Below are 288,358 nucleotides of genomic sequence, written 5' to 3' on the forward strand. Positions count from 1 at the left end.
GGCTGGGGAGGTATTCCGCCTCAGCCACTGAATGCGGCTAAAGAGAGAGTCCTTTCTCAGAAGACTGGAGTTGGACGGAATGGCGTTAAATAGTGAAGAATCTGTTTATTATTCCGTGGCCATATGTTTAGAAGGTCGCTCACAGAAATCAAAGTATTGTTCACGGGGCACTCCAGCCAAGGAGACATTCCGAATTCATAAGAGAACCTCGCAGTTTGAAAAGAATGCCCCGCATTATGCGTGGGACACCCCTACCACAGACAAAGCCACACTACTTAATAATAGAGAATTGTGCTTCAGAGAGTTTGCTTTTTCTTGCTAATTGGTTGCTTTAACTGACATTGTTTGCAAGTATAATGGACACCATTATTCTTAATGGTCCTGTGCTGTTGATGATGTGCACAGGCAAGGCGGTCCATTTTAATTATTGCCTCTCCCTCTGTGTCTCTTCCCTCCACGCGGAGCAGCGCTAAATGCAGATGGTGCATTTTTTCCCCTTGACAGACTATACCAGATGTGAAGTTTCCCAAATTTTGAAGTCGAGAGGACCTTGTTCTCCACCTCACAGTAACTCCCTTTCTTGTTTGCAAGGTATGACTACGTGGAGGTGATTGATGGAGACAATGAAAACGGCCGCTCGGGGGGCAAGTTCTGTGGGAAGATCGCACCTTCTCCCGTGGTGTCCTCAGGGCCCTTCCTCTTCATCAGATTTGTCTCTGACTACGAGACGCACGGGGCAGGCTTTTCCATCCGCTATGAAATCTTCAAGCGGGGTAAGTGTCTTCCATAAGAACAAGAGTGACTAAATTAGTCTTTAGGGTTGTCTGAGTGCCCAAAAGATCACGTGACAAAAAAAGATGAGGTCATGACTTTATCCTTTCATAAAGCATTTAACATTTCCCTTATAGAAATGTTGGGAAATATTTTCAATAAAGAAAATATATCCATGGTATGGCCGAAGTATGTTTAAAATGGATAAAGAATACTCAGAAATTTAAAAAAAAATAGTGTTACCCTAATGTGTGACACCATTGTTGGCTATTTAAATTCAGTGCATCACATTGAATTCTTGTATTGATTCTTATCTTTTCCAGAAATAAATTAGAGTGCTACTGGAGTTTAATATATTCTCTCTTCTTCTCCATCTCTCTCTGGCCCCTTCCAAGGACTCTAACTCAAATTGGTCTCCAGCTTACTGTGAGGCTGAGAATGACCTTGAACTCTGTCCTGCTCCTTCTAGGTAGGAGGGTCACAAGTGTGTGGCCGCACACAGTTTATACCCTGGTGGGGATGGGACTCCCGACTTCATGCAGGCCAGGCAAGCTCTCTACCCACTCAGGAAGCATTCCTAGTTAACCCAGGTTGTCCTCCGTGCATACACTGTCTACAGTACACAGAATGTCTGTGTATGTATGCATACTGTACACCCACATATTACATCTACCAATGTTTCTCTTAGTAGCTTCAAATTTCTGTGTGTAAAATTTGTTTCATTTCCCAACACGGTTGCTTCTATTTGAGAAATGCAAAAATAAAAAACACTTTTTCCATTTCTGCACATATATTCTGCATAGAAATATTCACAAAATTAATGCATAAATACACACTTTTCCTCAGCAGTCATCTGATGGTACAGAACTCGTGGATGACTGATCTTTTGAAAACTCAGCACTTATTTCAGGGCTCAGCAACTTCAGAAGTTTCTAAAAAAACCATGTGGATTATATCGATCATAGTTTAATGCAACCAGGAAATTAATTTTTTAGATGCTGGCTTTGAAGTGTTCAGGCCCTGGGTTATGATTATGAGAATTCACCACTCAAATCCCAGGAGCTAAGGACAGGACTGTCCTCCCTGGTAGCCTTAGAACCTTTTTGCTCCTCCCGGGACCACCCAGAATCTCTCCCCATTGCCCCTATTTTCCTTACGTCTGTGCTCCCTGATGTTGGAACTTTGGACCACTCGCCCAGCGTTCACCTAAAGGAACTTCCCTGGGACACTCACACCTCCAGCCTCCAGCCTGCCATACTTCCTTTGTCCTGTTTGTTGACCTGGGTCCCTGGCTCTACTGCTCAAGGAAGTCAGGGAGTTTCTATGGACCTCAGTGTCAGGGACTGAACGGTGAAGCTTGGGAGAGACTGTGTAATTAAGGGTCTATATATTTAACCTGGGTCAGGGAGGGGTATTACTCAATTGCTTGAGTGCCCACCTACCCTGAACTCCTGGACTCCACCCCAACACCAAACAAACTAGGTGTGGTGATCCGTGAAGGCAAGGAGTAGCAGAATCTCACCGTCATCCTCAGCTAAAAGGAGTTTAAACTCTTGGCACACGGGGAACCCTATCTAACCGTAACGCCAAGAAAACACCTTAGCTATGACAATTGATTGCCCTTCCCTTTGGCCATTAACATTCAGGGGTGCCTTCTTGTAGCCGCGCTAGATACTTGTCATCTTCCGGTCACAGCCGGAGATCGGTGCACCTCCATATTTGTGTTTACAGCACGGTCCTCCATGCAACTCCTCCCTCCGGTGCTGGCCTCACTCCCGTTCAGCCCTGGGAGCTCCTGCCAGTTCCTGAGCCCTCTCTGGCCACTGTGCATCCCCTTTGGAGGAGGCATTTTTTGCAATTGGGGCAAACTTATATAATAATAAAAAAGGCAACGGTTAAAAAACGACAACAATGAAAGCCAACCCTCTGGGGCTGGGAGTGTGGCTCCGCTGGTTGAGCACACAAACACGGCCCTTGAAAGATGAGGCCAAGATGACAAGAAGTTCAATGCCATCCTCAGCTACATGGAGACCTAAGTGTCAATAAGCCTATCTGTCTAAGGAGTTACTTCAAGTCATCGGGCACTTCAGAAAGCTACTCAGTTCAGAACAGTACTTACCCTACAAGTATGATGATGTGAATTTGATCCCCAACACCCAAGTAAGATGCTGGGTGTGACGGGATGTGCCTGGGGAGACAGATTCAGGTCATTGGTCAGTCGGACTAGCTAATCTGTGAGCCCTAGGTGAGCTCTGGGTGGAAGTCAGAGGCCTTGTCTCAGCAGAGGCCATCCTCTGGCCCCTGCATGCATATTCACTTGCACACAGAGACATGTGCACGTGCACACTCAGAGCCAAGGAACAGTCTTGACTCGTCACCTTATTTCATCAACTCTTGGAGTTCCTACAGCAGCCTGAGAGCCACAGCCAGACAAAGAGAAGGTGACTTGGATGTTCTCAGATTCAATACTGAGATTCAAAAGACCCTGTTTTCCAGGCTGAAGAGATGGCCCAGTTCTTAAGAGCACTTTTTGCTCTTACAGAGGATTCAAATTGGGTCTTCGGTATTCATATGGTAACTCACAGTCATCCTTAACTCTAATTCCAGGCTAACTCAACCTTTGAGGGCCCCAGGTACTCCTGTGGTGCACACATATATGCAGGCAAACACTTATGACCATAAAAATAAAATCGATAGATCTTTAAAGGGGAAGGTGTGTCCCATTTTCTCTGCTGTCTTTAAGTATGGCTGCTTGAAGATCAGAGCAGTGGTGGCCACAAGGGAAAGTTGGCTTTTCGGCTGCATAGACTACCCTGCCTTGTTTGGTACAGGATGGCTTGGACTGAAGTCTTGCTCATTCACACAGCTGCAAGGTCAGCCTGTGACGCATGCCTACCTCCTCTTGTTTTGCGATCACAAATCAGCACAGTTTGCAAAGTCTTGATAACCCTGAACAGCCATTAAAATCACACGTTGTAAATATGCACCTTCTGCACACACGCCTGTGAACGAGCAGCTTTAGAATGGTATACTGCGCCGCAGCTGAGTCTTGGCAGAAGGTGATAGTGTCAGCGTTGATATCAGGTGACGCCTTGCGTCGGGGCTGTAATCGCAGTTTATGGTGCCCTCACTAACTGCCACACGTTGACACGCACCTGTGTCAACACCGCTCAGAGTAAGTCAAGTCACCCGGGGTCCATGTACGAATTACCTTTCACATTCAGTTTGTCAAAGAGACAGAGGTCACATCTGGCAGAGTGACCGACTCGCTGCCAGGGGAATCTGAAACCCAAACTCTCTAGGCTGAATGCTCTCCCTCGCCTCTGTAAATGTTCTATTTCACCAATAAACGGCTGTCAGCCTCGAGATTTAAAGATCTGAGCTTGAGGGGGCTGTAATTATTTCTCTAGGGCTCTGTCGAGATTTCTGCAGGTTACTTACTCATTGTTCCCACATGATTTTATATTTGTGTCCCCCCCCAATTTTTTTTTTTTGCCTGTAACAGCAGATGCTTTTCAGTTGCTCTACACAAATGCGAAACTACCGTGAGCACAGTAAACCTTAGCCTGACTTACCATGTAGGTCGACGTTAGGGAATGGCCGAGCAGTGAACTGGCAACGATGGTGGTGAGGATGGCAGCCTTTTCCTAGAAACCCTCTGCCTTCCCCCCGTTCCTCTTGTGCTTCTAAGACATTCCCATTGTGTTCCTTTTGTCTCTTGCTCACAGGTCCCGAATGTTCTCAGAACTATACAGCTCCCAGTGGAGTGATAAAGTCCCCCGGGTTCCCTGAAAAGTACCCCAACAGCTTGGAGTGCACCTACATCATCTTTGCGCCGAAGATGGCTGAGATTATCCTGGAGTTTGAAAGTTTTGACCTGGAGCAAGACTCAAACCCTCCAGGAGGAATATTCTGTCGCTATGACCGACTGGAGATCTGGGATGGATTCCCTGAAGGTAACGTTTAAGAACAGCTGGGAAAATCCTTCGAAAAGGAGGAATCTTTTATAAATGTCATAATGCCCACATCATTTCTTTACAATAGACAAAGATGACAAGGGAAAAGGAAATGTGAAGGGCAGGGGTGGGATTTCTGTGATTAAAAAGACCGTCCCAACTCCTTCACTATGTACATAGGCAGTGGAGGCCGTGAAAACGACCGTCCCAACTCCTTCACTATGTACATAGGCAGTGGAGGCCGTGAAAACGACCGTCCCAACTCCTTCACTACGTACATAGGCAGTGGAGGCCGTGAAAACGACCGTCCCAACTCCTTCACTATGTACATAGGCAGTGGAGGCCGTGAAAGAAAATTCAAGGTCTTGAGTGATTTCCGTGATAGCCTGCTATCAACAGTTTTCCTGATCTCTTCATTTCTGTTCATTAAAACGTTATTTACATCAAATCTTTCATTTTAGAGACGAGAGAAGGAGAGTGTAGCAGAATTAAGGGACAGCATTATCAGGAAGAGGAGTTGAAATTCTAAATGGGATGGTCAAGCCAGACCACAGTAAGACAAAACCGTTTGAGCATGGGTTTGAGGAAGGTGGGGAAGCAGCCGTGTGGACATCTGTGAACTTTTTGGGAGAACTAGAAAGTGAATACAAAAATCTCCATGAAGAGTCTGAGCAAGGGGAGGAAGATAAAGAACTTGCTGCAACTGCCCGTGTTGCTAACATTGATTGTACTTAGCCCAGTTCCTGCTAAGACTGCATGTATTTGAAAGAACAGCCCAGAAGGGCCCAATGGCTGGCAGCTGAAGATGTACAGCCACCATTAAAATGGTAGGGCAGTGTTCTTAAGCCAAATTCATTGTAAGTGAAGAGCAGATAGAATATGAAGGTAACCGCTTATAGTGCTTGAAAAAGACATTGAAATTCCAGTCATTTTGTCAGTAATCAGCAGAGAAAACTGTTGGTGTTAGAGAAGCTTTGGACTGTGGTTTAGTAAATGAATGAGTTAACATTAGTTTGATCTGTTCTTTCTCTTTTACCTTATGAAGAAGGCTATAATGATCCTACAGGAACTCTTTCATTAGATAATGAGATTTTCCCAAACACAGCGCTGTTTGATTTCCAAGCACTCAATCTGATAATTAGGAAAACGGTATTATAATAATGTGGTAGCAATAGCTGGGATGTGTAATAACGGGTTTATTTGTTCACAAGCCAAATTTGCAGCCTTCCTTTCTAGTACTTTCATTTAAAAAATGGCATCGGAGGAGAAGGTCCCATCAGCCAACTTATTTAGAAGACTTTTTTAGAAAGAGGCGCATTGTTATTAGTGTCAAGGGTTTCTTAAGGTAGCAATTTTCTGGTCCTAGAAAATCACCGTGTTCAAACTAAGAACAATGGAAGAGTTACCAGTCTTCTGCACCTGGTTTGAACTATGGCAAAGTTGACTCCTTCCTAGAGAGCAGTGGCTTTGGAATATGAAGAAGTTATTGTTTTGTTTTCTTCTTGAGACAGGGCTCTCACGTAGTGCCAGCTGGTCTCTAACTTACTGTGCAGCTGAGGATGGCTAGGAAATCCTGGTCCTCCTATCTCTCTCTCTCTGGTACTGGGGTCCCAGGCATGCATTGCCGCACCTGGTTTTTGCCATGCTGGGGCTTGAACCCATGGCTCTGGGCACACTAGACAAGCACCAAATCACCCAAGCCATATCCCCAACACAAACGCATTGTATATTTGTTCATAGTTGCCTGGCCTCATCCAGTCAACACCAGCACAACTGTGTGGTTACAGCTTTCTCTTTGGAAGTAAATGGGAACTGACCCTCCTGGGGCTTTTGCTGGTGACACTAGAAACATCGTTGTCACTGTAGCTCAACACTCTCGGTTCATGTGCCAATAGATGTAGTAGCTGGTATTTCCCTGAAACAACATCCAAAAGGTTCAGAAGGCTTTTAGCCATCGCATGACTTTATGCTCCATCTGACCACAAGCATCGAATTAAATGACTAAGTAATTGAAAGCTGCCCATTGACACAAATTGACTTTGAAGAAAAGCAGTTGGCTCTGAAACTCTGAATTCACGGCGTGTAGGTTGTAAGTCACACATCTCCATCTCTTGGCTCTCCAGAGGCTCGCGTGGAGTTATGAGTTCTGAAGGGATTGGTGCGGAGTGCCAAGCCGACCTCTGCAGAGGGATACTACAAGTGTGTGGACTGGATTGTGGAGCTTAGGGACGATGCACTCACACTGCTGGTGTGCCAGTGTTCTGTCTGAGCTGGGAAGAGAGACATTGCAGAGCCCATCAGCAGGGTCAGGAATGAGCTCCTTAGGAGCTGGATGAGTGTTGATGTCTTTATTTACTTGGACATATAAAGTAGCCTAGTAGGAGCACATGGATAGAAAAAAGTGTGCCAATGTGCACTAGAGACTCTCTACCAATAGGTTTATTAATTTATGAAAAGTTAAGTGGCCTGTCTAGTGCCTATGAAATGATTGCTTTCTGATTCATTAAAGATCTCTCACTAAAAGTACCTCTTTCGCCAGCATGGCAGTATATGCCTGTAATCCCAGAGCTTGGAAGGCTTAAGTAAGATTACTGTGAGTTCACGGTTAACCTAGACAACACAGCAAGTACCAGACTGTCTCAAAAAAAATTCATTACATTTTGCTTTTGTATATATTTCAGAAGGCAGAAGACCACATTATCTTCATTCTGAGGCAGGGCTGGGATTATTAGAAAGAACAGTGGAGTGGGGGTGTTCTTTACTAAGGACAGACATCCCGTCACCTTCACCTCCAACTTGACAGGACTAGGGTGCTGTTGTTCAAAGCTTATAAATCCCCCTTCCAAAAGTCCTCAGCGATTCACTTTTTGCATTATACTTCTGGGTTTGGTGATGATTTTCACCCGTCTCTTTGGCCTTTGGGTCTACAATTACAGAGAGAAGAAACCAGCAGCCCTGTGCGTATGCGACACAAATGAGCACAGGCCTTGTGCATGAGAGTGCCTTGTCCTCCCGGCTCAGATCAATATTGCATTAGCTTGTGAAGCTGAGGTCCCCCTGTTGTTCACGAAAATTCAATACCTCTTTGTATTATTGTCGCCAGAGCCTTACACTCTCGTATCTTGAGGGCTCCTAAGGGAACGTACAGGGATCTGTCTGGGGGCAATGTTCTAAAAGACAGAAGGCAGATTTACCCAGCATGCCTCCAACATTATAAACCAGTGAGTCATGGAGACTCTCTAAATTATGAGTCTGCATTAGACAAGTTCTCTTCTGTTTCCTCTTTCAAAGAGACTCCCCCCCTCGCCACCCTCCCCAAGGAATGGGGTGATAGGGGAGGGGGAAGATGGCTGTCAGTGCCTCCATGGGTACTGCCGCTTCCCTCGCCAGTGTTGAGCGGGAAGGTCAGGGGCTGTGGTGATCAAGGAACAACCTCAAGGATTAGGATTGTCAAAGTTTGCCCACAAACTAAAGTAAAAGATTATGAAAGCACACTAGCAGAATTTAAATGAGAGGGAACCATGAGGAGAGGATGAATGGACGCTAAGCCTCCCATTTATAACTGCAGACCAAAATGGGATTCTTATCCCAGGCAAGGGAAGAACTGAGTTCTTGGCTCCAGCAAGATGGTTTTTGGGCATACATTATGGACAACCTAGAGCTCCTTGGCCAAGAAAAGAGGCGTTGAATTGGAGGCAGGACCTCCCATCCAGAATGAAGAAAGCCTGGCACAGAGCTAGCACTTGGAGAAGAAATCCAGGCCAAGATTAAGCTGAAAAGAAGTGGGAACAATGAGAGTTCCATTTTCTGAAGCAGATGTAACGAAATTCTCTTTGCAACGTTCGAAGCTACTGACCGGTGTGATGCCCTTTCCAGGATCATTATCAGTCTCCATCCCAGAATGCCCCTGTGTTTCCTTCACGGTAGACCACGTCACATGCCACATTCTGTGTTTCCAGCGACAGGGCGAAAGCAGAGAGAACGGTCTTTGAATTCAGCCTGGTTGATGACTTTGAACACTCCAAATAACTGGATAACCAGGGCAATGCATAGTGGACTGGGAGCTGAGGCTTAGTGGGCAGAGTGCTTACCTAGCATACACAAAGCCCTGAATTCACATGTGCAAAGAGTATTGTGTCAAAGCTGGGCATTGAGTTCAGTAGGTAGATTGGCTTACCTCATGATAAACCATGATAAACCAGGGCTAAGGAAGCCCCGAGTTCAATCCCCACTGCATATACCAGGCATAGTGGGACACACCTGTAATTCTAACGGTGGAAGCAGAAAGATTGGAAGGTCAAGGTCATTGTCAGCTACACAGTGAGGTTGAGGCCATTCTAGCATGCACATTAAACCTTTCTCAAAGGGCAACAGAAATAAACTGAACTATGTGTTTGTTTGGTTGGTTAGTTTAAGAGGTCAAACCGGTGAAACTGAAAACCTGTCAGCCAAGGATCTACATACTCTAAAATACGAAGTGTTCAGATTGGCTCCCACTAGAAAGTCAGTGGTTCTTAGGGGCTTTGAGAAGACCAACTCTTGTGGAATTCACTTTTGCAATGATATTTGGATCACCTTACCCCCAAAGGTACCAGTTACATGCTTGCTCCTTGGAGACTCATGACCCTGTCCCTCCACCCCAGGAAGCAAGGAAAGGCTACCACCTGAGATTCTTAGGCGGAGCTGTGATTCTCAACTAAAGTGCACAGAACAATGGTTTTCTGGTGGTGGTGGTGGAGGGGGGGTCTGTCCCTCAAAATCCAAGCCATCTGGTCTGTCCTTACCATATGTGCGGTAAAAATGCTAGGGAGAAAATGACTGCTTTTCTGTCTCGTTGATCTGAGCAGATCTGTGGAGAGGACCCGCGACTGCAAGGGGCTTCTGCCCTATGTGACTCATCCTCAGGGTTGGGTTAAAACACTTCAGCAAAGGCACAGCTACGTGACCCAAATTAGAATTTGACTTTAACACAAATTAATCAGTGTTCTGGGCCGTTCATGGCCTGGGGCAGACATACCTCTGCTGGGTACAAATGGTTGCTGTAGGCCGTTTCATGGCCATTAAACATAGTGTAGTACAATCCCCATTCTTGGGTTTGGAAGAGTTAAACACAGTCAGAATTTAGAAAACACATCCATTCATTTTGACGGTAACTTATAATAACTTATATAACTTGTGAGTTATATAATAACTTATATAAAATATCAGTGTTTGTAGTCTCTAAGTCTTGAATGGTTAGAACTGTCTATAAGTCAGTGGACTCAGCCCTGAGAAGTGTTTTGTCAAAGATTTTGTCTAAGTGTGTGATGTGGGTGGCTTAGCATCCAGGGCTGTGTAACGGAATGAGGAAGGAAACCTGGGTTGTGTGGTCTGGATGCTTCCTGGGACATTATGTCTCCCCCAGGCTCTCCACTGGGGAAAGAAGAAATTAGACATCCTGGAACTTGCCTAGCTGGTGTCTTTTCCTGCTGAGCTTTAGAAACAGCTTGGTTGAAATGACATTCTTTACTATTAAAGAAAGATCTCTCTCTCTCTCTCTCTCTCTCTCTCTCTCTCTCTCTCTCTCTGTGTGTCTCTGTCTCTCTCTCTCTGTCTCTGTCTCTCTCTGTCTCTCTCTGTCTCTCTCTGTCTCTCTGTCTCTCTCTCTCTGTGTCTCTCTCTCTGTCTCTCTCTGTCTCTCTCTCTCTGTCTCTCTCTCTCTCTCTCTCTCTCTCTCTCTCTCTCTCTCAGTGTATATGTCTACAACCTCAGGTACCATTTCTCAGGAGCCGCCCCTTTTGCCTTTGTTTCATTTTTTATGTGTATATGTATGTATCGTGTGAGTATATATGTATATAACATGTGTTCTCATGTGAAGATATTGGGTGTCTTCCTCTGTTGCTTTCCTCTCTATTTTCTGAGGCAAGAGCTCTCATGGACTACAGAGCTCACTCACCAGCCTGTCTTTGAGATCTCCATTCTGAGTTCTGGGCTTACAGCTGGGCCGTGATGCCACAGCCTCCCTGTTTTACTTGTAGGCACTGGGGATGTGAACTCTGGTCTTAGTGGCATTGATTCCCGAGAACAGCCGTGCTGATTGGAGGGTATGTTTATGACTGCGTGTGCCAGTTTGAGCTCCCTTCCAAATCCTCTCCACAGGTTCATCCAGCATCTGCACTGTTCACCGATTAACCAGGAGAGACTCACGCGAGGCTACAGCAGTCTTTGTGTCCTGCTGAGGCTTGTGCTTATAAATGGGAATTTTTGCTGTAGGAGAAAAGACAATCTGACATCTCTGTGTCTCTACTTTTCCAGTCGGCCCTTACATCGGGCGCTACTGCGGGCAGAAAACACCAGGTCGGATCCGTTCTTCCTCGGGCATTCTCTCCATGGTCTTCTACACCGACAGCGCAATAGCAAAGGAAGGTTTCTCGGCCAACTACAGCGTGCTACAGAGCAGCGTCTCTGAAGGTCAGTGCGTGCCCGTCTCACAAAGCCCCGTAGTAAGCACAGCCCATTATTTCTCCTACACCTGCGGCCGCACAAAACGCTAGAGAAATGTTCTGTGAACGGCGGTGCCCACTGTTTGTTTTTCTGTGAAGAAAGAAAAAAAAAAAAGCTTTTTGTGTGTGAGAGTCGGTTGGAAAAATATCATTTGGTGTACTTCCTCCATAAAATTATGTGAGCCTCCACAGTTAGGGAAGTGGAAAATGACTGAACATGGCCTGGGAACAATGAGAGAGGTCACCTGGGGGCTTCCCTGGCACCTCCATGGCACAGGTGTCAGGAACCACAAAGGGCAGTTCCTGGCAGAACCAGCCACGGGTAGCTGATACACAAATCAGTCACACACAAGGACTGTTGGCCGTGGGAGACCATGGGGGACTCTGTGTTTGCGTGTGTGAGAGAGAAACAGAGAAAGACAGACAGACAGACAGACAACAGCTTATAGATAGTAGTTCTGTCCTTCCACCGTGTGGATTCTGGTGGCAAAGGTTTTTACCTGCTGAGCCATCTAACCAGCTCTAATTTTTCTTTGAAGACAGAATCTCATGTGCACCACGCTGGCCCGGTCAAGGAAGACCTTTAACTCTTAAGTCTCCTGCCGCTAACTCCCAAGTGCTGGGGTTACAAGTGTGCAGCACCTTATCCAGATATGCAATGTTAGGATTGAACCCCGGGCTTGGTCCGTGCTAGGCAAGCAGTAAACCTGCTAAGCCTGAGACCCAGCCTGGAAAAGGAGAATATTTCTGTTTGTCTCACATACCTTCCCAACAAAGAGAGCAAGGTATTTTTTAAAGACCTTATTAAAAGTGCTCAGGGCAGGGGAAATAGCTCAGTGGTAGAATACTTGCCTGCAATTCAGGAGTCCCTAGATTCAGTTCCCAGTGTTACAACCCCTCTGCACAACAGAAAAATAAAACAAAAACAACAACAACAAAAAAAGAAATACTGCCTGAAGTTCGTGTGGCTAAGGGTTCTTTTGAAGGTCAGACAAAGAAAAACCTGGTTTTGTTGCCCTGCATAGTAGCTTGGGAAGGAGCCCTGGGTGAGGACTGCGTGTTTCAGAGTTCTGCTAGGGCTTCTGACATCTTCTGCCCCAAATCTGACTGGAAATGAAAAGGCAAATGAAATTCAAAACCTCTGCACTTTTTTGGCTAGTTAAAACCTCATCTGTTAGGACACGAATCTTAAAAAAATGTGAAATTTCCGTGAGTTGAACCTATTGGTCAGCTCAGCTTCCCACTGATACAACAAACACCATGTTTTTCAATCTAAGAAAAAGGTTTCTTTTTTATCTCTAATTTATTTTATTTTGACACGTGGTGTCGTGGATCCCTGGCAGACCTTCAGCTCAGTATGTAGGTGAGGATGACCGTGAACTCCTGGTCCTGCCTCCGCCCCCAGGATGCTGGGATTGCCGGAGGTGCGTGCACCACACCAGATGACGGAGTGCTAGCTGGCCACCTCTGTGGTTCCTCTCCTGTACTCTACCAACCAGACCACATCCCTTCACCTCAAAGAGCATTTGTCAACCTTAGCCCACACAGGAGAGTTAATAATAGCTGTGCTGACATTCATAATCGTATTCCTAAATATCTCCATTCAGGATAACATAATTATAAGTGCCATGTTCCAATCCTCCCATGTTGCATATTTTGCCAGACTTTGTTAATGAACTCTTTTCTCATCTCTCTGTCTCTGTCTCTCTATCTGTCTCTCTCTCTGTGTGTGTGTGTGTGTGTGTGTGTGTGTGTGTGTGTGTGTAAACCTGACATTGACATCAGGCTATGTGTTCAGTCACTGTCTACCATATGTTTTGAGACAGAGCCTCTCAGTGAATCGGGATTATGGACTGGTTGGACTGGCTGGCCAGCAAGCCCCAGGATTCTGACTAGCAGTGTTGATATCACAGGCCCAGCTGCCTTTTACGTGGGTGCCTAGGATCAGATGCAGGTCCTAACCATTACTGAGCCATCTCCCTATGTCTTATGCCGTGAATGAACTCTTTAGTTTGCCACATTAAATTTAAAATGTGTCTTCTGCCCTTCATAATTTGCCTGCAGATTTCAAATGTATGGAGCCTCTGGGCATGGAATCCGGAGAGATCCATTCGGACCAGATCTCTGCATCCTCACAGTACGGCAACAACTGGTCTGTAGAGCGCTCCCGCCTCAACTACCCCGAGAATGGGTGGACTCCAGGGCAGGACTCCTATCGGGAGTGGATCCAGGTAGGTGGTACAAAACTGGGCAATGGTTGGGCTGGGAGACCTATATGAGGCATCTGGAAAGATTGTAAAACAGAAACGGGTTCTATGACAACCACAGGAAAGAGCCTGAACAAGATTCGACCCATGAAAATGGTCACACTCATGCACACAGAGTAGCAAGGTAGCTGCAGGTGGTCCCCAGAAACCATTCTTTTCTTCTCAAGTCCTTCCCACAGTTCTTTCCAGAGTTTGAGTAGATACCTCACTTCCATCACAACTAGAAGGTAAGGTGTTTTCCGCCAACAGCTACACATTCATTTCCTATGTTGCTACAGTTCTATTTCTTTGTTGGAATATAGGAATTCTGTCAGTAGGGTGTGTTTGAGATCTTTGCCTCCCAGCACTCAGGGAGGCAGAGGCAGAGGCAGGTGGATCTCTGTGAGATCAAGGCCAGCCTTATCTACAGAGTGAGTTCCAGGACAACCAGAGATTTGCAGAGAAGCTCTGTCTCAAAAACAAAAACAAAACAAAACAAAAATATATTGGGTTTTCAGTTTGATTGGAGTTCTGTGTAGCTAATTGAGGGCATTTGCTAACTTGTATTTGTGCATGAGCATGGAAGAATCCTCGTGTTTATCTTCATTAGTGATTTGTTGCTACTGCTTTTACTAGATCCTTACTCACTGCAGCCACATGGTTCTCATCCCCCAGGTCTGTTCTGTTTTCCAGGAGTCATCCCTAGTACCAGTCTGAGTACCCAACCTTGTACAGCCTTGACTTCTGAATGTTCCCACCCATATTGTTAATACAGCTTCTTGTTGCAAGAAAATATCTGGCAAACGCAACTTAAGGGAGAAAGGGTGTGTTTTGGCTCAGCTGCAGGTGATACACCTCATCATGGCAAGGAAGATGTGGCAACCTGTGCAAGGGTCAGCTGGTCACATTGTATCAGGTCACAAAGAAAGAGGAATGCTCGTTCTCAGCTCACTTTCTCCCTTTTGTGCATTCCAGGACCTCAGACCAGTTGTCTGCTTTTAGGGTGTGTCTTCTCACCTCAGTGAACTTAAGTTAGAAGATCCCTTACAGTCAGTTTCAAAGATTTGTTTCCTTTGTGATTCTAGATCCTATCACACTGGCAATCACGATTAACCATCTCGCCACCACCCAAGGTCCTGTGCTTGGGCTCATGGGGTCTGCACCATTGTTTAATGAAGCATGTGTATGTGCATATTCTGTGTAAATGCAAATCAGTTGGCCTAAGAGGCTTCCATTTATTGCCTGATATTTAAAAATGACTAACTCCAGAGAGTCTCTATGCAAGAAGAAAGCTGGGATGGTTTATCATTTCCCATGTCCATTGCTGTTTCAGTCATTTGAGCACAAATACAGGATTCTGTTTTACTTTGCAAAAGTCAATATTAGTTTAGCATACACTTAAAGTGAAAGAGCCCATTACGGGAGACTGAACCCATGCTAACCTCTGAATGATAACCCTGAGCCACGTAGGGAGGGTGGGAAAAGATGAGGCCTCACTCGGGATTGCTGAAGCCTGCTTTAGATGAAGCCAGAGGTGAAATTAATTTGCTCATGGTAGCTTGTCTTTCCATGTCTCCAAACCCACAAGCAGCTCCTTGTGAATGACAGACGCAGCTCTGGGGGAAGCTTGCATTTTTGCAGTGCTAAGCATGTCTGCATGATAATGCATTTCTATTCTGGGTAACGTGGACCTTACTCAATAATGGGGCCCCTGTGGTCCTGCAGGGGGTTCTGAAACTGCCATAGTAGCAATTCTTCTGCACGAACCAGTTCCTCATTGGCAGAAACATGGAGAGCAAATGGGCACTCCTGAAGCTCTTGTCATAGGGACAGGACCTCACGTCATTTTTAGTAGATGCAATCTGAGATAGCTGCGGAAAAATGCCATCCAACCCTTTCCCTCATGGAGTGGTATGGTCAGGAGAAACATGGCAGCCTCCCCCAAACACACACAAAAGGTTTGTTGCTATTCATATTCCTCCACCCCCAGGCTGGCCAAAGGCTCAGGCCTTTACATATCAAGCTGATCAAGGGGTGGCTGTTATCTGAAATGTCCCTATCGGCAAGGCAGCAGAGGAAGCAGACCAAGCAGACCAGAGACAGTTACCCCAGCTGTTGAAATTCCTGTGCAGCAATTCACATCTCATGGACAGTGCCTTGTCACCTGGTCCCACTCAGCCTATCTCTGCGGAGGTGGATGCACCAGCTATGGTGCCTCTCGTGAGCTGTTCCCCATGTTGTTTGCTTCTGAGGTGTCCTGGACACTTTTCTTTTTGAGGAAGGAACTCCTATAGCCCAAGATGGCCTTGAACTCACTAAGTAACAGAGGATGACCTTGAACTTCTGATCCTCTTTCCTCCCCCACCCCCCACCCCGTGCCAGAATTGCAGACAGGGATCAAAACATCTGGTTTTATTTGGGGCTGGAGGTGGAACTCAAGGCCTCCTAAATGCTAGGCAAACCCCCTGCCAATGAGCCACATCCCCTTCTAACAGCAGGCAGATTTGACCTAATCCCCTAATCATGAGAAGGACCTTAAACTCTTCTGTTTCCAAACCAGGGACACTGAGGCTGAGGAAGATGATTAAGTGTCCGTCACAGGCGGCACCCTGGACTTGGAAACAGAATCTGTTAGGCTCCCCAACTCCTCTTGCTTCTGCACATTGTCAAGTGTGGTGGCTTTTTGGTTCATTTTGCCTTCAGATGCGTGTCTCTCTCAAGAACCCCAGATTCTGTCCTGTCCTTTCCCTCTAGGTGAAGACACTCACGCTGGCCATGTGTAGGGACCTCACCCCTCGGTGTCTGCCAAAGGTGACTGTCATGGAAGCTTAGCTTCTTGTTTACATTGAAGTGAAACTGTCCTTTTCCTTGGGCACTCAGAGCTCATTTACACACTTACGTCTGTGCTCGTGGTAGGAACGGTTATCACCCACCCATCACTAATTATGAAGAATCTCATGTGCTTCCAACTTGTCTTGAGCTCCTTGGACGTGGTTGGCTGGTTGTTTTCATCAGATGGATGTTTTATAAATTAACCGACAAGTACAGCGTAATTCAGACGAAGGGCCAAGGCAGGCGCTGCTAATCACGCCGCATCGCACGTACAGCGGCATGCACGTAGGCTTCTATTTTTATACACATGATTATGCAGATGACATTTGTCTTGATTTTTCAGCTTTATCCCATTTTGCATGAAATACGCCCCACAAAACACGTTGCTGTAGCAACAACGAGAACAAATACTTGCATGTGTTAGATTAATAAAACAGCATTGGAAATGGCCTTTCCTTAAAGCCAGGAACAGCCCTTCGTGCCCATTGTTTTCTCTAGGAAATTACCAAGTAACATATAAAAAAACACAACAACAATACATCGTTAGCCCTGGATATGAGCGTCCACACTAGTGTTTCCTGTGAGATCGCTGGTCTGCCAGGAAGCTTCAAAACAAGGCAAGGAGCGGCCTGCTAAGAAGAAACATGAAGGGAAGTCCCGGCTGGAAGGTTCTCGAATGGCCACATCCTGCTCACAAGGCCACTTCACAAAAAGTTCTTGTGCGTGGTCACAGTTGAACACAATGTAAAATTGGTTCATTTTTTTCCCAGAGTATTCCATTCTGTAGTCTGTCTTCTAGGCTTACTTATATCAACATAATCTTTTTTTCTTTGTTTCTAATTAAGCAATCATAGACTCAGTATATCTGTGATGCCATCAAAATCCTTATTTTTGTACACATCATTATAGCCCGACCGTAGACTCATGGAAATGAGCCACTGAAGCTCCACCAGCCTATGGCACTAGGCATCCCAGAGAAACATAGCCTGTGTTTTCCTTTTCTTCCACACAAAGTCCATATCATGTTGCATTTGTTCAAGAGACATGGTCTCATAGATCCTAACTGTAGCCATTCACACACAAAGCAGAATTTAATTTGTTAATTATTCCAATGTTTTATTAATGATGGTGTTCACCACACTGTAAACAGATTTATCCTTCCAGCTTTAATTAAAGCTCTTGGGAGCATTTTCCTCAAAACAACTGTGACTTTCCCTGATTAAAATGCCAGGAGACAAAAAAAGAAAAGCTACTGTAAGAGACACGAGGCTGGGTGGAAGATGAACTCTGCTGATCCCAGATAAATAAAAATGGCACCAGGGACTAATCTGTTACCACCCCCACCTCACCCCGCCCCACCCCCAGTGACTTCAGAAATAGAATTATTTGATAAACCAACTCAGACTGAAACCTCGCTCTTCACCAAATGGGAGGGCATTGTCTTTGGTGGAAAAAGAAATTTTGTAGTAGGCTATTTATGCCTGTGTGCACTCCAGAGGAACAGAATGCAGTTGGCAGCTTAACCACGTTCTGTTTGTTTGGTAAGTTAGACTCGTGCTGGAGAAGGCTTCTGGGAAAGCAGTTATAATGTGATGAGATTAGAACCAGAGAATAACTAGAAGCATGGAACTGGGGCTGGGCAGACAGCTGTGCCAGCATGAGGTCCTGATTCCACCCTGACCTTCTGTAAAAGAGCCTTCTATAACGGTGGCAGACTTTAGTCCCAGCATTGGGATGGAGGAAATAGGAGGACCCCGGAGCTTGCTAGTTTACCAGTCTAGCCCATTTGAAGAGCTCCAGACCAGTGAAGGTCATGTCTCGAAAAAGAGGTAGACTCATGTCTCATCTCTGGCCTCTAGATGCATACACAGACACACAGATACACACACACACACACACAGACACGCACACACTGCACACTGCATTTAAGAGCAAAGAGAAAACAAGTTGGACTTCTTTCAAGGACCACATGAAATAAAATAATGTTTTCTCTGGTAATCAACACTAATATACATTTTAATCACCTTTTAGATAGAAAACAAAGTGCTTGCTTATTCAGTTCCAAGAGTGTTTGATTTGAAGGTTTGCCTGTAACCTTTAGAGTATCCCCAGGTTGGAAGTTAGAATCTGCAGTGGTTTGTCTTAAAGCTGTGGGCTGCCGTTAGTATTAACAATTTTTAGACAGCGTTTGCTCCCCTCTTGCGCTTTGTTCCCAGTTGTCGAGTGTGAAGCAGGTACCCCTTAGGAAACCATCTCTGAGTTTCCACAAAGTCGCCAGCATCCTTTGGGTTTACAGTCTGTAATGCCTTCCTCTCGATCGCTTCCATCTGCCAAATCGACTAATCCAGAATGTGTATACAGCAGGGTTATTCTGACTGTAAACACGCTGTGTTTATAAACCAGGCTCTCTAGGGGGTGCATTAACTCATTCCGATCATTAGCAAATTGCTGAAATTACAATAAAATGATACTTTATAAATCTGTAACGAGAGAACTGACAGAAATAGCTCACCGGGTTCCCCAAATGTGGAATGATGCTTGTAAACTTTAGTCTTAGCCAATTTAAGGAAATTACAGGTGTTCTGTTCAGTGTGTGTGTGTGTGTGTGTGTGTGTGTGTGTGTGTGTTACAACTATTATTGGTGCTCGAAATGTTCACCTGGAAGGTATATAATTTACTTTAAAATATCCCCCCAGGAGAGCCTTGACGCTTCCCTCACAGACCCACGTTTTGCACAGGTCTGATACCTAGGCGGGGTTCCCTCCAGAACATTGTTATAGAGGATTCTGTTCCCTGAGCCACCTTTCCTGGAGTTGTCTCGACTTTGGACTTTCCTGTTACAGGTCCTTTGAAGGTCATAACTAGAGATGCGTTAAATCCAGGGTCTCAGGGGTCTAGGGTGGATCTGGTTGAGGGGAAACAGGAACTCATGTAACATAATTGTTTCAATACTTTGACTGCTTCGCCATGTAGGAGTTACCAGGATGGTTTAAATAACTTTGGTCAAGTTGACCACTTAACTCTGTTTTCGAAATCAGACAAATGGTTCTGCTAATGACCTTTTCATGTCAACACTCCCTAGAAAGCATGAATAACGTTTGCAAATAGCGTGGAAAGACCCAGGGTGGTTCATGGAGAACTGCGCTGAAAGGCTGGGCACAACCCTTCACTCTCAACACCCAAAAGCTGGGCACAAGGCTTTGCTCTTAGCTCTGCCTTCTCCTTATTGTGATGACGGTGTCTTGCTTTTAACCCACATTCACAGTTACATACTGAAAAAGATTTTTTTGTCTCTCCTTCCTAGGACACCTCAACTTGAAGTGTAGGACCAGAGTAGGTGTTAGCATCATTATCCCTGTTTATGCAGGCCCAAAGTCCCAAGATTTTCAGCAAATCAGAACGTGGACACCCTTGTTCCTGCTCAGCTCTTAGAGAGCTCTGTAGAGGGCTGTATCCATCTGAAGGGGATGTGGGAGCAGCGGCACGCTGAGTCCCAGCAGGCCCTGCTTAGCTGTTGGTTTGTAGACCGTCTATTAACCAGGCTCAACACTGTAGAAACTGTAACTGTGACACAGCACTGGATAAAGTGTGGAGAAGCCTCTTAGTGTGGAGGGGGCTCAAGCTGGAAGGGGTAGGTAGAGAAAGGGCTTGGGTCTGCTCTGTGACTTACAGGTTTGGAACAGTGCCCCTGGTGTACACACAAGATGCCCATGTGCCTTCCCACACAATAGTTCCTACTACGAAAAGATATTTGTGTCGATGTTTGATTTTTTAACACCCAGCCAAAAATTACCATCAAGAGGACGCTTAGAGTGCCCCAGACCCCAGCTTTGCATCATCAGATGGGTCAGGCTTCTTGAACAACAAATGATTTGCTACTGGATTCTTGGTGCTTCGTAACCTCCTTAATGCTGCTCTTTGAACTGGAATCTGGTTCTTTTGTTTTCCAAAGATACAGATGTATTTGTTTACCCAGAAAAAATCATATCACTGCTTCCCTGCTTGCTTATCTTGAGTTTCTCTATTTTTAGGTTTTAAAAGTGAACTGTTTTAACTGAATAAATACAGATGCTATTTTCGACTACTAGACAATCACACTCAAAATGCACAGAGATAAGGATGACCCTGGGGAACAAAAACACAGGATGAAATTATCCCTTGTGAGCAACAAGATCTGGGCAAAATGAGAATGAAATTAGCTCGTGTAGGAAGTGTTGCACACAGACATATTTTAGATGTCCTGAAGGATGCCAGTCACAAGTTTATTGTTGTTGTCTTTTAAGTTCCAACGTATTCCAGAGGAGGGAACAGACATTACCAAGGCTGTCTATTATTTATTAATTTATTGTTTCATAATATTACATCTTTATATCTATGACCTAACTGACAGCCCACTAAGTGTTCCTGGTTACCAGCCAACACCAAATCTGTGGACCAATGGAAAGGGAAGGCTGATGCTTTCACATCTGTTTTGGGTGAAAAGGCTGTTCCTGTCTGCGGTACTGAAAATTTAAAGAACTTCTGTTATTATACAATTGGGAACCCTCCGGGAGTAAAATGTTAATGAAATCCATAACGCTCGCAGGTTTTATGATAGCAGTTTTAGGAAATTCCTTTGGTGAGGTTTGTTGATTTCTGTCCCAGTGGTAATAATTGCACCTTTTACAGAGTGTGTTAATGTCCACATTTAGGAGCAACGGCTACGTTTCTGCTATATGTGATATAACACACCCACTCTTGAGCCTTAAATAACTTTCATATTGTAGTTTGAAAACTCCAGAAAAAAAGCAAATATGTCCTTTAAAACTGGGAGAACCCCTAGTTCTAGCAATATCCACAGACACCTCTAGTGATGAGAGCAAGGTCTGCACCCTGGCATCCAGGCTCAGATTTGAATGGAGATGCGGGACCTCATAGCTCTTGGTTAGTGCACCAGAAGACCCACACCAACACAAGGATCTCGATCAACATTAGAAGGGCAGTTTGGGTTGCTGACCTGAAACAAGGCTGACGCTTGAGAGAGTGTATGTATACACAACTATGTACACACCCAACCCTTATATACAAGCACATACAGACACGTATGTATACAAAATACATGGACATGGATGAGCATACATAAACACATCTGTACACATAAATGCATGTGTCTGTATGTATGCACACACAAACATGCATGTATACAAACTGCATGCCCATGTGTGAGTATACACAAACACACATGCACATACAAATTCATGTGCCTTTATCCACGCGCACTTGGGTTATTTCCTTTCTTTACCCCTTCCCTCCCCTCCCTCGGCAATCTAGTCTCATTCAACTCTAGGTTCCAATAAAGAGAGAAAAGTAGATTAAATTTTAAAATGCTCTGTATATCCCAACAGTAATAAAATGCATTATGCTTTTGTATTTCCAGCAGTTGACGAGAGTAGGCATTTGAGACTAATTGCACACATTATGACTGAGAATAATCACATATGTGCTTGTGCATGTGACTTGCATTTTGTTTTTATCAGCTCTGTCTGCCTCAAGGGGTTAAAAATGCATTGATGACATGCTTCTAATTGCTTTGTGTCAGGAGAACAAAGCCATCGCTGCAGCAAAGTTTTATTTTTCTTGCAATTCTAATGCTTAAACTTCCAACTACATTTTATAGATCTAGCATAGAGGATAAATAAACCCTTTCATTCTTTTAGCAAGCCTGAGAGGGCTATCGATACTGTTCTTCAGGGGGTAGGTGATTGGATAAGACAGCTTCTCGGGGCCTTTCAAGCATTTAAGATTCCATGATTCTATTAAAAATAAATGTACTCGATCCGCTGGTGCCCTGAGCTTGCCTAAAGATGAAAATATAAATATGTGGAGCATAGCTGGAACTCATTTTAAACGCAATTGATAATGGCGTGAGGCAGCGTGTGGCTAATTTTGTTCCATTAAGGACGTTTTTTTCCCTCAGATCAAGTAATTGTTAGGGCCGCCTCCACCACGAAGCTGAGGCGCTCATGCTGAGACTCTGTGTTGTGTGGTGGGACTGTTTCCCTTGGTTCTCCGGAGCTGCTCTGCTCCTAGAGACATCCAGCCCGTAAGTGACAAGGCACATACATCTCTGATGGGAATGTCTGCGAGGCTGGGGCTTACCTACTGCCACAGCCTGCTCGCACCTTCAAGTCTGGCCAACACCCAGGCTCCGTCTCTCCTTAAACAGAAAGTCATTTTTGTTCTGAGCATCTATAAGCTAAAAGACTACTCAGAAGGATAAAGGAGAAAGCCACACCATGCACCAGCCTCCCGAATAAAGACATCTTGGTTGTCTCTGCCTTCTAAACTCCAAGTGTTTACATACTGTAGACGCTGGTAAATCCCACCTCAGACCAGAGAAAGACCAGACCCAGCTAGGTATGCAGGCTCCAATTACGGGAGCAAGGACTTAGGCAGAGCCCTCAGTGTGAGAGGCTTTGGGAATTAAATACCAAATTTCTACTGCGAAATACTCAGGATAATTGAGAAGAAGTTCGAAAATCACAAGAAATGTGAAATCATGATGAATCCTTTTGCTGTATTAAGAAACGTGGAGCTTATAGAAAAAAGAATAAATATCTTCTTAAGCTCCTGATTTTAACAAAATAAGTATACATGCAGTGAGCCAAAGTTGGTGGCTATTTAAACATTTTCCAGAAAGTCCAGACTAAGGAAATCTGCGTAGTGGAAGCTCCTGACTCTTAAATCAGTTGCTTTTCTCATTCCTGTGATACACCCTGATGTAAGCATCTTAAGGAAGAAGTTTTGTTTTGGCTTACAGTTTGGGGGTCCAATTCCTCACGACGGGAATGGGATGACAACGGGAACAGGAGGCATCTGGTTGTCCTGTCGGATCCACAGTCAGGAAGCAGAGAGGAGGCAGCTCACTCTCTGAACATCACCCTCTTCTCTGAGGCTCAGAAGGGGGAGGGGCAGCCTCTGGCTTGGACCAGGACAGACAGCAGATGTTTCTGCAGGAGTGAGTCTTTAAGGAGACGAAAAGGGGAGAGTCTATGTTAGGATCAGTTGGTAGGTCCTGACTGGACGGGTTAGGCAGCAGCCTGCTAAAGATTCTTGATTGCTGGCCCTTGTTGTGTTGTCTAGGGAGTGAGGCAGTGGCTTGCTTTGGGAAGGTGATCTAACAGTTTAGCAAGGGAGAAGGAGGGAAAAGTCTGCTTGCATTTGCAGTGCTTGGGCTTGTTGGAGACCCCCTCATTGCGGCCTTCCTCCCTGAGTCTAGCTGGTCTAGACACTCCCTCACAGACATTCCCAGATCTCTCTCTCCTAGGTGATTCTAGATTCTGTCAAGTTGACAGTATTAACCATCACCTTTTAACTTAATTTTTTAAAGCATTTTTTAAAAATCCAGATTAGTCATTGCTACTAATCTCCATCAACAACATTTTCATAGTGTAAATATCATATTTTTCTACAGTTTATCATGTTTCCAATGATATAATGGTGTCATTATTTGTTTAGAAGGCATCCACACTACATGAAATAATTTATTTAGCAGTTATCAAATGTTAAAAATTATGACACTCACACATACAAACACACACACATGTACATATGACACAGACAAAAGAGGGGGAAAGCAGCCGGTACTTTTCCGTGTGCTTAGTATGTTTTCTCAAATATCAGCTGGCTGCTAAGTAGACGAATCTCATTTAGTGCAATAACCATGACGATCATTTTTCAAGACTTCTGCCTGGATGTTCTGTATCTGGGAGGGAGTGTGAGGCGCTAAAGCGTGCTTCCACCTGGAAACTCAGCTGTACTTCCCAGCCTCCACAGCACAGAAACTTAGCTCGCTTTCTAGAATGGTTTACATAAAAGTCTTCTTTCTACATCACTATGAAATGTCTAGATTTAGAATATTTATGTTTCTCATTTTAGATTCATCTCAGTTAAGGTCTTTTATCAAACATAATTCATACAGATTAAGAATCATCTTTCCATTTCTTTTTAATGCCTAGCGTTTTAATTAAAACCATGTGAAGTGGTGTGCTGTAATCCCTTAACTTTGCATCTCAGAGTATAACCACCATGTAATTGAATTCTCCCTGATCAGAAAGCCTGCAAAGTCCTATGGGAAGGGGGAAGCTCTCTGAAGCATTCCCAAGCATTTTAGCTCTGTGTCTGCCAAGAAGGACTTCCTCCACCCCTCATGTGTTTACACCCATTGCGGCCCGGCCACCTGCATCCGACAGGTAACTCTTACCCTTTGCCAAAACTAAAGCAGATGTGTCCAACTATGCGTAACTCAGCCAGTAGACAGTTTTCCACACAAGCAGGAGGAACAGAGTTTGATTGCTAAGGCCCACAGCAAAAGTCAGAGCGACAGTGTAGACCTAGGATCTCTGTGATGGGGAGGAGACAGGAAGGTTCCTGGGGCTAATTGACCTGCCAGCTGAGTCGAATAGCTGAGGGAAACAGATCAGGGAAAAGACAGTGTCTCAAAAATAAGGTGAAGAGACTGGAAGAGACACCTGATGGTTAACTTCAAACCTACACACACAGACACGAGTGTGCATGCATGTGTGCGCACACACCAGGATGGCTCCCGTGGATGAATGCCAGCCACGGTTTCTGGCATGTTAGAGGATTCCCAGCGGAGGTAGGAGAGGGGCAAAGAGCACAAACTGCCCTATGACGTCTGTGCCTGTGTCCTGCGGTTTTGCAAGTTGTCAGCCAGACATATTTTCCTCATTGTATGACCCAGGCTCAAACACTAGAAATTAGCGTCTGGGTTATTCTCAAAACATGGAAATAATTTACTGTTGTGTGAGCTGATTGCTTCTGGATTGTAAAGGAGGCTTGTGCTCCTCAGAGTGCTTTCTGTTGCCATCGCTGTCTCTTTCTTCTGGGTGAGGTCCCAGTGCGCTCTCTTTCTCCTACCACAGTCTGTGTGTTGTTCAGCTCAGCCACTACGAGTTCTAATCACAAGTCTTAGTCATTCTTTGAAAGTGTGATTTGGAAAACCATCCCCTTCAGAAATGACTCCGAGGGAAAGAATCAGTATACCAACGGACTGGTAAGCTTTCCCCAACAGGGAAATGCAGTCACAGTCTCCTTTATGTGTCTTCAAAACAATGGGGCCGAGAGTGGTGACCACGCCATTAGTGCTGGACTCTCGAGGCAGAAGCCTCAACTACGAAGACAGACACAGCTATGTAGACAAACCCCGCCCCAGTCTCTGGGCTACATTCATTATAACCTCAGGTTCAGCAATCCTGTCAGCTCCTGGCGGGATGTTTTATGTCAAATGGAAGAGTTTTCCCGACACCTGAACTCACAACCTCTCCATCAGCACATGAAACTCTCGTTATCGGGAGAGGCCAGCGTACATCACTGAGAAATGCCGGAAACACTGTGTGAAAGGAAGCTGTCAGGCTATATAGGGCCAGTGACTGATGGAGGCCATCACTCCCATCTGCAAGCCTTTAGTTTCCGTACCACCAACACCACACCCCCAATTTGTTTTGGAAACCAACATTTTAGGCAAAGGAGAAATCAAAGGCATGATTGGCTGTGGAACCCTGTAAGAATCACCCCCCTGTAGCCAAAAGACGCGCATGCGCAGAATCGAGCAACCACTTGTGTTGGCAGAGGGGCAGTACATATGTGTTCAGACAGATTGTAGAGACCAGAGGACAACCGTGGGTGTCACCCCTCAGGAGCTGCTCGTCTTATATGTGAGACAGGTTGTTGCAGTTGTGTGCTTACCCTTTCAGCTCTTTTTCTCTTTGGAGGGCCCGTCACCCAGCTCACAAATAAATCACAAGGAGATGTGTTACTGTTACTTACAAATGCCCAACGTTAGCTTGGTTTATTTCTAGGCAGCTTTTCTTACATTATCCTGTCTATATTTTGCCTCCGGACTTTTATCTTTCTCTATTCTATACGTACGTTTCTTTACCTCTTACTCCGTGGCTGGCCGTGTACCTGGGTGGCTGACCCCCTCGTGTCTTCTCTCCTTCTTCTTTTCTCCTTCTTTTCTTCTCCTTGATCTTCCCAGATTTCTCCTTCTATTTAGTCTCTCTGCCCATCAGCCCTGCCTATCCTTTCTCCTGCCTTGCAATTGGCCATTCAGCTCTTTATTAGACCAATCGGGTGTTGTAGGCAAGCAAAGTAACCCAGCTTCACAGAGTTAAACAAATGCAGCATGAAAGGATGCACCACATCTTTGCATCATTAAACAAACATCCCACAGCAACAAATGAATGTAACACATCTTAAAATAATATTCCACAACAGGGTGTCTCACAGACCTAGAACTCACGGGAGAGGTTAGACCGGCTGACTAGCGAACTACAGGATCCTCTGTCTCTGCCTTCCCTGTGCTGAGATGATAAGTGTGTGTGCCATTGCACCAGCTTTTTCTGTGGGCTTTGGCAGTTGAGCTTGGGTCCTCATGTTTGCACAGCACACACTCTACTTGACTAAGCCATCCCCTCCTAACTCCAGAACAACATTTTAAATAGAAATATTCCTTCCCTGTATTTAATATTTTCTTGATTCTTTTAGTTTGAAATCTTTTTAAACTGCCAAGAAACTAGAAAGGTGTGTGTCTGTCTGTCTGTCTGTCTGTCCTTCAGTGCACCTTTAATCCAGCTTAGCTATGTTTCTGCCTGAAGTTTGCCTGTTTTTTCTAGCCCCCCCCCCAATGATAACTCCATACAGTTTGCAAATTAGCAAACTTTACAACTTGCAATGGTGCAGAGAATTTAATGTTACTTTTACCAAACTACAGGAAAGACCTGAGGGATCCCCAGGTCTCAGACAGGTAGTCAGTTCATACTTAAACACCATAGGATGTCACACTTGTCTTCACTCCTGAACAGAAGTTGGGGCAGGCAGGGTGATGTCTTTAAGACTGTGTAAGATATAGCAGAAGTGTTATTTATTCTTGCCGCCTTTGAGGCAACTTCCAGGAGAAGAAAGGCTGAGTTCATGAGAGACCATTTGAGAAGTAGGTAACAAGGACCACTTCATACAGGGTGGACCCAAGCAACAAGACTGACTGGCACTCCAGCTTTAAGTGACGGTCTTTCAGAGGACTGGAAAGTTTATGACGAGTTACAGTATTCACAGTGTGAAATAAGAGGATGCGAGTGTAGCATCCCTCCTTACAGAGGGCGCTTAGTGGCTCAGCCACTGTCATGTTGACTTTAATGTCACGCGGTTGGCTTTTGTTTGGAAGAAAGGAGTTTCAGATCTTGCCAACCATGCTGGACTTAAAACAGCAGTGAATTTAAACACAAGGAACATTGGTGCCCCATCTGCTAAGGATTAGGAATATATGGGAGTAGTGAATTAAAACTGAAGAAGGCGCTCTCTCTCTCTCTCTCTCTCTCTCTCTCTCTCTCTCTCTCTCTCACACACACACACACACACACACACACACACACACACACACTTAGAGAAAAGTCACTCTTGTTCTCTGAGTAAATTCTGCCAAGAGGTATGAAACAGAAGAGCAATATTAATCCCGCGTGTAGGCCACTGGATGAGACTTTGCTGTTCCTTTTGTCTCTTTCCTCAGCCCTGGCCACTTCCTCAGCCAGAGTCTCTCCCATCCTGGGAGGCCCAGTTGAATGCATCGCTTGACCTTTGCAATAAAGCCCTTTCTATTCCATCCACAGTGCTGTCCCCTTCTCTGAGCTCTGTGACGCCCCACTGCTCTCAGTGTCCGCTTTGACTTCACTCTGCCCCCGTCCTGTGTGACATGCCATGCTTCTGTATACGCCTCTGCGCTTCTAAGAGTCATACAAGTGTTTGAAAGGGCCTTATCTGTACACGAGGCGTCCTTTGGTCCTGTGGTTCGTTGTCACCTCGGCATCTGAGCATCTCTGAGACTGTGGAGCCCGTGGCTGAGCTTCTGCAGCTTAGCTCTGGCTTTCTCAGCAAGGCTCACAGAGCGTCTCCTTGTTTCTAGGCAGTTTTAAGGATGACCGGAGACGTCATTGTCCTCACTGAACCCAGTGGGGCCACTACCCCAGAATTTAAAATGTCTTTTTAAATTAGTTGCTTCTGGTTTGCACAAAAGAGGTTAACCTGAGAGTGAAGAACTTTCCGGGAATCAGGTGCAGCTGAAACCAGAAGTTGGTTTTCTCTTAATGTAACTATGGTCAGAAGACCCAGCAACTAGACCACCAGGGAGCCTGGGTTCTTCCTGTCTTGCACTTGAAAAAAATAATTCATCACCATCAACTTATTTTTCCACCATATAATAATATTCAAAGTAAACTCTTCCAGTAGCCCTGGAGGACAGTATAAAATAACCAGCAAGCTGGCCACAGATGGTCTCATATTTCCTATAACTGCGCAGAATGATTAATTTCAAAGAAGAGCTGTGGGATCATATTTTTGCTGCCTCAGAACTTGGGGAGCAGCATGGGGTGTCACGAGCCACACAGAGTGACTCTGGACAAGGGGACATGTCACTTTGCTTCCCATGTTATTTGGCCATAAAACTTTTCTGGTTTAACTGGAGTTTCGAAGGAGGTATTGCATTTAAATTTAGTCCTTAAATGAAATACCCTATACATACAAAGGCTGCCATGCAGATTTTCTATTAAAAAGAACAATTTTACTTTCCAGCATTTCTTTCTATGTAGCACAATAATCATGACAAAATAATATAGGTAGAGAATTATGTTATTAACCATTAGAGGATTATGTTATTAACCTTGGGTGGTTGTGTTCTGATTAACATCTCTAAGAAGTCAGAGACCCTGAGTTTCAGGCAGACAATGGTCAGATGCTGTGAATTAGCCCCACTCAGCCTAGAATAGCTGAGGTCTACATGCCTGGCTAGGTCAGAAAACATGTGTTTTATCTAAGGAAATGAGACAATTACTTTAAAATATTTTCTTTAGCTCTAGTATCAACTGATGAATTAAACAGCCCTGAGTCATCAGAGATGTTCTGAAGGAAAGCCGCCATGGTCTTCCCCTTGCAAGCAGACTTTCCGGTTTTTAATCAGACCCCAGCTCTTTGTCCGTTATTTTCTCAGGCTGTAGTGCTCCCCTGCCAGGGGAGCACTAAAAGCTGATAAATGCTCCCTTGCCAATGCTCACTCACGGGGCAGTATTTTATTGAGCAAGGCAGATTTTCATTTTGGAAACGAGGTTTTCCACATTCCATTACCGATGGCCGGTTGTGCACAATCATGGCAGGCAGGGGCCTGCATTTCACGGCTCGGAGGCTGCGAGCTGTGTGATTTACTATACAATGCTGAGACACGCTGCTTCGTCCTCCGGTGATTCTCAGTCAAATGTGGGCTTTTCCTTGCTTCTCTTTATCTGTGGAATGTGTTTCCTGTTATTGCCAAGACAATGCCTTTGGCCTTAAAGGGTTTATTCTGGTAGATCCCTGAAAAGAAAGAACAAGGAAGAGGTCAGGGGACCCAGCGCCTGCTGGAGTCCCCTGGAGGTAGGACCTACCATGCTCCCTACCCCATGCCTAAAATGACAAGCTAGAGGTTTTCTTTTCTGTGTGTGAAAATAAGACACGGAGAGACAATCTAATGCCTTATACCAGTGCTGGAAACAGGGTGCCTTGTGGAGTCACTGATGTTCACCGAGCTGTGCAAACCGGCTCGGGAAGCAGCCACTAGAAAGAACTCCAAAGGAGTCCCAGGGACTTCTGAAGAGAGCATACATACCATTGGATGCTTTCCAGATGTTGATGTGTGTCACACCCCCAGTGGGACTCGCTCAATGAGCTGAGAGAATGCATTTGATGTGCGCTTGCACACATGTGCCAACCCCCACTCTGCATCCCTCCCCACCACTCACCCTTCATCCCAGAAGTCCCCAAACTCAGAAGTGAAAACTCATCCCTCCTCCAATCAAAACTCAGACCACTGGGAAGTAAGGACGGTCATCTAAAACTCAGAAGACAGTGCGTGAGGCAAAGCTGCTTGGGTACAGGGAGCCTGGATCTTTATGGGGAGAGGGAAGGAGTCCTCCAGAGCACAGAGTGCTCCCTGTGGAGCACTGCCCTGATCAGTCCTGGCTTCCCTACCCTTCCTGCCATTTGTCTTAAGGGCACCATTCCTGTGCCTGGGTCTCAAGGTTGGTGAAAGCACAGCATAGACTTGGGTAGTGATAGATCTGGAGGTTCCAGGTTGTCTCCATGGCTGCTGACTACTGCCTTCTGGTTGGGAAAACTGAGTGTTCCGTAAAGTCCATGCATCTCAGATCCACGTGTCTGCCGTAGTGGGAGAAGCATAGCTGCCTGCTTGGTGCCTGCTATTTTACCCTTTCAGTTCCTCATGGTCAATTCTGCTCTTTCTGCCCCCACTCCCCCAAAAAACCACCATTCTTTCTCCTCCTATGTAATTGCAGATTCCTACTGTGAGTCTTTGCTACACATCACAAGCTGTGAAATGTCTCCCCTCCCCCTCCCCTTCCAGTTCTCTGATAACATTGTTGCATCTTCCCTTGCCTGCTTCTTACTTTGTTTGCCAGCTTGCTCTTCCTGAGGTCATACTCGAAGTTGCCACACAGTTGCTATTCGTCCTAGTTCACTACAAAGTGAGTTCCAGCAAAAACTGTTAAACAGAGAAACCCTATCTCTAATACATACATACATATATAAGGGTATTTTGGCTTCTAGGGCCGATAGCCTGTGACTAGTCACTAGCAACCAGAGCACCCATGCAGGGCAATCGGTGGAAAATCGGGTTTTTCTGGGCAGGTTTGCGCAAGCGCTCACCCCAGTGTGGATTACTGGTGGCACAGAGCAAGGAAGACTTTCACACCCTTGCCACACCAGACAGATACATGACCTACTGGACCTCCTCTTAGGCGGGAGAGGTCCCACAGAGACTTTTTCTTGATTCTGTTGCTGATTCTCAGTTGCCTTCATCTCAAAATGGCATTTATGCTAAGTGGCCCATTCTGGGGTGGCCTACACTGATAAGTCCCCAGGGCGTTAAGCCTGACACAGATGCCGTGGTCCAGACAAGGTGTTGATGAGGCCAACTGTCCCTCTCCTCCCAGACTTTCCATGGCACTTTCCAGTTACACAGAATCCCCCCTAAGCTCTTAGAGAGAATGAGTTAGTGGACAGAGACCACACACCCCCCAGTTGCTAACCCTGAGTCCACAGCTCAAGGGAGGGAGGCAGAGCTCATCAGGGATCTAGGTAGCATCTGCTTTAGACCTAGTCTAGAGTCCATCCATTTTTAGTCAGCCCAGCGGCTGTCATGTTAGGAAGAAAAATGACACAGAATTTCAAATATCCCAGTGTGGCCAATAAGAGGAGCCACAGAATTTAAACCCAGCGGGAAATTTAATGCAGTTATCCGGGCAGTTGCTGCTGCGTTTCCTTGCTATTGAGGAAGAGAATGCCACTTCCTTTACGGGGTGATTTAGACTTGTGTTCTAGGGGCCCCTGGCTTATGTCCCGGGCATTTTCCTTACAGAGGAATTGCTTGTCTTTGCCCCAGGCTCCTTCCTGAAAGTCACTGATCCCTTGCACCTGGGAAGGTTCTAGGTGACCACGGCTTCCCTGCCTAGTAACTGGCTCTCTGTCAGTGCTTTATAAACCTGTTGCTGGGACATGTCTGAGCTGGTAGAGAGGTGGCCTAGTATCACAAAGCCCTGGGTACCATCCCCCCCAGCGTCCCTTAACCCAGGTATGGTGGCGTGCTTATGATCCCAGTACTGGGGAGGTGGGGGCAGGAGAATCAAAAGTTTCAGATCAGTCTTGGCTTCACAGTGAGTTCGAAGGAAACCAGGCTACAGGAGATGCTGCGTCTGTCTGTCTGAAAGTACATCCAGGGCATAGAGTTCTAAAGTGATGTCAAATCAACTCAAGCCTCATTGGACCCTTGAGAGTTTAATCATTCCCAGACTGAAGAGCCTCTTGTCCCTGTGACAGGAAGAGTTTGTTTCAACAGTGCTGTGCTGTGCTTGCTTGGACGTCCAGGTTTTAAGGACCTTTCTGCTTGCAAGTGGACGTGCGTGATTCTCGCATAACTCAGTGGATGGCCAGTAAAGCCTTTAGTGTTCTGAGAGCCTTTGAAACCCTTGAAGCCTTTCTCCAGCGTCTAGAGCCCATTAGCTTGCAGGTGTGCATTTTCTGAAAGCCCAGATTTTGCAGGAAATTGTTTTTCTTCTCTTTAAGTTTTTGAGTTAGTGTAGTGTTTTTTTCTTTTCATCTGAAATTCAGTTTAATTTGCCATTTTTTATTTTACTTGCCAAATATTAGAAGCATGAGCAGTCTCTGCTTTTGTAGACCTGTGTTCACAGGGGACAAGAAAAGTGAAGTTTTTGCTAGACGCTCCCTGCTTCTTTTCTGAGAAGGATTCCTGATGACAGCCATCAAAATAGGTACTGTTGAGTGAAAAACCGAAGTGACCGCCATTGTTAATCTACACTATTAATTTCTATTGAAATTTTGCTCTGGGGTTGGAACACAGCTCTGCTGGTAGGATGTGTGCCTAGCGTGCACCAAGGCCTGGATTCCATCCAATAACAAAGAGTCGGGTGTGGTACCACACGCCTGTAAGCCCAGCACTAGGGAGGTGGAAGCAGATTGTGAGAGACTTTAGAAGTTCAAGGTCATAGTTGACTGTAGGGCCCTGGTCTCCCTTATTCCTGGGGTGCATTCGAGGGGACAGTTTATGATCAGCTAACTAAGCTTCCTGTGTGTTTCTGTGCTATGCCTGCCCCGCCTGGTGGTTAGCTGCAGGGCATTCACTCCATTGATAATATGGTAATTTCCCACCTGCCTGTGCGGAGATCCTTGTGCTGCAGTTAGGTAGATAAGGACTCCCCCAATGCTGAATAAACTGGCATTCAGTTGATCTCCTTTCGAATGACCCTGGTCTCTCTGTGTGTTCTTTTCAATCTCCAGGCCCTTGCCCAACTCGCGTTAGGTACAGTGGCGCGCGAACTATACCGAGGGTATAACACAAAATCAGGTGTTACAGTTGACTAAATAGCAAGTTCCAGTCAAGCTGGGCTTTATGAGACCCTGTATCAAAAAAAAAATGCCTTTAATCTCAGTACCCAGGAAGCAGAAGCAGGCAGATCTCTGTGAGTTGAAATTCTAGACATCCTGGTCTACATAGCAAGTTCCAGGCTTATAACCGTCTTATAATACCCACCCCACCCCACAAAAAGAAAAAGAAAAAAAAAGATTATGTTTTTGATTCTTTTTTTTTTCCTCTCTTTCTTTCAAATTTGGTGACAACGTCAATACGGAGCATCAAGGTTACACCAGGGAAATGCGGTCGTCTTGCTGGGCCCTCGCAGGGAAAGCTGCTGGGCTATGGAACTTCAGTGTCCTCTCAGCCTGCTCCTTCTCCGATACCTCCACGTTTTAACTCCTCCCAGGGCATCAGAGGAAAGCTTTTTCTGGAAGAGGGAGGAGGCAGCCTTTGGAGGAAGGCCCTCCCACCCACATTCCACAGGAGCCCTGGGCTCACTGGCACTGCAGGGCTAATTGAAATGGTGTTTTCTGGAAATTGGGCTGTCAAGTCGCTGCATTCAGAAGCCGAGGGAGGGGTGGGGTTTTGCTCTGCTTTGTTGTTTTTCTCTGTTTTGAGGAAAATGGTGTTCCATTAGCTCCTGGCGTACTGCTGAAATACCTGGTCAATGCAAACCAGGTGTACTAGGTAATTCCTCTCTGAGTCCTGTTTAAAAAAAAGATGCTTTGTCTGTGTATCCTTTCTTTATGGATATTTCTTTCTGTAACATCCAGGCCACACAACAAAGAGAATCAGCTTTCCAGGGAAAGTCAAACACATTAACGAAAGGGCGCTGAACATACTCAACGTGTACAGACTAATCCTGAGCTTTATTTTTAAATTATATGTAATTATTAATGATGACAATGAAAAGAGTTCAAGGAAAGTGGACTTGATTATACTGAAAATATCTGTGGGGAATATGAAAAGGCAGGAAGTCAGAAGCAAGAAAGGTCTTCCTGAGCGGGGAGCGTGACTCAGTCGAGAAAGGGCTTCTCATGCAAACTGGAGGACCTGGACTCAACCCCCAGGTCCCGTGTGAAAAAGCTGTTTGTGCTAGCACTGACTTATGATTCCAGAGTTGCAGAGGCAGACACGGAAGATGCCCTGGAGCTCCCTGACTGGCCAGCCTGCCCGAATCAGTGAGCCTAGCTCCCAGGAAGAGACCCCATCTCCAAAACAAGGATTCATAGCTCCTAAGGCTCGACTTCTGACCTCCACATGCGTGCACATACATGTGTACCTGAATTTACATGAACACGCACACACACACACGAGGCAGAGGCGTTTAGGGATTCCAGTTCATGACCAAATGTCCTATTGCTTTGGGGACTATTGACAGCTAACCAATCAAGGTGGGAACACATGACAAAGCAAAATTTGTCACTACCCAGAAGTCCCCCACCACCCTCTAGGGCATGAGATCAGCAAGCAAGACACAAAGTGAGACTCTTGTTGGGACACTGGAGACTGACAAAGAAGAGCCCGTAAGCCCTGCTTTGTGTTTTTCCTTCCCATGATGCCCTGAGTCTCATCTCCCTCCCAACCTAGCTGCTTACAGCAAGGCCATCCATGAGCAAGCAACAGGAAGAGCTTCGTGTGAAGCCAAGCCCTCCCTGCTCTTCTCCTCGCTAGACCACTCCAGACTCTCTCTCTCTCTGCATCCGTTCCTAGAACCACAGCACCACTAGGGCACACACTTCAGTGCCCATCCTGGCTGCATCTCAATAGCAGGGCATGGGATGCTGCAGAGTTGGGACTAGGGATCAGCTGGGTCAGATGAAAGCCCTAGTTCAGGACTCTCCAGTAGCCAGTGTGCACATCTGTCTTGTCTGTCTTGAATCTCTGTAAAGCATCATATACGATATACTTTGGGAAGTGTGTTAAATGTCTTGAAAGATATATTGACATGAACCCAGGTTCCTTCTTTGCACCAGAAATCAGGTGATCTTAGCTGCAACAGTGAGAATTCTCCTTTCTCATATTCTAGTCCCCTTACTGCCTTTGCCTCCCCGCCCCACGTGTGTGTGCATGTGAGTGTGTGTGTTTGTGTGTGTACCAATGGATTTTATTGAAGGAAGGTTGCTTACAGGAGCGTGGGCAGTTTGCCAATGGTTACATCACCTCACTCACTGATAGGTTCTCCAGTCGGGGGTGAGGAATATGGACAGGCCCAATCCTGTGCATGTCTTATGCAGGTAAACCCAGTGATTATACGTTTGTGAGCACAACAGGCGTGTCACACCTAGAAGACAGCTGCACAACGCTCCACCCCTTCCTTCGGCTCTCACAGTCTTTCCACACCCCCTTCTGTGACATCACCGGTGCTGCAGATACCCTGTTCAGAGCTGAGCACTCCTTTATTCTCAGCCCTTTTACTGGTTCTGTGTGCCTTAGGAACCTACTGCAGGAAGACGTTTCTCTGACGCAAGCTGACAGCCACGCTAGCCTATGCAACAGGCATAAGTCTCTAAACGACAGTCTGATATCCTTTACCTTCCTTTAGGGCACTGGTTCTCAACCTGTAGGTTGCGACCCCTTTGGCAAACCTTTATCTCCAAAAGCATTTATGTGAATTATAATTCATGTCAGTAGCAAAATCACAGTTGTGAAGTATTAACGAAAATAATTTTATGATTGGTGGTCACCACAGTGTGAGGATCTGTATTTAAGGGTTGCAGCATCAGGAAAGTTGAGAATCACTGCTCTACAGGTGGGTGGGAAGATAAGAGTCACTGACATCATATCGGACCCTGCTGATTTGGATGAATGAAAACCCCGTGCAGAGCTTGCAGGATAAGCTGCTTAGGTCACAGCCATGCGTGTTGGGGCAGCTGACTGACCCCATGCGTCATTTTCTTGCAGGTGGACTTGGGCTTCCTGCAATTCGTCACGGCTGTGGGCACACAGGGTGCCATCTCCAAGGAAACCAAGAAGAAATATTACGTCAAGACTTACAGAGTAGACATCAGCTCCAACGGGGAGGACTGGATCACCCTGAAAGAGGGAAATAAGGCCATTGTGAGTTCGGCTCCTGCCCCTCCCTCCTCCTTCCGTCCTCCCCCACCGAAGCCTTTCCCATGCCTGATCAATTTTTATTTGTTTGTGCGGGGATTTTTCTGTCAGGCCTGGTTTATTTTTTGAATTGATTTAAAATGAAAAGCGCAATTAGGGGTTTAAATCTGACCAAAGGGTCTCGTGTTCCCAGATCCAAAGGCCAAGAGGAAATCACACAGATGTTACTAAAAAAGACAGCAGACAGCACCAGCCAAATTAAAGGACAGACTTGAGAATCACCTTCGGCCCCCTGGGGACAGACAGTGCACAGCCTAACACCGCCCACCTTAGGAGTTCCTGGTGGTTGGCTGGCTTCGTTTATTTGAGTTTTCCCTCGTGTGTCTTCATTCCAGTGCCCTTTTCATCTGTCCGTGGTTCTCTCAAGCTCGTTCACAATGCATTGGCTGTGGCTTGTAAGAGCAGGAGAACCGTGGGTTTTCCCACGTGTTCCTTCAGATCACACAGGGAGCAGACTACCCCCTCACTGGCAGCTTCGCCCCGTGGGCTAGCCGAGTCCTGCGCTCTGTCATTTAGGAGCTGAGATCTTTTCCTTGGTCAGCCTGCTTCTTTGAAGTCGTACTTGCTCTGATTTATTAATCAAATGGTTTTTGGGAATTTATATTTGATGTTACGCAAAATCAAACGCCTGAGGGGCTGGGGAGATGGTCTGCAAATGCTTACCACACAAGCATGAGAGCCTGAGTTCCATCCCCAGAACCCAGGTTCTAAATATATAAGCATGCGTGCATACACATGCCAGAGAGAGGCTCAGAGGGTAAATAAATGTGCTCACAGTAAGCCTGACAACCCAAACTCCATTCCTACAATGTACACGGTAGAAGTAGAAAACCAGCTTTTACAAGTTCCACACATGTGCCATGGCATGTACCTACACATAGTATATAAATAATTGTGTGGTTTTGTTTTAAGGCAGGGAGTGGTGTGGGATGTGCTTGCCACCCCAGCCCTGCGCAGTGGAAACAGGAGGATTCCTAAGACTCATTGATAGGCTAGAGAGAGAGCCTTCCTCATAAAAACAAACAAAAACAACAACAACAAAAAAAAACAGATGTGTTAGCACTTTCTGAGAAACGACATCTGAGGTTGTTCCCTGTTCTACACACACGCACACACACACACACAATGCAAGGAGGCTAGTTTGGTTCACATGTTCTCAGCTCACCTCTGGTAATGCTAACCTCTTCTCACCTTTAAAGATGACTGCCATCCTTGTGATGGGGGCGGCTTTCTACATTGGGCAGGGTTCTCTCCCATTACAGTCCTTTGGGAAAACAACATGTCAGGTCGCTCGGGGCACACCAACCTTGAACGGGGCCCCCAGGCATTTGCGGAAAGTTTCTGGGATTTGTTTCCCTCACAGTTCGTTTGTCAACACCCTCTCTCCCCCATCTAGATCTTTCAAGGAAACACCAACCCCACAGATGTCGTCTTAGGAGTTTTCCCCAAGCCACTGATAACTCGATTTGTCCGGATCAAACCTGCATCCTGGGAAACTGGTATATCGATGAGATTTGAAGTCTATGGCTGCAAGCTAACCGGTGAGTGCCTGCATGGAAGTTGTCCCTCTGAATGAATGCAAAGTTTTCCATTCAAGGAGAATGTGTTCACATGTGCACCTATGAAGGCAATCTGTCTGTATTTATTTTGTAGTTAGGGTCTGTATTAGTTACTCTTCTCGTTAGCATGACAAAATACCCAACAAGGAGAAGCTTAAGGAAAGAAGGGGTTGTTGGCTTGCAGTTCAAGTGGACACAGTCCATGGCAGGAAGGTGTGGTGGCTGGGGTGGGAGGCAGCTGATTATGTTACAACCAAGTTAGGAAGCAGAGAAGAAACAAGAACTGGGATGAGAAATAAAACCTCAAGATCAGCCAGGTGGTGGTGTCAATCCCAGCACTCGGGAGGCTGAGGCAGGCAGATCTCTGTGAGTTCAAAGCCAGCCTGTTCTACAGAGTGAGTTCCAGGACATCCAGGGCTATTGCACAAAGCCTCCGGAAAACAAACAAACAAACAAAAAACAAAAAAAAACCCCACACCTCAAGGTCTGCCCCCAGTCGCTCACTTCATCCGGTGAGGTGTTACCTCCTAAAAATATCACAACTTTCCCCAAAAGTTCCAAAAACTATAGATGAATGTTCAAAGACATGAGCCTGTAGGGGATATTTCACCTTCAAACCACAAGGGCCTGGACATTGGATGTGCTCGTGTCTGAATCCGGGTTACACCCTAACACATTTGTCATCTGGGGGTGATTTACTTGGAGTTTCCAGGCCTTGTTTTTTCTCCGTAGGGAGCAGCCACAGTTCTGAGTGCGCACAGGCTACTCCTCACGGCAGGTCGGGAGATGGACGTGAGCATGTAGCCAAGTGTGCCAAGTGACCCTGCTTTCCCCCAAGTGCACGCTCTGAGAAGGCAGCTCTTGCGCCTTGCCCTCGGCTTGTTGGGTGGGCAGCTGGACTGTTACTACTGGGTCCTAGTAAGTAGCTGTGCCCTGGAAGGCTCCAGACGGGCTTGCTCTCTGAGACAGGGAGATGGCTTCCCCAGCTGTGCTGAAGGAGTCTGACCTCTGACAAGGGCGGCTTTCGCTCTCTAAACACCCAGGCAGCTCCTCCATGGATGCCGCCTCTGTTCATCGCCTGCTGCGTGTGTGTGTGTTCTCCCCTGGTGGTATGGGAGATCGGATCTGTCCTCACACATGGTAGGCAAGCACTCTACCCCAGTATCTGCATTACCAATTCCTAACCGGGTATTTGAAAAGTAGCCGTCAAGCTGTGAACGTCTCTGGGTGTTTAGTTTGTTCTTCAAACAGGACTTGAGAAGTCTGTTAAATTGAAACAAGAAGGATGAAAACGATGAGATACATTTGCTCTTGCTAAATGTCTGGGAGAGGGTCGGGCTAGGAGACCGGAAGTCAAGGTGTGCCTGGCCGTGAGTCGCTGGGCCCAAGGCTTCTGTAATGGTTCGTAGTATTGGGTGATCCTGTGTTTTGACATAGCAGCAGCCATGTTCCAACTCTTTCCTGTGTAAGTAGATAAGTTAAAGAGCTTTCCTATAAAAGCAACATCAGCACTCATGTAATCTTCATATCTTAAAAATTGAAAAACATGGGAACTGGAGAAATGGCCCAGTGATTAATAGCACCTTCTGCTCTTCCAGAGAACCCAGGTTCAGTTCCCAGCACTCACATGACAGCTCACAACTGTCTGTAACCCCAGTTCCAGGGGATCCCATGTCTTCTTCTGGCCTCTGTGGACACCAGGCTTTCCTATGGTGTGATACATACATGAGGACAAACACTCATAAAATAAAAGTAAGCCTTTCTTCAAAGATTGAAACACAGAGTCGGTGACTGAATCACTAAGGAACAAACTTCCAGTCTCTGATGAACCACTGTGTTCCGTCAGTGTTCGCAATTAGAACATCTCATTTCTCGATTCTTTTATGCTTTGTCTGCTGAGTTTGACTGTTTCTAAAGAAGGAAGGAAAACTGACTTTTGAAGGAGAGTCCTCCCCTAGGACTTTCCCGTCAGTGCAGGGGCTGTGTCGAGAAGCTAGCTCATGAGAAGATCCACGGAAAAGTCCATTAGGAAATGTAAAACCGAGGCAGGCCTGACGTCAGACCCAGATTTATTTGTTTCCACGGTGAACACAGACTTGTTTTTCATGTGGAGATTCAAGACTTAGAAAGTTCAAGGCCTTGGAGGCAGGAATTGGGTGGAGGGCATTAGGGAGAGGGATGGACCCTGGACACTCAGAGTAACCTTGCTTTTATTTTTGGTTTTAGTTAAAGAACAGAAAGTTCTAGGGGACTTTAGAGCATTATCAATTTAGGAGTCTACCCATAAATTCAGAGGAACAAGGCCACATGAGGTCTGGGTGGGAATTTCTGCTCCATTTCTGCAGCCTTATTTCATGTCACTGCACCAGAATTTTATATAGAAGCAAGCTTCATAAAGACTCCAAATTAGTCTGAACTCTGAACTCTGACTGTCCAGTCTCTTAAGATTTATGTTATGTCCTTTTGGTTAAATAAAATATTTATTTGAACTCAAATTATCCTTTTTATTTTCATAAGGACATCCCAAGAGGTAGTTCCAGGAATGTGAACAAAAAAGAAAATAATTTATTGGTTTAAAAAAATAGTTCAATGACCTGTTTATTTAAACAATATAGAGTAGCTTTTCTAATATTTTTAAACGCAGTCTATTTTGCTATTTTAAAAATACAGTTGGGTTTTGTTTTTTGTTTTTTCTCTGGTGAAATGACTGTCATTTCCCAGAAACTGACCTTGGCTGGTTTGTGGAGAAGGTAGCATGTGATCATGATGGTCACACAGCCAGAAAGGCCATGCCTGGCTCAGAACTGTCCACTCAGTGAATGCCTGACTGCAAATGAGACTTTTTGCATCTCAGATGTACACGTCCTGGTCTGTAAGATACCTTAATGATCTGTGATGAGGATTAAATGAAAGAATAATTATAATGTTTTTGGCTTAAAGTGCCCCCAGTCAATAAGGCAAGCGTGATACCCACTAAACTGAATGCAGGATAAGCCCCAGGTGATGCCTGCAATGAGCCAATCACTCACGTGCACTTCCTTCTTTTGAAGCCTGGTCCTCTGAAGATGAAAGAGTAGGTCAGCCGTGTCCTGTTGGACTAGACGATGCAGAAGAGCAGAGCCTGCTCACTCTAATTCCCTCCACCCTGTAGGCCTGGAGCATCACAAGTGTTCCGCGGTGGTTTCTGGATGAAGGCGTTCCGCTTCCCATGCCTTCTGACAAACAAGCAATCTTGAATTTCCATCCCTCTTTATGAGTAGACAAGTTTAAACCTAATCTGATTGTTTAAAGAAACTAGCAAAATTTAAAAATTTAGGACACAGGGAGGGAGGAGGAGAACATGAGGAACAGGATAGTCGAGATGGAGGAAGGACAGAGAGAGAGAGCAAGGGAAGAGATATCTTGACTGAGGGAGCCATTGTGAGGCTAGCGTGAAACCTGGCACCAGGGAAATTCTCAGGAATCCACAAGGATGACCCAAACTAAGACCCTAAGCAATAGTGGAGAGGTTGCCCGGACTGGCCTTGCCCTATAATCAGATTGATGACTACCTTGTCATCATAGAACCTTCATCCAGAAACTAATGAGAGCAGATGCAGAGATCCACAGCTAAGCACTGGGCCAATCTTCCGGAGACCAGTCCAAGAGAGGGAGGAGCAATAATACGAGCAAAGGGGTCAAGACCGTGATGGGGAAATCCACTGAAACGGCTGACCTGAGCTATGGAGAGCTCACTGACTCTGAACTGATAGCAGGGGAACCTGCATAGGACCAAGCTAGGCCCTCTGAATGTGGGTGACAGTTATGTGGCTTGGGCAGTCTGTGGGACCACTAAGACCAAGATTTATCCCTAGTGTTTGAACTGTCTTTTTGGAGCCCATTCTCTTTGGAGGGATACCTTGCTCAGCCTAAATATAGGGAGAGCCTTGGTCCTGCCTCAAAGTGATATATGACAGACTTTGTTGACTCCCCACGGGAAGCTTTACCCTCGCTGAAGACTGGATAGGGAGTGGGGAAGAAGGTGGGAGAAACGGGAGTAGAGCAGGAAGTAGAAACTGGGGTAGGTATGTAAAATGAGAAAAGATCATTATTAAAAAATAATTTAAAATAATAATAATAAATTTAGGACATAATGCATCACTTCCTTGACTTCCAAAGCCTCCAGAGTCCCAAGTTTGAACCTGGGATTCACATTCAGGAATTCTTTAGAAATACAGCTATCCCAGAGCTCCAGAGAATACAGTGGTGTGTCCCCAGAAAAAGACACACTAGGGTGGTATCTTCTGTCTTATAGGTGATCGAGGAGAAATATTTTCCTTGCTTCTCGAAAGAGAGCCGTATCATTTTGGCAAAGGAAGGGATTGGGCAGATAGCATTGGGGGACTTCGGCAGGGTTGTGAGATGCCAGCCTCGGCTCTGCTCAATGGTGTTCTGTTCCCCATAATCATATGCTCCTGTCAATCACGGATGAAGGTGACCTTTCCAAACACCACAAGCCCATTAGAAAACTTCGCAGGCCATGAGGGGAAGCCTGGATGGTGCCCACGGAGAGCTCCTGTCACACCTAACTCTTGCTCTCTTATTCTTTGAAAGCTTATTTATTGCCTGGATGTGCTCTGTTTCTCTTTTAAGGTCAAGCACAGCGATCTTACAGCAAATTAATATCGCTAATGGTTGCCGCATCAAACCGCTCCCCATAACATCATCCGCTTGTCTCTTTTATCCAAGATTGATTTTAAGGTTTTCAGAAAACTGCGGCCAAGCAAAATACCAAATCCCCAGTTAATCTTGATGTGGCTGAAAACTGATAATTGTCAGTGTCCTTCTTTTCCATTGCAGTTTGGATACACTAAGAATTAGTCATTGTTGCCTGGAATGCCAGTCCAGCTGGATGTCCTAGTTCATGTTCTGTTATTTGTTTCTTAAATCTAACAATATCAGCAAAAGTGCATCTGAGCCTTCCTGCCAAGGAAACCCTGCTGGACACCAGCATCCCGTTCAAACCTTGAGTTAATTGCTAATATAAATGTTTCCTCATTGTTAAAAGTGAGTTATGGGCTAGTCTGAGGAAATGACACAACCAGTAAAGTGTTTGCCTTGCAAACCTGTAGACCTGAGTTCAAACCCCAGAACCCGCACAAAAAGCCATGATTGTAGCATTGTAATCCAGAGCCAGAATGGCGGGGAGAAGAGGTTCCCAGGGGCTTTCTCACCAGCCAGGCTAGCCTAACTATAGCTACCCCCAGACCAGTGAGAGGCCCTGTCTCAAAAAAACTCATGGAAAGTACAGGATAATGTCCTATGTCCCTCAGACATGTGCTCACACACACCGTAGTATGAGTCTTAAGGTTTCCAGTCAAGGTCAAATCAAGGTTCCCTATGCTGTGTTTCAGAGAAGCTATTCACAGAGACAGGACGGGGACTGACTGGACACTCTGAGTGCTGGCTGAGTGTGGGCTGGGTGTCACCAGGTTTGGGGAAAGAAACTGCCCAGAAGCTCTGTGTAAAAGAAAGGGCATTCCTCTGGCGGGGGCTCTGCTCTGGTTACAGCATCCGAGTTTATTTTGTTTTTCTAAAATGGAGGCATCTGGCTGCCTCTGCCAGCTGAGCATCACTTTGTTAAAGACGCTGGCCGAAAGTCAGGCAGCTGTGAGCGCTGCAGACGAGAAATGCGGCTTCTGTCTTCGGTGTGAGTTTCGTACTCCTTCGATAAAAATGGGCTTTGTAAATCTTTTTTTTTAAAAAAAAAATCCCCATTGAGTTTGTTCTTGACTTCTCGATCCCGCCCAGAGCAGATAGCCAGGCTGAGTTACCGGAAGGCATCCTGAGAAATGACAGCTGCTTCTGACTGTTGGATACGTTGATTCATTCAGCAAATATTTGTTGAGAATGACAGTGTACAAAAACAGGCTCAGCAAGCCTCAGAAAACAGAAAAATATGACTTGTTTCATAGCCTCAATAAAATTAAGACCCGGCTTGGCGTGTGACTCGGTCGTTCATATGTTTGCCCTGCACGTAGGAATCCCTGAGCTATGAACCCAGCACTGCCGAGGCCACATAGCTGCGCACACAGGAAACCCTAGTACTTAGGAGGCAGGGACTGAAGAGTCAGGAGTTCAAGGTCATTCTCAGCTACACAGTGAATTCAGGGTCAGCCTGGAACAAGAGATCTTGTCCAAAAAAAAAAAAAAAGAAAGTTGAAAGGAAGGAAGGGAAAGAGGGAGGAAGGGAAAAAGGGAAAGAGGGAAAAAGGGAGGGAAGAAGAAAGGGAGGAAGGGAGGTGTAAAACTTGACCTAGGAAAAAGCAGTTATCCAAGAGTGAATAAGATTGTCGATACAAGAAAAATACAGATCAAGTATCATTAGGTATCCCAGAAAAAAATGTGTCCAATTAAAGATTGACTTAGTTAAATAATATTTGAAAATGAGTCAATATTTTCTGTTGTGTTAAGAGCGGCGGGGCTGCGTCCCCGGCACCCGGCCGCCCATATGGCTAGCTCTAGCTTATGCCCCGAAATAATTACGTGGAAACTGTATTCCTTTAAACACCGCTTGGCCCATTATATCTAGCCTTTTCTCAGGTAACACTTGCACCTGGACTAGTCCGTTTTTAATAATCTGTTTAGTCCACGAGCTGGCTTACCAGGAATGATCTTAACCTGTGTCTGTCTGGAGTAGGAGAATCATGGCGACTCTCTGACTCAGCTTCTCTCTCCCAGCATTCTGTTCTGTTTACTCCTCCCACCTATGTTTTAACCTATGAGGGCCAAGCAGTTTCTTTGTTGCTTAACCAATGAAATCAACAGATTGATATATGACACCCCCACATCAATTTTCCACAGATTGGATGGTGGGCAGAGCAAGATGATGGAAGGATCTAGCAGAGCGAATGAGCGGGAGGAAGCCGGGCCTCCATCTGGGGAGGAAGTGCTGCTCCTTGCTAGTCTCAGTGACTGTGCAAGTGGGGAGCTGGGATGTGGGATGTCCGAGGCCCAGCTTGCAAGCCCTGGTGTGTGAATGACTGCAGAGCGTGGTCGGAAGTGTACAGCTGACTGACCCATGCTCAAGGTCAGCGGGAGTTCACTGGAATCACTTAGGATGGTTACACTTGTAGATCACAATTTTTCACATCACGTAGAATGGAATTGTTTCAAAGGAAAAGAGATTGCCACTCCTGTGTGTCCCTAACTGAGCTGTATGATTTTTGCAAGGAGGATAACTGATGTCAGTTATTTATTAATCAGCTAATCAGTCAATCAATGATGGATATTCCCCTGTTGTAGCTCAGACTACTACAGAAGATGTAACGAGGTCTATATGTACTTCATTGCTCTTGGGGAATCTTATAGTCTGTGTGTGATCACAGGACTCATAATTCTATACACAACATAGCTCTGCCCCAGCTCAGAGCCACTTCCTGCCTGGGCCATCACATGCCCGGGAGGGGAGTCCTCCCAAGTAGGTTAAAGTTTCCCTGCCGCTTAGCTGCATCCTGGCATTTGCATAGGCCATGCCTCTGAGGTCAGGAGAGAGGAGACTATCTGTCTTGACCAAATGCAGCAATGGGAAGTCTATGGGGTGTGAGGAAGAACTGGCTAACTAGAATATATTGTCAGTAACTGGATATATTAGGTAGCTGATATGAAACCAAAGTGAGATTCATATGTGTCGCATACACAGGGTGCCAAGCCCTCCAGAGTTACCCAGTGAGACTCTGTCTCAAGAAAAGGTGGGGAGGGCCGATAGTGTAGCTCAGTTAATAGTGTGCTTGCCTACTGTGCACCACAGTCTGGCTTCAATCCACAAGAGCACGTACACCGAACATACTGGCACATACCTGTAATCCCAGCACTTAAGTGGGGAAGTTCAAAGTCACCCTTAGCCTCAGCTACTCTTTTCAAGATGACGTCAATTAGACCCTATCTTAAAAAAAAAATAGAGATCTTGAAGACAGTCGATGGTAAGGATAAAATGGTACCATCCTTGCCATTGGACACTCAGCTCCCTGGACCTCATGTCTTCTCCATGCTAAGCCAGGGTCTTCCTTTGTTGCATCCTGACCAGCTTCACGTTGCTTCAGTGATTTCTTATTTGGGGGATTTATTTCTTTAAGTATCTCCAACCCACCATGAGCTGTGAATGGCTTGAAAGTAGAGCAACTTCTAGGCACAAAAGAAAGTGCAACCTTAGCTCGACATTAAATTTAGGAGAAGTGAGAAGATAGCGGGGCAGAGGTGGATGTGCTGCTTTGGATGAGGAGCTCCCTTGTGGGGATGCGAGTGTAGGCAGAGGCTGCACGCAGAGGGGAGTTTGCAGGAGAGAAGGCCCCGCTCCCTCAAGTCTGAGGATTTCATAGAAACGGATACAAGGTTGCGTGTTCTAAGCATGGTGTCTCACCTCATCTGTTTCCCTCCACCTCTAGATTACCCTTGCTCTGGAATGCTGGGCCTGGTGTCTGGCCTGATCTCAGACTCCCAGATCACAGCGTCCAACCAAGGAGACAAAAACTGGATGCCAGAGAACATCCGCCTGGTGACCAGTCGCTCTGGCTGGACACTGCGGTCTTCCTCCGATCAGCACATGAACCAGTGGCTCCAGGTGGACTTAGGGGATGAGAAGATAGTGAGGGGCGTCATCATTCAGGGTAGCAAGCACCGAGACAACAAGATGTTCATGAAGAAGTTCAGGATCGCCTATAGTAACAATGGCTCTGACTGGAAAACAATCATGGACGACAGCAAGCGCAAGGCTAAGGTGAGGCCCGGGGGTGGGGAGCAGCCGCTGTCTGGGGACACTGCCTGCCCACCAGCTCACCAGGAAGTCAGTTCTCCAGCCCATGATAGAAGTGCAGAGTCGTTCATTGTGTCCCGGGGTTTTTGGTGTGTGTGCGCGTGTGTGTGTGTGTGTGTGTGTGTCTGTGTGTCTGTCTGTGTGTGTGTGTGTCTGTGTGTGTGTCTGTGTGTGTCTGTCTGTGTGTGTGTCCATGTATGTGTGTGTGTGTCTGTGTGTGTGTCTGTGTGTGTGTGTCTGTGTGTGTCTGTGTGTATGTGTGTCTGTGTGTGTTTCTGTGTGTGTGTGTCTGTGTGTGTCTGTCTGTGTGTCTGTGTGTGTCTGTGTGTGTCTGTGTGTGTGTCTGTGTGTGTGTCTGTGTGTGTCTGTGTGTGTGTGTCTGTGTGTGTGTCTGTGTGTATGTGTGTCTGTGTGTGTGTGTGTCTGTGTGTGAGTGTCTTGTGTGTGTATGTGTGTCTGTCTGTGTGTGTGTGTATGTGCCCGTGCATGGTCATACACATACACATGTTCATGCATGCCTGAAGCACCACACACATGAAAGTGGAGATCAGAGGTCAACCTTGAATGTGGCTCCTCAGGAGCTAACCACTTTGTGTTTTTTGATGCAGGGTCTAAGCTACTTGGCCATAACCCCCAGCAATCCTCATATCTCCACCTCCCAAGCCCAGGACTACAAGGGTGCACCACTATACTCAACGTCTTACATGGCTTCTGAGGACCAAACTCGGGTCCTTATGCGTGCATGACAAGTGCTTTGCCAACTGAGCTATCTTCCAGGCCCCTCCTCATGTCCTAACAGAAATCGCTCTCCACTTCCCCTTGATCAGTCTCTGGTGCATCAGGATCCTACTCCCTGCCCCTGGGTCTGGATACTCAGGAGTCTCCTCTAACAGCCGTAGTAGAGTATCTGTCGCTTCACGGCTAGTTTGTTTCACTTAGTGTAACACTGAAGTAGCGGGTCCCAATTTCCTTTCTTTTGAGAGTAGAATCTTGTTCTGCCGTGTGAATAACCATGTTAATTTAGACGTTTGCTACTACTGATGGCTCCTTGGCCTGCCTCCGCCTTTCAGCTATGGTGAATAATGCTTAGATACAGTCTTGTGCATTTGGAACCTCTTAAAACTCAGTCACCTCTTGCTAATCTAATGAAACAAGGAGGCAATCTCAATATTAAAATATCCCAGCATTCACAGAATGGGTTCGAAGTTTGTAAACCTAAAAAATATGCTTTAGTCACTGGGTTTCACTCAGGGCTCTGGCTACGTTTATTTACACTTTCTGAGCAGACCACACCAAGTTGGAAAGGGTCCCAGGCATGTACTTGGGTGGTCCCCTAAGTGGATTTGGGATGAAAATGAGGACCCGCCCCCAGGTTTTCACATACCCTGGTGACACTTCTCACACCAACACATTTGGCCTTTGGCCTGGATTTTTCCAACTCTACCCACCCAAAGCTGTTGCCCCACGGGTGAAGACTGCAGCCCATTGGCTACCTTCCTCTCCCTCTCCAAGCAGTGTGGCAAGGTCTTTCAGAAAGGAAGCTATGCTGGCCATGCTGCTGGCTTCCCTCTCTTCAGATACGTGGCTTTGAGGCTAACACCCTGTCCCCAAAAGGCTGCAAGTCAGTGACGGAGCTGCCGGCCACTGACTAAACCAATGTTCTTGCTAAGAAAAGCGTAAGAGTGTCTCTCATCCCTCCCTGAATTGACTCGTGGTTTTTATTTTTTTTTATTTTCTATTTTATTTTTGTTTTTTCGAGACAGGGTTTCTTTGTGGCTTTGGAGCTTGTCCTGGAACTAGCTCTGTAGACCAGGCTGGTCTCGAACTCACAGAGATCCGCCTGCCTCTGCCTCCCGAGTGCTGGGATTAAAGGCGTGCGCCACCACCGCCCGGCGACTCGTGGTTTTTAAAGCATTTCAGCATTATGTGTGGCTTCATTTTTCTTTTCTGAGGCAGGGTCTCATGGAGGTTCCAACTGTGGCTGCCTCCCCAGTTCACTAGATAGCTACCTGATGATGGCCTCTTGCTGGGATCACGGACGTGCACTATTACGCTGGGTGTGTGCAGTACTGAAGAGTGAAACCCTGGTTCCAGTGCATTTTGGGCGAGCACTCAACCAACAAGTTGACCAACAGCCCCAGCTCATAACCTTCCTTCTTTCTCATGTCCCTTTTATTTTTCTCATTTATATTTGTGTGTGTATGTGTGTGTGTGTGTGCATGTTTATATGTGTGACTGTTCTTGAGTGTGCTATGCACTTATGTGCACCAGCATGTGGAAGCTGGAAGGCACTTTATCCATCATTCCTCAGACACACTCCACCTTGTGTTTTGGGGCAGGGTCTCTCTCAAGCCTGGGACTCACCGATTAGGCTAGGCTTACTCTCCAAGGAGCCCCAGGAATCCTCTCATCCTTGTCTCCCCAGCACGAGGATTGCAGGTGTGTGACACCAACCCCAGTTGTCCTCAGTCCCCTTGTCCTTTTCATGTCCCTGCTTTCTGGATTTGGGGAAAGGAAAAGGGGGAAACACACCAGAAACTGGAAGCCCCTCTACAGTGACTTCAAAGAGTGGCATGGAGTGTGACTTCATTCCAGAACCCAAGTAGGCAGCCAGTCAGCCCTGTTCCTGCTGCTGCCGAGGCAGGGTGTGTTGTTGTGACACGTTCTTCACACTAGGTGCTGAGAGAGCAAACAAGTCGCCATATGTGTGGGATAGGAAGCATCATATGCTTCCTGTCATCTAGCCCTCAAGGCAATGGAGCCTGAAGCTGTCAGCTGCCACAGCAAACCCAGCATAGAGTTGCATAGGAAGCTAATGCCTGGGTTTCGGCTTTAACAGTCTCCTACCGGAGACTGATGGAACACGTTGGGCTTTAGTCCTGAAATACTCATCACCGTCATCTTCCTATGACCCCTGAGACCGTGGAGGCTTCTAAACTGCTTAAACTGAGTCTAGTCTATGATTCTTAGCATGCCCTTCCTCTAAAATAACATCACTAAGGGAGAGATGGAAGTTGGTAAAAAATCACCCATTTCGGACAGCCTATGTTTTCAAATTATATAAAGGTATTTGAAACGTATTCCACTTCATGGTCCAAATGCTGACTGCCTGCTCAGGATGTCAGTCGTCATTCATGTAAAAGTGAAATGAGGGTATTTGTAGGATAAAACAATTGCTTTGGTGGATTAATCTCCCCTGTGTCCTTCCCTCACTCCCACCCAAAAACCCATGCAATTGACAAGGTCTATCTTCCACCAGAGCTGTTCTATCAGAGCCTGGACCTTGCAGCCTAGTCTTGGCCATCAAACACGACAGTGGAAGGCAGAGAAAGGAGAGTTATCCCATGTGACTTCAGTGGGAAGATGAACAAAAAGTTACCAGTGGCCCCAGGTTTATCTTCCAGGTCCTGGGCATGAGGTTTAGGTTTACATAGAGGGCTAGTGGTGTGCATAGCTAAGCAGTGCTGGTCAGGTGCTGGGCTCACCCATCGCTGACCCATTCTTGTCTCAGCTCCCATCTCTGCTGCAAGGGGTCTGGCAAGTTCTCAGCACTGTGCGAAATCTCCTGGGGAGACAAGCTTTCACTGTGTCTAGCACCAGCCTTTTCCTACTAGGGAAATTCTAATTCTTGGGGGTTCATCATTTCTCCATAGTCCAAAAGTCAAGGCAAGGGCACGATTATCTCTCTTTTAACTTCCTTCTTGCCAGGATGGTTACATGTCAGGGTCTAGATTAACTAGACTTCTCAGGACTAGCAGGAGCCAAAGGCCTCATGGTTTGTGGCCCCCGGTGCTAACTCTGGTATCTGAGTTCACCCCAGTTCATGTGGCTTCCACTGGTGTTTTGCCAGCTCACTCCCGACAACTTTTTTTTGAAGTATTCGCATTCTTTGTTCAAGCTGAAATGAAGAAAGGGCTCCATGATTGCAGCGACATGGCTGCTTCCTCTGATGCTCTCCCCAGCCTCATCATATAGACAGGACTTATGTGTGTAGTAATAGTGTTTTCATTACAATTAGCGTCTCTCTGACAACAGCTTAATTGGGCCTAACAATGCTGTGTGTCAGATTCTCAATTACTCACAGTGCTTGGAGATCTATCAAGAGTCAGGACCTTGATAGCAAATGTATTCCTTAAAAAAGGAGATTAATTAATTAAGCTCTGGTGTGAGCGTGTTAGATGTCTACTGGATTCTTTGAGTCATAAAGGCCAATTAATTTACTCCAAGAACCCAGAACCCTCAGTTGTCTGTCTGTCCCTTCCTACATGTTCCCTGAAGTCATGCCATGTTCTCCATGGGATGTGCACGTCTTCTGCCGTGTTAGGATCCTGAGCCCATTCATTGTGTTCCCACTCTGCCTGGAACAGCCGGTCTGGCCACTCCGTCTGGTTACCAGTTTGCCTCACGTTAAAGGCACATCAGTGAATACAGATGTGTTTCCGAGGTACAGACATCTCCGGCAGCTTGTTGTTCTTTCCTCCTAGTGAAGAGGCTAGAAGCTGAGTGTGGAAGGCATCTTAGCTACACAGGAGGCCAAGGCAGGAGAATCATGTCCGTTCAGGAGCTGTAGTCAGTCCTGGGTACCACAGGAAGACCCTCTTTCCTCAAAAGCAAAAACAAAATGAGAAGACTGTGCTACTTGATTTCCGGAGCGTCGTAGTGGTGTGGCTGAGAGTGCTCATAAGACTGTCAAGGTTTGCATCCTGCCTCTGCCATGGGCAGGTTCCTTGACTGCTCTGTGGCGCAGTTTCCTCATATGTAACAGATGTGTGAGGCTAGAGAGATGACCCAGGAGGCAAAGTGTTTACCTTGCAAACGTGAGGACCTGAATTTGATCAACCCGCATGGAAAACTCTGTTGTGGTGGTGTATGCCTGTAGTTCTAGCAGCTGGGGAGGCAGAGGCAAAGGGATCCCTAGGGTCTCTGGGCAGACAGAGGTGCTATTAGGATGCTAATCCGTGTACCCTCACAGATGCTGTTCAAAAACAAAGCAAGAAGTAGAATATGCCTGAAGGAATAATACCTGAAGTCGTCCTCTGGCCTCTGTAAACACACACAGATACAGAGAGGGGGCGTGGGTACCAATACACACTAGTTCAAACAACTACCACAATGTCCCCAGTAACTGGAATTGCTATTGACCGTTGAGGTAAGATGACCTTGGATCTGTAAGTGAGTTCAGCTGGTAGTACTCCTTAAGCAAAGGATTTTCACTCTTCCGTTTAAGCCAGTGTCTTGAAATAAGGTGTTTGGGCTCCATTAAACTAGCTCTGAGCTGAGACTACAGATTAGGGGCAGAGCCCTCCCCCAGCACGCAGGAGGCCTTGTTTCCAACCCAACCATCACAGAAGGAAATTCATTCTCCCTTCTTCAGGGATTTAGTTCATTATCTTCGAGAGGACCAAGTTTGAGCAAAAACAGGAGCCTCTCATTTAAGAGCCAGTAGCTGGAGTGTTTACTGAAACGCAGTATGTATTATAAACTCCAAGAGGCAGCTAGTTCTCTTCGTACGTTATCTTCCTGCACCTCAAATAAATGATACGGGGCCACATCTGCGAGGCAGATGGATGTATCGTCTCAAAGCCTCCCATTAAATCCCTGGCTGCTTATAGCAGCAGCATGTGCTTTAAGGTCCCTGAGAAGAAATCGAGAAATGACGCTGATGAGTTCTTAGACTATATTTGTTTTTCCTGTTCTTGCTTATGAAAGAAATACTGGCCATTTCTAAAGGGATGGGTCCAGTCCTCATTTCTCTGTGAGGACACTTTTAAGAGTCCTGATGCAGGGGGCTTGGGAGATGGTTGAGTTTGTAAAGGACTCACTGCGCAAGCAAGTCCCAAGTTACATCCCCCAGTCCATGTCCTCGGTCCTCATGGCAGCTGGAGAATGGAGTCAAGTGCATCCCCTGGCTCGCTGGAGAGCCAGCCTAGCCAGTTGGTGAGATCCAGATTCATTGAGACTCTCTCAGATACTGATGTAGGAAGCCATTAAGGAAGACATCCAACATTGACTTCTGACCTCCACATGCTTGGACACATACATGGAACACATGTATATCACACATACATGTGTAACAAAGAGAGAGGGAGGGAGGGAGAGAGACCTAAATCAAGTTAAGAGGTTCAGAAAATACCACTCCCAAATGTGCCCCCTTGCAATTTAGGACATACAGGACCCAGAAAATGTAGACACGTTCTCTCTGAACTTCCCTCACCAGCTAACAGACCCTCTGAGTACTGTCCCAGGCATGGCACCAAACAGGAAAGGATGGAGGTCAGGTCACAGGCTGGGGTCAGACCCCACCTAGACATAATGGCACAAGTGTTAACTTCTCGGGACTCATAAATCATTCTCTGTCCCCTAAAGTGCTTAAAGTCCCCGTTTTCTAGACAGAGAGATAGGCAGTTCTGGAGCTCCCTGGTGCTCAGGAAGATGTTTTCCTTGTGAGGCTCTGAGGACATTCTTAGTGCATAGTCTTTCCTTCTGCTAACCTTCCTCCTTCATTTAGTGCATACTTAGTGTGTGTGTGTGTGTGTGTGTGTACTCACATGGTTCATGTGTAGTTTGTGTGTTCAAGGATGTTCATGAATGTGGATGCCATAGGACAACCTCAGGTGTCCTTCCTCAGACACTTTCCACCCTGTGTTTTGAGACAAGTCTCACTGACCTAGCCAATTAACTAGCCAATTAGACAAGGCTGGCTGGTCGGCGAGTTCTAGGAATCTCCTGTCTCTTCCTCCCCATTGGTGGGGTCATAAATGCACACCGCCATGCCCAGCTTTCTTTTATATGGATTCTGGGGATTGAACCCAGCGTCTTACCCTTGAACAACACAGATCTGACCCCCTGAACCACCTACCCTGTCCTTATTATGTTTTCTTTTAATAACCAGTCTTCTTTTTGCTTCCCAGTCATTCGAAGGCAACAACAACTATGACACTCCCGAGCTCCGGACGTTTTCGCCTCTCTCCACGCGGTTCATCAGGATCTACCCTGAGAGAGCCACGCACAGTGGGCTCGGGCTGAGGATGGAGCTTCTGGGCTGTGAAGTGGAAGGTAGTTACCGTTCCCAGAGCCCCTTCTTCCTTCTCCCTTTCTATTGACATTCTCGAGTGTTTATGTCTCTGCCACCTCTGCCCTGAGTGAACGGTATCCCCATACCTGGCAGGCAGCAAGGTCTGGATCTGAACTGCCTGGGCCACAGAACATTCAGCTCTTGCCTTAGTAGCCTGCACTGCTTTCTTTCTTTAGAGATTGTCTCTCTTGAATAAGTGTGTGTGTGTGTGTGTGTGTGTGTGTGTGTGTGTGTGTGTGATGGCTCAATTGTTTGGTGAAATGCTTGTCACACAAAGCATGAAGGCCTGAGTTCAATCCCCAGAATCCACATTAAGAGAAGGAGCTGGGTATGGCAGGGCACATCATCTGTATTCCCAGCACTGGAGAGGCAGACAGGCAGATCCCTTCCAGGCCAGTGAGAGACCCCGTCTCAAGAATCCAGGTGGAGAGCATCTAAGGAACAGAAGCCAAGGTTGACCTCTGCCTTCCACATGTATGTGTGCACATGCATGCCTGTGCACACAGGAGCATCCACGCACAAAAAATACTAAGGTGAAGCATACATAAGAAAAAATTCATTTTGCTTATTTATTTTTGAGATCCAGGTCTCACGATAGCCTAAATTGGCCTCAAGTTTGTGATCCTCCTGTCTCAGCATCCCAAGTAGCTGAGATTATGATACATGCCGCCATGTTAAAATAAATAACGCAGTGTCTTTGACGGCACCCACAGTTTTCTTGCCTCCACCGTCTCTCCCAGGTTCTGAAATAATTCTGTTGCAGTAGAGTAAAGCCCTCTCCCCACCATGCTACCTCGCCCTCTGCCCACTTCTCAAAACCCCTGGCCAAAGCCTTTGGCTTTCGAAGGTGTGGGTAGAGGGGTCACCAAGATGGTGCAGAGGGAAAATCATCTTTGGTATGCAAGACTGACACCTAAATTCAATCCCTGGAAACGTCTCTAGAGGAGAGAACTGACACACGGAAGTCAACCACTGATCTCCACATGCACACAGTTGCTCACACAGTCACCTGCACATACATGCGTCTCACGAGTGAACGCACACACACGAATAACAAATAAAGTAAAAATTACTGAAATAAAAATAAGTACGTCTAGAAGTCTTTCCCATATAAATTTCTCTCTGTGCTATTGACTAGTGTCCTGCTCCATTTGACAGAGGATGTGAAGACATCCTGGGAAGAAAGAAGGCTTGACCTGTGAGGGAGTATATGATACTTTGATCATATACATATGATATATGATGTATATATAAAGTATCATATAAAGTATATGCTACTATGGTCTGCTGAAGGACATTCCCTCATTTCTCAGATTATTATATAACGGTCACGTGAAGGACAAATTCAGAACCAAGATCTTACTAGGGACGAGGTGCTGAGTGATTTGAGCTGGTTCTTGTACCATTTGTTGCTTGATGTGATGGAATTCCCATCTGCCTTAGATCTGGGTATAAATGAGTAACCTTACACCAGCTTCTCGACCTCCATAGAGTCCTTCTCTGGGTTGCCTAGGGTGGCTGTTGTTGGTACCCAGATGTTAATCAACTGAGCACATGCTCAAAGTTGTTGTGAAGACGGCTTTTTAATATCACCCTCCTCAGGTTTCAAAATTACGTGTGTGCTGAGCTACCCAAACATAATTACATTCCTGAGCACATGAAATGCCGTAGAATTTTCTGTGTGCGCTATAGGCTATCAATCACCACACTGCAGAGTAATTCACAACTACTTTTCGATGTAGATTCAAAATCAGGCCATGTCTTTCACCCTTCCCCTGGTCATGGCTGCCATATCTGCGGTCTTAGTCTTCCGACACTATCGACGCAGACCAATAGAGACCACATGTCATGAACCAAGCGAACAACAAAGGAGCAGCTAGCAGTCTCGACCAAGTGTAAAACGGGCTCATTCAGGGTGCTGAAGAGGGTGGTACCTGGAGGCAGGATCTCACCCTGATCCTGGAAGGAACTGTGATTCCGAGGGTGGGATGAATGAATGCAGGGTTGCAAACACTGAGCCTTGTGGCAGTTTGCCAGCTTCCTCTGCGGAGGAAGTAAGATAGGGGACCTACAAGCACTGCCCTGGACCAGGGTAAAGAGCAATCATCTGGGAAAAGTAACGCCACTGCTTCTTAACGCCCACGACAAGAGGGAGCCTTTCTATGCCTGGGGCCCATTCTCGGGCTAAACCAAATGAGCACCAGAGCCAAGCTTCTTGATGGCATCTGAGGGGCTGTTGGGGAGATGCCAAGGTCCGGTCCAACCTGAAGGACTTGATCCTATTTTGTACTCCAGCTTCTTTTGAACAACAGTTAGAGATCCCCCTGAGGCATCAAAATGAGTCACTTCGTACTTTTTGTAATGGAAGATAGGCACCATCATGGACCACTTTCAATATGAAGCCTCTCCTTGAAAGCATCACTAAAATGAGGAAAAGTCAGCAGAATGAGCAGAGTATAGAAGTCTTAACAGTAGTGGGTCATCAAGGACTGTGCTCTCTGAGGGACAATAGCCATACGGTAGCCAGGAGTTCTGCCTACCCAGGGATGGCAGTGAGAAGAGCCATGGGCATGTGCACGTCAGGTGAGTGGGAGTGTGCATGAATGTGTGTTCAGGCGAGTGTGTGTGTGTGTGCGTGCGTGCGTGCGTGTGTGTGTGTGTGTGTGTAAAAAAACACTAGCTACTAAGAAAAAATGTAATAAGGGCTGGGTCAATGGCACCTTTCAAGAATAAAGCCCTGGGGATTCAATTTCCAGAATCCATGCAAAAGAAAGCTGGGCATAGTGGTAAATATTTGGGAAGGCAGAGACGGGCAGATCCCAGTAACTCACTAACCAGCTAGTTTCCCAAAGTCCAGGGGATGCCCAGCACATGTCATTTGTGCATGGTGATCTCTGGCTAGTAAGGTTCAGGGCTCTGGGCCAGTGGGAAGCCAGCTCTGTCTCTCCATGTCTCTTAACTCTCCCCACTCCTTAGGCACAGTAACAGTGTCGAGTTTCTCCCAATAGAGCAACTGTAAAGGGCTCATCCCTCCTGGCCAGGGCTGGAGAGGAGCCCCTACACTCCCCGCTCCTCCCAGCATCTCGTATGGTTCTCCCACATTAAGGGACTTGACCCTTATCTCTCATGCTGTAATGTGAAATACAATCCCCCAAACTGTAAAATATTGAACAGATTGCAAAAATGAGTAACAGGCTGGAAAAAAAATGGACTGAACCAAATGTAAAGGACTTCAAAAACAGTCTTTGATTAATGTTGGCTACTCTTCAACTACAAACTCAAAGATCAGGGGGCCCAGACAGCATGGAATGCAGTGTCACTGGAGACCAGACCAGGTAGCTGACCTCAGGCCGCAGGAGACATACACCTGGCTGGGACAGAGGGCCCCAGGTGGAGCGCTGCGGAAAGAGAAACAGAGCAGCCTGGGAACAGAGAGCACCGCCATGCCAAGTGCGAGCTGATGCTCCTTTGTGCAGAGGGGGAAAAAAATGATATAAACGGCAAGCCAGTCAATCCCGAGACCATGATAGAATCCGTGGGCGTGGCTTCTTAGTACCTTAGGAGAAAAAGAAACATGGTCTAATCTCTACCATGGGGGTTCTTGACTCCAGGGTCATGAACAGATATCTGGGAGACTCGAGAGGTTTGCAGGAAAGAAATGATTATATAGATAACTATGTGTTGACTGTCCCCGTAGCCACATCTACCCAGCAGGCCCAGCAGCCTCTCATCTGTTCGGTGAAAGCCAGGAGTATTTGGCTTCCCAAGAGAGAGGCAGACCATGTCCCTGGACTCCATACTGCGCCCTGGAGTTCACTGCGCAAGCATTAGCATAGCTGAAGCCTCGAGAATGCTTCTCAGAAGTGCGAGCAGTAATCCTTGGGTCTCGTTTCAGCACCGACAGCTGGGCCAACCACAACTAACGGGAACCCCGTGGACGAGTGTGACGATGACCAGGCCAACTGCCACAGTGGCACAGGTGATGACTTCCAGCTCACAGGTGCAGAGCCCACCCTCATCCCATCCTTGTCCGTCTGTGTCCTGGTCCTCTGTGTGTGTGTGTGTGCTTGTCGCTCATAGTGGTTGGTGGCAGGGTACTGGCCAGCCAACGAAGAATGAACCCTTGCCACCCCACGCGTGGCTTCATTTCCTTGGGCCACGCACACCAACAGAGCGCTCCCCCCACTGTTACAGGCGTGCCAGCCCTGCCCAACCGCACTCTCCCAAGCGTTCACTTTCCTTTCCTAATGAGGACAAAATTGTTTAAGTGGAGACTTTATCCAACAAATTGACCAAATTAGACTTCTAATTTCAATGCAGCTTTTAAGTTATGAATTTGAAAATCGTTTTGTATTGAAATTTACTAAGGCGGGATTACCTGTGGCTTCCCATCAGCCCTGGCTGATGTATGATCAGATGGGATATGCCAGTGCCTCGGGGTCTATCTGGTGTTACTCTTGCACCACCCAAAACCACACAAGCTATAAAGAAACCCTTTCTTTCCACTCAGAGTGGCAGAGGAAACTAAGCAAGCAGGGAAGTGGGGTCGCCCACTTGAAAATTGGCCAGCACACTAAAATCCACACCCTATTTTTGCAAAAGGTTTCAGGACCCTACGACCAACTGGGACAGAAAAATATGACGTTTGTTTTATGTTTTATATACATGTACTTGTGTGTGCGTGCACGTGTGTGTGCTTGTGAACGCCAGAGACTGACACTAAATGTCCTCTTTAATTTGTTCCTTTTTATTTTTGGAGACAAGAGTTTCTTGCCAAATCAGGAGACCCTCCCCAGCCTGTTTGGCTAGACCGGCTGACCACTGAGTTCCAGGAAGTTACCTGTCTCTGTCTCCCCCACACTAGGGTTATAGATGTGTACTTCCGCTCCTAACTTTGTGTTTAAAAAGCCTGGCTTTGTTTTCTTTTTTATTGCATCCCATATAAAAACCAACTTGCACTGAATTTAAACAGACAAGCACATTCACAGGCCATAGAGACACAAACCCTTTCCTCCTAGACAAATATGGTTTAGCACATGTAGGTGGAGCCTGGGCACATTTGTTTGGGGGTCTGCAGCATCGTGCTGCGCCTTCGTGCACAATCCTGCTTGGAAATGTTGCCGAATAATGACAAATGCTGGGAGGCGCCAGGTCGGGAGAGCACCAGATCAGTCTGGAGAGCACCAGGTCGGGAGAGCTCCTATAGCGTTGTGTGTAGGTCGCATGCAAGACAGGCAGCCAGTTGATACCTGGTCTGCTCTGGTGGCTGCCTTTGGCTTGGGGACTGAGAAGGCAGGCTAGACCTGATATCCATCTCAGAACACACACTTTGACACAGTTGTGCTTGGGTGTAGTGGCCATAGAATGACAGGCAAGGCTGGATTCAGCCTTGCTCTGGCCAACTTACATTGTTCACTGCTTCTCAGGAACACACATGGTGGGAACCCCTCTGGGCCAAAGAGAGAAAAGCGGGTACTGACACAGGAAGGGGTCTGGTCCATCAATAAGCAACATGCCCAACTATAGGGGCCAAAGCAAGAACAGCAGTGTCAGGCTGTTGTCTTTTGCACAGGTTGCCATGGCAAAGGAGAGATGCCTGTGGGCCTGGCTTGCCTGTTAGTTGGTGGCCGGTGGGTGGGACCTGTGCCCCCCCCCCGCTTTCACCTCTGCTTCTCCTTTGGGGCTTCATGGACCTAACTTCTTATGTGGGTCCTGGGGATCAAAGCCGGGTCCTCGGGCTTATGCAGCAAGTACTTTGCTTAACTAACTGTCTTCCCTAGCGCCTGGCCCAGAGCCCCCATCATGAACTTCCATGAGGAAAATTGAAGGTGTTACCATGTAATTTCCTAATACTGCAAGGCTGATGGGGCTGAACACATTAGAGCAAAAATTTAGGGAATGTCCCTTGGTTCATTTCCAATTACTTCAAAAATCTCTCCTCTGTAAGAGGGGAAGAGCTCCAGGCTCCTGGGTAAAATGAAGGTTAAAAGGAAGAAGAAAAAAATCAGCTTAGAAATGTAACTAACCAGAATTTTATATCTAAGGCCTACCCTGCCCTCCTTGAAACCGTCACCCTCCAAATCTCAAAGACAATCGCTTATCTCATGGCTGTGGACTGTCAGTGCAAGTCTTATACGTAAACAGCCATAAGCCACGAAAAGTTTGTCCAATCAATGTCAGGCAACATAAAGTTCTGTGGCCAATATAGAAAACAGAGTTCAACCTTCCCAGAGCTGCCTGTAAGCAGGCCACCCCAAGCCTCAGGGTTCCATGGGCCCCAACAGAACTTCAGCGAAGTCCCTCATGAAAAGGAGGTCCAGTATCACAGCCCTCCCCCCCTTTTCAATTGCCCTCTGTGGAGGGCTCTTATCCTGACGGGCCCTAGGGTAGCCAGTTAATATCGATTAGAGACAAAGGTTCAGATTTACTCCCCATAGCCGAACAAACGGCCTTCTCATTTTTACATTTAGTTCATGACTGAGCCCACTGAAACTGGATCCTCTGAATGAATAGGGCCAGCCTGTTCGCCTGGAGCAAAGTGCGTCTGAGACAAGCCGTGCACCCCAGAAAATGTGTCATTCAGAATGGAAACAGTGACAACCCTTGAGAGCTTGAGAGGACAACGTTTTGTTTCACCTACAGTGGTGAAATGGCTTCTTTAGTAGAGGGGAAAAAAAATCTTTCTTAATTTTTTTTTTAAAGTTACCACGGCATGAAAGAAAACAGTTATCTTCTTAGGCTAGTATGTCTCAACAATTCTAAAAATCTATGCCCATTAGCAGGACCTCAGGGCATGGTCATGCCTGGCCCACTGCCCACCAAGAATACATGATCATATTCATCCTCATGTTTCATTTTCATTGGTTATATTGAATATATTATATTGGTAGAAATTAAAAGTGTGTGTGTGAATGCATGCTTGTATGTGTATGTGCATGCATATGTGTGTGTGCGCACGCATGAAGGCGTGTGTCACTGTTTTCTTGGAAAAGCCAGAGCTCACATAACATCACTTTCATGAGACCAATGGCCCACACCTGGCCCTAGTACCTCTCATCTGTAAAACACTGGCCCTCTGAGCTCACACCTGCTCCAAGAAACTTTCTACATACAAAATGCACGCCTCCTGTGATCACACCAGACCTAAGTAACTCTCTGCATGTATAACACACACACGCATATACACACACACACATGCACGCATACATTCTGAGCTCACCTGACCCAAGTACCACCAACCCTAGAGTCAGCATTTAGCTGCATTACCCTTTGGCTAATCGTGACAGGATTTATGGCCAGAACTATAAACCTTGGGTGTCTGGTTTAGTAAACCCCGGTGGAGGGGTGGGAGTTCCCTCTTGAACAGCACCTATTCCTCTGCACAATCAGAACCTGTTTTCATCCTTCTCCTGGAGTAACAGGTTTAGATTTTGAGGAAAACAGATATTCCAGCCAAACGCTATCACCCACATAACGCTGACATTCAGGTAAGCTGTGCCCCGTGGTAGGAATCAGAGACCTGCATCTATGCTTTCTGACCTGAGTTAAGATTCACCCCTGAAGTCGCTGAACTGCAAACCCTTCTGAAAGGCAGCGGGAGGTGAAATTTCACCTTGAGCCGTGTGGCCCCCATGGTGGAATTCAGCTGCCAGCCTGTAACAAAACTGATCAGGCGTATCAGATATGAAAGTGCGTGTTCACCTTGAATCCCTGTCCTCTCTGACTACCGGGGACGGTATCCTAATGCATTCTGGCCTCCCTCCAATCCTGCCATCAGAGATGCACCCACTTACCTCTCGGTGTGCATCATCCCTTCGTTCCAGTACCTGCCTATGGAGGCCATGCGCATGTGACCCTCCTTTAGTATTTCCACGCAGGGCGTGCGTCAGGGTAGTGCAAAGGGTTAGTTCAGAAAGGGCTCCGTGTTCCAAAAACAAAATGTTTCAGTTTTCTAATGCACACCAGCAGCTAATGTGAGTTCTGGTCTGTGCAACTGCAGGAGAGGACAAGCCTGTGTCTGTGTGAACTGAGGCCGCTGAGCAGAGCACAGCTGCACAGCTGCAGTCCCTTAGAACCGCATGCAGAACACCTTGCAATAAGTCTCTGTCCACCCACCATGCCTCTCCCCTGAGTAGACCAGTGCTTACACCCTGGCACAAAGGTCAATTCTAGCCCTGAGGGACTAGACAAGGTGCTTACACAGTCCTGAGGACCTGAGCTTGGATTCTCAGATCCATGTAAAAAGTCAGGTGTAGCTGTAACAGTGTGGACCAGCAATCCCTGTGCAAGGCAGGCAGAGACAGGAGCCCTTGTACTCATTGGCCCGTCAGCTCAGCCAAATCAGTGAGCCCTAGGACCAGCGAGAAGCTCTGTCTCAGAAATAGGATGGAGAGGTCCGAAAAGGTCCCAGTGGTTAAGAACTTGTATAAAATACAAGTTTGGGTCCCAGCACCCATGTCAGGCAGCTTACAGCTGTCTTTAAAGCCAGCTCTAGGGGATCCAATGCCCTCTGGCCTCCACAAGCACACACACATCACACCACACTCACACGCAGACACACAGCGTTTAAAATACACATAATTTAAAGTAGAGTGGAGAACAATTGAAGAAGACACACACTGTTGACTTCTGGCTTCCACACTATATCACGCACACACACACACAAACACACACACACACGTGTGTACACACTAACACAGAAGGTCCATTCCCGCAACCAGAGCCTGTGTGGCAATACGGTAGAGGAGAATGGCTCTCTTAAACTCTGAGTCAAAAGCAGCACACCCCTTGTTTCCCAGGCCCAGCGAGTCAAAGACTCATCTGAGAACTCTGGGAAATGATTCATTTCAAGGCCTTTTCTCCCAGATATTCTGTTCCCACCAGGTCCCGGAGGGGCTAAGTAGAGAGGAAACTGTAATGAGTAATCAGGGTTATTCTCGTGGTGGGGCAAGTCTGAGAACACTGTGCAGGGGGGCTGGGAGGACTTAGTGAGGTGCTTGCTACATAAGAATGAGCAGTGGTATGCGCTTGTGATCCCAGCACTGGGGAAGCAGAGACAGGGGGATGTCTAGGACTTGATGGCTAGCCAGTCTAACCTAACCAGCAAGTCCCGGATCTCAGTGACAGAGCCCACCTCAATAACCCAAGGCAGGAAGGACATCTGACATTAGCTTCTGGGTTCTATACACTGGAGCACACACGTTCATGGGCACCAGCACACACAAGTGTACATATGCGTGTATCCCGATAGGCAAGCACCCCCACCCACACAGGCACACACACAGAAAAAAGTCTGCAAAAGGTTACACAGCCATCCCCCTGACAGAGGTTTCCAAGAAAGTCCCAGGCTGAACCAAAGCTGATGGTGTTTTCATAATCGTGGTCCAGTTCCCGGGTCCCTCAGGACTGTGAAGAAATGTTTTTCCCCTTTGCCTTCACATACCTTTCCACCACTTCTCCGAACCGTATTCTACGCAGAATATTTATTCTTGGGGGAAACACGAGCAGCTATGCCAGAGGAAAGAATTACAGAGGGGGGAACCACAGCCATCGCCTTAAGCCTTCGGTTTTGAAAATACCTGGCGGGGACTGACCTTGTGACTTCCCTGAGCACACACTTCCCAAACGCTGGAAACTCTCTGAAGCTTCAAGGTGTCCGTCAAGTTTAATACTTCAGTCAGTAAGGACGGTTAGCGGTTAGCGACCCTGGCCTTTTGGGGGTTGAAGCTGAATGTCACATTCAGCCTTAGAACAAAGTCTCCGACTCCCCGTGACTTCTGGATACTTTATGAAGAAATCTGCCAGGATCTATGACACACTTGAAAATTGCTACAAGAGAGTTTGCACTACCACCACAAATGAGGGAGGGGAGAGGGAGGGGGGAGAGAAAGCAGAGAGAGAGGAGAGAGAGAGAAGAGAGAAGAGAGAGAGCAATGCATTTGCTAATTAGCCCAATTTAGTTATTCCTTGTAGTGTATATATGTGTGTATGTGTGTGTGTGTATAGACGAGCATTCGCTATTATGCACCATAGATAAGAGGCAATGTTTATCTATTGATTTTAAAAAGTTTAAAAAACAAATGTGTGAGGGTTTTTTTTTAAGTAATGCTATTAGAGCTAAGGCAATGGCTCAGTTGGTAAGTGGCTTCACTACAAGCCTGAGGACCTGAAACCAGCCCTGAAAGCACCCCGACCCCCCAAAAAAACTGAACATGGTAGCAATAAGCTTACAGTCCAGTGTTAAGGGAGTGAATCCCTGGGACTTACTAAGCAAGCAGCCCAGCCTACTTGGGTGACCCTGTTTCCAAAGAGGTAGGTGACATTTCTGAGCATGACCCCTTGGGTTGTCCTCTGGCATCCACATGCACAGGCCCCTGCACACTTACCCGTGTGAATCTGAATCTGCACACACATATAAATATACACAACACGTGCATGAAAATTAAAGTGAAACAATCTTGTGGTCATGTTGTTTGAATCAGACATTGTGGTAGACCGAGTATCAGTCAAACATGATTGATCCTGGCAGGAAGCAAAGTGAGAAGTTTCTGTGGGGAATGTGCAAATAAGTGAGGTTGTAATATTACCCACGCCACCTCTGTTTTCTTATTTTGGCTACTGCTCTTGTTTTTCAGGAGGCACCACTGTCCTGGCCACAGAGAAGCCAACCATTATAGACAGCACCATCCAATCAGGTACCAAAGTCTAAGATGTCTACATTCCATGCACCCCTTCCAACCCCAGTCCCAAACAGCATCATTGAGCTTTCTGGTTTCGGTTGCTCTAATGGTCTAGAAGAGATGCCCAGACTTCCGGTCCCAAGGAAAGCTATAAAAGCCACATGCCTTTGGTCCTCAGTAGGCTCAAGTGAACGAGGTTCCCTTCATCAGTCACTGCTGAGTGACAAGTCCCACCTACCCACCCCCCCACCCCCCCCCCCGGGAACTGAGCAACATACTTTGTTTAATTGCCGCACAGCTCTGATGTGGCCTGTGTTTGCAAACTAGAAGAAGGAAATCTCGCAGCCACAGCCTAACTATTTATTTTCATCACCGTTCTGAAAAATCAAGAGGCGCAAAGTTTGTCTGTTACGCCTGCCACAGAGTTGGCAGTTTTACAACGGCGCTTACAGAGGGTGTGCCACGAGACGGGCACGGTAAACCTCGGTTTCCTGTGCCGGGGAAGCCAAAGTTTGCACCGTGCCTGGGCAGAGAAATACTCTGGGAGCAGCCCCCTCATCCTTGGCTCAGAGGAAAACCCAAGGACTCTGCAGGCCCAGCGGTGCGGGTTATCAAAGGCTGCCCTCTTTTGTTTTCTGTTAGTATTCCGTGACCTTCTTCCCCACAGACTCCCATGAAGGGAAGCACTTGTATAAGCAACCGGAGTTGTTGTTTTTTTTCTAAAATGCTTTAGAGTTAATCATTGGAGGAAGGTGAGAGGGGTCAACTTTCCAGATTCTTCCATTTCCTTTATTGAACTTCACTCAGCCTTGCTCTCTGCGGTCATTTATTAATGGACCGTGTGGTGTGCAGCCGTGTTTCCTCCACACTGACCGCCTGAGAGGGGACAAGAAAAAACCGCCCTAATTAGCATGCTTCCTTAAAGGCCACTGTCACCGCTGACCTGATTAAACTGCAAGGCAAACTTCTTCTGTGGAACTTTCCCCCAGTTTTCCGGTGCTCAGGCTGACCTGCCCCCACCTAGCCTAAAACCACTCAGCATGAGGCAGAGGAATCCCAAAGGCTAAATCCCCCGAATGCTGTTTTCCAGGTTATAATTTGACTTTGGGGGCTGTAGCCTAGGAGGTCGCTAGGCTCTGAACCTGGGCCCTAGCTGTCCTCAGATGCTAGGTGTGTCTACCCGCCCTCAATAGGTCAGTCAAACAGATGATAGCAACAAGAAGAAAAAGACACAGTAGGAGGAGGCGCAAAGAGGTCCAGTGGCCCCTCTACTCCATCTTAGAGATTCTGATGTGAAATTTATATTTGAATGGAGGGCAAGAGGTCTGCCAGCAACTCTGTGTGAAGTCTTCCCAGAGAGAAGGTTCCCCCTCCGCTGGCCCAGGCATGAGCCTTCCTCCTCCCAGCATAAGATGCATGGGAAATTCCAACATTGTTTCCATAGTCTGATGGCAAAGGGAAGGGTGCTAGTGTCTCTTTGCAACTATTTCACTCTTACCAGGAGCCCTGGTCTGCATGTCCTGAGGAGGGCTTCTCTGAAGTGGGACCGTGGGGCTGTGGCTCTCAATGTGCTATCTTTGGAAGAGGACAAAGTGAGGGAGCGGAGTTCTGATGATGCCAGGAGTGTCTTAACGGCTCTTCTGGTTTCTTCTCTTGCTGGAGGTGATTAGAATTGCCTGGCAGTCGCGAGCTCACTTGCTCCGTCCTTCTCTCTTCCTGCCTCTCAGAAGAGCTATATGTGTCTTTGGAAAGAATGAAAACAAAGGTCACGGTTGCCAGACCACGAGTGGTTTTGATAACATGTTTGCTTCCTATGGGACCTCTGGGTCATTCTTGTGACGGCCTTACAAACAGGGGCCCATCAGCCCTCTCTCAGGGTCTGCCGAGGTCAGAGGGCAGGTGTGCAGAGCGTGAATCAGTAGGACTTGTTGTTACCACCATCTGACCGTAGAGGTGGACAGTGGACATATGTCTGCCTATTTATTCCATTGCCTGGATTACGAATCTGGTCTCTACCTCCTCAGTGGAAGGTCATGAACTGTGTGACATTTGGAAGATATCTGTTCATTATAACCTTCTGGTTAGGTCACTGCATAGTCTTATGAGGACTGAATGTGCTTCCAACGAGGTTAGGTTGACCACGCCTAAACCTGGATGCATTACCAGCCTCCCACGCTTCACAGGCGGTGGCAGCAGACAGACCCCCAAGTCTTCGTCAAAATTCAATTTTCCTGAGCAGTGACAGCCTGAGAAAGGACTGAGGGGATATCTCAGTGAGTAAAGCAAACATGAGAACCCAAATTCAATAGAAAACAGGGTGTGTGTGTGTGAGTGTGTGTGTGTGTGTATGTATATATATATATATATATATATATATATATATATATATATATATATATCATGCATGCATGGAAATGGCAGCAGGACCATCTTAGTGACCTGCTTGCTGGTAGGCCTAGGCCCTACTGGCAAGTTCCACACCGCACTAGAATCCTAGCACAAAAAAAAAAGAAAGAAAGAAAGAAAAAGAAACAAGGTGATTGGTACCTGAAGAATGGCATCTGAGATTGACCTCTAACACACAAACATACACACATGCATGAGCACATTTACACACACACAGGGGGGGGGGCTTCATCTTGAGGATTTTTATCAAGTAATAAACTCAGCAGGAATGCAATACCCATATACTGCCTAGGTTGTCATCAGACGTATAAAAGCCCATTGACACTTGAACAGAAAGTGTCAAGACCCCCCTGTTTAATGCTGTTCCCTCTGAGGGTCTTCCCACATCCCCACAGCAGCTCACAGTGAGTTGGGGACTTAGGATTGTGTGGGCTTCAGTCCCTCACTTGTGTGGACTTTCGGACCAGGAGATGACTAAGCAGCACTCATGCTAGACAGGAGCCTTGACTTGAAAATGAATCCTTGCTGGCATCCTGTGCTAATGACGCCACTGTGGGCAAGATCGTTTCGGCAGCGCAGCTGGCACTGGCTCACAGAGGCCATAAATTTGTTTTAAGTTCAGAATATTGTTTCCTGCTACTTTTAAGAAGGAATTTAGTCCAATTGTTGCTATTGAATTTAATGAGAACTGTGCACAACTACAGGGCATGGGTAATAATTTAAAAGCTCAGCTGTCAGTGTGCCTGTGTCTTTGCATCTTTCCTCCCCTTGACTTGCTCATCTTCTTCCTTCCTCCCCCTTTTCTCCTTCTTTTCTAGTCCTCTGCAGCTTTCTTTTATCTTCTACACATGTCTGTTGTTGCTTCTAATGAGAACCCACCCTTTCATTTGGGCTTGAGTTGTCAGCACCAAGCTACACACGTCACAATCCCCCTGTTCCCCTGAAATGTACTGATTCTTTTTAAATAAACAAGATAACCATAAGGCATCAAAAAACGAGACCAGGAGACAGGAGGGGGGTCCGATACAATGTAAAAATAGCTTCCCTAGTTAAATTCTAGGACAGGACAGGCCACCGGATAGTAAAGGTAGACCATTATCTACTGAGGAGAAGGTTAACATGAAGAACAACTTTCTCCTTGTGAAAATGCCAAGTTCATATGCTTTATGATGTCTTCAGAATGTTCGCTAGCATAATGCACAGTGGATTTCTGGACCAGAGAGCAAATTTTATGTGTTAGCAAAGTGGATGAAACCAAAGCCATGTGTGCTAGGAAGGCTTTCTGCCTTTTTCTGTATCTTCCGAAGCAGAGTAAAGTAGAAAAGTCAAACCTCACACTTCCTCATCAACATCCGAGCTCATCCACCATGAGATGTCACAACAGTACATTCCAGGGCAAGGACGTTGACCATGCCATCTGCCAAAGTTGGTTTTGCAGCCCAAGGGCAGTAACTTCAGGAGGGAGGTTTTTGGGCCTTAGGAAGCCCCACTGCATGCTTCAGTAGCTTGCACATGAGAAACCCCTCTCCTTTGACATGCATGCTGCCCTTCTGCACTAGCTGGGCACACACACAATAAACACATCACGTGGCCAACTTTTCCTTTGGAACCAGCTCTGCCCCCCTTTTGGGAGGTCACATTACTTCCTTATTATAAGGAATTGCAGCCCACTTCTGATTATTCTTATAGCGAGTGCCTTCCAAAATCGGACATTAGCACTTGAAAAGAATTCCTTGGAAACCAAAACAGGCATTTTAAATCATCCTTATCTATTTAATAAATCTTTCCATTAAAATCCCTCCCTCCATTGTTCTGTGGGGGGAGGGGCACTGGAAGAGCTACCGAAGGATTTTGTGTTAAACACTTGGGCAAGTTAAAGAAATGCTCAAGAGGAGATGAGGTCTCCGCCTGACCTAAGGCAGCCCATAATAGCAGGCTTTTTTTTATTGTAGGCAAGTGTTTGAGACTCCAGTTGGGCAGACGCCCCAATGTGCCGCTGTCTGACTCAATACTGCCATCTTGTGGATCGCTGGTCTCAGGCTTGCTCTGCCTGGGGACAGGGCACACACAATTATCTCATCTTTGGACTTGTTCGTAGCCTCCCCTGACTTCTCCCCCAAACAAAACCATACTATCACCGATTTTTTTCTTTCAGTGTTTCCAAACTCAAGACACTTTCAGAGAACCTGGTTGAGTAAATAAAAGACTTCGGGGTTCTGAAGCGCTGAGGTCAGCCACCTTCCTACAAACCCATATAATGCCTTCAGCTTCCAAAGGAAGCATTTGGAAGGTTTAAAAAAGTATTTCTGAAGGGTCAATGTTTAAATGAGTTTGGGCTTTATGTGACCTCGAGTTGAGGTTTTAAGTGGAGCGAACCATTTATATGCAAATTTAGAAGTTCACCGAAAAAGCCAAAGATTTATTCTGAAATTAATTGACCTGCTAGAAAGCACATAAGAAAGAAAATAATCACAGAAAGCCGCTTCAGCTGTTCCCCCATGACACAGGATTGGGCCGTCAGCTGGGGTGATGAGAAGGAAGCCTTAGGGCCAGGCTGCCTGTCAAGTCACATTCCAGCTTTGGAGGTTCGGAGTGTCTACAAGATTGCTTTCACTGATGAGACCAGCTTGTATGGTTTGTCCTCGATAACAGATTACCTTTCCCTGATGTCCCCTACGCACATTCCTTGGAAAGTAGCCTTCCTGGAAATCTTACATAAACCCGATTCACTGGGAAATGCATATTCTTACTCAAGATGGACACGCAGACACAAATAGAATGGCAATGCTAAATACAACTTTGCAGACATGTTCATTCAGGTATCTCTTAGTTTCTTGGCAATCCTGGATTTTTTGGGTTACTCAGAGATTTAGAATAATTATAAAATTATTTAAGAAAAAATGTTTCCTGGAAGAGTATAAATGGCTCTCCTGAACCTGGTGGTTAATTCTCCCCATGTGTCTCTCTGTCCTTCCCCACTGAAGAGTTCCCGACCTATGGTTTTAACTGCGAGTTCGGCTGGGGCTCTCACAAGACGTTCTGCCACTGGGAACACGACAGCCACGCGCAGCTCAAGTGGAGTGTGCTGACCAGCAAGACGGGGCCCATTCAGGACCATACAGGTAAGGGTGGTACCGTGGCCCCATGCTTGGCACATCTTTGGTTACCAGGGAAGGTTTCTGACACCTGTAGCTGTGTGGGCGGTAAGACACGCTAGAAGCGTACAGTCATACTTCTGTTTTCCGGAACTCTCAAGGTTTCTTTCCTTAGTGGAGAGAAGCTGGGGGTGAGAATAGGAATTCTGATTGAATCTGGCCAATGGTTGGCTTCCCTAAAAGGCAACAAAGTGAGCAAGGGTGGAGAGCCACGCTTACTTTTAACAACGTCAACTTCAGCCACATTCAGTGAACTCAAGCTCATTACACTTTTTCTGCTGTTACTAAGGACATTTTCAGGAGTAGGGGAGGCGTGGCTTAATATGTGCCTGCAATCCTAGCACTCACGAGGGACAAACAGGAGGATCAAAAATTCAAAGTCGTTCTGGCTACATACTGGGTTCCAGGGCAGCATGAACTATGTGAGACCCTGCCCAGAAAAGAAGTAATACTGTCCGGTGGGCACTCCGTGCACAAGCACACCTCATCGGCGATCTCTGCATACCAGATTCTGTGCTAACGCATGGCCAGGCACTGAACACCATCCTGGAGTTCCCCTCTGTTCCCCGGAATAAAAAGGCGAACAATTCGGGAGACTTCGCTCAACCAAGCTCATTTCCTCTACACCTCATGTTCTGCCTCTCCACCTCATCTTCCTCTTACGAGGAATTGCTGGGAGAGGAATGATTCAGTATGTTCCTTCTTAACACTGTCCTGGTTTTATTGTTGTTATTGTTGTTGTTTTTAATCTTCACCGTACATGAGGTTCTTACAAAGAACCAGCAGCATCCTGGCACACACACGTCTACTTCCACAGACATACTCCCTACACACACACACACACACACACGCACACCACACCATACACACCACTCCTGAAATGTATTTAGTAGCGACCCATCAAAAGATTCCTAAGTTGAATAACTGGGGTTCTGAAGAACCCCTAAATTCTCACGTGCCAGGTCGGCTTGTGGGCTGCCAGTTGGGTAGAAGGTACCCCACCCCTTTCCCATTCTGCTGTTCACTCTTCCACGGTGAACAGAGGCACGGAGTGAGCTGAAGAGGCCCCTTTCTGCCGCGGCTCCCTCCTTTCCTAATGAGAGTGACAGGGAAATTGGATAAAATTGGACTCCCTCAATTCTGAGACACGTGCCATTGAGTCTTAAGACAAGCGGTTTTAGAAAACGTAAAATACTTTGACTGTAAATGGCACTGTACACACAAATGGCACCAGATTAACTAAATGCAATTAGCCGAGACGAAGGCGGTAATCGTGGAAAGATGGATGCAGAGTGGTGCAAAATGGCTCAGTAGGACCTGACATCCAAAGCAGGTGGAAAGCTGCCTTCGCCAGAGACAAAAGCTAAAAGGCTCAGAGGAGGAGAGGGCTAATTGAGAAGATGAAGACCCAGTTCCCGGCCTGCATCTGATAAAGAGTCTGAGAGGGAAGCACCGCCACTTGGTGCACTGGGAACCCAGAAGAGGAGCACATTTCTGGGGTTCACAGCTCCTCTGTCTGCAAGTGACTGGCTCCTCCCGACTCTGGGGCTCCTTTGTTCTCCCAGCCGCTGAGACTGACTGGCAGCCGGCTCTGCCTTAACTAGAAAGAGCCTCCCGCTGCAGGAGAGATCATCCGGGAGAAGTAGGCTTGCCTGGCCTAGGAAAGGCCACAGGAACTTGTTAACGAGGAACAATCTAGATGAGAACACCCCTGCCTGCTAACTCTCACGTTCTCAGGCACTCACAGATACTCACTTTTTTTTTTCTTCTTTTCCTTGTTTGAGACAGGAACTCACTCATGCCAAAGCTATCCTTAAGTTCTGTGTGACTGATGATGACCTTGAACTTCTAATCCTCCTGCCTCTACCTTGGAGTGCTAGGGTTGTAGGCAAGAGCCACCACACCCAGATTTATATGGTGCTGGGGAATGAACCCAAGGCTTCGTGAGTGCTGGACAAACATTGTACGAACCGTGCTACCTCCCCCCCTCCAGCCCTACAGTTTTTAATAATATTATTAGGAAGCTAGACACACTCATGTTCAATGGAATCCCAGTCCTCAGCAGGAGGACCACGAGTTCAAGGCCAGGCCATAGTGAAACCCCTTCTCAAAAACAATAATCATTATATTTGGAACTTTGCAAATTGGATGTTGAGGTATTTCTAAATGATTGCTACTTTGATAAAATGCCCAATTTTGAATATAAAGGAACCCCACTGGGCTTTGTGTTCCTGACTATAGGAATGGATCTGTGTAGCTCTTTATAAACGATTCTAGCTTCTTTCCCTTGTACACAGGATGCTAAGGAAGAGGGTCTGGTGGCTGGTTTTGGGTAGAAAGGCAAAGGCAGGCAGTAAGGGTAAAAGAGAACCCAGTGAGGCCTGGAGGGGTGGGTCTGTTGGCAAAGTGGTTGTCATGAAAACATAAGGACCTGAGTTCAGATCTCCAGTACCCAGGCATGGCCTTGTGCACCTAATTCCACTGTTAGAAGTCGAGACTAGAGGATCTTTGGGGCTGATGGTCAGCCTGTCTAACCTAGTCAGGGATGCAAGGTTCACTGAGAGACCATCTTAAAACAAGGTGAAGTGATTTGGGGGGATGCCCAGCATCTATTTCTGGCCTCCACACACACGTACACACACAAGTACCCATGCCCACACAGAGACTCACCATAATCACAACTCAGGAGGTCAGAGGACTTTCTCTGAGAGATGATACCCATGGGTAGTTGGGACCAAGGCTTCATGTGCAGTAGTCAGCCTGGTGGCAGAAGCGTGGGTCCCATCATCTTTGTTTCCTCCCCTTTGGCATTGCCCACTGTGGTCTTTTCCCAAAGGATCCTGAGGCAGGCACAGACCATGTGTGCTTTTCCCTGAGCTTCTCACTGCTGCTCACGGAGGCAATGCCATTGTCACAAAGAGACACCCAGGTCTCGACAGCTCAGCAGGATGATTGAAACCCCGGAGTACCAGCGTCAGTAGGCACTCAGAGGCCCCTCCCCACAAAGGCAGCGAGCAATGCCCTTAGTGTGTCACCCATGTCTGGAGCAGTGACCTACATCCACTATTCCTTGTGGATCCACTCATTGGCTTTATAAGAGCATCCGTGCAACTCAGGCTGATTGCCCAGTAAGAGAAGGGAACTGCCTACTGGGACACTTACACCGAAACCAGGCCTGAGGACATGCCCACACATGCACAGTAAGAAGGTACCTCGCAGGTCTACAAGCCTGTGAGCCAGCGAAGGGAACACCCCACTGCCCTCTGAGGCCTGAGCATCACCTTACAGCCCCAGTTACATCAGGTGAGGTGAGGGAGTTTGTGATTCCTATTCATAGAGCGGGAAGGTCGTCCAAGAGTTGTGTGTTCAGACCAGGTGGAAGCAAGAGCAAGCACTCCCACTGGGGGTGATTAAAGCAAAGCCGACAGCCAGTGCTCATGGCGCCACAAGCATTGCCATTGCCGAATGGCGTGTTCAAAATGAGTGTCAGAAATGCACGCTTGCTTCTCCTCGGGCCAGAAGCACAGCAGACGGGAGCAGGGTCTCAGGTGACAATCAAGCTCGTGAGTAACAAAAGCGAAAGTGAGAATAAGAATCTTTTTAAAGATGTTCAGGGATTGGTGCAATGGCTCATATAAACAGAGGGTATGAATTCAATCCCCAGAATCCATGTTTAAAAAAAAAAAGGTGCGGGCATGCATGAAGCAGGCCACCCAAACTCTCCTATTGGTAGGGATGTACGTTGTTGACAGCCTGTCTGGTTAGCGCCTGAAGACTTTTGATAGTAAGAAGACAGATGTAAGTTATATACTGGTTCCCTGTGATACCGAGGTCCAGGTAAGAAGTACCCAAACAAGTCTACTCAATGCCTCTTGGAGCAAGACCACCAGTGCCCTGGGGGTTCCCAAGAACTGCATCTATGCCTTCCGCTGGTTGCCTCATTCCTTGGTGTCCAGCCCAGGAAAATGTCTTGGTAGGTAGGACTTGACAGGAAAGAGAGAAAAGAGCTGTAGACCTGTCTGGTCTCCCTGACACAGAGTTTTGTCTCAACAGGAGATGGCAACTTCATCTATTCCCAAGCTGACGAAAATCAGAAGGGCAAAGTAGCCCGGCTGGTGAGCCCCGTGGTGTATTCGCAGAGCTCTGCTCACTGTATGACCTTCTGGTATCACATGTCTGGCTCTCACGTGGGTACACTGAGGGTCAAGCTGCGCTACCAGAAGCCAGAGGAGTACGATCAGCAGGTCTGGATGGTGGTCGGGCACCAAGGAGACCACTGGAAGGAAGGGCGTGTCTTGCTGCACAAATCTCTCAAACTGTATCAGGTATGGACTGGGGCTTTAGGTCACTGGGATGTGGGGAACACTTCCCCACCCTGAGCTGTTGCCTCTGTGATGTTTGTCTTGGTGACATACTCACTGTCTCTTAGATGACAGCAGGGAAAAGGGAAACAAATCTTCATTATGATTTATTTCTGAGATGTCACAGATACCATTCCTGTCATTTAAATCTTTCCTTCCTTTATGAAAAAATGAATGAGAGAAGGGGTTTGAATTATCTCTGCCACTGATAGGGAGGAAAAAAACGGTTCTGTGTCTATACTCAATCTTACGAGTTTAACTTATGCGAAGTCTCATGAGCTGATGCCGAACCATCAACTGGGAGAGGGAGTTTGTAAATGTTGACATTGAAGACAGAGCTTTAAAATATTGTGAAAACCACCTCACTTTTTTTTTTCAGGTGATTTTTGAAGGTGAGATCGGGAAAGGAAACCTTGGTGGGATCGCTGTGGATGACATCAGTATCAACAACCACATTTCTCAGGAGGACTGTACAAGTAAGGATGGGTTGAGGGGCAGGGATGGACGAAGCCTTTGCCCTGGCAGGATTCTTAGCGGGTGACAGAGTTTGTCTTGTCATTTTGAGCAGAAATCAAATGCAGGCAGGGCATAAAGCTGGTCAGTTTATCTTCACTCACTTCCTCCTGTAGCCTAGTCACTTAGAATGCCTGATTGACATCTCGAGGATCCACAGACTGTAACTCAGAAGTCATGCCTGGCATATGGAAACGTTTTGACGGAGAATAGAACACACAGACATCTGGACCATTCCCATATCTGAGTGTGGAAACAAAGCAGTGGGCCTTCGAACATGTTGATAACAGAGAATTTAATTAAGATTACTTTGTCAGTGTATCACAGACACTACCATTCGCGGCTGGATTACAGATTAGCAGATGCTTCCGGCTCTGCCACTGGCTGGTGTGACTTGGCAGGTATCGGTGATGCAGAGATCGACCTAACAGGGTTGATCCACAGACGAAAGTCGGACGGAGAAAGCCAATTCATATTCCCCAGTTCTTGATCCGTAATTACAAATGGCATCACTAATGACGATGTAATAGCACAGTGATTAGTCTTAAGCTCCATTTGCTACACTGAAACTTTTGTTATATATCATTACATAATAGGCTGTTAATTATAACAGAATGAAATAAGCCTGCTGGGCAAATTGAAAACAAAGGAAGTCTATTGGCTGCAATGGGTTTCTGGTCATGTCAAAAACTTACAAGTCTTTTATTCTACAAAACATTGACTGTATGTAATCCTTAAAGGGGCAATAATTTGATACCATTAATTGAAGAAACTGATACAAAGGAAAGCAGTGGATAGGGCTTCATTCTACAGAAGGAAGCCTCTTCGATGCCACCCTAACCAACGGGATCACAAAGTGATACAGTTTAATAATAGTTCAACTGGCATCGTCTTTTCAAATTATTCTTTTCTATGGCTATCTGGCAATTCAAATGTGCATTTTGCATAGTTCCATTACAGTGTGTATAATATTGTACTCCCCTCCCAAGTCGAGATGGAGGAGATGCCCCAGGGATAGAAGAACAAATGCCATGAATGAAAACAAAGGAATAAACTCAGTTCAGGCCAATAGTTCTAACTGGCTTTGTACTATATACAAAGCAATGTGCCAAGTGGTACAGTGAGTTAGATGGACGCTGGTCTTGCAAGTTTCTTCTTTTAATGGCTTTTGCCTACTTAGATAGACCAATAAAGAGGGTTCCAAAAGGGCTGGTTGAGACAGCAAGTGGAACCCCTAAGCTGGGATCCCTAGTAGCCAGGCACAGATGTGTACTAACACATCTGCAATCTCAGCATTGGATAGGCAGAGACCGGTAGATTCCTGGAGCACATAGGCCGGCCAGTCTACCTGAATCAGTGAACTCCAGGTTCAGTGAAAGAGCCTGTCTCAAAAAATTAGTCGAAAGAAATTGAGAAATGACACTTGATGCCAACTTCTGGTCTTCACGTGAATATGTGTATAATTATGTAATTACTTACAAATATATATTATTGAGCAATCTAGTTATGGAGGCTGTGAGTATTAGCTACATATGAGCCGTTCATTTGCACAAATTTGCTAAATTGCCTATGATGTCTTAGATAAGATTTTAAACTTAGGAACACAGGAGGGAACTCAGGACTGTACCAAATCCCAAGGCTCCATTTTTTTCATAGATTTTTATTTTATTTCTTTTTGGTTTTTTGAGACAGGGTTTCCCTGTGTAACAGTCCTAGCTGTCCTGGAACTAGCTCTTGTAGACCAGGCTGGCCTTGAACTCACAGAGATCCACCTGCCTCTGCCTCCCAAGTGCTGGGATTAAAAGCATGCATCACCATCGCCTGGCTATTTTATCTATTTCCGATAAAGTACAGGAAGACGTTTCCTGTCTCAGAGAGTCATTGTGCTATTTCAAAAGACATTTTAGTACACACCAATAGCAGGAGGCAGCTACCAGCACACCGCAGCCTCGTAGTGAGGGGTCTGTTCCCATCTGCGTTTCTCGTTTTCATCAATCTCCCACAGTCCGCATGCCAAACCTGTCCCTCTGCCCTTTGCTGGGTCTTACCAGCATTTCTGAGTCATAGAAAGGGACACTGTGCTATCTGAATCCTACAGAAGCCCAGCACAGGGGTTGGAGGGTTTCTGTGCAGCTTGTGTGTATCATACCTGTTTTATCTCATTGGCCATTTAAACCTCTCTTTCCATTTTCTTTGCCTTGTCAGAACCAACAGACCTAGATAAAAAGAATACAGAAATGAAAATTGGTGAAGCAGGTAAATTGATCTTACTGACCAGCCTGTTTTAATTCCGTGTTTTTTGTTGTTTGTAAATAAACATGTCTGAAATCCTCACACACCAGTGTACCCAGGCAGTGTAGACAAAATGAGACCCTGTGTCTGAGTGAGTGGGTGAGGATGGGATCGTTGTCACAGAGTACTGTATGTCCTTAGCTGCCTTGGGGACTTGGGGGTGACACTGTGAGGCTGCACTCCCAGGAGGAAGTCTACCCAGTCCCTCCCTGCCGGAGCTTTTTCACTGAGACACAACCACAAAAAAGAAAGTTGTACAAACTATTCATGTAGTCATTTGAAGCCAACAAATCCTTGTGTTTCTTGGCCTCCCAGGTAGGATCTTGAGGAAAGCTGAGAGCCCAGCTTCTCTGAGCATCTTGTCCTGTTTCATTCCCCTGGCCCTACAGTCTGGGGGTGACATTGATGATGGACTTTACTAAGGGACTGCTTTACCCGCCAAGCAGTAGAGACCCATGATTTTAGACCCTCCAAGCGGTCCCACGGGGCAAGCTTCCTCCCGTTTGACAGACAACAGGACTGATACATGAGAAACACAGCCAATTAGGGGTAGCCTTGAGTGTTAGGTTAGCTGTAAAATGTGCGGTTTGAGTTAGCACCTCCTCTGTGCTCAGACATAAGACACAGTATCAGAGCGAGGTCCCAGCAGTCTCCAAACTGCCTGACCAGCACTGCTCACTGCTAGCAGGGACAGCAAAGCACCATTGCCATCTATTGTCATTGGAAATGTCGTCCGGCTATTTGTACAGACAGCACGGACTGACAGAAACAGTGAACACGGCTCTGTGCTGCTGGAGATATTAACACATTACCAGGTCCACACAGCCGTAAAGTTTATTAGAAGTTGTTTCAAAACAATCTTCCATCGAGGGAGAGAGCATTAATATGCCCCAAAGCTTGTTTTCCCTTGTTTAGGGACTCGCATCTCATATTTTTAGTTTTCGCTGATTGGAGTCTCAGTTGATCAGGGCACCATTAAGTAAACACCGCACAAGCTGCCCATTAGCATTTCAGTCCTGCTCCTAGCTCCAGGTAATTAGGCTCAAAGCTCCCATGCTAATAACTTCTCATGTTCCACTCTAAAGCAAACACATCCCTGGTGACTCCTTTGCAGAGCAGTGTGACTGTCTCCAGCAACGCCATCAGGGCGGCGAAGTCGCGGCTTATTAAATGGCCCCTATTTGGCACAGCACAGACACTGTTTCTTAGTTGGGGCCACAGCCCTTTCTGCATGATAGCAGTAGGGATTTGTTTATTCAGGAAAAAAATGTCTCTCTCTCAGTATTGTTAGATAGTCTGGGGCTTAAGGGTGTTCCTGGCTTTCTGTGTGAAAACCCACGGGGACACTAAGAACAACATCCTATAGGGCACGGTACTGGGCCTGCCTGCAAGGTCAGGCAGAAGACAGGTTTAGATCCACCTGCCAAATGCAGTAGAGAATCGTGTGGCCAATATTTGACAAAACTTTATGCCTGCACATCTGAGGCTAGGGATGTAGCTCAGCTGCCAGAATGCTTACCCACAATGCACAAAGCTTTGGGTTTAATCTATAGCTTTATATGTATTAGATGCAGCAGTGCATACCAACAATCCCAACATCAAGGGAAAGGAGGCAGGAGGATTGGCAATGCAAGGTCATCCAGGTCCAATCTGGGCTTTTGAAACCCTGACTTATCATAATTAACTTTCTGGAATGAGAAGTATAAACATATCTATCACTCTACAGTGATTTAAACTAGGTTGTGACCTCAGTGTCTAACCTCCAAATTCCAGCACCCTCTCCTCCCTCCTCATACATTGCCACATGCAACGGCTCCTAGATCCTTCCTTTCTTTCCTGGTTTTCTGTCTACTCACATGTGGCCACTCAGTGTTCACAAGTTAATCTTGTCTCCTTCCTTAGGGAGCACCCCAGGATATGAAGGGGAAGGGGAAGGTGACAAGAACATCTCCAGGAAGCCAGGCAACGTGCTAAAGACCCTGGACCCCATCCTCATCACCATCATAGCCATGAGTGCCCTGGGGGTACTCCTGGGTGCAGTCTGTGGAGTTGTTCTGTATTGCGCCTGTTGGCACAACGGCATGTCAGAAAGAAACCTGTCCGCCCTGGAGAACTATAACTTTGAACTTGTGGATGGTGTGAAATTGAAAAAGGACAAACTGAACCCACAGAGTAATTACTCAGAGGCATGAAGGCTCGGAGCTGGAGGGAGCGTGGGAGGACTGAGGTGGGAGGACGGCGGAGGTGCAGGGACTCTGCGGCTCCGCTTTCACTGGGAAGGGCGTCCACGACGCCAAGCCAGGCTTTTCTCAGGAGCTTCAATGAGCGTCACCTACAGACGCAAGCAGGTGACTGGTAACAACCGGAATCACATACAGCCGGCTTTCTTCTCTTGGTTTCACTGGGATAATCAGAAGCCAGTTGAGACCAAGTGTGACTGATTTCATGGTTCATCCTCTTTCCCCGCTTTTTCCTCTCTCTTCTTACCCTGTGATGGATTCTTCTCGGAAACTGCAAAATCCAAGATGCTGGCACCAGGCATTGTTCGGTGGGCCCTTTGGATGGACATGCGACCTGTACCCCAGTGCCCAGAGCATATTAGCATAACCACGTTTCAGGGGACGCCGACATCCACCTTTGCGTCGCTACCCGTAGGGAGCGCAGGGGCGAGAAAAGAATTGGACTATTTTGTCTGCAAAGTACTGTGGCCTCAGTACCCTTATAGCGTGTCAGCTCTGTTTACCAAGCAATACCGACAGATTTTCTTGATGTTTTACAGTGTTGTACCGAATCTCGTGTTTGTGACCTCCATTCAGAATACCATAACATGCAGCCACCAAACTGCTGGCACCCGGGTGTCCCGCTGATGACCACCACAAAAGTCTTCGGCACTGGCTAGTCTTCGTCCTCTCAAGTGCCTTTTTGTTTGTACTGGTTCCTTGTGTCCCGTGGATGACCCACTCTGTTTCTGGTGAAAACCCTTCTTTTTCAATCAGACCTGGTGGCCCACTGACTAAGAAGAAAGTATATTTTAGTGTGCTACGCCGACCCGGGGAAGGCAAGGGCTCCGAAGACCTGGCAACGTGGCTTAATCGTTCTGCTTTTTTCTGAAGTTCAATGTCATGTCTCTTGACCCTTTGTAGAAAGCTGCAATGTTCTCTCTCGTTGTTCTTTCCTACGGAATGTATTTTCAGATGTAAACTCTTGGCTCTTTCTCTCTCCCTCCCTCCTTTTTTTCTCTCTTAGAATCGAAGCATTTGCCACTGACCAGAATGAACCTTGCAGCTTTAACCAGCTGGCGATGGCGAACCATTTTACTAGACTTTATGTTTTAAGATAATTAAGTAAGGGGAATTCCTAACTTTGTCCTCCAAAGTCTAACTTTGGATCTCTTGTTAACTGGTTTAAGTGACAGTATCTTTTTTCCTTAAGCCATGTGCCCATCCATTCTGATTAGACTGATGTTTGATATGAATGTTTTTGTCTACCGGAAGTTGTAAGTTGAAAGAGAAAGGAATACCAGCAGGCTTTCAGATGAGATCCACAGGGAACAGTGAATATAACCCCCAAGTCTAAAGGACATGAAACATTTTACATCCAGATATACGAAATGACCCCTGAGAACCTTCCTGTTTTGTTATTGAGTCAGAGGAGGGGAATGGAAAGAACCGTTCATTTAAGAAATAAACAATAAACCTGATGCCTGAGGCAAGGCTATTTAAGACCAGGCAGAAGGGGTACATAAAATCAAAACCAATGTTTAGAGTAAGCCATTCAGCAGAAACCCTGAAAAAATAAATTTTAATGAATGCTTCTAGAAACTTCCAATGGCTCATAAAGCAAAGGCTGGCAAGGCATAACCCTCAAAGAGGTAGCTATCTTAACCCAAAGCAGCTTCTGGCTGGTGGATTCTGTCTTGCTGAGCTGAATGTAAGAACTCTGAATTCTTCCTTCCCTGTGTGGCTGTAGGTCTCAGTTGTGTTTCTTGGAGATCACGTTTGCTTCCTGGACGAATGGTCTGTTCACTTTGGTTTAATGAGATTGAGAATGTCTTTTTTCCAGGAAAGTATTGATCACTTTAAAAAAAAAAAAAGACTATGTTTCTATTCCCAGGGGCATCTATTCACTTGTTACAATCATCCTGGGAGGAAAGCATTAAGTGAGACTTTGTTACTAAGGCAACAGACTTGACCCTCGTCCTCAGCCAAGGAAAAATGATACTGCAACTTTAAATTTTAAAGTACCTTGCACTGATAAATATATTTAAAAGTTATATGTTTATAAAGTTATTAATTTGTAAAGGCAGTGTTACAAAATGTTCAGTTTATATTGTTTTAGATTGTTTCGTAATTTTTAAAGGTGTAAAATAACATATTTTTTCTTTATTGAAATCTATAAGACTTTCTGTAGTAAGATGTCTCATTTTCTGGTATATTATTGCTTCATGTTTTGTACCCTCATAAAATTTTGTGCAAATTTTTTTTACAGAAATTTTTATTTTCTATGATGATATGTATGACACTTGTAAATTGTTCTTTCAAAATGAACAGCGAAGCCTTAACTTGAAATGACATTTGTATTCTCTGAGTAGCATAAAAAAAAAAACCACTTAGAATGAACTGTAACTTAAGCTCCAAACTACACATTCCAAAGAAGCCGTTGAATTAAACATTTTCATAGAAATCCCAAACCTGATGGCTGTTATTCCACTAGCTCTGTTCTTGCTAAAGATGTTGGGGTCAGTCCACCTTCTGGTACCTGCCAAGGTTTAAGTTATCTCTTCAAAATAAGCTCAAAGTGGACAGAGAACAAGGAGACTCTTCCCAGAGCGGGAATCCGAAACCAGGTTTTCTGGGGGTGAGTGAGGCAGAACTGGCCTCCAAGTGGACATTTTTCCCCCACCCAAATTATATTGACTTGGATATCCATGTGGTAAAGTTGGCTTTGTGATACTGACAGATTACTATTGGCAAGTCTTCATTCTGTAGGAAGCAGGTAAATTTATATACTGATTATGTACTACATTTAGGAAAAGGGGAAACTGAGCATAATGTTACAATTTTCTCAGAAAATTAGGAAACAACCTTCCTCAAGACCCAGCAATACCACTTTTGGGTATATATTCAAAGAATGCTCAACCATGCCACAAGGACATATGCTCAACTATGTTCATAGCATCATTGTTTGTCATATCCAGAACCTGGAAACAACCTAAATGCTCCTTTACTGAAGAATGGATAAGGAAAATGTTGTATATTTACACAATGTAACACAGCAGGAAAAAAAAAAACGACATCTTGAATTTTTCAGGTAAATGGATGGAACTAGAAAACATCATTTTGAGTGAGGTAACCCAGACCCAGAAAGACAATTATCACATGTACTCACCCATAAGTGGTTTTTAAACATAAAACAAAGAAAACCAGCCTACAAATCACAATCCCAGAGAACCTAGACAACAATGAAGACACTAAGAGAGACTTACATAGATCTAATCTACATGGGGAGTAGAAAAAGACAAAATCTTCTGAGTAAATTGGGAGCATGGGAACCTTGGGAGAGGGCTGAAGAGGAGGAGAGAGGCAGGGAGGGGAGCAGAGAAAAATGTAGAGCTCAATAAAAATAAATTAAAACAAAACAAAAAGCTTGTCAAAACAGAACTGCTAGAACCCAGCCCCCGCTCTGCAGGCAAGGGGTTACTTCTCTGTCCACCTCCAATGGCAGAAAACCTCAGTCCAGAAAGCACTGGGGCACGGGATCTCACTCCCCTGCTGCTATCCCTGCTGCTCTGGGCAGTGAGTCAACTTTCTCCACTTCCTGCTTTCCTGGATCATGAAACCATCCCCCAGAACTCAACCAAGAATACAGAAAGTCCCCTGCTGTGTGTGTTTTCAGGTCTTTACCTAGAAAGGAGATAAAACTATACTCATTTTACTAAGGTTAAATCCTACTGATGTTCAGGGGCAGTCACAGAAAACATGGGGCATGCCAGCAAGCTGTTTATCAGAATTAACCTAAATAAATTATATTTATTCTACGTTGTTCTGTTTTGTTTTTGAGCTGGGGGCTCATGTAGCCCAGGCTAGCCTCACACTCATTATGTAGCTTTGAACTTCCGATCCTCCTGCCTCTACCTCTGGGGTTATGAGAGGTGTATGCCAAATTGATACAGTGCTAAAGATGGCACACAGGACTGCATGCATGCTAGGCAAGCACTGTGCTGACTGGTTCTGCAGGCAGAGCTGAGCATAGCAATAGTGCTGAGAAAGCCGTAAGTCCTAGATAAGAGCGCAGGAACACCAACACTGTAGGGCAGCCAGGGGCTGGAGCTGCCCCCAGAAAGGGGCCACCAACCCATAGTGCTCATGTTCAAACAATCAGCCAGAAACAAAGGTAAGCTTCTGGGCCATCGAAATCACTGCCAGGTCTCAGGGCCCGGCTCAAAATCTCATCTGATACCGGAATGGCTGCCAAGTGAAAGGCGTCCTACAGAATCTTAGAAGAAAGATCAAAGCCCAGGCAGTCTAATAAAGGCTTCCTTCCCATCATTGAAGATGCTGCCCCCCTTCCCTTTCTCATTCCCTCACACTTCAAGCAAGATGAGTAAGAAGAGAGTGGCAAGCAAGCCCCTGTATCGTCAGGCAGGAAACTTCAGCAAACAGAGAAAGTAAGAAAACAGGGTGGTCAAGAAAAAGGAGGATAGGGTTGGAGACCTGGCTCTGTGGTTTAGAATACTTGCTGCTTGTGGTGGTTTGAATAAGAATGGAGAATGGCCCCCATGGGCTCCTATGTTTGGATGCTTAGTCATCAAGGAGGGGCACTATTTGAAAACCAGCAGAGGAATATGAGATGTGGCCTTGCTGGTGGAAGTATGTCATGGGGGCGAGTCCCCTGTCATGGCCTTTCCACACCAGGGCCAGTGTCTCTCTCAGCTTACAGGTCAGGATGTAACTCTCAGCCACTTCTCCAGCACCATGTCTGCTTGTGCATGGCCACGCTGTCCCCATGATGATAACTGAGAGTCCCAGTTAAATCCTTTCTTTTATAAGAGTTGTCTTGGTCATAGTGTCTCTTCACAGCAATAAACACTGGCAAAGAAACAGCTCTTCCAGAGGATCGTAGTCCACTCAGCCACCACTAACTCCAACTCCAGTTCCCCAGACCCAGTTCCCTTTCCTGAACTCCTCCAACACCGGGCACGTACATAGAGCACATGAGTACGTGAAGGCAAAACACTCATACATAAAAAATTAATTAATTAATCTTTTTTAAAAGAACGCATAAATCAAGACACACATGAGAAACAAAAACTTAAAATCAGACAACAGAATAAGAGGAAGTGACAAAAATAGGCTTGAGATAAATTCAGGAGACAGACCAGCAGTATTGCAGGTTTAACAAATAACTTAGGAACAAGCAAAAATAGTGCTGAAAATAGAATTGTTGATACAAGGGGATGGTAAGAGATAATTATGATAACCACAGGTTAAAAAGGGAAGCAGGACAGGGGGCCTGAGCTCTGTTGAAAGAGCTCTGGGGTGTGATTGCCCAGAACTGCATAAACTGAGCCACGTGAGCGATGCCTATGATCCTAGCACCTGGGAAGTGGGTGCAGCAAGATCAAGAATTCAAAGCTGTCTTCAGTTACATACCAAGTTCAAGGCCAGCATGAGATACACAAAGCCTTGTCTTGAAAACAAAACTTAGATTAGGTCTTTGATGAGGACCCTAGTTCTTTCCTTCCGGTCTCCCTGGACTTAACTTCCACTGTAGCCTAACTATGGGATTCCTTTCTCCCAGCCCACCCCCACTCTCTGGGAACACCCAGGGTCCTTCTAGCCCAGCGCCATTCCTTCCTCCATGGAGCCTCCGGATGAGCACGGCTGAACTTCTGAACTCTCCCCAGTGAATGCTGTTCCCATCCCAGAGGCAACTCTAGGAAACCAGACTCCACACCAGCTTCCTTTAGAGTGCTTCATACTTCAATCCACAGAAACACTTTCTACGAGGGAGCCCTAGCAGCCACACTGAACTGGGACTCAAGTAGGCAGCTTTTACTGTCCTTCCTGTCCCCCATTCTGGTCTTTCCTGAATTACTCTTAGTCATACAGGAGCCTGCCTATAGACGCCCCTCCTCTCACCCACCCCCATTCGTGAGGTGGACCCAAGCTCCCCCTAGCCCTTACTCACTGGCCCTCTCAGCCTTCCATTCTTTTGTGTCACACACTGACCTGCAAAAGCACTGTCCACCAGGGACTCCATAGCCGTCACACTTGCCTAGGACCCAGAGTGGACAACAGCTACCAAGGAATGGCAACACTTACCCAACAAAGACAAGAGCAGATATCTATACCAAGAAACATCTCAAATATCATAACTCTTGATACCTAGATTCCATTACAAAAGCACAGACATGGACAGCCAAGACAATATGCCTCCCCCAGAAGCCAGCAACCCTCTTGCAATAGGCTGTGAGAAACGCAATTTAGGCGAAGCACCAGACAAGAATGTCAAAATAGCAATTACGAGTATGTTCATGGATTTTAAAGAAGATGTGAATAAATCCTTTAAGGAGGTCTGTGAAAACACAAACAGTTGAACAAAATAATGAAAACATTTCAAGATATGAACATAAAAATAGCATCACTAAAGAAGACCCAAATAAAACTAAAACTAGAAATGAAAACATGGAAGATGGCAAACAAAAATCTCAGAGATAAGCCTCACCAACAGATTCTAAGATGAAAGAAGGAACTTCAGATCTTGAAGACAATGTAGAAAATATAGATAGGTCCATCAAAATAATAACAATGATGATGATGAACCTAAAAAGATCCCGGCACAGAACTTCCAGGAAATCTGGGAAGCTATGAAAAGACCAAACCTATAAATAGTAAGTACAGAGAAAGGAGAACAAACCCAGGCAAAGGCATGGAGAATATTTCAGCAGTATCATAGAAGAAACTTTCCCCCAATCTAAAGATGGAGGAACCGACCAGGTACAAGAGGCATACAGAATACCAAATAGACAGAACTAGAAAAGAAATTCTCCATGACACATAATAGCCCAAACACTAATGTACAAACCAAAAAATGGATATTAAAGCCTGCAAGGGAAAAAGGTCAAGCCACCTATAAAGGCAGGCTCACCTAAATTTTCAGTGGAAAAATAAAAGAAAAAAGGGCCTGGACTGATGTTCTACAAACTCTGAGGGACCACAGAGGCCATTCCAGACTGACTACTACACCTAGCAAAATCATGATGCTCAATCTATAGAGGAAAAAGAGCATCTCAAAATAAAGCTAAATTTAAACAGTTTCTACCTACCAACCCAGCTCTACAGAAGGCACTGGAAGAAAAATTCTCTCTGAAGAGATTAACTCCTCCCAAGAAGACACAAAAGATAAGTCCAAGAATTGTAGATCCATGGGGAAGCAGGGCACACCCTAACAACAAAGTACAGGGATCAATGAACACTGCTCATTTATAATTCTCAATATTAATGATCTGAATCCCTGAATAGAAAAGACAAAAATCAACTGATTGGATTAGAAAGCAGGACCCATCCTTCTGCTGCATCCAAGAGAAACACCTTACCATCAAAGATAGGTATCACCTCAGTGTAAAAGGGTGGAAAATGGTATTTCAAGAAAATAGAAACCAGAAATAAGCAAGTATCGCTATTTTAATATCAAACAAAGTAGATTTTAAACCAAAATTAATCCAAGAGATGGCACATGCCGCTATCCCTATCCCAGATGCCAACTCCAATTGATAACCTCTTGCAAGTGAAAATTTAGTTTTCTTGACTAATGTGGTCAAGAACCTGAGACTAGCTAGGTCTTGGGTCTAGGGGAAAATCTACTGCTGTGCCGTTGAACTCTTGAACTCTGGGCAACTCAGATGACCTGCAAGAAAAGACACTTAATGTTCTGTCATGGAGGAGAGAGGGGCTCACAAGGCCCCACCACTCCCTGAGGCTCTACAGGCAGTTAGGTGCTGGGGGAGGGAGAGACATTGTCTTTGGTAGTGTAGACCCTCGCAGGTTTACCTTGTTCCTGTAAATAACTTTTCCCTCATGTTCTTTTAAGGAATCAATCCTAGCGAAACCCATTCAGTCGGCAAATAAAATTAAGAATGAAGACATGAAAATAGGAGGGGATGGTTGGGAAGAGGAAAGAAATCTGAAGTTGGTGGGGTAGTGGAGACAAGGAAATGGGTAGAAATTACAATTAAGATTCATGGCAGGGGCTGGAGAGATGGCTCAGTGGTTAAGAGCATTGCCTGCTCTTCCAAAGGTACTGAGTTCAATTCCCAGCAACCACATGGTGGTCCACAACCATCTGTATTGAGGTCTGGCGCCCTCTTCTGGCTAACTCCGTACTAAATAAATAAATAAATATTTAAAAAAAGATTCATGGCATATGTACAGAATGAAATATACACAATGAAGGCAATTATCATGTACAATTAATACACGCAAATAAAAATCATGAAAAAAAATCAGTTTTGAAGGCTTACTGTTTCCTTTGTTTTATTTCAGTTTTTTTTTTATTATCTTTAAGTGGAATTAAACTTAATAGCTTTCATTAAAATTGCATCTACAATCCCGATTCTGTAAAAATAAATTAACATCTATCTTTCCGCTAGTCAACCTGTAGTTACACCTTTACCACTAGAATAGTGGGGATATTGATGAGCCCTTTCAGCTTATTTTCCTGTTCTTTAAAACATTTACAGTAAAACAGAACAGAAGCTGCTCCCTGGCTGATGGGAAAGCAAATGTCCCAAGACTATTGATCCAGCAGTTTTGCCTATTTGACTCTCGATTTTCCCTTTTCCCCTCATTTTAAGCAGCCAGCCAGTTTTGTAATTCCTTGCCTCCGGCATTTGCGAGATGACAGGAGCTGAAGTTAACTCCATAAAAGCATAAATCCACTGAAAAAATCAATGTTAACTATCTCATAGCACGTGAGAAAAGGAGAAAGACTTGTAGGGCAAAGAATGATGAAAATGAAGATTCCTTCAGTCAGACCCCATTTTGAACAGACCACAAGGCAGGAACTTAAAAGGGGGAAGGGGAAACTATTATGCCCAGAGGGTAGAAAAATTGAGGAATTATAAAACAAAATTTCAATGAATATTTATTCCTAAGTAAGTAAGATGAGTTTCCTTTTTAAAACATTCAAAGATATTTTTGTAAGTTTAGATTCTGTGATTCTGTTTTTTCCTGGAAACAGCTGTGTTACCAGGACATTAACTCAGTAGCTGACCAGAGCATTGGCAGGTGTGGTCCAGTACAGTACTCAGAGAGGGAGCATGCCGGGAGGATGTTGGAGGAAGAAAATTCAGATGCCTGGAGAAAGCATCTAGAAAAGAAAGAATTCCCGAAGAGGAAGTCACTACACTCACTTCTGAAGTAGTTCCTACTCCAGAACAGTTACTGCTACGCAAAGAAACCCTGTCTGGAAAACCAGAGAGAAAAAAATAAAAAGGAAAGAAGGGAGGGAAGGAAGGAGGGAGGGGAGGGAGAGAGAGAGAGAGAGAGAGAGAGAGAGAGAGAGAGAGGGAGGTTTTCTTCAGACTAGTTACTGTCAATGCAGTTTTTCAAACTAGCATCAGAGCCTGAAACACCTTGTGCTAGGAATGAGTCCTGAGAGCTGAGGATGTAGAGAACAGGGAAATCCTTTCAGTCCATGACCAGGTGAGGTGGTGTCTAGATGTTCATATTTAGCAGAGCAAAGGCACTAACCCATATTCATAGCAGGAAGGCAGCAACCCCTTACGAAATCACCCCCACAGCTCAACAACTTCAGATTTAGAAGCAACTTAATCTCTATGTGTCCATGGGGGCCACTCTGTGTTTGTCTGTGGATGGCACAGAAACCCAGCACCCTGTCTCCTTCAGGGTTCATGCGGCTAGTGACCCTGAGGGCTCGCCCCAAGGTGAAGGACAACATGCCTCAATCTTACTCCCTGGACTCCACTGTGTTTTCAGATTTGAGGCTTTAAAGGTCACCTTGAAAATGCCATTGTTCCTTCACCTGTCACCAGTACCCTACAAAGTCATACCAGTTTATAACTCGCTCTAGTAAGACCCTGCACATGACAGTTTTTCAGACCAGTAGCTGAAAAGGGGATGTCATAAAAGGAAATGTTACCGTATTATGGGTCCAATTTTTTCATCATGCTCTAAGTTCCCACAGAAGTCAACCAATAGTGATCCATGGAGCCACTCCAGCTCAGAGTCAAGCAAGCAATGAGTCTCAAGAAGCAATGAGTCTACTAACCTTGGGAGCCACTCCCTGTCCCGAGGCTGGAAGATGGAGTGTGTGTATCATGCGTAGAGTCACGGATCAACAACACAAATACAAAGAATTCTTGTGGAATCACCAGGAAGTGGCTCTGAGTGCCCAGAAGTGTCATTATGCCCTTGCTCTGGATCCTGATGGTATGCCCAGCAGAAGCACCTATCGACTGCAGAGTTTCAGGTCTCCAAACCATTCAGAAGCACAAAGGTTGACATCAAAGATTAATTTGGGCCACGCGTGGGAGCACGTGCCTATGACCCCAGCTCTTAGGAGGCTGTCGCACCAGGAGTTCAAGGTCATCCTCGGCTTCATCCACACTGAAGCTTCCTAAGATCTCAGCAAAAGAGGGAGGGAAACGGGGAAGGAAAAGGAAGTGGAGGGAGGGAGGAGAGGAAGGGAAATTTAGTAGTAGCTGTCTCATGGGCTCCCACAGAGAGACAGAGGCAGAGAGAGAGAGAGAAAGAGACAGAGAGACAGACTGGGGGTGGGGGGTCAACGGTATGGGGAGCTGCCGTCAGAACGCCGTCTACTTCAGTTTAGGCATGAGCAGTCCCACTCAGCCTTCGTGTGGCAGCAGTACAGGGGACTTGTACGCTCAGGAAGCTTAGGCAAGCCCCTTGACTCCACCCTGCAGCTTGTCCGATCCCTTCCAACAATCTCTAGGCAGTGACTGTCATTACTGCTCACCATCCTCTCCTTTATCACCTTGATCACCTTGGGCATCCATAACCTAAGTCCCCACTTGCAGCCAGCCATGTCCTCCTCCCTGCTGTGGCAGGGCGTCACCGTGGAGTCGTTTCTGGCTCCCTGGTCACCTCCAAGTCCTCAGTAGTGCATTTCTGTACATTAATCTTCTAGTTAAATATTGATAACAGTCTTCTCCCTCCGTGTATGCTTTGTTGTTCTGCCAATGGAACATATGTGGTGATTATTTGCTTTTGCTTTTCCAGCCTGTTTGATAGGGTGAGCCGATGGTCCCTGTTTAAGCTTCCGTTCTATCAGGGCAGTACTGGGTGTGCTACTGTCTGTTCTGAAGAACTCTACGGTGCTTACGCAACACTGCCAGTAGGGGTCACAAGGGCATTTCCCTTGGGGTCAGAAGGCTGCTGTTGACAAGAGAAAGCCCTGAAGGTATCACCTTGGGCAGGTCTCTTCCTCAACAGGACTTCCTGAATGTCCTCTGTGAGAGAAATGCCACAGGATTCAGAAATTTTTGTATCAGTCTGGGGAGTTGCCTCAAGCGTTCTGACAAGAGTAGTCATCCCCACAGAGAATAAAGTGTCCAGAATCAGTAGACAATTCGTTTTTTTCTCTCTGTGAGTAAAATACAGAGTAGCTTGCATCTGCAGGTGAGGGAAGACTACCACCTGTGTCTGCAGGTGAGGGAGGGCTACCACCTGTGTCTGCAGGTGAGGGAGGGTTGCCACCCATGCCTGCACAAGACTTTGCTCAAAGATGCACCATGTCACTTTAGAACTCCCTGTTTTCTAAATGTATCAACTTCTAGGCAACCACAGAAGGCTTGTCTGGTTGTTGGGAGGAACTTAGTAACTAGTACTAGCTGTGGTGCTAAACACTAGGCGCTCTCAAAGGACTGAGAGTTAACGAGTCAAAGAACAGCAATGAGGTGGCTCAAATTTGAGATACACCAGGAAGCTGCTCTGGTCACAAGGCTGGAAGAAACATCTGGCTCAACCTGTTAGAGGAACCCCAAATGCCACAGCTGGTCTACTGAAACCAGGACCCCTGGGCCACCAACCAAAGCAAGCAGTGAGAGATAGAGACTATTCTGGCCTCTTCCCAATGCCCACGCTCTAATCTCCAGCCATATTCTCCATGCGTTTAGCATAGATTGGGGCAAGATGTTTAGGGAACCTAGAAAATACAGCTTAGCAGAAAGGTTTAGGTCAGATTGGGTCTAAGAACAAAGAACTTCTGTTCTGCCACCTCCAGCACCTCCAATGGCCTACGTACATTTGTTGAGCAATATATTGGTGGTGTGGATCCATTTTCTCCATATCATTAGCCAAAAGAGCTTATGCTTTCAAAGAAAAACAAGACCAACCTCCCCCAGCTACGGTAAGGCATTTTCTTTCTCCTCCATCAGTTGAAATCCCTCCCGCCTCAACTACGTGTTTGCATCTTTGTTTCTTTGGTTTCTGCATTCCCAGAGTTCCTGGGGGATGACAAGAAGCCAGTGTAATCTCCTTTGAAATTTGCATTAACTTCGGATGTCTGTCTCCAGCCCCCTCTTTTCTCCCCCCTCAGCCCTACTCTGGAGGCTAAGCAGGCTAAGAAAGAGGTTTCTCTGCTATCAAACACATTTCAAGTCTTTCATTATCAATTCGCCAGTCCAGCACATAATGAGGTCTTGTAGTCACAGATAGGGAATTCATTTCTCAGTCAAAAGGCTGAACTTGAAGCCGCCAGCCCGTGGCCCATTATCTATAATTACTTCATAGGTATTCTACAATGGTAATTTGCTTTGGAAACTAGCAAAGTCAGGTTGCTGAGAGCTTTGTAAGATTAAGTCCAGGCCAAGGCAAGATGAGCTAGGGCTGATAGCCAAGAGGAGGCATTTCTCTTCTCTGCTAAAACCAGGCAGCCTATGCCCCAGGCAAAGCCAGGAAGCTGGTGACAGGCACTCTCCTCATTGCTTGGTCTCTGAAGCGCTAAGCTCTTTGCTGTTTGCCAGTTACTGCTTGAAGCCTGAAGGTTTCTGTTGTGGTCAGCACATCCCACACAGCTGGCTTCTACATCAGTGAGGTACCCGATTTCTGCACAGATTCAAGGAGGGGAAATTGTACACCGTGAGAAAAAGACAATTCAGGAAAACCCAAGGAGCAAAAAGATGTTTTTCAAGGGTGGATGAGTTGGGGGAAAGAATGCACTAGGGCCAACTTGTCCTGACTCTGGAAGCTGATGGTGGGTCTCTTCCAAGAGTTTGACTACGTGAAGTCATCCTCAGGACTTGAGCCAACCAACCAAGACAGAGTTTCTACTACACAGACATTGAGACTCCCAGAAATCAGAGACTTTCACTGTAAATGCTTTACAGAGCCAACTTGTAACTGGTAAAACATGCCAGGATAACCACCAAATGGGAAGAACTCGTCTTTGACAAATCTTTGATCCAAAACATTAGATTTATCAACTTGTTTACATAAATGATGTTGGAAGTCACAGGCACTGCAGGGCATCCCAAGAGTCAGAAGAGCAGTGGCCCAGCTTGGGAGTGAGAAAAGGGCTGTTTAAGAGAAACCAGGGAACTCGGGAGAGTGTTCAGTTTGTAAAGTACTTGCCCTGCAAACAAGAGGGCTTGAATTAGATCCCTGAGCCTGTGTGAAAAACTGAGTGTGGTAACACTTACCTGGAATACTAGAGCTGGGGAGGGAGAGACAGGGGCATCTCTGAGGATCTGCAGCCAACCAACTTAACCTAATAAGTGAATTCCACATTGAGTTTCACACACACACACACACACACACACACACACACACACACACTCACACACACATACACACACATACACACTCTCACACACATACATACACTCACAGACATACACATATATACACACATACACACGCTCTCACACATACACACACTCTCACACGCACACGTACTCTCACACACAGAACCTAGGAAGGAGAACCGTCTATGTTGGCTGTTGACACAGAGCAGAGGCAGCTTGGAAACTGGTTCAGGGCAACTGTTCCATGAGCGGAAGAAGAATAAAGCGGGCCGCAGGAAGCCATTGGGAAAGAAGTCGCCATGAGGAAAGAAGGCGGTAGCCACTGAAGGACAGAGGTAGCCATCATTTTGGGGTGACACCGGGAGGCAGAATGTTTACAGGCTTTGGCCATGTTCCATCAGAAGCTTCTATTTTCCAGGAACGTCACAGCCTGATTGCCAGCAGGTAGGTCTAAGGAGGGACTCAGAGTCCCGTTTCCTTGGAAACGGCAAAGTGAAGTCAGCTGTGAAAAGCCTTGCACAGATCCCTTGTCCCCGGTTTTGGAAGCCGAAACCACTTCCCCATGTCAAAGTGACCCAGGAGGCTCGGGTCCTCAGGCAAGCACGGGACATTCATTCCTACCCAAGCAAATCCAACGGTCCCAGTGTTTCATGGTGTTGGGTCTGAGGAAGCATCTTCTCTGAGAGTTTCACTGATGTCAACAAAGGCTGTCTGTCCTAGAATCACAAGAGCCAGTTTTCACTGCTTACCACAACCCTTACTCCATGGGACGGGGTACATGCCTATCCAGGTGATCCCTATCAGTGGCAGGGGTGGGGGTTGCATGTGCAGGCCGGAGGTTAGCCTCAGGTATCATTCTGCAGGCGCCATCCCCCTGTTCTTCTGATATAGAGCCCCTAGGCTGGGGTGGCTATCCAGGCAGCCCCAGAGACCCACATGCCTCCTCCTCCCTAGCGCTGAGATCGTATGTGTGCATTGCATGTAACCACCATGTCGGGCTTTCTTAAATGGGTTTTGGATCGAAGGCAGGTGCAATGCATGGTTGTTCAGAAAGCACTTTGCCAAAACTGATTCCAGCGCCCAGTGAGAGGTTAAACCTTCCATGTCTCTTAACCCTGCACAGAGCCTGGTGTGGCCAGAAAATAGAGCTGGAGAAAGCTAGGTGGAGACTAACGCTGTAGGGCTGGAAAGATGGCTCAGTGGGGAAGAGGCAGACACTCAAGTCACATACTTCATCCTAACTGTAGCTCTGACTCCAGAGGACCTAAGCCTTCTTCTGGTCTCCATGCACTCACTTGCATACACACACATACACACACACACACACACACACACACACACACACACACACACACACATTAAAAAATAGAATTAAAACTCAAAACAAGATTCGTGTATAAAAGAAGGCAGTTTTCAGGGAAGGGCTGGAAACCCTTCCCACCTGGACTTCATGTATCAATTGTAGAATGTTTGAGGAAAGCCTGTGTTCCAATAAAGAAGAGGCAGGTGATGTATATATAGCCTACAGAGGTTATGAGCGTCTTGGCCCAGAGCTTTGGACCCCACACCTTTCTCAACTCACTAACCTCCTCACATTCTTGGGAGTGTCTTTTTTTATTCTATTCTTCTATAAGCTGGCCTTGAACTCACAGAGATCCGCCTGCCTCTGCTTCCCAGGTGCTGGGATTAAAGGTACGTTTGCTCCACCACTGCCTGGCTACAAACTAAATCTTAAAGGAAGACAAAAGGATCTTTTCTAGCATAGTAGGGCTAGGAAGAAAACAAAAGGTCTCCATGGTTGCAGTCCCTAGGTGTGACCTTTACCGTAAGTAAACATAAAAACATAGCCTTGCAGGCAACCCGGCTACTAAGGAGGTACACAGCCTTACAATCACATGGGATGTTCACTTTTAAAAAATTGAAATTCTGGGACTGAAGGGATGGCTCAGCTCTCCAGATCTCCAGATCTCGCACAGAACCAGAGTTCCTGTTTCCAACACCTACAGGGCATCTTACAATGGAGCCCCTAACTGCAGTTCTGGGGCTCTAGTGCCCTCTTCTGTTCACTGAAGGCACTGCAGGCACACAGCACACACAGATGTAGGCAAAACACAAACACACACACACATATATATAATCTCTTTGAGAAATGTGAAACTCCTTGTCCACCCTGATAAGCTTATCTGGAAACTGGTCCCGGAAATGGAACAAGCAGTTTCTCTAAGTTCCTTGTGAGGTACTGTGCATGCCAAGGTTTGAAAACAGTTCCTGTTGAAGAACTAGCTTTGTCTTTTGGTTTGGGTTTTCATAGTTGTTACTGTTTTCTGCCCAGTCCTAGAACCAAATAAATCCAAAGACTGCATTGATACTTAACCTTCCTTCGCTTGTCCATGCCACTGACATTTACTGGGTGTCAGGCTGAGAGGTAACCCAAGGAAAGGACTTGGGGTGCCACCGCTTCCAGCGGCTCCTCTGCTCAGGCTGTCTCTCCTGGTCTCCTACCTGGGCTGTTTTGTTCTGTTCCTGAGACTCTGCAGGTAGCCCGTGCTACTCAGCGATTCACTGAGTAGAAACCAGTCTCTACCTCACCGCCACCCTTCTGCCTCTCCCTCACTTGTGCTAGGATGATGGGTGTGAGCTGCCACACCCAGTGGAGAGATTTTAACTCTATTTAAACCAGAAAAACAAAAACAGCAAGAGAAAAAACCCACGTCATCTGCTTCCTGAACAACAGTAGGAACAGCTAATGTTTACAAACTGAGGTTCGTTCCCTGGGTGTGGTCTCTTGGGAGCAGAGAGAAAACAGACCTAATTGTAGAGCCCCATCTTCCTTGTCCCTTCTCCTAGCCACCCTCCATCACCTAGTCCTGCTGACAGAGCAGAGCCGGGTCTGGTGCCAGCCCTCCTGCCGTTGCTTCATCTCCTTTTCCAATCGGTCAATAAGACTTTTCGCAATTGGGAATATATCCGTTAGCCTCTGGCCCATCTCACCTAATGCCCTAGGACAATGGTTCTCAACCTTGCTAATGCTGAGACCCTTGAATACAGTTCCTCGTGTGGTGGTGAACCCGCCCCCCATCAAACATAAAATTATTTTTGTTGCTACTTCATAACTGTAATTCTGCCACTGTTAAGAATCATAATGTATATATCTGTGTTTTCTGATGGTCTTACCCTCTGTGAAAGGGGTATTGACCCACAGGTTGAGAACCTTGTCTCAATGCTTGTAGATTTCCACCATGCTCCCTTACTAAGAGGGAACTCACCCGCACAGGACAATGGGATCAGGCCACAGAAATTCCTCAGGGAGCAACTAACTGATAGAAGACAACAGAGGGTAGCTGATGGCCCTGGGTCGGTCTGTCTGTCTGTCTGTCTGTCTGTCTGTCTCTCTCTCTCTCTCTCTTTCTCTCTCTCTCTCTGATTAGTTACCTCCAAAATTAAGAATAAAATGAAGCCATTTGCAAACATTCATATTTTTCCACTTCCTCACAGAGAATATGATCTTGTCAAATGAGACGAAATTAGCAAACAGGAAGTGATCCAATCTATAATGTGGGGGCTCCTGGTTAGGGACATAGAAAAAAAAAGCTAAGCCCCCCAGATTCCATTTGCTCTCTGCCAGTAGGAACCTCACCCAGTTCTGCGCTAAAGAACAGATGATCAGAAGCACTTTTAGAAAGGAGTTTGGTTGCGAAGACTCTTCCTCATTCTGACTGGCCTACAACGGGGCCTTAGGGAGCCAGGAAGCCCAAGGGAAATCATTGCAGACAAGATGACCAAGCGTGTGTTCTTAGTGATTGTCTGGCTTGACAATCTTGAAGGTAAGATTTTTCGGTGGGGATTCATCTTCCCTTGGCGTATCGAAGGCCCTGCCCCTTGTCTTCTGGCTTGCAGCCCTGCAACTGAGAAATCCTGTGTTATTCTCTCTTCATCCTTTGTGTGACCTGACTTAGGTAACCTGTCAGGGCTGTTTCATATCACAGGGCCCACAATACTATTCCTGTGTTGACCATTTTTTAGTCTTCAGTGTGTTGTTCTGAGCATGTTATGGGCCCTTTCAATTTAGGACTGTGCCCTTTGGCTCGTAATTTTTTTTTTCTTGTATTGATCCTTTGGTAATTCTGAACACTCTGTCTTCTATTTCTTTCAGTTTCTGAGTCTGGGCCTCCCGGGAGTCAGATCGCCCACCGAGGTGAAGGACACCCCCCCATAACAGACCCCGGATCAGGCACAAACAACACCTGTTTTCACAGAGAGATTCCTTATTAAGTGGGGAAGAGAAGTTAAAGTTACTGCTTCTGACCCAGGGTGAAAAACAGCAGCAAATGACCCCACAGCTGTAATTTTTAAAAGGAGGAGTGTGTGGGGGTCTGTGTTAGAATGAGCTAGGACACTAAGGGACAGGGGAAAGGTGGAAAGGTGTATCTGTCCCAGAAGGACGAAGGACTGCCTCCGCATAGAAGGGAAACAGACGTGGCACAGAGACAAATGGCTGTTTACAGAGGCAAAGGGAGAAGAAAGCTGTGTTAGCATGAGGTGTTTCGTTTTAATTGGGTAATTTAATTAGGTGAACCAAAGGGGACTTCTGCTTGCTGGACTTTGATAGTCAGCCTTAGGAAGAGAAAGCAGCCAAATAAGGGAATAGACCTCGGTGGCTAGCTTCAGGAATCTATCCAAGGGTGTTTAGCAAGGCAGAGGGACGAGGAGAGAAGAGTAGGCTCGTGTCCCTTCATTATGACATGGTCGAGTGGGCTCGTGTCCCTTCATTATGACATGGTCGAGTGGGCTCGTGTCCCTTCATTATGGCTCTCTCATTCCTTGTTATTTCTCATTCCCAGTGTCTCCCTGGACGCCTTGTGCATTCCTTTGCTTGTTTGGCTTTCTTGAGATAAAGCCTCACTGTGAAGCCCAGGCTGGCCTTGAACTTGACTGTTCTGCTTCAGCCTTCAGCCACACAAGACTCATAGATGTGTCCACCATGCCCAGGCTTTTAAATACTCCTAATGACCTATCCTTTCAACTTCTCCCCTGACGTTGCTAATGAAACACGGGAAGAGGGCTGGCAAGACAGCCCAATAGGTGACAGTGTTTGTCTCTGAAGTCTGATAGAATGAATCCAAGCCCCAGAAACCCCCACGGTGGAAGGAGAGTGCCAGCTGTCCTCTGACCTGCACATACATACTGCCGCAGAACATAGACACCCTGCACACACACGCCCTACACATACAAATAATAATAAAGAAAATTTAAGTTTAAAAGGTTGTTGGAGAAACATTCTTATTTTGGTCTGTGTGATTGTTTTCTTGTTTTCTGGTTAGTTGTTTTTCTTTTTAAAGATATCTCTATTTTTCTTTCATGTGTATGGACATTCTGCCTAGGTGTTTGTCTGTATACCGTGTACATGTATTGATTGCTGCTGGAGGCCAGAAGAGGGTGTTAGATCTTCTAGAACTGGAGTTACAGACAGCTGCCAACTGCTGTACAGGAGCTAGGAATTGAGCTCAGGTCTTCTGGAAGAACACCCAGTGCTCTTAACCACCGAGCCTTCTCTACAGCCCCTTCTTCTTTTTTTTAAAAAAATTATGGTAACACTCTTAGGCTGTTTGTCCCCAGGACCATTTTTTTTTAAGTGACACAGAATTTTTCTTTTTTAAAATATGTATGAATTTATTTATTTATTTATTATGTGTACAATATTCTGTCTATGTATATGCCTACAGGCCAGAAGAGGGCACCAGACCTCATTACAGATGGTTGTGAGCCACCATGTGGTTACTGGGAATTGAACTCAGGACCTTTGGAAGAACAGACCATAATGCTCTTAACCATGGAGCCACCTCTCCAGCCCTCCTGGACCATTTTTAAGTGTGCTGTGAAATAGCACCAAATACATTCACAATGCTGCCCAACCCTCATTACCAGCTGTTCCCAACCCCTTTCTTCACTGTGAATGGAAGCTGCATCATTGAGCACATGCCCGTTTCTCCCCCACCCCTCTCTAAGCCAGCACTCTGCAATCTGTCCATACACCTCTGTCCTCTGTGAATCTCACGTCAATGGACCCATGCAGCTCTCCTTTGGATCTGACTGACTTGAAGTTGCTTGTCTGCAAGGTTTATTCAGTTTACAGCATGCACAGTCATTTGCATCATTTCTAAGGGCACACAGGTGTGTCTACCACCCTGTATTACCCATTCTATCAGTGGAAATTTGGTTTGTTTCTACCTTTGCGTGTGAATGTCACTGCTGTGCACACTGATGTATGTCCATACAATTAATTTGAAGCCATGTCTTGTGCCCAACTTCTGATGGGCAATAATCCTCTCTACAAAAATCCCTTTTCAGGAATCTTAGTTCAGCTTCCTCCCCTTTCCGAAGTCATTTCCTGGCCGGGAGCTTTCATTTCCCAGGAACTTCTTGAAATCATTTGCCTGCTGTTTTCCTCCACTGGCACGGAGGGGTTAGTTCCTTTCTACTCCTTTGCTTGCACATTGAGTGGGAAAGAGAGACATAAGGTCAGTGTACTCAACCCTAGCAGAAATGCTCCCTGTCCTCCTCAGTGCTCCCAGCAGAAGTGCTCCCCATCTTCCTCAATGCTCCCAGCAGAAGTGCTCCCCATCCTCCTCAATGCTCCCAGCAGAAGTTCTCCCCTTCTTCCTCAGTGTTTCCAGAAGTTCTCCCTGTCCTCCCTGTCCTCCCTGTTCTCCTCAGTGCTCCCAGCAGGAGTGCTCCCTGTCTTCCTTGGCATTTCCTATGTTGCTACAGTTTAGCATTTTTCAGAGATCTCATTTTAATGAATATGATTTACAGTGCCGTTAATAAAGGCCTGCAAGGGAAGACTCTCATGATCAAATAAGCAAAAGGAGCATTAGTTCACAGACATCTTCTTACAATTTGGTGTTGCTTAAACAAATTGGGGATGCTCTTCAAAAAATTCCTTCCAAGCCTAACTAAAAGTCACGCAAAGACATTCTCCCTGCTCGCTCTCTCTCTCTCTCTCTCTCTCTCTCTCTCTCTCTCTCTCTCTCTCTCACACACACACACACACACACACACACACACACACACACACACACTGCACCTATCTAGACTTACACACTACATACATCACACACACATTCATCCCTCAGTCTGTTTAGAGGAACCCTAAGCACTTTTTGAGTAATGATTTGGCAGCTTATGCCTCAAGCTATCCACAGTGAGGACTCCCAAAGGAACTGTACAGTTTTGTATGAGAACCCTGACCTTGAACACTTTCCAAGTCTCTTGTGTGTGGGGAGTGGGGATAGGAATTTATATATGTATACACATGTGTAGATATGTGTGTGGAAGCCAGATGTTAAGGGGGACCATATTCCTCTCTTTCTACACCTAGTTTTGAGACAGGATTTGCTCTGAGCCTAGAGCTCACCATAGAGAGGGTCATTTTCCCCAGTATTAGGATTACAAGGGAACCCATAAGACCTGGCTTTTTACATGTGTTCTGGGAACCCAAACTCACGTTCTCATGCTTACATACCAAGCATTTCACAAACAAGCATCTCCCAAGTCGCTGAAGTCTTTTGATTCTGTGGCTACACCTTGTGTACCATAAATGAGACATGCCATATAAAGTGACTTCCAACTTCTTAAAAACACTAAAAGAGCAAAGATTATCCGCAGATGACCAGGGAAGGCCTCTCCCCTGCCAGTCATCCAGCCAGCCAGAGTCTGGACGTCTGTGTTCTTTGTTCTGTCTGTGAAACACTTCCTATGAAGTTGTCCCGTATTTGATGTGCTCTTTGTTCAAATACCGCTCACTCCCTGCCAATTTAGAAAAACATGCCTTCGTGCCACCGCCACAGCTGAAAGGAGGATAAAAAGTCTAGAATTTTGCTTTTCAAGGGTGGGTGGGGAGAGGCTTTTCCGCAAGCACCCAGTGATTTTCTCCGTTCCTGATCCTGACATCTCTTTCATGGTCTGTCTCTCTTCTGAAGAAAGATGCTTCCTGGATGCCAAAATGCCACTTGTTACAAATGCAGAGCGTGTCCCTCTGAAACCCTCCTGGGGTAACTTCATGGGCTGCTGGAGTGTCTGGCTGACACACCGGGCACGGCTCAGCTGCCAGGACCCTAAATGGATGCCGAGTACAATTAAATGCAATTTAGCGGCAAGAGGACACACACGCAATCCTTTCACCGGCCTTCCTACTCCAAGACACACGCGCCGCTCCAGGCTGCTAGAACGACACCCACCCCCACCCACCTCCGGGAGCATATTGTGAGAAGAGCCCACCACTACACCCTCGTCTTTGACTGACACATCCCAGGAAGCATGTGGTTAACCAGTTAGGCGGTTTGGTTAGGTTAATGGACATAGTCACAGAGTACTCTGGGAGTCACTTGTGACAAGGCGTCACTCCCTGTCACCCACCAAACTTGTCTCTGCTGGGCGGCGGCATGCTCACAGACTGCAGAGCGAGCTGCACAGCTGCCCTCCTCCCCTTTGGCTGCCTGCTTCCTGCCATCGCCAGCCCTCAGTCCAACGCCTGTGTATGGGAAATGGTTGCTCAGCTTGGTCAGTAAATGAACCAGCGGGTACTTGGGCACTTATTTTCATCTCCTCAGGGTCTTCCTGCGAAATCAGAAGTCTGTGTCTGAGGGGCCCGAAGGAAGCGTGGATGAATTAGGGCAGGGAGCACTCAGGCTGCACTTGCACCTTGCTGCATTCCTGTTGACGTGAGACAAAGCCGGAGTACGAAGTCACCATGTCACCCGGTCCCCTCACTTACTGTCAGCATGGTGTTTGCTCTTCTGCCAATACCTCACCAAATGCCTGTGTAGATATCTCTGCTTGGCCTGTGGGAGTTACTATGTGCCCGTTTATTAGATCGAAATGCTCCCTAGCTCATGTGGCAGAGGTCACAGGATCTCTTACTATCACTGTCACCGTGTGATGACTGCCTTGCTTGGGCTGTATTTTATGGCTTATTCTGCATCAAGGTGGCATCCCAGTGACTAGTTCTTACCAATGATACTGACTAGGACCATCTAATGGGCTTGGGTGCTCTCCCTGTGAATCTATGGTTCATGGGTTTACCACACTACATCATGAAAGATGACATAGCCCCTGCCCGGTGTTCTGGGGACACTTCCCTGGGAACACAGGCCCAGGCTGGGATTCATCCTGTGACACAGTCAATCCAGGGTGGGTGTTGCTGCTATAGCTACCAGGTATGTACTAGCAGACATTAGCATCTGATATGTGGAACACATCCCCTGAAACTTAGCCCCCAGCCTAAAGATCAACACGAGAGACACCACATTGGAGCAGAAGCAGGCTATCACCCTGAGCCTTCCTTGAATAGAAAATTTCCTGATGAAATAATTTTGATATTATTATAGAGCCACATTGGAGGCTATGTATTTTTCTTTTTAAGACTGTATCTCATACATCTTGGAATTACCTCTAACTCAATATACAGTCCAGGGCAACCTTAAACTTAACTCCTGGTTCTCTTGCCTCCACCTCCTAAGCTGTGGGATTGCAGACAAGCACCACTACATTCAACTTTATAAGGTTCTGGGGATGGAACCCAGGACTTTGTGTATGCTAGGCAAGCCCTCTACCAACTGGGCTGCATCCCAGACCCTTGGGTTGATTTTCTAATTCATGTGACTGAAAATAATCTGTGTCCATTCCAGCCTAAGGTATTCAAAGTCTGGAACTCCCTTCTCCACATACTCTCCTGCCCCAGGCCCTGCGGACACTACAAAATAGAAGCGGACAAGAATCAAGATGGCGATGCTGTGGCACATCACCACACTCCAAGGTACCCACATCAAACAGTTTCAGGGCTGGAGGCACAGTTCTGCCATGTGAAGACAGTGGCCATTAACATCTCCACTCTCCTTAGCACCTAACATGACCCTGCCTAATAAAGTGATTTTTCTGATTTGACCCAAGTCTTCCCAGTGTTCTGTTCTGTCTGCTCTGTACCAGCTGTGGCTTCCTGGTCTACTGTCCTCACCTACAGTGGGCAGGCACACTTCCTGCTCAGAAGAGAAACCCTTCACACATCGCTTCTCCTGGACAAGGGGAGGATCAGAGTCCACCCTTGCCTGCCACTTCTCCCTAGCACCCCAGTGACAAGGCAGCATTAGCCAAAGACAAAGGGGAATGAAAGACAATAGTTTCAGTGAAGACCCTAGTATCAGCTAGCAGACATAGTGTCCCCGTGTAAAGTCCTGGCAGGAATGAAACGATTCTAGAGACACTGTGCCAGTTCCCCTCAGCTTCCAGACTGTTCAAACAATGGGCTCTCAGAAACTGGAATTTCCTCAGGAACCTCAGGCTAGAGAAAGGATAAAGACCCAGACTTCAAGGGTGCAGTCCACCTTAGCTTTGGAAGCATGACTTGCACCAAGAAACTGCCCTCAGCCACAGCAGCTTCCAGGTTAGCTGGTACCCTCATTGCTAACACTCTGGGCTGCCTAGAAACCTCTACCTAATTGCACATACAGAACACACAAACGCTATTACATTTTTTTAAAAAAACTAAATGGGAGCTTCCCGTGGAACATTTGAAATCCAATCTAAGATGCAAGCTCTCTACCACCAAGAAGAAACCCGCAATGCAATCACCTGCATCGGTGTTTGCTTTGTTTTTGAATTTCATTAAGAATGTGTCTGCCCAGCAGTCTCCTCTTCCAGGGGTCCCACCCCTCACAATTTCCTGCTCTGCAGCCACTAAGGAGGTCCAGAGGATTCTGCAGGCTTTGTTCTGAGTGGCCAGCCCTGGAACTGGATCACAAACTGTTTTCCTCAACTGGCCTTGGGGGAATTTGTGTTTTCTTGTTTTTTTTTTTTAATGCCTCCTTTGAGACCCTGGTGTAGAACTCAGGTTTTCCCAGCTTGCTCTTAAGGGGCTGCACAAGGCCCCTTTCCATGTGGAACTCAAAAATGTTAGAGACTCCCTATCTTCCCAGGCTTTCCGGCAAGTCTAATCCCTTATCTCTTTAGGAGCCTTTTGGCAAGTGCTATTTTGATTTCCCCTGCATGGGGCTGAGCCTCTGGCATCCTGGCCCTGGCCTCCTCTCCTCAGTGGGAACCTCTGGGCTTAATGCCTTCTACGGAGATCTTGTCAGATAGTGTTTCCAAATTTGTTTTCCAGGAGAAGCCTGGCCTGGGTTTTGCCAGAAGCTGCCTCCTCTGCTGTTCTTCCTCTTCATCCTCCTCTTCCTCCTCCTTGTCATTGTCCACCACCGCTCTTCCTCCCTTTCCACCGCCCTCCCATTCTCTTCTACTGCAGCTTCCTCCCTGTGGACTCTGTCTCTCAGGCTGACCTTAGAGACTTAGAGGCTTTTTTGGTGCCAGTGACAGAGCCCTGCTGAGGACACTCAGAGGTGCCAAAAGCCACTTTCTCCTTTTCACCCTCCTCTTCTTTTTCCAGTCGCCAACAGCTTGGGGTTTCAGATGTAGGAAAGCTCTTTGCACCTGCCTTGTCCTTGAAGCGCCCTGCTAAAAGACTCTGGTCATCATGGCAGGAGCAAGATGTCCTAAAGAGAGATATGTATGTCCCTTCCTTCATTTAACAGTCTACGGAGGCAATGGACCTCAGGAAATGAGAGTTTCCCCTGGAGTCTTCTATCATCTATCTATCTATCTATCTATCTATCTATCTATCTATCTATCTATCTATCTATCTATCTATCTCTGTGTCTGTCTGTCTCTCTCTCTGTCTGTCTGTCTCTCTCTCTCTGTGTGTGTATAAATGTTAATATCAAAATTTCAGTCTTCGTCTGGGAACACTGCCTATTGTCCAACCTCCAGAAACAGATGGGTTTGCTCTTCTGCACCCCCAGAATCCATGTCAGAAGGCCAGATCCAGCAACGTGCTCCTGTAACCCCAGCACTAGGGAGGCAGAGACAGGGAGATCCTGGGGCATGCTGGTGAGATACTCTCACCTAGTAAGGGGAGGTTCCAGGTTTGGTGAAAGAAACCTTTCCAGCTTTCATAGAGAGGCTCCCCTGCCTCAAAAAACAGGTGCAGGTATTGAACAATACAGAAAACCCCTGGGCATCAACTTCAGCCGCCACACATATTACACATGTACACCTAAACACACACGCACACCCACACCCACACACCCACACACACCACCACCACCACCACCACACACTAAATGAACACATAGGTGTGTCTCTCTCAATAGTTGAAAGCTGAGCCAGCGTTTTCCTGTCTTTCTCACCGCTCTGCTAAAATCTTGTGTTGTCCAACTAAAAAGAAGATTAAGAAACACTCATATATTCATATTCCTGAATTCTGACTTATTGCTAGTAGAAGGCTGGGGAGGCTACATCCGCCTGGGTTGGCTCTCTCAGTAAGCTGCACATTGTGTTCTCAGCCTGCTGTGTCCTCCGGTCTCCATGGAGACAGCAGGCCCCGCCCACACACCTGTCAGTTGTCACGTTGCGTCAGTGCTTTGCTTCATGTTGGTGGGCTTTCTCCGAAGCCTCCATCTCTCTACACATGACCCCTCTTGAACAGACCTTCTGCCAACTCCGTCCATGTACACAATGCACTTCGCAGCCAGGCACTTCCACTGAAATAGCGTTGGTTCGTTTCAGTCTGTCTTAATGGGAACCGTTGTGTCTGCCAAGGAAGGCTAGACTTGACTTTAGACTGAATCAATGAGCCAGACCTCCCGTGCCCTGCCTTGCTGCCACACCCCAACAACAGTGACTGAATCTCTAGCATGAGCTTTTCCACAACGGCTGTGCCACATTCTGAGCCAGGACTCTCAAAGGCTGCCTGGCTGCCACCGCCTCCCAGATTCAACTGTTCTGGAGCACTGGCTGATAATTGAACCTCTTCCCTCTCTCCTTCCCCCTCCTTCTGTTCCTCCCTCCCCTCTCTGAGTATGTATGTGTGCATACATAAACGTTCATACAAGTGAATACATGGGTGTTCATACATACATGTGGGTATATTCATATACATACATGTGAGCTCATGGGTGTTTCCTTCCTCGGGGACTATCTTCCTTGACTTTGGAGACAGCGTCTCGCATTGCAGTGATTAGTCTCTGCTCGCTGGCCTTGGGGGTTCCCCTGTCTTCAACTCCCCAGCACTGGGATTTTAAGAGAACAATACCACACTGGGCATTTCTACTGGGGATATAAATTCGAGTCTTCATGTTTGTGCAGCAAACACATCACAGACTGAGCTGTCTCCCTAGCTTGGGAAACATTCTTATTCCAAAGTTCCAATGATAATGCTTGCATCCCTGTTAGCGGGAGGCAGAGGAGGTTGCCTGATTGTGATGAAACAGCTTGCGGGGCTGGGCTGAGCCTAGTCAGCTCTGCTATAAGCTTCCTCTAATCTCAAGCACTCCTGAGAGTTCCCTAACTGATCACTCACCTGGTTCCTCTGATGTTAGCCCCACCAAGTAGAGCCAGGTTCTGCGACTTCCAAGCAGGCTGCTTTAGTCTGGTGTCAGTTTGTAAGCTCTGAAGTGTATACACCTTAGAAAAATCCCCATGGGCAGTTCAATGGATGGGGATCGTTGAGCCTGGGGTGCTGTGAGCTGGCAGGAGTGTTTAGAAGTAAAGGGGACAGGCATCTCCAGCCTCTTCCAAGCAGGGGGCTCCAGGCAGCGTCTAGAGATGACTGTCACCTCCTGTTTGTTAGAGCTCAATGACTGGAAACTCTTACTGGGTGCCGAGCTGGCACCTCGGGGTCTTGAAATGACTAAGTTCCCAAGAGTAGGTTGACTCATAACTCCTTCCAGCCTCCAGGCCCCAGGCTTAGGTTTTTGATATCTTACCCGAGGGTCAAACTTCACTCAAATGTGACTCTAAGCTTCAAAGCCCCTCTGCCTCCCTCAGGAAGAAGCCAACCAAACTAAGCCTAGAGAGCAATGCTCACCCAAAGATGTGAGCCTTTGCCTTTGTTCACATCCGGGGCGCACTGGGCAAGTCCACCTCACAGTTTATCCCTTTCCTATCTGGTCCCTGGAGTTTTCCTTTGAGACTTGCCGTGACTGGTCTGGTCTCTGTGGCCAGCACGGCATCCTCTCTTCTTTGTATATTTTCGCGGAGGGGAGCAGACAGTGATACCAGAGTGATCAGTGCCGGCCTCCGTCACCATAAATTCATGACCATGGATGGAAATAGTCAAAATGCACAATTGGAATATCAAGAACTTGGACTTGGGGCTGGAGAGATAATTTCATCAGTAAAGCACTTAACACACAAGCACAAGGACCTGAGTTTGATTCCTCAAAACACACATGAAAAAGGCACTCGTGATGCCACACAGCTGTTGTTCCAGTGTCGTGGACGCAGAGACAGGAGGATTCCCTAGCAGGCACTGCCCAGCCTGGCCTGGTGAACTACAGGACAATAAGAGACCTTGTCTCAAAAACTTACGTGAGGTTTGGGAAGATGGTATAGTGGTTAAAGGGCTTGCATGAAGACCAGAGTTCAGGTCCCTAGAACCCGTGTAAACGCCAGGTGAGTGTGGTGGCCTACCTGTAAAGCAAGCTACCCCGCGGGCATGATCTAGGTTTGATTTAAAGACCCAGTGAATAATGAGTAATTGAAATAATTTCCTGGACATCGCATTTGGACGTCCATATGCACACATATGCATACCCACGCCCACAAAATGCATGCCCTTACATGCAAATCAAAACACACATACATAGAGCACACACATACACACACACACGGAAAAAGAAAAAATTGGGGGGGGGTTCTTTTGTTATTGTTTTTATTGAGCTATGCATTTTTCTCTGTTTCCCTCCTTTCCTCCCCTCTCCCGTGAATTTTTTTGGTTTTTCAAGACAGGGTTTTTCACTGTTTAAATCTGGCTGTCCTGGAACTCACTTGTAGACCAGGCTGGCCTCAAACCCTTAAACTCAGATATCTGCCTTCCTCTGCCTTCTGAGTGCTGGGATTAAAGGCGTGCACCACCACAACCTGATGAGAAAAAAAAATTAAAAAATAATAAGATAGATATCATCTGAGGAACACCTGAAGTTGACCTGTGACCCCCACATGCACACAAGTGCAAGTTCACACACACACACACACACACACACACACAGAGAGAGAGAGAGAGAGAGAGAGAGAGAGAGACAGACAGACAGACAGACAGACAGAGAGACAGAGAGACAGAGAGACAGAGAGAGCCTGAGGTTAATCTTCATCGATTTCTAGTCCAAAGAAGCCAATGATTGACTAGACACAGACCACCGATCTGCAAACCACATTTAACATCATATAAGCAGGGCAAAGGAGGCTGCTCCAAGAACACACACTTGGTCCGAAACTGAAAGGAACAACTGCTAGGGAAATCTCGCCCTATCCTCTGCTAAATTGTGCGCCGTGAGAACCAGGCAGGGCCGTGTGACCCAGCCCAGCTGAGTGAAGGACAGAGCTAATCAATCCAACATTACCACTCAGAGGGAACAAAAGGACAAACAGAGCAAGAGGAGCCAAAAGGACAGGCTGCAGAGGCGCAGAAACAGTGAGCCAGGGTTCTAGAGCATGAGCGGCAAGGGTTTGCATGTCTTATGCGAGGGTTTTCGGCGGGGCAACCATGCAATCAGGAGTGCAGTCCCTGCAGCTTTGGTGGAACAAGCAAAGAAGACATGAAAGGCTTTAAATCCACGTGGAGGTGGAAACGAAATGGGCAATTGAGGGATGGGTAGGCTTGGTCTCCACTCAGCTGGAGGAGCCTCAGAGGTGCCAGCTGTAGCTAGGCACACAGTAAAGAGAATGGTGAGGCTGTGCTCCTCCACATGTGCACTTGAAGCTTCCTGGTTCCTCCGTTTCCTACCAAGTACAGCAGGCACTGGTACCACTGAGCGGCATGTGTTTAGGTCACAGACGCTCTCTGTGCCCCATGTGGTGCTCCTCATTGTCACACATCCCTGGGGTCACAGCAGGATAAACTTCAGTGTGAGAAGAGGAGAGACAGTCATCTGCTCTGAAGATCCCTTCGGGGCTGAGGACCTCAGTCCGCGGTACCGTGCTCACCTTGCTGGCAATAACCTGGATTTAATATCCAGGACTCATGTCACAGAGGCCAGGCATGCTGGACATGCTAGTTGTTCCGGCACTGGGAGACAGAGACAGGCAGATCTCTGGGGCTTGCTGACCAGCCAGCCTAGCTGGTGAGTCCAGGACAGTCTGAGACCTGCCTGTCTCAAAAACTAAGGTGGACAGTGACGGAAGAACTGCAATGGACGTTGACCTCTGACCTCTACACATGTGTGTGTGCACACACGCACACACACACATACAAGCACGCACGCACACGAGACACTTGAATTCACACCAACACAAAAAGCAGGTTATCATGTAAATGCTAAGTAGTTCAGAAGATTGAAAAGACAGTATTTTTAATACTATATACAAGATCAACTTCTGAGCTATTTTGTAAAGTCTCGTTAAGCAAAAAATAAAAGTTCCATCATAAATTCTGAAACGGGTGTGGTGGCTGCTGCTATTGTTTCATCGGTAAACACGTCAAGATTAGACAGCCGAACAACAAGCGAGGAGCGTCCTAGCCCTGGAAGGGCAGCTGGGGCATGCACAAGTGGAGGCAGGGGCCATCTCCAGAGAGCTCAGCTCTTTCAGGCCCTTTGTGAACAGAAACAGTAATAATTAAATATCATTAAGAAACTGTCATCTAAACTCCAGGAGACGACAGACTGACTGTGACTGGAGAAACCACGAGGGCTTAAAACTGGCTTATGGTTGAATCAGACACGTCCTCCCAGGCACGTCCTCCCAGGCACGTCCTCCCAGGCTCACCTTTGGAACACTCGCTCTCCACTGTGGGATGCTATTTTGAAAGCTGTAGAAGGAGGACAGGATTATATCACCAAGGGGTGGCCTTTGAAGGTTTGCCCTAGTCTCTGGTTACAGGCTTCTCTCTCTGCTTCCTGATCTGTTCTATGAGAACATACTCTACCATCAGGACAGAGCCAGGCTACCCCACCATGATAGACTGAAATCTCTCTGTGACTTCCACCAGACAAACCCTCCCTCTCTTACATTGCTTCTGTCTGAGATGTTGCTGACGGTGACACAAATAAATGTTACTAATCAGCTATACCTGGGATGATGAGTAGGACTTGATTCTGAACCCCACGTGGGGTCCCTTGTCCCTGTGATCAAGGGCTGGGGCAGGAGTTCAATACAGAAAGTGCTTGCCTCACAAGCACAGACCCCCGTCTTTGATTCCAGGTGTGGTGTGCACGGCTGTTATTCTATCACTCAGAAGGTAGAGGTAGAAGGATTAGGAGCTCAAGACTCTCACAAAGAAAGAGGAGGGGGAGGAAGAGAAAAGATAATGAAAAGGCGCATTAGACAAACCACACAAAGCATCCTCTTTTGTAAGTGACACAGTTAGCTATTGCCAGTTTCATAGGGTTCAATGCACCTGCTTTATCTGAGGCCCTAGTCCTGGGAGTTCTTAGTGTTCCAGCCTACGGAAGTCTCCTATTGCTCCCTAGTGGAACAGCATTCTAATCCTTCCACTAGACATACATGCCGTGGTCTGAAGCCTTCTGGATGCTTTGTATGTCAATGTCTGAAATCTGCCTCATTGTCAGGGATTCCAGACTTAAAGACAATAGAAGGAGGCCAAGAGGATGAGGTCACACTTCTGACAGCAAATGCTCCTGATGGGATTTGCATCTCAGATTCTCTTTAGAACTAAGAATCTCTGGTTGCGGCGACTTGTGGAGACGCCAGGTCCATCACTTGCTTCACATATGGAAATTAATCACAAAAGCCGTGCCTTTATCCCAGGCCTGCTTTGAAAAACTCACCCAGCCTCAGGATGCTCCTCCTGGAACCAGGCTGCAGCCTCCAGTTCTGTCCACTGGGGCTGGGATGAGTCAGTCTCTCTGAAGCTCGTGGGCGCTCAGAGCTGATGGATTACTGGTGCCGTCAAGCGACGAGACTGTAATGGTTCCCAGAAGCAGGGGTCGTGGAACTAGAAGATATTTTTAAAATGTATTAGAGAAGAACTGGGAGATGGGTCGGTCAGTAAACTGTCTGCTATGCGAGCTCAGAGACATCCACATAAAAGAACAAGCACTCTGCCTATAATCCCAGCCCCAAGGAGCTGGAGACAGATAGATCCCCAGAGCTCACTGGCCAATCGCTTTAGCCAAATCAGTGAGTTCTAGGCCAGTGAGAGACCATGTCCTAAAATAAGGTAGAGAATGACTAAGACAGGCGTCTGATGTCAACCTCTGGTCTCCATCCATGCATGAGTCACACACACATACATACACACACATACATATACACAATACATACATACATACACACATACATATACACATACATACACAATACATACATACACACATACATACACATACACACATATACACTACACACATACATACACACATACGTACATACACACATACATACATACACACATACAGACAGACACACACAGACACATGCATATACACATACACGCATGCATACACACACACATACGTACATACACACATGTACACACACATACATACATACACACATGCACACACACACACACGCACGCATGCATACAGTAAATTAGAGGACCATGTCAAGATCTATGTAGAGACTGAGGGGGGAAATGCTGACAAATAATTGAAAACATTGTAATTGAAAACACTGTATTTTGTCCCTTCCAAGGATGGCAAACTCAAACTCAATACCCTCGAATAACTTTTTGCTTAGAGAGGGAAATTCTTGTTCTAGCTTTAGAAAAGAACAAAATGCCCTAGAAATCCAAAGGTCTCTCAGACCTCAGCAGACAGGCCTTTGTGGACCACCACAGCCTCTTCACAGCTTCCGTGTGGCTCAGGAGCTGGCAGAGGTCACACTCTGCATTGGCTGAGATGTCCTCTGGGATGGCACGCTATGTGACAGGAGATATGGGCAGGAGAAACAGAAATATGGCGCCATCCGCATACACAGTGATCCAAACAAAAGCAGTATAAAAATATCAACAGGAACGTTCTAGACAGTATGTTTGTTTTACACTTATTCATTTATGTAGGGGTAGGGGGAGCTTGCCATGGCATCAGTATAGACCTGATTCTCTCCTTCTTCCATAAGGGTTCCAGGGATCAAACTCGGGCCATCGGGCTCAGCACCAAGCACCTTTACCCATGAGCCATTGATCACTAGCCCACAATCATTTGTTTTAAGATGTGTACCATTCTCGGGGGCATCACGAAAACCAACACGGACCTATTCTTTCCTGCCTGTGATGAGAATCATCTCTCTCCCCAGCATCTCCATACTGTGTAGCTCTTTTTGGTCATGACATCAACTGTCAGGCTACTGCAATTCTTGTGTCCTGTAACACTGATTTTATTTAACAGTGACCCTTAGTACAAGGGCAAGGATGCTGCTAATTCCACCTGCTAAAAAACAAGCCATAGAGTGCTTCCTTGGGTGAAAAAGAAAGTTCATGATAATATAATATGATACAGAATCAAACCTTTACCCTAGTGGCATGCCTATAAATAGAAAATCAGGTAACATGGGGTCTGATATGTCTTATGTGCCTACTGGAGTCTATAACACATCCCTTGAGAATGGATGGGGAGTCTATCCTATTATAGATGAATGACTTACATCACCAGAGGTTGATGGCGTGGGTCCCTGGAGTCCCCAGGAGCCACCTTTTTGTGAGCTGACAGAGTTTCTAGAGAGGGTCCCAGGCCTGGGTCATCATTTCAACTAGATCTCTCTCTGATTTCCTCTTCTTAAACTATTGTCCAACTTACTTCTTCAACCCAATAAGAAGTGAGTTCCAAGGCAGCAAAGGACCTCCTCAAAGGTCAGAATGAAGAGAGGTAGAAAGCCAGATATTTCACTTGCCTGAGGGGCAGGGAGGAGGCTTGAGGAGCAAGGGGCTGGGGAGTTGGCTCATTTGGTAAAGTGCTTGGCCAGTCCACCTCTCGCCCTGACAATAAATTTTGAGTTGACTCTCTCATAACGCTCCGATCTCAAAGAGAAATACGGCCATAGTCTCACATCCCTGGAATAGGCAGGCAGGAGAGAGAGAGGGACATCATTCTTAGAAGTAGGTCAAGCAAGGGAAATGGCTTGGAAAATCACCTCGTGTTTGCCTTCAGAAGCGGAGAAACATGGAAAGAAATTCCCAAAGCAAGAAGGTGCACATCTGTCCCTGTCAGGCCTTACCAACAGCCTACCTACTCAGCCATGCGGAATGGTCCAGAGAGTGATGGTCCCTGACGGAGGAAGAACAAGGCCACCCCCACCTGACTCCTCCTCTCAGCATAGGTGCTACCTCAACTCTTCTGGGGCTTTCAGAATAATGCCTCAGGCTAGCTACCTTCCGGAAAGGCCTAAAGAGAGACCCACTTGCAGCCTGGCCAGTGCCTTGGCCTGTGGCATTCACACTGAGCATCCCCTCCAGTCTGGAAGCTTCCATTTCTGGGATACATAGTCTTGGCTGCTCCCTTCCTTTGTCTCCAGGCTCTGATTGCTGGGCAGCGTGCCTATTAATCTCAGATGGGATGAAGTCTCTGCCACTTCCATTTGAAAAAGCAACAGCCTTGCCTTTTCCATTTGATTCAACTGCATGAAATATTTATGAGTGCCTGGGCACTTCTGAGCCCCTCTCTCCATTGATTCTCAGTCGCACTAAGTGTACACTTGGAGGAAAACACTTCCCGTCAATCAGGGACAAGCCAGGGATGACAACACCAAGGGGCTCAGCTGCTTCCTGTCCTCTGGGTAAGCAGCAATGCACAGGTGACGCTGGTGTGGGTTTCTGAGCCTCAGCAGTCACCCTACAGATGGCCCTTGCAGTTTGGGATTCTAGAGCTTTTATTCTCCCCCCTACCCACACACACCGTATTTTCTTCCATTGGAAGTTCTTTGGAGTTTTTGCTATTGGTTTTGGTGGTTTGCTTTGTTTGTTTGTTTTGTTTTTGAGACGTAATCTTAATAGGCTGCCTTCAAACTCACCGTGTAGCTAAAGATGTCCTTGAACTCCTAATCTTCCTGCCTTTGCCTTCTGAGGGCTTTGATGACAAGTTTGAACCACCACACCAGGTTTATATGGCCGTGGGGATTGACTGAATCCAGAGCTTTGTCCATTTGGGGCAAGCACTGTACCAACTGAACTACATATCTTCAGGGTCTCCTTGGGGGCTTCAGGAACCGCACTAAGGCGATTGAGGATGAACTTGTCTAAGAAGTCTGACACAGGTGCCCAGAACCGTGTGGCTTCTACAGGGCTGACTGCCCCACACAGCAGTCTCAGAAGGGCTGGGTCTCCCAGGTTAAGGCTCACCAGAGGACTTTCTTCTGTCTCTCCAAAGTAACTCCTACCAACCCCTGGCCAGTCTCTCTTCAGTGCTTCCAAGCTCAGCATTGCAATCCTTCTAAACTCAGATGTAGGCGCAGAAACTAGCGCAGGATGATGTAAGGTGTGTGGACATCAGCTGATCACAGGAAAGATTCAGCTCTCACAGGGTTGGACCCTTCTGGCATTGAGATGTGGCAATGGCATCTACAAAGATCACACTCAAGAAATGTACAATTGGATTATTAAAAAAATGTATCATGTTTGGAGTAAGTTCTCAATTTCATGTCAGTCTGCATTCATAATTCCTAGTTATCCTGGGCTACATGTGGACCTTGGACCCTGCACTGAACACATTTAATGCCATCCCAGGGTACTAGGAAGGTTGCACATAGTATGTAGAACACATAACCAGAAACTGGTAAGAGTCTTAGGATTATCCCTGCCATGATGAAGCACCATGACCCAAAGTAACCTTGGAGGAAAGGGTTTATCTGGCTTACACCCACATCACTGTTTGTCATTGAAGGAAATTGGGACAGGAGCTCAGACAGACAGGAGCTGGTGTAGAGTCCATGAAGGAGTGCTGCTCATTGGCTTGCTCATCATGGCTTGCTCAGCCTGCTTTCTTACAGAATCCAGGACCCCCACCCCAGGGGTGGCACCACCCACAATGGGTTGGGCCCTTCTCCAACAAACACAAATTAAGAAAACACCTTACAGGCTTGCCTACAGCTGGAGCTCATGGAGGCATTTTTTTTTTCAGCTGAAACGCCCCCCTCCCCACTTCTGATGACTCTAAGATTGTGTCAAGTTGACATAAAACTAGCTAACACATTAAGTGCCTGGTAAATATTAATTATTATTGTTAGGGACATATTGTTGGTAACTAAGTGTTATCAACTTAGTTACCTGAAAGACTCCACGGCCAGCAGGGGACTGTTACCTCCAAGGAAAACAATTGTTAACCCATCCAGTAAAAATATTATCAGACATGATATTGTAAGAAGACCTAGGCAGATAGCTCAGTTGATCTGAGTTTGATCCCCAGAACCCAGAACCCAAATTAAAAGAAAAAAAAGAAAGAGAGAGAGAGAGAAAGAAAGAAAGAAAGAAAGAAAGAAAGAAAGAAAGAAAGAAAGAAAGAAAGAGTAGTATTGGTAGTGTTTACTTGTAATTCCAAATCTGGGGAGGTAAAAACTGGAGAATCCCCAAGGTTTGCTGAAGAGTCAGCCTAGTCTAATCAGAAAGTCCCAGGCCAGTGAAAGTCCCTGTCTCACAAAAACAGAGGAAGCACCTAAAGAACAACACCCAAGACTGTACACAGACACACACACACGCACACACACACACATGCACACCATAACATATTACAAGATCAGTGCAGTAGGTGACACATAGTACTTACCCATAATACAAAGTCAGAATTATCATGAGTCAGTCCCCTGAACCAGAAAGTATTTGGAATGGACTGAACTTCTAGAAACAGCACCACGAGACTGTCAGAACGCCACCTGATGGTTTCCCTGAGGCTAAAGGAAAAGTGTGTTTGGACAAGTGGCCCCCTGGAAAGACTCCAGGGCCAGCAGTAGAACGTTACCTCCTCTGACCACGACCAAGGAAAGCCAACGAAAGAAAACGCTGCTGCTGGACTGGAAAATGGCTAAGTTCCCACAGCCCCTTGCTGTACCAAGGGAGGCAGGCTGGGGTGCAGCAGAGAACACACAAGACTACCTCTGAGCCAGATGTGGTCAGCCTGGCAAGGGGGCCTGGCTCAGCTCTGAAGTTAATTTTAGGTGGCAATAACAGAAGAGGTTGGTTTGAGGTTGTTCAGTTATGTGGCCCTCCCTGCACACATACCCTCAAAGTGCAGAATCTGGATAAGACAAAATAAATGTTCAAGTCCCCACAGCTCACCTGGCATGGTCCCCCGAAAGTGCCTAAGCAAGCAGGCCAGCCCAGTGTCTGCTGAGCTAACACACGGCCCTTCACTCTCTGGGTGTTCTCAGGGAGGCCTGAGCTGTACATTTTCTCTGCCCATGTGGAAAGGCTGAGCAAGCATTCCTGTTGAATATGGCTATGCTTACCCAGCCAGCAACAGAGGACAGCTACAGTGGAATGCCTTACATGCAGCTGGCACTTCGTCCAGCTGTTTATGTTTAAAAAGGCATTCGCTGACTTTAGGAATCCCAGTACCCACGGTCCAGAACGCACAAGCCATTCTACAAAGGCAGAAACGAAAACCAATTGAAAAACCACTTGTACTGGGTGGCTCAGTGGACTTAGGAGACCTGGAAATGTCTTGGTGGAATGTCAGTCTGACAGAGGAGGGTCTTTCAGGGGCTCTCCCCACAGTACCACCTCGGGTGTGGGCTACCTTCCCCACCCCGCCCTAAGGTTCCTGGCGTGAGAAGAGACGTGTTGAATTCTTCTGACCTTCCCAGCATAGAGTCTGATGTAGAGGTGAGCTCTACACCGTGACTTCCTGGATGTGTTGAGTTTCCACCATGCTTAGGCCTCACGTGATTCCAAAGCTCGCTTATATACATTCACCAGAACTTGCCCTGGTTTTTTTTAATAGCATTCATCCTAATCTCTGTGAGGAGATATCTCATGGCACGTTTGGGTGTTTGCATCGGTTTTATGGTTGTTGTTCTGGTATCTATGGGGAGGAGATGTACACCTGGACAGAGGTCAGAGGTCAACCTTGGGTGTCTGTTCTCAGACACCATCCACTGTTTTGTTTTGCTTTGTTTTTGTTACAGGATCTCTGACTGGCCTGGACATCACTGAATAGGCTAAGCTAGCTGGCCAATGAACAACAGAGATCTGCCTGTCTCTACCATCTTCATTCTGGGATTGCAAGTGTATGTGTGGACCATGCCTAACTTTTTGAGTGGGTTTTGAGGATTGAATCCATGCTTGCAAGGCAAGCACCAACTGACAATTACCCCAGTGCTCAGAGTGGTCTTGGTTTGCATTTTCCTTAATAATGAACGGTGCCTAGGACATCTTTCCCCTACCTCTTGGCCATTCGTATGTCTGAAGAGAAATGAGAACCTTGTGGCCAGATGGGGATGTGAAGACTGAATTCTAGAACTCTAGTGCAGGGTGTTCACAGGGAGAAAGGGTGTGCTGCGCCTCCAAACTCTGTCGAGAGGGCAGCTCTCAGGATGAGTCATGTCACCACCAAGGCAGGGGCACAGGAACAAAGCGAACTCTGGGAGACGCTGGATGTGTGTCACCTCCATTGTGATGATGGCCTTGCTGACGCTTGCAGCCGTTCCCTCTCACTGATTTGCCATATTAGATACATGCAGCTTTGTAAGTCCATGATAGTTCCACGAAGATGTTGAAAATAAGACAAGCCAAAAGTAATCTTGTGCTGTTTAAAAAAAATGTAAAAACAAGGAGAGGGCTGGGAAGACACTGAAGTTGATAAAATGTTTTCTTTCCAACTGAAAGGATCTGATCTCAATACCCCCAGCCATGTGGAAGTCAGGAGTGGAGGGGCATGCTTACAAGCCCAATGTTGGGGGCATCCAACAAGGATGCCTGGGGTTTGGTGGCCAACCAAGATAGCTGACTTGATGAGTTCCACGCCAGTAACACACCCTGTCTCAAAAAAAAAAAAGGTGAAGAATGAATGACATCTAAGGGTGACCTCTGTCCTTTATTACACAGACACACACACAAATACATGGGTGTACATGCATACACATACGTATATACTGAGAGAGAAGTGCATACCAAGCACAAAGTCAGGTGTCTAGGCACCCCAAGCTCCCTGTGGAGGAAGACACGTGCAAGAATGTGTGAACACTGCAGAGATGCCCGACAGGACCCGGGCCTGTGACTCATGGGTGAAGAAATCAGTTCACGATCCCAGCCCTGCAGCGTAGCTTGAGGGTGTTGAGCTCGCTTGTTGAGTCATGCCAATTAAGAGCAATCTAAAAGGCATTCCTGCCACACTGTCTGAACTCCAGAGCTCAGAATCCATGGGCAGAGACCATGGAGATACACTGCAAGGTTTGGGAACGATCCAACAACAAACAGTAGACACAAAGCCTGCAACCTTTAAGACCCAAGGCGGAACAGCCTGCACTATCCCAGGCTGCATCCAGCACAGATTGATACTTGGAATACCCGCTAGGGGTAGCAAGGGAATGAAGAAAGGACAGACACACAGACACGTATGCAATGGAGCTGGGGTCAGGCACAATTCTCTAACTGCTACCGCTGCCTCTGGTACTGCAACCCGGAACCTGGGTATGTTTGTTAGGTTCAGCACAGAGGGAGGGGTGAGCTAGCCTCAGAAGGAGGTCTGTGCACATGAGCAGTCTCGGGCTGTAAACATTCCTGAGGAGGAAGTTGCCACTGCTAGTCTTTGCAGATGTTGATCAATTGTTCATAAACACTCACTCGTATACTGACTCCCAAGGAAAGCTTGCCATTCCTCTTAAGCCTGGCCTGTATGCATAATGACTTGGCCAGTTTACCATGCACCAGTTCGTCTTGGAGTCCTTGACAGGCCGTGCCCATATCAAAATAAATATTTACTCAGGGCTTCCTCTGTTCCCTACAACCCGACCCTTCTCCTGGATAACAGTTTCCTCATGGGGGAAGCTGATTTCAAAATAACCTAAATCCAGAGGCTGAAGATGGCTCAGTAGGCAAACATGTCCTGCATAAGCACATGAATCTGAGTTTAGAACTAGTCACGGAAGCAACAACCTAGACCCCCAGAGCTGGGAAGGTGGAGGTAGAAGGAATTCTAGGGCTCACTGACCAATCAACATGGCCGAATCAGCAAGCTCCTGGTTCAGTGAGATACCCTGTCTCAAAAGATAAGTGGGGAAAATGAATAATATATAGGGTAGAAAACAACAAAGGAAGACACCCAGCATCAACCCTCACACACACACACACACACACACACACACACACACACACATACACACACACACACACACACTCACACACACACACACCGCGCCTCTTCAATTGCAAACATGATTTTTTTTAATTTACGTAAGGGAGAAAGCTAACACCTGCCTCCCACGCTTTATTTACCACAGGCGTTCAGAGTCTGAAGATACTGAGTGAGGAGCTTCTAGGCTTCTTTGGGCCAAATACTCTGAATGCTCATACATTCGCCTTTTCTGCCTATCATTTTCTGTTTGTTTCTCCCTACAAACAGATGCCCATGGCTTCGGGTGTGGCATAAAGTTTGAGAATGAGACGAGAAGCTTCCACCAACATGACAGTCCCTTTGGTCTCTGAGATCTCTCTGGACTGTGTGGCTCTGGGTTCCACGGCAGACAGTGATGTAGGGAGGGTGTCTGTCCAAGCTGAGCTCCTCTCCCAGGATCACCTTTGCTGTGGCGGAGCAAAGACTACAGATGAAAGCCCTCCCGTTAGCCTGAATACACGCACAGGGCAGAAGGAGAACTGGGAAGAGTCTGCTCAGCTGACAGCCTTGAAGAGTGAGTTATTTTCCCTTCAATGTTCCTTGATTATAATTTCACCATTTCAATAAACAAAATCAGAACAATTTTAGAAAAGAAATAGTGGGTCTTTATAAAGTGTTCGGATAGTGTAGAAATATTTTTGAAGTATATAATTTTAAGCATAAATAACGCAGATTGTAGGCACAACAGAAAACTACACAGAGAATTTTCTACTCACTGCTGTCATTGACTTTAATTCCTTTAGTTTCAGGGGGAAAAATGGTAGGAAATTTGCTGTGGTCAGAATCAGACGTGAGAATGCGCTAAGCAGCTCTGTCATAGTGTAAAACAGTGTGCTTACACAGAGCTCAGATGTGTCCTATTGCATGAATAACGTGGGGATTGGAGCCAAAATACACCTCAGGGTTTTTACGGACACTGTGGCGGTCTCTTCATAAAAGTCCCTTGAGAGACTCGGTTCTAGCCTTGCCTCACTTGATAGCAAGAATCACAGCCTGCAGAGGGCAAAACGGGGACAAGATGGCAGTGATGGACCCTTTAACTCCAGTACCAAATGTTCAGTCAAAGACAGGCATTTGTGCTCACACATGCATGCGTAAGGCGCTCGGAGAGTTACACCATCCAGGGCTTTGTCCCACGGTGATGCAGGATTCCAAGTTAAGCTCTCCCAATTCCACATTACATCACGCAGCAGCACAATCTGTGGGAAGCCTTGCCTTTTGTCACGGGCCTCAGAATGCAAGGTGAGAAGAGACAGCACTGTCTCCTGTCTGCTCTGTGTTTGGCATTTGATGGTGGCTTCATATAAGATAATCGAAGGGATGGAATCCCAAGGTGCCGTCTGTAGGTTGTGTTGTGTGTGTGTGTGTGTGTATACATGTCCACATGCGTGTACACAACATGTATGGGTGCACACGTACATGGAGGTCAGAGGACATCATGCATCTTCCTCAGTCACTCTTCACTTTTCTTTTGAAGATAGAGTAGTCCCTGAACCCGGAGCTCAACGATGTGTCTAGTCAGCCCTTGGGATCATCCTCCTGTCTTCTTTTCGCTGGCACTGGGAGTATAGGTTCAGACCATTGTGTCTGGCTTTTTACATGCATGCTGAAGCCCGAATTCAGGTCTTCATGCTTATACTACATGCAAGCACTTTACCCGCTGAGCCAACTCCCCAGCCCCCAAGATGCCATTTTGGATTACAGAAACTCATACAATGGCAGAAACATTTGGGCCCAATGATTGTTCCGTGGTCTTTGGATCACTGAGAATGACTTAAAAATGTATCAGAGACAAGATCCGCACGGCCAATCTGTATCAACATCCATCTATGTTCAAATCGGCAAAAGCAGCGGAAACAACTGGTGCCATCAGAGATGGTGCCCGCCAGCCACCAACAGCCACGCCACAGTGAAGAGGATGTGGGCACAGACCTTTCAGAGTTCGATTTGTTACCTGAGACCAAGCTAGCACCATCAAAATACGGTATGCCCTCCACCCCTTCCGATGGCCCCAAGCCTGGCACAGGGCTTACTCAGAACGAAAGTAGCACTTGTGTCTCTGGGCCAACAGTCTTCCCTAGGTGGGTAAGTGAGGTGCCAGACAGAGCAAGTAAACCAGATACTTGTGCCGCCCAACAAGAGACGTGTCTGAACAGAACCCGTGTGCCTTGCCAGATCATATCGACACTGTGATAAACATCAGAAACCTGACCACAAATCCTAGCCCTTTTAATTTGTCATTCCGAGATACATGCAGGCACACACTCGGACCTCCTTTGGCCTAACGGCGTTTCAGAAATAAATTGGCAGCATGTCGCTATGAAACTCTGCCCGTTAGTTTCATCTATCAATTTGTTGATGTCATTGCAAAAGAAATAGCCTCCACTTGAGAGACGACACTTCATCCATAACAGAAATGGCCTGCGTGTTCCTCAACGGCCAGCGTGTCACGTAATAGAACATGTCACCAGGCTAGGCTCCTTCAGATAAGTGACACCATAGCCAATGTGTTCTCAGCCAAAACAGTGCTTCGATGCCTTCAGAATGTGGGAAGAAAACGGATTCTGCGGGGTCAGAGATCAGCGAGTGTGGAGTGCCAGAGAGACTGACAGCTTGGCTCTCAGTCACTGCTTCTCATGAGCTGGTCATGGGAGGGAACAGCTGTGGATGGATGTCTGTCCAGGTACTTGAATGATCCATATGTCTGTCTCTCATCTCTCCCTAACACTTTCCTTGGGCTGAAGAGTAGACCTGACGAGCTAGTTTAGTTATTGACCATCAGCTCTTGCTGGGCTGGGCAGCAGGCATGAGTGGTAGATCCAAGGTGGCCTGTCTCTGTGCTCCCCACCAGCTCCAGGCCAGACTGCCATCTCTAATCAATCATGAGAAAACGTAGGACTGCGGAGCTAGCTCAGTGGATGAACTGCTTTCCCCACAAAGGAGGACCTGGGCAGAGTGGAACATCCTTGTAATCCCACTGATGGTGGGATGGGAGATCTCCAGAGGACAGGCAGGTCCTCAGGAGTTTAAAGGTCAGCCACCCTGGCCTACATAGAAGAGTCCCAGGCTGGTCTCAAACAAGAGATGGAAGATGCTAAGAACTGTCTGAGACCGAGAACTCCGACCATGTATGCACCCACACACACATGAGCACCCCCAACACACACACAGGAGGAGCAATCACATGCTGATGATTCATACTCCAGGCTGAAAAGGCACCATCCAGAAGGTTCCTTAGCATGCATACACAGCATGAGTCTTCTAACTCTGCTTCTGAACTCAAAATCCTAAAGCTATCCCTCCAACTTCCCCATATCTGAGCTTCCTGGAAAGACAACAACAAAAAAAAATGAAATAAAATAAAAAAAATAAAGAAAAAAAACAAGGCTAATGGAGCTGGCATTCTGTAGAGAAGTGCTAGGGAGGAATGATCTCTCCAAATGATTACAAAGCCCTTTGCAAATACCAAAGTGGTGATGGAATCATAATGAGCTCAGCCCAGGAGCAGGATGTGTTGACGGCTAGCCGCTTTAATTGCTCCTGCTCCTTATTAAACGGCTGGTGGTTTGAGTGGAAGAAGGTGAGTATTTCTCCAGTCTGGTCCTACCGGGCTGAGGATTTCTGCAATGTGCAACACTGCCCTCTATCGGCAGCAGGAGTCCTAGCCAGCCGCGTTAGCCTAGCGATTCTCCTTCCTCACCTTGTATCTTACATCACAGCTGAGGCGCGGGGAACTGGTGAGCAGGGGCCCGAGACCTGACGGCTCAGCAGAGGGTTTTTGCTTCACAGAGTGCAGTATGTGTCCATTAGAAAGCTGCTGAGTGGAAATCTTATTCCCTGGGATTTTAAACAGCCACATTTCCTGGCATTTGACATAAATGGGACATTTAGCAAATGGAGTGCCAGATGGAGCTCCTGGCTCTGGAAGACACTGGAGAGTCGGAACCTCTGTATGTATGCATTTGATAGGCCTGTTCACCACCGAGCCAACCACGGCTCAGAGGACGTGGGGTATGCTTCAGGCCTCCAAGGCCGCAGGTGGCCCCTCGCCCTCAGCGCCTCAAAGATACTTCTCAAGTGCCACAGTTTGGGTAATTCATTTTAACCCTCAACAGCCTACTCCTCTCAGCTTGACTGTCTTACAAACCTCACATAGGAATGTAGAGCCAGTGAATCACACTTGCTCAGTGGGACCTCTGGAGTGGTCCGGGGCTGACCTTGAGGTCACCGTTCTTGAGACCAAGAAACTGATGCTTAGGGCATCCAGGCAGTTGCCCAAGTTACACAACAGCATCATGGAACATCAGAGAGTCATGAAACCTCGGGTTCTCTCGAGTTGTCTGAGCCCACTTTCCCTCGGTTAGACAATATCATCACATAAACATAGGAAAGCCACAAGATCTCAGATCTTCTCAAACGCGTGAGCATGCTTTCCACACACATGGACACGCCCCAACATACTGGTGCCGTGCTGGTGGTGCATGGTTCACCTCTTGACATTGCTAAGGTGGAAGACAGAGACTGAACAGTGACATCATGACGCCATCAGGTCGCCAGGGTCTTTTAAGGTAGAAGCGTCATTTCTTTATTAAGCTGGTGCCTCTATATAATCTGAACCAGACAAAGGTCTGGGGCACCCCACATTCAGATAATCCCCACATATATACATGAAGTAGCTTTTTCTTAAGCCCACAACACAGCTAATCATGGCACGTGCCACTGCAACCCAGCATGAATGCTGTTCCTTTTCTATAACAGAGAAGATAGACTTCTAGAAGCACACGTTGGCTCAGCACTGAGGCACTTTCAGCTCACATGGTAGGCAACAGGAAGAACTTACGACTCCGGTCACGGTGGTCTGCTCTTGTGCTCCTGAAGGCTGTGCTCTCTTGGGTCCCCACTTTAACTCAGGAGAGATCGTGGGAAATGAAACTCTGTTTCCTTTCCTTCCCTCCCACCCGCATGTTTGACTTAATCATAAGCACACAGACACACTCCACCAGCCGACGCCTAAGCTGTTCACCACCTCAACTGGGAGACGCTGTGAGTATTGGGCTGCAGAGAAGGCTGCCTCACGAGTGGCTAAGGGGTGACCTGGGTGCCTGGCACATCTGACCTGTCTTGCTCAGTTTGTGCGGTGGTACCTGCTTCCTCCTGAAACAGTGGGCCACCCTCAGCCTCTGCACAAAAGCCTGGCACGAGGTCCCTCTGCTCCAGAGAAGCCACACACCCCCTGCTTCAAAACAACACTCTAATCACATAGAACTCTTTCAACAAACACCTCTAGAGAGCGTTGTTTTTCTTCAAAAGTAAACACACACAATGGTGACCGCAAAGCAAACTCCTTTCCCATTTACACCCTTGAAGCTTCCTGGGCTCCGTACGCTGAACTAAGTGTCTGGGAACAATTTCAACAAAGATCAGCTTTGGAAGTTTTGAGAAGTGTCTGTTCCAAGCCTCCAGTGAGCATAAAAAGCCATTTTCTCTATAATGTTTCCACTAAGAACCTTTGAAAGGTTGTCTGCTCCGTTTCTGAAGAGATCTGAGTGAGAAAGGAAGGGCCTTACTTCTCCAGGCGCTGTGACTAGGAAGCACCCACTTCAGGGAAGGAAGGGGGGGTAAGAAGGGAGAGATGGAGGGAAGGAAGGAGAGAGGGAGGGAGGGAAGAAGGGAGAGATGGAGGGAAGGAAGGAGAGAGGGAGGAAAGAAGGGAGAGAAGAAGGGAAGAAGGGAATAAAGATTACTATGGAACAACAGCATCTCAGATCAAGGTTAAGAGATTTGATTGACTTTGTCATTTCTGAAAAGAGTTCTGCCAAAGGGGATACTGGCCCTCATGCAACCATCCATGCACTTATAGATGGGGTGGGGGTGGGATGTGACATTTTTGTTAGAACACAGGGAAAAGGCATGATAGATCACAGTGCACATTTAAGTGATTCCCTAGCAAACAGGTCCCTAAGGTCTATGAAAGCCAGCCACGGAGCTGTGATGAAACGCAACGGTGGCAGACAAGTTATTACACAGCCCCAGGGTTCCAAACTGGTATTTTCACTGGCTAGTCTCAAACGTGGGAAGAATTCCTCTGGTCCTTCTATTAGTTGAGAGAGAGAGAGAGAGAGAGAGAGAGAGAGAGAGAGAGAGAGAGAGAGAAGATAGCTGGCTCTATGACAAAGATAGTGGGGTGGAGCATACTGCCACACAGTACCTGACTCATATTTTCCCTCCATAATCATTAGAAAAGAGTGAATTTCAGAAAGGAGGAACGCGGTGGTCTTCCTAAGCCAGGGTTCTGCTGCCTGCCATCTGTGACCACCCAGGCCCGCTGATAGAATATCCTTCGTTCCTAAGCAGAGCTGTAACTGCTTTGCACAGGAAGATGCTGGCTTGGGTCTGCAGCCCACGGCATGAGAACGAAATATCTTTGCTGGCATGTGAGGGGAGAGGGTTGAAGTAGAAGTTTATTATAATTTTTATATGGATCACTGAAAACTCCCTCCAAATAGCCCATTAAAAAATGGCTTTTGGTTTTCCAGAAAAACATGTGGTTCTTCAACATATAGTCTATGGGAGTTCATGCAAGGGTGTGGCCACAGGTTGTGTGTATACCCGTGAAGCCAGGGGTCAGCCTCAGAAATCTGCAGGGTATAAACAAGAGTGTGAGCACAGGTGTGTGCACCTGTGAAGCCAGGGTTCAGCCTCAGCAGCCTATGGGGGTGCATGCAAGGGTGTGGGCACAGGTGTGTGTGCACCTGTGAAGCCAGGGGTCAGCCTTAGCCGCCATTTCCTAGGAGTCTTCTACCTTGTTTTTTTTTTTTTTGTTGTTATTGCTGTTATTTTTTTGTTTTTGTTTTTAGGATTGTCCTACTGAGACCTGGAACTCTCCAAGTCCAAGAAAGCTAAACTGCTGAGCTGGCTGCCCAGGGATCGCCAGGGACTCTCCCATCTCCAACTCCCAAGCCCCACCACACTCAGGGTTTTTGTTGTTGCTGCTACTACTACTGTTGTCTTTGTTTTGTTTTTACATCCATGCTGGGGTCAAACTCAGATCTTTTGTCAACCAGCTCCTCTTCTTGCCCCTCTGGCCACATCCAGAAGCAACTTTAGGATACAGCTGAGTGGGAGAATGTTCACCCAACATGTGTAAATAAGATCCTAGTTTCTACTCCTAGCACTACAAACAAAACAAAACCATGGGCTCCCAGAAAAGGAGCAGGCAAAAGCCTGGGGGCACAGCTGAGTTATGCTGGTCATAGGGCTGCATGGGCTCTTAAGTGGCTTTCACTCCCATGTGTTTGTACGTGGCGACCATGAGTCTCACCCCGCCTGCAACCACAGACCTCACTTATAAAATGGAATTAGATAACAACTTAGGTTTCCATTCCAGAGAACCCCTGTTCTGAAAGCTAACGTTTTCTTTTTAAAACAGCAGGTGCTTAACACAGCCTGCTGTGCTGTGGGGTCAAGAGTCTAAGAAGTGAGGGACTACCATTCGAGGTCCGTCTTTTTGTCAGGACCCTCCTCCATTTCTTTTGCTTCTGAATTTTCAAGCTCTCTTTCAGAGTAAATCACCATGATGGGCCCCTTGCTTCTCTCTGCAAAGGGATTTCACAGGGCACACTGGAATTTCCTTTGTTTAAGATGCTTGCAAAATCTGGAATGTTCTCGCTGGTTTCCTCCTAAAGTGGGGGTGTCTGGCCCAGGGCCCTCACTGACAGCACGCTCTAGGGTCTATTCACCAACATGGCGATTTATAGTTCACAGGAGAGGAGCAAATGCCTAGCATTTCTTGTTCCACGCAGAACCAGAGCAGAGCCCAGAATACCCAGTGTGTTCAGCAAACTGAGTTAAAGGGCCCAGTCGTGGCCAGATTAGGCAGGCATGTGGCAGATAGTCACTGCAGTGAGCTGATGATCTGTCAAACAGAAAAGACAGCAGCAGATAGCACTGGGGAAATGGCTAAGTTCATCAAGTACTGCAATCAAGGCGTGAAGACCTTCATTTGATCCCCAGAACCCTGTAAAGCCAGTCACGGTGGTACACATCAGTAACCCCAGCCCTGGTAGCCAGGGGGCTCAGGAAGATACGAGGACTCCTAGAACTCACTGACAAGCCATTCTAAACAACTGCTGAGTTCCGGGTTCTGTGAGAGACCCTGTCTCCAAACTTAGACTGGAGGATGACCGAGAAGAAACCCAGTGCCAGCGGAACTCCACGTGAAAGCATGCCCCTATACGCATGGGCACCCACCACACACACACATGCACACACCTACACGGATACATACATCTCACTCCCTCCCACACCCATACGTACACACAATTAGAGAAGGTGAACATGGGATGTTCTGCTGAAATGTGTAATCCTCCTTATCAGCCATCCAGATCACTATCTGCTTATCAGATCGCCCGTCACTTTAGGGTTAGGGTTAGGGTATGGAACCTGCCGTTTCAAAACATCAGTATCTCAGGGCAATCAATTATGGCTTCTGTGTTAACGCTACCACAAGCTTGATGCTGCTAACGATATTTAACTTTATACAAATTGTGGCACAAGATTCTGTGTGTGCAAAAGCAGTGTGTGTGTGGAGAGGGTGCATGAGGACTCCAGATGGCACTCGGGTGCTGGTACCATTCCTCAGGAACCTTCTAGCTTAGTTTCTGAGATAGGGACTCTCACGGGGATCCAAGGCTTACCCGTTAGGCTAAGCCAACTGAACAACAAGCCTCACCGATCCTCCTGTCCGCGTCTCCCCAGGGCTGTGATTACAAGAGTGCATCATGCCACCCTGCTTTTCACGTGGGTGCTGGGAATGGATCTCCATTCCTCGTGATAAACCTTCAGGCCTCTACCGCCGAGCTGCCTCCCAGCCCACACGACTGCCTTTCATCTTCAGAAATCAAACCATAACATGGACTAGAAAATAGACATTCCGGTCTCTGCTTTTACTGAATTTCCCAGAGACGTATGAAAGCAAGAAATGTTTCCCAGGGCTATTTTGGGAAGCAAGTCCAAAAATGTCCCGTGACCCTGGGTTAACTGAGCTACTTCTGGGTCTGCGCTGGGAGTCTAGAAGTTGCAGCACACACAGGTGACCCAGGCCATCCGAGCGATTCCCTCACAGAGGTGAGGAAACAGGATGCCAGGGACGGCGGGGATCCAAGACCACTGCAGGCTCAGACTCAGCACTCAAGAAAGAAATTGCATGCGTTCACTTGGGAAAAAGGGAGTCTGTGAGGGACAAGTGCTGAGGAAACAGAGTTAACCCTGAGGACTTGTCAGGAGGAGGCAGGCCCAGCTGCAGCCCCACGGGGGCCCTGCACTGGGCTCCTGAACCATTTCCTGACAGAGACTGTGAAACACTGGGATGAGGTGCTCTGGAGGGTGGGGCGACCTCCGTTCTTGGCGGGTTTGGAGAAATGCTAAGCAGATTCCCATCTACTGGAATGAGTGTCCCGAGGAATGCACTGGGCGGCCTTTGCAGACCTGGTTCAATGGTCTTCACACCCCTGTGGTTAGAGGAAAGGGAGCGGCAAGTGGCTCTCCACCCACTCCTCTAGACATTTCCTTCCCTGTCAGAACAATAATGTTTTTCTTATCATGTCTGAGCGTATATGCACCCTGAAGAAATTGCTACTTTGTTTGTTTTTCATGAAGTGTCTACTATGTCTGATTTTCTTTTTTAAAAGAAGTCCCTGCAGGTTAATGGATGGTTTGAGCAAAGCCATTCCTGCAACATTTTGGTGTGAAACCTCTGAGTTTTCACTAAGGGAGGCACAAGAAAGAGTTTACAGTCATCGAGATGCTGGTCTGCATGGTTCATAAGAAAAGAGCTAAGGAAGTAGTGGATTCCCGTTTTCTATGGCAGCAACTTTGAGTTCTTGGTCAGCACTGACCCACAGAACTCTGAGCTCAGGTAGGACTGCTCCTGGCATTCAGTCAAGGTGCTTCTAAGAAAACCCACAGATTTCTCATAAGCCTCTGGACTAGAAGTGTGAGGAGAGGGATCACATCAAAAACTCGTGGTTTTACACATGCTGGAGAGGAAAGCACAGAACTCCTGCGCTTGGAAAGGTCATCTAGGCAGAGGACCAAGATGGAAGCAAACTGGAATTCCTCTGTAGGCTTCTCACCCATAAAGAAAAGCTGCCTGATTTCCCTGGGTCTCAGATTCCTCACCGATGGAATGCATCCAAGTCTCTCCCTTACAAGGTCACTGTGAAGGTTAGCTAAGATACAGGGTACAAATCTGGTGTTACTGATGTCCTTTGCCCTTTGGGTAAGCATATATCTAAACCTCATACTTAAACAAAAGACCCCTGGGAACAAACTGGCCAAAAGATTCCCAAAAAGTACGAGGACTCTTGCCCGTTAAAGGCAGAAGCCTTGTCCCGTTCCATCTGTCTTCCCATAGCTCCCTCCCTCCTGGACCTTTGTATACTCCCAGATGCACAAGTCCCTGTAAGACTATTAAAGTCATCTAACTGTTCTTTCTTCCTTTCCAGAAGGCTCAGATGCTGCCCCTGGAAGTTTCCCACATCACAGACTTCCCCATCCTCTAGGAAGAAATGACCGTCTGACCCTGTCCTACTGGAAGGCCGTTGAGGACTTCCTGGGTGAAGGTTGCCTGGGTGAGTTATATTCACAGCCGTTCTTTCCTCTGAGCCGTTTTTGGGAACTTGGGAATTGCAAGCCCTCTGTTCTGATTCAGACAGGAGCATCCGGCCTGCATCTCACGTCCACACCTCACCAGCACTGTGGTACTGCACCGTTTCCAACTCCAATTTGTCTCATACTGGTGGTAAAACCGAGACCTTAAGTCTTCTGTTTATATACTTCCCGTCAGTCTGGGGAGACGGCTCGGTTGGTAGGATGTTTGCTGCACAAACACAAGGACCTGAGTTCTACCCACAGCATCCACACTATAAAGAAACAAGATGAGATGGTATCCCTGTGATCCCAGTGGGACTGAGGCTAGATGGGAGGGCCGATGGAGCTCACCGGCCAGAAGTCTAGGCTAATTGGTGAGGGCCGACACCCAAGATCTACTTCCACACACACACACACGCATACACATGTTCACCTGCGTGAATACACACTCTGCACACGCCATCATGAACACACACATTCTCCCATTGACTGACCTGCTCACGCTTCATCAACCGTCTTTCAGGAAGAACCCTGATGTGATGTATCTGACATGACAAGAACCTATGATTCAGTCCTCCTAACACGCTTTGACACGACAGCCTCCAGCTGAGGAAGACTGAGAACTCGAAGGTCACACCGTTACTGGTGGACCAAACCAGGAACAAACTCAGGATCATCCCCAGCCCTGAAATGCTACCCTGCCCTGCAGGCATCAGCTACTCACAGCAAACTGCCTGTGAGTGTTTGTGAGGAAGTAAATAAAACGTACATTTTTTTCTACCTTTTGCATGGATGGAGAAGTTTAGTGTATCTTATGGTTCAAGAGGACTCGGTCTGTCATGGAGGGGAAGCAGGGCAGCAGGATCCTGAGGCAGCTGGTCACATGGCATCTACCGTCAGGAAGCAGAGAGAGAGAAGAACGCTGATGCTCAGCTCACTGGGACCCCAGTCCATGAGGTGAATCTTTCCACTAAATTAACAACCCAAAAGCTCCTATTGAGCGGGAGCTCCTTTCGCTCCTTCAGCCAATAGCTGCTGAGAGACCACGCCTCAATGGGCTGGTCTCTCATCAGCTATTGGCTGAAGAAGCAGAAGGAGCGCCCGCAACACCCTCCCTCATGAGCAAGGTCCAAAGTTTAAGTCACGCCAGTTCTCGATCCTCCCAAGCTGACAGTCAGCCTTAAGTATCCCAGTGGACAGTGCTGGCTGTGACTGCTTCTTATGTGTGGCCTGAATGTAAGGTTGTGTCACCTCTGAGACGTACGGCCAGCTCATTTGCACACATGCCGAGTTCAGACAAATTCTAAATATCTTTGGAAGGACTTTTTTCTACTAACACATCTGCTTCTGGAAGCCCAATGGGTCTCCTTAGGGATGAATGAAAACTACTTTGGGGAGCCAGTCATCGGAACGAGGATACAACTGTCGCATGATTTCATCTCACCCGGCTGGTCTCAGTCTGAGCACCCCAACATTGACAGTGGCTGAGGATTGTGCCAAGCATCAGTTTAAAACCCTGCCTGAACTCCCAAACGCTGGAACTACCCAGACAGCCTCTGAACCTGCTGGAGTCTGGAAGCATCCTGTGAGCCCCTGAGCTCTCCTGCCTGAAGCTGAAGACGGTCGGGTGCAGGCAGCAATCTGTCGGCCTTCCGATATGCTCATTGCTGCATGAATGGCAGTGCCCCAGCACCCCAGGAAGTGCTGGGACCTCTGGTTACTCATTGCACTGTGGAAGGCTGAGTTTGCAGATGTTACTAGTCTTTCCCCAGTTGCCTTAGAAACCTACTCTCTGATGTCCTGCTACCTCCAAGTAAAACAACCACAGGGTCACACTTAGGTCTGCCCTGTGTGTGAAGGGGGAGGGTAGTGTTCTAGCACCTATCTGCTTTGCTCTTGGTTTTGGCTACTGCACTGAGATTTGAACCCAGAGCTTTTCACATGTTGTAGAGGTATTTTTCTGGCTACAACCTTGGCCCAAATTCATAGATTATAATTTTTTCAAAGGTAATATATACAGACAATTTATAAAGTAATAAATATCCCAGCCTATACATACCACGTTCTATATTTAGTGCATGTTGGTGAACAAGTATCTTGGACTGAGCTGGGTATGATAGTGTACACCTATATAATTCAAGCACTTCAGAGGCTAATGGAGGAGGACCACAAGATCCAGGCAAACCTGGGCTACATAGTGAATCCCCATCCCAAAAAGCCAAATAAAGGAAAATTGACATGTCCCATGAGTCATACTCTATAGGTGGCTTAATGGTAACCGGCTATTATCAAATATTCATATATTGTGACTATCTCCCTATCTTCTACATATGCTTCCATTTCATTTCACTATTGCGTTGAATGACCTGTATACTCCCAGGTTAACACATCATAACTATACTCCACAGCCCACCATTAGCAGGTAAGATCATACTGGTATACCACAGATTACCCGAACTTAGCAGCTGAAGGCAACCAGCATGTGTTATCTTGTAGTTTGTGTGAGTCTTAATGCAGACAGACCTCTGAGGGCTCCATGATCCAGGGTGTCTTGTGAGGCCACAGGTGTTGGCTGAGACATCAGTCAGCAAAAGCCTTGAGTAGATGCATCTGCTTCCAAGCCCACACATGTGCCTATTGCCAGGCTCTGGATAGGGATGTCAATTTCTTGTCGTGTGGTCATCTCTGTATGTCCACAGGAAGGAAGCTTCCTCCAGAACGTGGGTCCCAGGAGATAAGGTGAGGCTGAGTCTTTTGATGAAGGACTGAGGATTCAGTTTAGGTCCTTGTGAACTCACTGCAACCACTTCAACAATGTCACTGTCTTCTCAGTCCTTCATAACTAACTTCTATCAAACAGAACATGGCAAATTCGTGGGATGCAATTTACAAGACCAGGGCATTAAAGGATTGTGCCTTTATTCTGGGCCAACACCTGTCAGCCTAGCCAAATCAATGAGCTGCATGAGCAGGGAAAGACCCTGTCTCAAAACGTAAGAGTGGAGGCGCCTGAGAGATGACTCAGTGGGTTAAGTCGCCTGCTGCGACCCAAGTTCAAGGACCTGAGTTTGTTCTCCATGACCTCCATGATAGGAGAGGGCAAACTCCTGCAAGATGCCTTCCGACCTTCACATGAGCAGACAAATACACAATAAATAAAATGTAAAAATAATAAGGATGAAGAGACATAGAATACAGACAACAGAGGCTGCCCTCTAGCCTTCCCATGAATTTGAATGTACAACACACACACACATACACACACACACGCACATGCACACACACACACACACAAGTCAGAAAGGACAATTCAAGAATAGAATATCCAGGGTCAAGGGCCAAGACTAAAACCCAAACCTTCCCAGCATGGGAGAACAAACTCAGTCACAACAGAATGTGTTGGCGCTCATGACCAGCACGACCACCAGCCAAGCATTCATCTCCTTTCCTTTTATGAGGTAAATGTTTGGCTCACTTAGTTTTAAGAATGATAAAAAAAAAAAATCTCTGTTCAGTCCAAAACCCTGACTGTGATTAAAACCTATGCTCTATGGCTAGGATACAGTACAGAGCTGGATTATTTTCCTTAAAAGGACCGAAAGGCCCTGGGTTCCATGCCCAAAACTGTCATAAACAAAACAATGAGACCTCTGCAGCCGGAGTCCAGGCATACATGGGTGAGTAGTGGCGTCCCCAGGTCCATCACTTCCTCTGCAGTGAACCCCTTGATGTGGAGGCACAGCTGTCCTTAACAATGTGGAAAGGCAGAGTCTCTGTGGCTTAGAAGACAGTGACAACTCAAGTGGTTACTGGCTTTACTGAGCAGGGAGCTCAGAAGGTTTCTGGCTGCTCCCAGCAAAACCCTGACAGGACCACCACCCCTCAGGACAGCACCTCGGGACTCTAGGAAGTGTTGCGGCTGTATGGACTTTCAGAGTACTTAAAATCTATGGGATAGTGCACTCAGCCTTTGAACATTGTGTGTGTGTGTGTGTGTGTGTGTGTGTGTGTGTGTGTGTGTGTGTGCGCGCGCGCCAGAGGTCAACCCTCGCTGTCATTCCTCAGGCACCAGCTACCTTATTTCTGTTTTGGAGCTTGGAGCTAACCAAGTCGCTAAAGCTGGTTCCCAGGGACCCTCCTGTCCCCATCTTCCCAGCCCTGGGATTGGAGATGCCACCAGAGTCAGCTTTGCATGCAGGTTCTGGGGCTTGAACTCAGGTCCCACAGCATGCCAGTCAAGAATTTCTGAGTCGCTTTCCATTTGACAACAACCCATTGAGCGTTAGGAGAAGCAGGGGTATTGACACAAGCCGTGTTCTTCCCAGCGCTTTACAACAACCCATTGAGTGCAAGGAGAAGCAGGGGTATTGATTGACACAGCCGTGGTCTTCCCAGCGCTTCTCAATCATGCTAGTAACACAGCACACTCACCGGGAATCGGGGGGTGAGTGTTGCTGTGTGTGATTGTCGTGTGCGTGGGTGTCACAGCAAGAGCGGGGTGCTGTTGATCTGCACTAAGGTGGCTGGCACCGTGACATACATCAGACACGATGCAAGCAGATGAGATAAAAACTACTTCAGGCCTTGGAATGTGCATGAGCCACCATGACACCTCTCCGTTCTACTTCCCCTCTCCAAGGTACTTGTGCCTCAGTTTCCCCTCTCTGCAGCTATTTACTGAGGCGAATCCTCTTGTCACTTTCCTCCCCATCCTACCCCATGGTAGGACCGGTGTGTTTCAGTTCTGCCTGGCTTGCTCCACCTCTAGCTCATTAAACGTGATTTAAAATATCCTCCCAAATCGCCAGCTCCAACTCCCCAGATGTGAACATCCCACACCTTGTTCCAGCACTGGGCTTCCCTTTAATCCTTTAATTGGAATTTACCTTCAAAACCTCCAAGTCTCCTCCCTGGCGGCTTGAGTTTAATCACTGGCCTTTGCCATAACTCAGCCCCTCTCACGTTTTATCTTTCTCCCTTCAGGAAGCCAGAGGAAGGCCCCGTTAATAAGGCCCCCCTCTCTATTCAGTTCTTCGTTTCTTAGAAGGATCTGTTTTAGAAGCTAACATTCACCCCAATACACAGCCTAATTTGTGACAAGAAACCAACTAGTGTGTGTGGAATGAAGTGACCGACACAGAAAGCAACCATAGCTCTCATCTTAAATAATCTTAAAAAGTGACTAAGAGAGAGTTTATTCTGGAGCCATTCTGAGTGACCATGGCCTAGGAGCACAGGTTTAGGTGACCCCAAATTCCACGTTCCAACATGGAAGCAGTTGCGTGAAGCTTTATAGAACAGAGAAAGCCATAAATCGAGGCAAGTTTAAAATACATTGGTAGATCCATCGGAGAGACTGCTATAGTAAGGAGGGGTCAGGGGTGGGGAGTTTTCTATAGGCCCCACATGCTATCTTGTAGTTGGTTGGTTTTGCTCTTTTACTCCTTTGGCTTTTGGAGGAGCCCACCGCCCAGCTCCCAAAGAAATCACACACGGAGGCTTATTCTTGGTTACAAATGCCCGGCCTTAGCTTGGTTTGTTTCTAGTAAGCTTTTCTTAAATTATCCCATCTATTTTTGGTCTCTGTGCTTTTTTCTTTCTCTATTCCTGTATACCTTTTCTTTCCTTCTTACTCCATATCTGGTTGTAAAGCTGGTGTCTGGTTCCTGAAGCCCTCCTCCTTCTTCTCTTTTTCCCAGATCCTCAGATCCCTTTTTCCCAGCTTTCTCCTCATATTTATCCTCTCGGCCTGCCAGCCCCTCCTTTTTCTCTCTCCTGCCTCGCTATTGGCCAATCAGCACTTTATTAGCTCATCAGGTGTTTTAAACAGGCACAGTAACACAGCCTCACGGAGTTAAACAAATGCAGCATAAACCAAAGTAACACACCTTAAAATAACATTCCCCAACACTATCTGGCGACATTCTTCTTAGCTTTTGGGTTGGTGGATGCGAGGGGTCTGCTAAGTTGATAGATTTTTAAGTTTTTCATCTGCTAGCCTCAGGGTACTGGTCTGACACGGGGGTGAGCAAGGCATGGCTACTGGGGAAGGGTTAAAACTAGCCAAGGCAATGAGCCTCTGTGCCTGCAACACTCCAGCCTCTCCACACGGCTGCAGTTTTCGTGAGTCTCCACAGAGACGACCTCTTTCCAAGAATTTTCGTCCACAGAGTAAAACAGAGTCCACCTTCATTCGACCTCAGAGTGGATTCCCTTTAAAGGAAACCAACATCCATCACATGAACTGGGTTTCTGCTTTAACAGAGAGCCTGTGCTTGATTTCAATGGTGCCTTATGCTTTTCCTCCAGGGAAGAAATTAAAAATAAAAACGCCAGTGGTTGTACAACCCTTAAAGGAACAGTGTCCAGACACAAGCAATAACTGACTGTTGAACTCCCTACTAAAGAAAATCAGCTATGAGCACAGCACTCTGTGGCCAACGGAAAATACACGTGACTATGCCAGGAAAGCCACCTCAGAGACCACCAGGAACTGTCCCTGATGGTCCCTAGGTAGTGCCTTACTAGAGCGTCAATGACCAGAACACAGCACAGGTGGAATAAGGAAGGACTTGATTATCCATTTAGTCTCCTAAGCTTCCGGGCCGCCCTGTCTCAGTCACTGTCCAGGAAGCAGCTCTAGCATTCAATGAAACAAACGCAGGCAGGGGAAGAGGCTGAGCCTGTCTATCAGTTCTGAGAACCTCCTGCACATGGGCAATGAGTGCCCAGAACAACCACTGGCCTGGACCCGAGAGGCATCCTTACTTCTGAGATCTCATTGACGGTCTGATGGTCATGGGGCAGTCCACAAGCTAGTGGTCTTCGCCCGTCAGAAACAGTTCCCTTCAATAACTGTGAGTTCTGAGGGAGAGCAGAACACTGAAAGATGTGGAAATCATGAAAAGGCATTCATCCATAGTCTGAGCAGAGAACAGAGAGGCTGGGGTAGTGGGAAAAGATAATTCTCAGGCGGTCATCAGCTTTAGCACCACCCAGAGAGGGAGGCCACACCGTCTCAACACACCATTTGATCTGTACAACCTCACCAACCCAGCACCTCTTCGTGTCACAGAGTTCATACACATCACGTCTCTTCTGAAATACGTCACCAGCTGATTTGATTTTCTTCCATCCTTCCTTTGTTTTCTGGGGGTGGGGTAGGGCCGGGAGATAAGGTTCAAATCTGGCCTCAAACTTCCTGTGTAGCCCAGGATGAACTTGGGCATCTGTTCCTCCCTCAGTGCTGGGATTACAAGTAGGCACCACCATGCCTGGTTTATACAGTGTGGGGGACCTATATGAAACTATTTATATCAAATAGATCACCACGGCACACCGGTAAATACTCAATTATAATAAAACCAAACCGAAGATATTAACAACACAGGTATAATGAGAAAATACACTTGAAAGTTTCTGTAGAATCGTAACACACTCAGGGTTGAACATCCCAATTTAATTCTAAGCAGCCCTGTTGCCAGGCAGCATCTAAGAGCTTCTCACTCTCATCATCTTCCTAGCTGACCTAGGAGGAAGAAATCCTGGCTTCTTCCCACACTGGATGGGTGCACAGAAGGCAGGTAACAGACCAAGTGGTAAATATCTAATCCATCACGGGCGTGACTCTAAGACTCCACACCCCACAGCTGTACGCATACATCACAGCATCTTCTCCGTGATTTGCATGAGAAAAGTCCAGATGTATTGCAGTCAGGGAGGCTGGGTTCCCTACCCTGTTGGCAAGCTCTGTGAGTTTGACTTGACTAGGACTGTCTGTGAGATGCTCCACAGCTAAGGAAGTGGGTGTGCAAGCCCATCCTTTCACATACATTCACGCACTAACAGAGATGAAGAAGTAGCATCCTGTAGACTGATTGCTAAACTGACCATAACATATTCATGCACTAACAGAGATGAAGACGTAGCATCCTGTAGATGGATTGCTAAACCGACCATAGCATTTGTGTGTGAGTGTGCTTATGTGCACATGTTGGTGTGTGCAGGTGCTCATGTACATTATGCATGCACACATGGAAGCCAGACAGGCAAACTCAGTTGCCATTCCTCAGTACTAGTCACCTTTTTTTTTTGAGACAAGGTCTCTTCCTGGTCTAGAGCTCAACTATAGGCTATTCTGGATGATCAGGGATCCCCAGACATCCTCATGCTGCGGTGTCCTGCACTGCTCCAGGCATGAACCTGGCTGGGGCGTGGATGGAAGGAAGAGTGAGCAAACACACAGACACAACAGAAAAGGTTGGGTCAGGTCAACTGGGTGCTGGAAGCTCAGTGTGTTTGTTATGCCCAATTGATCAGGGAGGCTGAGTTATTGCAAACAGTCGAACAAGGGGGCAGGGTTACTACACACAGATAACCAAGGAGGTGGAGTTTATGGTACACAGCTGAATCGAGGAGACAGACTTAGCTAATCTTGGTAGGAGCAGTCTCCACAGGAGAGCAGGCTTCAGGTTGTAAACATTGGGGGAGAAGCTATGGTGGACATTTTCTACGCACGCTATCAACATCCACACATGGACCAGAGAAGGCGTTGCAATCTCTCTGAGCCTCACTGCAAAGGGATGGCTTTGCCATTTTCCCGTGGCTCTGAGGCTCTGAGGCTCTGAGGCTCTGTGGTCCTGTCCTCTCTGCGCTCACGTCAACTCCACACGCTCAGTCAGGACTTCACACACTCAGGGCTTTCTCCACTCCTCACCATAGCTTGCCTCTGTCCTCACCTCCCAGCACTGGAATTATAGACATACGCCAACACACTTGGCTCAGGGTGGCTCAGGGATTTAGAGTATTTGTGGGTTGCTCTTGCAGAGAGGGTCAAGGCTAGTTCACATTGCCCTTCACAACCATTTGAAATTCCAGTTCTAGAGGATCTGATGCCCTCTACTGGTCTCTTTGAGCACTACCAGGTACACACACATAGATATAGGCAAAACACTCATATGCATAAAATTAGATAATCTTTAAAAATATTTTAAGTCCATGTGTGTAGGGTGTTGGATGTGGGCACGCACCCATGCACACACATGCAGACTCCAGTGGAAGATGTCAAGTGTGTTCCCCTATTGTTCTCCATCTTATTCTTTTGAGACAGAATCTCTCAGTGAACCTGAAGTTCTTTGGTTTGGCTAGGCTGACTGGCCAATGAGTTCCCAGGATCCACCTATATTAACCCCCTAAAGCTGAGGTTCTAATCATGCACAGGTTTACATGGGTGCTGGGGATTTGAACTCTGGTACTCTGGTTCTCACGCTTCTGCAACAAACGCTCTAACTCCCTGCTGCATTTGCTTTTTAATTGCTTCAATAAACACCTTAACCAAAGCCAACTTGGGCAGCAAAGGGTTTCTTTCATATAGCTTATGGTCCGTGCTGGATCTCAAGGCAGGGACCTGGGGGCAGGAACTGAAACAGAAACCATGGGGTGTGGGGGAATTATGCTTACTGACTTGCTCTCCATGCTTGCACAGCTTGCTTACTTACTCATCCAAGGACCACCAGCCCAGGGATGGCACCACCCACGGTGCGCTGGGCCCTTCCACAGCAATTATTCATCAAGAAAATTTCACAGACTTGCCCACAGGTCAGTCTGATGGAGGCCTTTCCTCAGTTAAGTTTCCCTCATCCCAGATGACCCTATCTGTGTCAAGATGACAAAAAACTAAATAGGTAGCACACCCACCCAGCCGTCTCCCCAGCCCCTCGCTGGCTCTCTGTTGTTGGGTCTAGAGATCAGCTCATTTCCTCTGCAAGCACTTTACCCACCGAGTCATCTCCCCAGCCCCCACAGCTGCATTGTAGCTCTAAAGGGCTGTGCCCAGATGAAAGAGTAGCTAGGGCCCGTCCTCTGCCTTTGTTTGGGGTCTGCTTACCCAGACCGGTCTACTCCAGTCATTGTCACACCCTACTCATGATCGCCCCCATTCCACTCTACGGCTGCTTTCTCGTGCGAACTTTTCAGCTCCCCAGTTTCTTACACTACCCCTCATTGATGGTTTAATTATATATGCCTAATGTCTTGAGCTAACTAATGACATCGTCTTGTAAAAATAAAACCAGGAACTGAGAATGAGTCATAGCTGAGGGCGATCTCTTGCCAACCTGAATGTTCCCCATTAAGCAGCCACACAAAGACACCCCAATCAGATCGCTTAATATACTGCTTTAACACTCCTCCTAATCACCTACTTAATAAGGAATAATGCTTATTAGATTACCCCTTAATGGGTTTCAAAATGGGTGAGCAAATAATAAGAGGTAAATGGAAAATTTGAGCAAAGTGAGCAGTGAAGCAGGCTATGCATTCTGCTCTGCTTTATCCGTTATGCTGTGTGTTGGACATAATCATACACCGTGTTTAGCCTGGAGTGCCGAAGATCACTGTGTTCACATGGCACATGTAGCATCCTTGTGACACAGGATTACGCTACAGAATTATGTATTATGTTATAGAATAAGAATATTATATGTGAAGTGTGTGTGGTATTCATGCATTTTTCTTTGTTCATTTTCACATGAGTTGTTATGAGTATGTGTATACATATTTAAACATGTGTGTGGGTGCACATGTGTGCATGTGAAGCCCTACAAGATTGGTGTCGGGAATCACCCTCAATTTCTCTTCCATTTTGTTCACTGAGTCAGGCTCTCTGACTTAAAGGAGCTTGCTGATGTGGCTAGTCCTGCCAGCCAGATTGCTTCAGGGACCTCCAGCCTCTGCCTTCCAAAGCTAGAATTACAGGTGGACTGTCACATTCACCCAGCATTTACGTGGGTTCTAGGGGTCTGAACTTTGGTCCTCATGCCTTCATGGCAACAGCTTTGGCCACCGAACCATCTCCCCTGCACCCACGCTCAAGTCTAAAGAGTAAAACCCCAGTATGAGGATCCCATTGAGTTCTACTGCTTGGTTAAATCATGTACCCAGGTGTATGTATTTCACAGGGCATCTCTGTTGATGAGACCTAAACTTCCCGGCACCATTAGGGAAATGAATTGCGGGGAACATTTCAGTTCAAGCCTTTACTTCACCCTGTATGCCATTATTTGATGATCTATTCAGTTCTGAAGAGAAAACATCTAAATAGAGGAATTACATCTTATCCTTCAGACCAGCCTGCTTGGTGTTGTTTTAGTGAAGGGTGTATGAGTGTGTGTGCACATGTGGTGGGGAGTGTTGCACACCCACAGAGGCCAGAGGAAAGTGTCAGGTGTCTTGCTCTATCACCCTCTGCCTCATTTCCTTGAGGCAGGGTCTTACCGAGCCCAACGCTCACCATTTCTACTAGGCTTGCTCACCAGCAAGCTTACAAGATCCACCTGTCTTCCCTGCCCGTATGCTACAGGCACATATGGTTACGCCTGGCTTTTATGTGGGTGTCAAGCATTTAAACTCAGGTCTTGTGCTTGCACTGCAAGAGCTCATATCCACTGAGTCATCCCCCAGCTGCCTGCTTGCTGGTTTCTTGGCCATAGATTTCATTTCACGTGTACCTTATATATTACAGAACCAAGACCCCAGGATACCCAAAGGAGACACAATGGAAAATACTGAAACATGGGGTTATAGAACAAACCCAATTCTGACTATGCTTTAAAGATATTGAATCTGGGGCTTCATTTAGGTTTAGCTTTCTTTACATAGGACATGGAAGCTTTGTGGGTGTTTCTATGGTTCCAAGTGTCTCCAGAGGTCTGTGTGTCCGCCTGTGACATCGTTGGGAAGTAATGATATGTTTTGGACATGAAGCCCAGTAGAAGGAGGGTAGGTCATTAGGGACATGTTTTCCAAGGGGTTATCCAGACACAGACACCATAAAAGGACCAGCCTGACCCTGCAAGTGGTCCTGTCATGGTGCTTCACCTCACAGCAACAGCCAAACAACTGTGGACAGACTCTGAAGCGTGAGCCTAAGCAAACCCTTCCCTGTTTCAGTCAGCTTTTCAGGCATTCTATCATGGTGACAGGCCAGTACTTAGGATCCTTTATGTCTCGGGTCCTGGGGGATAGGGGGATGCCTAGCTACCATTAGTGACGATGGAAGGGGAGGTTTCCTTCCCTACCTCCACTACAGGTGACCTGGACTTGATCAACTGAGTTCTAGGCCGAAGCCAATAAACAGAGAAGTACAGAGAAACTCTGACTTGGGCAGTACGTGACTTGGGCAGTCTCCTATTCCAGGAGTCAGCAGGGTTGAGCCAGTAGCAACCTACTTTGTACCACTGGGCAAAGTCAAGTGACATGCTAACGAAGATCTGCCAACATGGTTTTAAACATATACTGGAAATTTGGTGTCTTAGAGAATTTATAAATACACCATAGCCTATTTTTTTTCTTTTTGTATTTGTTTGCTTGTTTGGTTGGTTGGCTTTTGTTGCTGTTGTTTTGGTTTGGGTTTTTTTGAGACAGGGTTTCTCTGTGTAACCCTGGCTGTCCTGGAACTCACTCTATAGCCAGTCTTGAACTCAGAAATCCACCTGCCTTTGGGATTAAAGGTGTGTGCCATCACCAGCCAAGCTATGTCTGCTTTCTTTCGAGCTTTTCTTTCTAGCTACCTAGCTTCTCCTGTTTCTACCCATCTCCTTCCTGTCCTCATGGAGACTTCAAGAGTGCCTAGTGTCAGCCTGTCAGATCCTCTCTGCCTGAATTCAAGCAAGGTCCCTTTCTCTTATTTAAAATGAACAGCCTGGGGCATTGTCAACTGGGACAATGCTTATCTAGCAAGCACAAGATGCTGGTTTGAGCCAGTTATAGTGGCACACACCTTTAATCTAAGCTCTCCAGAGGAATAGCAGGCAAATCTCTGAGCTCGAGGCCAATCTGGTCTTCAGAGTAAGTTCCAGGGCAGCCAAGGCTACACACTGAAACCTGTCTCAAACAAACAAACAAAAAGATGCTGGATTTGATCCCTAGCATTCCATAAACCAGTGTGATGGTACATTCTTGTAATCCTGGCATTTTGGAGGCAGAAGCAGGAAGATCAAGAGTTTAAGACCATCCTCAGCTGCAGATCAAGTTCTAGGACACCAGCCTAGGATATCTGAGACCCTGTCTCCAAAAATGAAAATGAGAGGCCAAGGAGATGGCTGGGTCAGTAAAGTACTTATTGTCTAAACACAGGGACCTGAGTATCCAAGTAAAAGCCGGGCATGATGCTGAGTGTTTGCCATCCCAGAACAGTGGATGTGGGCAGTGATGGGCAGACACATGGGACTTGCTGGCCAGCTAGATTAGCCTAATGGGTGACTCCAGGTCAACGAGACACCCTGTCTAGAAAGAAGGAAAGGAAGGACAGGAGGGAAAGAGGGAGGGAGGGAGACAAGCAGGGACAGAGGGAAGGAGGGAGGGAGGAGGATTGGAAAGAAGAAAGAAGATGAAAACTTGCTCAATAACAACCCCCAAAGTTGTTCGCTGGTCTCAGGACACTGTATACCCACATAAACATGCACAAACACACATAAATGCACACCCACATAAACTTGCACATACACATATAAATGAGGTCAATGAATCAACCAAAGGCCTGAGAGTGCACATGGAGATGTCCTTCTTGCGTCTGCATTTGCCCAGATATTGCATTTGTTTCCATAGTTCTCTGCGGAGGGAGTGATAACTCAAACAGACTGGGGTGTAAGGGGAATATCGGAACTAATAAAAAGACTGAATTATGCATCCTTTTCTAAATGCTGTTTTTAATATTCTTAAATGCCTATTCAAATCAGCTTATTCCAGTTCCTAGGGAAATTGTGTGAAAAACACGTTAAAATGAGCTCTATTTAGCAAATAAATTACTTGCTAACAAAGATCTGCCAATATGGTTTTAAGCATATTCTAGAAGTTTGGTATCTTAGAGAGTTTATAAATACAGCGTATTTTCTTTGTGATACTAATTGAGTTGTCAGAATCTCAGAGGCTAGAATTTGCCTTCAAGGAAATCAATTGGAGGTGAGTTGGTGCAGTATCCTTTTGAGGGGTGTCATTTGGAGACAGGATTTCTCTGTGTAACAGCCCTAACTGTCCTGGAACTCACTCTGTAGACCAGACTGGCCTCAAACTCACAGAGAGAATCATATTTTAGTATGTATATGTGTGTGTGCACCTACATGTGTTTGTGTGTGCACGCACCCATACAACTACGTCTTTGCAACGCGGATAGGATCCAGGACCTCACAAGGTTAGACAAGTGATCCTCCACCTAGCTGCGTGTGAGTCTGAGAATCGTGATTTGAAAGAAAAATGCTGGGTAATAACTGAGAATAGGGGCCATGAGGAAACAGAATGAAGACCCTAGACACAAAAGGGGAGACAGGGCAACAAGGAGGGAAAGAAACTGCACTAGGAGATGAGGCATGAACTCCACAAGCTTCACTGTTTTGTAGCCAGCTCAGATGAGTGAAAGTCAGAATTCTCCCAGTCTGGAAGGCATAAAACTCCAGATACAATCATCTGCTGTGCTAAGGAAGGTTTGAAAGTTCGTGTGAAGAAGCATTGACTCTTGCCTTCTAAGAGACGGTCAAAGACGGCTCCATCCCTTAAGGTTTTCAAGTTAACCTTTAGCACACTGCTTAGATATAATTCTTCCTGGCTTATCTCATAGCTTAGGCACATACATGACAACTCAATCATGCCAGTGTTTAGGCCCACACTTAATGCAGATGTTGGCTGGGAGTGGCTGGTGGAGCTACAATTCATCTGGCTGGGGAGTAGCCGAGGTGGCTGGCTAGACTCTAGCTCATGTGTCTCTGCAGATGCTGGCTGGGGGTGCTGCAGCTGCCTGTCCCTGTGCGTTGCTGATGTTGTTTCTGCTCACATTTCCCTCTGTGCCCCTTTCTTTCCCTGTCATTCATCACTTCTTCCTGAAAACTGCCACAGTCTGTCAATATTTCTCTGGTTTTTAACAAGCCTATCTTGTTTTATTTTTTTTCTCTTTACTTTTCTGTCTTTTGTAAGGAATGAAGGAAGATTTAGCATTGGTGCCTGTCAAGCACAGAATTATAGCAGGAACCCAGAGGCTACAAGAATAAGCCAGGGGTCAGACAGCTTCTTAGACCAACCTCATGGGGTTTGTTGGAGAGAGATTCATACCCATTTTGGTTAGTCTGGTGAATACCTGGGGAATGATGGTGGCTCTAAGTGGAATCAACATGAGGGTGAGGAGGCCTTGGATAGAGCAGCTATGAGAACCAGAGAGTTAGCATTGGATTCCAAGGCCTTAGGTAGAGCAGCGATGAGAATCATAGAGTTAGCATTGGATTCCTTGGCCTTGACAACTTACTGAGATGAGACACCTATCTTTAGAGAGTTACTTGCAAAATATAAAAGGTTATGTTAGTGTCTTGGCAATGTGATGGTCTGTCAGAAGTTTAATTGGAGAGGGAAGATTCACCCTGAATGGGGTTGACCCTCTCCCATAAGCTAGGTCCCTGAACACATGAAAAGGAGAAAGATAACTAAGCATGCAATTCTCTCTGCTTCCTGATTGGATATGGTATGGCCAGCTGCCATGATTTCCTCATGGTGAACAGTTGCTCAGGCTCCTGCTGCTATACTTTCCTCACGGTGATGGACTGTGAGCCACAAGAAACCCTCCCTTCCTTTGGTTGCTTTAATCAGGCATTTTGTCAGAGCAACAAGAAGAGTAATTAGCAGAGAATCTTCTACCTTTGTATTGCTGAGATAACACACCATGACCAATACAACTTATAGAAGAAATAGTTTGTTTGGGGCTGTCTTGGTTTGAGTTTCTATTGCTGTGAAGAGATATCGTGACCACAGCAACTCTTATAAAGGAAAACTTTTCATTGGTGTTGGCTTACAGTTCAGAGATTTAGTCCATTATCATCATGGTAGAAAGCATGGCAGCGTGCAAGGAGACATGGTACTGGAGAGGTAGCTGAGAGTTCTACATCTTGATCTGTAGGCAACAGGAAGTGAACTGTGTGTGGAAGTAACTTGAGCATATGAGACCTCCAAATCTGCCCCCACAGTGGCAAACGTCCTCCAGCAAGGCCACAGCTCCTATTAGTGCCAATCCCTATGACCAAGAATTCAAACTCATGACTCTGTGGGGGCCAAACCTATTCAAACCACGAAAGGGGATTACAGTTTCAGAGGACTGGGGTCCATGGTGGTGGGCAGAGAGGCATGGTGCTGGAATAGTAGCTGAGAGCTTGCTTACATCTTGACCCAAAAGCAAGCAGCAGAGGGAGAACTAACCAGGAATACTGTGGATTTTTGACACCTCAAAGCCTGGTCTAATAGCATATCACACCTCCTAAACCTACTGTGTCACCCCGAGGGAACCAAGTATTCAGATGCTTGAGAATATAGGGACATCTCACCCAAATTACCACAAGACCGAGGCTAATTGGGCCTGGAACATACAGGGATTCTCCCGTCTGCTTATCCTGCTTAAGCACTAGGGATAACGGGATGTCTACCACACCCCACTCTAGAAGGTTCTAGGAGTCTGAGCTCATGTCATCATACTTGCCCTGACAGTGCTCTGACCCACTGAGCCATCTTCTCAAGCCAAGAATTAATTTTAAAAATTACAGAGAGGCATGGTGGCCCGTGCCTTTAATCCCAGCTTTCAAAAGGCAGGTGTAGGTGGATCTCTGAGTTTAAGGCCAGCCCAGTCTAAAGAACAAGTTCTAGGAGAGCTGGAGCTACACAAAGAAATCTTATCTCAAAATAGAAAAGAAAGTAAAGAATTAATATTTTAATTATCCAAACGTTGGATTAATTGACATATTAAAACAGTGTGTATATGGGGGTTGGAGGTGGCTCAGTGGCTAAGAGCACTGGCTGCTCTTGCAGAGTTCTTGGGTTTGGTTCCCAGCACCCACATGGTGGCCCAAAACCACCTGTAACTCCAGTTCCAGGGCTTCTGACATCTTCTTCTGATCCCTGAGGGCACCAGGCATGAACTTGGTGCTCATACATACATGCAGGCAAAAGAATCAAATTTATAAGATTAAATAAATCTAAAAAATAATAATTTAAAAAACAGTGTCTACGGAAGCATAGAGCCAAGCATGCTGACACACATCTGAAATCCTAGCATTCAGGTAGTTATGGCAGGAGGCTGTGAGTTCAAGGCCAGCCTGGTCTACATAGCAAGACCTGTCTAAAAAGTGTATATGTATCTGCGTGTATCTCTGTATGTCTGTGTATGCCCAGATGTCTATGTATGATAATGCATACATTGACTGTGATCTGTGAGTCTTCATATGTTACTGTGTGTCAGTCTGTGTACCTGTGCACATATGTCTGTATATGCTATATGTATTTGTTCATCTATGTGATTGTGTCTGTATGTATGTCTATGTATTTATGTGTGTGTATATATAACTCCATATTGTATGTGTCCGTCTGTGTCTATAGATAGGTGTTCCTGTGTGTATCTATCTGTTTGTATATGTGTTTATGTGCCCGTGTATGTTAGTGTTCTCTGTGTCTCTCTGTGCGTACATTCTGTGTAGTAGAAAAATCACAAAGCATTTTGAAAGTTAAGTCTTTGTGTAGAGAAGGGAAATTTCATGCCTATTGTTAAATAAAAATCATTCAATTGATTTTGCTCAGGTTTTATTATCTCAATAAACACCATATTTCCAGATAAACAAACTGTCTCAACATCGGTCAGAGAAGTCATGGGATAGATGTTCAAAGAAAGCAGATAATCTAAAAGTCGATTCTAAGGAGGCAGCTTCCCTCAGAAACCTGTTCTGGGAAGTCAGCTGCCAACAAGAACCTTTAAGGCATTCACTTTATTTACTCCTTTTGTTCTGCAAATCCAGGATTACCGTGCATGTTCTACAAGCAGCTTTTAAATCGAATTGACTAACTAAAAAGTCCATACACGTGGTGATAAGAGGAAATAAGAGCCGATGGGAGATTCATCTTGTGGATTTAGAGATAAGTCTCAGAACAAGGCGCCTCTCGCTCTAAGAAGGCTTAACTGATGGGGCAAGGGCTCTGGCGAGCAGGCAACTGGCGTCTTTCAGTCTGAACCAGGCCTCTTTGAGTCGCAAAAGGAGCCCCCTTCTTTGCTATTGCCCCAGGAAGCCTCGCTCTGAGCCCTCCTCCTCTGCATGCTCTTTGATTTGTTGACCGACTGAAACAAAATCTGATACTAGACTCACTGTACCAATTCATCTACATGAACACCCCCTTGGCTCCCCTTCCTTCCCCCTGCAGAGCCAACTCCTCCTATGCAGTCTGACCCTAGCCCACTACCTATGCTGTTGAGAATCATCTTTAACTTTTCATTCCTCTCCTGCTGGGATAATAGATGTACACCTCAGCCTGTGATGGAAGCCAGGGCTTCACAAATAGTCGGAAAGCATGTCACCCACTGAGCCACAACCTCAGCTCACTGCCCTTCCCAACACCCACCTCCCTCTCAGCCCAAGGGTCCAGGCTGGCAACTCTTCTCTTTCTGCAAAGCTCATGTCTCTTCCACCTTCACTGAAAAACACCAGACACTCTTAACGCAGGCTCACAGCTCTTTGAGTGCTATGTCCTTTCCCATCAGTGCCCCTACAGAGACCCTGAGGAGTCTCAGCACTCTCCACATCTGCTTCTTCACCTGTCAGTGAGTCCTCTGCATCCCAATGCTCCTCCATGGTCTGTCTCACCAGTGTCCCCCACAGTGGCCTCCTCACGCGAGGTGCAATGTTTATTTCTCTCAAGCCCGATGGAGTGTTCATACTGATGGCCACGCTTTCTTTTTAAGACATAATATTCTCTTTATATGGACCATATTCTCCAAACACTAGCAGCCCTGTGATCTCTGTGTGTGCATGCATCTATGCAGGTTTGAGTATGTGTTGAGGGTAACAGGGTGTCTGCACATAGGTGGCTGATTTTCCTTGATCACTCTTTGCTTTCATTTACTGAGGCAAGGTCTCTTGTTGAACCCAGAGCTCACAGACCTGACTCGTCTAACCAGCCAGATATTGCCATCATCTCTCCCAAGCACTGGCATTACAGGCAGGATGCAAACCCATCCAGCTTTTGTGGATGCTGGGGATACAAACTGGCCTCCAAGCTTACAGCCCCCTCTCTGACCTCTGAAGCTTCCTTCTCTGCTCCATTTCAGTCTACTTTGAAGGGCCACCTTTTTCTTCATGCACCTTCCAGGTGACGCTCTAATGACACTTTTGAGTCTGTTTCTCTTCTCTCTCTACTTCCCTTCTTCTCCATATTCCTGTCTAGTTTCTAGACATGCACCGAGCTGTCTCCGGCATTTTTTTTTAACGTCCAAACATGAACCTTTTGATCAATGAAAACCGTCCGGGAGACTAGGGGTAAAAATGATGATGGCTGTAGGCATGCAAAGGGTAGATCTGTTGTGTGACTTTTCCTGGGGTGACAAGAGCAAAAATCTATTCATCCCAGATAGGGCACCAATGACAGATCAAAGACGTCATTCTGTCTGAGCCTAGCTTGATAAGCCAGTGAGCTTACTGGGTTGTTTCCAGGCAGCCACAGCATCCTAGCTTGACTCATGAAAGCTGCATCCCGGGGCTCTCTGTGTGACTGGCAAACAGCTTCTCCGAGAGTCACCTCTTCTCGTCTCTTATTTACAGTGTCTGTAACCTTGGGGCTGAGCTTTGTTGTTCTCTGAGCCTCCTGAGCCTTCCAAGTTTCATGAGCCTTCCTGCTCCCTCCAGGACAGAAATAGCTACACAGATGCTCAACCCAGTCTTGACTCTTGCTCTTGAAGCAGCTGGCTTCCTGAGAGATGCTACTAAACGAACCAAACAGGAAGAACTACAACCTGGAGAGCCCCGGAAGATCAGACTTTCTCTAGCATTGAGAGGAATGTGTGGGTGATGGTTCTAGAAGGTCCAAGACAACCCATAGAAGGATCTGGGGACACTGGAACATCGCCCTATAAATCAAGTTGTCCTCGCCCGTCAGCCTGCAGAGCACAAGTTCTCCACAGCAATTCTCTGTAGCCATGAAATTTAGCCTCTCCAAAATCTCCAGAGATTTCTTATCATCCAGTCTCAGAGGAGTAAACCCCAAGAGGAAGTCAGTCAGCTTCCCATCATGTTTCCTGTTGATTATAACACCAGGTGTAGAATACAAACACAGGGAAGTCCTATTTATACCTTAGGCATGGCGCGCAGCTCATAGAAGCCACCCTGGCTGAGACATCTGTTCTTCCGTTCCAATCTTTGTGGGATTTGCTGTCTTACCCAGTAGCTTTATCAGGAGAGGGGCCACCCAAAATGTGTGTTCCATGTGACAGTTCCTAAAATGAACAGCAAATGTGTCTCCCGTTTGTGTTTATCGCTGAGGTGCTCTGGCAAACACTTGCCTCCCCTGAGAGTCGTGTGCGACAGTGCTGCAGCGCACCTTGTGGTTCAAGGGCCCCAGAGCTCGCAGGAGGGCTAGAGGCACTCAGCCCTGCAGCCATGCAGCTTCTCACAGCCATTTCCCTCCCCAGTCCGGCCCAGGCTGCAGAGAAAGTAGAAGCGGACAGTGCTCCTTCTAAAAATCCACAGAATTCTGGTGTTTTGAGGAGTGGGCGTTTGTACAGTACCTCCTCCTCCTCCTCTTTGTTTGGGGTTGGGGGACTGCTTCTGTCTTTCTTCTCACCCAAACCCAGCCAGTGCTAAGGTCAGTTCAATCCTCAAAGAAACCGGCATCTGCCCTCCTCAGATGCGTCCTCCTTTTCTCAAACTGTCCCTTCTCAACTGAGTGACGCAGACCTCTGGTGGGACATCTCTGTAGACTACCCCACCTGTGTCCCACGCTGAGGCTCCTCTCGCTCCATACCCGCTACAGTGAGGACCACCCACTTAGGTCCTCTCCTCGGGGGGATTAGCAACTTTCTGGATAGACTTATGGAAGTCTGTGTTTTTAAAAATCTTTCCTAGGCACACTGGTTCTACAGCTTGGCGTCTGAATGAAGAAAGGCTGAACTGGAAGGCTTGCAGTGAGAGAACTGGAAAGTCCACTGGGAGCTGGGACCAGCTGGGGACACAGGTGCAACACAGCTTCCTTCTTCCTTCTGGTTAAAGCCTATGCCACGGCGTCTCACAGATCCAAGTCAGAATGTCTCATTAGAATCTGTTGACTTTTAAATTCAGAGCATCTATTTAATATCTCCAAGGTCACCCCAGGCAGCTCCCACTCAACACAGCACTATCCAAATTCATTTTCTGTTACATCCACAGCTCACCCTGAAACAAAAGTGAAAATTGCCTTCACCCTTTCTAACCTCCTCAGTGCTCCCAGACACCATATGAAGAAAGACAAGGGATAAAAACAATTTCAAGTAAGAGAGATATTCCCCAAATGAATCTGTATTTTTGTAATGCTACCTCTTCTGCTATAGAAATATTATTTTTCACTAAAGAAACTTGACTTACCTTTAAAAGAATTGCTTGTTTTTTACACACCCCCAAGCATGAAGGTTCCTGGCTGGAATTGCTCAATGGGTTAAGTGAGAAAATAATTTGGATCCCAAGAATCCATATAAAATGCCAGGTAGGGAAGAGTGCTTGTAACTCACACTGGGGAAGCAGGGACAGGATTCCTGAGGCTTGCTGGCCAGTCAGCCTAGCTGAATCAGCAAGCTACTGGGATATTGTAAACAGCTGGACAAGGAGACAGGGTTGTTACATACAAACAAACAAAAAGGCAGGGTTTATGGTTTACAGCTGTATCTAAGAGGCAGGCTTAGCTAATCGTGGTAGGAGCAGTCTCTGTAGGAAGATGGACTTCGGGCTGGAAAACAAAACTGTGACAGACATATTCTGCACAGAGAAAAACCTTGCCCTCAATTCCCTGAGGAAGGCTTTGTCATCACCTGAGCTCCCCCTAGGTGAGCGGGGGTTGGGGGCAGCTTTGCTGGTCCTTCACAAGTCTGAGGCTCTGGAGTCTTTTATATGTACAGCTTACATACACACACACTTATTCACCAAGACTTGACCTATTTGGGATTTGTTCTGCTCCCTACAGACTTGGCCATGCCAAGGATCCAAGGCCACAGACTCATGGAAAGCCTTCCCTAGGTGAGACTCTAAAAGCTAGCAAAGCCTTTCTCTGGTACAAGCGCAAACGTTGACAGTGTGCGCAAGTACAAGTATTTATGAACAATTCATTATTGTGTGCAAACCCTAGCAAGTGCAGTTTCCTCCTCCCGGATGTCCTCTGCTCACACACTGAGGTCGCCCACATCAGCTAGCTAGCCCCTCCTCCTGTGCTTTACTAAATAAACTCACCGAGGTCCCGGGCTACTTCTTAGTTGGTGTGACTTCATCAGAACGCACAGCCCACCTGACCCCAGCTTCTCTGTACATGTGTCTGACCTTTCTTCATTTCGTCAACTGATGATTCTGGACTTAGCAATTCTTACAGCAGATTCATAACTGGTTACATGGAGTCAAGATTCTGCTTCTAGAACTCTCCATCATCCCAAGGCTCCATTCAAGAAAAGTGTTTTTCCAGAAATCCAGTGTATATAACACAGATCTTCTGACTAGCATTTGAGATCATAGGGTTTCTGAAAGAAGCAATGACCAGGGTATACTTTAGTCAATTGAGAACCCCTTAGCAATAATCATTCCAAATAAATAACAAGCAATTCAGAGTGTCTGGTAAGAAAGCAAGAGCTATTCACACACCTCCCATCACCAATAAACAGGAGATGCATTTGTTTCTTTTTGTGGTGTACAAGAACAAGTGACCACTGCCCCAAAGGTCAAACCATAAGAACAGAAACAGATTTTTAAATAGATAAAAGCTGTTAGCCACTTGAGGAAAACTAGCCACACCAAGAGAATGTTCCATCCAGAGAAGATTGAGTGCTTACGACATCCAAGAGAAACTAAAATATGCCATAAAGAACATGTGGATGCTACTTAAGGAGAATCTATTTACATACCAGATTCTGGAAAAAATACCAAATATAACAGTTCTGATTAGGTGTGTTTGTGTACATGAGTGTTTACTACATGTGTGTGGAGGTCGCGTGTCAACTTCAGCTGTAGGTAGCTCTTTAGGCACTCTTTGCCTTGTTTTTTGAGCCAGGATCTCTTGCTGGTGTGGAATTCAACATGTAGGTTAGGCTAGCTGGTCAGCAACTAGGGATCCTCCTGTCTCTGCTGTCTCAGCACTGGGATCGAAGGCATGTGTCGCCATCTGTACCTCTCCTTATGTGGGTTCTAAGTGTTCCACTGAAAACAGATGTTAGGGTTAAAGAAAATGTCAGGGTTAAAACATCGAAGAACAATGAGGACAGTAAAGAAAAAGGCATGAGGTTGGGTATAAGACAGCCAAGATGACCAGATTAAAGGAAGAACTGGACTCTGGAAAAACAACAAAGCCAGTCTGTTGGAGGAGAGAGTCGCTTGTTGGTTTCCAGTTGCTTAGCCCCAAAATAATAATATAGAAACTGTATTAATTAAATCACTGCTTGGCCCATTAGCTCTAGGTTCTTATTGGCTAACTCTTACATCTTAATTTAACCCATTTCTATTAATCTGTGCATCACCACAAGGTCATAGCCTACCAGCAAAGTTTCAGCACATCTGTCTCTGGTGGCGGCTCCATGACTTCTCCTGACTCCACCTCCTTTCTCCCAGCATTCAGCTTAGTTTTCCCCACCTACCTCTAGTCCCTGCACAGGCCCAAAGCAGTTCCTTTATTAACCGATGGTATTCACAGCACACAGAGGGAACTCCCGCATCACCAGTCTTGGCAGGCTTCAGTTGGCTCCCACACTGTCCTGAGGAGCATATGCAAGGCACTGCTGTCTTTTCATACAGTCTTACATCTGATGCTTATAGGTGCAACAGATTGAACTGTAGCTAAGGATGGCTTCTTAAAAGCTTCTAAATATTCCAGAAAGGAAGCTACCCTCGGCCTTCCCATAGACAAGGAACTAAATAGGATGAAACCAAGAAAGATTAAAGCTATATCATAGTAGCTGTGGTAGGAGCTACCTCCCCATAGGTATTAAAAATAAGCATCTGTGGTGAGTTATGAGCTGGTCACAAAAAAACGAGACCATGGTTCAATCAATGGCTTGTAGACTCTACCAAAGCTGAGTGCTAACAGACCTAGCCAAGATCAGAGGCTGCAAACCAAGCCAAGGTATGGGGGACATGCACAGATCATGTGGCCCTCTATTGGCTTGGTTGATGATTTGCCCAGAGAAATAGCCAGTCCCAGTAGAAATGACCTCAGTCTTTGTCCTGTTTCTAATATAGGTCCTATAAAGAGATACTGAAAGCAAGGCGGTGGTCACACACGTCAGCACTGGGGAGGCAGAGGCAAGTGAATCTCTGAGTTTGAACCAGTTCCAGGACAGCCAGGGCTACACAGAAAAAAGCCTGCCTTTAAAAAAAAAAAACAAACAAAGAAACTAGGCTAGCAGCTCATCAGAACCCTCTGGGGAATCCCTCTCACTATGGAAATCTTAGTTTTTTCTGCTCTTGTGGGAGCCCACAGATGAGTCCTGTTCTACCTTGACTAAAGAGAATTTAAGGTTATTTTTACTCTTTCAAAGTTGTTGACAGCAGGTGTGGCTACAAACAAGATATCCTAACCTAGGCTGTGGTTACTTGGTGTTTGGGACATTAAGATGGCCCATAGAGGTGAATCCACTCCACCCTGACCAAAGGTCAGAGAATTCAAACCTACTCCTGCCTTTTTGTTTTAAAACAGGAGGCTTGACCGAGGGAGTGGCTGCCTACAGGATCTTTGATCTAAGGTGTATTCACTGCATATCCTGTCCAAAGCATCAGAAAGCTTAACTCAGGAAATAGTGGCTTGATGTCTCAAGTATTAAAGCAAGTAACTGTTCTGATTATCCTTTGTGTCACGTCAAAGCAGTTTTTGGCTTTCTTCCTCTCCCCCACTCCTCCTGCTTTGTATTGGGATATATAAGTATATGGAAATTAAATGTGGGCAGATTCAGGATTCAGTATTCACTGAATTGCCCTCCTGGTACTACCCTATGTCTCTGTATTTCTTTTGTGTCTCTGTCTATTCTGCCTAACATTTCCAATCCCCACACCCCTACCCTGGAACATACAAACTCATCGAGGCTGGACCCCGACAGATGTCACCCCAACACGTGGCTTACCACATGCTCTTTTCTTAATAAATTGGCCTTCTTGTGTTCACACCCCCTATGTTTGCACCCTCATTCCTCATTGACATGAGACAAGGAAGGATCAAGATCCATACTTCAGACTGACTTTTGATGACCACGGCTTATCCTGACTTTGGTCTCTGGATCATGCCCATTGGGGCAAGGGGGGCCCCGTGGCTCTCAAATACCTGCATCATGGGATCAGACTCAGATCCTGGTGCTGGCAAGGCAAATGCTTTCCTGACTGAGCCATTTCTCCAGCCCCAATAGCTCTAAGTCTTTTTTGCTTTACTAATGATTTCAACTAATAGTTGAGTGACTGTGGTAATTACAGCTGCTTCATCTACTTCTGAGCAAATAAGAGAATCGTACTTCCCCGTACCCTGGGAACTTAGGAAGAGCAATGTGACCTATTTTAGCCAATTAATTGTAAAGGTTAATAAACCATTCCCAGATGGAAGATTCCAGAGGCAGAGCATATTTCTCTGCACTCTGTTGTCCTCCTTCAACAGCCACCACAGACACCCAGCCGGGCTTTCTTCCCAAGAGCTCCCCAATGGAAAATGCACACAGCCGTTCTCACTAGCAGACCGTGCCTTCAGACCGACCACCATCTCCTTGTAATTGTGTTGCTGATTATATTTAATTTTGGCAAATTAATATGATTAACATCTGAAATTATAAAACACATTAACATACCTACAAATCACTAATTTCAATGCAAAATCAGTCATCAACCACTTTGGGTATTCTCACATTACTTATATCAAAATGCATTAATTAGTAATTGGGAAATTGTTTACAGTATGCACAATAATTTTCTATGTTTATTAGCGTACATTACTTGTGACATTTTTATTCAGGAATATGATGAACTTTGATCACATTCACCTGTAGCTTTCTCTTAGCCCCCCGCCCTTTCTCCCAGATCCCCTTCCTTTCCCTACTGGTCCTTCCACTTGTACGCCTCTTTCTCCCTTGAGTCCATGTGTGAGAGAAAACATGATAATTGTCTTTCTGATTCTAGTTCAGTTGGCTCATCATATTTCTGTCTACATTTTCCTACAAATGATGTGATCTCATTCCTCTTTTGTATATACATGTAAATTCGTGTGTACAAGTACATGTATGTGTGCTGCTGTACATGCATGTGTGTGTGTAAGCATGTGGAGGCTCAGTATGATTTCTGCTGTCATTCCTCAGGCATAGTCCGCCTTGTTTATTAGGATTTACTTGCTGATTCGTTTTTAAGTTTTGGTTTTGGTTTTGGGGTTTGCTGCTGTTGTTTTTAAAACAGAGTCTGTCACTGACTTATAGCCCACCAAGTAGGCAAGGCTGACCACCTCTCAGGTGCTGGAATTACATGCTCTGTCACCATCAATTTCCACACTCAGGTCCTCATGACCGCAGGGAAGGACTGTATTAACCAAGTCCCTCACCGGCCTTATTGTCTCCTTCTTTGTGGATGCCTAGTATTCCATTGGCAGCAGACTAGTTCTTACTTGCATTTGCTGAACTCTTAGCTGGCAGTGCCATTCACATAGCAACGCCTTCTGATAAGACACAGGTCCCTGCTTCCTTCTCCAGATGCAGTCCTGACTCAGCACTTTATCCCAGAATGGCACTAGACACCACTACGTCCCAAATGCTCACTTAATGCTGGGTGTCTGGTTGAAATCATCTCACTCCTGGAACAGAGGAGCCTATTCAGAACCATGTATTCTCATTGTCAGACCCTGTACCTAGCACTTAGACTGTGCTCAAGAAATATTTCTTGGTAGAATTCATGGATGACTTCAAGAATCAGTGCATTAAACCATTGAAGTAGAGAAGTCTTGTCCCACAGGGCTGTATAAGAACTAAGATCTCATTTCTACTGTTCACCAGATGGCACAAAATGACCATTCAATAGGTTGAATATTATGTGTGAATGTCTTTGCTTTTCTCTCTTGGGGTGAGGTGGGCATGTCTCAAGTAAGCCACGCAGATCTCAAACTCCGTATGTGCACAGAGAATGAAACTCTTATCCTCCTTCTCTACCTCCTGTGAGCTGAGATTACAGGCTTGAGCCACCACTCTCAACGTATGTGACCCTGATGAATCGAGCACGGGACTTCCTGCACATGAGGCAAGGACTTCACCAACCCAACCACCTCCCCAGCTCTTTAGCTCTCTTCTTACACCATGTTTACCGCTCTTTCTAGAGGAAAACGTAAACTCTGGGAAGTAGTTACTTAGACTCTTTGGATTTGGCATATTAACTATGAATTCCAGGACAGCCTTGGAACTCAGTCAGTGTGATGACAGCGGGTCAACCCTCTCTCTCTCTCTTTTTTTTATTTATTTAGTAAGAAACCAAACCCACAAATTGAGATCTCTGTCTTTAAACAATTGTTATACCCAAAAACAGCCAGGCAATATTTTAAATTGCAGGCATAAAATAGTCAAGTAGTCTTTTGAAAATTGGACCAAAGAACAAAATCCTGGAGTAAATATGTGAAGCAGAGATTCCAGGCACACCCCATGGCCGAGTCACTTAACAAAAGTGGCACCGGTCATTCTAGTCACTGGCCATTCTCAAAGAGTGGCTGGCTTGCTGGCTTCCCCCTCCCTGCCTGCTAAGATCAAGGTTCAGGTCCCGGATGGTGCTGTCCCATCATGGAACACTCTGGGCCACTAGGCTAGCATTTCAACTTGGCTTCTGAACACAAAGAAATGGGGCAAGATCTCAGTTCTCATCTGCATCATGAGACTGTTTATTCAGTAAGCCGCGCTGGGCACGCTTCCCCATTCACGCTGGTTAGGGACACAGCATGACCCACCGTCTTTCCAATAAACTATATTAAAAAGAAAAAAAAAGCAACATTGGGTCAAACTTCCTCAATGTCTCAGGAAATGAGAAACCTCAGGCAAAGCAGCTGACACTCTCATGAGGACGAGAGGCGCTCGTCAGCTCCTGGGGGGTCTTTTGGAGGGAGGGTGGATGTGGGTTTTGTTGCACATTTTATAAAGTTCTTCGGCTAAATTCAACAGCTGTACCAACACACTCTAGTTCCATCTATCTTCAGTGAAGCGGTCAGCCAGCCCTTCTGGCCCGCCCCCTTGGGAGGGTGAATGCAGAAGGGAGGATGTTGTGCATTCTCTCGAGATGAACTTGGGCCATCTAATTCAGCCAAAGTGGAGAAAGCCAGCCAGGTGATGGCAGGGTCACAGGTGCTCAGAACCATGAATCACAGCCAGGAAACAAAGGCTAAGACCTTCCACCCTAGAGATGGTGCTTGTTCACACGGGGGTGCTCTGAACCCTTCCAGGCACCATGCTCACCCCAGACATGAAGAGGCAGAGGGCAGCAAAGCGTGGAGAGGGAATGAGATGCTTTCTTCTCACGGGGACTCAGCCGGCAGCTGGGAATACTTACTGTACAGATGTGTGGAGACCCTGAGCAGTCCCAGAGTCAGATGTTCAGGCTGGCCTTCTCACTGCACATCCCTGCCATGGGATATCAGTCCCTGCACCCTGAAAGAGCCAAGAGTGACAGCCTGGGTCCTTGCTCTCCCCTTAGGATAGTGGCTTGGACAACAAACTCAGTGGCTTGGATGCCTTTCAGGAAAAGAAGCATGCAGTTTCCAGAACATGGTTTCAAAACCCAGAGGCCCTCCCCTCACATTGGAGTTACGGTTATAAAGCCACTGTAAGTTGAAAATATCCAAATCAGATGAGCATTTAAAAGTCAGGAAAAGCCGGGCGGTGGTGGTGCACGCCTTTAATCCCAGCACTTGGGAGGCAGAGGCAGGTGGATCTCTGTGAGTTCGAGACCAGCCTGGTCTACAGAGCTAGTTCCAGGACAGGCTCCAAAGCCACAGCGAAACCCTGTCTCGAAAAACCAAAAAAAAAAAAAAAAAAAAAAAAAGTCAGGAAATATCTCAGTCAGTAAAATGTCTGAATTAAATGGAGCAAGAAAACTCAGCTCCACCTTGATGGCCAGTTTTCGTTGGTCCGAGAGGGGGTGCCTCTACAGCCAGCCGCACAGCGCCTGAGGGTCCAGAGTCTGAGCACTGAGACTGAGGGTGAGGGGTGGGGTGGGGCAATGGTGTCTGCAGACCCATCAGCTGTCTTTCTGGATAAACTGCTTTTCAGAACCGCAGGGTGGGAGATAACTCTAACGGCCTGTTCCTGCAGCTCTGGGGTGTGTGGTGGAACTTAGCTCCTTTCTGGGAATTTTACAAGAGGCAGGTTCCCAGAACCTTGCGTCTATTTTATGGGCTGGTTCTGTGCTTGCCCTTGAAGCAGGAAAACCTTCCTTCATTTCCCAGCACCTATGTTAAGAAGCTGGGCCATGTTTGTCAACTCAGGGGTGGGAAGCAGAGACAATCACTGGGGTTTGCTGATCAGCTAATCTAGACTTCTTGATGAGCTACAAGTCAGGTTCTCAAAAAAAAAAAAAAAGTTAAGTAGTTTCTGAGTAACGCCAGTGAGGCTGCCTTCTGACCTGCACATGCATGAACACACGTGTAGACACACACACACACACTTGCTTGCATACGCCCAAGCACAGTTTCTAGACTACACACCACTTTCTCACATGGTGAAGTAAAAAACTGTCAAGGCAAGCCATCACCAGTACAGAACCATCCGTATCTGACTCAGTATCTCGGTTTGCAGCATCCGTGTTAGGAAACTGTTGACACAAAACCACAGCTCTCAAATCAAAGGAAATAGACAACAATTTATTCTGGAGCCAAACCGTGAGTGACCACGGCCTGGGAATTCAGATTTAGGTTCCCTGTACCAATGTGGAAGCAGTTTCGTGGAGTTGCTATGGTAACGGGACAAAGCAATTTATACATCAAGGAAAATTTTAAAGACATTGATGGAAACATTAATTGGGCTGTTCCAGCAGGTGTACCCCTCAGATGCTGAGAGCATCCTTGGCACCCCTCACTGGTAGCAAAGAGGGTTTTGTTAGGTTAACACATTCCAAAGGGTTTGTCTGTTTATCAGGAGGTTAGTGACTCGGAGGTGGGCAGAAAGAAACTGTAATGAGGCTTCAAACCCGGTCACATTCACTGAAGTCTTTTGTGTAGACACAACTTCATTTCAGAAGTTAAGTTTCCCTTAATCTCAGAGATTAAGGCTCAAACTTTGGCCAATAGGGCTGAGGAAGTCCCTGCTTAGCATGCTGGAAGTCCCGGGTTCCGCCCTTAGCCGAGCCAGTAACAAACGCCTGTGATCCCTACAGTCAGGGCCAGGAGCACACGTGTGTGATCCCTACAGTCAGGGCCAGTAACACACGCTGTGATCCCTATAGTCAGGGCCAGGAGCACACACCTGTAATCCCTACAGTCAGGGCCAGGAGCACACGCCTGAAATTGCTACAGTCAGAGCCAGTAGTACATGCCTGTAATCCCTACAGTCAGGGCCAGTAGCACACGTGTGTGATCCCTACAATCAGAGTCAGTAGCACACGCTGTAATCCCTACAGTCAGGGCCAGTAGCACACGTGTGTGATCCCTACAGTCAGGGCCAGTAGCACACGCTGTGATCCCTACAGTCAGAGCCAGTAGCACACGTGTGTGATCCCTACAGTCAGAGCCAGTAGCACACGCTGTAATCCCTATAGTCAGGGCCAGTAGCACACGTGTGTGATCCCTACAGTCAGGGCCAGTAGCACACGCTGTGATCCCTACAGTCAGGGCCAGTAGCACACGTGTGTGATCCCTACAGTCAGGGCCAGTAGCACACACTGTGATCCCTACAGTCAGGGCCAGTAGCACACGTGTGTGATCCCTACAGTCAGGGCCAGTAGCACACGCTGTGATCCCTACAGTCAGGGCCAGTAGCACACACTGTGATCCCTACAGTCAGGGCCAGTAGCACACGTGTGTGATCCCTACAGTCAGGGCCAGTAGCACACGCTGTGATCCCTACAGTCAGGGCCAGTAGCACACGCTATGATCCCTACAGTCAGAGCCAGTAGCACACGCTATGATCCCTACAATCAGAGCCAGTAGCACACACCTGTAATCCCTACAGTCAGAGCCAGTAGCACACGCTGTGATCCCTACAGTCAGAGCCAGTAGCACACGCTATGATCCCTACAGTCAGAGCCAGTAGCACACGCTATGATCCCTACAGTCAGAGCCAGTAGCACACGCTGTGATCCCTACAGTCAGAGCCAGTAGCACACGCTGTGATCCCTACAGTCAGAGCCAGTAGCACACGCTGTGATCCCTACAGTCAGAGCCAGTAGCACACGCTGTGATCCCTAAGTCAGGGCCAGTAGCACACGCTGTGATCCCTACAGTCAGAGCCAGTAGCACACGCTATGATCCCTACAGTCAGAGCCAGTAGCACACGTGTGTGATCCCTACAGTCAGGGCCAGTAGCACACGTGTGTGATCCCTACAGTCAGAGCCAGTAGCACACACTGTGATCCCTACAGTCAGAGCCAGTAGCACACGCTGTGATCCCTACAGTCAGGGCCAGTAGCACACGTGTGTGATCCCTACAGTCAGGGCCAGTAGCACATACATGCGATCCCTACAGTCAGGGCCAGTAGCACATACATGCGATCCCTACAGTCAGGGCCAGTAACACACACCTGTGATCCCTACAGTCAGAGCCAGTAACACACACTGTGATCCCTACAGTCAGGGCCAGTAACACACACCTGTGATCCCTACAGTCAGAGCCAGTAGCACAGGCTGTGATCCCTACAGTCAGAGCCAGTAGCACACGCTGTGATCCCTACAGTCAGAGCCAGTAGCACATACATGCGATCCCTACAGTCAGGCCCTGGAGGCAGAAATCTCAGGAGTCCATGGTTATACTGGGCTGTATATTGGGTTTGAGGCTGTTATTGAACTTGGTGGTCATGGCCTGTGCCCCGAGACAGGTTTGGGTACTCTTTTTCAATAAATGAGTTAAAAGAGTCAAATTGATATTAGAAAACGGAAGCGATTTATTCAATGTTGTCACATTGGTAATAGGACATAGAGATCTGTCCCGCCCCATCCCAGCCTTATGATTCCAGGGGAAATTCCCATTTCTTTGGAGACCATTGTTTCAGTTCAATGTCAGATTGAGACACAAGTGTCTCTTTAGAGCATCTTCATTTCTGTCAGGACCGTTATGAGACCAGCCTGGCTACGTGACTCACTCTCTTTCCCTCCCTCCTCATCCTCCCCCACACACACACACAAGTGGGAGGGGGTAGAAGAGAAGAATCAGAGAGTTAGATTCCAACATTTGTTTTGCTTGCATTCCTATATTTACCTGCTGTTTTAATTGCCCACAAAGCTGTCTTCATCCAGAGGAGCACTCCGTCCTGTCCCACAGTTTTATAGCAACAACAACAACAACAAAGACTATAAAGTGTGAGTCAACAGGAAATACAGGCAAATTGTTTTAAGGACCTCTTGGCTTTCACTGTGGCTCCAAAAAGTGTGTTCTTCAGCACCCTTAGCCTCACTGTAACACTTACTTGCAAACCAATCAACGCCACAGGTAGGCAGGAATTGTGGCTCAATAATGGCCCACTTGCCTAGCATGCAGAGGGTCCAGGCTGTGATTCCCCAACAGAGGGAGGAAGAAGAAGGTGAGGGAGGGGGTGGGAGAGAGAGAAAATCTGCCCCACGGTGTGTCTTGTTTTATTGGTTACCCCAGCTCACAAGTGTATCCAATGGGCATAGCAAGTGTGATTTCCGACAGACAGGAAAACATATGTGTCTTCTGAGCTAGCATACAGCAACTGCTGCGCCATTGAGGAGAATTTCCATTTAGGTTTCTGGTAAGGAAATCTCGGGCGGAGAACCTGGTGAGCTGAAGTAATTTGCAAGAGAATATCTCTGTTCAGAATTTCCCTGCTTTTGTAAATAAAAGCTTTCTGATACTCTCCAAACCATTTCATCATTACGGAAATTCTCTGTCATCTTTCTGATTCTTAAAGTGGTCCCAATCCCCACGTTTTGCCCCCACGCTTTTACAGAATAGGCAGCTAACCTAACTGAGGCACATTGAAAGTACATTTGCAATGTATGAAGGGAGCGTTCAGAAGTATAAATTCTCTAACTAAAAGTGTCAAGCTCCTTGTAAAATAAGATGGATTTCTTTTTCTTGCGTAAATCCCTGGCACAATTCAATTCCACCATTACGAGTATGGTGCGGAATACTGAGAGCCACAGTGTTTCTCCCTAATAGAAAACACTGGTCTAATTCCTCTACTTAAAATGATTTAACTTACTACAGATGTCCCTGGCAGGCTAGGGGCATGACCAGAGACTCACAGCAAATTAGCTGTACGGTGCCTTGGAATGACCACGCTCCCTGCATGCAGAGAGTAGATTATTGAAGAGAGAGACGGGACAGAGCTGAACATTAGAACAATAACCTTTAGAGCTGGAAAAGTCTCAACTTAAACAATGGTTCATTGTTTCACAGATAACAAATGCAGATGTGTAAATGGGCTGGAGGTCATAGGATATCTGCAAGTGTAACTGCAGGGATGGGGGGGGTGTTGAGTGGGGCATACCGGGGCTGGGAGGGGTGCGCTAATGCCACCTCTCTTGGGACATCCCCATTCATTCATTCCGTCTGGAGCCCTGGGCCGCCATTCACAGGCAAGGCGTGTGCATCTGAGGATGAGCACAGGGTATAATCAACAAACTATTGAAAGAAGCAGGTGTCTCCATACACCAAATTCATTGCTGTAATCAAATAAAACCGAGAATAGCACTTTTGGGGGACGGACTTCGTTACTGCATATCATAGTAATTAAGAGCAGAAGTGAGGTGTTTATGTAAAAGAATTGAAATAGAATCTCACTGGTACTGCTGTACCAGGAAGAAGTGGCTCTGACTGCTGGTGACAGAATCCAAAACCCCCGATAGAAGAATGAGAGACATTTGAGGATGGAGACTTGGTTCCGTTGATAAAGTACTTGCCTAGTGCATGTGAAGACCTGGACTCGATCCCCAACACTTCATAAACTAGGCGTGATGGGTACATGCTAGTAACCATGGCCTTTTGGAAGCATAGTCAGGAGGATCAGGAGTTCAAAGTCATCTTTAGCTATATAGAAAGTTTGATGCCAGTCTGGGTTACATAAACCCCCTCTCTGGCCGGCCACATCTTATAAGAACAACAAAAGTCATAAAGCCAGCACAGCTGCTTGACAAAGATCCAGCAGAGCTGAGTCACATGGTGGCCGCTATACCACCTTTTGGTTTTCATCCACATGTTGCATAATTGGGGAACTTTTAAGATTTGCACAACTTGGGGATATTGGATTGATGGAATTTTTTTATGAATCATTTATACCTTCTCCTAGAAGTACTGCTTCTAGGCTTTCCTAGGAAAGCACTAAGTATTCTCCCCCTCCCACTTTTAGGGAGCTATCCTTATCTACTTGAAGGTCTTCCTTATCCTTTGGAGATTATGACACACGTAAGGAGGTTTCTTTATGAGGCTTTGAGATATTCTTAAAACATCTGCCCCCGCGCTTACTCAGAAACAAGATAGTCGAAACAAAGTGAACTTTAAGATGTCAGCAAGATTCGGTGGTCTAGAGGAGTTGGCCACAGATCAGATAACAAGCCTCTTCCTACTATACACTCAGGCGATTACGTGGCACATACAGTTACAAAGTTAGATGAGCTGAAGGTACCTGTGCCCTACACAGCAACTTGATGAGCAAAGAGTGGTGTGGAGAGGTGATCAAAGAACGAGGGGTCAGGACCCCTCTTGGTTAGAAAAGTTATCTCATGCAGAGCCACTATGGTGTTGTGTGGCCAATTCTCTAAAGATATAAAATGTAAACGTTGTATTAGGCCAAAAATTGAATAATAACGACAGCAGCTTTGGCCTGAGTATTTTCTTGGGCACTCTGACCACTAAGAGTTAATAATACTACAGCGCTCAGGACATGACAATCCCCCTAGGGTGGCTTGGAGATTTTCTTTCTCTCTAAAGTTCTTGAAGCTGCAAAACCTGGCAGCCTGAGATCGGGCTCCAGATACCTTTAAAAATTGAGTTACGGGGTTGATGAGCAAAATTGATTCTGAAGGATAACTCTGTTTATCAATGATGACTAACCTGAGGGAAAATGATTGTGAAAGATAATTCCGTTCTGTCACAGTTTATCAATGATGAGTAAACTTATGACCCCAGGTGCACAAGAAAAAAAGTCATACACATGTCCTGAATAAAAACGATATGATCTGGGTTGTGGAACAGCATGAAACTATCCCTGCTTACTGAATTCTGTACAAATAAAGAAGTAGTCTGGATGCCAGTCAGTCAGGCTGCAAGACTCTCACCATCACCAGGGCCTTCCTTGCTCACTCCTCTCTGGAAACTGTCATCCACTGGGACAGGCCCCCGGCACCTCTCAATAATAATACTAGTAATAGAAAGCTTCCTGCATCCTTGGAGAATGGCCCTAAACTGTGTCTCCACTGTGCTGGGCATGGTGAGCTCTTGTCATCCCAGCTAGACTCTGCATCTAATTCTGCCTCCTGTGCTACCATCTGTCTTCTTGCTAAACACTCAGTTTCAGCCAACTGGCATCTAGGATACCATGGTCTGTGCCTTGTCCCTCAGCTGGGTACCAATACAGACAGGAGATGCTATCTTTAAAAATACTCTCCTTTCCTCCATGGGGTTAAAGTCCTCACCAAGTAAGAAGGAGAAAATGAACATAAAGATTCTAAACAACATGAGAAGCCAAGTTCAATCCCCAAAACCCATTAATCATGCCATAGTGACTTGCTGATGGGGATCCCTGGAGCACACAGGCCAAACAACTAAACTTACTCCCCAAACTGCAAGCTGGTGAGAGACTGTCTAGAAAAAAAAAGTGGGCGGTTCCTGAGGAATGACACTCCATTCAGGTTAATGCCTGGTCCAGCCATCCTGAGCCGACATCTTTGTGGACTGGACATGGTGGGATTCATAGCTGGCTGGAGGTCATTCAAAGGCTCTCAGAAGCACATTCTCTACTGAGGATGCTGCATCCACAGAAAGAGAAGCTGGGCTTATCCCTTTCTCTCTTCTTCCTCTGACCTCACAAGCGCTAAGAGCCAGTACAGGAAGGGGTTGGTGAGTCAAAGTCTGATTGGAGGAAAATTAACTCTCCCAATGCCTATAGAAGAGGCCGAGGGGGAACTCGGTTGGTAGAGCACTGGCCTCATGGGCAAAGCTCTGGATTCCCTCCACAATGCCACATAAACCAGGTGTGGTGATACACTGATGTAATCCCTGCACTAGACAGGTGGAGGTAGGAGAATCAAGTTCAAGGTCATCCTTGCTTCACCATGAGGAATTTAATGCAACTTGTAATACATGAGATCCTATTTAAAATAACAGCAACAACAACACTATAGCAGTTGGCAACAAAAAATGTAGTTATAACCTTGAACAAAGCTAATAGCTTTGGCTGGCATTCTGAATTAAATACACTAATTGGTAGTTAGATGATCTTTCACCACCTGAAGGTGACTGTGGTCATCTACAAGCAAGAGACTAATTAGCAGAGTGAAGGAGTAAGTCAGACCAAAATAAAAATGCTTAATTATTACACCCCAGGGTTGTACTCCTGCAACCCAAGAGCTGCAAAGGGACAAAGATACTGAGACTAATGTCCTTATCTTAGGTGAGCATGGATGCTCTCGTTGTCAGGGAAGTGCAGCTGAAATCTAACAGAAATATAAAACGCCTTCACACTGAAAGACAGCTGACTCTAGTGAAAGGGGGACCCTCCTCTGGTACTGTCCTTCCATCCACGAGGACAAAAATCTCCATTGGAATTGGGAGTTAAGTACAGGTGCCAGCGGCTGTTCATGCTCCTTCCAACTAGTAAGCATAGGAACAACGTTCCTAGTGCCTGCATGCGTTAGAAATTCACTAGCCCCACTGAGCTCATAGTTCAGAAACGGGGGACTGATTCTCTGCTCAGTGGTAGGAGGCTGTGTGTGCACCCGAAGCTCCGGTCCTCTCTCAAGTTCACCAGATAGAGCTCTAATCCCTATGGCCGCGTTAGGTAGCAAATCAAGTATTAGCAGGGTTAAAGGCATTGACAATGGACCCCACCCTCATTAGCAGACTGTACAAGCAGAAACTCAGAACTGTAGGGTCATGGGTTAAAAAAAAATGGGATGTAGGTCTAACCTCCTACCATGGGTAGAGACACAGTTACCAAACCATCCCAAAGACCATGAGATTTCTATCTAAGCAGGGGTTACTGTTCGTTTGGTTTTTTTTTTTTTAAGCAGTCTCTATTATGTGTCTTAGGGCTTTATTGCTGTGAAGAGGCACTATGGCAACTCTTATAAATGAAGACATTTAATTGGGGTGACTACAGTTCAGAGGTTCAGTCCATTATCATTATGGCGGGGAGCATGACAATTTGCAGGCAGACATGGTGCTGGAGGAGTAGCTTCAGAAGTATATCTTGCAGGCAACAGGAAGTTGACAGAGACACTGGATTTCCCCCACAGAAAGCTATTGCTACATCTTAGAAACCTTAGAAATTGCTGTGTGATGGTGGTGGTGGCACACACCTTTAATCCCAGCCCTCAGAAGGCAGAAGCAGGTGGATCTCTATGAGTTCAAGGCCAGCCTGGTCTACAAAGCTATTTTAGGACAACCATGCTACACAAAGAAACCCTGTCCTGGAAAAATATCTTAGAAATACCTCCCAGGGTTGGTGATCCAACTTTGTAATCTTTGCACTTGGAAGTTAAAGACAAAAAGATCAAGAGTTGAAAGCTGGTCTGGAGAGATGGCTCAGTAGTTAAAAGCTCTGGCTGCTGTTCTAGAAGTCCTGAATTCAATTCCCAGCAACCACATGGTGGCTCACAACCACCTATAATGGGATATGATGCCTTCTTCAAGCATGTGAGCATACATATAGACAGATCATTGATACATAAAAAATGTATAAATGAATTTAAAATTTTTAATAAATAAAAATGTTTTTAAAAAATTGAAAGCCAGCCTAAGCTATGTAGTGAGCTTGAGGTCAGCCTGAGGCTATATGAGGCCCTGTCTCTTAAAAGAAACAAACAACAACAACAAATGAATAAATAAAAATTTATGGTGTGGGCTAGAACACTGGTCATGCTGGACACGAGCCTCTCTCACCTGAGAGCGTTTTCCTTGACAATGGCCCCTTTGCACAATGCCCACCCTCAGTCTTGAGAGTGTCCAGCTTTACTTGTAACAAACTCTACCTTTCTACTATGTAGTCTGTGTGTCTCCTACTAATTCTTTCAATGGAGAGCAGGAAGCCCAGGAGCCAATGACAGAGCAGAACAGGACCCCAGTCTCAGCAGGACTGAGCATCCCACATTTCTCCTGCCAAGCACTTCCTCATCTACCTTCTCAACAGAACAGAGAGTCTGCTCAAATCCCTCTTGCATTTTAAATATCTTTCCAGGAAGAACCCACTAAGCACTCTCCTGATTGGATCAGACCCATCCAGATAACCTTTCTCTTAAGTTCAGGTCTACCATCTGACATTGTAACCTTGCAAGAATGAAGATGTTCTAAAGAGACACTGTATCCTTCCTTTGGCTGACAAACGGTGGAAACAAGAGACCCCAAGAAATTGGAATTTCTCTAGGAATCTCATACTGGGAGAAGGAAAAGTCTGAAGCCTGGTACCATCCAAAGAAAGAGGATGTCTTCCAGGAAAAGATTCTGCAGAGTTCTGACAACTTATTACGTCTCTTGTCAGGACAGACTGGAGCTGAGACAATGATGGATTCGATGATGGGCAAGGCCACACCTTAACCAGTTCTGCTCAGTGACGCGTGCTTCCTGCCCTCTATTTAGATCTGAAATCAGGACCTGAAAGGTAGGATTAATTTATCACTGAGCCTCTGTTCCCCTTCCTGGGTGGTTATAAATGGTTGCAAGCTGAGACCTCATCTTTATACAGAGTATTTCAGATGTCCTAGTGTGGATTCTAGTGTTCCTGTGAATGAATTGCTTAGAGCCCCAGTCCCCAGAAGCTAACTGAATTGAAGTGGTTACAAACAAAAATAACCACTAAACCTGCAGAGAGAGTAGAAATCCCCATCATCACACTAGCCACTGTTGTAACTAGACAGTTTTCCCCTCACCACACCCTGGGGTATTTGGCAGTATCTTGAGGAATTTGGGATTGTCGTGTCTACAGATTCTACCGGAATTCACTGGGAAGAAGACGGGTGCTATTTACCCTTCTATCAGGGCCAGACACACACACCCAAACAAGAAATCATCCGTTCTGAAGGGCCAAGTGCCGCGCACCGCGGCCCCCATCTGTGCTCTATGTGCTAGAACCCAGTTTGCGAGCTTCGGGCAAGGGGCTGGAGGTTGAAAATACACACACACAGACAGACCGACACACAGAACTTCAAACACTGGTACCAAAAGCCCCTCTTTAATAGCACCATGTAGGCTTAAATACCCTGCAGTCAATGGCCAACAGGTGAAAATCCCATCCTCTGATCTTCTAGGCAAAGCACAGCTTTGAGTAACTTCAATTAGAAGGCTCTAGACAGGGAAGAGCAGCTGAAGACCAGGACTCAATTGGTCCCAACAGCCAAGGATGAGGAAGCCTGCCACGATAGCTTGGAATTTCTTTCCTACAAAGGTCAATTAGGTGAGAACTCTGTCAAAGTGAAGAAAATACAAATCAAGCCAGACAGTGGTGGTGCATACCTTTAGTCCCAGTACTTGGGAGGCAGAAGCAAGCAGATGTCTGTAAATTTGAGACCAGCCTGCTCTACAAAGTGAGTTCCAGGACAGTTGAGGCTACACAGAGAAGGTCTGTCTTGAAAAATAAATTAATAATAATAATAATAGATACATACATAGATAGATAGAGGATAGATAGATAGATAGATAGATAGATAGATAGATAGATAGATAGATGATAGATAGATAGATCCAAGAAATTCTAAGCAAGCATCAGCAACAGGAAATGTCCATATAGAAGCAACCAGAATTAAGAGTTAAGTTGCTGCACAGCTTAGGGGAAGGCACCTGCCTAGCATGTGTGAGGCCTTGGGTTCCATCCCCAGGAGGAAGGGAGTGGAGAGGAGGGGAAGGAAGGGAAGAGAGAAGAGAAGAACAGGTAAGGAGGAGAAGCAAGCTGGAGGAAGAGAAGAAGGAAGAAGGTGACAAAGAGATAAGACTTGTATGGGTGGGTGACTTTTCCCCTAGAAAGATTGTAAAGTATTGTGACATGCCCTCAACACTACACAACAGCATCTAGCAGTGGGTGTGGTTTAAGTTGGGCATGTGACCACTCAACAAAGTATGCCCCAGCTCTGTAAAGCCAGATGTACCCTGTGATCAAGCCATCAGCAGCCCCACATGAACCAAAGTGATGTGTACAACTTCCATCTTAAGAGTTCCTTGTCCTCGAGCAGAAGTGTGAACATTCCTAACCCAGCCTGCTTTGCTGTGCAGACAACTCTGAGAGCAGAGGTCAGCACATGCTTCCTGGTCAAGTCTACCCACCGTCACACTGGGACTGTAGTAGGAGGCTGCTTGTTTGTTCCCGGCTGCCCAGAACCGAAATAATTACACAGAAATCTGTATTAATTGCAATACTGTTTGGCCAATATTTTTAGTGTATTTCTAGCAAGCTCTTATGTCTTAAATTAACCCATTCCTATTATTTTATATTTTACCACAAGGCTTGTGGCCTACTGGCAAGGTTCTGACTAACAGCTTGCCTCTTTCTCCTCTGGCGGCTACATGGCATCTCCATGGTGTCTCCCTGACTCTGCCTACTCTCTCCCAGCATTCAGTTTAGTTTTCCCCTAGCTCTGTTCTGCCCTATCACAGGCCAAAGCAGTTTTTTTTTTATTCATTAGCCAATACAAGCAACACGTATACAGAATACAAAATAAAAGAAGACCCAAAGCAGAAGGGTAGGGGACTGGGGTAAAAGTGGGGATCCTGGGGGATGGAGAGAGGACCAATATGATCAAAATACACAAGGAACTAATAAAATTTTAATTAAAAAATAAAAAAAATTTGAACACTAAAAAATAAAATGAACCAAAGACCCAGAGATGTAGCTCAGTCAGTGGAGTGTTTGCTAGCATCAATGAAGTTCTGGGTTCTATCCCTGGCACTTCATAAACCACCGTAGCGACACACTCAGAGAATCCCAGCGCTAGGGAGGATAAGACGTTCAAATCATCCTTGTCCATAAGCAAGTTCAGGGTTAGCCTGCACTACAGTAGATCCTGTTTCTATAAATAAATAAATGAACCGACAAATAGAAATCACATGCTGTCTGCATAGTACCACTCCGCATGGTTTTATTGGTGACTGGATGCAGGCATTCCCACAGCAATATGCTACCTCACAAACAGCTAATGCATGCAAATCACATGCAAAGTATATATATATATATATGCATCCTCCTAGTTATCAGCTCAGCACTTCTGATTTTCCTGTTTCCATCAGCCAGTCCGAGGCCCATTTTCTGCTGAAAAGCTCCCTGAGATCCCTGTCCTCAAGTCAGCTCTCATAAGACTTTGACAGGCGTGTGGGATGCAAACTGTAACCATCCTGGCTGTGACCAGGGTTCCTTAAATGAGCAGCCCATGTTCCAAGGGCAGAGCCTGTGTCTCTGGCCCCATCTCCCTGACCCCTGTCAGGCCTTAGCCCCAACTGCACCATACACACAGGCTGCTATCCTCAAATGCAGCTTTGGCCTGACCAGTGAATGCTCTTGACTCTAAGAAGCCCTGCCAAGGACACGTAATGAGTCTTTTCACGTCCCTTTTCTTCCCACCATTTCTGGGCATCTAATTACAGGGAAGAACACCCTGACAAGCAGAGAGCATGTTTGTGACACGGGAACGACGGAGGTTAAATAGCTGGCCTCTGGGGAGCTTTAGAGAAGAACACCCGAGGAACGGCCCCCTCCTCATCTGTTGGTTGAGGATGTTGGTTTTGTTTTCCATAGCGGTATGTTTACAGTTCATTTCCAAGATGTGCTCTTCATGCATAACCACATTCTTTATGATCTCAGAAATTCCCTTCTCAGAGTCTCACGCCGCTCTTTTTCCCTGAGTCAAACAGTCCCCAGTCACAGTCAAATACCGCAGAGAAGCCAGATGCCTCTAAGGAACCATTCTCCCAGCCCAAGAGACTGCAATCTGACTCTTCTCCACCTCTTTCACCCAGCGCCTCCCACGGCCGGGGAAAATCATCATGTCTGCTTCCCTTTCCACCCTCAGGATCTGTTAGGGACTGTGGGAAGTGAGGAAGGCCTAGGAATCAGGCCGGGAGATGGCTCAGCCAGTGACGTGTGTGCCCAGCAAGCATGAGTCTGGATCACGAGCAGCACAGAAGCCAGGTGAGATGGTGCTTGTCTCTAAGCCCAGCACTGGGGAGAGAGCAATGGGAGGATCCCAGAGCCTCCTGGCCAGCAGATCTAGGCAAACCAGTGAGCCCCAGGGTCAGCGAGCAACCCTGCCATAGTTTGGATGTAATTGACCCCATAGGGAATGGCAGTACTAGGAAGTTTGGCTTTGATGGAGTAGATGTGGCCTGTTGGAGGAAGGTGTCACTGTGGGAGCAGGCTTTGAGGTCTCTTTTGCTTAAGCTTTGCCTAGTGTGATACTCGATTGACTTCTTACTCCCTGCTGGAGGACTCTCAGCTACTACTCCAGCATTAGGTCTGCCTGAACGCCACCCTGCCACGATATAATGGATTGAACCTCTGAAACTGTAAACGAGCCACTCCAATTAAATGTTTTTTTTTTATTAGAGTTGCTGTGGTCATGGTGTCTCTTTACAGCAATAGAAACCCTAACTAACACAGACCCTATCTCAAAAGATAAATTAATGAAGACTTCTGAAATCATCCCCTAGCCTTTACACACACACACACACACACACACACACACACGAGTGTCTACATAGATGTATCCTGCCAAGCTTTTTTAAAAAGAAAAATCATGTTTGTTTATTTTTGAGAAAAGGTCTCATTGTGTAACCCTGGCTGGCCTGGAGCTCACAGAAATCTGCTGCCATTGCCTCTTGAATGCTGAGACTAAAGATTACACCACCATTCCTGGCCAGGCACAAGCTTTTGATATTTGACACGGCATTGTCATAAATGGTAACTCTACAACTTTACACTCAAGATCTCAGCAATACGGTTAAAAAAACTTTTATCAAAAATAAATCTTATGCCAGGCATAGTGGCGTACACCTTTAATTCCAACACTCTGAAGGCAGAGGCAAGAGGATCTCTATGAGTTCGAGGCAAGCTTGGTCTAAAGAGTGGGTTCCAGACCAGCTAGGGCTATTATACAGAGAAATTCTGTCTTGGAAAAAAAAAAACATAGAATGGTAGGTAGATAGATAGATGATAGATAGATAGATAGATAGATAGATAGATAGATAGATAGATAGATAGATAGATCTTATGTTTTGAGCAAATTTACAAGTTCGTGTTGATGGACACTCACTGATTCACTGATGACCTCATCTAACTTCTCTCTGTCTGTCTGTCTGTCTCTGTCTCGGTGTGTGTGTGTGTGTCCGTCTATCTGTCTGTCTAAGCCTCTTTCTGTGTGTATGTGTCTGTCTGTCTGTTGGGACTTTCTCTGTGTGTGTGTGTGTTTGTGTGTGTATCTGTCTGTCTGTCGGAGTTTCTCTTTCCATGTATGTGCATGTTGGAGCCTCTCTCTCTCTCTCTCTCTCTCTCTCTCTCTCTCTCTCTCTCTCTCTCTTTCTGTGTGTGTGTGTATCTGTCTGTCTGTCGGAGTTTCTCTTTCTATGTATGTGCATGTTGGAGCGCCTCTCTCTCTCACTCTCGCTCTCTCTTTCTGTGTGTGTGTGTGTGTTTGTGTGTGTATCTGTCTGTCTGTCGGGATGTCTTTCTCTTTCTATGTATGTGCATGTTGGAGCCTCTCTCTCTCTCTTTCTCTGTATATGTATGTGTTGGAGCAGCAGGGATAGGGGTAAGGCAGGGGAGTCCCATATAGGCTGCCCTTAAACTTGTGATCCCTTTGTCTCTATCACTTTAGTGCTGGGATCACAGGCATGGACCACTACATCCAGTTCATGGGGTGTTAAGGATCAAACCCTGTACCTTGTGAATACAGGGTACTAACTTCCCAACTGAGCTCTGCCTGCAACAAAATACTGCCTTCTCCCCCCAACCCCCCCACCCCGCCTCCAACTCCCAGTACCAGGGATTGAACCCAGAGCCTTGCACATGTTCACCATGCACTCTACTGGGTCATTTCCCTAGCCTTCATTTTTCTTTTTTATCCAAAACACCAAACTAACAGATACTTTGATTTAAATGTTTCTTTCCAAAGTTCACGTGTTTCAAACAACAACCCTTGCGTTCTTATGTTAATGGTTCTTACACTACCGGCCTGGGAAGGCAGGGCCCCAAGGAGATAAGAGGTAGAGGGGATCGCGAAGGCAGGGCACCAGGATGGCACTGGTGGCTTCATACAGAGGAACGACTCAAGCTGGCACACTGGCTTTGCCTGCTATGTGACAACTCCACCTTCTGACAATACAGCACCAGGCTTTCATCCAGTGACAAGCAGATGTCAGCCCAAACTCGCTGCCTTCCTGGATTTGGGAATAGTGCAAGGGGTGGGGTATGTGGGGACGCGTCAGAAGTTTCCCAGTCTCGGATATACATACAGCTAGAGGAACAGAAGATGAAGTAAGACAACTTTGTGCTTGGGAAAGTAATTCGAACACTTGGCAAAGCAAACATTCCATGAGTTATACCGTGGGCTTTGTTCCCTGCAGGGTAGAAACTGAGGCCTACTAATCTATGTATCTCTAGTGGCAGCCTGACCTTTAATAGTTGATCAAGGCAAGAGAATCTGAGATGGGTTTGCATGGTCCCCCTCTTAAAGAAAGACACTAGCGAGGAATGAACCAACCGAGTGGGAGTAAATTCTCAGCCCTGAGGTATGCAGGGGCCTAGCTTCCAAAATCAACACTGTGGCCCACATTTCCACACCCTCATAGTCCAGACAAGTAGTTCTGGGGCCATGATTCGGGACGCTGAGAGACTGGCACAGCCCTTCTCATTAGTTAGGCTGAGTCGTGTCAGTGAAGGTAGAGACGCGTTGTTTCAGCTTCGTACAGAAATACCTCGTGACTGCCCGCTCTCCCCACTCTGTGAATCATACTGGGAATAAGTGATTTAAAGTCCTCCTGGATTGTGCCCAAGAGGGTCTGTCGATATGGCTGGCTATCAATTGCTGCTTTCTATTAATGCTAATGGAAGGAAACGAGATATGAAATCCTGGTCTGGGGGAGAATAAAAGAACGGTGTCTATTGATTAAATTTACCCGAAAGCCTGACATATTTGTTGACCAAAGGTCATATTTCTGAATGAGAGTCACGTGCTGCAGGAAAATGGGGGCATGTAGTAATAAGGGGCGGCGGCGGGGCTGCGTCCCCAAACACCCCAGCCGCCTGGCCTGGCTCGGCTTATGCCCCGAAATAATTACACGGACACTGTATTCTTTTAAACACTGCTCTGGCCCATTTCTAATCGTCTGTGTAGCGCCCCTAGGTGCGCTTACCGGGAAGATTCTAGCCTAAGTCCATCCTGGGTCGGAGCTGGGGCATGGTGTGCGTCTTCCCTGGAGCAGGTAGCATGGCGTCTCTCTTGCGTCTGCTCTGGAGAGCGGAGCTGTGGAGTCTGACCTCACTTCCTCTTTCTCCCGGCATTCTGTTCTGTCTACTCCTCCCACCTATCTTCTAACCAATGAAATGGGCCGAGGCAGTTCCTTCACTGAAAACGTTTATTCCCTTCAGCTAACATCTGTGGTACCAGGTACTGGGCACCTCAAAACCTCCACACCTTCCCAGTCAGTACTGTGGGACTCTATGGATTCTACCTGCTCAAGACCCAACCCAATGTACTTAGATTCCAGAGCACAGAGATAGGCCAATACCCATATTCTTCAGAGAAGAGGTCCTTTCTGATAGCCCTGCTGCTGTTGCCAGTAGCAACAAGCTATGCAACTCTGATTTATCATCATCTGTCTCTGGAGCCCAGAACTAGAAAACAGGGTCCCAAGGTGAGGTCCCTCTGAGGAGCCAGAGAAAAGTCTCTTTCTTCCCTTTGTGGATTTGAAAGGACACCAGTTTCTCTGACTCCTGTCTGCCTTTCTTCATCTTTATGCTAGTGGCCAGAGCTTCCTTTGTCATCCACATAGAGTCTGGCTCTATTCAGGATCCCTGTTGATTGCACAGGACCCACCCACCCAGCCTGGAAAACACCTCCTCTCTGGACCCCTAAAGTGCTTAAGGGATCACCAGACTTCTTGGGGTCTTATAAGACAAAAGATACAGGAGGTGAGGATCAGAACCAGACATCTGGAGGACACCATACTCAACCCACCACGCTGCCAAAGACAGCATTGTAGGGTTTGGTAGCTAAAGTGTTGTCTATACAGACGAGAGCTTGGCTTTGATCCCCTGGAACCTGAACAGAAAAGGACAAACTTGGTGGTACACACGTGTAATCCCAGCACTGGAAAGGTGGACACAAGGAGTTCCCTCGGCTCACTGGTTGGCCACCCTACCTAAATCATCAATGCCCTGCTCTACCTTCTGTTTCATCTGGGTATAGATGCCATTTGAAAATTCTAGAGGCTACTATCAAACCAGTTGGGAATCACCGTCGTGCTGAAATCCTAGAGGGAGAACCAGGAAACCAATCGTGAGATCTAGAGACGGAAAGAACCAGAGCACTGCACGAGGGAGCCCTGCAGAGACCCTAGAGCCCTGCTCTCCCATGCAGACCCTGTGCAGCTTTATCCGAGCTGCTGGATGAGTGTCTAGTGACCCAGCTTATCTACAAATGACCCCACCACACATTAGTGTTCAATAAGTGTTTGTGAGCATGTAAACAAAGGACAAATGGATTCTGCTGAAGGCCTAAGTGGGTTTTCTTACCTTCTGCTCAACAAAGACTTGGAGGCTCGAGAAGAGACTGCACCTCCAATACAAGAGGGCAATCTAAAACTATTGTTTACAGAATCCAGACCTGGTGTGGCCAGACTTTCTGGTTTTCTGTTTATGAACACACCCCAAATCTAGATTTCCTTATGCAACCACCAAAGTTGTCTAAATCTTTTCTATTCTTGTTGTTTTTGAGACAGTGTCTCATGTCACCCAGTCTGGTCTGGAACTTGCTGTGTAGCTTAGGCTGACCTTGAATTTCTTATTCTCGTGCTTCTGCCTCCCAAAAACTAAGATTACAAGGCCAAGCCATCATGTCCAGCATCGTTTCCTTCTGTTTTGTTTGGTTTTATTTGCTTGCTTGTTTGTTTTAAAAGTAAGGTCTTATGTATCCTTAGCTGTTGACTGAGGTTTCTGTCCTGCCCAGTCCTGCAGTTATTCAGTCCCAAAGATTCACACAGAGGTCTATATCAATTATAAACTGATTGGCCTAGTAGTTCAGGCTCATTTTATTAACTAATTCTTATAACTTATAGCCGATAATTCTTGTCTGCGTTGGCGACGTGGCTTGGTACCTTTTTTGGCAAGGCAGTCACATCTTGCTTCCTCTGTGGCTGGGTCACAACAGGAGACTGAGCTTTAATCTTTCCAGAATTTTCCTGTTCTCAGTGCCCTGCCTCTACTTCCTGCCTGGCTACTGGCCAATCAGCATTTTATTAAAAATAATACAAGTGACATGATAAAAGACCATTGTCTCACAGCACTCCTCGCAACTTTTTTTTTAAAGCAAGAATTCTGAATCTAATATCCTTTGTTTAGCTTTTTTTTTTTTACTATTATCCATAACAACTTATAACCAACATTTTAAACAAAGGAAAATATCCATAGTCCATTTTTTGGGAATGTGGGCATAGTTTTTTAGGCTACTTCCTGTTGATTGTGGGCACTAATAATCTTATGGGGACCTAAAGAAAATTTAGAATTAAAGTGGTAATTGGAGTATCTTGTGAGGCTTGACCATCTCAGGCAGTAGTCTTGAATCTTTTCTGGATGTAGAACTCAGACATCTGGGCCATCCCTTCCTACCAGAGATTTTTTAGGTGTGTGTGGGGTGGGGGGAATGCTGTGGGACAATGGTCATTTATCCTGTCACTCATACTATTTTTAATAAAATGCTGATTGACCAATAGCCAGCCAAAAAGTATAGGTGGGGCAACCAGGCAGGAAGTAGAGGGGGGACGGTGACAATTCTAAAAAGAGAAAAGTTTAAGTCCGCAATTGTGACCCAGCCTCAGAGAGAGCAAGATATGACTACCTTGCCAAAACAGGTACCAAGCCACATGGCTAACTCAGAAAAAATTATTGGCTAATGTAAATTATAAGAATTAGTGAATAAGAAGCTTGAGCTAATAGGCCAATCAGTTTATAACTAATGTAGACCTCTGTGTGATTCTTTGGGACTTAACGGCTACAGGACCAGAAGGGACAGAAAACCCCGGTCCACACTTAGCTACAAAGCCTCCTGCCTCATCTACTAGTATTATGGTGTGCACATGGTGCCTGAATTTTTCTCCAATTATGCTAAACATCATTCAGGCCAAGTGAAATATTTATCTCATATTCACCCCAAGACCCCATTTTTACTGTTATTCCTCTTTAATTTTCTGTGTTCCCAGAGCAATGAAAAGACTGTGACCCTTCAGTTGTATCTTCCCAGAAATAAAACACAGAAGGAAAGTGTGGTGCAGGGCACCCTACCTTCCACACATATACAAAAATATTTACATTAGTCTTTTCCTTAAGGGTTTTTTTTATTGAAAAGAATGACAAATTGGAGTGAATGGGTCTACAGTCAGGCCCAGACACTCGGAAATGCAGACTCCTATTTGTGAGGCCCAAGGTATTGCTGATTGAGTAGGGCCCCAGGACGGAAGTTTCTAGTGCTCCACTTGGGTCTTCCACATTTAAAATAAGGAGCACAGACAGTCTGTCACTGTGCAGTGTGCGAGGTCACGACATTCATGACTGGTGTGTAGCACTTAGTGGCTGTTTGTGGGAATGTTTACCCAAGCATATACTCCTCAGTTCCTGGAATTCTGATGACAAAGTGTTGCCAGCCCTCCCTCGGGCGCTCAGCTGTGCAGGCTCAGTGTGTGGTGGCTGCTCTTCCAGGCATACACTTGAGAGTATGAAAACTTGGACAAGATGAATTCCAGAGATCTCAAACCTCAGTCCAGACCAACTTCCAGGTTAAAGTTCCAACTTTTCTGCCAAATCCTAGGTCACCAAAGATGAGTCCACAACCATTCCTGGGTGGCTTCCAAATCTGTATATAAAATGAGAGGAATCTCGGGCTGGGTATAAAATAGTTCCAGGTCTCCTGATGTGGTATCTCTGCTGTTGTGGGTGACTTCCTGGGGCCGTGGGATCAGGCATCCATTCCCAAAGCACTGAAGATAGACCAAAAAAGCAAGTCACCCCAAGTCTAGCTTCGTGGTCTGCTGAACTCATTGGGCTTACTTACAGAGGTGTCCTTAGCATGAGTGAGAAGTCTTCTTTCCCAACCACTGTTTCTGGCTTTTATAGCCTAGGGGAGGGGCCTTTTCATCTTGTAACTTCCAGACTTTCTAAGTCTTTTTTTTACATTTCAGGGGCTTCCCATGTTTTAGAAGATCCCTCCTCCCTCAGGGAGGAAATGCTTCAATTCTGAAGGAGTAGCTGCTGGAAGCTATTGTAACGGCCTCTCTGGGTCTAGGGACCTGTTTCTTCAGGTGTGACTTACTGACTTTGGTAGAACCCAGCAGTAAGAGGGGTGCACTTCCTCAGGATTCCCACTTGATCAGGCCCTCAGAAAGCAACGTTTAGAGTAAAGATCATGACAGGCACAGCCAAGCCCTTGGACTCCAAGCTACAGAGTTATCTCTACAGTTAAGAAAGTTTCTCTGGCTGCCTCTGGAAGAATGCTGCGGAGCTCTTCTAAGTCACAGACAAACTCAGAAATGTCCTCCTCTTTCCTTCCTCCTATAAATGATTCATGGGATGCATTTGAAGAAACTGAGTGATTTTTTGATAGTTTTCCTGTGACTTCCAATTTCTGAACCGTCTTTAAAGATCAGAGATAGGTGCACAGAGCCAGAAGGCATTCGGAAGGCCCCGTGCCTGCTATGTTTGCTTCATAAAAAACTCACTGATAAAGAAACCTATTCATTAAAGGTGGCAGATAAAATGCAAGTGTTGAAGCTTAAGGGTCATGGGTTGCTATAAAAAGCAATGGTCATGGGGCAGGAGAGATGGCTCAGATGTTAAGAGCACTAGCTGCTCTTCCAGAGGTCCTGAGTTCAATTCCCAACAACCATATGGTGGCTCACAACCATTTGTAATTTGATCAGGAGGTTCCCTCTTCTGGCATGCAGACAGAATATACATAATAAATAAATAAATTTTTTAAAAAGCAATGGTCATAAGTTATTAATTTTAAAAAAGCAATAAAGGATGACTATTCAAAGATTTTCCTGTACATTTATGGAAAGACCTGTGAATCCTTTTCTTTGCCCACTTAATTTTTTTCCTATAGTTTTGAGATAGGGTCTCATGTTGTTCAAGCTGGCATCAAATTTACTTTGTAGCCCAGGCTGGTTTATTATGTAGCCTAGGCTGGTCCTACCTCTCTAGTGCTGGCTTACAGTTGAACCACCACACCCAGGAAGGCTGTTTGCCTGCTTTTATCCAGGGTTATTTTTTTTTTTTTTTTTGCTGCTTCAAAAGGCTTTATTTTTACTTGGTCCAAAACTTGAGAGGGGCTCCAGGGCGTTACAAAGCTGCCTAGTGGCTTCTTGAGAGGTTCAGGTGAAGGTCCTGAGGCGGGCTGGTGCAGAGCAGAGGTGGGAGCCCCTCGGAAGGAGAGGCCTCCTAGTCATGCTTGAGAGTGAGCCGCTCAAAGAGGTACTCGCCCAGAGATGCCTGGGGCCCAGTAGCCAACCTGCGGAGGTTGGTCAGGTGGTTGCCCATCTTCTTGATGACCTTCACCTCCTTATCCAGGAAGTGGTTTTCAAGGAAGTCACAGAGATGAGGATCTGTGCGGGCAGAGCCCAGGGAATGAAGATCCAAGAGGGCCTGGTTCAAGTTCTTCTCCAAGGCCAGGGCAGCTTCCATGGCCTCCTGGGTTTTACCCCACTCATCTTGAGATGGCTTCTGCACATCCTGAAAGAGTGCACGGCCTCCGCGATCGTTCTGCAACTTGAGGAGACGCTCGGCACCCTCGCGCTTCTCCTCGGCCAATTCGCGGAAAAAGTGGCCTACACCCTCCAGAGCCACGTCATCCCGGTCAAAATAGTAGCCCAGGGAGAGGTAGGTGTAGGAGGCCCGCAGGTGCAGGTTGACCAGGCGGTTCACGGCAGCCTCCACTTCGGTGGAATAATTCTGACGAATCTGGGAGGTCATGGTTGAGACGCAGTCTGGAGCTACCCGCAAAGAGACGGTGTTAGCTGGTCCTGGGAGCTGAAGGCGGCGAGGTGATGGTCCCGGAGGCTGCGGCTGCAGATGAGGAGCGGTGGAAGCTAACAAAGGGAAGCCCCGGGTCTGTTCCGTCCAAACACTGTTGAAGCAAGACACAGATCCACGGGATCTCCGAAGGCTGCTGCCTCCAGGGTTATTTTTGTGACTAAAAATTTACCTTCCTGAACTGGAGGCTGTAGCTCCATTGGCAGAGTACGTGCCCGGCGCACCAGCCTTAGATTCTATCCCAGAAGCACATAATTAGGCATGGCAGTGCATGCCTATAATCCCAGCACCCAAGAGGTGGAGGCAGAAGGATCTAAATTTCAGGGTCATCCTTGCCCACATAGCAACTTTGAGGCCATCCTGAGATATATGCCCCAAATTATATATATATATATATATATATATATATATATATATATATATATATATATATAATCCCCTACAGTTAAAAAACTTAGTCAATGGTAGTTAAGAAAACCTGAGCTGATGTAGAAGACAACGAAGAATCGCCAGTGAGGTGTCTGAGTTACCTGATGCTCCAATGGTCAGAGGCTGCTTCCTTTTTGATGGGGGTGGAGGGGGATGCTGGTGTGAAGGTGGAAACAGTGTCCAGGAACCAAGTGTGATGTGTTTGAGGGGGACTGCACTGATTGGTGCTAGCTTAAGAGTGCTATACTGAGGTGTCCTAGCTGGAGGGTGCTGTACCGAGGGGTACAGTACCGAGGGGTACAGTACCAAGGGGTGCTGAGAGGGATCCAGAAAATGAATGCACTGAGTCCAGATTGGCCAAGGAATAGAGCCAAGTCTATTTTGTATAAAGAAGGCATACAAATGCCCAACATGGATGAAAGGATTTAATAGGTTCCCACAGATGGCATCTAGGGAAGGAAAGGGTATTTAAGATGCAAGCTCTGTCAGTCAGTTGTGACATACACCTTTCATCTCAGCACTCTGGAGGCAGAAGCAGGTGCGGATCTCAACTAAGTACAAGGCCAGCCTGACCTACAGAGTGAGTTCCAGGACGTCCAGGGCTACAAAAAACAAACAAACAAAACACCCTCTGCTTCAGAAAAAAATAGAAGAAATACAAGTTCCATTTTGCAAAGCAGCTATCCAAGCTTGCACAACAGACTCAATATCCCCCAGTCCCCAGGGGCTTTGTTCATTTATCAGATACCACAATAATGACCAGCCCACAGTATGGTTGAAGAGTAGAATATATATCATACAAGTGGCCTGGCCTGGGGTGAGCTGCACTTCCCGAGGGTTTCCTCCTTAACCATTCCTACCTACCAGCCTTCATCCTTTTCCTTTCATTCATCTCTCCCAAGTAAGCCAAGTAGGGAAAAAAAACTGCTTAAGAACTAGAAACATTTCTTCTCATTTTAAAGTATGTTCCACAGTGATTTAGCAACATTTGCTGATGATCGTATTAGAAGCAGATGGTTAGAATCTGTGAAAGGAATCTATTCTGAACTGCAAAGAGTTCTGATCTACTGGCCCAGCCAGCAGGATGGCTCAGGAAGGCACCAGCCATGCAAGCCTGCACATTTGGACTCCACCTCCGGAATCCAGGTAAGAGCAAATGGAGAGAACCCAGTCTATAAAGTTGCCTTCTGACTTCTATATGTGCACAGTGGCACATGCATGCCACACTCACATACATCACACACACACGTACATCACACACACACACATCCACACACTCACAAACATCACACACACACATATACACACATGCACTCATGTACATCACACACACACACACACTTACTCTAATAAGCAAAGTTGGGTTTTGCTCTTTTGTTTTTGAAGTGTCTATGTCCTAAGAAGAGTTTGGAAATTTGCATTCACCTTTTAGCAGACAGACCACTGTTCAGGGAAAATGTTTTAGTCACATTCCACTGTCAGACCTGGAGTCCATCGGAGGCCTTTGCCCTGATGATGCAGCATCTTACATTGAGATGAGACCTGGAGTCCACGGGAAGCCTTTGCCCTGATGATGCAGCATCTTACATTGAGATGAGACCTGGAGTCCACGGTAGGCCTTTGCCCTGATGATGCAGCATCTTATATTGAGATGAGACCTGGAGTCCACGGGAAGCCTTTGCCCTGATGATGCAGCATCTTATATTGAGATGAGAATTTGAGAGCTGGGCGTGTTAGTGCCCCTGCACATCCCATCTCAGCACTTGGGAGGTGGAAGCAGGAGTTGAAGGCAGGCTTTGATTGCAAATCAGATGTGAAGCCACCCTGGGCTCCCTGATGTCTGTCTCAATAATAACAACGATGACATGACAATGGAGTTGGAGAGAGGGCTCAGCAGTTAAGAACTCATACAGAGGAACTGAGCATAGGCAGAGTTTTCTGTGTCTCAGCAGTCACTCCCAAATAACCATTCAGAGACTTATCATTATTATATTATTAATTATAAATGTGCAGCCAATAGCTCAGGCTTATTACTAGCTAACTCTTATATTTTAAATTAATCCATATTTCTTATCTATCCTCTGCCATGTGGCGGTAACCATTGCCTGTAACTTCAGTTCCAGGGGATCTAACACCTCTGACCATCAACTATACACACACATAGATATATACATATATAAATAATTTAAAACAATAAAAATAAAGCTCAGAAAAATACACACATAGATGAAACTTAAAAAACAATTTGGAGAACTTTTTAAAAATTTTTACTGGTTGGGGTTGGACTGATGGCTCAGTGGTTAAGAGCACCAATGGCTTTACCAGAGGACCCGGATTCAATTCCCAGTACCCACAAGGCAGCTCACAACTGTCGGTAACTCCAGGATCTGATCATCTCACACAGACATATGCACATAAAAATTAAAGAAAACTTTACCTGGCACATAATCATGCACACCTGTGGGTGGTAGTGTCATATTTTAATATATTATCCTAGGTCTACCTGATTCACTCTGAATAAATAAGTGGGTATAACTACTATCAATAAGAGCAACTCGTTATTATTTGTAGGAGAAATATCCCAGCCCCATAAAAGAAAAATAAAAAGAAAGGGGGAAAAGGAGGAAGGGAAGAAAAAGAGAAAAGATTGAGAGAAAAATCAGCACTGACCCTAGGCAGAGCCTGAAATCACAGTACGTGGTAGGTGGAGGCAAAAGGATTCGGAATTCAAAGCCAGTAGCCAGCCTGGGGTACACAAAAGTCTGTCTCAAAATACCAAAACCGGAAAAGGAAAGAAAAGAAGATTAAAATTGAGAGAAGTCTTTGCTAACTAATAAATGATTGATGACAATAATAATAACAATAATAAAAGCAACAACAATAGCATCTTGTCATTTGTTGCTGGGAACATTTTCTGCACAAATGCTTCCTAGCTCTGTCTCTTCAGAAAGCATGGTGCACACACACACAAACACAGAGCTTCTCCTGCTCAGGAATTGTGGGAAAGTCTAGATTGAAGATTAACAGTCCACAGGCTCTGCTTGTGTTTCCTGAGCCTTTCTTATACAAGAACAGAGGTCACTTTGAGGGACGATTGTGGTGAACTTGGCGCACAGCTGCCTGCTGTAGAGTTTCCGCTCCTGTGATGCGATAAATAAAGATGTGATAAAATTGAGGTCACTGCATCAGTAGTCAAACCAGGTGTCCTTCAGGGCCTCAGAGCCAGATCCTATAGGCTATGGAAGGGTGGGGTCCACCCAAAGAACCGGCTCTCCCTAGTACTTACTGCAGGACCCATGGGTGAGGTTTCAAATGGGGTTGTAGGCCTCTAGTCTCTTTCTGTGGGCAGCATGGCACCTTCTCACCCAGTGAGAAACCACAGGTGTAAGGGTTTCCTTTTCTATTTAAGACAGGATCTTTGCATCCTAGGCTGGCCTCAAACTTCCTATGTTGGTGAGGATGATCTTCAATACCTGATCCTCCTGCTGCCACCTCCTGAGTACTGGGATTACGGGTATGCATCACCACACTTGGCTTGAAAAAAAATAATGCTTTATATTCTAAACAGTTTGATATGTGAGCTCAGCTTCTATGTGACTCCAGATCTGAGACCTCTCGGCCTGAGAGCTAGGGCAGAGGGGTGCTGATACCCCGAGTCAGAGAGCTACACCATGTCCTGGTTGTATGATGTTGGGGATGGAACCCAGGGCTTCATGCATGCCAGGCAAGCACTCTACCAACCGAGCTTAAAGGAGAAGAAAGGGAAACTCCCATTCAGTCAGTATTTATTCACCAAGTCAAATTGCTGCTTCACTCTGAGTTTAGTCTTGAATTATGCTCGGTCCGCAGAACCGACTTTGTGTGTGAGTCAGAGCTTAGCAAGCAAGAAGTGTGTGTCTGCTGGCTCCTGCCTGGTCGTGTTTCTTAACACCAGCTGGCAAGGAGCACAGGGTAGGAGCACCGGGAGGCATGGAGGATGCTGCCAAACACCAGCTACCGGGAAGCGATGGAGGATAGGATCGAAGGGAAGGAAGGAAGCCCAGCCGGTGGGCAAAGGCAATCACTGCCCTTCCCTTGGTAGCTGTGCCCAGGCCTGTGCAGTAAATCATGGCTAAGCAAGGAGCTTGAAAAAGAAGCCAATGCCACGGAGAGCCGCTGTTTGTAATTCCTTGACAGTGTTTAATGGTCTGCAGTCAGAAGGATAGATTGCAGGAATCGTTGGCTGATTAAAAAAAGAACGAAACATATTTATTTCTCCCTTCTGAATGAAATGGCACAACCACCACTTACAGATCTTTCCAGTGCCATAAAAATGTCTTCGTTGTTATGCATAAGACTGTGTAAGATGCACTGTAAATTAACCCAGCGCTCAGAAAGGGAAGTGGAGGCAGGGGAGTAAGAAACTCAAGGTCATCTTCGGCTACATGGGGAGTTTCCGGTCAATCTGATCTACCACAGACCCTGTCCAAAAATAATAAATAAACGAAATAAAAGGCAAAACAAAATAGTCTTGGGAGCTGGCTCGGTATATAAAGTGCTTGCCTTGCAGGCATGAGGACCTGATTCTGTCCCTAAAATTCATGTAAAGAAGCATGACATGGTGACTTCTTTACATGTATGAATCAAAACATATAATCCCAATACTGGGTAGGCTTAATTGATGGGCTCCAGGCCAGTGGGAACCCCTGCCTTGCAAAACAAGCTGGATAGTACCTGAGGACCAACGCTTGAAGTTATACTCTTACCCATGGGTACACATGCACAAAAGAAACAACAAAAATTTAGTCAGGACATGGAGGAAACAGCCTGAAGGATAGAAATCAGGCCATCTTCTGTGGTCTCAGGAAGACTTCAGGCAGGAAGATCAGGCACCATGTATAAGAGCCTTTAGGCTCCTGTTCAGCAGGGGTTCTAGAAACTGGAGCAGACAGAGCTATAGCCATCTTAAGGCTATGTCACTGGTGACCTGAGGGTTTTCTGTGCCCAGGGGTTGGAAATGAGGAAGAAGGAGTACAGAGAAACATCACGTTCTCTGTCTAGTATGGAATGTAAGTTTAACACCCCCTGACCCTTGTGTAGTGTTTGCATGTGTATCTGTGTGCAAGCATGTGTGTGTGTGCTGGATAGTGTTAGGTCAACTTGACACAACCTACAGTCATCTGAGAGGAGGGAACCTCAGTTAAAAAAAAAATGCCTCCCTAAAATCTGGCTGTAGGCAAGTCTGTAAGACATTTTCTTAGTTAGTGATTGATCAGGGAGGGCCCAGCCCATGGTGGGTGGTGCCATCTCTGGACTGGTGATCCTGGGTTCCAGAAGAAAGCAGACTGAGCAAGCCATGGGGAGCAAGACAGTAAGCAACACCCACCCATCAGCTCCTGCCTCCAGGTCCCTGCCATGACTTCCTTTGGCACGAACAATGATGTGGACTTGTAAGCCAAGGAAATTCTTTTCTCCCCAATTTTCTTTTTGGCCATGATGTTTTATCACAGCAATAGGAACACTAAGACATGATGTATGTGTATGTGAAACTGGAAAGAGGGGATCCTAAAGAAGAGGGAACGAGAGACAAGAAAGCAAAGGGTGGTGACGGTTCTCAGGGTGCAAAGGGGAAGCAACAGATGAGAGGTGGGTACCGAATCAGAACTAAGCATGTATGAGGATGTTGTAATGAACCTACTAATCTATATCCTAACTTTTACGATTAATATAAAAAGGTGTGTTTCCTGTGTGCCCTTGAATCTCTTCCCCGACTCAGAAACCCACCCCATCTTAGTTCCACTTTAGAGCTCGGCAAGAGCCCCTGTGCCTCGGGGGGTCTCCTTAGGACAGAAGCTGTGTGGGAGACCACCTTCATTCTCTCCCCACCCTCATTAGGTGAGAGCTATCTTTAAAACAGAGCTTGTTAAGAAGCTTGTACGTGGGAGTAGAAAAAGACAATTTCTTCTGAGTAAATTGGGAACATGGGGCCCTTGGGAGAAGGTAGAAGGGGAGGGGAGAGGAAAGGAGGGGAGCAGAGAAAAATAAATAGTTCAATAAAAAATTAAAAAATAAATTTTAAAAAGTAAAGAGCATGTACAGGGAAATCCATAACTGTTTATTGTTGGTGATCAATTGAAGCCTTTGACTAATTTCAAAAGTCACCTTGTTCAGTGACTCCTAAGCCAGAAGGAGTTGGTTGGTTCACCGATCTCTTCTTTCCACACTGAGCCAGACATTGAAATATTTGGGGCAGTAAGTAACTCTGTCCTGAGCATCAATGAAAACAACTTCATTTCACACCAAATGCACTGCTACATTGCCCGTTCCTCTCTGGTCTCTTGGTGATAAGGAAAACAAATAGTGAGTTCTTTGTTCTGCTCTATGGAAAGGAGGTTCTTCTGAGAGGTGTGTGTGTTCCTACATGGCTAGACTGACTTTAGGGACCAGACGCAAGCAGGGCTCTTCCCAGAGGGGATTGAGCTCAAATTTGTTGCTAGCCTGAGATAAGCCTAAAACAAACCTAATTACCCACTGTCCCCCTCAGTGGGCCACCCTTCCTTACTTGGGAATGTCTTAAATTCACAAGACGGTTGGAAAGGTGGAGTCCCAGCATCACAGTTGCTCACGGAACATCATATAGAAGGAACCCTCCTCCTTTTAGAACTCTTGCTTCCGTTTGGCTCCCTACGGTTAAAGGAGAAAATGAACATCTCTAGGGAAACAGACCTCAAGTGCTAATATCAGAGCTGCAGATACAACCTCAGAATCAGATGTACGAAAGTTCAAAAGATCGATGCTCGAAAACCACACAGTAATGAGAAAACCAAGGGTGTGGCTCAGTAGCTTAGCACTCTCAGCATGGGTGATGCCCAGGTTTGATGCCCAGCACTGCCAAAAGGGAGACAGAAAAATGACGCAAAAGTGGAGGAAAGAACTTCTAACAAGGGCTGGAGAGATGGCTCAGTGGTTTAGAGTACATAATACTCTGCCAGGGACCAGTTTCTAGCACCCTCATCAGGTGGTCCACAACCTCCTATGACTTTTGCTCCATGGGATCTGATGCCTCTGGTCTCCTGGAACACCCTCACTTGTGTGTGTGTGTGTGTGTGTGTGTGTGTGTGTGTGTGTGTGTGTGTGCACGCACGCACACGCACGCACATACACACACAATTAAAAATAAAAATAAATTAAAAAAACTATTTAAAAAAACTACAAGGCAGTGGTGGCACACACCTTTAATCCCAGCACTTGCGAGGCAGCAGCAGGTGGATCACTGAATTTGAGGCCACTCTGGTCTGCAGAGTGAGTTCCTGGACAGCAAGGTTGTTACACAGTGAAACGTTGTGTAACAACAACAAAAAGGTAATGACTCTGATTTGGTCAGAGATTGTGATGTGCATATGTTGATACATCACCCCCACGGACATGTACAGTTTATATACTAACTAAAACCTTTAAATTCCACACCTGTAATCCTGGCACCCAGGAGGCAGAAGCAGGAGAATCATGAATTCAATGCCAGCCTGGGCTACATGGTAGAATAATGTCCCCCAAACAACAGCAAAAGAATGAATTTTACTTTAAAAAGAAAAATCGCAAGCAGTGCCACACCATTTCATCTTCGGTTTCTACCTTTGATCTGTGGTTTTTTTTCTGTTGTTTTCTCTAAGTTGGCAGAGAGCTTGAGTGACAGGCACACAGCTCTGGTTTCTATCCAAACCACCACTTCAACCAGGAGGAGTGGTACACTACCATCCCTGCGCTGGGCGGTGGAGGCAGAAGGATGAGAAGCTGAGAAAATGTCACCAGTGCTCTGGAATGCAAAAGGATAAAATCTTTAAAACTAACGGGCCGAGTTCAGCAATCTTGTCTTGCAATCCTCTAGCTGCCAGCCTGAGACTAATGAGGTTGATCTTTTGTGGATTCGCTCTTCTCATTTTCAAAGTGAGAATAAGCATATCTTCATCACAGGATAACCACTATGAATCAGAAAAGAGGGGTGCAAATGTACCCAGAGCACTTTAAGAACTGGAAATTACTTTTTTTTCTTTTATTGAAAATAGATTTTTCCCCCCTAAAATATATTCTGATAGCAGCTTCCCCTCCCCCTACTCCTCCCAATTCTTCCCCATATCCCCTTCCATCCAGATCCATAGCCTTTCTGTCTCTCATTATAAAGCAAGCAGGCATCTAAGGAATTATAATAAAAATAAATAAAAAACAAACAAATTGGAATAGGACAAAACAAACAAACGAAGTCAAAGAAAAAAACACAAGAAAGACATGTAGGTGCAGACACACACGTTCACACACACACAAGAATCCCATAAAACCACAAATCCAGAAGCCATTAGATTTGTGCAAAGGATCCACATGAACAGCAACGCCAAAGCCCTGACTTAATGTCTCAGGACAAAGAACTGACAGAATTCCCCAGTCGGAGACTGATTTCTAAAACGCCATCTGTCACGTGACTGCATTTTGGCAAACTTGATTCTAAAACTCTATCAAAGTTTAAGTTCTACTGCATTTTTTTTCTGAAATAGACTCTGAATACTTGAACCAATAAGTATCTGAAGATGACCTTGAACTTCTGACCCTCTTCCCTCCACCTCCCAGGGACTAAGATCACAGGTATCTGCCACCAGGCCTGGCTTGTATATTGTTTGATTAAATCATTCAGAGAGCCTATTTAAATTCGGGACAGGAAACGTTTTTTTTTTAATTTATTTATTTATTATGTATACAATATTATTCTGTCTGTGTGTATGTCTGGAGGCCAGAAGAGGGCACCAGACCTCATTACAGATGGTTGTGAGCCACCATGTGGTTGCTGGGAATTGAACTCAGGACCTTTGGAAGAGCAGGCAATGCTCTTAACCATTGAGCCATCTCTCCAGCCCAGGAAACGTTTTTTGTTTGTTGTTTCTTCTTGTTGTTTTTTGGTTTTTCAAGACAGGGTTTCTCAGTAGCTGTGGAGCCAATCCTGGAATTCACTCTGTAGGCCAGGCTGGCCTCAAACTCACAGAGACCCGCCCACTTCTTCCTTCTGATGTTCTGGGATTAAAGGCCTGCGCCAGCACTGCCCAGCCAGGATAGGAAACATTTTTTCCACATCTACCTCTAATAAGTAGCTCTTTCCAACCCAGCTCTGAAAAACTAACTTGTGTAGAGAACTGGTTGTCCAAGACAAGGCACTGAAGAGAATCTCTCCAATCTTAAACACCCAATAACATCACGGTGAAATAGCCCAATCTTGAGTTCTCTCTCATGATGAGGTTATACCCTGGGCATAACATTTACACAGGGCTATTGACTTATTTTGGGTTACAGAAGACTCTCGGGTTTGTGAGTGTGCCTGCTGAGCATGCACGAAGCCCTGGGTGTGGTTGTGGGAGCCTGTCATCCCAGTTCTCTGGAGGTGGAGACATGAGGATCAGAAGCTAAGTTGGAACTGGAGAGATGGCTCTGCGGTTAAGAGCATTAGCTGCTTTTCCAAAGAACCCAAATTCCATTTTGAGCACCTGCATGTAGCTCATAGCTATCCATATCCAGTAGCAGGGGACCTGATGCCCTCTCCTGGTCTCCTCCAGCTGAAGGCACAGACAGGTCCTTAGAGATGCATGCAATGAAACACTCACACACACATACAATAAAATAAAATTTAAAAATTAACTAAAAGAAGTTCGAGGACATCCTTGGCTACATAGCAAATTTGAAGCCAGCCTGGGCTACATGAGAGTCTGCCTCAGAGAATAAAAAGACGGAGAAAAAGACGTCTGAGCAGCGCCATACTACGCTTTGTGGTCAAATATTTACTTTACAAACTACATTGATTATAGATTGGACCTGACCACTGCGAGTTCTTCTTCCCAGTGACATTCCTATTTAAGATATTGATTAAAGACTGTTCATGCAGGGAGCATTTTTCTTGTCAGTTCGGTTATGCTGGCTTTTGTAATAAGCTAATTTGATTTCCTTTTTTAACCTTTGTTTGATTAGGGGAACAGACATTTGCATTAAAATTCAAGAGAGATGAAGTCTATCATCGATCTTGACTTCCTTGTGGACCTCTTGTACTCAGGGAAAGATGATTTAGAGAATGTCAAGAGGCTTGTGACAACCATAATGAGACAGGGGAAAAAAATCACTCCAGACGCATAAAGCATTGAGGGCGTATTTGACAGAAAGGGCAATCACATTTGCTAGATATGTTTTAGAGAAATCAAATTCAGGAAGTTTAATTTTGTTCTGAGGCCAAGTCATTAAAAGATCTATGAGATAAGCTACCCATTAATAAAGTACTTGGAAGTTAAACCAAAACATCCCACAACAGTTGAAGAGGTTAAACAAAATACATGCATTATTGCTTGTAACAAAGCTTGTTTACTTATCATAAAGGCCAGCAGTAAGTTCTAGTAGTGTGTGTGCGTGAGCATATGCACGTGTGCGTGCATGTGTGTGTGAGCTCATGTGTTCAAGAGTTCACGTGCGTGCATACGTGTTTCCGTGGAATGTGTGCACATGTGTATGCGGAGGCCAGAGGTGACGTCATCTGTCTCCCTTAGTCACTCTCCACCTTGTGTTGGAGACAGTCTCTCTCCGAGCCTGGGTTCACCTACTCATTAAGCTAGCTGGCCATCAAGTCCCAGGGACCCGCCTGCCTCCACCATCCCCTCCAATGCTGGGACACAAGATGTGTGCTGCCCTACCTTCCTTTCCCATGGCTTTTGAGCACTGAACTCAGGTCTTCATGCTTGCACAGCAAACATCTACCAGTAAGCAATGCCTCCAGCCCAGAATCTAGAGCTTTTTTTATTGTCCTTGTAGCTTGTAAACAATTCTGGTAAACATTGTCTCCAACAAATTTATGATTCCATCCTTTCTGGCTTCCTCTTAGAGTGGTGGGGTAAAACCTGCTAGCCCAAGCCTTACTTGACCAAGGTTAGTGTTCTTTTACAATAAGAGTGTGGTTTGGGTAAGAATATCTTCCACAGGCTCATGTATTTGGATACTTGGTTCTCTATTAGTTATGCTGGAGAAGCTATGGAATCCTTAGGAGATGCAGCCTTGTTGGAGGAAGGATGAAGACAGGGTTTAAGGGTGTGGATAAAATGAAATCAGCCAGCTTCCTCCCCTTCCCTGCCATTATTGACTCTGTTTGGGTCGAGCTATCTTGCCACAACAACAACAAAACTGCCTAATACAACTACTTGAAGTTATTTGCCACTCTTTGGGGTAGTTTTCTGAGACCTCAATATCTCAAGCCCGTTGTACTTATAATTACTCAAGGGATCTTTATTTGTAGCCACACTGTTGTGGTACGTGGCTGTACTCAGGAGTCTAAGGCAGGAAATCTTAAATTTGAGCCCAACCTGGGCTACATAGTGAGACTCATCTCAAAGAAACAAGAAAAAGAAAAAAAGAAGATTACTTAGTATATGACTTGCATGGTTTCTGGAAGGAGGTACTCCTCTTTCTGAGAAGCCCACTAGAAATGGAAATGTTTTATTAGCATATGTTAGTTACGCATAGTGATGGTTTCATTATGACATTGTCATACATTCTTAAAATGTAGTTTGATCATATCTGCCACTCTGTTACTTTCCCTTGTTCCTTCCAACTCTTGATCTCTTTCCAAGTAGCCCTCTTATTTGTGTCTGTGTGTGTGTGCATTTGTGTGCGTGTGTTTGTTTATGAATGAATTATAGGAGCATTAATGAAGGGTTGCTTGCAGCACGTGAGCATCTTGCCAGTGTCTACAGCACTGAAGAAAATGTCTCTCCCTCTGCTAGCCATAATTACCTGCCTGCAGGTCTTTGGAGATGACAGGGTATTGATGGGCCCAATATTTTACAGATCCTATGTAATATCAGCTGCGGTGGGTTCAAGTGTGTAATAGCCATGTTATACCTGCAAGACAGTGTTACACAGTACAGCACCCCTTCCTTCTGGAAAGATGAGATTTTTCAAAGTTTCAAGATCATTTGAGGTCAGGTGGTAGTGGCATAGGCCTTAATTCCAGCACTCAGGAGGCAGAGGCGGGCGGATCTCTGAGTTCAAGATTAGGCTAGTCTACAGAGTGAGATCCAGGACAGCTAGGACTACACAAAGAAACCCTGTCTAGGCATAAAAATAAACAAACCTGGCAACCCAGATTCCGTGCCTGGAATCCACATAAAATCCAGATGTGGTGGGGCTTGTTTATAATGGAAGCATTCCTAAGGTGAGGTAGCAGGCAGAGACAGGAGTATCACTCAGAAGCCCCCAGGCCAGCTAGACCTGGAGTGCACCACACAGAAGAAGAAGAAGGCCAGCACCAGGCCCCAAAAGCTTTGCTGTGACCTCCACACGTGCACTATAGCACAAGTCCACACTCACAACACACATACATGAAATTAACAAATAAATAAATAGTTTGCTTTTATCATGGATTTTATCACAGCAGCAAGATAAGTAGCTGAGACACCAATATAACTGACCTCTCCCGATGCCAATGAACAAATTCTCATGATTTTCGGTTATTTCTTTTTTTACTCCAGATCTGTCATGGACTATGTTTGCTGAGAGAGATGGCTCATCTTTAAGCTCGAGTTTCTAGATTACATAAATTACAGTTATGGTCTGACCATCCTGCATACATTGTCATATATATTACATATGCTTAGGTATAATTATATTACTATTGATGTGACTGAGTGTTAGAGGGGTTCCACCCCTCCCCCATGTGCACAAACATGCATACACATCTAGTTATATGTATACATGCATATAAGCATGCGCATGTGTGTGCGTGTGCATGTACCAGGGACAGGGCCATGGTTCGTCCGTGTGAAGCGAGTGCTCCTGCTACTTTACTGCCACCCTCATTCCTAATCTTTAAGTTAATGCACTTTTCTTTCAAGTTAATCCAAACTAGCACTCTAGCAAACCAACTTTAAAAAAAAGAAAAGAAAAGAAAAAACTCAGTTCAATCTGTAAGTAGGAAATATTTATGATCCATCCTCAGAAATAGTGTTTCCTTCCTTTGGGAGGTAATGATATACAATTATATGATAAGGCTGTCATTGAATGAAGTAGGTCACTCATACGAGAAACATTTTAAGACCCAAAAATGGCATAACTGAACACGTGACATTCCGTGTAGTTTGGCAAGTTAGCTGTGAAGACGGCACCGTGACAAGAAGAGGTTCTCTGTTCAGGGCTGTGAGTCTCCATGCTGGACGCAAGCAGAAGGAGGCAAGACTGTGACTGAACCATCCTGGAGCGGCTTTGATATGTCTCACCTGGGGCAACCTTAACTGCACATCCACGCCACAAATCCGATGCAAGGTAAGCTGCATACAGAGGATGATTACACATATATTCCTACATATACGTATAGAGTCCTACATATATGCAGATAGTCCTACATATATGCATAGTGCCCTACATATATACGCATAGAGTCCTACAGCAATTTTAGTTGAGACTTCCATTTTAAGCATAAATCAGCCAAACCCCACCCTCAGTGTCTCCCGGTGTGGTGGAAGAGCGCTATATCCCAGCACCGGGGAAACCCATCAGGCCGGTCCAGCTGGGGTTAGAGGGCGAGCTCATCGTTTTTTGCGCTCTTCCGTTGCCCTTCAAATCCATTAAGCAGAATTCCTTATCTCATAACACAAAGATTTTACAAGAGGATTTTATGTGCAATCTATCAGCACGACTGCCAAGACGTTCAAATTTGTATTAATAAGGCAGGAGCTTTGGGGCAGACGGGCTCGAGGTTTCAAACCCTGATTTTGCATACTCTTCGTCTCTCCACAGTCTCTGACATCCTGTTGATTGGTGAGGACCGTGTGCTGCTCGCCTCGGCCGGTTGCCCATTACTCCAAGCCAATGATAATTGCTAAATATGACTAATGTCACATGGAAGGTCACAAGGCTCACCTTGAACCAAGGTTAATAGATTGATTTTGAGCTGAGATGGGAGGCATTTACAAAATGGAAGAGAATGAAAAATTTGGCAACACCAATCTCGAGTAGACTTAAATGATTCATTTGTTACATTTGGACTGTAGCCATGAAATTCATTTGACATATATCACCTAGTTATATTCCATCCAAGACACTGGAAAATAAATTAAGGATACATTTTAACACTAGATGACGTTGCCTGCACAAACACCAGGGTGAGGCAAACCTGAGCAAGCTGACTTTCTCAGTCTCACAGCACAGAAATGCCACATGTATAAAACGGTACCCAGTCACTTGCAAGGACTAAGACTCCAAAACACATAACTAAGCTGGACAAAAATTCTAAACAGCTTGGGTACTGATGTCTTCCTGGGTCTCCTTGCCTGGTACAAGGATAAATGGCATGCCCACTCTCCATGCTGTGCAGCCTGGACCTCGGGTTTTATTTCCAGCATACAGAGTCTCTGGGATCATAGAGAACCCATCCACCCCCTTGTCTGCACTCCTGCCTGTCTGGATGTCGTTTTCAGTTCCCAGTGTTGACCTTGCAAGTCTCCAGCAACTGATCAGTTGTACTATACTGGGTTAAGTGTAACCCAGTGTTGCCAGAACAGGGCCTGCTGGAGAGAAAGCCAGCATTTGCTGGGAGAGTCCTCCCAGGCCCAGAAGCTAGAGCCTATGCTTGCTTCTTTCAAATGTGCAGTCCTAGACGGGGGATGCGTCTGCATTTGTAGGACCCTTGCCTGGCTTGCATGAAGCCCTAAATTCAACCCTTAGTACTGTGTAAAACGGAATATGGTTTGCATAACTGTGACCCAGTACTTGGGAGGCAGAGACAGGAAGCTCAGAAGTTCAAGATCATGTTCATCTACAAGCTCTAGTTTGAGGCCGGTTGAGACTACCTGAGACTCTGATTCAAAAACAATTGCTGAGTGTGGTGGTGGAGGACTGAAGAGGCAGAGGCAGGGGGATCACTGTAAATTTGAGGCCAGCCTGGTCTACACTGTGAGTTCTAGGAAAGCCAGGGCTATGAAGAAAGACCCTGTCTCAAAGAAACAAAACAAAACAACAATTCTAAAGGGCCTCGCAGAAAGGCTCAGCTGGTAAAGGGGCTTGTTGTGCAACCCTGATATCCTGAATTTGATTCCCAGCACCCATCACTGAAGGAGAGATTTTGTTTGCTTGTTTGTTTTTTGTTTCCACCCTCTCGTGCCTGTGCACTCAGCAGCAGCACGTCAGCACGTTGTTGGCTATGTTTAAAATCAGTTGAAGTGCTGTCTTTGCAGGCATGCGGACCTGAGACGGATCTCCAGTCTCATGTAAAGCCAGGGGTGGCACACAGTATTAACCTAAATGCTAGAGAGATCCCTGTGGATCTTCGGGTCTCTCTGATCAGTTAGTTTAGTTGAATTGGTGAGTTCTGGGTTATTTCTGGCCTCTGCCACACATACACACACATCGTCATGTGTCAAAACAACAAGCCAAGGTAATTCCAGACGTTAGGTTGAAACTATATCATGAGCTGTTTTTTGGTTCCTATTTTGAAATTGTTTTTCTGTCGTCTCTATGTTGCAAATAGAAAGTAAAGGAAAACGCCCGTTGTTTGAAACCCACTTAACTCATCACTTCTAACTTGAAATAAATAGGGAGGATTAAGTATTGTAAAAAAATACCTGCTTGAACAAAAACCAAAAAACATAAACTGCTGTAGTGTGTGTATGTGTGTGTTGTTTGTTTATGAATGAGGAAATTTATTAACCCAGCATACTTTGGTTGTGAGCCTAGCCTTTAACGGCTGAGCCATCTCTCCAGCCCTAACCCAGCATACTTTGTTCTAATGCTTCTTGTTGGCAGCTGACACCTGTCCTGCAATCCTGTCTTGATCTCTCCGATCCTGACGTGATAGAGGCCCCCATCTTGGTCCCTTTCCATCATTTTCAGCCCCTCCAGTGCACAGAGGATCTTGGAGCCTCTGCTGAAGTGGCTGGGCCTGGCATCGTTTCTTTGCCGTCCTCTGTAGATCTTGGCCATGGAGCCAACCCCGGCACCACCGCAGAGGTACAAGTGCTATGCAGTGAAAGCCACTCCTGTGTAGATCCAGTTCTCACTATAGGGGGCAAGCTCTTTACGCTTGGCCAGTTTGACTGTGTCTACCCATTTGGGGACTTACAGCTTCCTGGACTTTCTGAGCAAGTCCACAAGAACTCTGACTGCTTAAGGTCTTTCATAACCACTCCAGGCCCCCATGCTGCTGCCAGCCAGGAGGAAGCAACTGCCGTAGTTTTAACTACAGCTGTCAAGATGCTTCCAGAACCTAGAAAGAGCAGGCGGCATGACCGGAACTTGCTCAGGAAATTTAAAGGCTGTGCGAACCCTGATGGCCTGAGAGCCTTCTGAGCTCATCCCTCAGGGACTGCTGTGTCCGTGTGAGCTGTCCCACCTGAGAAGCCCTGGTACGTTGGCCTGTAACTCTGAAGACAAAGGGAATGAGAAGATTCTGAAGAGGAAATGTGACAAGGGGGGAGGTTCGTTTAAGGACAGTAAAAAACAAAGGAGAAAAGGAAAAGTTCTCTTTCTCGCAGACTAATCCTGTGGGTTTGGGTTTTCCCCAACAGAGTGGCTTGAATTGGTTACACTTCTATGTTTTTTAACCATAATGTAAAACCCTGTACAACACATAACCCACACAAAGGCCACAGGTATACATCATGTAAGCTTTCAAGATAGAGAGAGAGAGAGAGATGAGAGAGGTGAGGAGGGAGGGTAGAAAGAGAAAGAGGGTCAGAAAGAACCAGGCTGGTCTCCAACTCACTATTTAGCTACAGATGGCTTCTGACCTTCCCGCCTCTACTCCCAGATATCAGGGTAACAGGTGTCAGCATCCACCCCCATTTATACAGTATTGGGAATGGAGCCAAGGTCTTCATGAGTGTTGGGCAAGCATTCCAGCAGCTGGATTTTAGAACTGTCAGTACAAACCAACAAGGGACCCACTTCTCACTTGTTACCATTTTGCAGCAACATTTGTTGTGTAGAATTTGTTTACTAGATGATGCGCTGTAGGAACTAGAGAAACTCGTGTTTGGCGACAGAGCTAGGAGTAAACTGAGAGATAGTACTACTTACTGAGCCCTGTTGGCAGATGGAGAAAGGGTTTGAGCAGGGAAGAACCGAGGACAGGGTGTAGCTCAGTCGACAGAACCCTTGTCTAGCATGCATGCCTTAGTCAGTGTTCTGTTGCTGTGAAGAGGCACCACGACCCCCATCAACTCTTTTTTTCTGACTCATTCAAACTACCACACAGCCTGAGCTACATAAGACCCTGCCTCAGAAAACAGGAAAAGTGGGACATGGTAGCTCATGCCTGTGACCCTAGCACTAAGAGGCCAAGTTGGGAGGACTGCCACAATCTGGAAGCCATCCTGTGCTACGTAGTAAGACTCCGTCACAAAGCCTCCCCCGACTCCCAAAAAGTGAAGAATAAGGAATTCAAAGCCAGAAAGATGATCCAGGTAAGACCTGGAATTAGAATACAAGTCTTCTAAAAGGAACTATCTTTCCAGGCTGGAGTAGGATCTGAGGAGTTAAGAAAATTTACTGCACTGTGTAGGGTGGGACACAGCTATAATCTCAGGCTGTGGAAGGCAGAGGCAGGCAGATCTCTGTGAGCTCAAGGCTAGCCTGGTCTACAGAGTGAGTTCCAGGGCAGCCAGGGCTCAGTAGAGAGACTGTGTCTCAAAACAAACAAATGAAAAATACCCAGAGCAACAACAAAACCCACTTACTGCATCACAGGAGATGGAGTTGGATCCAGCACCCAGGTATAAACCAGGCACCTTACAAATTCTGCTTGTAATTCCAGCCCTGAGGAATCCAACACCCTTCACAAATACAGAAGTTCATGAACCTGCCAATATGCGTGCACACACACAAATAAATCTTCAGAAATAGTATTAAAATAACCACCCTTCCACTCTGAACAGCTATCAGCATCGTCTTGTGGGGCCAGGGAGTGCTGGAAGCCTTCTCACCACGCAGTGGGCTTTTTGCCAACCGCTAGTTTGGCATAAACGCCTTCTGAGGTGTTTATGTTTCACAATGGCTGTAAGATGGAGAGGAGATTAATGAAATGCTTTCCTTGTTCCTGGAGCCAGGTGTTTTTGTTCTGAGCCCTCTCTCGGTGCCTTCTCAGACCCCATCCCATCTTGCTCACTCTCAGCTCGATCACTTTTGAAACATGAGGCGACTCATCCTAAGCTGTTGGCAAAAGGCACTTGAGAAGCCATGGGAAGCCCCCATGACCAAAATTAAAGTAAAACTACATATTTCTGTCACTGTGGGCTACTCCTGTTAAATTACCTTCCTGTTGTCTTTTTCTGTTTAACTTCATAAGATCATCCTTCCAGCACTCACCTCGGGCAGAGACTTATGGAGACAGCAGAGAATCTTGGCAGAAACTGAAGAGAAACTGTCGCCAGGGGGAGGAGAAAATGGATTTAGCTGACAAAAGGCTGGGTTGCCTCTTCAGTCACGGGAATCAAAATGAGTTTTCCAACCTTATGTGAAAAGGGAATTTGATGGGGGTGGGAAACGTGAATTGAACATCTGTCTCTGTTGCTGTCCAGCACCTAGGTTGCCTATCACCTGGGTGCCAACCACGCACGGTGCCTGGGTGCCAACCACGCACGGTGCCTGGGTGCCAACCACGCACGGTGCCTGGGTGCCTATCTCTCACTCTCGGGGTCTCCTCTCATTCTTACAGGTTGGACCAGCCTCGGTACCTCCGTTAGCCGTCCTGGGCGTTAATCACATGACATCGACAGCTAGTTAGTAAAAAGCCTTCAGAGGCCTAGGTAAACCAGCCAGAAGAGGGCTTGGAGTGGTTTAGGGGGCTCCCTTAAGGACAAATGAGAGTGTGGAAAATATTTTTCTTTTTTCCTTTTTTAAAAATAAGTCTAAAGGTGAACTTCTATCACGGGCAGAGTCACTCTCTGAGCCACACTGTCACCATGCCACTGGGAAGAGGCCGGTCTTTGCCTTTTCCTGAGATCCATTACGGAAATGAGTTCTTCAGACCGGCAGCTGTCCATTTGCCTCTGGGAAGGTGGAAGCCTCTGTTCCTTTACCGGGATAGAATCCAGAGCATGCGCAGTTCAGAGCATGAGCATTCCCAGTGGGAGGGTGGACCTTGTCACATCCGGGAGGTGAAATACTGATATAAATTCACGTCTTTTCTACCTTTTCTCCCATACCCTAAACTTTCTTCCTGCAGATGTGTGAGGGTCCAGGTCAGGCAGAATAGTCTCTCAGTCCATTCCGGAACCCCCTTCTCCAGTGCCCAGGCCCGGCACTCAGCATTGCACAGGAGCAGCAGTTCGAACATCTTTCAGCTCTTCTGTTTCTCTAGGGACTCGGTGTAGCTAGAACATATTTTCAAATAACACTCAATCCCACCCTGCCCCGCCCCTTTGAGACAGGGCCCTTTATAGCCCAAACTAGACTCAAACTCCCTATGTAATTAAGGATGACCTTAAGCTTTTTTTTATTTATTGTTTGATTGTCTCACACTGGTTTATGTAATGAATTGGGCAAGGCTCACATCACCAAGCACTTGTGAAGGTCAGAGGTCAGCAGGAAGGAGTCATTTCTCTCTTTCCACACTTGGGTTCCAGGGATCCAACTCAGGCTTGTCAGCAAATCGCCTTATTCACTGAGCCATCTTACTGGCCAAACTTAAGCTTCTGGTCCTCCTGCCTCCACCTCCTGAGGGCTGGGGTTTCAGCGTGTGCCTTCACATCTCATTTAGTTTTTGCTGAAGATAAAGCCCAGGATTTCATGTATAACGGGACTCTGTCATTTCCTCCTTCCCTTTCCTTCTTCAGCCCCTCCCGTGTACTCCCTTGCTTTCTCTCAAATTCTTGGCCTCTCTTTCTTTCTACCTTCCTTACTTTTTTGGTTTTTCAAGACAGGGTTTCTCTGTAGCTTTGGTGCCTGTCCTGGAACTCACTCTATAGACCAGGCTGGCCTCAAACTCACAGAGACCCACCTGCCTCTGCCTCCTGGGTGCTGGAATTAAAGGCTTGTGCACCATACCCATCTTAAATAAATCTTTTTTTTTTTAAATTGGGAATTTGCTTTTGTTTGGGAACAGGATCTTACTCTGTAGCTCAAGTTAGCCTCAAATTTGAGGCAATTCTCCTGTCTCAGATACTCACGTGCTGGGATTATACACATGGTTTACTATGCTGTGAATTTCTAGCTGATAACCTGGCTTGGCTCTTCACTTAGGTGTTGGTATATTTAAGGACATTTAAATATCTATCTCATTTAGTTATTTACCCTGACATGATTTAGCACAGCAGACACATCTAGCAACATGCAAGTAAACAAAAAGGAAGAAATAGGAAAAAGAAAAGAAAAAAAAGACAATACAACAATGCCCATTGGCAGTGGTGGCAAACTTTGACTAGGGAGGAATTTCAAGTTGAGCCCTCAGAAGAGAAGTACCTGGGATGACTGCTGGAGGGGGTAGGGTAAAGGGGAGAGATGTTTCATACAGGAAATGCCATTTGCAAAGCCCTAGAGGTGTGAATGTGTGTGATACTTTGAAAGAGCAGCCAGTAGCTCCACTGCAGTGTGTGCAGTGTCTGTGGTGAGGAGACAGGTGGGTCACCAGCAGCAAGAAGGAGCTGAGTGAGGGCTGGACGCAGAAGGCGTCTTGTGCAGGGGCTGGCAACTCCTTCAGTTAAGATTGGAAACCCCGGTGCTTGTCTGAAAAGCTGCCTTCTGCACAGCACGGGGACATTCCTGGTGTTTATCCTCATGGGCTTTTCTTAAGTTTTTCTTCAAAACCATTTGCTTTCTTCTTGGGCACCCAGAAAGACTACAGTGCCTGCCGAGCGGTGGTGGCACATGCCTTTAATCCCAGCACTTGGGAGGCAGAGGCAGACAGATCTCTGTGAGTTTGAGGCCAGTTTGGTCTACAGAGCTAGTTCCAGGATAGCTCAGGCTGTTACACAAAGAAACCCTGAAGAGAGAGAGAGAGAGAGAGAGAGAGAGAGAGAGAGAGAGAATGAAAAAGAGAGAGAGAAAGAGAGAGAGAGAGAGAGAGAGAGAGAGAGAGAGAGAGAGAATAATGCCTGTACTGTGACTACATGGAGCTTAGTCCCTGAGTTCCATCCAGTGAGATATGTCCAGTGAAATAAATGTCCCTTTTAGAATCATCTACTAGAGAGCCCAAAAGCCCCCAAAGCTGGCACACCGCAAGCCCAAGGACCTATGAAAGAATCACAGGTCCCTGAGTCACTTCAGAGAAGGTTGTCCACCCATACCGACTGGACAACGACTCGGGGCTGGGCTTGGGGCAGAGGGCTGTCTACACTGTGAAGCTGGGAATGGGAGATTTTTCTTTTGTAGTATTTAAACTCGAGGGTAATCCCCTGGGTGAGGAAGCTCTCGGGGAACAGGTATGTGCTTACCAGATACTTAGTCCCAGTGTGTGGATAAACATTGATACCTGGTGTGTGAGGTCCTTCTGTCTATGTGTTGCTCTTATTGGTTAATGAATAAAAAAACTGCCTAGGCCTGTTGATAGGGCAGAAATAGGTAGGCGGAGAAAACTGGACTGAATGCTGGGAGACAGAAGACAGAGGAGGCGCCATGGATCCGCAGCCAGAGTCATCCATGCCAAATCTATATGCCGGTAAGCCACTGTTACGTGGCGATATACTGGTTTATAGAAATGGTTAAACTAAGATGTATGAGTTAGCCAATAAGAAGCTAGAGCTAATGGGCCAAACAATGATTCAATTAATACAGTTTCTGTTTGGTTATTTTGGTTCTGGGCTGTTAGGACCAACAAGCGGCCTCTCCCCTGCAACAAACACCACTTGCTCACTTTCCTCTAAGCTTAAATCATCACATTAAACTCTGCGGAGCTTGTGCGTGGCAGGGGTTCTGCAGCCCTTGGCGTCCTTCCAGCCCTGGCTAACCACCTCCTTCAGGGTACAGGCGAGCCACCTAAAACCAGGTCTCCAGGCCGTGTCTAAGGGTCCAGTCCTGCTCCAGAAGAAGGTGTCACCAGGGTTCCCTTTCCTTGTTCACAACCCTAGGGAAAGGACAGACATGAAGGAAGGAAGGAAGAATTCATGCTTACATGTAACTTTGATTAAGGCAGATGCTGCATTCCAAACTCTGGCCCAGTTATGGTGGGGGCTCTGGTGGAGTCTAGGGCCTGTGGGTTCGGCTTGTCATGACTCACTTCAGTCTTCCTCTTTCAGGCCTGTGATGTGGTGTCAGCGGCGTTTGCCTGACTTTTTCTGTATATACAGATGTTTATTTAGGGGTTACCTAGGAGTCACCTTATGTAGCGGGTGTGAGCTCTTGAAAACAAGCCTGGATGCAACCGATCGACAGCCTTCTACCTGGAAACAAGGAAAATTAAGGATGGGAAGGAATGTGCCTTAGGAATAGGACGCTGGCCTGTCATGGATGGTCCCATGAAATTTCAATAGCTGTTTCCCCTACTATGGTGTTTAGCAAGAGCTCAGTTCTATGTGAACCCAGAGATAGGCTAATAATGAGGACTCTTCTAGAACAAATACTCCAAGTTTCCCTCCTCAAAATGCTTTGGGTTTTCTTACACCCAGTGAATGTGGCAGAGTAGTTCAGAGGAAGCTAAGAACCCTTCTGAGGTTCCCATTATGGAACCCCTTGGTCTAGGAGTCCTGTATCCTGTAGCCACTCCTAAACCAGGTTTTTGGACCTCAGGGGTGACACTCCCGGCATCAATATAAATGGCTCTTTTGGGGTTTTGTTTGTTTGTTTGTTGCTTGTTTTTTCTTTTTGAGGTAGTCTTATACATCTCAGGCTAGCCTCACACTCACTGTGTAGTCAAGGATAGCCTTAAACTTCTGACACTGTCGCCTCTCCTGCCTCCCCAGCGCTGTCTCCACACCCAGTTAACGCAGGGCTGGCCCAAGAACCCAGAGTTCATGCCGGCTAGATAAGCACTGTAGCAGCTGAGCCCCAGGTAATTCGTTCTTAGAAAAGCCCCTTAAGTGCCAGGCGGTGGTGGCGCACGCCTTTAATCCCAGCACTCGGGAGGCAGAGGCAGGCGGATCTCTGTGAGTTCGAGACCAGCCTGGTCTACAAGAGCTAGTTCCAGGACAGGCTCCAAAACCACAGAGAAACCCTGTCTCGAAAAACCAAAAAAAAAAAAAAAGAAAAAGAAAAGCCCTAAGTTCATTTCATAACCTTAAGATTCCTACTTTTACTTTACTGGTAGCTGTTGACTCATGAGACAAGCGAAGGCTGGGAGCCCTTCCATTAAAATGAGAGCTCTGGCGTCAAAGATGGGAAATGAGTCAGTATTCCGGAGTCAGACTCCTAGGACAAGATGCTGACTCTGCCACCAGGAAGGCCCTGGGATAAGGTACTGAGCCTCTCTGTGCCTCAGTTCCCTCCTCTGACTAGAAAGTTATAGCTGAGGCGTAAAGTTTGTACCGTGTGTAATCACCCATTCTCCTCTCGGTTGCAGCTGTCCCTGTAAACATCCTTATCTCACACGTTGGCGCGTGGCCATGTGACTTACCCAAATGGCTCAGGAACAGAGAAAACATTTGCTTCCTCCAAGCAGGGGTTTTCACAGGTGTGGAACATTCTCGCCAGTTCTCCTATGATCTAACCCCTGATCTGAGACCATTAGCAACTCTCTAACCTCGGTGTGGACTGAGGAGACCATTGGAGCAGATCCAAGATGAGTCTGCAGTTCTCAGAGGATCCAGAAGCCCTATAACTCCCTAAGCTGGAAAAAACTGCTCCCCAAATTATCTATGACTGTAAGTTCAGTCTGTAGTACTTAGGTTCAAAACCAGGTGTGGTGGCCCATGGTCTGTAAGTCTGGCACTCGGGAGATGGAGGCAGAAGGGTCAGAGTTTTCTTTCTTTAGAGATGGGCTCACGTGTCCTAGGTGGTCTGTAATTTCACTACGTAGCCAAGGACGGCCTTGAACTTCTGATCTTCTGGTTTCCTCATTTGAGTGCCTAGGTGACTATTGTGCATTACCCCACCCTGTTTTAGCAGTACTGGAGGAAGAACCCAGGGCTTCTGCACGCCAGGCAGGCACTCTCCCAACCAAGCCACACCCCAGCCTCTACCCAGGGGCTTTACATTCTTCTTTCCCTATGATTCATCCTTTCCAACAATGCCAATCTTCCTGGTGACACCCTGAACTCAGATATATGACTTGCTTTGACCAGTGGGACAAAAGTGGATGTTTGTCATGAAACTGGAAGGTTTCAGCAGCGCTACAGCACTTTCAATGTCCCAGAGAGGGGTCTCAACCTCATTTCCTTAATGAGAAGATCTACAAAGCCCGCTCCAGCCAAGTGGAAGCTCACCCTCAGCCCTAACATGATAAGAACCTGAGATTAGATTTACTTCCCGGCATCCAGCTTTTACTATTTCCTACAAAGTCCCTCTGAATGGTGTGCCGGCAAGAGCTGAAATGTCACACCAAATATAACCAGACCAAATATAAGCATCACACAATATTAGAACAGAACTTACTGAACATGCAATGACCAAAACTGAACTCAGAACCACCGGCTGTGTGATGAATCCTGCTAGGTACTGGGACCAGCAGAGAAAGGGTGAACAAGAGACAGAGGAGAAGAGTCCAGTTGTCCTTCAGGTAAGGGATTTATTAGAAGCAGCAAGCAGGATGGTGGAGCTCCCATGTAAGAAGTTTCAGTCTTGGCCAGGTGGTGGTGGTGCATGTCTTTAAGCCCAGCACTCGGGAGGCAGAGGCAGGTGAATCCCTGTGAGTTCGAGACCACCCTGGTCTACAAGAGCTAGTTCCAGGACAGCTAGGACTGTTACACAGGGAAACCCTATCTGGAAAAACCAGAAGAAAAAGAGGAGGAGGAGGAAGAGGAGGAGGAGGAGGAGGAGGAGGAGGAGGAGGAGGAGGAGGAGGAGGAGGAGGAGGAGGAGAAGGAGAAGGAGAAGAAGAAGAAGAAGAAGAAGAAGAAGAAGAAGAAGAAGAAGAAGAAGAAGAAGAAGAAGAAGAAGAAGGTTGTTTAAGGTTGTTGCTATGGGAAAGAGAGGTTTCACTCTTTAAGGAAGCAGGATTAGTTAATATGTGACCTGTGATATGTGACTGAGTCAGGAGAACAGAGCACAGGTAACAAGCTATGTGACTAGGCTTGTTCATTTTTTCTGGGTAGAGGAGAGTGGCTTGGTTAAGGCACGACAGAGAAGGCATATCAGGTTGCTTTGGCTCCTACCGAATGTGCTTCTGCTCTGTTTACAGCTCTTTCTGCTCAGGGCCTGGGTTCTCTAACAAACCTCAGGTACTTTCAGCAGCATTGAATGACTTCCCTGCAGGCTTGGCTCTGAAGACACAAGCATGCATTCTTCACACCGCATACGACGTCATGCTGCCCAGAACCAGCAAACGTTGCCTGAAACCCAGTAGCTCAGAGGCAAGGCTGTTGCATGTTAGGAATTGAAACTCTCAGTCAAAATCAATCCTGATTTTTGCCGTTTGTGTCAGGTTCTTTCTCGGGCTAGGGGTATGAAAGTCATCAACAAGATCACAGTCAGGCTGCCTCTGACTCCAGGGTGGCGAGTGGGTGTGGTTTGAGAACAGAGGGGCACTTGTCTTGTTTACAAGCGTGTCTCATTAGGGCTTGGTTACCCTAAGAGCTGACATCACAAATATTTACGGTTTCTTTAACTAGTTCAAGGCTCAATTGCACATATGTAATCATCCTCCTTCGAAGGTCTTGTTAGCTTCTATGTAACTGTTACTTGGTCATCCATGTGGTCCCCCAAACCCTAAGCACATATAGATCGGACTTCACTGCCCAGTCCTCCTGCCCCGGGACCCAACCCTTCAGGGTCCCAGCCAGGCACCAGAAAACACATGCCTCCATAAAGAATTTTCTTTTGGTTTGCTTTGGTGCTAGGACCCCTCCCTTGGGCTTGCTAAGCAGGAGCCCTGCCACCAAGCTACCCCATGTCCCCTCAGTGCAGGACTTGGTGCATTTATTCTGTATAAAGTGAATGCAACACAAGACATCAGACAGAAAATTAATCCATCATGATCAGGAGATCATGAGTTTTTAAACAACTATGAATCCTGCCTGGGTTTATCCTCGGCGTCAAACAAGCTTGGAATGGAGGTGCTTGCCTGAGATTCCCAGCATCAGGACTCAGGCTGTGGAAGCAAGAGTCAGAATTTAAGGTCTCTTCAGCTACTTTTGAGGAGTTCAAAGCCATTCTGGGATACACAAGACAATGTCACAAAAAGTACAGGAGCAGTTAGACCCCTTGCAGTCTGAAGGAGTAAACAAGACAGCTCACTCTTTAATTAGAGGCCTGTGTTAACGAACGTCATATCTTCCAGAATATCAGTTAGTGGTTCTCGAAAGGGACAAACGGGTGTGGGGCTGGCTCTGTGGCATCACCACCCAAAAAGAACTGAAATTGCCAGGCAGGCCAGTACACAACCACACACCCTGATTAAAATCTGCTGCCTGGCCATTCCTCCAAGCACCAGCCTGTGTCTACATGTCCAGCTAAAAATAAAGGACTTGGTGCAGCAAGCTCTCCGTGCCAGTCTGATGACAGTGAGCCTGGGAAGTGCACTGCGCAGAGGTGTGCTAGAGCTCCAGGCCTGTCACTCTTGGGGTACCAGGGGCTGGTGATGGAGCTTGGTAAAGGCCTTGCCTAATGGGCAGGGAGCCCCGGGTTCCAATCCTGGCACCGTATAAATGTGGTGTGGGGGTGCACAGCTGTAATCCCAATACTTGGGAGGTAGAGGCAGGAGGGTCAGAAGCTCAAAATCATTCTCAGATACACAGAGAATTTGAGACCTGCTTTGGCTATAGGATATCCTGTTGGGGAGAGGGAGGGAAGGAGGAAGAGACAGGGACAAAGGAAGGGAGGGAGGGAGAGAAAGAGAGAGTATATAACAGCAGCTCTCTCTTCCATGAGCTGAGGGTAACTAAAACTAATGGACACACCTCTAAAGGAAAGCACTATGTTCCCAAAAGCGTAGGAGCTATGAGCAGAGATTATTGTCTTACAATACATTTTGCGTTAAGTTAGAACAAAGCCTGTTCAATAACCATCAACCATTTGACGGTATTTGCACCAGACTCAGTTGTAGAGCATATTCTACAGTAATCTAATCACAGACAATGCAGATAAGGAGAGGCTGGATCCTGATCAGTAGGAGGTTTTGACTGGAGGTGGCAGAGCCAGTGTCCAACATAAAGACCACAAAGCATCAATGAGGCAGTCTTACTGCCATAGAGTGAATGGGGAAGGGGCCGCGCAGAGTGGGAAAGCCAAGCTGCAGACAGTAGGAGCCTGGATCTGTGAGAGTCAGTGCTTCAAAACCAAGGTGGAGTGTGATGGGTGAAGACCATATGCTCATATCCGTGAGAGAATGTGGAAATGGCCTGGGGTTCCACAGAGTTCACACAGCGCGGATCAGCAAGATTAGTCTGGGAATGGTGCGGTCGGTCACAGCTACGAGGAAGCAAATCACCGAGCGAGTGTGAACCAGGAGGAACAGTGACCGTATGGAAAACATGACCAGGAGGTGGTGGTGGAACTAGAGCTGGACTCTTCCCCGAGGGACAGCACTCGGGTACTCGGGTGGCATCGAAAACTAAGAAACAGAAAAGACCAAATGGCTCACTGGGCACCAAGTGCTCAGAGGCATCCACTCAACTTGAGCCTGCGTGACAGACAAAGCGGACAGGCTCTCCACGGTTTCCCTAATCGGCTCTCTGAAGTCCTCTCTCTCCCATCGCACAGCAGGTCTCCCGAGTTTGCAGGGAACGCTCAGCGGTGTGTCTCCTTGGCGTGTTGCTTGGCTTGTGTAAGGAGTCCTGTGTAAACTCTGCCTCCTAACCTGAGCTCTGGTCTCTCAATCCTAGTGCCTGCACAGCGGCAAGATGCAAATCCAGCTGGGTACACTAGATGGCAGGCAGCTACTTCCTCTAGATCCCATTCCCCCAAAAAACGGTATAAGCCACCCTGTGGGAAAATGAGGGTCAGGGTACTATGTTTCTGTTGGTCTTTGGTCTTCTGATTTCACAAAAGGGAAGGCACGGGGTCTGTGCCACGTCTGCCCGCCACCAAGGAAAGCGGGAGTGTCAGACTTTTGGGTCAGGATACGTATGGTCTTAAGGGGAGGGTTTGTTCTTTGAGGGGTTTTTTGTTTCGTTTTGTTTGTTTTGTTTTATTTGGCTGCGTTTAAGTTCTATGTTTCAGCCAGTAGGGAACTCCCGAGGGGCAATAAAGGCCATGGCTGTCGTGATGGGACCAGGTTGGTTATAATACAATAACTAATCAATCACCTTTGCTTCTGAATGTGTGCAGATGTTCATGTGCGTAGGTGTGTATGGGGGGTGTCTTCCTCAGTTGCCCTCCGACTTATTAGGGTTTGAGACGGGATCTCTCATTGAACCTGGAACTGACTGGTTTGGCATGGCTGGCTGGCCCCAGGACCCCTCCTGTTTGCATTTCCTGTGGTTGCAGGAGGGCACCATCACACCCAGCCTTTGTCTGGGTTCTGGGGATTGAAGGAACCCCTCACAGTTGCAAAACAAGCTGACTAAGCATCTCATCCTGATTGGCTACTACTGCTGGTCAGAGTAAGGGCAAATCTGTGTGGGAGGGGCAGCAGGAATACTCAGGTGGAAAGGGAAATCAGGGGGACGGGCCCTGGGTGAGGCCTCCGCAAACCGCAGAACTCCCCTCGTTTCCCAGTCGGAGAAATACAACAAACACTGCAGCCAGCAGGCCAGTATTGACTTCGTTCTGCCTCTGAGCAGGCTGGCACTTCTATCATTTTAGTGGGAAGAACCACTGTGGACTTCGGATCTGATGAGCTGCTGTGAAGGATGCCCCGTGCCCTTCCTGTCTGAAACACACGGCAGGGCTCCTGCAGAACAGGATGAGGCATCCAGTTCCTCCTTCCATTTTCTAAGTGTATGTCCAAAGCAAAATAAGTGCTATTTTATTTCAATACAAAATCTGGATGAGAAGTCTGCAATCACCTTGGGAAAGTCTCTTCTCCCTTAGGTGACAAGTCATGATTCCCCCCCCACCCCCCCACCCCCCGCCGCCCCAGTACTGGCTGCTGCAGGCGAAACAAACACTATCATGGAGTTATGTTCCCAGGCCTCTTTTTACAACTTCCAGGCAGCCTCACTAAGTTTCGAATTGGCCTGGAACTCAACTCTGTACCCCAGGCTGGTTGGCCTTGAACTTGGGATTCGCTTGGCTCAGTCTCGGCTGGGATTCCACACGGGCTTACTTCATTGGATTAGTTTAAGGATTTCTTTTTTCTTTTTTAACTAGAAAAAGGGTTGTTTTTTTTTTCAGGGGTGATGAGATCATTTTCACGAACTTCCTGAAGCCTCTGGTGATTCGGTCCGGCCTGGGCTTTTCTGGGGTCAGTCTTACTAGAGAACAGAGGAAGCTCTTTTCTGAGACTAATGACCCAGCAAGGTTCCTGCGCTGCTCTCTGCTGTCCTGGAACTTCCTTCCTTCCTCGTGCTTAGAGTGAAACGCTTTTTTTCTTTTCTTTTTTTTTTTTTTTTTTGAGGGGGGGTATCCTGGCAGAGGGTTCTAGATCTGCACTGCAGTATGGAAAAACATCCGCACTGTCCCTCAAGTCCCGTGGTTACAGCTAAACCACCTAACTTCGGGCAAATCCTCCATCAGTGCCCCACTATCCCAGCCAGAGAACGCCCCGCACATCCCCACCCCACCCCCACCCCTTCCAAATAGCCCGACTTGCTGAGCGGCTAGGATCTGGGTCGCGATGGCAGCTTCACGGTGCGCCAGGCGCCTGCCAGGCTCGCCCGGCAGCGCTGGCTCTGCACTCTTCAGCACCGCTCCGAGCTTGCAGTAGCAACATCTCCACCCGCTCCAGTTGCCTTAACAATAAACCTCCCGGTCGCTAACAGAGAAGATTGCGGCCAGTGTCAGAAAGTTTATGTTAGGGTGATGTCACTTTCCAGTCTTCCCGGGAAGCTAGCGGCTTTTCTAGTAAGCAGTATTACCATATATAGAAAGAAAACAGCCTGGTGGAAGAAGAGGGGGAAAGAAGAAGCAGCGGATAGAGAAGCCTGAGCCAGCTGCCATTCGTGGGAGAGACTGGGCCCCAGGCACAGGAGGAAGTCAGCCTTGGGCCACCGAAAGGCATTCTACAGAAGGGTGGGAGCGATGATGAAGTCAGGCTAGAAAAGAGAACCTCGTAAATGTCAGCATACTAGGAAAACCTAACGGCCAGAGGGGTGGGTAAACAGTAACTATACTTTGGGAGAAGTGATGTAAGAGGCTTTCTGTGACCTTAAAAATGAAAGGTTGAAGCCAGGCGGTGGTGGCGCGTGCCTTTAATCCCAGCAGAGGCAGGCCGATCTCTGTGAGTTCGAGGCCAGCCTGGTCTACAGTGCGAGTTCCAGGACAGGCTCTAAAGCTACACAGAGGAACCCTGTCTTGGGGGGAAAAAAAGTTGATGTTACTAACTTTATTTTATATGTTCTTTCCTTTTTTCTTTTCTAGTTTCAGGAAAACACCTATGACCTGGTGCACACTGAGTCATACGCCCAAGCCTGCTTCCTCTGGCCCCACACAAATAAAAAATAATAATTCGAAATAGAATACTCATCTGGAGAGTTGCTAAAGCCTCAGGAGGCTGAGGTAGGAGAGTCAAAGCCAGCGTAGGCCAGCATTGCAAGTTCTAGAGCAGTGTGGACTGCAGAGTGAGACTCTACCTAAAATAAAAATAATTAATACGAACAATCTAGCTTATGATCCCATTGCAAAAAGCAAAGACAATAACAACTCAGTTACAGGTCTCATATGAGGCAGCCTAGCTGACAGGGCAAAATCTGTTTTTGCTTGGCTTGGTTTTGGAGTCAGAGTCCCCTATACCTCAGACTGGTCTCAAACTCACTACTTGGTAGCCAAGGATGATCTTAAACTTCTGAACCTTGGGATTCCATCTCCTGAGTGCTGTGATCACAGGCAGGTCCCAAGAGGTCGAGACTTGACTATGGGAAAGACTCTAAAGTGTTTCCATTAATTCCTAGAGATAGTTTGTTAACAGAAGCACAGTAAACACCTCTTGCTTTCCGGTCATAAAGCACACACACACCACCCTTCTTCTCTATTGGGTTTCTTGCAGTCTAGGTAACTCTTCTGTGATTGCAACGTGAAGTTTTTTTGAACCTTCTACAAGAAATATGCTTTTACATACTCCATCCCTCAGTACTATCCCTGATGGCCAATATTTAAGTTCACAGTCTATTATTACCAAACGATAATAAATTATGTGTTTAATGAGAAGGATTTACAGTACTCACAAGTGAGTCTATGACTTATTCTTAAGTTCCCTAAATTCTTAAGCTGAAAAGAGGACACACGACAGGGAACACCCAGGCACATCCAGGGACTCCCAAGGAACGCTGGGGCCTTGAAAAGTCCACAAGGTGTACCTTGAAAACCATCCCTTATCTCTACCTCTCTTAATCATTCTACTTACTTAAGCCTCAGGCCCAAACACGGGTGGTAAGGTCAATTTACCATAAATTAGAAACACCTGAGTAGGAAACCACAATTGAAGAGTTGTTCTAGCCTGGCGGTGGTGGTGCACGCCTTTAATCCCAGCACTCGGGAGGCAGAGGCAGGCGGATCTCTGTGAGTTCGAGGCCAGCCTGGTCTACAAGAGCTAGTTCCAGGACAGGCTCCAAAACCACAGAGAAACCCTGTCTCGAAAAACCAAAAAAAAAAAAAAAAAAAAAGAGTTGTTCTGATTTCCTTAATTGATGGTGGAAAGACCCATCCAAAGCGTAGGCCCGAAGCAACCCAGAATAAAGGGCTCTTGATAGAAAGATTATTCAACCAGATGGTGGTGGTGCACGCCTTTAATCCCAGCACTTGGAAGGCAGATTTCTGTGAGTTTGAGACCAGCCTGGTCTACAGAGCGAGTTCCAGGACAGGCTCCAAAGCTACAGAGAAAACCCTGTCTTGAAAAACCAAAAATAAAGAAAAAAATATTATTCACCTTATGGTTATGCTCCCCTGTTGCTGCTGCTGGGCTGTTCTGGTGCCTTTGCTGACTTGAGAGCCAGTATTTCTAGGCTTCTATTGTTGACTAAGGACTAGCTGCTCCCCAGGAGAATTCCAGATCTTCCCAGACTGGGACTGCTGAGGCGCCTAACCACATGAACAAGTCGGCTCAGAAAACCCACAGACAAATTTCTAGGATTTGCACCCCTCTGTTGTTTATGGTCGTATCAGTTATTTTTCTGTTACTGTGGTTGTGATGGGCAGTTTTAGGTCAACTTGACACTAGCTAAAGTCACCTGAGAGGAGGAAGCCTCAATGAAGGAAATACCTCCGTAAGATCCGTCCACAGGCAAGCCTGTAGGGCGGTTTCTTAATTTGTGATTGATGTGCGAGGGGCCAGGCCGTTGTGGGTGGTGCCATCCCTGGGCTGGTGATCCTGGGTTCTGTAAGAAAGCAGGCTGAGCAAGCTATGGGAAACAAGCCAATATACTGCACTCTTCCATGGCTCCTGCCTCAGCTCCTGCCTCCAGGTCATAGCCCTGCTTGAGTTCCTGTCCTGGCTTCCTGTGGGTATGAAGAGTGGTGTGGAAGCTTAAGCTGAATAAACCTTTTCCTGCCCAGGTTTCTTAGGTCGTGATGTCTCGCACTAAGACAAATAAAACACCACAACCAAAGGTACATTAAGGAAGAGAGAATTGTGTTGGACTTATGTTTCCTTCCTTCCTTCCTTCCTTCCTTCCTTCCTTCCTTCCTTCCTTCCTTCCTTCCTTCCTTCCTTCCTTCCTTCCTTCCTTTTGAACTTACAGAGATCTGCTAGCCTCTGCCTCCCTAATGCTAGAATTATAGTGACCCCCCCCCCCACCGCCCAGCTGGACTTCAGTTTTCAAAGGGAGAGAGTCCGTCATGGTGGGCAGGTACACCAGCAACTGGCAGACAAGGAGGACGAAGCAGGACGCTGAGAGATCACATTTCAACCATTACCACAGAGCTGAGAGAGTGAACCTAACTGGGGAGGCTATGAAAGCAAAGCCTGTCCCCAGTGGCCGACTTCCTTCAGCAAGGCCACACCACTTCTCCAAACAGCAACTAGGGACCAAGGATTGAAATTCTTGAGCCTGTTGGGGGCAATCTTATTCAAACCACCACAATCGTTTATGTACCGTGGGTATTTGCATCCTTGCCTGTTGAATTGGATTCTTGACAGGGGCCTGGGAGCCTTAACTCTGAGCCTCATGGATGCAAAGCAAACATCTTACAGACAGAGCTCATGCCCCAGCCCTTTTCTCCCAAAGGCTGTGAGGAAAGGAAATCCCATATTTGAAAAACACGAGACATAGGTACATCTTAGGAAAAACAGCAGGTGTCCTCACCCAAACCAGCACTTGCGGATGCAGAGGCTCTGGCCTTTTCCTGCTCATCTATGCATGCTTTCTTCTACAATTCAACCAATTGTTTCTCCTTTAGAAACCATTCCATCTACCCAGCCCCTTGCTAGGCTGAGCCAGGTGCTAATTCTCAAGGACATTATGACTCTCAGAGGAGAGCTTGTGTGACGTTTCCACACTTGTGTGACGATTCCACACTTGTGTGTTTGGTGGAACTGGAAATTGACTTTCCTGAATTATTAAGCAGGCCTTCCCCACTTCAGAACAGTATGTTCCTTATAGAAAGTTTTGAAAATTAAAAAGAATATAAAGTCATGATAAAGGCGCAAACCAATCTTGTTTTTATTTCCACAGGCCAGGCTAAGCAGTGCCCCTCTTCATGTTTATCCTATCTGGACTCAATTATTAGGCTTCAACAATGAGAAATGAGGTTGGGGATTTAGCTCAGTTGGTAGAACGTGTGAAACTCTGTGTCCCCTCCCAGCATTGCAGAGGTGAGGTGAGAGGGTCAGAAATTCAAGGTTCTCCTTGTTTATTTATCAAGTACAAGACCAGACTGAGGTAAGTGAGACCTTGCCTCACACAAACAAAAAAGGAAATAAGTATTTTGCATAGTAAATTCAGAATTTATTTGTATTTGTGTGTGTGTGTGTGTGTGTGTATGTGTGTGTGTGCGCGTGCGCGCTTTTAGGGACTGAACCCGGGGACATTGTGCGTGTGGGCAAGTGTCCTACCACTGAGCTGTAACTCCAACACTAAGGTGACTTCTTGAGCAGGACAGTTGTTTATCTTAGGTCAGTCTCCAGGTATGGCGACAAGACGCCTGGGTCAAGCTTAAGTACTATTAGGAAGGAAAAATGAGAGCTGGTGATGTAGCTGAGTTGGCAGAGTGCTTGCTAGCGGAATGGAAGCTCTGGGTTCGATTCCCAGCCCTGAATAAACTGGGTGAATTGTTATCTACCTGTAACCCCAGAATTGGGGAAGTGGCAGAAAGATCAGAAGCTCAAGGCCATACTGAACTCTGCAACAAATTCAAGGCCAGCCCTGAGTCGTACCTTAGACAAAGTGAGGTTCAACCCATTATTGTTAAGTTGGGAACATAGCTCCAAGCCCCTGGCATCCATCCCAGTCCCCAGGCCTTGGAGTTGCTTTGGTCTGGACTCCAAATCCCAGCATGCCAGGTCCTGACCCCTCCCAGGGGAGAGTCAGGACCACTCCCACAGGGTATTTAAGTGAGCTCCCAGCAGAGAAACACGTGGTTGTCGGGTCTGCATGGGCTCCCTGCTTCCCTGTCTCCCCACCATGCGCTCAACCACCCCAGAGCATCTTACTTAATAAAATGATAGGCACTTTGATTTGGTTTGATTCGACCTAATTGGATTTCTTGCGCCGGCGGAGCTGCCCTTTTCTTATAATTTGTCTTAATATATGGAGTGTCCTACTGAGAGGCCTTAGTTTTTCCTAAGCAGTTCAAATCCCTGTGCCAATTCAGGGGATGGGCTGTGCAGGGAGATGAGAGCAGGTGAGCGTTGTCCAGTCCAGGGAGAAAGTCAGAGCAGGGATGAGCCGACTTTCCTCCTCCTCCCGCCTGTAGCCAGTGACGGCAGCTAACTACCTGGGTGGTTGGCAGGCGGGCCTCTGGGGTCTTCCCATCTTTCTCTACTCTCCCGGGATGCCAAAGGCCTGGCTGCCCACCACTGCCTGCTGCTAAACCATGATGTGCACAACACCACTTCAGAGGCCGCAGGACCTGTGCTGCCCACACTCAGAGATGGAGGATCCAGGAGCTCACTTCCAGAAGCCTCCCGCTCTCAGGATTCAGCCGTCCCCTCTGGGGCTGAGAATTCCCACTCTCAGGCTACAGTTTCCCTACTTTTAGGCTCTGGCCCCCCACTTTCAGACTACATACCCCCACTGTCAGAGTGTGTGTCCTCACTCTCATGCTGTGACACCCCCGCTTTGCTGCCCACTGTTAGGTTCTAGCTCCCCACTCTCAGGCTCTGACCCCCCACCGTCGGGTTGGAAGCCCCCTACGCTCAGGCTCTGACCCCCCACCGTCGGGTTGGAAGCCCCCTACTCTCAGGCTCTGACCCCCCACTGTCGGGTTGGAAGCCCCCCACTCTCAGGCTCTGACCCCCCCACCGTCGGGTTGGAAGCCCCCCACTCTCAGGCTCGGACCCCCCACCGTCGGGTTGGAAGCCCCCTACTCTCAGGCTCAGACCCCCCACCGTCGGGTTGGAAGCCCCCTACTCTCAGGCTCTGACCCCCCACCGTCGGGTTGGAAGCCCCCTACTCTCAGGCTCTGACCCCCCACCGTCGGGTTGGAAGCCCCCTACTCTCAGGCTGAGGGCCCCCCACCGTCGGGTTGGAAGCCCCCTACTCTCAGGCTCTGACCCCCCACCGTCGGGTTGGAAGCCCCCTACTCTCAGGCTCTGACCCCCCACCGTCGGGTTGGAAGCCCCCTACTCTCAGGCTGAGGGCCCCACTCTCAGGTTTGTCCTCTTTTATTTATTTATTTATTTTTGAGACAGGCTTTCTTTGTGTGTATCTCTGGCTGTCCTGGAACTCACTCTAGACCAGGCTGGCCTCGAACTCCCAGAGATCCGCCTGCCTCTGCCTCCCTGAGTGCTGGGATTTAAGGTGTGCACCACCACTTCCCGGCAGTCCTCTTATTCTTAAACCCCCACTCCCACCCCATTCCCAGGGTACAGTCTTCTACAGGCTCTCAGGTTCCTTCCCTGTTTGGATGAACCATAGTCTCCTGCCTGGAACTGTCACCTGCAGGGAATCCCCTCCCGGATTCTGACTCTTTCCCTGGAAGGGGCAGGGCTAGATTAGAGAGCAGAGGAATGACTGCCTAAAACAGACTGGGAAATGGGTACGGCCAGGAGCCGGGCTCCTGTGTTTTCTCCCTTACCAGACATTAAACTCCCTGTCAATAAATTTTTGGAAGAAACAAGATTTCAACTGAAAGTATAGTCTTGTGAAAGTATCACAATTTTCGTGGTAGCACACACTTTTAATCCCAGCCCTGGGGGGTGGAGGTGAGGTAAAGAAGACAGGCTGAGGCCAGCCTGGTCTACAAAACGAGTTCCAGGACAGTCACTCCCAAAATGTATTAAAACATTTTTCCTGCCTGGTGCTGGTGGCTCATGCGTTTAATCCTAGCACTCAGGAAGCAGAGACAGGTGGATCTCTGTGACGTAAACCCATCCCTAACGCTGCACGTCATACATCTTTTCCTTCCTCCAACCTCTCTTTTACTCCCTCTCCCTTTTTTTTCTTTTGTTTTTTGTTTATTTGGACTGAGCCCTGTTAAATAAACCAGATGGCCTTCTGCTTCAGTCTCCTAGATGCTAGGATTACAGACATGAGCACGCACCCCTGGCTACACACACGTTAGGATTCCAGGCCTGAAAGCTCATCCCTGGCTACACATATGTTAGGATTCCAGGCCTGAACACTCACCCCTGGATATACACATGTTAGGATTACATGCTTGAACACTCACCCCTGGCTACACACACGTTAGGATTCCAGGCCTGAACACTCACCCCTGGCTACACACATGTTAGGATTACATGCCTGAACACTCACCCCTGGATATACACATATGTTAGGATTCCAGGCCTGAACGCTCACCCCTGGCTACACATATGTTAGGATTACATGCCTGAACACTCACCCCTGGCTACACACATGTTAGGATTACATGCTTGAACACTCACCCCTGGATATACACATATGTTAGGATTCCAGGCCTGAACACTCACCCCTGGATATACACATATGTTAGGATTCCAGGCCTGAACACTCACCCCTGGCTACACACATGTTAGGATTACATGCTTGAACACTCACCCCTGGATACACACATATGTTAGGATTCCAGGCCTGAACACTCACCCCTGACTACACACATATGTTAGGATTCCAGGCCTGAACACTCACCCCTGGATACACACACATGTTAGGATTACATGCTTGAACACTCACCCCTGGATATACACATATGTTAGGATTCCAGGCCTGAACACTCACCCCTGACTACACACATATGTTAGGATTCCAGGCCTGAACACTCACCCCTGACTACACACATATGTTAGGATTCCAGGCCTGAACACTCACCCCTGGCCTGACTACACACATATGTTAGGATTCCAGGCCTGAACCCTCACCCCTGACTACACACGTTAGGATTCCAGGGCTGAACACTCACCCCTGGCTACACACATATGTTTTAAAACCCCTAATTAGAAGAACTCTTGGCCAATTCATTTTCATATTTGTTATTCTTTTTTAAAAAAAAATGCTGCAAGATCCCCGGTGGCAGTAGGCAGCAGAAATGCTGTAGGTCCCAAATGGTGGCAGTGGGCCATGTGGTGGCAGGCAGCGGGCCCTGGGAGCAGCCAGTCCCAGGCAGAGATGGCTGCTGGTCTCAGAGCAGTGGTGGTGGGCCATGTGGCAGCAGGCAGTGGGCCCCAGGCAGAGACGGCTGCTGGTCCCTGAGCAATGGCTGGTTCCAGGCAGGGAGACACACGGCGGACAGGCAGAAGACAGAAACATGGATAGACATGACATGCAGGGTGAGGTTGAATGTTTATTCAGGGAGTTATGGAGGAGGAAGGGTGAAGGGGGGGACAGAGAGAGAGGGAGAGAGAGAGAGAAGAGGAGAAAGAGACAGAGAAGGGGGGAAGCAGAGAAGTGGGGAGAGAGGCAGAAGCAAAGCTGCCTCTCCGAGAGGAAGATGGAAAAGAGAGCGAATTCAGGCCGGAAGCTGAAGATCAGCCTGCCTCAGCGGATGGGGAGGGGAATGGGTGTGGCTTGTCTCTTAAAGGGACCAAAACCATAACAATATTTACTGGAAGTTTTGTCAGATCCTCTAAAGAGCCAGTGTCTGTCTTTATGAGCTTATAATTCAATGTTTTTTATTTTTTCTGAATTACTTTAAGCAGGGAGTCTTGGATCTCCGGAACTGCTCTATCAACACACTTATTTTTTTTACCAGGCGTCTCTCATGTGCCAGGCACTGCTGAGGGGAGCAGGGGTGCTGCGCCTTTGCAAAACTGGAAGACCATGGTAGATATTGTGATGAGGTACAGCGAATCTTTACATGGTCCTTTTCACCCCTTGTTTCCAAGTCAGTTAGAGAGGAAACATCTGGTCTCTTTGCCCTGTGCCTGAGAGAATCACGAACACAGCTTCTCACCTCTGGCCTTGTCACTGACGTCGTAACCACTACGGGTGTTTTAACAAAAGGCTAGACTGGCCAGAAACTATAATTGCACACACTTTATTTCCTGATGCAGTCGCAGCCTGCAGACTACTCAGGAAGCCCTGCTCACCGTGAGCTCAGCCCCTGTGGCTGTGATTAAGTCAGGACAGAGGTACTGCTGACTAGCCTCGGCCTGTTCTGGGGTTCCTGGACCACAGCACACCTATCTTTGTGGTGACTGTTGTTCAGGTGAGAATTTTCCAGGGTAGATTTTTCTTCTTATGAATAGGTATATAGAGCAGTTGTATATTTTTCCTAATGAGTTTGGTTAAAACACAAAGAGAAACATTTTAATTTTACAAAAATAAAATTATAATTTTTTTTCTGTTCTTTGTGTGTGTGTATGTGTGTGTGTATGTGTCTAAGGTAATACGCTTTAATAAGATTTTTTTCTTCTTGGCTCAAAGGAACTAGATTGGAAACTAATATTGCCATTAATAGAATTGCAAAGTTGGAGGGGGTCCCCGGAAAGCACACAGGCTGGTATTAGTAGGCTTGGCTGCCCATTCAAGGTTCCTACTGCTGATTGCTCAGGCAGAAAGGAGGAGGAGAGCGCACTGTGTGCCGCCCCGAGGAAAACAAATGAAGCTCGTCTTTCTCCAGGTGTTGCTGCACCGAAGGAGTGACAGTGGACTGGGGTCTTCCTGTCCTGAGTGGGGCTCCTCCCACTGGGGTCTTCCTGTCCTGAGTGGGGCACCTCCCACTGGGGTCTTCCTGTCCTGAGTGGGAGCGTCTCCCACTGGGGTCTTCCTGACCTGAGAGGGGCTCCTCCCACTGGGGTCTTCCTGTCCTGAGTGGTGCATCTCCCACTGGGGTCTTCCTGTCCTGAGCTCTCTTTCCTTGTCTTTCATGGTAAATCTGGACCTGGCTTCTGCCTCTGCCAGCTAGTGGGTACAGCTTCTCTCCAGATAAACTTTCTTCCAAGTGGGTTTTGGCTGAGGAAATTGGTGTGCCAGAGAGCAGTCTTTAGAATTTAGGATCTCCGGAGGGAAAGCATGGGGAGGGGAAGGGTTAGCAGCCTGTCATATAATCTCTCCAGAAGCAGGGGTAGGAAGCAGCATTCCAGACCAGCCTGACTACATAGTGAGACTCTATGGAGGGTGAGGGAGAAGAGGAAAGGAAGGAGGAAGGGGGAAAAGGAGGAAGTAGAAAGAGGGAGGGGGTAAAAAAGAGAAAGGAGGAAAAGGAAGAGGTGAGAGAGGAAGGGAAGGAGGGAGGATGTTGAGGAAAGGGAAGAGGGAAGCTGCACCATCCAAGTGTGCTCTGGGTGGCATCTCAGGAACTGCCAGTCCCAACTTCTTTTCCAGGAGAGGAAATCAGAAATCACAGAGATTCCTGGAGCATTGTACTCGGCGGCTCTTATATAGCCAAAAAGAACTTCGAACTTCTAACCCTATCCGAAAGAATAACACCTATTGCCTCCACTTTCCTGAGTGCTGGGATTGCTGGCTGCAACCACCACACTCGGTTTATTCTATGCCACCAATGCAACCCTGGGCTCAGCAAGCACTCTGTCAGCCCCAGGTATCCTCCTGCAGCCAGCAAAACGTGAAAGCAAAAAAAAAAAAAAAAAGAAAAAGAAAAGAAAAAAGGCTTGCTTTTAAATGAAGCTCCCTGCTCTGCTTAGTGAGTTAGGTCCCAACCGTATGATAACTTTCAGTGATTCCCTACTGCCCCCTCCTACCTAACCCTTACTATTATCCCACCCTCCTTCACCCTACCACCTACCCCGCTCTTCTTCCTCCCCTTCTCACTTTCTTTCCTCTCTCTCCCCCTTCTTCCTCCAGTCCCTCTTCTATTTCCCCTTCTTTCTTTAACCTTTTCCTTTGTGTTCGAGAGAGACTGCATTTCCTTATGTAGCCCCGGCGGGTTTGAGCAGGGCTTACAGGAGGCATTGCCACCAGTCTGCCAGCTAACCTGCCTTTGTGACTTCCTTCCTGCCTCCCTCCCTTCCTTCCTTTTAACCTCCATTAATTATACAAAATAACGGGGCTCTATTACGACTTTTCCTACGTGGTGAGTCATGCGCTTTAATCTTACTCAATCTCCTTTAATTCTCTACTCCTCTAGTCTCCCCTGTCTCTGTTAAATGATCCACAGCTTTGGATACCAGTGACAAGAGACCAAGTGACCCAGTCACGCTCAGGTGCGGCTACCAGAAGGGATTTAAGAGCCTACTGCAGGGCCAGCGAGTAAAGGTGGGCGCAGAAAACCAGCTCCACTGATGGTCCTCTGGCCTTCGCTGTGGCCCATGCAGCCACACGCATGACTATGCTCAGATACACGTGCACACTAATACCCATTAATTTTAAAGATACTCTACTCTGTGGATTGCTCTGAGCGTTTGGGACTAGGGGGAGAAAAAAGCAGTCTTGCCTTCTGTAATTTACATTCTTATGAACAGAATGGGAAAAAAAAATCAAGCAAATGAACAAAAAAGAAAAACACCTTCGACGCTGTGCATGGCCTCCACTCCCAGGACCACAGAGCCTGTGTTAGTAGTGCAGAGACGGTGGGGTGAGAATAAGTAGACACCTCATCTGGGCTCACTTCCTATCTGAGTCGTGTCTCAGCATCTCTAATGTTCCCTGGGGTACAGATCCCAGAACTCCGGTTTTCTAACTGCTGTTGTGACAGGTGAGTGAGTAGCTGAGCAGAGCTGTGACTCACACCAAGGGGCTGTCCATTCCAGACTCAGCCTGCCGTTCTCACTCCCTCTGCATAAGCCCGAGCCCAGCACATCACTAAAAATAATCAAGATAGTCATGAGTATGACTGACTAAAAAAAGTGGGTGTGCTGTGCTCAGATTCCACCATGGCTTAGTTATTAACTTAGTACCCAGCCGAACTAAACAGAGAAAGCATGGTTTACGCCACCTATGTAATAACCATCACCTATGTAATAACCACCACTCCTTGGGGGGTGTCACACCTTAGCCTTTGGGGAAGGGATGGGGACTAGGAAGGGAATGCCCTGGAATCATAATCCCAGGCTGCTCACAACGAGTGCTGGGACCGTCTGGAGGTGCTGCTGAATCATGGCCTTGCTCAACAAAGCCTTCCTTCTCACAACACCCAGCTCTCTGTGCATCTGGGTGTTTAAATCATGGTGCCCCCAGGGGCATTCTCTTATATCTTATTCACCCTGGCGCAAACCATAAGGAAGGTGAATATTAAACATAAAATCTGAGACAGAGTGTGATGGGGTTGTCTGAGGACTGGAGCTCTGAGCTCTGGTACCAGCACCACCCACCAGAACTGTCGAGGTGAAAGTTCAAAGTGGCCGGATTCGTAGTCCAAGCTTGTAGCAAACTGGAGTCAATTTAACTATGAAAACCGTTTTTGAGCCAGGTACAGTGGTGAACACCTGTAACCCCCCAACACTCTGGAGGCAGAGGCAGGAGTATCAGGAGTTTCAGGTCAGCCTCCGTCGCCCAGAGATTCAAGGCCAGGGCAGGCAATGATTGGGGGAGGTGGGGGGGGGAGAGGGCAAGGAGGAAGGAGGAAAAGGAAGTATAAGACAAAATAGCTTTGTCAAATCTGAAGCAGTAAAAAATTCTTCCAATTGAAATTCTTGAAGGGAAATAAGGTAGAGAAAAGAAAGTCAAACAAAAAGCCAGGCTGATTGGTTCAGTTAAACCAAAAGAGAAGAAGTAAGAAGGAAAGGACTTGATTGCTCCTGGGTCTGGTGGAGGAGAACGTTTACTGTAGGTAAAAGGGAGGGCGGATGTGGAGGCAGAGACAGGGACTTCTGGGAGAAGCCAGTGTGAATATGACCAGACTGAGCTGGGCTTTGTGAGGAGAGGGGAAGAGAGAGGAGAACCAGGCGCAGCAGCCAGAAGGCCAAAGGTAAAAAAGGGCCGGTAACTAAAATCTCTGGATTATATAGGAAAAAGCCTCTGGGGGAAGGGTAGCCCAGCCCCTGGGCTGGAGAGTTCAGGTGAGGGGAGGAGGTGGGCCAGTCATACCCTAGTCAGGTGGGGATTGAGAGCTGCTGGGAGGTGGTGACAACCAGGTCCACTTTGATATGTTAAATAGGCACTTCCTCATTTGTCCCGCTGGGTCAGAAACTGGACATTGGTGGGACTGGGGGGGGGGGGGGGTGATCAGCACATTGGCTGTGGTGTGGTCCAAAACAGTGACGAGCAACCTGGTATGGCACATGCCCACCGGTAAGATTGGCATTATTGAAGGGTCTCAGGCAGCTCCATCAGTGAGGGTAGAAAGATTCTAGTTCCTCCAGCAACCTGGACAGAGGAAGGGAACTTTAAAGGAAGAAGAAGAAGACGTAGGTTAGTGCAGGAAAGGCGGGAAGATAAATCGAAGGTCAGGCTGGGTGTGGTGGCTAATTTCCTTAATCCCAGCACTGGGGAGGCAGAGGCAGGCAGAATTTAAGGCCTAATTAGTCTACAGAGCTAATTCCAAGACAAACAAACTGAGAGAGAGAAAGGAAGGAAGGAAGGAAGGAGGGAAAGAAGTAAGAAAGAAGAATAAGGACAAGGTGGCGCCAAGGTTGAGGAGAAGGTTTATTGTAGATATGAGAGAGAGCATGGTCAGAGGCATCTGGAAGGGTCCAGACAGTTTGTGACTGGAAGATTGAAGCTGGCCTTGGGAGTCAGGGGTGTGGGGAACAAGAGAGGAGCTAGGGGAGGAGAGAGGAGGGCTGAGAGACCAGGAAGAAGCCTGGAGATGAAGAGTATCAAGGAGCATCAAGAGACCAGGAGGGTAGAACAGCTGGGTTATATAGGAACCAGAGATGCTTGGGGAATGGGAGTGAAGCTCAGGAGGTTGGAGAGGTATAGAGTAGGGGGCAGAGAATGCTAGCCAGGCTGACTAACCAGTACCTGGGATGCTCAGAGCCTGGCAGCCAGCATCTGACTTGTTAAGTTAAATAGGCATCACAGCCATTTGTCCTGAGTTTCTTTTGAATCAAACACAAACAAATTGAAGGTTACCCTCCAGGATGTCAAGAGTTCAAGGCCAGCCTGGGTTACTTTGTTTCAGGGGGGAAAAAAAGTAGCCAAATGGTGGTGATGCGCTCCTTTAATCCCAGTACTTGGAAAGCACAAGCAGGCGTATCTCTGTGAGTTCGAGGCCAGCCTGGTCTGCAAATTAGTTCCAGGTCAGCCTCCAAAGCTACAGTGAAACCCTGTCTAAATAATGGAGTATTTACAATTTTAATTACATTTATTTATTTATGCCTGCGTGAGTGTACTTTCACACACATCAGAATGCCACAGCACTGTGTGTGGAAGTCAGAAGTCAACTTTCAGGAGTGAGTTTTCTTTCTCAAGGCGGGTCCATCAGGTTTGGCAGCTAGTGATTGTAACCACTGAGCCATCTCACTGGCCCTGGATTGGAGTAGTTTTATAAAATGAGGGTGACAATGTATATACCTTGAAGATTTAATAACAGAACTGAAGAAAGGTACCCAGCAAGGTCCCGATGGATCCAGGCTATCGAGACGAGAGCTGTGCTCTGCAACTACAACATGGAGATAAGACTGAGCTATCTGCATGGAAGGACACCTCAGAAATCACAGCTCTGGGGAGGCTTGAGTCCAGCCTGTGCTTCATAGTGAGACCCTGCCTTAGAACAGATCCGGAAGGAGAGGCAAAGAAAGGGAGAGCATTTGAGCCAGGCTACCCCAGCTTAAATGGCCAATTCGCTAAAATCTGAGCATTGTATGAACTCCAGTGAAAGAAACACGTCTGCATGAGTCTCTCAATGGGCAAATCTTATTATACGGGAAAGTAAGATACATTCAGCAAATTCACAAGGGGCCTATTTGATTTGATTTCATTTGTAAATTGGAATGAAATAAGTACCCTAAGGACTAATTTCATGGGAGGTAATAAAATCCTTTAGGACTTCAATTATTTACTTGGCAATGTTTCAAGTGTTTCCTTCCATGAGACTTTATTTTTATTTAGCCTTCAAGTTGCGTATTTGAAACAAATGTGTCTATAGGATAAGGGACTTGGCCTCTCAACAACCTGTTAGCTCAAGAGAAAAAAGAAATGGAAAGGGATTAGTGAAACAGGTAACAAAACTCACTGTCCATAAAACCACTGGCAATGCAGGATTAGTTTGTGGTTTTTACTTGTTTAGGCTCTGATTTGAACAGACCAACCATTAAAAAAACATCTTTTTAGACCTTCAGAGAAATTTGAGTGTAGATTTGGCATTATATATTCCAAGAAAACAGGAACCGGGGCTTGCTTCTCAGCTGGCGAATGACTTGCCTAGCATGTACAAAGCCCTGGGTTCCGAGATACAAGAGCTAGTTCCAGGACAGCTAGGGCTGTTACAAAGAGAAACCCTGTCTCGAAAAACAAACAAATGAAAGAATGTGAGGACGTAAAAAAGCATGGAGAATTTATAATTATAAATTTATGTATATTATAAAATTATAATTATGAAGAATTTGAGAAAAGGATCCTTCATCTCTAGCTTCTGCTTCCAGATACTTCCAAGAAAAATGGGTGAAGCAGGAGGGCAAAGCCTGCTGAGGATTAGGTGTGGGAGACTGGAAGTTTCTAAGCTCTGTTCCATGCAGTGGACACCGCTCACAGATGACAAGCTAGAGAAAAAGCCTCCACAGAACCAAGCAGTCAATTCTGCCCCAAACCCTAACGTGATTCCTGAAAATGAAAACCTGATGTATTCATACCTGCACTTCCCACCATGACGTTAGCCCACACTGCACTTTCACACCTGTGAGAAGATGCGTGATTTCGTGATCTGAAACTCACAGTGTGGTATCAGGACCTCTGCAGTTTCCATGGTTTCTGAGGCCCTCTGGTATTATTGGGAAAGAACAGTCGGTGAGTTCTGAGATGATCTACTAAGATTTTTGACATAAATGACTGGCAAATGGTTTTGTTTGTTTGTTTCAAATAGAATAAAAATTATAGACCATGACTGATTTTTTTGAACTAAAATTATTCATTCAAGCATATAAAATGCCAAGAAATTAAAAGCCAGGATGCTAAATATCACTTTTGACTTTCAGATTTGGAGGGCAGAGATCAAAGAGTCTAATGAGGGATGGCTATAATCCAGGTATGTTATATGAGCACTCAAAATATCTCAACAAGACTTATATTGTGCCAACAACCTGGAGGACTATCTTCTCCGGGTTCTGAGAGCAAACTTCTCTTCCTGCTCCCCCCTCCCCACTTTATTTTTTTCTTTTTCTTTTTGCCATACTGTGGACCAAACTCAGGACTTGACACATGCTAAGCAAGAGTTCTACCACTAATATGCTTTCCCAATCCCTAATGCTTATTATATTTTAAATCTTTCTTTCGGTCTGAGTATACTGTTGCTATAAAGGGGCACCATGGCCAAGCCAACTTTTTTGAAAGAAAAAAATTTAATTGGGGGCTTGCTTACATTTCGGAGGGTCAGCTCATTATCATCACGGCAGGAAGCAGACAGGCAAGGAGCTTGCTGGAGCAGCAGCTGAAAGTTTTACATCCTCATCCACAGGCAGCGGGCAGAGTGAGAAGACACTGGCCTGCCATGTTTTGAAACCTCAAAGTCCAGCCCTAGCAATGCATAACACACCTACTCCAACAAGGTCACATGTCCTAATCCTCTCTAAAGAGCTCAACAGCTCATTAAATAGAATGCAAACATGTGAGCCTGTGGGAGCCATTCCCATTCAAACCGCCCCCCTTTCTTTCTCTTTCTTGAGACAGGGTCTCACTTTGTAGTCGTGGCTGGCTTAGAACTAGCTTTGTAAACCAAGGTGGCCTTGAACTCACAGAAATCCACCTGCTGAGTGCTGGGATTAAAATCCATGCACCATCGCCTTTTAAAAAAATACTTATTTTTACTTATGTGTATGTGTGTATGAAGGCCAGAAGAGACTTACAGGCAGCTATGAGCTGTCCAGTTTGGCCGCTGGGAACCAGTCCTGGGTTCTCTGGAAGAAAAACAGCTATTATTTACGCTGAGCCATCTCTCCAGCTCCAAGCCAAAGACCTTTTGAGTTCTTTTTCCTGCTATGAATGGAGGAGAGGGACCAGAGATGCAATCTAAGGCCATTCTAGGCATTCTATCTAAGAATTTGGAAGGGCAGGAGTAGCCTATGCTACTGGAATGTACGGAGGAGCTATGGGGTAACATCAGAGTACCCAGACTGGGTCCCCTCAGTGCTGTGTTGTGTTTCCTAGCAGACATGAAAGTAACAAGGCTGCCTGGTTTTCTCCTTCTGAGGGTAATGTCAGGGTACAGGGTAGACATGGATCAATGTCAGGGTGCTCAGCTGTAGACTGAGTTATCCACTTCTAACTTCTCCAACACGACCAAAACACAGGGCTACATAAATTACTGTTTCAGGGTTAGTGGTTAAAAGCTGTAGTTAATTTCTGAAGATTAAACAAAGCAAAAAAGAATGTGCCATCATCTTTTTAAAGACAAGGTCTTGCGAAGCCCAGCTTGTTCTCAAGCTTTCTACACAGCTGAAAATAACTTTGATCTTCTGGTCCTCTGACTGCCACCTTCCAAGTGCTGGAATCACACATGTGAGTCACCAAGCCTGGGTTTTTTCAGTGTTGGGATGTAACTCAGAGCCTCGTGCATGCTGGGTAAGCTCTCGTCCAACTGAGTCACATACTTGGGCTTTATTTTAATGCTTTTATTTATAGACTATTCCTTTAAAAAAAAGATGTACTTATTTATTTTTATTTGTGTATGCACATGTACCCGTGTGAGTCTGTGTGCACTGTGTTCATGTAGTTGCCCAAAGAGGCCAGCAGAATGCAATGGATCCCCTGGAACTGAAGTTACTGGAGGTTGGGAGCTGCCCGTTGTGGGTGCTGGAAATTGGACGTGGGTCCTCTGCAGCATCAGTAAGCACTCTTCACCAGATGAACTACTTCTCCAGCTCCTAGTGTTCTTTCTTAGGGGCATAAATAAATTATCAAGGGCATATTAAAAACTACAAATTATGTCTCAGTGTGTATATGTGTGTTAATGTGTGATAATTTGTTTCTAATCTGAACCGGGTCCAGTTGTCTCTTTCAGCTCCTCTGTGATGTTTAAACGCTTGAATAGTTCTGAAGTCATAGCTTCAGACCTTGAGTCTGGGTGGCTCTTGAGCCGCCCATTGCTGTGGATGGGAATGTAGATCAGCTGTAGAGCAGTTGCCAAGCCTATGCTAGGGTGTGGGTTGTTCCCCGGGACCATATACAAAAGAGGAGAAACCCTTTCATCTGGGTGTGGTTGAGCATTGCTATACTTATAGCATTCGGGAAATAGAGGCAAGAAGGGTCAGTAGTTAAAAGCCATCCTCAGCTATGCAGCAAGTTAGAGGCTAACCTAGGCTACTTGAGACCCAACCCCTTCCCAAAGCAGTCCTTCCAAAATTCCCCAGCAGTATAGAAAGCTCAAAGTTAAACTGAAAAGCAACTTGAAATAGTGGCAATATTCTTGTTTTAGAAGTAACACAAATATTTAGATTTACAGAACAAAAGAAAAAAAGAAAGGAAGAAAGAAACTAAATTACTTGTAGAAAGTTCAGATTTTCAAAAGATGAGACTAGGTATTCAGCTGGACACTGGCAACATCAGATCACATGAAAACACAATAATAAAAACTGTTTCCTTCCACTTTCTTTTGCATAGCGCCCTGACTGCCCAGCTGCAAGATTTTTCATGTGCTTGAGTTGGTGACTCTGATTTACATGGCAAACCTGTCTTGGATCAGTTGTTTTGGTTAAAAAAAGAAAGAAAAAAAGAAAAGACTGACTGACTTTGGGTATAGATTTTATGTCAGTAATGTCGTTGTTTTTCTTGTACTGTCTTGCACCAGTTTTGTTCTGTTTTGCTAGTGCAACACCAGCTAAAACATCCTCTTCAATAACCAAAGGGAGAGAACGTCCATCATTCTAAAATTAAAAAACTCTAAGGAGAGGTGAGAAATCATTCAGCATGCTCTTAGACTTAAGCTTCGAATTTACTGAAAGGCTCAATAGCGATTAAGAAGAGCCTTCTCAGGCATCCTCACGGCCCGCATACAGTGGAACTGATGCTGTTCCAGGAGACATGGTCACGATCAGTGCCTGGAAGAACATGACACAGGAAATAAATGCAAAGAAGTACTTTGAAGGGTCCTCCTTTTTGTTTTATTCTTGAAGAAACACTAGTACCTGTTCGTGACAATATATCTAATGAAGACAACTCTTTTTTCCACAAATAAGTATCTCTTAATTTATTTATTAAGATTTTTTTTTTTAAAGAAGAACCCTTTACAGTTCAGGTTTTTTACTTCTTTTTGTACATTAGGCCATGAATTCGTGTGGAATGGGCAGGCTGGGGCTTCAGCTGAAGCCAGGTGCCCTTCTCTTGGGCTTCCTTTTTCTTCTAATAATTTTTACCCACTTCAGGAAGCTGTCTCTGCTCTTAGAGTGCTTGATGTGCTCAATCCACACATTAATTCTCTTGGCAAGAAGCTTGCCTTTAACTTGTTTACAATGATGCCTACAGCATGGTGGGTGACATTGTAGAACCTTCTGAATTTGCCATGGTAACACTTACGGGGCATTCCTTTTGAACAGTTCCCATCCCCCTGATGGCTACTGTTTCACCCTTCTTGTAGATTCACATGTATATGGACAAAGGAACAAGTCTATGTTACCTAACATAGCCAATGCCTTTTCTCTTTCTGTTTGCGTTTGTCATTTTGGGTGCCACCGAAAAGGACATTCACTTTCTAAGGTGTCTCCATGTCCTTTTCAATATAATTAAAACAACCTAGGTTTGTTTCCATGTTCTCTGGCACACACCGACCTCATTCCACCTCAACCCATCTTGCGTGTTTCCTATTTGAGGTTGGAATCGGCATCTGGCTGGCCAAGGGTGATGTTTCTTTCCATGGCTCTACGGTTTTAACACTGCAGTGCGTACTATTGTTTCTAAGTGTTTTCAGTATTCCAAACTAGGGAGTATGACCTTAAAAGAATAGAGTAAAATGTAACTAACATACGTTTCACCATCTTAGCAGATTTCAGAGTATGGCTCCAAAGTGTTAAGGATTTTCACATTGTTGTGTGACCAGTCTTCAGAATGCTTTTCATCCATAAAACTAATTCTCTGCCCATAAAAAGCAATCACTTCCTATTCTGCATTCCCTACAGACTTCAGTCCAGATCAGCTACACTGCTCTTGTCTGTCTCTATCAGTATTCTACTTCAGGTCTAAGCATTTATGTGTCTCATCACTAGCTTACTTTATTTACTTTACAACTAGCTTTTTAGTATTTATTTACAAAGCAAGATAACTTCACATTCATTCATTTTGTGGCTTGTGTCAAGATGTCTTTTCCTATCATAAGGGAATATTATTCAATTAAATCTGCGATGGAGCACATCTATTGTGGGCACACAGGCTGCTTTTACCCTCAGCCATGACGTGTAATGCTGCTATGATATGTGTGGTACACATCTGTAATCTCAGTCTCAGATACACAACAAGTTTGAGGTTAGCCTGGGCTACATGAGACTCTGTCTTGGATAGACAGATGGATGGATAGACAGATGAAGTCCTCTACAGAGTGAATCCAAAGTGGAACTCATACGTCCTATTTCTAATTTCAGTTATTGAGGAGCAACTGTTTTCAAAGCAGTTGCACTATCTTTATGTCCACCAACCACACGACAACTCCAGTTTCTCTGCATCTTCATCTTGTTTGCTATGTTTTGGGGTTTGTTTTGTCTTAACAACACTCATTTTAGTGCAAAGGAGTCTCTGACTTTATATGAGGTGTAGAGATAATGAATATGATTATGTTAGACACATGAGCGATTGTCATTGCCCTTGAGAAAGTTAGTATATATAAGGTCTCTAATAAAAGTACGTAACTGCAAAATATGGAATGATTGGGTTGGATAATCTTCATCATGGTTGGACGTTCTTTTACAGTGATAAATGACAATTATAACAATGTCCCTTAGGGTCCAAGTCCTAACAGCCTGCTCATGTCCTCACTTCTTCAGAGAAACATAGAGATGGGGATGTTAGGTCATTTTACTGCAAATGCTGATCCTGGAAACTGGCTTACTCATATAGATTCTTCCTCCCTGGAGGCTGGCCAGGCCGGCCTCCCCAGTGGTGCTGGAGCAGAGATCTCCAGGGGATCAGAGGAGGTAAGTGCCCTTGATAAGCACGTGGACTCCGGAGTCAAGCTGTCTGGGTTCCGAGCTCAGTAACCTAGTATGACTCTCTTGTCTCTTTTTCCTGGCTGCTAAAATGCAGGTCACTCTAGTCCTATGTCACTGCAGGGCATTTTCTCTATCTTGTTATACTTTAGTATCTTCATGTTTGAATCTGAGACGGTCTAGAATAATGGTACATGTCTGAAATCCCAGCACATAGGAGGCTAAGGCAAGAAGATTGCGAGTTCCAAACCAACTTGGGTCACATACTGAGCCTCTCCATCAAAAAGAAAAAATGTTGAGGATATGGCTCAGTTATATAGTGGTTGACTAGCCTGCCCTAATGCCTCAGAAATTGGGCATCTGGTATGCTAAGATCAGGAGTTCAGGGTCATCCTCAGCTACATAGCAACTTTGACACCAGGCTATATTACATGAGACCCTGTGTCAAAGAATACAACAACAACAAAAAGCAGTCAATTACTCGTTACTGGATCCCAAGAGAATGTTTTAAAAATAGAATATTCAGGGTAGAGAGATGGTTTAAAAGGTTAGAAAGTTGGGAGCACTTGCTGCTCTTCCAGAGGACCTGAGTTCACTTCTCTGCACTCACACTGGAGACTCACAGTACCTTGCAGCTTCAACCTTAAGGGCTCAAGGGATCTATGCCTTCTTCTGGCCTCTGAGGGCAGCACACACACACCAGGAATACATCCATACACATAAGTAAAAATAATAAATCATGTTTACATAAGATTCAGGGCTGGCGAGAAAGCCTAACAGGTAGAGGTGTGTGCTGCGCAAGCCTGAAGATCTGAGTTTGATTCCTGGGACCCACACACGTGTACAAGAAGAGAACTGACTCCATAAGGTCTGAGTTTGATTCCTGGGACCCGCACACATGTAGAAGAAGAAAACAGACTCCATAAGATCTGAGTTTGATTCCTGGGACCCACACACATGTAGAAGAAGAAAACTGACTCCATAAGGTTGTCCCGTTCCGCATATGCACCACGGTACTGATAGACCGTTCCCAGGTCACACACACACAATCACATACAAAGTTTAAAGAAATGTAAACTTTAGTTTCTTCAATTCTAGGAAGTGGGTATTGTACATCAGCATGAAATTTCGATTGAAGTGGTTTTACTTTGGTAGACAAAATCCAAAGTAAAAATAAAAAAAAATAGTTTGATATTTTAGTCACACTGGATAATTAAAGGCAATGGAATATTTGTTTTTATCGAAAAGGGAGAACACTTAGGATTTTCGTATAAATGCAGCTCAGAGATGGCAAATCAGGTATTGGGATAGTAAAGAGTTAAACTGAACTAGCTACATTTTTAAACCAAGACCATTTCATTCTAGTTCAGGAAAACCACACAACGACCCAAATTTTCTCCCTTTAAAACATCCCCAGAGGTCTGCTGCAGCGGTGCTAACCAGGGGATTCTAGTGAGGGAAGAGGGAGCAGCTTATGACATCAGCCATCAGTCACACAGACGTCTTAAAGCAGAAAGTCTCAGAGCCAGTGGTGCCAAGAACCAACTGAAAATGCTTGAACACGGAATCTAGATTCATCCTTAAAAAGCGAGTAAAGGTGACTTTTACTCTTTTTTTTTTTAAACTTTTGGTACCCATGTGTTTGGTGTGCGCATGTGCACATGTGTGTAGTGACCACAGTAGAATTTTGGGCCCTTGCTCTCAGTCCTCACCTTGTTCCTTTGAGACAGACTCTTTCAAAGAACCTGGAGCCAGACTAACAGCCAGCAATCCAGTCACCTTTATGTTCCAACCCCTGCAGTCCTGGGGTGGCAGGTCAGTGACCAGGTCCAGCATATTATTTGGGTGCTGGGATTTGAACCTGGCGCCTTATTCTTATATAGCAAGTGCTCTTGCCTACTTAACCAACTCTCCAGTTTTTATTCTTTTTTGTTTTTTACTTCTATTTTGGTGGTGCTGGAACTTGAACTTGGGGCCTCTTACTTGTTAGGCAAGGGCTCTCCTGAGTCATGTACTTCAGCCAGCAGGTTAGATCATTTTTAGATATAGTTTGTTGAAGGCATTTCAGTTTTACTCTTTAAAACGATGACTCTGGTTTCAGTGCTGGAGACTGAACCCTGGATCTTGTGCATACTGAGAGCTGCTTCTACCACTGAGCCACACCCACAGCCCTTAAACTAAAAACCTTAAAAAAAAAAAAACTCTAGTTACCCTTTGAAGTCTTTTCTTCTTTTTTAAATTTAGAAAGCAAACACAAACAGCTCCTTGATTGTATAGTTTGACCCTGAGTTCAGTTCTATTTCTACATATAAGTAATATGTAATGAAAATCTCATTATACAGAAGTATCTGGAAGACCTAGGTAATGTTTTGAAACTTCTTTCAGGTAAGATTAATGGATATATATAGCTCAAAATCCCAGGACAGCAACAAAGATATTTATTTAAGAACCTTGTTTATAGAAGGGGGACTGTCTATGTATGTGCTTAAAATAATACTACTACTAATATCTTGCTACTAACAGAAAGCTGAAATCAAAATAATGAAAATATGAATGCATATATGAAATTTCGCTTACAAATCTTTTAGGTCTCAATGGTATTTCATTTATTGACCTGAAGCAGGGACTTAGTGGGACAAGATTCTTAATCACGTAGTTGTGAGGGCTAATTTGGAGGCAGTGAGTGCTGGGAGATGCTCCTAACAAATACGTTTTGTTTTGCCTTCTTCAGGAACAGCAATCCTTCCTGCTTCTCACTGAAGCTCCATTTCTAATTCAAGATTGTAACTGCTCTATTTCCCCCAGCTACTCAGGGCTGTTAACTGAAGAAAAAGAGACAAAGCCGGCTTGCAGTTACTGACCCTCTGCAGCCCTCATTTCCTGTAATGAATGACCCTGCTTCCCAAAAATAACTCCAGTGCAGCTCAAGTGCTCGCGTTTGGCGTATCCCGTCTTATTTAGGAAGGCACATTCCCTGCCACAGCTGGACAAACTCAGTGTTTGCACAGAGCTGCCCCCAAACACTGTTCCCTCTAGGCCTTCAAAAATGTTCAGCATCTGAGTGCTGGCAAGGAATGCTCACGCCCAGTGGAAACAAAACTCCGTGGCTCGAGCCAAGGAAAAGCAGGGATGCTATATATGGAGTACAGGAAGCAGGGCCAGAGCTGACAGCCTTACTCACATGCCCTCCATATACAATGCCTTGAGTCAGGCACTACTAACTTACCTGGAAGAGGGAAGACTTTCTGGCGAGGATTAGACCAGTGTTCTGCCACTTCCCAGCATGCCCTTAGATATGCAGAGACACACAGGGCTGCCCAATGCCTTAAGACAACTAGTAGGCTGATGGGAACACGACCTTGGGCTCTATCACCAAATGAAGAAAACAAGCGTAAACAAAAAGAAACAACAACCACCAAACATATGAACGGAAAGTTTAAAAAGCTAGCCAAGTACCCTAACACACAGGATGCATACCCAGCAGGAGCTTGAACAGCAGACAGTTCCTCTTGTAGACTGTTCAGGGTTACCACTCCACGCAGACTCTCACGCCCAAGTCAAAAACTTGTCAAATCAAGATACTTCCACTTTTCTCTGCATTAGAGGCCGCTTTGTAGGTCATTTATTTACTTGGAGATAGAAAAAGTAGGAACTGAAAGATGGTTTCACCTTTTCTCATTTTTTGCTAAATGTCAGTAGTTCCCAGGGCTGTTTTTTTTTGTTTTTGTTTTTTTTTTTTCAGTGTGCACGGCTTTATGTTTTCATTTTTTTCCCTCAGTGTCAGGGTGGACCTCACAGTGCTATTCTACAGAGCTATTTTTAAAAAGGGATTTTACTCTGGAGACAGGAGGATGAGGAGTTTAAGGACAGTCATGGCTGCGTAATGAGTTCAGGGCCAACCCGGACTACATGAGACCCTGACTCAAAAACAAAAAAGTGGTAGCGGGGGGGGGGGGGGATTTGGAGAGATGGCTCAGTGGTTAAGAGCACTGACTGCTCTTCCAAAGGTACTGAGTTCAATTCCCAGCAACCACATGGTGGCTTACAACCATCTGAAATGAGGTCTGGTGTCCTCTTCTGGCCTTCAGGCATACACGCAGAAAGAATATTGTATACATAATAAATAAAAAAGTGGTAGCAGGGCCTGGAGAGATGGTTTAGTGATTAAGAGTACTGCTCTTCCAGAGGACCCGGGTTTGATTTCCAGCGCCAGAATGGCACTCACGATAACTCCAGCTCCTTTTGGAGACCTCAGGCATCAGGCATGCATGCCATGCTCAGACAGACATGCAGGCAAAAAAGCTATGCACATAAATTTTTTTTAAAAAGGAAAAGTATTGAAAAGGGGGCTGGATAGATGGCTTAGCGGTTAAGGCACTGGCTGTTTTTCCAGAGGTTCTGAGTTCAATTCCCAGCGACCACATGGTGTCTCACAACCATCTGTAATAAGATCTGGAGCCCTCTACTGGCCTGCAAGCATATATTCAAGCAGAACACGGTACACAAAATAAATAATAAAAAAAATTAAAAAGAAAAAAAGCCAGAGTTAGGACAGAATAACCTGTTTTCAATTTGCAAATTTGTGTGCACATACAGAGGCCACCCAAGGGCAATGTTGTTAACAGAGATGGAGACATGGAGTCACCCTGTGTGTAAGTTACAAGCAAGATGACTTTTCCATTTCCCCTGTACCCTGGTCCAAGATGGAGGATTAGTCTACAGTGCTGATTGCATGGGAGATTCCGGTGCTCAGATCAATGTCGGGCCCTAAGATGGAGATTTTGGGTACGGTGACTAGAGGAGGACTATCCCTTATCTGAATAATGTGGATGATAACTGCCTCTGACTGGAGTCCTACAAGAAATACTGACACATCTCAGCTGTGCCTGCCTTAAATATAAGCCGTCTGACATTCCAAATCTCACTACTACCCAGACATGAGCAGGGCAGAAAGACAGCAAAGATGTCTAGGGGCAGCAGAACATGACTGAGGGACCACGTCAAACCTTTGAGGAATAAGAATGTGTCCAAGCTAGGATTACATCACCTCCCTAGCTTGAGACTGGGTCTGTGCCTGGCAGGAAGAATCCTGATGATTTGGAAGAGGGTGGTCTAGCACCAAGACAAATGTGACCACTGGCCGTGGTGGCGCACGCCTTTAACCCCAGCACTTGGGAGCCAGAGACAGACGGACCTCTGTGAGTTCAAGGTCAGCCTGGACTAAAGAGCAAGTTCCAGGGCAGGTTCTAAAAAGCTACAGAGAAACCCCGTCTTGACCCCACCCCTCAAAAAAAAAAAAAAAAAAAAGGAAATGTAACTAATGAAGGACCCTGGGTAGGACAGGGACTTTTTTCTTTAAAATTCTCTAGACAATATATTCTGAAAATGGAGGACAGGGACTTTTGGCGGTCCATGTATGTTACTGTTTCCTGTACATCACTTGTCACTGAAAGAATTCTATCTCCACCTTTCGGATATTACTAAATAGGTGTAGCAACTATTGCTGGGGAGAATACCAACAACACACTAATACTACAGTGGGGGAAGGGCTTAGGCCTTGAAAAGGCAACAGGCAATTTATATTCCCTGTTCAGGTAAATATTCAACACCCCCTCTCCCCGAGGAACACAGGAACAGGGGGTTCCTGGATGTAATATGACCTCAAACTTCTACCACTACAACCCACAACTTTCTTGCCGAAAATGGATTGTGCCCTGGATCTGTGAGCTAAAATAAATGTCGTCACTGGGTTGTTTTTGTTCTGTACCATTGGGTCTCAGTAAGAGACAAGTAACTAGAACAATGCTCATACATTTTAGAGAGCTAAGGAACTGCCCACCTCTTAATCTGTGTGGGTTCAATCCAGATACACTTCTGAGCGATTGCTGTATTTATCAATTTCTATTTTCTTCAGAGCTCACGACTTCCGCAGGTAACCTGGACTCCCTCAGCTCAGGCTGACCCCTGGGGGAGCAGAGCAAGTAGGCCATTTACTTTTGTGTCTCTAAGTAGCTGTTGAGAGCTGTTCTTAAGGAACTGATTTTCTTTAGAGCTGCCTGGGAAGCCTGCTTAGGATCTGTGGTGGGTTGCTACCGCCTCCTCAAATCAGACACCCACGCAGTGCAGGCCAAGCATGGATAAAGTATGTTTATATAGTAGTTTCCTGTGCAGAGGCTGGGCCAAGGGCTTAACTCTGCAGAGGTAAAGCCAATACCTTTAAAGGCAAGGGCATGGAGCTTTACCACAGAGCTGCTGATGCAGAAGCAGCCTCTACACTCCGTCATTTACTAATTAGGAAAAACGATGCTCATTTCTTAGGCGTTTAGTTCAACAATACATTTGATTTGCTGATGGGCAATATGTAGTTTTTCCATAGTGATTATTTTTCTATTGTATTTATTTGGGCAACCCATTTTCCACTCTTCCAGAACAGAAACACTACTTCTCGGGATCATAAACCTGGCAGTGAGAGCTGACTTTCCGGCAGGGCGCCCTGCTCCTGGCTGCCCACGCCATTCAGGCAAGCTGATGGCACCTGCCCGCCACGCGTCTCTCAGAATGATGTGGCAAGTCCAAGTTTCAAGCTTCTCATTTAGATTTCTGAGACCGGCTGGCTTCTTTTTACTTTTTTTTCCCCAGAGAAGAGAAAATTAGTCTGTAAACACACGATTTTTCCTTTTCATACTTGGCCTTCCTGATAGAGAATCGAGCAAAAGCAGCCCCCAGGCGGGCAGGGTGGCACAGCACGGGTGCGGGTGGCGCGAGAGGCTGCACCCGCAGAGTGATCGGGAAGCTCGAAAGCAGCCTGCAGAACGCTACCACCGCATCCTCCTGGACCCTCGGCTCACACACAGGTCAGGCCCGGGATCGACGGGACACTGGCTTCGGAAGGTTCTTCCCGCCGGGCATCAGGCGCCTCCACTACCGCAGAGCCATGCCCTCTGCAGAAAGGACCAGGCCGCCCGGTTCCTTTGTCTGCACCCAGCCCCACCTTCCTCCTTCCTGCCGCCTCCCCCTCCTTCGGGCGGGCGCGGCTGACGCGGCGCGGAGGAATGCGTTTCCGGAGGGAGAGAAAGGCCTGGCGGCCGGCCCGGGACGTGGATCTTCGCGGCGGAGGCGGGGCCGGCCGGCTTCCTGAGGGAGTCGGCGGCCCGAGTCTCCGCCCACGCGCTCAAGAGCCGCGGAGACCCGCCGAGCTGCCGAGGCCCGCCGACACCGCCCGAGACCAGCCGAGAAGCCGAGGCCGGCCGACACCCGCCCGAGACCCTCCGAAGGGCCGAGGCGCGCCGACACCCGCCCGAGACCCCCCGAGAGGCGGAACGCGGCGGAGCCCGAGCCGCGCGCGTGCCGGGCGGACGCTTGCGGAAAGGTAAGGCCGCGGGCGTAAGGACGCGCGGGCGTGGGCTCTGGGCAACGAGGGCGGCCTGGGCCGGACCGGACGGACTCGGCCGGGCCGCCACGTCCGGCTGCAGCTCCCCCGCCCCGCCCGGACTGGCCGAAGGGAGGGTCTCGGAGGGAGGGTCGCGAGCCCCGCCTGTCACCCTGGGGCGTGGCGGGGCAAGGCTGGGTACGACGGGGGTCGCGGTGTCTGGAGTCCTCCGACGGGTACCGTTCGCCTGTGACCGGCAGGCGCCTTTCCCGAGCGCCGCGCGGGACCCCGGGAACCAGGCCGAGGCGTCCGTGGTCCGCGAGGCGGTGCCCGCCTGCCCGCCCGCCCGGGGCCTCGTGCTTACCCTTTCTCATGCCTCCTAGTGACAGCCTGGGCTTATGACCGCCCTGATCCCGAACGCCACAGTGAATTTGAACTTTTAATTTGAAACCTAGCACTTAGTGGTAAAATGAGTAATAAATTATACTGTTTCCGTTTCCTCATCTGTAGAAGAGAAAAGGAGCCCCTACACTAACTATAGTATTAATTGTGATACCAGGGACAGGGTCGGGCCCAGCTCCAGCCTGTGTTTACACGTACTGACCTCACTGCAGACCCCGATCCCTGGTGGTGTCGGGACTCTTTATCTCCTTTCCCAAATGAAGACACGGAGGTGTGGGAGTTTAAGTAGTTTGGAGAGTTCATGGGCTCACCTCTAGAGCCCACTTGAAGTAACCTCACCTAATGTAAAATAAAGCAGGTATATTAATATAGGGTATAGGTTTCTAGAGCAATGTCAGTCTGGATTTCAAAAAACAACCAACAAAACAAGACACAGTAAAATGTAAAACCGCAAGCTTAGACAATAATGCTCCATATGTATTGATACCTTTTCATTGCTTCTTGGTACATTAAAAAGACCTACAAACTTCTTAGAATGTTTTGGTAGCATTTGGAATGTTTCCTGGCTCTGCCATTCCACGTGGATGTGAAGAGGGTAGGGTGACTTGGGTTTATTTTTGTTTTTTTATTTTTGTTACTGCTTGCATAGCACAGAAATAAATGTTAGGTGAATTTTGACTAGATTTCTTTCTTGAATCACACACAGCCATTAGAATAAATAGTTGACACCCTAGAAAACTGTAGAAAAGACTAAGAAATTTTAGTTGAAAGTTACCCATTACACATTTATGGACATCATGGTGAGAAGGGAAGGACTGACTTATTCTCAGAGTGATATTCAGATTTATGAGTGATTTTGATTCATTCACCAGTGATTAATAACTGAAGATGATGGAATGGCAAATATACAACGGGTGAAAACCGGTTTGTAGAGTAGAGATGCTAGGATGGTCTTTTTCTTAGGCGAGCAGAAAGCAGGTTCTAGCTTATCTGTATTGAGTTCACAGTGCTACAGATGAAGACTCTGTGCTGTTCAAGTCTTTCTAGAAGGACGTGAAGCTCTGTACTAAGGTGGTTTCTTTAATTATAGTTTATAATTATTTTTATGTGTGGGTGTAGTGACAGGCATGTGTGGAGGTCAGAGGATAAATTTTCTTCCTCCATCATGTGGATTCCAGGGATTGAATAGAGGTTGCCTAGCTTGGGAAAACACGTTCATGTGCTGAGCCATCTCCTTGGCCTCGGTTGTTACCTTTTTAAAGGTTTTATTTTAATTTTGAGATTTATGTAGGTGGGTGTTGGCTTGAGTGTAAGTTTGCAGTGTGCCTTGCAGCATCCGTGGACGACAGAAGAGAGAGTCAGATACCCTGGAACTGGACCATGGATGGCTGTCATCCACCGCGTGGGTCCTCTGGAAGAGCAACCAGTGCTCTTAACCACCCGGCATCTATGGCTCCACCCCTCTCCCCCCACCGTGCTTTTAATCTTCAGTGTTCTATCCATGAAAAGTACAAGTTCATGGGGCTGGAGAGATGGTTTAGTTAAGGCCACTGACTACGCTTTTCCAGGACCTAGGTTCAATTCCCAGCACCCCCATGGCAATTCAAACTGTCGATAACTCCAGTTCCAGGGGGTCCAGTACCCTCATACAGACATATATGCGGGCAAAACACCAACGCACATAAAATAAAAATAAATTATTAAGCAAAAAGTACAAGTCCAGAATTAACAACGTTGAAAAGTCACTGGATTTAGTACAACCCTCACCCCCTACAGGGTTTCTCTGTTTAGTCCTGGCTGCCCTGGAACTTGCTCTGTAGACTAGGCTGGCCTCAAACTCATAGACATCTGCCTGCCTCTGCCTCTGTAGTGCTGGGATCAAAGGCATGCGCCATCACCGCAGGACCCTGGGTTTGGTGCTTCTAACAACACTTGTTTCAATTTTCTCATCATCCTGACTTGAATCTGCCCAGAATCAACATCACTGAAATGAAAATGTAGTTCTGTGTTGATTAATTCCAAGTATAACTGATCACCTCTCATTACGGTTATTACAAGGAAGGTTAATTGGTTTGACAGATTAACTTGAAAATTAATAAGTTTGTCCAGAATGCTTGCTGTGTAATGTAGTTCCTTTACTGTTTGGCTTTTTGCTAACAAAACCAACCCTGGCTTACAGGTAGAGAGGGGGGTGTATAACACAGCATGTTGTCTGAAGAAAACCCTTTTTCTAGTGTTCTGTAAATGGGCTGCTGTTCCCTGTGCTGCCAGAGTAGTGAGAGAAACATGTTGTAACTGGTGAAAGTTCAGAGGACTTTTTTCCCTCATATTTTAAATGTAAAATTTTTGATGCATCAGAAGCCCTGTTGATTTGAAGATTCACTGTGGATAGAATCCAAGATCATATTTTGTGGATATGTTAAAATAAGCTTTTACCATTTATCTACAAATTAGTGAGTTTGAGAGTTGATTATATTCATATTTACTCTTATATTACTGTTCATTGTGACTTTGGTTATATGTTTGCAGTTTGCTTGTTGTATGTCAGTTAGGGGGTAGTCAGGGATGTGAGGATGAGGGAGGAAAGAGGAAGCGAGTCTTCTGGATTGGGTCTGGAGTGATAGTGATACAGACTCAGGAAGCGGAAGTGTGCTGACAGGGTAGCGACTGCAGCAGGTAGGAGAGGGCGGTTCAGGAGCTAACTGCCTGGGAAAGAATGAAGCTCTCCTTTGTGAACGTCACAGTTTGAGGACTTTGTTTTTGGTGTGTGGCTTTAGACGATAATAATTATCTTCTAAATACCAGTGTGTCTAGCACGCATGTCATCATGAAACGTGCACATGGGGAAAAAAGACTCCTTCAAATTTACATCCTACGTTAGCAGGCTGTCTTAGAGTTTCAACTGCTGTGATGAGACGCCGTGACCAAAAAAAGACCCCTTCAAATTTACATCCTACGTTAGCAGGCTGTCTTAGGTAGAGTTTCAACTGCTGTGATGAGACTCCATGACCAAAAAAAGACCCCTTCAAATTTACATCCTACGTTAGCAGGCTGTCTTAGATAGAGTTTCAACTGCTGTGATGAAACTCCGTGACCAAAAGCAAGTTGGAGAGAAAAGGGGTTATTTGACTTACATGTCCATGTTGTTCATTATTGAAGGAAGTCAGGACAGGAACTCAAGCACGGCAGGAATCAGGAGGCAAGAGCTGATGCAGAGGCCGTGGAGGAGGGCTTTATTGGCTCGCTTCCCCTGGCTTGCACAACCTACTTTCTTACAGAACCGAGGACCACCGCCCACAATGGGCTGGGCCCTCCCTGGGTCCTCCCCCTCCCCATCAATCACTAATTGAGGAAATGCCTTCCGGCTGGGTCTCTTAGAGGCTCAGCTGAGGCTCCTTTCTCTCTGACTCTAGTGTGTGTCAAGTTGACACACAAAACTACCCAGTACACAGACACAAATACATACATACCTGTTTGCATATACTTGCATGTACATACTATGCAATAATTTTATGAATATAAGAACATAGGGGTGTGTATACATGCATTCCTTACCTACAGGAGCAGTCTCATTATACCAAGGCTTCAAAATACAGGTTTCTATGCCCAGGGAGATGTGAAATGACTCATCGGACTCTAAGGAAGAACATTTTAGATACTGCGTTTATAGCTTTTAAAAGTTCAAAGTGTTTATCGTGATGAATAATCTTACTGTATTGCTGTAGAAATACATGTATTTTAATTTATAAACAATGGCATGCGGATACTCCAAAATTTTTTGGTGACAAAGGTGAGACTCAAACACTTAGAGATCCCAGTGGTAGCAGGGGAAACAAGAATCACTGTGTTTAGGAAGGAGAATTGGTGAGACGGGCCTGTGCTGACAGCTAGCTAGGTGGAGGCGGTGTGACCACAAGAGGGTAGGCTCTACAGTGCTGAGCTTTTGAAAAATGACCTCGAGCCTGGGATTGGGAATTATTCATCGTCAATACTGGCTGATAGTGTAGGTTGCAGATAAAAACACCAGAGTGTAGAGTAGAAAGGGGGCCGTTCACTTTCCCAGTTTCTTCGCCAGCCATTTTAGAGAGTGGGTAGGGATATGTCGGGTTTCCTAGCAATTAGTGTGTTTAAATTAAAGACTAGCTTGTTTTTACATCCCTTCCCTAGAGCAGTGATTACAGCCCCAGTTTGGCTTAGAAGTGTCTTCTCTCTCGGAAACCCTGGTTCCAGAGAAGTCTCTGACTCAGGATTTCTGGATGCCTTTGGAGCTCCACTCCCTAGGACTTTGGTTTCACATCTGCACTTCGCTCTCACTTTGAGATGAGAGGCAGTGGCTGCTGGATCTCAGGACTGCAGGATACAGTCTTTTGTTCTTTCATGAGAAACCATTTTCTTTAAAATTAAAAAAAATATTTTTAATTATCTGTAGATGTGTGTGTGTGTGTGTGTGTGTGTGTGTGTGTGTGTGTGTGTCTGCATATGAGATCGTACACTGAATGCAAACTCCTTCAGAGACTAGAGGCTTTAGATTTCCTGGAGCTGGAGTTAGAGATGGTTGTTAGCCAGCTGATGTAGCTGTGGGAACGGAAGTTGGGTTGTGTGGAAGAGCAGCGTGTGCTCCTGACTGTCGAGCATCTCTCCAGCCCCGGGCAACCATTTTCCTGTGTCATCATAAAATATAAATGTAATGGAAATGACTGGGAAGACCCTGCAGTGCTGCTTAGTCAGATCTGCTATGGGCAGCCCGTTGTCTGCCTGTCCTTTCTTGTGCATTTAGCTCATCAGGGTACTGAGACTAAGAACTTTGTGAGGAGGTCCACATGGCTTTGATTTTGAGTGAATTCCCTAGTAGGGACAATTGTGTTCCACTCAGGAAAACATGACAAAAACCGAAGAGTTGTTTCTACAGTCAGTGTACCATGCCAGATGGTACTTTCAGTTTTTGAGTAAAAGGTCAGCCGTGGCTTAAGTGGTTTTGGAAGGTTTGGTAGAGAAGATGAGGTCTGAATGAGGAATGGGCTGAGCTAAGGTATGGAAGGAATGGATGATGTGTTTCAAACAGAACAAAGACAGTGTACATGGGAGGCAGAGTTCTGTCTGTTTTGGTAAATATTACTTGCATATGACTGTGTGTATGTCATGGGAATGTAAAATGAAGGCCTTAGTTCTTTTCAAGGAATGACACATGAATGAACGCAATCAGTTAATCAATAGTGAACATAACACCACCTTATTGAGTATACTGGAAGTTGGCCATGTTTTTGTGCTAGGCAACATCAAGATTATGTTCTGTGAGGAAAACAATGAATTCTGTTTATTGTGGCTGTTGAAGAGTAATGGTCTAAATAAAACAAAACAAAAAACAAGTAAAAGTCTTAAACATAGAAGAAAAAAGCATTGCGTTTTGCTGAAGGAAAATAGTTTCAGTGGAGGAGTGAAATATTTGTTTTTAGAATTCAGTATGTGCCAATCGAAGCACAGATGTCTATTTTCACAGCCTGCGCGTTTACTGGATATTGAATAGGTGTAAACTTAATTTATTACACCTGAAATTAGGATGTTATTACCTCTTTCTAATACAGACAGTATTTTATAGATTTTGTATGATTTAGTTCGTGTTACGATTTTGGCCCTTTTTAGAGGTCAGTAGTGGGGTTGTTGTATTTGATTATTAGGATATTGAAGTTTGAAACCGTACATTTAGTATTCTTTTTTTAAAGATTTATTTATTATGTATACACACACCAGAAGAGGGCACCAAATGCCATTATAGATGGTTGTGAGCCACCATGTGGTTGCTGGGCATCGAACTCAGGACCTCTGGAAGAGCAGCCAGTGCTCTTAAACTCTGAACTGTCTCTCCAGCTCCCACATTCAGTACTTGAATGTTACATTTGGAAAATGTCATAAATACAGCAGGAGTAAGAGTTACCTTTGTTAAAGATGCATGACATCATGATTTGGAGGTGTCTCTTACGGTATAGTCTTTCTATGTCCATACTTGCAAGGTTCTGGGTTTCTAGCACAGAGCAACAGAACAAGTCGAGAAGTGCGTATGAAATAGTCATTCAGGTTTTGTTTTCTCCTACGATCGCTAAGTACTTGCTAGTAATAAGAAAATCAGTACAAAGATATTTGTTGCTAAAACTTTTCCTTCAGGGTTATATTTTATTCTTTCCAAAATTTTGAAATCTGTGCCACTCATTCCCAGCCTACTCTTAGTAAAATGAGAAACGAAGTGATTTCTGTAATTTGTTTTGAAACATTTGTTGGGTAAAGTATGGCTCGTTTGTGCTTGTTCCTCCACTGCAGGGAGATAGGGGAAGAGAGGATAAAAGGTGGTGCTCAAAATGAATTTGATCAAGAAAATATTGGGGGGGGGGGTGGCTGGAGAGGTGGCTCAGTGGTTAAGAGCACTGACTGCACTTCCAGAGGACCCGGGTTCAATTCCAGCACCCATATGGCAGCTCACAACTGTCTGTATCTCCAGTTCTAGGGGACCTGACACCCATACACAGACATACCTGTAGACAAAACACCAGTGTACATAAAATAGATAAATTAAAAAATAAAGCTTAAAAGAAAAATTTTGGAATAATTATTTAAACCAGTAGATAAGATTATGCAATGTAAAAATGTAACTCAAGATTTCTTCTAGGGCTGGAGAGATGGCTCAGAGGTTAAGAGCACTGACTGCTCTTCCAGAGGTCCTGAGTTCAATTCCCAGCAACCACATGGTGGCTCACAGCCATCTATAATGAGATCTGGTGCCCTCTTCTGGCATGCAAGCAAGCATACATGGAAGGAATGTTGTATACATAAATAAATAAATCTTTAAAAAAAAGATTTCTTCTAATTGAAATTACATATAGAATGAAAATGCTGTTTTAATAGTAACAAGCAGTCAACTTTTTTAAAGATTTATTTATTTTTATGTGTATGTGTCTGCATGTATGCATGTGTACCACATGTATGTTGTTGAGGCTACTGGAAGAGGGTGTTGGGAATCTCCAGGTCCTGGAATTACAGATGGCCTTAAGCTGCCAGGTATGGATGCTGGGAACAGGATCTGAGTCCTCTGTAAGAGCAGCAAATGCTTTTATGCACTGAGCCTTCATTTTTTCCAGCCCCCAGGTAGTTAACTTTTGCCAGGATTTCTTCACACACATTTGGGAACAAAGTAAATTTTGTCAACTGAAGCATTGGGTAACTTACATTTTCCCCATTCATAGGGAAAAACAAAAGAACAACAGACAGAAAAAGAGAAAGAAAAGTTTGCATCAAGGGAGAGCTTACTGGATATGTTTGGAAAGTCACATGCTAGGTAATGAAGTCTTTTGGTAGCAGATGGTGCTGGGAAGGAAGGCAGTTTTTCTCTTACTGTGGACTGGCGTTCATAGTTTGGCTTAATAGCTTTTCTTAAAATGTTTTATTTTCAAATTCATCCTTTGGCAGTCACTGGGTTTACTTTTCAGTGTGTGATTTGAATTGGATGCTTGTCCATGGGGCTTCCCTTCTTATGGTGGGGTAGAGATGGGGTCAGTTGTCTGTTGAGTCACCACTCATCCGTCACGTTTGCTCCTCCTTTCCTTTGCCAGTTCGTGTTCTGTGGGACATCTCAGGTTTGATCTCCTTTCGTTGATTATATTCTTGGAGTTATAGAACTAGCTTCAAACTTACCTCAAAATACTGTGGTCACAGGCATGAACCACTGCTCAGCTGCAAACAGCAGCATTCATTGTTAGAGTTCGTTAGGCTCAGACAAATGTTTATCGGTTAGAAAGGGTTTTCATTGCGTTCTTCAAGTCGTCTGCAGCCAGGGTAGAGTCCTGGCTAGTGTTTAGGAGGTGCTGTAATGAGACTGCTGTGCACTTGCAGGCTGGTAGGCTGCAATGGGGCACTGTCAACATCCACTTTTGGATTACTGAACCTCTTCTTTTCTGTCCTTGTTTTCTCCTTCCTTGTGCTTTTTAATAATTTTTGTTTGTTTGTTTGTTTGTTTGCTTGCTTGTGACTGGGTTTCTCTTTGTAGTTCTGGCTGTCCTGGAGCTTGCTTTGTAGAATAGGCTGGTCTCAGACTCACAGAGATCCACTTGGCTCTGCCTCCTGAGTGCTGAAATTAAAGGTGTGTGCCACCACACCTGGCTCTTTTTGGTAAATTTGGTTAATATTTAATTTGCTCTCGTTATTAGTATTTGGGTCAATGACTGACACTCCCTAGTCACCACCACACCTCTTCCTGTCAGAAAAGGTTGAGTGTTAATTGTTCCTCTCGCAAGAGAAAAGTTATCTCGCATGGTCTGACTTCATCTTTACATCTCACCCTCAGATGACTGGAGCTCAAAAGGTTGCTTTCTCCTTTGTCAAGGTCTTTCCATTTTATCGTTGTCCATGGCTGACAGTAGGAGGAACCATGTGTTCATTCCTAGAGTCTTAGTTTCTTGGGTTATTTTTCTTGAGTATTGATTTTTATGTATTAAGATGTTATTGGCCTATTTATTTCCCTCCCTCCTTTGTCTGTCTGTCTGTCTGCCTGCCTGCCTGCCTGCCTGCCTGCCTGCCTGCCTGCCTATCTATCTATCTATCTATCTATCTATCTATCTATCTATCTATCTATCTATCTATCTATCATTTGTTTTGGAAAGATAGTGTCTCACTCTGTAGCTCTGACTGGTCGGGAACTCCCTACGTAGTTCGGAGTTCATGTTGACCTCAGACTCAGAGATTCACATTCCTCGGCCTCCCGATGGGGGGGGGTTAAAGATGCCCAGCACTTTCACTTTAAAAAGCAGATACAGGGAAAAGTAATTTCTTCCAAAAGAATAATGAATTTCTACAAAGATTGTATAGGTTGAGAATCCTTTATCTGAAAATCTCTAATGGCTGAAGATGTAAATCTCTGTGTCAGCATGACACAAATGGGAAGTTCTGCATCTGGTGACCTTCAGGGGTCAGTGGTGTGCAGGTGTACTTCATATACAATAGCACCACCTTCAGGGGTCAGTGGTGTGCAGGTACACTTCATATACAATAGCACCACCTTCAGGGGTCAGTGGTGTGCAGGTGTACTTCATATACAATAGCACCGCCTTCAGGGGTCAGTGGTGTGCAGGTGTACTTCATATACAATAGCACCACCTTCAGGGGTCAGTGATGTGCAGGTGTACTTCATATACAATAGCACTGCCTTCAGGGGTCAGTGGTGTGCAGGTGTACTTCATATACAATAGCACCGCCTTCAGGGGTCAGTGGTGTGCAGGTGTACTTCATATACAATAGCACCACCTTCAGGGGTCAGTGATGTGCAGGTGCACTTCATATACAATAGCACCACCTTCAGGGGTCAGTGGTGTGCAGGTACACTTCATATACAATAGCACCGCCTTCAGGGGTCAGTGGTGTGCAGGTGTACTTCATATACAATAGCACCACCTTCAGGGGTCAGTGGTGTGCAGGTACACTTCATATACAATAGCACCACCTTCAGGGGTCAGTGGTGTGCAGGTACACTTCATATACAATAGCACCGCCTTCAGGGGTCAGTGGTGTGCAGGTACACTTCATATACAATAGCACCGCCTTCAGGGGTCAGTGGTGTGCAGGTGTACTTCATATACAATAGCACCACCTTCAGGGGTCAGTGGTGTGCAGGTACACTTCATATACAATAGCACCACCTTCAGGGGTCAGTGGTGTGCAGGTACACTTCATATACAATAGCACCGCCTTCAGGGGTCAGTGGTGTGCAGGTACACTTCATATACAATAGCACTGCCTTCAGGGGTCAGTGGTGTGCAGGTGTACTTCATATACAATAGCACCACCTTCAGGGGTCAGTGGTGTGCAGGTACACTTCATATACAATAGCACCGCCTTCAGGGGTCAGTGGTGTGCAGGTGTACTTCATATACAATAGCACCACCTTCAGGGGTCAGTGGTGTGCAGGTACACTTCATATACAATAGCACCGCCTTCAGGGGTCAGTGGTGTGCAGGTACACTTCATATACAATAGCACTGCCTTCTGTTTCCAAGTCTGAGAAAAGTCCAGCACTTTTGGCCCCCATGCAGTTTGGGTAAGGGATGCTCACTATGTATATATCTAGCTTTAAACCATTTCGTCTGTAAATATAAAAGCAGTGCATGCCTTTAATCCCGGAATGTGGGAGGCAGGGGAAAGCAGATCTCTGAGTCTGAGGCCAGCCTGGTCTACACAGAGAGTTCCAGGCTGCACAGTGAGACCCTGCTTTAAGAAGAAAAAAAAGGAAATACCAACCAAGTTATTTATATTTTATTAAAAATGTAGTAAATAGTGTTTAAAAGTTCAGAAAGGCTTAACTTTGAATAAAGAGTTTACTCTGAAGATTAAAGCAGTTGCACAAATGTGGGCTGATTCTTACTAAATGGATTATTTGTAAGCTATCCGTAATATTTTGCTCAGGAATGAATTATGCCACCTTAGATAAAATTGAATATGGTTAGAAAATCTAAGCTTGAGATGCTTTTGTGGGAACAGGACACAAAACTGGTATCTAGGCCGGGCGATGGTGGCGCACGCCTTTAATCCCAGCACTCGGGAGGCAGAGGCAGGCGGATCTCTGTGAGTTTGAGACCAGCCTGGTCTACAAGAGCTAGTTCCAGGACAGGCTCCAAAGCCACAGAGAAACCCTGTCTCGAAAAACCCCCCCCAAAAAAAAAAGAAAAAAAAAACCAAAACTGGTATCTATTTGGAGATTAAAATGAGCTGTTGGCCGCTATTCACTGTGAATGTTTAATAAATAAACTCACAGAGCAACATCATAAGCTTTTTCCATTTCTGTGCTCTGAATCAGTTCTAACTCTGGACGGATGTCCATTCTTTTAAAATAGTGGCTAAGTAGCTCTTCAGAGACGGAGTCAGGTGACAGTTTCATCTGTGCAGTTACTTAAGCTCTCTGAGGTTTGGGTTTCTCATCTGTAAAACAGAGATGGTCTCATTTCTTTCCGAACTCCTGCGTAATCTCAGAGAACAAGGTCATATAATTTGATACAGTCAGCAAAACATTTTGAGCATTATCTTTTTTGATATTATCATTATAGCATTTTCCCCTTCTCTTACCTCCCTCCAAACTCCCATATACCACTTCCCATTTTCCTTCAAATTTATGGCTTTTTTATTGATTGTTACAGCATGCACATATGTATAGTATATATGCATATAATCTTAAATATAACCTGTATAATGTTACATATATGTATACTTTTAGTGCTGATTATTTAGCAGTGGACAGCCTATGGGTGTGTGCTTACCTGGGAAGACCACCTCTCCTGCTCCTACCTCTCGTCAGTCGCCTATAGTTCTGAGCTTTTCTCTGTCCAGTTTGGCATGTCCATTGGTGTCATCCTTGAGCATGTGTGTTAGAGAGACTTCATGTGTGTAGCTTCTGATGTTACTAGGAGACACAATCTGACCAAACTCTCTGATATTCCTGCTCTTACTTTGTTTCTGCAGCCTCTTCTTCAATGTTCCCTGATTTGGGTGTGAGTGTTTTGTAGACGCATCTGTTGGGACTGGTCTCCACAACTTTCCATATCTTTGCACTTCATGTCATCATCGTTGCAGTTACCTGGGTAGTGATCTCTGATGGATCTCCAGCCCCAGCCTTGTAGAGGCTTTCTTCTGGGCCTCCAGCCAGTTCTCAGATCATGACCCAGAGACTTACTATTAGTTATGAATGCTCAGCCTTAGCTCCTGCTTGTCCACAGCTCTTATGACTTAAACTCACCTGTTTCTCTTCACCTGTTTTGCCTCAGGACCTTTACCCTCCTTTCCTTCTGTGTGTCTTACGTTCACTGCTGCAGGTGTCTGGCTGGGGTGGGCTTTGAGGTTTCAAGTGCTCAAGCCAGGCCCAGTGTCGCTCTCCTCCTGCCTGCTGCCTGCAGATGCAGATGTAGAGCTCTCAGCTGCCTCTTCAGCACACGTCTGTCTGTGTGTCCCTGCTCCCACCGTGATGACCAAATGGACTGAACTCTAAACCTCTAAGCAAGTCCCAGTTAAATCCTCCCTTTATAGGAGTTGCTGTGGTCATAGTGTCTCTTCACAGCAATAGAGACTGTAACTCAGACAACTTTTAAAGATAAAATAGTCTTGCCAACAACATGTAACAACAAAACCATAAATTCATGGAGAGAAAGTGACAATCCAGTGTGAGGGAGACACCTCAAAATATGTGCTTAGACACAATATTAGAAAAAGATTGTATGGCCTTCCTCAGCCTCCCCAGCCTCGCATGTGCAGGCTTGCTGAGGTGGCTTCTCTCCGCTGTCTTCTGCACATAGCCCTCCATTCTAACTGCAACCCTGCCGTCTCCACATAGTTAGACAGTTAGGTGTGCTCTGTGCTGATGTAAAACACAGCTTTCTCCTCAAAAGGGGTAGGGTATTCTGGAAATAGATACCAGTTACCATGACCTGGGAACACAGATTTAGGTGATCCTAGATTCCGTTTTCCAGTGTGACATGGTTTTATGTAACAGAACAAAGAAAACCATAAATTAAGATACTTCCAAAGTACAGTGGTTGAGACATTAGAGAGATAGGTTATAGCAAATGAGGGAAATCTCAGCTGGCCTCAGGTGCTAGCTGGTGATTCTCGTAGTTTTCGGGTTGGTGGAAGTTAGTCATCTGCTAAGTCAGTACATTCCAGAAGATAACCAGTGCTCTCTTTCTACATCCCAAATGACTTATCTGTTGGAGGACAGTGTTGCTTACTTTGCTGTTGCTGTGACAAAATGCCATGACCAAGATAACTAAGGAAGAGTTTGTTTTGACCTAGGTTTTAGGAGAGAGAGTAAGAGTCCACCATGCCAGGGTGGCACCACAGTAAGTAGCAGGCACGGCAGTGTCTCTCTGTGGCTTTGGAGCCTGTCCTGGAACTCGCTCTGTAGACCAGGCTGGCTTGGACCCCCAGGGATCCACCTCCCTCTGCCTCCCCAGTGCTGGGATTAAAGGTGAGCACCACCACCACTCAACAAATGTCTTTTTTTTTTTGAATGTTTAGAATTGTATCACACGTAGGCTATGATAAAGACCTTGAAAAACCTTGTTGTAGAGGGAGTATTGGTAAAAAAATACCTTTAAGGTTTTTAATGTTTATGTGTGTATATTCATACATACAAACATTAAATCGAAACTACACAGGTGAGACATTTTCTTAGTCCTTTGAGTAAAGAGTTTAGCATCTCAAAGGAGGGCAATTATCTGATAGGAAAAATTATAACTTGGAGCAGGAGTACCTCTGCTTTGCCATCATGAACTATAACCCTCTGAAACCTTAAGCCCAGAATAAAGGAATACGTGGTGACACTCTTAACTTTGCATTGACTGAAGTAGACTGCTAAGTAAGTATCTAAAAGATAATTAGTGCTTTGTTTCTCCATTTGGAAGGATTAACCTAATGGTCACAAAGCTGATTGATAGGTCTTGTATAGAGGAGGCTGTACTGGTTGCTTTTTTTCAATTTGACACGAACCTACAGGGATAAACTTACAGGGAATTTTGATTGGATGGATGCTCCCATCAGATTCTTCCCCATGTGGGGGGCATTTTCTTGATTAGTGATTGTTGTGGGTGGGCCTAGCCCACTGTGTGTGGGGTGCCACTCCTGGGCAGGTGCTTGTGTGGTGTAAGAAATCAAACTGAGCAAGCTACCAAGAGCAAGTCAGAGAGTGGCAGTCTTCCGTGGTCTCTGCTTCCGTTCCTGTCTTTCCTGCCCTTCTCTCCTTAAGTTTTCTTTGACCATGGTCTTTGACCCAGCAATAGAAACCCCAGTAGAATAGTGGGCAGTAAATGGCTATTAAGAGGGAAGAAGAAGGCTCAGGATAATTTGCAGCATTTCACTCTCCGCGGGTGTTGAAGTTGTTTGCATTGCGGCTTCTTTCTGGAGACGTTAGGCACACGCATCCTCTGCACAGAAATGGTTACTGTGTGGTAACTGTCTGCCTTTTTGTCTATGAACGTTAGTTCCTTGAGGCATTTGTATTACAGGGAGGACACAAAACTCAACTCAGAGATGAAGAGAGCAAAGGACATGGGAAGGGAGGGAGTGTCCTGCTTACCTTTCTGTTGCTGTGATAGATAGAGCACCAACCCAAAGCAGTCTGGGGAAGGGTTTACCACGTAGTCAAGGAGTTTGTAAGTGAACGGGGCCTGAGACGATGTCCTTCCCAGGGTTAGTCCCTGTGTGGTCAGGAGTATCTCTGTCTGTCAGCTGCAGCAGTTTCAGGAGATGAAATGTAGACCAGGCCAGGTAAAAACCTTTGTCTAAGATAAAAGCAAAGGGTTAGGACCATGTCTCATGGCGTTTTCTCTGATGATTTGTCTTCAGTGAGATACCATTGATAGGGAACCTGTAAGCCCCCTTCCTCAACATAAGGGTCACCTGCTGAACAGGCCTTGCTACTCCAAGCTTATGGCTTTAGGCCTGGGAAGGAGGACATCTGTGTGAACTCTGACACAGTCTATCTCAAGCCTCCCCCACTCTGCGTCACTTGGTCCAGATGCCGGTTGTGCTGACTCCCTCAGGGTCACTCTCAGTGTGGTCTCAGTCTCACGCTCCCAGTGTTATTTCTTTCCTCCCTCCCTCCCTCCCCCCTCCCTCCCTCCCTCCCTCCTCCCCTCCCTTCCTTCCTTTTTTTTTTTTTTTTCCGGTGCCTGTTCTGGAACTCATTCTGTAGACCAGGCTGGCCTCGAACTTACAGAGATCCATCTGCCTCTGCCTCCCGGGTGCTGGGATTAAAGGCGTGCGCCACCACCGCTCAGTTCTTTCTTTCTTTCTTTCTTTCTTTCTTTCTTTCTTTCTTTCTTTCTTTCTTTCTTTCTTTTAAATATTTTATTTATTTATTATGTATTCAGTATTTCTCCTGCATGTATGCTTGCAGGCCAGAAGGGGGCACCAGATCTCATTACTAATGGTTGTGAACCACCACCTGGTTATTGGGAATTGAACTCAGAACCTCAGCTGATCCATCTCTCCAGCCTGGCACTTGCTCTTTCTAGTTACTATCATTGTTCCTAGAGCCCTGCTGGATTCTTACTACTTCCTGTCTCTAAAACCCAGCCTTTATGAACGCCACCAAGCAACAACAGCGCCTCTGTTTCTTGCTAGCTTACAGGAGAGTTGATAACTGTCTCCAAACTGTGTCCAGAGCTGTCCTTGTTCTCTCAGCTGTTCTCGAGCATTTGAGTATTTTTGTTTTGCTTGCTTCTGGGCTTGGCACACTTCCAGAGGGCCTTAGTTTCTTTGAACTACCAGGATTTGTAGAAGTAGAGGGCTGTGGATCTTACAGGAATGCTTTAAAGTGCAGCATGCTGGGAAGCATCCTTCATTGGATCACAGCGTGCCTCTTTGACTTGTGTGGTATTTTGAAAGATTTCTCAAGGCTGGCCAGCAAGTATAAAGTAGCCTGAAGGAATACATTATCTGAATACAGGTGCTGTGGTCATCCACTTCTGCGGGAGTGACGTGCTCTCTTCTCTCTGTCACTGTTGAGGATTGCGTTGACCTTAGAGAAACATTGGAACATCGTACTTTTTGACACTCAGGTTTTAGTCAGCACTTGGATGCAGTCCCAAGCCATTTGCGTAACCTGTCAGCTCCAGGAGCGACTCCTTTCCTGGAGTAAGCCTGATTGCAGGTGGATGACTCCCAGAGCCTCCCCCTCATGTCTCTGGGAAGTCTGCATGAGCAGAGGAACAGCAATGTTCATCCCAGGGTTAGGACCACGTCTCATGGAGCAGTAATATGCCTGTCTTCACTCCTCGTGTGAAGGGGCCTGTGTTGTGTGAAATATAAGGGCTTGGAGATGAAGAGCTTTAATGTAGAATTTAGAGAACTTTTCTTTTTTAGACAAGGTCTTGAACTTGCTAAGTAGGGAAGGGTGATGACCTTGTACTTCTGATCTTCCTTCTTCTACCTTCCCGGTTTCTCTTTTTCTGTCTCTCAAAACCATGATTTTACTGTGTAAACCAGACTGGCCTTGAACTCATGGTAATCTTTCTGTTTCTCCCTCTTCCATTCTGGAATTATTCCCATGCCAACATTCCTTGCTCCCCTTTCATTCTGTAGGTAACACAGATGCATGCGCATGTGCAGTAGACTGGAGGTGTCCATGGAGAGTGGGCCGTTAAGGTGTTAGCCGAGCAGGCTGAGCTCAGCCATCTTTGAGCATACTTGATTAGGGATAAATCGTGGAACTAAAAACATTGGTTCACTAGAAATAGAGGTAATAATTAGAAGTTTAACATATAGAATATTATCTGAGCTGTCTGCCCCCCCCTCCCCCATGAGATTCTGAAGGACACTACAGACTCTGGGTCTATAGTGAGGTCATTTGTTGTTATGGAAAGTTGAGGGAAACAAGCTGAATATTTTACCATTCCATGCATAGTTGGTTTTCTTGCAAAAGAAAAATATAACAAGAAAGCAAACCAAACAGTTGAGTCAGAGTCTTGCATATGAAGCTGTGTTTTAGCCTGAGGAGAGGAACTGCAGAGGAGATGTCAGTGTGGAGATGGCTGATTCAGCTCTGGGAAGTACCCTAGTTCCGAGGTGACTGCGCCTCTGGGTGTGCCTGTTGGACTGAGAGCCCTAGGGACATTCTGCAGGATAAACTGCCATACCTTTGTGGTCTTAGGACTGCATGTGCATTTATTATTATTATTATTATTACTGTTTTCCTTCAAGATGGGGTTTCTTCACGTAGCCCTGCTTGTCCTGGAATTAGCTCTGTAGACCAGGCTAGCCACGAATTCATAGAGATCTACCTGTCTCTGTTTCCCAAGTGCTGGGATTAAAGGCTTGTGCATCGCTGCCTGGCTTGATGTATAATTTTGTGATATTTAATTGAATACTGAGACATTTCATAGAGAAGACAGGAACGCATTCTGAAAGTGTGGTGTGAAGTGTTGGAACAGTAGGGTGAATGGTATGGTGAGCAGGGACGAAGGCAGATGGCAGTGTGGAGAAGTTTGGAGAGGAGAAAGAAGGGAAGGTTGAACACAATTCACCTGATATTTTCTCTCAGTAATGATATACACTTTCTGTTGTAGATGAATTTGCAACTGGTTTTCTGGATTGGATTCATCAGCTTGATTTGTTCCGTATTTGGCCAAACAGGTAAAAAAAAATTGTTTTTCTTGTAATCTTTTTATTTTAATGTCTTGGATCAATAATCTTTGGTCAGTTAGGTTCCTGGGGGCATGGGGTGGGAAGACAACCCTCCACTAGATCACACTATTCCTTAAGTTCTGTGGCACGCTGCCTCTGTGAGCGAGGGGCCTGCAAGGCTTGTTAGCACCAGTTAATCATCCCTCCTTTCCGTGAGAGGACCATACGGCCCCTGGGGAGTATGAGAGTGCCGAGGGACCAGAATGAGGCTGAGGTGTGCAGTATATTCATATGACGTGTCCATTGGCATCTAAACAACCGAAGCAAGGGGGAGCGTGGTGACACATGCCGTGATCCCAGCACTTGGGAGGCAGAGACACTCAGGAGGATCTTGAGTTTTAGGCTAGCCTGGACTAGACACAACATCCCGCGCCCCCCAGTTTACAAAATCCAAAGGGTTGGGGTTATGGTTCAATCAAAGCTCTAGGTTCTGAGCACACAAAAAACAAAAGAAAACCCAGGAGCACTTTACTTTCTAGAAGATACTCCTGTTCTGTGATCAAGAAGTCTCAAATATTGTTAGTATATCTATAAGTGTGGAGCAAGCTGAAGACATTTTAACTTCTTCTGGCAACCATCTACATCCGGAATAATGGACACCTGGTTCTACTGTCTAAATCTCAAAAACAAACAAACAAGAAAACCCACAGTAAATAGAATAGTTAGAATGATCTGAGCTCAGGATGGTCATGTGACAATGATGAAAGATAGTGAATAGAAAACTTGATACATTTGATACATAAAATAAAAAACCACCCAGAACCTGTATCCCAAGGACCACACCTAAACATTGTTGGAGGGATTTTCTTTCAGTGAGTAGACTGTAGAGATCTCTAGTTCTTTTTTTTTTTTTAATTCAAGCATAGTTTATATTCTAATCAGAAAAGATAAACTAGAGATAATCTAATCTTACTAGTGTTTACTACAAGAAAGATGATTCAGTTTAGATTGAGTCAAAGAAATGTAAACTCAAGGGGTTTGGATAAAAATGGACTTGGAGTTATTTAATGTACTCAAAGTGGAGTGGCCTCCCGGAAGATGCTTTTGTGGTGTGGGTGTGGGATTGTGAGGCATAGGAAAAGACAAAACCTGACCTAGGCATAAGCAGGACATCATAACCATTGAGAGTGATACGTTCTGAAATCATACTTTTACCAGAATGGTCCACTGCTGTATAGCTAGGCTAATGGTTCCTAGTTAGTCTGTCATACAGAGAACAAGATGACTGCCCATTGGTGACTCTCAGTGTCAAGGGGGATTCCTTTAGGTTTTCTTTGGACTGGCCTCTTGTAGCTTAGTAACTAGGCTGGAGTGTTCATGTTTAACACGTATCTTTATCTGCATTACCACCTGTCTCTGTCTTTCATTGTGATCCATTCATTTTTTTCCTTTGAAACTTTAAAATTGTCTCTCTTTTTTTAACAGATAAAAATAGATGTTTAAAAGCAAATGCCAAATCTTGTGGAGAATGCATACAAGCAGGGCCCAATTGTGGGTGGTGCACGAATACGGTAAGACTTATGATACTGTGCAGTTTATTCTCTGGTTTTTGAGCTTCCCTTAGAGCTTTATCTTTGGGAAGTTCCTGATAAGATGCACATTTGAATCAGTGTTTATTGAGTAGTGTGTGTTGGTCAGACAGTGCCACTGACAAAGCACCCACTAGACATGTGTCTTAACTTTCTGTTGCTGTGACAGAACACCATGATCAGGGCAACTTACAAAACAAACAAACAAAATATTTAATTTGGGGTTTCACAGCAGTGGAGATTGACGTTTATGTCCTACCCAATCCCAAAGCTGTTCAGTCCCAAAGAAACACAGAGGCTTATGTTAATTATAATCTGCTTGGTCTATTGCTCAGGCTTATTACTAATGAACTCTTATAACTTAAATTAACCCAACATTCTTGTCTGTGTTTAGTCACATGGCTTGGTACCTGTTATCAGTGAGGCCTTTCATCAGGCTTCCTCTGCGTCTAGCTGGTGACTGACTCTCTTTCCTCTTCCCAGGATTCTCCTAGTCCTGTTGCCCCACCTATACTTCCTGCCTGGCTACTGGCCAATAAGCACTTTAATAAGCCACTTATTAAATCTTAACAGTGTAAATCTTTACCGTGTACAAGAGCATTCCCACAGCACAGCACTGTTAGTCCATGCCCATGATAGCAGTGAGCAGGCAGCAGACAGGCTCTGGAGCAGCAGCTGGGAGCTCACGTCTTGATCCACAGCATGAGGCAGAGAGCTAGCTGGGAATGGTATGGGCCTTTTGAGCCTCAAAACGTAGCCCAGTAAAAGGAAGTTAAAGCAAATTCGAGGTCAGGATTTTGGATTTGCATTTATTTCCTTTAAAGATTTTGTACTTTGCCTGACGTGGTGGTCCCCTATAGACAGCTTACTAAAACTGCAGCGAATCAATTTGAGGTTATGCTAGGGTCGTTGTGTATGTCTTCCCTCAGGTGCTTGTACCCAAAAGGCTTAACTGACCAGATGTTAGATATGACGTAGGATCTGACAAGTGAAAGATAAAATGAGAAGTTTTTATTTCAGAATTTTTCTCATGGTACTGTCTTACAAGTGGCATGCTGGGGCGAAATTGGGGAAATTTAGGAAATGCTGACGGAAGCTCTGGCTCCTTCTCTGGAGAGTGAGGGCCATAGTTCATGCTTTACCAGGCTGCAGTTAGAAATGGTGGATTAGAAAGGCAGGTTCACTTCACAGGCTCTGTTGATCTGTCAGCTGCCGACACCATCAACATCCATTGTATGGACCTAAGTTTATCTCTAGAAACTTACCTAACCAGAGTTGCACACTTTAGCTTCTGAAATCTGGGGTATAACTTCTCAGTTATGAAAGGTTCTTGTGGAAAGTGTTAAGTGGGATTTTATTTGAGGTTTATGAGGCTCCCTGAATTGGTTAAGTACTTGGAAATGGAGAATTCCCTAGGAGCTTGTACTTTGTTCAGTTTGAGGTTTGATAGTAAATAAAATACTTCGGTTTTGCCCCTGGCCCTGGGTGTATAAACGCTCTTGCTGTGTGACGTTGCCTTGTGTTGTGGATGTGTGTGCACATTCACGTGTCTGTGCTGCAGGTGAGAGCAAATAGCAGTGTTTTCGTGTTGCTTTCCAGCTTTTTTTCTTTTCTGTTTTTTTAAAGGTTTATCTGTTATGTATACAGTGTTCCTCCTCCATGCCATAAGAGGGCACCAGATCTCATTACAGATGGTTGTGAGTCACCATGTAATTGCTGGGAATTGAACTCAGGACCTCTGGAAGAGTAGCCAGTGCTCTTAACCCCTGAACCATCTCTCCAGCCCCTTCTAACTTATTTTTTTTAAGTGACAGGATCTCTTACTGAACCTGGAGCTTGCTGTTTCAGCTAGCCTGGCTGAACACTGGGTTCCACAATGGATCCAAGAACCCACTGTTCTGTCCTCCATTACTGGGAGCCAAGGTTACAGATGCTCACTGCCACGTGGATGCTAGGGGTCAGAACTGAGGTTCTCCTGCTTGTATGGCAATCACTTTGCCCACTGAACCATCTCCTGTTCCCCACCTTGGTTTTTGTAGAATCTGGGGCTGGAGAGAGCCCTGGAGACGAGCACTACCTGCTCTCCCAGAAGACACAGGCTCTATGCTCAGCACCCACATGGCGGCTCACAGTCACTCGGTAACTTCAGTACCAGGGGATGTGACACTCTCTTCTAGTCCTCACATGCAGTGCAGAGATTCACATGCGGGCAAAACAACTTTATAATACAAATAAAATAAAAATTAAGAAAACAAATCTCATTTAATAGCCAGCATTTAAAAAAATTTCAGACAGGCAGTGATGTACACCTTTAATCCCAGCACTCAGGAGGCAGAGACAGGAAGATCTCTGAGTTCAAAGATAGCCTGATCTACAGAGTAAATTCCAGGACAGGCTACAGAAGAAACCACCCTGTCTCTCTCTCTCAAAAAAAAAAAAAAATTCAGTCAGTCAGGTAAATTTGTGGTATATTTTCTGTACATACACATGGACCATTATTGGTTGGGTGGTATTTAGGCTAATGTGCTTTTCCTAAGCCTCCTGTTGTTTACTGCTCTGCTGGGAAGTGTATGCCATAACATGAAAGACCTTGTAAGGACATTTATAAGAGAAAGGTTTGGAGGAATGTCTGGCTGCTGTATGAGGGCCTGTGAAGCATGCCGAGACCCGAAGGATGTAGTTAGTGATGACGCAGTCTGGACTTGAAAGGTGAAGCTTTAAAATAGCACTTAGTCTGGGGAAAGAGTACTTTCTCGGGGTTGACTTTACTTGTTTTTGTATAAGGGCACTTGTTATGATGTGGATGAAGGGAAAATTTTGTTAAAACCTAGAAATGAATGATTTTGTAATTTGTTTACATGCAATAATATATCAGAATGGTTTTGCTAATGTCATATTTTACATATCACTTAGACATTTTTACAAGAAGGAATGCCTACTTCTGCACGTTGTGATGATTTAGAAGCATTAAAAAAGAAGGGCTGCCAGCCAAGTGACATAGAAAACCCAAGAGGATCCCAAACTATAAAGAAAAATAAAAACGTCACCAACCGCAACAGAGGAACAGCAGAGAAGCTCCAGCCAGAGGACATAACTCAGATCCAACCACAGCAGCTGCTCCTGAAGCTGCGATCAGGTACCTCCACCCCCCTTGGGTTTTCATAGTAACTTTATACAAGTCTTTCCTCCAGTCTTTGGAGGGCTGTTTTTGGAGGTTGGCTGGCTGGTACCCGAAGATATGGTGTAAGTTAAATTTTTAGTAGATATAACCTTTTTTGTTTGTTTGTTTGTTTGTTTTCTTGAGACAGGGTTTCTCTCTGTAGCCCTGACTGTCCCAGAACTCTCTCTGTAGACCAGGCTGATCTCGTCCCACAGAGATCTCCCTGCCTCTGCCTCTCGAGTGCTGGGATTAAAGGCATGTGCCATCATCATAGCCCGGCAAACTCTGAGTTTTAAAAATAATAGCGTCCATTTGTTACTATAATTTTATAATATGAAAGCAAAGTTTTAATGCGTGCACTTGTTTAGTACTACTTAAAGTTTTTATAGGTACCCATGCCTGTCCCATGTCTGAAATAGACAGCCGTCTTTCTGTCTGTCGTCCTACCTTCAGCCTAGGAGTAGACACTGCTATGGTTTGAATGGGAAATGTCCTACACAGGCTCACAGTGCTGCTTCAGGAGGTTGTGGAGCCCTCAGTTGGTGGGGCTTGGCTGGCAGAGTGGGTTTCTGTGGCCTTTGTCTTCCTAATTTGCCAGGCTATGGAAAGCTGCTTCCTCATGGTCCTACTGTTGTTGAGGACAAACCTGCCCCAGCCTCTGTGGCCTCCCTGAAACTGAGCCAAAATAAATCCTTCTCCTCCGAAGCTGCTGTGCCAGTATTAGGTCATAGCAAGGAGCAAAATTCGTAGTGCAGATTCCTGCTTCTCCAGCAGAGCGCCACTGTCACCTTGCACTGCAGACCTGCAGGCCTCATTAGCACAGCCCAAACTGTCGTTTTATTTTCATCGCTATTATTTTAAAACATTTTTTAGGTGTTTGTTTTGCCTGTATATATATATATATATTAGCTGTGCTCTTCACCTCTCCATCCCACATCATCATTACCTCACGCCTTTCTGCACTGGGGGAGCCTGAAAGAGGCTCATGATGTCACTCCTTGTTTTTCTCAGTTCCATCCATTGCCTCCAGTTTCCTTTTTGTGCTTCTTCCCTTCATCCCTCTGCATTTCTCTTAAGAGACAGTTTTCCTCTCAAGTCATTGTAAACCATTCAGTCTACAACAGCACAGACTTTTCAGCTTAGCCCCGCCCCCTCCAGCTGCCTGCCAGAAGACCATGGAGACAAGACTAATGGTCTTCACCCGAGCACTGTAATGTCTTTCTCCCATGTTTGTGATTTGTGTGCTGGAGACAGAACTTGGACCAGTGCTCCACCGCTGAGCTATCTCAGCTCTGTGCTGGTGAGGGTCATGTGACATCTGTACCCCTGACCTTCCTCGTCTTCAGACCATTTTCATCTCCTGCTGCTGATCTCCCTGTAGTTTCTACCTGACCTCTTTACCCCACACCTCACTTTTATAACCCTTGAGTGAACTAGATTGCTACCCACCTTCCATTAGCAATGTCTTTTTACCCAGGAACAGTCCACTCCTGATTTTCTGTTGGATTCCCGAGTGTCTGCCCAAGTTTGTGGTGTTCTGTTCTCCTCATAAGTTTGTGTGTAATCAGCTTGTGATTACAGGAGCAGCTACTTAAAGTAAGAAAAAGCTGCTTGGCCTATAGTTTTAGAAGTTTCCTTCTGGGGGACTGGCCTGCTGCGCTGAGCTGGTGAGGTGATAGATACGTCACATGGACACCTGGGAGGTGACGTTACAGCGAGGAGGTCATATCATATAGACTCCAGGGCACATCACTGTAACCCAAACCTCCTGCTGGTCTCCACCTCCCAAAACTTTGAAGTGCCTCCTGATAGTACTGATACACGGCAGATCCAAACTGTAGCAGAATTATTTGTCTCGTGGGTTACTCGTGGGGGGTGCGGGGCATTGCCTTTATCATTTTTGCCTTCCTGAGTCTTGGTGTTATAAGTAGTTTTTTTTTAATGAGATTAAGTGTGCGCCTGTTGAGGCTCTAACAGACTTCTTGGTTTTGTGAAAATTATACACTCAAGACTATGGCATTGAATATATAAATTGAATTTGTTTTTTTATTCAATTATTTTTCTAATTTTAGTTTGATTACTGGCCACCTAATTTCAATTTTGAATCTGTTTAATTAGGAGAACCACAGAAGTTTACATTAAAATTCAAAAGGGCTGAAGACTACCCCATTGACCTCTACTACCTTATGGATCTGTCCTACTCTATGAAAGACGATCTGGAGAATGTGAAGAGCCTCGGCACAGATCTGATGAATGAGATGAGGAGGATCACTTCAGACTTCCGCATCGGTAGGGATGTCTGGAGCATCATTTTCGTGAGCGCGTGCATATGTGCGTGTGCGTGCGTGTGTGTGCGTGTGTGGTCTTCTGCACATGTGCAGAGCAGGATGTTGAGTGTCTTTATCATTTTCTCTCTCGGTCCCATGAGACATGGTTTATCACTTAACCTAGGCTGATGGCCTGTGATCTTATCTCTTCCTGCAACAGTGCTGGGGTGCAGGTGTGTGTGACTGTACCTGACCTTTTACCTGGGTGCTAAGATCTGAACTAATCCTCATGCCTGTTTAGCAAGAGCGTTTGCCCACTGTGCAGTCTCTGCAGCCTCCATACTAGGCTTTAGAAGAAGCTGTTTGTTTAGAGTTGGTGACATGGCTCAGTGGGTGAAGGTCCCTGCCTCCAGTCCTGATGATTGGATTCAGTCACCAAAGCAACCTCCTGCAAGTTGTCTTCCCACCTTTCAACATGCACTGTGGTTTTCGTGTGCGTGCCCTCCCTAAATAAGTAACATCAGTTGAAAAGTGTTGTAAGTGTGTTGGTCTCTGCCCGTTCACCTACCCGAGTGCATTCTTTTCTCCAGGCTTCGGCTCATTCGTGGAGAAAACTGTGATGCCGTACATTAGCACCACCCCAGCGAAGCTCAGGAACCCCTGCACGAGTGAACAGAACTGCACCAGCCCCTTTAGCTACAAAAATGTGCTCAGTCTTACTAACAGAGGAGAGGTTTTCAATGAACTTGTTGGTCAGCAGCGCATCTCTGGAAACTTGGACTCTCCAGAAGGTGGTTTTGATGCCATCATGCAGGTCGCAGTTTGTGGAGTAAGTGACTCCTGCAGGAGACTCTTAGCATTATCTGCCATCACTTTATTCTACGTGGGGGCGTACTGATGTCAGTCTTCTAAGTTCCCACCTAGCCCTGCCGCTTTCTCCGCTGTCCCTCATCACTGCATCTCTGTTCGAACCAGCCAGGGAATTCACTCCTGAGGAACTGGAGCATAGACTCTAGGTGGTTGGGTTTTTGAGGAGGCTGAGGTGTCCTAACTCGGTGGCTCTGTACTGGAGATGTCACTGATGTTGTCTGGGGTGTCACTAGGAACCGTGCCTCCTACCATGTTCCTCAGCTCATGCTCCTCAGTCTAATAATAGAAGGAAAGAACTTTCAAGGGCCTGATTAAGCCATGTGACAGCTTAGGTTGTAATGAAAGTATAAGCAGATGTCTGTGGTTTAACTGTAAGGTTTTCAGGGATAGAAAGCCTAGTTCTGTTAAACTAGGGACCACTATCTACTTACGATTCATGAATATTCTTGATTGATTTTTTTTTTCTTTTTTGAGACCTAGTCTTGCCGTGTACCCCAGACTACCTTTGACCTTGTAGAGATGCTTTTGTCTCTGTCACCTGAGTCCTGGGGTTACAGATGTTCTACCACTCCGACAGTCAAGTTAATGAGAACTGAGGCTGAAAGCAGAAAGCATTGTTCTGTCTCTGTGTACGGGAGAAGTGTGGGTGTCTAGACAGTGAGTAAAGCACTGTGTGGTGTGGAGGAAGGGCAGCGACTTGGTGCCATTGGGGAGGATAACAGTAGACAGCTCCCAGGACACATAACTGACCACTGCCTGTAGAGTGCTGTGATTTCCACTCTCTGAAAAGCCGTTTCCTTGTGTGCCTCTGCTTCGGTCAGCAGTGTGAAACTGATCATATACCTACCCCACTTCACCTCCCAGCTGTGGCTGTCCCTGCATTTGTCATGCTTTAGGGACAAAGGAGCAGGTAACCCTCCTTTGAAAGATGATCAGAATCAAGAAACTTAATTTCATTCTGGCAGTGGTGGTGCACGCCTTTAATCCCAACACTCAGGAGGCAGAGGCAGGTGGATCTCTGTGACTTTGAGGCCAACCTGGTCTATAGACCAGGACAGTCACGGCTACACAGAGAAACCCTGTCTCAAATAAATAAATAAACAAACAAAAATAAGAAAGAAAAAAGAAACAGTTTCTACCTTCAAAGAATTTACAAATGTGTTGAGTCAGTTTAAATTTAGGAAAAAATGTAGTTTTCTCATAGAAGAGGATTTTCATGTTATTTAAATTTTTTGTTGAGTAATCTAGTGAAATTACACAAGTGAACAATTTCATGAGCTAGAATGAAAGGATTTAAAGTGGGACAAGTCCTTTGGCAGATTTTCCTAATAAGGAAGTAGCACAAGTCTTTGGGACTCAGCATTTGGGAGTTAGGGGCTGGGGGATCAAAAGTTCAAGGCCATCCTCAGCTGTGTAGTAAGCTTGAGGATAGCATAGGTTGCATAAAGGCTAATGTAGAGGAGAGGGCCGATAAAGGAAATGTAGGGCTTAGACAGCAGGGGTGCACAGCGGGGTGGCTGGGACTAGGACCCGGAGGTGTAGACGCTGCCCCTGTGTGTTCATTAGTCGTGTGGATGTTGTGAAGTGCTGGAGGAGGGCCAGGGACTGTCTGCACTCACAGCAGCACTGGACAAGAAAGACAGTGATGCAGAATTAGGTGAAAAGTGCAGTTGCAGCGTGTGAGCCTGAAGGATTTATGTTGAGTTACTGTGAGCGGTGTCTACAGTTGACCTCTCTGTCTTCAAGTCGCTGATTGGCTGGAGGAATGTGACGCGACTGCTGGTGTTCTCTACGGATGCTGGCTTTCACTTTGCTGGAGATGGGAAACTTGGTGGCATTGTTTTACCAAACGATGGGCAGTGTCACCTGGAAAACAACGTCTACACAATGAGCCATTATTACGTAAGTACTTAAGCCGGCACCTGGTACTGAGCATGTGGGACAGTGGATTTGCAGCTTTCTTATTTTGGCAAGTGTGGGCCCTGTTGACCACCTGGATAGCTGCATTGCTGTTTGCGAAACTCTGGCATCGTGCTGTGCTGTGTGAGTGACGGGTGCTGAGACCCATCTGGCTCCTCACTTGCACGCATCATTTGGCAGCTTCCTGGTCATATTTCTAAATGCACAATTTAACTAGGCTTACCTCTCTGTCTTATGTATATCACTTAAAATTCTGCACTCTGGTCTTCATTGAAACTAAATATAGGCAGATCACTTACGGTCTAGGAGAAATTCAGTATTGGTAAATCTTGGCCTTAAGTGCTAGCTAACAGGAGCCTTTAGTTTTGTTCCTTAATTTCACTGTCTTTACAGTTAATGTACATAGATTGTCTCACATCTAAAATATCTTAAAATGGGGTTGGAGGGATGGCTCAGCAGTTAAGAGCGCTAGCTGCTCTTCCAGAGGACCCAGGTTCAATTCACAGCACCTATGTGGCAGCTCACACTTGTCTGTAACTCCAGGTTTAGGGCTCTGATGCCCTTGCACAGACATACATGCAGGCACAACACAGTGAGCATAAAATAAGAATAAATCATGAAGTTTCTTACAGTATGGAAGTCCTTGAACATATAAAAGAGAAACAAATACACGTGTGACCCACTCAGCGGTTCTGGGATATCTGAGGGTTTTTTTTTTTGAGACAGGGTTTCTCCGTAGCTTTTGGTTCCTGTCCTGGAACTAGCTCTGTAGATCAGGCTGGTCTCGAACTCACAGAGATCCACCTGCCTCTGCCTCCCAAGTACTGGGATTAAAGGCGTGCGCCACCACCGCCCGGCTTGGGATATCTGATGTTTGATGCTCTTACTTGAAAGTAGTATATGGGAGTGATTTGCTTATGAATGCATACCAACTCAAATACGGTCATATTAGCAGTTGGGAATTCAGCCTGGGCAACAGAGGGGGACCCAAACAAAACCCATCATTGATTATAAAGTGTATTTATATACTAAATTATATTACTTGATTCCTTAGGATTATCCCTCAATTGCCCACCTTGTCCAGAAACTCAGTGAAAATAACATCCAGACGATCTTCGCGGTCACTGAAGAGTTCCAGCCTGTGTACAAGGTAAAGGACGAGAGATTCCATCTTCCATTGCTTATCGTTAGCAGCAGAGTTATGTCTGAGATAGGAAAATGCTACCACATAGCCACACCAAATTTGACAAACATTGCGTATACTCATTTTATCTTGTTTCTTTGTTTGCTTATTTGTGGGTTTTTTTGTTTTTTGTTTTTTTTTTTTGGAGTCAGGGTTTCTTTTGTGTAGCCCTGGCTTTCCTGGCACTTGCTCTGTAGACTAGGCTGGCCTCAAACTCACTAAGATTCGCCTGTCTCTGCCTCCTGAGTGCTGGGATTAAAGGCGTGCGCCATTGCTGCCTGACCACTTACAATATTTTTAATCTCATATTATTAAGATTTTTGTATTTTTTTAGATTTGAGTTTGAAAGATAGAATAGAGACCCGAGGTGTCAAAATAATTGTTGCTTTTCAATGGATTATAATTGATTGAATAAAGAATACTTATGTTTTGCATATTTAATTGTAGGAACTGAAGAATTTGATCCCTAAGTCTGCAGTGGGCACACTGTCTGGAAACTCCAGTAACGTGATCCAGCTGATCATCGATGCCTACAATGTGAGTGCACCTCCATTGCTCAGCTTCATGCCATGCCCGCAGTAAAGCACCCACCGTACACGCGTCAGCAAGCTGGAGGGACAGGGTAGAGTGTTAGGCTTATGAGAGCATAATTTAAGCCAAGCAGTAATACTCAGATAAAGGCACATGGGCAATTACAAGCCCTTGTTTATGTGTCGTAAGGCCGTGTTTCTCCCAGTTGGAGCAAGAGTGAAGCACAGCTGACATTCGATGCACACAGCTCTTCTTTCTCTTCCCAAGGTTACCTTTGTAGAGTCACTTGTTATTGTTTTCTTAGTCAGGGTCTTTTATGCAGCCCTGGCTGTCTGGGATCTTACTATGTAGACCAAACTGGCTTTGTCCTCACAGCGATGCACCTGCCTCTGCCTCCCAAGTGCTGGGATGAAAGGTGTGCACCACCATGCCTGGCTAGATTCTCCATTTTTGATGAATGATACCTGACAAGGATCTTTTACTTCTTCAGAAGACAAACTCCGAGGACATGCTTCTCTTTCTTCAGTAGTGGTCACACTCTCGGATGTATGTACATACATAGGCAATAAGCGTACCATTTGGGAACTGAAACTAGCGGAATTCTCTCCATTGAGGAGCATAAGTCAGAATGCTTGTGACGGTTCCCAGTAAGTGCCAGCCAGTGATCATTTAAAATGACCCGCGGGCACCTGCAGTTTCATGGTGACTATTATAAACTGTATAGACCATTTCCTAGATCTCTAGTCTTTGGTAGGTTAAGTTTAGATTAAAAATAGTTTTTACCTTCAGAGTATGTGTGTAGGTCACAAGACAACTTGTGCGGTTCTCTCCTTCAACCATGTGGATTTGGCATCAAACTTAGGTTGAGAGCTTGGAGGCACGCTCCTTATACACTCTGATCCATCTTACCAGCCCTAGTGTTTTTTGAGACCGTATCATGTGGGCCAGGTCACTTTGACTTCTCAGTATAGCCCAGGATCTGAACTTGTGATTTCCTGCCTCCACCTTCCAGGTGTGCTCCATCATGCCTGGCTTTTGTGCCTGGAGTCCCAAGACATTTTGGAAAAAGTTTTGGCTCAGAGGGGTTTGGCAAAGACAACAGATTCTAATTGTTTCACATCCTCCCGTTCCAGCCTTTGTCTGCCCTGACAGACTATTTTCCTCACTGGTCACTGTCCTGAGACGTCTGCTCTTCTAAAGACCACTGGCTGGACTCAGCCTGTCGGCTGTCCCTGTAGTTTATCCTTGTCAGTGCTGAGAACCAAGCCCAGAACCTTGCGGCTGCTGGACAGTGCTGGTCATCGAGCTAAATTCCAGTTCTTCAGACTCTAGGGAGTGTTTAGGAGGTGACCAGATGCCAGTGGTCCCCAGTAAACTTGAGTGCCCTATTGTTCTGATCTCTGGTTAGCTGGAAGGGGTAGACCAGAGGGAGCCTGTGGATACTGTGTGACACCACCCTAACCCTAACCCTAACCCTAACTGAGCAGCAAGCATCAGTTCTGTGTTCTTAGCATTCCTTATACCCAGGCTGTTTGCTGTGAGGTCATTAGCATTTCAGCTGAATAATAATAAAAAGAAACACTCTTACATTGTATTCATTGTTTTGAAGGTTGGACCCTTCTTAGAGTTGCTTACTTTAGATTCTAGCACCCCGTGAATTGTGTTGAAATGATAGTGTTTTCATAACATCTCATTTCATCCATTTTGTGTGTTCAAGTCATGTTTTATTTTACTTCCCTGTTGATGGTTAATCTTTCTCTTAGTCGCTTTCTTCAGAAGTCATTCTGGAAAACAGCAAATTGCCGGAAGGAGTAACAATAAATTACAAATCCTACTGCAAGAACGGGGTGAATGGGACAGGAGAAAATGGGCGAAAGTGTTCCAATATTTCCATTGGAGATGAGGTATGTTCTATGAGTGTTTTCTGTGAAAAAGAAAAGCACGTGTAAAGAAGTTTAATTTCGGGGCTAGAGGGATGGTCAGTGGTTAGTAAGAGCATTGGTTGCTGTTGCAGAAGCCCTGGCTGGGTTTGATTTCCAGTGCCCATATATGGTCAGTTCCAGGATACCTGATGCCCTCTTCTGACCTCCGTGGGCATTGCATGCACTTGGTGCATACACATAAAATAAATAAATCTTAAAAAGTTAAAATTAATTTAATGAGAAACATTAAATGAATAGCTTTTGAAATATTTTTATATTTATTAAGCTTGTTAATCTATTTTTTTTCTTTTAAGGTTCAATTTGAAATAAGCATAACTGCAAATAAATGTCCAAATAAGGAGTCTGAAACCATTAAAATTAAGCCTCTAGGCTTCACTGAAGAAGTAGAGGTCGTTCTTCAGTTCATCTGTAAGTGCAATTGCCAAAGCCATGGCATTCCAGCGAGTCCCAAGTGCCATGAGGGGAACGGGACGTTTGAGTGTGGAGCCTGCAGGTGAGTGCAGCCTGGATGCGGCAGGGCAGGCGCATTCTAGGCAACTTTGCTGGGGACGCCCGTACAGAATAAAATCCTAAGCCGTCTGCTCCGTGACTTGCTCACATACTCTAAGCTCTCTCTGCTCACTCCACGGTGAAGCTTGAGCTAGGTAAGCAGGGTGTCCAGTCTCAGGGCAGCCTTGCAGAGACTCTGCTCTCTCTGCTCACTCCACGGTGAAGCTTGAGCTAGGTAAGCAGGGTGTCCAGTCTCAGGGCAGCCTTGCAAAGACTCTGCTCTCCTGACAGCTCTAGCTCCCCAGCTCGCTGCAGCAAAGATATCTGGGGAAAAAGTAGATGGAGACTTGTAGAAACTGTCAAACTGATAGTGATGATTTTCCTTTAAATTTTGTTTTACTTTGAGAAAGGGTCTTGCCGTGTAGCCTGAGATGACCCCAGGTTTATGATCCTGCTGCCTCAGTACTTGGGTTATAGGTAGAAGCCACTGCTCCCAGTGTTAACTGACAGTTTTATTTATGAATTAGTTAGCAAGAGAAAGCAGTGCTTTCCTTGTACTGAATTAATTTTGTTTGACTGGGATAAAGAGAAAATAGTACTTAAAGTTTACATTTATTTATTTATGTATGTGTGTACGTGTATGTGTACACATGACAGGCTTATGGAGGTGAGAACAATTTTGGGAGTTTGTTCTTCATCTACCATGTGAAATCCCAGGCCCTGAGTTCAGGTTGTCAGGTTTGGTGGCAAGCACCTTTACCCCGTGAGCCATCTAAAAATTAAACTGCCTTTTCTTTAAAAGTTCTAATAGAACTTTTAAATCTAAATGTCAGTCCCACTGTGGTTTTGACTTTTGGCCCAAAAGAAAAATGAACAGCTATGTTTACCATTAATTTTTAGTTTGTGTGTTTTTTTTTTTTTTGGCGGGGGCTGCCTTTCAATACAGGGTTTCTCTGTGTAACCCTGGCTGTCCTGGAACTTGCTCTGTAGATCAGGCTGGCCTCGAACTCACAGAGATCTGCTTGCCTCTGCCCCGCACCCTGCCCGAATGCTGGGATTAAAGGTATGCATAACCACATCCCAGCTACCATCAAATTTTAATTACCATTTTAAATAATAATTTAAATATTATATATTTTTTCTGTGTTGTATTATTTCTTGTTTGAATCATTAATGTATCTTTTTAGGCCAGCCGTGGTGATGTACACCTTTAAGCACTCAGGAGGCAGAGACAGGTAGATCTCTGTGTTTGAGGCCTGCCTGGTCTGCAGCATGAGTTCTAGGATAGACAGGGCCACACAGGGAAACCCTCTCTTCAAAAACGAAAACAGAAAACAAACAAAAAATACCATTTTTAGTAAAATGGCATTGACTCAAAAAAGATTTTCTAAAATAATTCTTTGCCATTTTGAGGCAGAGGCAAGAAGATCTCTGAGTTCAAAGCTAACCTGGTCTACAGAGAATCTTACTTTCTTGAAAAATGAATTTGTGCTGGGCGATGGTGGCGCACGCCTTTAATCCCAGCACTCGGGAGGCAGAGTCAGGCGGATCTCTGTGGGTTCGAGACCAGCCTGGTCTACAAGAGCTAGTTCCAGGACGGGCTCCAAAACCACAGAGAAAACCTGTCTTGAAAACCCAAAAGATTTTGTTTTACTTTCCCAGATATTTTGTTTGTTTGTTTTGAGGCTGGATTTCTCTCTAGCTTTGGAACCTGTCCTGGAATTCACTCTGTAGGACAGGCTGGCCTCAAACTCACGGGAATCCACCTGCCACTGCCTCCTGGGATTTATTTGTTTGTTTTGTTGCTAGAATGTTTTCATTTTGGTCACAATGGTCCCTTGCTGAAGATGAATTTCCCGAGGCCCCTTCCTTGTTCCATAAGAATGTGTGTTGCTGCTGCGTATGTGCATGTGTGTGCGTGTGTAAACACATGCACTTCTCTCATCTGAGAGTGCAGGGTGGGCATCCCTAGCTGATAGTTTGCTGGTGTGAGGAGATTGCTTTGTACACCTTTTGTTTATGGACTGTTGGCGTCTTTGACAGGTGCAATGAGGGGCGTGTGGGGAGGCACTGTGAGTGCAGCACAGACGAAGTGAACAGCGAAGACATGGACGCTTACTGCAGGAAGGAGAACAGCTCAGAGATCTGCAGTAACAACGGGGAGTGTGTCTGCGGACAGTGCGTGTGCAGGAAAAGAGATAACACCAACGAGATCTACTCTGGCAAGTTCTGCGAGTGTGATAACTTCAACTGCGACCGATCCAACGGCCTCATCTGTGGAGGGAACGGTGTCTGCAGGTGTCGCGTGTGCGAATGCTTCCCCAACTACACTGGCAGTGCGTGCGACTGTTCCCTGGACACTGCTCCGTGTGTAGCATCAAATGGTCAGATTTGCAACGGCCGGGGCATCTGTGAGTGTGGGGCCTGTAAGTGTACAGATCCCAAGTTTCAAGGGCCAACCTGCGAGACGTGTCAGACCTGCCTTGGCGTCTGTGCAGAGCATAAGTAAGTACTACCTGGCTGCTTCACGGAGTTAACTCACTGTGCTGACCCCGGTAGAGCCCAAGGAGAGGGCTGAGACGTTACACTTCAAGGAGAATATTTGCTGCTTTTTATGTATCCCATTTTCTATGACCTAAAAATTCTTTTTTAAATCTATTTATTCTGTATACAGTGTTCTGTTTGCATGTTTGCTGCTTAAGTTATTGTTGTGTTATCTTACATATTTTATGTGTGATATCGGTCCAGTTTTATGCTGTGGAGGTGTATATACATCCTTGCACGTGTATGTATGGGCATGGAGGTCAGACAACCTTGGTTGTTGTTCTCAGGACCTTCTGTCTTTGTCTACTCAGAGTTTTCATTGACCTGGAACTTTGCTGCGTAGGCTAGGACAGGAATCCCCCTGGCTCTTGCCCAGCACTGGGATTAAATGACTGGCCTTTTACATGTGTTCTGGTGATCTGCACTCAGGCCCTCATGCTTCTGAGGCATCCACCTTACTAACTGAGCCACCTTCCCAGCCCCACCTTTCTTTGTTTTGGAGACTAGTATTTTTTGTAATGTATTAATGGGAAATTTATTTGTAAGAAAAATCCAGCTGTTAATATTGACTTGGAAAATGCATTTGGTTTACTTACATTTGTTATAGAGCTGAACTGCTAGTTTGTTCACTGAAGAATGTTGAATTGTTTTTTATAAAATTTGTAAACAGTTTAGAATAGAGCATGGGCTGTTCTTGAACTTGAGGTCCTTCTGCCTCAGCCTCCCCACGCTGGACTGCTAGGACCCCATGCTTGCCACCATGGGCTTAGACTAGACTTACACGTATCCCCCAGGTCTGCAGTTTGCTCGTTGGTAGTCTTGGGCATATGTGCTCGAGGTTTGTCACGGACACGTTGATGTCTTTACGAGAAGGATCCACTGTGCAGGCCTCACTGGCGTCTGTGCAGCACCCTTAGCTGTGCTGTGGATGTCAGGTCTGAAGCCGACTAGGAAGTAAAGTTTGCCAATCAGATGTTGGGCAAACCCTCGATAAGGCCTGGTCTTACCAGGCCCCACAGGCACTGGCCTTTACTGAAGTTCTTACTCCTCCAGTGGGGGGCATGAGCTTGCCAGCAGCTTTGGTAACGAGAGGCTTCTTGGGTGATTTGCCTCCAGTGCACGTGGCCCAGGGTAGGTCTGGAGAACGCCCTACTCGTCCCCTTACTCTGTCTGCAGCTTCGCCAGCCAGGGTCACCGTTCCTCTGCGCTTATGCTGCCCTTAGGTCAGCAAGGCCATTAGTTTAGCCTGTGAAGTGCTCTAAGCAGAGTCCGTTAATCCATGCTAAGTGTACCGATTTCTGTCTTAGAGAATGTGTTCAGTGCCGAGCGTTCAACAAAGGAGAAAAGAAAGACACGTGTGCACAGGAGTGCTCCCACTTCAACCTCACTAAGGTGGAAAGCAGGGACAAGCTGCCCCAGCCAGTGCAGGTCGATCCCGTGACCCACTGCAAGGAGAAGGACATTGATGACTGCTGGTTCTATTTCACCTACTCGGTGAACGGCAACAACGAGGCCATCGTGCATGTTGTGGAGACTCCAGGTAGGCAGAGGTTGGGAGATGCCTTCTTTCTGTGCTCTGACATCAGAAACAACCTGCAATAATCTGTTCATAGAAATAGCATTATTGATGATATTTAAGTCTGAGTTTGATTTAGCTATAGGTATTGGGAGAGGTTTTCTTAAAAATGTTATTAATGTGAATTTGTTCAAATTCCCTAAAATTAAGCAAATTTTACTTTTTTTCTCTCTCATAGCCTTTGTAGATTCTTCGTCATTTTTTTAAGAGATATATTTAGTATGTTTACAGTCTGTCTGTATGCCTGCTAGAAGAGGACACTAGACCTTACAGATGGTTGTGAGCCACCGTGTGGTTGCTGAGAATTGAGCTCAGGACCTCTGGAAGAGCAGCCAGTGCTCCTAACTGCTGAGCTATCTCTCTAGCCCTCTTTGTCATTCTTTATTATTTGTGTCTAGTTTTTTTTTTTCCTTAATGAATGTATTTTAGAACATATGGTCAGCATCTATTACAGGAAATTGTCCAACTTTTTAGTTTTTAAAAAAGAAATGTATTTATTGTGTGTGTGTGTCTGTGTGTGTGTGTAAAGCAGGTTGTCAGCCTCATCACAGGCACCATTACCCACTGAGCCATCTTGTGGTCTTTGCTGTGTTCTGCAGCTCTAGGCAGGAGCTCTGAATGCTGCCGGGTGTGTCTGGTTTTCCCTCGTCCTAGCAGTCTTTGAACACAGAGTGCCTGTTCTTGTTTCTTTGATGTTTTACGTTTTCTGCACCGAGTGTCCCCAGGGTGTTGATATAGGCAGGGGCTTGCTGATTTCTGCAGTGGTCGTGACACTACTTTGACATCCCACCAGAATGCAGATCAGTGCGAGGGAAAAAAAGCCTTTTTAAAATATAGCGTGTGTGTGGTGGGAGCGGTTGGTGCCAGGCACCTTTATTCATGCACATAAGGAATTTCTCCAGTTACCTCACTCTGTTTGTTTGGTTTTGGGACAGTCTTGCCTTACAGCTCTTGGCTGACCTGGAACTCATGATGTAGACCAGGTTGACTTAGAAGTTGTGACAGTCTTACAGCCTCTGCTCTTGAGTGTGGGCCTATACTGCCATGCATGGCTGCCAACCATCTTTTGTGTATTTTTTTTTTGCCATTGCTTAGTACTTTATAATTCTGAAGATCACGTTCCTAATTACATATAAGCTTTTCATTATTTCTGATGCTCTTAGGATTTTTTCAAATTTTCAATCTTTAGGGAAAGAAATATGTTCTGTAACCTCCAAATAAATGGCCTACTGATTGTATTTCCTGCAGTTTTGTAAGCTCCCTGGTTAGAACCTAGTAGCTTTTTTTATTTGTTTGTTTGAGACAGGGTCTCATTATGTAGATCAGGCTGACCTCAAACTCAGAGGTTCTCTTGGGATTAGAGGTACCTGCCACATTACCTGGCCTAGAACCTAGCGGGTTTTAGACAGGTTTTGGGGTAGTGCGAGTTTCCAGTACTATTGATTCTGTAAGATCCCACCAAGCTCTAGTGGTCTTGTGAACTTTGTGTGTTCTCGGTCCTTGGATGCTCACATAATCTTCTCATTTGCAGACTGTCCGACCGGTCCCGACATCATCCCGATCGTAGCAGGTGTGGTTGCTGGGATTGTGCTCATTGGCCTGGCCTTGCTGCTCATTTGGAAGCTTTTAATGATAATCCACGACAGAAGGGAATTTGCTAAATTTGAAAAGGAGAAAATGAATGCCAAGTGGGACACGGTAAGTTATGCAACATCTACTGGGAAGTAGGTTGGCTCATGAAGTATATGTAACTTTACTCGTGTGACTGACCTTTAAAGCCCAATTTAAATAGTTCGTTCCCTAAAGCTCATTATTCAAAGAATTTGCATTTGCTGGAAACCAGAAGCCTCCTATTGCAGTAGTCCATTTATGAGGATCCATATTCTGCATATATTGTGGCTGGTGTTTTTCTTTAATATGCTCTGCTCATTTGTCTACTGTAGGGTCTTATATGATATCAACAGTGTCTCAGGCTACACTAAAGAAAGCCCCTCCACCCATGACTTCGGGGGGCGGGACATAACCAAGTCAGCGGTTCTGAGACTAGAGTGATGGGAGGGCTGACCAGAAGGCGGGGTACCAGGGGCCTTCTTGGCATGAGTCCTGTATCAGGTGTGTTCGTGCATTTGGAAATACTTGGCCTGAACTCTGTAAAACTTGGTTAATAGAAACACAGGCTCTGCCTGGCGTGTGCTGGTTTCAGTCTTTCAGGACGGGGGGTTGGCTAAGTGTGGGCCCTTGTGTATTCACATTTGACACAAGAGTTGATGTCTTCAATCAGCATTCTTAAATTGTAACTGCAATAGTCATGTGTCTTTTACTACAGTTAGGTTGGGTTTTTTTAAAATTTAGAAATCTCAGAATTGAATTGGAATAGAAATAGGATTCCATTTTATGGTGTTTATACACTATACATACCAATTTTCTTTCTGATGAAATCACTAGAAACTGTTTCTTTCACTTTAGCAAGAAAATCCGATTTACAAGAGTCCTATAAATAATTTCAAGAATCCAAACTATGGACGTAAAGCTGGTCTCTGATTGCCGTTCGTATTTCCTTTCTTTCTATCCTTGCATGTCAACTTCTGTCTTTTTTTACTGCACTCTGTGTGTTTCTCAGCACTAGCGCTGTTTTGTTTGGCTTTGTTTATGTGGCTTCCTGTGGCTCTCTCTTATGTTAACTTAGTGCGTGGAAGGACTTTACAGACAATCGGGTGTGGAGCAGCCCCCAGCTCTGTCACCTCCTAGGCTGCTCTTCTCACGTGTCTGCAGGGAGGGTAGTGCTGCTGACTGTTGCTGGGGCGGCTGTAGAGGCAGTGGGACTGCTATCCTGTGTTAGAGGTCGTGACATAAGGAACTACCTTCTGGGTTGAATAGTGAATTGAGTGTGAAATGAAAACAGCAAAACCATAGTATGGTGTTTGTGTTGTTCACAATTACAACTCATATTGCCCACCCTAGAAAGATTCTGAGACTTTTCTAGTTTTTGATTATGTGGGTATTCCACTGAGAAGCAGAATACTGTTATGTGTTAGTTATTAAATGGTTCTGACTTTCAAGTTTAAAACTAAAAATTTTTGTTGCTTATTTTTGCTTGAGACAGGGTCTTAATTATGTAGCCCTGGTTATCCCAAAACTTGCTGTGTAGACCAAGCAGGGCTGAACTCACTTGATCCACCTATTTCTGCCTCTTTTAAAACTCTCCTTGGGCTGGAGAGATGGCTCACACTTGAGACCTCTGCTCTTCCAGAGGCCTGGAGTTCAATTCCCAACCACCACATGGTGGCTCCCAACTATCTGTAGTGGGATCCGATGCCCTCTTCTCGCACAAAGTCGGACGTGCAAACAAAGTGCTCATATACATTCTTTAGGAGGGCGTTACCCGCGCAGGGAGAAATAGCACTGCTGCAGTGACGACCGTTAGTGAACCTCACTGCACTGTGGAGCTGCAGTTCCACCCGCAGCCTTGCAGTTACTCAGTCATGAATCAGTCAATAATGAAAATGGACTTGCAGAAAGCCCCCAATATGGGAATATTGTGTGTGTTTAAAAGACACAGGAAGTAGCAATAGTGCTAGAAATCATAACTTGCTGGATCTCTTTTGCTGCCAGGGTTCTATAAGGTCTAGTTTGTTGGTAGAAAGTTATTGTTGAGATCATGTAGGTCTGAAAACGTGATGTATTCCCTCGCTCTCACCTGGTACTTGTCAGGAGTAATTACTGCAGGGAAACTGACTAGCTAGTGCACTTACTGGGGTTTCATTTCTCTCCTTTGTGGGAACTATCAGGCATTAACAATTTCATCTAGTTACTTCTCACAGGAGAATTTTCCACTTGTTTGCCCTTTCTGTACATTCAATGGCACTTTGTGTAAATCATCAGTGGTTATACTAGTTATACTTAATGTTTATATTCTTGACTTAATTTTGACTGTAATATACCTTCTTCAACTAAAATAAGTGTTTGAAACAAGAAAGCAAGTGTTTCTTAAATTTTACTTATATATTATTGAAATGTAAGAAAATTTATGGCTATAGATTATCCTAAAATGATTTCTTAATAAGGAATTATTAGGAATTAATAAAAATTAATGAGTCAATAAGTCAGAAAAAAATATGCAAAAACATTTTTGTGATATGGGACCAAGGTTTCTCACAAATTAATTACACTGTTAGCAGACACTGTAATTATGTGAGCATATAAAACTGCCACGTCGGGACACTGAAAAAAATGATCAGGTCTGTCCTTCGTCTCTGGTGTGGATCACAAGCCTCCCAGTTTGCATTGTACACCTCATATACCGTGACATAAACACTGCAGCCACCGCTGTCAGCTGTTCCTCGTGGACAAAGGACTCACTCCAGGGGTAGCCTACACACAGACATAAATTAGACTCACTCCGGGATTGCGTACACACAGACATAAATATGCTTCGGCTTTGGGGCGGGGGCTGTACTCTGAGTGACTCTACTAATCGGATTACTGTAGCTCATCTCCATCTAAACTGATGTCTAATACACACAGCGAGTTTAGTTTGATCTCTAACGTGCATGTTAGACTTTTGTTTGATTGGACTTTGAAATAATAAATATAAATGTTTGTGTGTATGGCAAAGCAAACTTCTCCAAAGGTAAGGTTTTTTTCATATAAATTCTACTTTAGACTCTGTGATAATAGATATTGAACTTCTCTAAAGCACTAAATACTAGACCGTGTTAAGTGTGTTAGCGCAGAGACAGCTAAATGGCAGCGTGAAAGCCTGGTGTGTTTGAAAACACAGTTCTAGGGTCACACCCCAGTGATTCTGAGCAGTATTGTAAGTGTAAGAGGCGTTTGTTTGAGGGATCGTGTGGCACTTCTCTGTTGCTCTCATTAAATGCACCGACTCGAGCAGCTCAGTGGAAAAGACCTTTGCTGCAGGTCACAGTCACTGAGAAGTCACAGCAGGTGGAGCTCGGTCCAGTTGTATCCGAGTCACAAAGCAGTGATACATGCTGGGGCGCAGCTGACTTTCTCGTTTTATACGATATTCGAGCTCAGGAAATGATTCTGCCCACAGTGGGCATCTCACCTTAATTAACTTAAGATAAACCCCCACAGATACGGCCTGAACCCCATCTCCCACGTAAGTTTAGACTGACATTGATATCAACCGTCTATTCTGGTTTGCATTCTGCTGCTGTAACATACACTGTGACCTAGAGCACCCTGGAGAAACAAAAGGGTTTATTTGGTCTACAGGTTACTTCCCATCCATCATCAAGGGAAGCCAAAGCAGGAACTCAGGACAGGAACCTGGAGACAGGAACTGAAGCAGAGACCCCAGAAAAATTCTTACTGCTGTGCACTGGCATACTTTCCCTGGCTTCCTTTCTTAAACAGCCCAGGCCAAGTAGCGCAGTGAAAATGCCCCAAGGACATGGCCACAGACCAGAATGATGGAGGCAATTCTTTAACTAAGGTTCCTTCTCCCAGGGAGACTTCAGTTTGTGTCGAGTTAACCAAAGCTAGTCAGCATCCCAGCATGGATCCTCCGTGCTCAGAAAAGTTGTGTTTTGAGGGGTGGGAGTGAGTCAGATGTGTGGTCCTGATCTGACTGCATTCACGTAGCTGCTGCATCTTGGGAGATGCTGACCTTGCCCTTAGGGCTGAGTCCTCTCTTGTGTCTGCTCCATTCCCAACACCTCAGAACATGTTATGTATGCTGTATGAACTGCATGTATCTCTGCCTAGATATGGCATTCTTTGCTCTGTACCTTTGCTTTGTATAGATTTCTTTTATTTTTCAATAATTCATTTGTAGTCATTTCCCCTTTGGATGCATTCCAAAACTTCTCATGTGAACCTCCCTTTCTGGTACTGGTTTCGTGTACATTTCTCTTGTGAAGGCTGTCAGATTGCCTTTCTTCATATCTTCACACACCGTACTGTACTCCCCAAGGACAGAGTTGTGATTGTGTAATTATGATTGTTATTGTTCTGCTTAAAACACCACAGTCAGTATATATTTTCAATCTTGAGAAATGTTTGTGGCTTTGAGTCACCTGCTGAATCCGCAGTGGCCTTAGATTCAAGACTAGAACTGTGATCAGCATCACCCTTAGGCTATTGAAGAATGGTAATTAATATTCTAGGCATATTTTTGCACAGTACCGTGGGTAATACTGACAAACATACCCAGAACACTAAATCAGTCAGTCCATAGAAGATCCCAGGAGCACAGTTCCTTCTCTGGGGACAAAGTCAGCCACCCCATTTTAGTATCAAGTACTCCTATGCATTAGAGTGTGTGAGTCAGGTCCAAGTGCTTCTTTAAGCTGGGTAGCAGACCTTCAGGGGAGCCTCTGATGGCAGCTGTGCAGACCATTTGTGAGGCAGCACTCCAGGGATGACAGGATAGCCCGAGACTGCTGGGGCAAGGGTGTCCTCTCACCGCGCTGTCAGACGCTGGACACTGGAAGTGGCTTAAGAAAACTGCAGCTTAATCTTGTTTTGGAACACTGTGATTTTTAGAGAGTAACTGGTGGTTTTTGTTTGTTTCAGGGTGAAAATCCTATTTACAAGAGTGCGGTGACAACTGTGGTCAATCCGAAGTATGAGGGAAAATGAGCCCTGCTCAGGCCGATTCCACAACGCCGAGCTCACAGCAGCATCGTCTTAGTCACGTAGGGTAGCTTTGGGGCTCCGTGGCCAGGGTTTGTTCACATGCAGGTTTGGGAAATGTACAATATGTATAATTTTTAATTTTTTTTATTATTTTGAAAATAATGTTATAATCCATGCCAGGGACTGACAGAAGACTTGAGAAAGGATCTTTATCTTTGTCAGCTGAGGTCACAGTGTGCCTTTTTAACCCTTCCTCCCAGATCATTGGAATCAGTGGCACTGCTGGGCAACGCAGGGCAGAGTTGAAGCAGCTGCATCACCCACGTCTGCACCGCCACTGATTGCCAGCAGAGTGCGGTCCCGCTGCTTCAGCCCAGTGCTGCATCTGACAGACACGTGTGCTGGCAGTTTCCAGTTAAATCACTCTGACACAGTTGTTTTACAAAGGCCATTGGGAAAATTCAGAGAGGTGGAAGGAAAAACTTAGCTTTAAAACCTGTGTGCCATTGCGAGTTACTTGATCCCGTAACTCTGACGCCTTCTCTTTATAAATCCAAGCTTGGATAAAAGTCCTGGGAACTCTTCAGCTAAGAAGTCCCTGACTTAGCACTAGTCACAAAAAGGCCGTAACTTCCATAGCATTTGCTGAATGGGAACCTTTATATGAGTTTATTTTACTTTACTGTTCTGTTTAATTCCTGGTGCTCTTTTTCACTTCTTCTAATCTTTTCATGTGTCTGTTTGCAATTTGGGGTTAAGACTTTTTATCGTTTTGTTTACTTGGCTGTTCATTTGCCTTCTTCACAAACACTCGAAGCTGTCCTGCTGCTTGCAGGGCTACAGGGCCTGGGCAGGCCCAGCAGTTCAACCACTGTGCGCCTTCCCAGCGCTTTCCCTGCTGCGCTCGCTCTCACCCCAGTCACAGCCTTGTTTTAAGTGCCTTTTAATTTTGACAATGCTATTAACTGAAGTTATTTATTAAAATAAAAAGGCCTAAAATACTTAAGTGGTTTGTTTGGCTCCATATTTTTGTTACTTTTGTGTAGTCTTTATGTGTTAAAGATACTGAGGGGAATCAGCTCCATCTACTCAGTAAGCTGAAGTGATTCATTTCAGACACGGGGAGCGGATGATAGAACAGTTTGCAGTTCCTGTCCCCCTGAGATGGGAGCTGTTTCATTCTGTTTTATCAACACCAGCTTAGACTGCTAGATGCTGGAGAGCTAACATTCAGGAGAGGGGTGAGATTTTTGTTCTTAGGAAGAACTAGGGAAGTCTTACTTTCATTTGGTTTTAGTTATTTTTATGTAAAACTGTATTTCCATAAAAAACGCTTGTGTAAGGTTTAAAAGAACTTGGGTTAGCAAAGTAACTAGTGGGGAAGAGGTCTTGCTCTGCAGGCTGCTGATCTGAGGTCAGGCCTTAGAGCTCATGCAAGGCTGAAGTAGAGACTGAACCCCCTGCCCTCCTCCCACCCCCAATGCATAAATTAAAAGATTTAAAGAGAAGTAAGTATTTCCTCCTTGGATATACAAGAGACGTCAGGACGATGTGAGAAAGGAGATGGTTAGAAGTTTCCCCATGGTCTACTGTGGTGTTAGCGGTAAAAGTGCTTGCTGTCTAGGATGATGACCTGAACTTGATTCTCGGGACCCACATGGTAGAAGCAGAGAGTGGAATTCTAAAAGCTCCTCCCTCACACTCATGTGCACCCATGAATGCACTTCCCTTGAGCACACAAAAAACAATAAATGTAAAAAAAAAAAACTTAAAAATGCTTCTAACACTCTAGCCATATTATGCTAAGTGGCATTCTTTTCATTTATTTAGATATGATTCCTAGTTTTGACTAAAACAATTTTGATGGTAGAATTTACATTCTTGCTAGTTTGTATGATCCATGAGGTCTTTATCTTGTTCATATCTTGCCCTATTTTGCCTTAATGTATCCTGTGTTCTGCTGTTCACGCCCATGCTTAGTGTAGCTAATTTCCTTGTGCTTTTATATAATAAGTATGACTTAGACGTCTTACCTCATACCCTAAGAATGAAGTTTGTTTTCTAGAGCAACCCCCTCAAAACATGAAATGATGACTTGGTACATTGTGTATAACATCTAATAGGGGAAGAAAAAAGCAAAACGAAATCATTATTATAAGTATTACTTCATGAATTCCCTTGAGATAGACGCCTGGGTAAAACACAAGCACAGTTCACACTGCAGTGAGGCTGGCACCTGTGGGGTGGACTTGAACGAGGCTCTGGACTAGTCCCACTTTGTGGCTGGGGTCTGGCTCAGAGCCTCCCCCAGTACAATCCCTGCAGCGGCTCTGGTTCTTCATGTGCTTACCCATCCCACGTATCCTTCTCTCAATCCAGAGGTGTCAGTGACATCTGGATACTTCTCTGCCTAGCAGTGCTGGCCTATAATGGTAATAACACAAACATCCTGAATAAAACCAGCTCATAGACCAAGTTCCATGTGTGAAGAGCTGAATGCCCCTTTTCTTGGAAGAATAGCTTTTCACTTTTGCCATAACAGCTGCTGTCGTGGCCGCTTTAAAGCGCGTGATGATGGTAGGGGCCGAGGCTACTGGTTGCCCAGTGTCCAGGGGGGGGGACCAGAGTTCTTGCTCTCAGGACCGTGGTGAAGGGGAGGGCAGAAGAACGGCAGCCAAGGAAGTGCATTGACAAGTAGAGAACAGCTCCGTGTCCAGAGGGGCCTCGGAATGGGTTCTCTGGTAGTGTTATAGAGGCCCTGAGCTCACTCTTCCTGTTCTTGGAAAGCCTGCTCGCTTAGAGCTGGTTCCGACTAATTCTGTCAGCAATCTAGACATTTGATTTTACTTGGGCCGGTAACGCTGAAGCTGACTGGAGGTGAGGGCTGCCTTCTTTGTCAACAGCTTCATGTTCGCAGCAAATGAGCCACACATTGTTTTTCTTTGACCACATTTAAGTCAACTCAATACCAAAGGAGGCAGAAATGGATGCAACATGGGTGGGGGGAGGGATGTAGAAAGTAGGGAAATGTCAGGACTGTTTTCTAATCAGTAGTTACTTTGTCAGCGAGTTAAACTCCTTGAAAGGCAGAGTTGGTTGGAATGAATAAAAATACAACTGCAGTCTATAACAAAGTACACGATAAGGACTGTTTTCTAATCAGTAGTTACTTTGTCAGCAAGTTAAACTCCTTGAAAGGCAGAGTTGGTTGGAATGAATAAAAATACAACTGCAGTCTATAACAAAGTACACGATTCCCTTCAGATATAAAGCCATGGATGGAATAAAGGATAGAAAACCAAGAATGGCTTGTGCTGACACGAGATGAGGTGGGATCCAAGGGCAAAGCCGGGGCACAGCATGCAGTGAAAAGCAGGCCGTTTCATCAAGGGGTTAACAACTAAATATGTCCATCAAACAACAGAGCTCCCACACTTGAGCATCAGCAGTTGGCAGGCATGCAAAGAGAAACGAAATACCTGCAGTAGCTCCTAGGAATGACAGAACAGGTACGTAGGAGAGGAAACAGGCGCTAAGCAGCGCTGGATCTTAGATTACAGCTCTAGTCAGCAAGCATTCTTAGAAACTTAAAGCAACTGTCAAAACTGAGCAGATGGCTGTTAGCTTGATTGGAGTAGTATGCAGATTTTGTCTGTACAGCAAAACCTGTAGTGCTCCCTAACCATGTACATTTTTCCTTTTCCAATTGATTTCATTAGGGTTTCTATTGTTTCTATTGAAGAGACACCATGACCATGACAGCCCTTACAAAGGGAAACATTTAGTTGAGTGGCTTACGGTTTCAGAGGTTCAGTCCATTATCATCATGGCAGGACATGGCGGCATGCAGGCAGGCACGGTGCTGGAGAAGGCGCTGAGAGTGGAGGAGCTACATCTTGATCCTGCAGGCAACAGAAAATGGCTTGAGCTCACCTCCAAAAGACACACTTCCTCCAGCAACGCCGCACCTCCTAATAATGCCACTCCCTATGAGCTTATGGGAGCAGTTACATTCAAACTACCACGTCAGTCATACTTCACCAAAGATGAAATGAGAAGGAAAAACTAAAACTAGGTTGTACTTACCAGGATGCTCTGAGGCCCTCTGGTCTTTGTCACTTAAAAAAAAAAAGCTAGAATTAATTGGTTTATTATTGTTCAAGAGTGGATGATGTGTGTGCATGTTCACGTGAGTCATGGTTCACCCGTGGAGGTCAGAGGACAGCTTTATGGAGTTGTTTCTCTCCTACCTTATTGGATTAGGGGATTGGATTCAGGTTGCCAGGCTTGCATGGCAAGTTCTTTACTTGTTGAGCCATCGAGCTGTCCTGGCTCATAATTTTTCCGAAGAACTCCTTATGCTGGACGTGTGGATGATCATTCTCACATTTCAGTGCTCACCATGGCTGAGCCTTCCTCCACCGGTTCCTGTCATAACCGTCCTCAGATATCTTCCCTTAGGTCTTCAGAGATGGCCACCAGAGGACCCTGCTTCAGTTTCCAGCGCCCACAGGATGCCTCTCAAAACCCAGCAGTAACTCTAGTTCCAGGGAACCCAGTGCTCTCTTCTAACCTCTGTGGATACCAGGCATACATGTAGTGCATATGCACACATGCAGGCAAAACATAAATCTAAAATATTTTGAAGAAATAAAATCTTCCTTTAATTTTTCTATTCCTTTTCATACTACAGCTATTAAAAAAAAACCCCGCAGATTATACTCTAGACAATCAAACTGTTTCTCATTTAAATCCCACCCACATTTCCTGGTTATATGTTTCTACTTAGCGGGGCTGCTAAGCACAACAGACACAATCCGAAAATGAGCTTTTAAAAAGAACGTTTTTTTTTTTTGTGCTTTGTCAGTCGATGAATATTGTCCCGGGTGGGGGAGACGAGACAGCATCAGAAAGTACTGCCCTGTCACAAACCTACCACAAACAGGAATTTCCCTACTACAGTGCACACATTTCATGAGGTCATATTTATCTGGCACACAAGTTTCCTTTCATCTGCAAAATAACGGACCGCGGCCCACAGAGCCGGGTGGATAACTGAGCCGGAGGCTGGGCTGGTCTATATACGGAGGCGAAACAACCACAGAAACCCACCGTAGCAACAACCTGCCCGCTGGTCTATGCCCATCCGTTTTCCTAGCAGGAATTCCAAAGCTATGTAGTCACTCAGTTGGGTTTAGCCTTCATGACCCTTATGGCACCCTTGTGACAAAGTCTGTAATCTTTTCCCCACAGCCTCCTTGAATCTACCTTAGAAAAATGTCATAAATCCGACAGATTCTGTCGTGGTTCTGCGGATGAGCAACGGTGCAGGGAATCAGACTCCAGCTTCTGTCTTGAAGACCGCCTGACTATCCACTCTGACCCAGGGACATTCAGTCCAGCAGGAAGCAGCTAGGGTCTGAGTTTGATGCTCACTATCCCTTTTACATATAGAGCTGGAGATATTAGAGCATCCTCCCCCTCCCCTTAGCCTCTGTAAGCAGCCTGGGATCTAAAGCCTATGGTTCCATCTTACAGGTAACATACTATCAAAGCTCTACTCCAATGCCCAAAGAGTGACCATGTAACATAGCTGGAGTCATGTGTGTCCCTTTCCCCTACCTGTCACAGCACAAGTTGTGTATTAGCCAAGGCTACTTCCACATGATGCAAGACCTCCCCTTTCCCTTAGAAACTTCAAAGTTTGGTATACCTAGGTCTTGAGGTTGATTGATTTTCGTTTTTCTGAGAAACCACCGTTTTTATTTCCAAAGTGGCTGTACAAGTTTGCACTCCCCCAGCAGTGGAAGAATACTCCCCTTTCTCTACATCCTCTCCAGCATCAGTGTCATCACGGGCTCTTTTCATCTTAGCCATTCTGGCAGGTGTAAGACGGAATCTC

The 288,358-nt window shown here is 46.0% G+C and overlaps 2 protein-coding genes and 1 long non-coding RNA gene across 8 annotated transcripts in view; 2 read left to right on the forward strand and 1 right to left on the reverse strand.

Moving 5' to 3' along the window:
• The window catches only part of Nrp1 (neuropilin 1), a 136,981-nt gene extending 55,090 nt beyond the window's left edge, over window positions 1-81,891 (forward strand). For 2 of the 5 annotated variants that reach the window (XM_075977739.1, XM_075977738.1), the window contains 15 exons: window positions 592-773; window positions 4,500-4,727; window positions 11,022-11,177; window positions 13,274-13,440; window positions 36,161-36,316; window positions 37,767-37,911; window positions 46,353-46,684; window positions 53,632-53,776; window positions 57,691-57,795; window positions 64,430-64,489; window positions 69,865-70,002; window positions 74,089-74,360; window positions 74,776-74,872; window positions 77,115-77,165; window positions 79,104-81,891. In XM_075977739.1, coding sequence (XP_075833854.1) covers window positions 592-773; window positions 4,500-4,727; window positions 11,022-11,177; window positions 13,274-13,440; window positions 36,161-36,316; window positions 37,767-37,911; window positions 46,353-46,684; window positions 53,632-53,776; window positions 57,691-57,795; window positions 64,430-64,489; window positions 69,865-70,002; window positions 74,089-74,360; window positions 74,776-74,872; window positions 77,115-77,165; window positions 79,104-79,393 — 2,524 coding nt within the window. In that variant the 3' untranslated portion in view covers window positions 79,394-81,891. The remainder of the gene's footprint in view (window positions 1-591; window positions 774-4,499; window positions 4,728-11,021; window positions 11,178-13,273; window positions 13,441-36,160; window positions 36,317-37,766; window positions 37,912-46,352; window positions 46,685-53,631; window positions 53,777-57,690; window positions 57,796-64,429; window positions 64,490-69,864; window positions 70,003-74,088; window positions 74,361-74,775; window positions 74,873-77,114; window positions 77,166-79,103) is intronic. The other 3 variants (XM_075977740.1, XM_075977741.1, XM_075977742.1) reach the window with 3 other exon arrangements.
• Window positions 81,892-107,790: 25,899 nt separating this feature from the next.
• On the reverse strand, window positions 107,791-236,561 carry LOC142853013 (uncharacterized). The gene is made up of 5 exons (XR_012911057.1): window positions 236,340-236,561; window positions 236,089-236,228; window positions 110,820-110,986; window positions 109,798-109,840; window positions 107,791-107,955 (listed from the first exon to the last, which is right to left on the reverse strand). It is a non-coding gene; the product is annotated as an uncharacterized LOC142853013 (long non-coding RNA).
• A 3,463-nt stretch (window positions 236,562-240,024) lies between these two features.
• On the forward strand, window positions 240,025-283,462 carry Itgb1 (integrin subunit beta 1). Of its 2 annotated transcripts, XM_075977745.1 has the most exons (16): window positions 240,025-240,231; window positions 257,721-257,787; window positions 259,264-259,349; window positions 262,281-262,503; window positions 264,646-264,816; window positions 265,385-265,623; window positions 267,411-267,566; window positions 268,639-268,734; window positions 269,215-269,304; window positions 271,062-271,202; window positions 271,535-271,734; window positions 273,774-274,235; window positions 275,582-275,814; window positions 277,382-277,548; window positions 278,317-278,396; window positions 282,394-282,533. In XM_075977745.1, exons 2-15 carry the CDS (start codon window positions 257,721-257,723, stop codon window positions 278,389-278,391), a joined length of 2,406 nt encoding a protein of 801 aa, XP_075833860.1. In that variant the 5' UTR covers window positions 240,025-240,231; the 3' UTR covers window positions 278,392-278,396; window positions 282,394-282,533. The 2 variants fall into 2 exon arrangements, with proteins under 2 accessions (XP_075833860.1, XP_075833858.1); XM_075977743.1 differs by lacking the exon at window positions 278,317-278,396 and having other exon boundaries at window positions 240,097-240,231; window positions 282,394-283,462.
• The last annotated feature ends 4,896 nt before the right edge of the window (window positions 283,463-288,358 follow it).

The sequence above is a fragment of the Microtus pennsylvanicus genome, chromosome 6 (genome assembly GCF_037038515.1).
Source record: "Microtus pennsylvanicus isolate mMicPen1 chromosome 6, mMicPen1.hap1, whole genome shotgun sequence".
Lineage (NCBI taxonomy): Eukaryota > Metazoa > Chordata > Mammalia > Rodentia > Cricetidae > Microtus > Microtus pennsylvanicus.

Bases quoted from the DNA above. Each gene is read 5' to 3' on its own strand.
- Itgb1 (XM_075977745.1), top strand. From the start codon at position 257,721: ATGAATTTGCAACTGGTTTTCTGGATTGGATTCATCAGCTTGATTTGT. The intron at 257,788-259,263 runs GTAAAAAAAAAT...TTTTTTTAACAG, and splicing joins TTCCGTATTTGGCCAAACAG to ATAAAAATAGATGTTTAAAA. The intron at 267,567-268,638 runs GTAAGTACTTAA...TTGATTCCTTAG, and splicing joins ACACAATGAGCCATTATTAC to GATTATCCCTCAATTGCCCA.